Source organism: Martes martes (assembly GCF_963455335.1).
Source record: "Martes martes genome assembly, chromosome: 1".
Lineage (NCBI taxonomy): Eukaryota > Metazoa > Chordata > Mammalia > Carnivora > Mustelidae > Martes > Martes martes.
In genome coordinates, this window is record NC_137888.1 from 201,490,257 (window position 1) to 201,778,614 (window position 288,358).

The 288,358-nt window shown below is 48.7% G+C and overlaps 2 protein-coding genes across 3 annotated transcripts; both read right to left on the reverse strand.

Moving 5' to 3' along the window:
- Positions 1 to 520: 520 nt before the first annotated feature.
- On the reverse strand, positions 521 to 60,994 carry LIMD1 (LIM domain containing 1; the record flags this gene model as incomplete). Its single annotated transcript, XM_080803544.1, has 8 exons — positions 521 to 736; positions 1,959 to 2,027; positions 2,579 to 2,630; positions 3,429 to 3,559; positions 8,469 to 8,531; positions 9,433 to 9,500; positions 33,428 to 33,529; positions 59,602 to 60,994. 8 exons carry the CDS (start codon positions 60,992 to 60,994, stop codon positions 599 to 601), a joined length of 2,016 nt encoding a protein of 671 aa, XP_080659670.1. The 3' UTR covers positions 521 to 598.
- Positions 60,995 to 84,845: 23,851 nt separating this feature from the next.
- Positions 84,846 to 238,081, reverse strand: LARS2 (leucyl-tRNA synthetase 2, mitochondrial). Of its 2 annotated transcripts, XM_080805187.1 has the most exons (22): positions 237,975 to 238,040; positions 235,705 to 235,736; positions 235,352 to 235,606; positions 229,033 to 229,161; positions 216,310 to 216,401; positions 213,599 to 213,659; positions 187,048 to 187,137; positions 175,603 to 175,746; positions 154,786 to 154,893; positions 152,533 to 152,692; positions 138,237 to 138,341; positions 135,111 to 135,226; positions 132,472 to 132,755; positions 128,845 to 128,943; positions 125,983 to 126,120; positions 112,877 to 112,977; positions 110,563 to 110,745; positions 109,298 to 109,467; positions 107,284 to 107,361; positions 104,139 to 104,250; positions 90,965 to 91,092; positions 84,846 to 86,140 (listed from the first exon to the last, which is right to left on the reverse strand). In XM_080805187.1, exons 3-22 carry the CDS (start codon positions 235,583 to 235,585, stop codon positions 85,961 to 85,963), a joined length of 2,712 nt encoding a protein of 903 aa, XP_080661313.1. In that variant the 5' UTR covers positions 235,586 to 235,606; positions 235,705 to 235,736; positions 237,975 to 238,040; the 3' UTR covers positions 84,846 to 85,960. The 2 variants fall into 2 exon arrangements, with proteins under 2 accessions (XP_080661313.1, XP_080661314.1); XM_080805188.1 differs by lacking the exon at positions 235,705 to 235,736 and having other exon boundaries at positions 237,975 to 238,081.
- Positions 238,082 to 288,358: the final 50,277 nt, after the last annotated feature.

Below are 288,358 nucleotides of genomic sequence, written 5' to 3' on the forward strand. Positions count from 1 at the left end.
CGACGGGAGAACTGAGTCTCTGGGGTGGAAGGAAGTCTTAAATAATGCTGTGTGTGTGTGTGTGTGTGTGTGTGTGTGTGTGCGCGCGCGCGCGTGCGCGTGCGCGCACATGGGTCTGGGCACAGTCTTAAATCACGTTGTGTACGTGTACGTGGTGGGGTAGAGTCCAGGTGTGGGTGTTTTCCCTCGGGACAGGAAAAGGCTGAACGTATTGGCCACTGAGGTCTCTCTTCAGAGGATATTGCGAAACACGCTCAGGGCGACCCTTTCCTTCCAAGAGGGGCTGGGGGGTGGGTGCCTCTGGTGGCACAGATGCGATCTCCTGTCACATGCCACACGCGGCTGGACTGTCTTCCTGAGTAATGTGATGAGGGCGCGGTGGTGGCGAAAGGCACTTGGAGAATACACACACCAGACAGGCAGGGTTCCGCTCCCTGGTTCGAGGAAAGGCACCGCGGCAGCGTCTATGCAGAAACTTACCTGCCTAAGCCCTCTCCCCCCACCCCACCCCGGAGGCTGCTGGAGGCAGATGTCGTGCTCCTCCGCGCTGCTCCTCTGCGCTTCTCCTCTCCCACGGCAGGTCCGTGAGAGGCTCCGGCTAGAAGCGCGGCTGGTGAAGAGCTGCAGACGCGGGGCTCTGCTCCAGCCTCTTGACATGGCAGGAGTGACAGAACAGGTGGTCCTCCAGCGGGTAGCAGCGGTGACCGTCTTCGTCATTGAGCTCCAGACCGCAGTCCTGGGGGGAGGCAAAAAGGTCCAGCGGTAGCAGAACAGCATGGAAAGGATGGCAAGACTGACCCAAAGACCGACATCCCTGGGACCAGCAGAGCAGGCTGTGTGGGCAGCACACGCTGGCGCGGAACCCAGCAGTGGGCTGAGTGAAAGCATGACACGCCCTCAACGTGCCCTTGAACTGGGGCTGGTTGGAATGGAAGTGGGATGTCGGTGGATACATACTCTGTCCTTCCAAGACTTACGGCAAAAAAATGAATGTAAGACCGCTCATGGGAAGTCCCTCACTGGTTACATATTCAAATAACACCGGAGGGGCGCCTGGGTGGCTCAGTCGGTTAAGCGGCTGCCTTGGACTCAGGACATGATCTCAGGGCCCTGGGATGGAGCCCCAAGTCAGGCTCTCTGCTCAAGGGTGAGACTGCTTCTCCCTCTCCCTCTGCCCCTCCCCCCTGGCTCACACTCTGTCCCTCTCTCTCAAATAAGTAAAATGAAATAAAAATCTTAAAAGAGAAAGAAAGAGAGAGAGAAAGAAAAGAGAGAGTAAGAAAGAAAGAGAGAAAGGAAGGAAGGAAGGGAAAGAACACTGGATATATGAGTTGGATAAAATACTGTAAGAATGAATCCTGTTTCTTTTTACTTTTTTAATGTGATTACTAGAAAACAAAAGGACACCTGTGACTTGAACCCATGGCTCTCGGGTTTCTATGGGACAGCGCTGCCCCAAATGCAGAGAGAGGGCTGTTGTGGGCAAATGGCCCCATCCCCTTTCTCTCCGGCGCCTAGGGTACCACCTAACTCTTCACAGCTGGCAGTGAGCTCAAGCCTCCCACCCTCGCCCCAACCCCTCTCCCATTCACCCCACCCACAGCGTCACAAAATAAATCTACTCTCCTTCCATGGGAGAATCCACTTAATTCCGGCTGAAACTCCACAGGCACTTAAAGTGTGTGCACCCTTCACAAGGGCTGGGGAGGGGTGACCCCAGGCCTGCATGACAGCCACGGGGCATCCAGGACTCCTTCCGCCTGGGCATGACACCAGGTAAAGAGGGGACACATGGGCCCCCTCCACCTTCACCCCACCCATGCCTGTTTCCAAGGAGGGATGGATTTCTTCATGATTTCTGGGCTCAGAAGAGGGCTCTTGGCAGATAGTACGGCCCCAGTCACCCCAGGGATGCGCTTCTCTCGTACTTTCGGGCGTCTGGGCAGGGAGGGACCTACCTCGCAGTGGTAGCACTCCACATGGTAGTCTCTGTCCATGGACACGACACGGATGGTCTCATCTGAGCCCTGGACAGAACGAAAGGAAGAACAAGAGGCCAGTTGGGGGGTCCATCAGGTTCCGCATGCCATGGATGCGGGGGGTTTCTGAGGTAGCAAGTGGGTGACCTCAGAAAAGCTTAAATCCACCGTGAAGTCCCACAGCGGTTAGAAGGAGGACACCTTTAACTGATGAGAGGGGAAGTAAGATGGACAGCAGTCCTACCTTCTAGAATATCAGAGTCAACACTGAAAAAAAACCTCCTCCGTGGAGAGTGATTTAAAAAAAAAAAAATGAATGAAAGGCAAACTTTCTGCTCATCTTCTCATCTGGAAGTTACTATCAAGTCAGGGAATATGACCCGATTATAGGGCTGAATAGGGCACATGAAGGGCTCTGGGCTGGGGAAGCCAGCCAAGAAGAAAGGGGCTTCTTGGTGAGGACACTATTAAGGTCAGAGGTGAGATTTTAGAACGATTTTTATAAAGACACAAGGACAGGACACAGATCACGCAGAAGACCCAAGGGAGATATTCATGCCATGGAAGACGCCAGGAACGGGTCTGAAAAAGCATCTTACCTCCGGTGGAAGGATGGGAAGCCCACAGGCTGCACACTTGGGGGCCAGCACTCTGCCGGGAGAAGCGAAGAGGCAGTAAAATGAGCAAGGTGTTGTTCCCGGGAGGCAAGCCCTGGAGCCGACACTGAGCCTTCCTCACAGCTGGCCTCCTGCCCATTTCTCTTCAACTAAACCCCCAACCCAGCCCTCACATTAAGACAGCACGGCTCGGGGCACCGGGGTGGCTCAGTCGGTGAACATCTGCCTGCGGCTCAGGTCATGATCCCGGAATCCTGGGATCAAGTCCTGCCTCCGGCTCCTGCTCAGCGGGGAGTCAGCTTCTCCCTCTGCCCCTCCCCCTGCTTATGCGCACGTGTTCTCTCTCTCAAAAATAAAATCTTTATTAAAAAAACCAGTCTGGCTCATTCTCTGGGAGGTGTTTTAGTAGCACTTTGAGATTATCGCCCAGCGGTAAGAAGCCTGACTGGACCCTCTCACTCTACTAGGGATGGAGACTAACCTGTTCGCTCCCCTCGTTTGCCCAGCACAGGCCCAGGCAGACGGAGGGTGGCGGCCGCCAGCCCTGTCTCTGCTTTAGGAACTTAGGTCAAGCCGGAGCCAGGCTTGGCAGAGGCCTCCTGAGGCCTAGCCCGGAATCTGATGATAGGGATCCGGGGTCTGATTTTTCAGGAAACAGGATTCTGTTACCAGTTCCTGCCTGCACGGGCGTCCACTGACCTCCAGAGGGCCCCGCTACACCCTTTGCCGGACTGTGGACTCAGGGTTCAAGCAGAGCCTGCGGGTGAACCCCAGCGGGTGTCCCCCCTTCACTCAGCGAGATCAACGCCGCCCGCACCCCGCCCCTCCATACTTGTGGTAATCTCGGACACAGTAGATCTTGTTCTCGGAGTCCACGGTGAAGGGCACCCCGTCCAGACACTCGTTACAAATGACGCAGCGGAAGCAGCCGGGGTGGTAGGACTTCCCGAGGGCCTGCAGGATCTGGGGGCAGAAAGGAAGAGGCCGGGGCTCAGGGGCGGTTACGGGGACGGGTTGGACGGCGTAAAGGAGAGGAACCCGCCAGGCCGAGGGACCCGCTGCGTGGTCACACCACGTGGTGCACGCTCATCCCCGTTTCACTTGGACCGAAGTCAAGAGAGGACGGGGTGGGAACGGCAAATCTAGGTAAATGTGTCAACAGGAGGGAGCCAAACGGGATCCTCCGCCTGGACATCAGCCTCCCGTAGAGAATCTGGAAGGCTCTCCGGCAGTTCCTTGCAGGAAATGGGGTGAAGCAGGCAGGGCAGGGCGGCACCAGGCTCCGTCCCAGCTTTAGGAAGCGTCTGGTCCACGGAAGGATTAACGTTAATTCCACATGGAAATAGCAGAGCTCAGAAAACCTCTTAAGTTCTGCCTCCCCAGGTGCCTCCTCCTAAGCAGCTTTCTCTCCGCAGCTCAGCTTGATAATCCAGACACTGTGATTCAAACGCTGATTATTTCAAATCCAAGCATTAGCAAAGCTTCTTTGTTGCTGTTATCGTTTTTCTTTTTTTTTTAAGATTTATTTATTTGAGAGAAAGCGACCCCATGCACACGCACAGGGGGAGGGGCAGAGCGAGAACATTCCCAGGCGGACACCCTGCCAAGCACGGAACCCAATGTGGGGCTCGATCCCAGGACCCCAAGATCACGACCTGAGCAGAAATCAGGGGTCAGACACTTGACCGGCTGAGTCACTCAGGCACCCTGTTGCTGTTGTTTTTACACACAAAGTGGAGAAGTCCCACAAACCAACTTCCTCTTAGTTGTGATGCCTGGAGAGGTAAGAAGCTGTCCTGGAACCAGGACAGAGCCCGAGACATGCAGGGTCGTGGAGAGAAGATACGTGAGAAACGTCCTTGGTGACGTCAGCGAGTAACCAAATACCTCCCTGCAGAACGGAACTGCCTACTTCCAACCCACTTGCTAGATGACGTCACACTGGTTTCCTATTAAATCAGTGCCTCTCAAAGTGTGGTCCCCGGACCTGCAGGATCATCATCACCTGGGAGCTTGTTTAAAAATGTGCATTCTTGGGGCGCCTAGGTGGCTCAGTGGGTTAAAGCCTCTGCCTTCAGCTCAGGTCATGATCTCAGGGTCCTGGGATCGAGCCCCACATCGGGCTCTCTGCTCAGCGAGGAGCCTGCTTCCTCCTCTCTCTCTCTCTGCCTGCCTCTGCCTACTTAGGATCTCTCCCTGTCAAATAAATGAATAAAAATCTTAAAAAAAAAACAAAACACAGTCCATTAAAAAAAAAAATAAAAACGTGCATTCTCAGGCCCCATCCCGGATCTCCAGAATCGGAAGTGCTAGGGTCAAGGCCAGCAGTTGGTGTGTTCAGAAAATGATTCCAGGGCATGCTAAAATGGCAAAACCACCGGTCTGAGTTTGTGCCAGTACAATGGGACACCGGCAGGAAAGGTGTGGGCCTGCCAGCGCCCAAGGCCTCCTTGCCCCCCGAGGCCTGCTTCCCCCAAAGGCCAATGCCACACCTCACGCACGGCAGCCACGGAGGCAAGTTGGCGGCTTCATGTGCTCTCCCAGCTTCCTCGGAGGACTCAGCTCTCCAGCTGCCTCGCCCCCTCGGGTGCGTCACTAACCTGTGAGGCCCCTCCCGCTCTGCAGTCAGCTACCAAAATGCGGCAAACGACCAGCGGGGCTTCCAAAGTCCACGTGGCACTGTGGACCTCAGAATGCATTTTGCTCCCCAGCAAATGCCATGTTGGCAGAAGAGACCCTGAAATGAGTTTCACCCACAGTGTGCCTATGGCATGGCAGGGCACCGAGGCCATTTTGCCACACGCCGACTCACTGTGATAATTCTTTTTCATGTGGGGAAAATGCCCAGTTTCAACCTGCACGCTCAGAACATTCCCCTGTACTAACCGGGGAGGCGGAGGGACACAGCTAATTTGTACAAAGAACTGGACAACTGCTTGCTTTTCTTGGAGAACCAAGAATGGTGTCTGCGGGAAATCTTTTCCTGCATTACAAAAATTCTTGGCAGCAGTTAAGGGTTCTTAAGGGTGTCACTACCAGACAGACATTTGCTCAAAGTTTTCTGGTCCTAGAAGAGACCCACAAGGACCCAGGTTCAACTTGGCATTATCCTCCTGGGATAGAGCTGGTCTCCAAAGCTTCATTCCTTCACTTTCTGCCATGTGAGGCTGGTCCTCACTTCAAGAAGTGGAGAACAGTCACCCCCTCACCACCCTGCTCGGTACTGAGAGCAGCCTTGTGATCTTCTGTGATCGACAGAATGAGGACGAAATGATGTGGGGAGATTCTCGAGTCAAGGACTTAAGAAGTCTGGCAGCTTCCCTCCCTCTTTTGCTGTAGGAAGTTCAAAGTAGATGACTGAATGGGATCAGTGGTCACAGGGAGAAAGGCCTGGAAGGGAGAGGCCATCGTGGGCACTCAACTGCGACATCAGCCGAAAACCGCTGCATAAGAGACCCCAGACAATGTCACACGGAACAGAAGAATCATCCCACTGACTCGTGACCGACAGAGTTCCACGAATCACCATAAAGAAGTCACTGCTGTTGTAAACCACTACGTCTTAGACGGTGATATACCATGAAGCAAGAGGTAACTGAACTATCATGAGACCCAAAGAAGGCTTAGGATACCTGGAAATAAAAATAGCATATAATCGTGTTCGGATGTTTGGACACTGTGGACTCGTCCGTAGTGGGTTTGTCAGAAGGACTCTTAAATTGAGGACCAGTTCCGCCAAAGAATCGGATGCCTGTGGAGTCTGGCTGGCATCTGGGGAAGGTAGGGGTGAGGGGGTGTGACTCCTGCCTGCCTTGCCTGGGGGACCTGGGGGGAGGCCTTGCTTGCCAGGGAGGACTCAGCCCTCTCGGGGCTTAGCTCCACTGGGGTGTATCCAGGCCTGGACAACAGCAGGTTCTCCTCATGAACAGGGCGGGCTCCGATTCGCTGCTGTTTCACACACGTTAGCAAGAAACCAGCGGAAATGAGTGCTGATGTCCAGCAACAATATTCACAGCAGCTTTATTCCTAGATAGCCTCAAACTGGCAACCGCCCAAATCCCCAGCAGCAGACCAGCAGACACAGAAACTGCTCTCGCCGTCCAGCGGAAGTCTACCCAGCAATGAAAATAAACGAACTACGGACACAGGCCACGACATGGATGAACTTCAAGAACACTTGCTAGGGGCGCCTGGGTGGCTCAGTCGGTTAAGCATCCGACTCTTGACTTTGGCTCAGGTCATGATCTCAGGGTCGTGAGTTCGAGCCCCACACGGGGTTCCACATTGGGCACGTAGCCTGCTTAAGATCCTCTCTCCCTCTCCTGCTGCCCCTGCCCCCCCCCAAAAAAAATACTACAAAGGGGCTTCTGGGTGGCTCAGTCAGTTAAGTGTCTGCCTGTGGCTCAGGTCATGATCTCAGGGTCCTGGGATCGAGACCCACGTTAGGCTCCCTGCTCAGCGGGGAGCCTGCTTCTCCCTTTCCCTCTATTGCTTCCTCTGCTTGTGTTTGCTCTCTCTCTCTGCCAACTAAATACACAAAATATTTAAACAACAGCAACAACATTTTCTAAGTGAGAAAAGACAGACTCAAAGGACTCCATGCTATATAATTCCATTTATATGCAGTTTCAGGACCAGCAAAACCAATCCAGGGCAATAGAGCTCAGAATAGAGGATACTTTTGGAGGAGGGGTTCTGGACGGGGAGGAAGACAAGAAGGAAGTTTCTGGGGTGTGGCATATGGGAAATACCCACACTTTGACCTGGGTGGGGTTACATATGTGCATATGCAAAACTTCATTCACTTGTACACTTAATATGTACATCCTTTACTCTAGGAGTTTTGTTTCTCAATAAAAAAGGTGAAAGAAAAAAATTAGCAATGATTAACAATTCCCTTCTTCAGAATGGAATTAGCGGGTCAGTTTAGAGAGGGATTTACCTCTTTCCAACTAAAACAATACTGTGTAATAATTTTCTTTGACCAGTTTATTGAAGAAATTCTTAAGGCCTGATCTCCAATGGTGAACAGTTTGATCCCTGAGACAGACTATGTATTCAGCATTTGTTAACCTCACAACCTTACCCTGTAAGGAGGCCAGGAAAGAAACACTGTCCCCACTGAAGAAATAAAGATACTGTCGCCCAAGACAAGCTCAGAGGGCCAGTGGCGGGGTGAGGAATAGGATGTATAAAACTTGCTCCTTGTTTGGCTGTCTCAGAACTAACGACAGGCCCGCGTCTTAGGGATGGATGGAGTCAGGCAGAACACGGGGCACAGACAACTCTGTTTATCTGACTTTTCATACCGAACTCCAAAGGCAATGAAGTTTGGGATTTGGCATCTCACCTGGGACACCACGGGGATCACAGAAAATCAGAGGGAGGCCGGTGGATCCAACCCCCCCAGAGAAACAAGCATCATCAGAAACACAACACTGTGTGAACTACATGATTAAGGATGCTAAGGCCAGTAAAAGCCAACAATATGGCTTCTTGGAGAGCAAGCAGCAGCCTTATGCAGGTCTTCTCTTAATAAAACCAGACGCGGGGCGCCTGGGTGATTCAGTGGGTTAAAGCTTCTGCCTTCAGCTCAGGTCGTGATCCCAGGGTCCTGGGATCGAGCCCCGCATCGGGCTCTCTGCTTAGCAGGGAGCCTGCTTCCTCCTCTCACTCTCTCTGCCTGCCTCTCTGCCTACTTGTGATCTCTGTCTGTCAAATAAATAAATAAAATCATTTAAAAAAATAAAAATAAAACCAGACGCAACCACAAATCAAGTTAGGAAACACAGTTTTCAACAGTTAGTTTCTATTTCTGTGAATGCCTCCCCCTCCTACCATGCCATCATCTTGTTCCAATGACCCTACTCACCATGTCCATGATCAGATGCCCACAAAGAAAACACCTGTCAGCAGACTGCTGGAACCCAGAGTACTACAGAGGAAAAAGAAAAGAAAGTTAAAGCCAGGCAGGACAGATGACCTAGCCACTTGCCCACCAGTCACAAGGATGACAAGGAACTTATCAGAAAGAAGTGTCACTCTATATAGGAATCTGTCGTTTCCTAGAGGACAACACAGTCGTGTGATGAATCATGGAACAGCTTCTGCCACAAAGCCATTACACATACTAATACCACTCACCCTAACAAGAGCCGCATCTGGGCACCCACAACACGCCGGGCTCTGTGTAAGAGGCTGTGCGTAGAGAGGCTTTAAGGTGATAAGCCACTGGTTCTCAAAGGGGAGTTCCCTGACATCACCTGGGAACTTGTAAGAAATGCAAATACTTGGAGCGCCTGGGTGGCTCAGTGGATTAAGCCTCTGCCTTCGGCTCAGGTCATGATCTCAGGGTCCTGGGATCGAGCCCCACATCAGGCTCTCGGCTCGGCAGGGAGCCTGCTTCCCCCTCTCTCTCTGCCTGCCTCTTTGCCTACTTATGATCTCTGTCGGCCAAATAAATAAATAAATAAATAAATAAAATCTTTAAAAAAAAAAAAAAGAAATGCAAATTCTTGGGCTCCACCCAAGACTGAACCCCAGTCCAGAGGTTTAAGAGAGCGGTGGGGTAGGCAAAATGGGCAGAACACTAGACGACAGGCCAAGTGACCCTCAAGTCCCTTCCAAGCACCTCGTTCTGCGGCTTGTCATTTGCTTTGGGAACAAGGGCAACCCGGGGCATCTACAAGAGGGAAAGTCGGGACCCCCTTCTCTGACTGCGCTCAGCTCCCCGCCGGCACCGGGGATCACAGAGAGAAGCCACACTCTTCTGCCAGGCCCCTGCCCCTGACTCTGGTCAGGACTTGGAGCAGGGGAGGTTAGGGTAACAAACTCACCAGGAAGTCTTCCTCACAAAACACTTTGCCATTGACAAAATAAAAGGCTTTTCCTCTCAGCTTCCGGCCTAAGGAAAAAACACAGAGGCAGGGTGAAAAGAAGATGATGTGTGCAGTGAAAAAAGGAGAAAAGAAACAAACACGCACAAAAGGCCAAGTGTCACTAAGGGTGTGCGGTTACAGAGAGCTGCTGGCGGCCTCTGGCGATGGACAGAGGAAGGCCGGATGGCCGTGGCCCTGGCGGGTGTGTGTGGCCAGGGACACCAGCGCTGTCTTGGGAATCATCCTACGCTCTCTTCTCCCACTTCCTCTCCGTTGAGAAAGAAGCCAGTGAGACATCTGGTGAGGGGACGGCAGAGGCACACTGTGGGGGTGAGGGGGGTACAGGGCAAGTTTGGTGTGAAGCTGTTTCCACATATCTTTGACATGTGCTCCAGGGGACACTGGTGACCACCTATCAGGAAAGTCCTAGAAATTGGTCAACTTTATTTTCCTTATTTTCATGTCTCTTTCCATCTCAACTATACAGAAAATACACATTGTTGGACACATAATGATTTTCCTTGTTTTCCCCTGATCTAAACAGGGTGAGGAAAGGTGGGAAAAATTCAAAGCACCCCGGCTGCTTAGGTGTAACTTTAGTTTCCATAAAGCTAGGACACTGACAAGAATAGCACACTTCATCAATGCCCTTGATCCCCAGTGAAAAAATAGAGGGTGACATGCTCAAGGTTAAGCAGGAGCATCTTTGTAGGAGACCCTGGGTCCATGACTCCGAGGCATTCCCAGATCTGAGAACACTTCCAGCATCAGGCACAACACGTGTGCAACAGACCGTGCAAGTTTCCAAAACTGAATTCATTCTAAACTCTAGTGGAACCATGCCCCTTGGAGCCAGGATCCGCAACATGAAACCAAGCTCACCAAATGTTGCAATCGCTAATGGGGCTCCAGGCAGAGAAATCACCCTCATTAAAGCACCGAGCACCCTCACCTGGGACCCCCAGAGCCGGCCAAGAGCACAAGGCGACAGAGAAAAGCCTGGTGACACAGACCTGCAGGGGCTTAGAGAGGGCCTGGAAAGTATCAGTCAGTGCAGAGGAAAAGCCACGAAAAAAGAAGTGTAACTACAAAAGCAAAAAGCTCCAGAGAAGTTAAAGACCTTGGTGTGAGAAACAAAAGTTATCGTAAGAAAATGTGAGCAAGTGTCTTTGACCGGGGCGTGGCACAGGATTTCTCCGGTGAGATACAAAAGGCACACCTTACGAAGGTAAAGGCTGATCCCTTGGACATCAAAAATCCAAACTTCTGTTCAACATAAAACAACATATACAAAGTTCAAAAAATAAAGCTGTTGAAAAGCCAAGCGGTTCTGAGCAGGGAGGGAGAAGGAGCAGGTCAGAGGATGGCAACTGGAGGGCGTGTGAAGAGAACAAAGAGAAAGGGAAGACAGAAGCCTGGAAGGACGAAGACTCTGGGGCTGACCCTCCACGGTCCTGCCCCTGCAGCCCCCTCCCCAGGAAGGCCCTGCCCTTCTCCGTGGCCTGCTTGTTGCTGGGAGACCCGCTGCTATCTTGGTGTCTCCCCAACCCTCTGATTGGTTCCTATAGAACTTTCTAATATTCTGAATAAATGCTGCACTCCTTGAGGATAGAACATAACTTCGACTCGGCCTCATAGGAGGACGGCTTGCCAGTGGTCTGACTGCAGGCAGTAAAGGGCAAGTTGGAGAAATAAAAAGGCAGGCAGGCCAGGGGCCAGCAGATGTTACAATGCATGTACCAAGGCAGTAGTCATCGAAAACATAAAGAACACCAAGCACCCATCCGACCAAGATAACCCGACGGAAAAACCGAGCGAAGGATAAGAAATGAAAATGCAAAGAGAAAATCTGTTAAACTCGAGGCAGGAACCATTTTACAAGATGTTCAATCCCACCAGCAATCAGGATATGCAAATTAAAACCACAAGGAGATGCTGTCTCAGTGCCGGATGGACTAAAATCACTAAGACTGGCAGAACTATGTCATGGTGAAAGTGTGGGACAAGAGGAAACCTTTCCCGATCAGTACGATGGGAGTGGGAGTGTCGATCAGCACGAGCACCCTGGGAAGAATTCGGCAAGAGCCCAGAGAGCTGAAAACCCACATGACCCAGCATGTACTTGTAGGGGTGCCCTTTGAGAAGATCTCCCAATGTGCAGAAGGAAAAGCACATAGAGCTTCACTGCAGCATTGCAAAGATAACCTAGATACCCAGCAGCATCTTCAATATTTATCCAAGTAGAAAAATTGAGAAATACATTGAGGGAGAATTTGGAGTCATAGTCAATGGATGAGATACCACATAGCAGTCAAAATGCATGAACTAGATTTGTATATATCGTTAGGAACTGAACTGAACACACTGCTGTGCAAATAGGGAAAATTGCTCAATGATATATATGTTATAGGATTGTGTGTGTGTGTGTGTGTATATACACACACACTAATATATATATATACACATTAAAAAATATATATATATACACACACACATTAAATTATGAACAAACATATGCACACACAAACTAGTGCTATATATTTTTTATGATACTTGTCGATGCGATAACAGAAGAAAAAAATATATATATATACACACACACATTAAATCATGAACAAACACATATGCACACACAAACTAGTGCTGTATATCTTCTATGATACTTGTCTATGCGAAACAGAAGATAACAGACTGGAAGGATCCATACACTGAATTCATGACAGTACCTGTCCTGGAGAAGGGGGAAATGGCATGTGGGAAGGGGAACCAGGACAATTCCAATTTATCTGTAATATTCTACTTCCTTTATCAGAAATAAGTCCAAAGGAGAACATAAAAATGTCCGTGGATTCTGGGTGGCAGGTAAACAGAGGTTACTTCCTACTGTGCTTTCCTATAGTTTTGAAACTATACACAAACACACACACTCACACCTTCTTTAGGTGAAATACTATAAGCCAAAGGCAGATGACAAACCAGAGAAAACATCACACTGTAGGACAAAAACAATTTAATCTGTCCTCATAGGCAAGTAATTCAATTAACAGTCCACATAGAAAAATAAGCGAAGAGGGGCGCCTGGGTGGCTCCGTCAGTTAAGCATCTGCCTTTGGCTCAGGTCATGATCCCCAGGGTCCTGGGATTCAGCCCCCCCATTGAGCCCCATGTCCTGCTCCCTGCTCAGTGGGGAATCTGTTCCTTTCCCTCGGCCCCTCCCTCCCCCTGCTCATATTAGTAATCACACTGAAGACACTCCTCACTCTGTGAGGGATAGCAGAAATTAGATAAGCTTATGAGAGAGAATTTGGTATCAAATAGCAATAGGATTTAGAAAGTTCAAATTATTTTGACTGAAAAATTCCACTGCAGGAATTTATCCTAAGGAAATAATCAGAGTTGGATTGTGTAAAGGATCTTCACCTCAACATTATTTAAAACAGGTGAGGGGTGCCTGGGTGGCTCAGTTGGTTAAGCATCAGACTCTTGAATTTGGCTCATAAATTCAGGTCATGATCTCAGGGTCATGAGATCGAGCCCCACGTGGGACTCCACACTCAGTAAGGAGTCTGCTTGAGATTCTCCCTCTCCCTCGCCCCTCCCTCTGCTTGTGCGCCACACTCTCTCCCTAAATAAAATCTTCAAAAAACATTTAAAATAAAATTTAAAATATTTTTATTTAAAATAAAATAACTTTAAAAATGAGCATTAAGCAAATATCGAATTCCTATTAAATAAATGAGATAGCATTTATACTATTATGCAGCCATAAAAAAAGAGGGTTTTCAAAAAAAGACTTGATGACACAGAGAGATATTTAAAATACTTCAGAAGGTGGTATAAAAGCATATTTGTGGGGGCGCCTGGGTGGCTCAGTGGGTTAAGGCCTCTGCTTTCGGCTCAGGTCATGATCCCAGGGTCCTGGGATCGAGCCCCGCATCGGGCTCTCTGCTCAGCGGGGAGCCTGCTTCCCTTCCTCTCTCTCTCTGCCTGCCTCTCTGCCTGCTTGTGATCTCTGTCAAATATATAAATAAAATCTTTAAAAAAAAAAAAAGCATATTTGTGTATGAGTACAGATATGGAAACACGTGTTCACACACCTGTATGTTCACAAAATTATGTGCATGTTCATACACACCAAATGCATACAAAATGTTAATAGTCATTATCTCTGAGTATAGAAAATGGGTGATTTTTATTTTTTCCTGTAAATGACTATATATTATTTTCATAACCTGAAACAAATTAAAATAGGATAAGGGAGTGTGGAAAGAACAGTGGGGCATATATTAGAAGTCTACAACGCAAGCCTGTAGCTCTCCAAACCTTCTCTCCTGTCCTTCCTCAAAGTTAGTTACATTCACTTCTGGAAGGTTCTAGCACCTTCGCAAGCATTTCCTGACTGCGAAACTAGGGTGACAAGAAGGGGCACTTATAACTAAATGATTTCAAGGTTCACTGACAGAACCCCCCTTTACAGCCATAGGAAGTTCATTTATAATGATCTCACTTTCCCCTCTATAAAAAAAAATTCCAGCAAACTTAAAGTTGTACACAGGAAAACTAGAGTAGCCTCTCCCATATTTTTGTTCCGATCAGGCACCTGGGTGAGAGCCTCCAGTCCCTCCCCAGGCAGCCACGGCGATAGGAAGGACACAAATAGTCCACCACGAGGGAAAACGATGCCCAGCACTGTCTGAACACAAGGAAAACCCAAGTCCAGTCTGGGAGTGGGGCTGGCTTGTTTTGCTGCCCCCAGGTTCGGAGAGGAAAGGAGGCGAGGCTGCAGATCCCATAGTGGCCGCTGGAGAGAGCGAGGGGGCCGTCTGGAAAGGGCACAGGTCTTCCTAGACAGAGATGCGGCTTCTGATCCAATGCAGAGAACACGGGGCTCTGGTTCCAGGAACGGAGTCCGGAAAGCTCCAAGGAATCTGAGCTGGGAATTAACTTTCTGTTTTAATAGAAGGCATGTCACCTCTGTTCCAGAAATCATAGAGGAGGGTTATTAAACCCACTGAGGGCCAAGCGCTCTAGCGCCCTAAGAAAGACAAACAAGAGCTTTTTCACTTAGAACATCAACAAACATTTGTTAAATGATTGCAGCTATTTATGACAGTCCTCCTGGCATATTTCTGTAAGCTACTGATGAGAGTGTAAAATGATAAACTCTCCCTGGAGAGAAACTTTAAAAAGTGACTCGGTGTGGCTCTCCAGGACTTAGCTTAAGGAAAGACTCAGAAACGTTAATATTTACTTAGGTCCACACCGGAAGCCTTAGGAGAAACGATTACGTAAAACAGAGTACATCTAAATGATGAGATATTATGCGGCCGTTTCAAGTACAGTTCAAGTACGTGTTTCAGTGAGACCAGCGAATGCTTATCCTATAGAAGGTTACATCAAAACACATTAGTAAACGAAAAATGCAAGCTGGACAGCTGTACAATTCCATTTCAGGAACTTAAGCACATACGCACACATGCTGAGATACAAAGGAGAGAAAACTCTAGAATGCCGTATTCTGAAACTGATAGGGCTTGGCACTGGTAAGATGGTATTTTACCAGGAAACTGCACTGTCAATAGTGCTATTTAAACTTATCTAGTACCACGCAGCTCTGGTAGGCTGTATTACAGGGAACTCCTCTTACTACTTTATATGTTTCGATATTTGACATTTTTTTTCTACTATTAGGGACACATGTAGATGGTATTCAGAATTTCACTTTTTGCTTTCATACACTTACATTTTTCTAGAATTATGTATTTAATAATTTGAAAAACGATGCTTTTGTTTCTTAAAGCTTTTTATTCGTTTATTTATTTTGAGAGAGGAGGTGCGCATGAGGGCGGTGAGGAGCAGAGGGTGAGAGAGAGGGAGGAGGGGAAAGAATCTCGAGAAGACTCTGCCCGGAGCATAGAGCCCCACGAAGGGCTCTACTCGGGGCTCGATCCCACGACCCTGGAGGCCAAGGTCCGAATGGAAACCAAGAGTCAGAGGCTCAACCGACTGAGCCACCTAGGTGCCCTCGGGGGTTTTTTGTTGTTGTTGTTTTTTAAAGTAGGCTTCGTGCCCAACACAGGGCTTGAACTCACCCCCCCTGAGATTAAGAGTCACATGCTCTACCAACTGAGCCAGGCAAGTGCCCCCAATACTTTAATTTTTAAAAGAAAACCCTTATGGGGCACCTGGGTGGCTCAGTGGGTTAAGCCTCTGCCTTCGGCTCAGGTCATGATCTCAGGGTCCTGGGATGGAGCCCCCCATCAGGCTCTCTGCTCAGTGGGGAGCCTGCTTCCCCCTCTCTCTGTGCCTACTTGGGATCTCCGTTTGTCAAATAAAAAAAAATCTTAAAAAAAAAGAAAACCCTTATGTAATAATACAAAAATTAATAAAGCTAGATCTAAAAATTGTGTATTTCAACTGCGTAAAGAAGAAATTCAAAGGAAAAAAGAAAGACGGGAAAAAAAAATCTGCCCAAGAGTGACAGTGCCTCTGGTGGACACACATGGTATCTGCATGCTTCGGGAGCAGGGGTGGGGAGGCGCCTTGTTTGCTGATTATGTGCTTCTTGATACTTTCCTACACTTCCCCAAACTTCTACCAAGGAGCAGGCAGGACTTTAATTGTCCTCTGAAAAACTGCCCAGCTGGCTAGTCAAATCCTGTCGCTGCTGATCCCCAGAGCTGAGAAGTCCCCTGTCCAGACCCTGGTGGCCAAGGGAACGGCTTCAAGGCTGCATCTGGTTTTTCGTTATTCTAAAATAATAATTATTATTGTCATATATAATAATAATTGTATATGATATTGATATATAATAACAATTATATACTATATTGATATATAATATCATTAATATTATAAACAGAAGTATTATTCATTAATATATTATTATATATAAATATATAAATAATACATAATATAGAAATATATTTATATAATAGATATATATTATTAATATAATATATACTATGCAGATCAATAATTATTGTTGTATATTTTATATGACATTAATATATTCATATATTTGTATAGAATATGATTATTATATGTTCATGTTATTATATATTAATATGTAATATATCAATATATTTATAGAATATAAATATCCCATATTATTATAATACTTATTATATAGATTAATAATTATGAATAATAAATATCATTATTATTACTATTGAGGACTCCCCCATAGGGAAAGGGTGGGGCCTTAAGTATGCTCTGAAGGACTCAAACTCCACTTTTGACCTCAGTTTTAAAAGACTATCTAAAAAAAATTAAAAATTAAAAAAAAAAGACTAAGTTGAGAAACTAGATCCCACAGCCCATTTGTTTATATTTTATAAGTAGGAGAAAAAAATAAAACCCTAACATCCATTGATTGCCTTGTAGGTTTCAAGTACCGTGTTTACAACTTTCATATATTAATAAGTCTAAAAATGTGTCATGTTGTCACATGTTACTGCACCATCAGCCCTCCTTTCTGGCTTTGCCCCAGCCCACGCCTTTCACAGGCAAGTCCACGCATCACTCCCTGTCACTCGCTGTAGGTTTTTGGTTCCAGTAAGTGGGGAAACAGTTCACCAAAGAATGAGGCAGAAATAAAACCCATCACATGACAATATCACGGAGCAGTGCCCAGATGCGGGAATTAATTATCCCTGGGAATCGCCAGAAAGTACACCCCAGAAATGCTCCCACTTTCTGGGTTTCCCTTTCTCTTCCTAAAAACAGGACACTGATGGGAGGAACGTCACCTCCAGTTCGTACATTCTGAGGCTCAGAGTAGTAAGTGGGCAGGAGGGGAACCCAGTTAGTCGGCCCCTGAAGCCCACACCTGTCCCGCTGTGCCACGAGACCACCCACGCGATTTAATGCCTGGGAGCACACACTTACTCATGGAATCCACTTTTTCTCTTCCTACCAAGGAATGGAGAAAGGAATTTTCATTTTTTAACGTTTATTTATTTAAGCAATCTCTACACCCGATGTGAGACTCGAACTCACAACCCCGAGAGATCAAGAACCGCATGTTTCTACTGACTGAACCAGCCAGGCACCCAGAGGCTTCTGGTCTTTAAAAGCAGGAAAGCAGGGGGCAAGTATTCTTCTGGCTGAATCATTCCAGGTCTGGCCAGTGACACAGATGCTAACCTGGAAATTCCTGGAATCACTGAAACTATCCTGAAAGTTCCATGCCACTGCTCGATCCAGAACCCCAAAAGGTCTTCACTGACACACACACTAGCAGCCAACCACCACTAGGTGGCACCAAACCACAGCCCGGACCCACTGAGAACGCCAGGAGTGGAGGCGGCTGGCTTGGGTTGTGTCACTCATTAACCGTCCAACAATGCCACCTTGCAGGGGAGGCACTTTAAGGACCACCTACCGCATTATGCAAAAGCTAAATCCCTCAGGCACACTTGCCCACCAGGGCTATGAGTTGGGATTTGAACCCAGCTCTCTGGCAAGAAGTCAGCACTCTTCCTATCACGTGATACCCTCTTTGTCCCCCCAAGGACTCTCAGACTCAAGGTAGGGGGAGGAGGGGTATTTCCTGGCCTTCCCCATCAAACCTCTTCCTCCCTCTTCAGAAGCACCTGCTGGGTTTGTTAAAATACTGCCTGCTGAGCCCCACCCCCGGGGGACTCTTGTAGGCTGGGAAGGGCCTGAGACCCTGTCCTTCCCACGTGATGCTCAAGGGGCTGGTCCAGGGACCACGCTAAGATAGACAATGCCTCAGGCCAGTCTCTGAACCAGCATTTCCACTTGCCAAGATTTGTCTTGGTCAAACAAAAGTGCGAAGATCTGGACCATCCCTGAACAACGAGCAACCAACAGAACGGCGAGGGGGAAGGCAGGTCGGTGCCCCGTCTTCATAATTCAGCCTCAGAATCATCCCACTTCTGGCAGAGGAATTCCTCACACCAGGAAACACGTAGTGATGTGCACCCCAAAAATACACCAAAGAAACTGTTTTCCCGGAGCTTTAGAGTAGTCAAAGGTGCTCTTTATTTTCCAATCGCACCAAGTTTAGGAAATATTGACTAATAAATGTACTAATTATTGACTAAATATTGACTAATAAATGTACAGACTCATCAAAAGGCCACTTCCCATTGATGGTGGATATTTTATATTTGCCTTTGGGGGCCCCTTCAGTTGAAAAGAAAACTCTGGATGAAGCCAGTCTACCCCCATGAAGGAAAGGGTGACCACAGTCACAGATGTCATCAAGAGGAGTCGGCCACGTAACCTGACAAATAAAACTAAACATGCCATGCTTGCCGTTCTCCCCTCCCTCCAGAAATAGGAACGACTTGTCCCTTCCAGAAAAGTAATCGGCCCTGAGCTGTAAGACTTCATCACAAATTTCAGTGTCTAAAAATGCCTCCCTGGAAAGTAAAAAGGGAAGGTTTTCCTGGCCACAAGAGGAGTTCCCGAAAAAAGGAAGTAAAAAGGAGCAACTGTTTAGATTTTGTTGTTACTATACTGTCCCAAGAGGGTAACTTCTACCAGCATTGTCCACTGCTTACCAATCATACATGGCTATTCGTATGTAAATCTAAGTTAATAAAAATTTTTAAAATGTGGGCTGCCTGGGGACTCAGTTGGTTAAGCCTCTGCCTTTGGCTCAGGTCATGATCCCAGGGCCCTGAAATCAAGCCCTGCATTGGGTTCCCTGCTCAGTGGGGAGCCTGCTTCTCCCTCTTCCTGTGTCGCACCCCTGCTTGTGCTCTCTCTTGGTCTGTCAAATAAATAAATAAAATCTTTTAAAAAATTTAAAAACGGTTAGAATTCAGTTCAAGTACTTGAACAAGAACATTTCAAAGTATCCCGCGGCCACTTGTGATGGAGAGCAGCTATGCACCGTTTGCTTTACCGCACAGAATTCTACCTGATCTACTTCTTCAGCTTCTTCCAGAATAGGTTAACTCTTAAAATGAACTAATACAAACCAACAGGAAAACCAACCAAATTGGCTCCGTGCGAATGAAACAACGCACCTGGATTTCCGCAGGCTGGTGCAGCCTCAGCGGACTGAGGAACAAGGTGGAAGGTAGAAAGCAGAAAAGCTTTGCCACTTCGCAGAAACAAGAGGTTGGCCAGTCACCTGACCCTGTGGGTTCCTTGGTAGAGGGTGTCGTGGAAAGGACAAAACTGGGGGGGTCCCAGTGGGGAGCCCAATGTGGTGTTGGCTCTTATTAAGTGTTAGCCTAAGTCACGGTTGCCAGGATCCTGTCAATGACCTTCGTGTCCTACCTGAGCTAAAAATCTCATCCGCTCCCACCTCCCTCTCCCCAAACCCTCCAGGTCACTCCTTCCCTCTCAGTCTATCTGTGGTAAAGGGCTGGGGTTTTGTTTTGTTTTTCAGCTCTATCAGCCAGACTTATTTTCTTGGAAAATACGATATTTTAAAAAACAAAACATAAAATTCAAGCAGCAGTCTACTCTGTCAAACTGTGAACGTTGCTCAACGGTCTCAGCTTCTGGGCTTCTCTCCTTACTGGCCAGCACCGTCGGGGACCACACCACGGGCAGCCCCACTCTACACTCCAGTTCTCTTCTCACTGGCTGCCCCCAGGTCTTTTTACGTACTTTCAGTTTTACAAATCCACTCTCTTTTGGTTTTCCATTCCTACTACTCCAGACCATTATCACCTGGATCCGAGAAGAGAACGCTGCACAGAGATAAAAGTCCTGGAGACCTGCTGAGAGTCTCCTTGCGTGTCCTGCAGAGCCTGGATCAACTCGTGCCTGTGAAGAGACTAATGAAGCCCAGGGGGGAAAAGTCTTCCACAAGGGCTGAAAACAGTGCCTATTCCCACCAGTCAGAGTGGGAAAACTCATAATCCACAGGGTTCCACTCAAGAAGGTTTTACCCTGCAGTGAAGGATAATTGGCCCGGGATGGAGATCACCATCTCCAAATAACTTACCTGCCTCCTGGGACAAAGCTCAAGAAGATTTAAAGGAACACAAAGACATCCAGGACTCAACGAGATGAAATCACAATGTCTGGCATCTAATCGAAGATTACCAGGCATGCAAAAAGGCGGGACGAGAGGACCCATAATGAAGAAAACAGTCAACCTAGGGAAATCAAGCCAGATCTGACACAAAGCTTAGAATCAGTAGGAAAAGAGATACAAGTTATTGCTACTGTATTCCGTATGTCCAAGAAGCTAAAAGAAGATCTTTAAAAATGCCCGAGTGGCTGGAGACAACTAGATACTAGAGTATCAGAAATAAAAAAATACACTGGATGGGATTGGGAGACTGCACACTGCAGGAGAAAAGGTTAATAGATTTAAAGGCATCGTAATAAAAACTGGCCACACCATGGCCAAAATGAAACAGAGAGGAAAAGAGTTTCAAGCATAAAAAGAACATAAGGTAGTTGTGAGGCAACTTCAGTTAGCTAAGATTTAATTTAAGGGGTGATTTGTTAAATGTAACAAAGAAGCAACAAAAGGGGTAACAAAGCCCCTGGGCGGTGGAGGGATGGCGGGGAGGAAGGGTGTAGCAAAAAAAAAAAAAAAAAAAAAAAAAAAAAAAGTGATGAAATAGTGACCAGAAACGTTTCAGATTTGACAAAGGTTATAAACTCACACATCCAGAAAGCTGAACACACCCTAATCACATGAAACATAAAAAAGGCCCCAAGCGATATCATAATCAAATTTCTCAAAATCAATGATAGAAAACTTAAAAGCAGCCCGAGGAAAAGGACACGTTACCTACAGAGAAACAGAGATAAGGAGGACATCAGATTTCTGATGGAATACAATGGAACTACATCTTTAAAGAAGTGAAAGAAAAAACTGAAAGAACTATCTGTCTAGAATTCTCTAGCTCCACAAAAAAATCCTTTATTCTTTTTTAAAAAGATTTATTTAGGGACACGTGGCTGGCTCAGTCAGTTAAGCATCTGCCTTTGGCTCGTGTCATGATCCCCGGGGTCCTGGGACCGAGTCCCGAACCTGGCTCCTTGCTCAGCAGGAAGCCTGCTTCTCCCTCTGCCTGCCGCTCCCCCAGCTGTGTGCTCACTCGTGCACGCGCGCTCTCTGACAAGTAAATAAATAAAAATATTTTTAGAAAAAGAAAAATCTTTAAGATAAATAAATAAAAATAAAAATAAAAAAGACTTATTTATTTATTTGAGAGAGAGAGAACATACGGGGGAGGGGGAAGGGTCGTCGAGGGAGAGAAGGGAGAGAAAATCTCAAGCAGATTCTGCACTGAGCACGGAGCCCGATGTGGGGCTCAACTGCATGACCCACGGGATCATGACCTGAGCTGAAACCAAGGGTCAGATGAATTCAGACATATAAAAGCTGAAAGGATTCGTCACCAGCAGATCTGCACTATAAAAAAAGGTTGAGGAAGGCCTTTAAGCAGAAGGAAAATGGTACCAGATGAAGATCTGGATCTAAACCAAGAAATGAAGACAACCAGAAATAGCAACTGCCTGGGTAAACGAGATTTTTTGTCTTATTAGTTAAATCTCTTTAAAAGATGACTGACTAGAGGGCGCCTGGGTGGCTCAGTGGGTTAAGCCTCTGCCTTTGGCTCAGGTCATGATCCCAGGATCCTGGGATCGAGCCCCACATTGGGCTCTCTGCTCAGCAGGGAGCCTGCGTCCTCCCCCCCTCTCTCTACCTGCCTCTCTGCCTACTTGTGATCTCTCTCTCTCTGTCAAATAAATAAATAAAATTAAAAAAAAAAAGATAATTAACTAAAGCAATGGAAACAAACTGAGAGACCAGAAACAAACCCTAACATTTAGGGTTAATTAATTTTCAACACATTTGCCCGGACAGTCCAATGGAGAACGACTAGTCTTTTCAACAAATGCTGCTGGGAAGATTTCAAATCCATGTGCGAAAGAAAGAAGTTGGACCTCTACCTCAAACTGTATAAAAATCCACTTGGGGCGCCTGGGGGAGGCTCAGTGGGTTAAAGCTTCTGCCTTCGGCTCAGGTCATGATCTCACAGTCCTGGGATCGAGCCCCGCATCAAGCTCTCTGCACAGCGGGGAGCCTGCTCCCCCTGCCCCTGCCTGCCTCTCTGCCTACTTGTGATCTGCCAAATAAATCTTTAAAAAAAAAAAAGAGTTAAGACTATAACATTCAGAAGAAAATACGGGCGTGAGACTTTGTGACCTTGGGTTGGCAATGTTTTCTTTTCTTTTCTTAAGATTTTGTTTATTTATTTGATGGAGCAAGAGAGCACAAGCAGGGGGAGCACAGGCAGAGGCAGAGGGAGAAGTAGGCTCCCCGCTGAGCTGACCCCGATGTGATTCGGGGCTCAATCCCAGGACCCTGGGGTCATGACCCGAGCCAAAAGCAGTCACTTAATCAACTAAGCCACCCACGTGCCCCTGGCAATGATTCCTTATACAAAGTACCCAAAACACAAGAAATAAAAGAAAAAACATAGATAAATCAGACTGCATCAAAATTTAATAATAGTAACATCAGGAAAGTGAAATGACCATCCATAGAAGGAGAGAAAATATTTGCAAATCATATACTGGAGACTCATATGTAAAATATATAAAAAATGTGTTAAAACTCAATAAGAAGAGTTCAAAAACCCAATAAAAAATGGGCAAAGGATCTGAATACACATTTCTCCAAATAAGATGTGCAAAGAAGCCCACGAAAGGAGGTTCAACATCATTAGTCATCAGGAAAATGCAAACCAAAACCACATTGAGATTCAACTTCACACCCACTAGGGTGGTCAGAATCAAAAGGTCAGATCATCACGAGTGTTGGCAAGGATGTGGGATCCTGACAGCCTCACACACAGCTGGTAGGAATGTAAAATGCTGTGGCCAATTTGCAAAACAGTTTCTCAAAAACTCAAACACAGAGCTACCGTGTAGCCCAGCCATTCTACTCAGATACATACACAAAGAGATGAAAACGTGTGTCCACACAAAAACATATCCAGCTGACCCCTGAATGACATGGGGGTTAGGGGCGCTGACCCGCCATGCAGTTAGAAATCCACATATAACTTTTGACTCCCCCCAAAATTAACTACTGACAGCCTACTGCTGACCTTCTGAAAGCCTTACCAATAACGTAAATAGTCGATGAACAAGTATTTTGTACGTTATATGTGTTATTTACTGTGTTCAAACAGCAAAGGAAGCAACAGAAAAGAATATTAAGAAAATCCTAAGGAAGGGGCGCCTGAGTGGCTCAGCGGGTTAAAGCCTCTGCCTTCGGCTCAGGTCATGATCCCAGCGTCCTGGGATCGAGCCCCGAATCAGGCTCTCTGCTCAGGTGGGGGCCTGCTTTCCCCTCTCTCTCTGCCTCCCTCTCTGCCTACTTGTGATCTCTATCTGATAAATAAATAAAATCTGTAAAAATAAAAAAATTAAAAAGAAAAAGAAAATCCTAAGGAAGACCCATTCCCAATATGGTACTGTCAAAAATCCACATATAAGTAGACCTTGTAGTTCAAACCTGCATTGCTCAGGGAGTGAATGTACAATGTTCGCAGCAGCATCTTTGTAATAGCCAAAAAGTTAGAAAAAAGTGCCTATCAACTGACAGATGGATAGATGATATGTGGTATATCCAGACAATGGCATATTATTCAGCCATAAAAAAGCCCCAAGTTCTGATACGTGCTCCAACGTGGACGAACCAGGAGCGCCTTACGCTAAGTGAAAGGAGCCAGTTAGCACAGACCACATAGTATTGGGTTCCATTTCTATGAAACCTCCAGAATAGCAAATCTATAGGAGTAGAAAGCAGATCAGTGGTTGCTTAGGGCTGGGGGAAGAGGGGCAGAATGGGGGGGGGAGATGGCTAAAGGGTTCATATGGGAAATGCCCAGCGCTACCCACAAAGTATTGAAGGGCGGCAGGACCAGCCGAGATCAAGGCAACACTATCCTATTCTCCCCAAACTGGCCATGTAGGGGCAGGCACAGACCTCTGCAACCGGCTTCAATTTAACCATAGCTTCGGATACCACAAGACGGTAAGCGAACAAGGTATATATGAGACCAGAGATCAGAGGAGCCCCAAGAGAGACCTCGAGGGAGGACAGCACCTCGGAAGGTGGTATTCGCCTGGGTGGAGATGAAGGGTGAGGAGGACAGGCACGGGCAGGGGCAGGTGGTGTCCAGGAAGGCCTGGGGACTCTGCAGGAGGGCGGGTGGAGGAGACAGTGGCAGGACAGGAGACAGGCAAGGAGCTGGAACTGGTTTAAGGACTGGGACCAGAGAGCCGGGGTGTGGGCCCCCCAAAGGTGGTCCTTGAAAACCCGGCCTCAGCGCGTTCTCGGAGCGGAGTCTGGGAGCCCTTGTGGTACGGGTTCTCTTCCCCCTTTTAACAATGGGCAGGAAAGTCGTGCTGGTGTTGAGTCACCAAATCAACAGGATCTTGGGCAGCATCTGGTTTTGAAGACGGTGGAGCCACGAGGAAGAAGGTGTAGGATCTGCTTCTCAATGGAACGGACAGGGAAGCCGAGTGAGCACACGACAGGGACGTAGCAGGCACCGCGTGCAGGCACGGCACACACTCTTTGGTCTTGTTTCGGTACTGGGTTACGGGGAATCTTCTTCTCCCGTGTGTATTTTTTTTTACAGCGTGACTCTATTGCCTTTGTGATGTATAAAGCATGAAAACAGTAAATGTCACTGACGATTCCTTCTTCATAAGTGAACTGGTTCAGGAACTAGATGCCTTCCCTGCACCGTGCAACATGCTGGCCTCTAGCCACGTGTGGTTATTTACATTTAAAGTTCTTTTTTTTTTTTTTAAAGATTGCATTTGTTTGAGAGAGAGAGCAAGTGGGGGTGGGGGAGAAAGCAGACACCCGGTTGAGCAGGGAGTCCAATGTCACGCTCAATCCCATGACCCTGAGATCATGCCCCGAGACGAAGGCAGATGCTTAACCGATGATAGAGCCACCCAGGTGCCCCTAAATTTAAACTTTAATTAAAATGAAATACGACATTCAATTCCTCGGTCTCACTAGCCATGTTTCAAGTGCTCAAAAGCCACATGTGGCCACAGACTGCTTCGAGTCTGGAGTTCGGGAAATGGGGAGCCGGAGGCCAAAGGAAGGCTGAGTGGGGGCGGGCAGTGAGACAGATCCCCGGGGGCGCTCATTGTGCACGTGCACGCAGGCCTCGCTCCACAGATGTCAGGAATCGGGGATCGGGGTCCGTGCAGCTGCAGCCCGGGGGTCTGGGTGGTCGGGGACTCCTCGTGACTGTGACCGATCTCCAGCAAAGGGTGAGAACCACCAGTGTGAGCGAAAACACACACGGTGGGGCCACCTGGACCCCGGTCCCCCACGCACCGGCCGTCAACGGCTCCGAAACTCCACTTCCTCTTGTGTAAACAAGCATGGTCGGTTAGGGCAAATGAGGGGCCTCGAGAAGACAGAGCAAATGCTCTACCAGCGGTGGCTCAGACTCCAGCCCTTGTCAGGGGCATAGAAGCCCCGTGGGATCCGGGAAGGAAACCACGGGTGCAAAAGAAATCGTCAGTGAGGGGACCGGAGGGAGAGAGGAAGTAGGGAGGGAAGGGAAAGTAGTGCAGAAGGAAGAGGAAAGGGCCTGTGTGAGTCAGGGGTCTGTAAGGGACCAGAATGGGGAGGGTGTGTGCGTGCCTGTGTACACACATGCGTGTATGTGTGCGTGTGTGTGTGAGCATGTGCAAGTGTGTGTGCACGCGTGCGTGTGTGTGCGAGTGCGTGCATGCAGTGCAAGTGCGTCCCTTACTGGTGGGATGGTCAGCTTTTTGGTTTTATTTGGGCCTTTGACTGATTGGGCAAGGATCACCCACATTAGAGAGAAAAATCTGCTTTACTCCGTCTACCCGCCGTTACTCTCGTCCAGAAACTTCCTGCCAGACACACTCAGAACAATGTGTGACCTAAAGCACGGGCACGTCTGGCCCAGTCAAGCCAACACATTAAATCCACCAACCACCCCAGGACCAGAGGTGGGGACAGAAATTGAAGAGAACGTTTGAGAGACACAATACTTAAGAGAGAAACAAAGAGATACTTTAGCAAGAGAGCCAGAGAGACCCAAGGAGCATCAGTGATTCCAGAATGTTCAGAACTTACTCCCTAAACCCAGGATTCCAGCGTGGAGTACATGGCACCTGGTATGGTGTCTCCATGCTGATGACAGTGCAGTGACCCCCATATCCCAAAGCACCCTCCATCCTCAGAGCTGAGGGGACAGGGGACACACTGGGTACCACCAGGTAACACTCTGGGTCTGGGATTCCCAAAGGAAGACAATGCAGATTTCTACCCCAAACCACGCATGTGTGCTATCGGGCACCTAAAATGCTGGGGTAATTCACCCTGGAGTCTCCCTCGACTGTACAGTGCTCCAATGTCCCAGACCCCGCCAATGTAAAAGGCACGAAGGATCTGATGCCTTCCCATGGTCCCCTGACGGTCACAGCCTCTGACTGGACCAACACCCTGAGCTGGGAAACCCGCTCGGGCCCCAGTACGGGTGCCCCCAGCAGAACTGGGTCCGCTAGTGACAAACGCAATAGACCCTCTGACCCACGCCAAGTCAAGGTCGCCCCTCTGCCCTCCCCTGACCCCCACGGCCCTTTGTCCCTGCTCGTCTCTTTCTGTTGCTTCCTCATTTCTTCCCCGCCCACTGGCTTCCTTTAGGATGTGCCCACTCTTCCTTTCTCACATTCTTGATCCCTGGCTTTTCCCTTAGATCCAGCTGACTCACTCGGCTTACCCATAACTGCTGAATGTGACAAGAAACATGGGCATGACTCAACGGCTCAGAAATGCAGGCATCGGAGGCTTTCATCCCCGTCTGTGCCATGGGTTCACCCGGCTGCGGACAGGGTCCCCTGTCTCCTAACCCAAGGCGTCTCTCCTGCACTCGCAACCAGAAAGTCTCGGAAAAGCCAGACTTGGCCGTCACGCAGCCCCAGGACTAGATGCTGGGGGGACAGAGCCAGCTTGCTTCCTCTGGCACACATTCCCTCCAAGTGGAGATCATCTAACACAGGGGCAGGAGCAAAATACACTCCCAGGCCTCTGTCTGCAACTCAGCAAACGGAGGCTGCTAAGAATGCTCGAGTCCCTGAACATCCCAGGACTGGTTCGCCAGCACCCATGGGTGCAGGGCTCGGCGTGGGGTCCGCCGACAGGAAGCTAGGAAGCGCACCTACGAACCACTGATAAATGTTGTGATGGCTGGTTTAAGGAAGCAGGCGGGCCAAGAGCTAAAGGAAAACCTCCCTAGCGCCAGAGCCACTATTTCAGACTCTGTGAGTATTTTCAAATACTGGCGGACAAAGTAATATACAAAATCCCCCCACTCAAAAAAAAGGTAAACATGATCTTGGGGGCAGTATTTAGACTTTGTAAGGAAAACAAAACAGAAAGGTGCCTGGGTGACTCAGTCGGTGAAGCGTCTGCATTCAGCTCAGGTCATGATCTCAGGGTCCTGGGATCGAGCCCCGCATCAGGCTACCTGCTCAGTGGGGAGCCTGCTTCCCCCTCTCTCTCTGCTGCTCCCCTCCACTTGTGCTCTTTGTCACTCTCTTTCTCACATGAATAAATAAAACCTTAAAAATAAAACCAGCTGACAAGAATCCCCCCACTTCAGAACATGCTGGATAATGGGGTGCTGGTCACCAACCACCGACTTATTCAAGAACCTCTCTTCCACAAAGTTGGGCTTAATTCTCATTGTTTCCTTTCCTTGAAGTAATGAAATGGTACATTTTTAGAGCTCTAGAAGCAGGCTTTTTGGTAACTCGGACAGACTTTGGCCTGACTCGGTCTAAAAGGGTGAGATTTCACTACGAGATCCATTCATGATCTCTAACGGCGCAGTGTGTGGCTTCTGGAAGGTGGGGTGGCGTACATTCCTCATCTCACAGTATGTTTTCCCGGAGGCTCAGTGGGCACATCACAGCACACCTCCCACCTGAGAGTCGAAGCACCAGCGACACTAAAAGCCACCCATTCTGGCCGTGACTTGTACATCCCAGCACCGTCCCGAGTGGACCCCTCTGGCCATCTGTGGCCTCTCCCTGAGTTCAGGCCTGTATTGGCACAATTTCCATCAGCTCTGACCTGCCTGTCCTCCATCCCATGCCCAGGCCCCGGTCCTCGTGCTCTGTGGGCTTCAGGGCAGGAGGGCACATGGACTCTCCTATCTGATCCATCATTTCCAGCTCAGAGAGAAAAAAAAAAAAAAATTACAGCAACCATGAACATGGACATGGCAAACAGGTTTCACCTGGACTTCAAGATGAAAGTTATTTGGTCTTCACAAAATGAACAAAATCTGACATTTTGGACCCAAAACTGCCGAAAGCAAGGACACGGAGCCTTGCCTTCCCTCATCCTCACGGTCTGTTCTAGAAGGTGCTGAGGTGGGCCCCCCTTGACCTACACCTTCTTCCTCCTCATTCCCCCTCTCTCAGTCACAGCTGGGCGCCAGCGTCTCCTCAGGCCACTGGACACGCGGCGTCTGCCACAGAGTGTGGCCGCGGCCAAGGTCGAGCCTGCTCTCTGTGCTGACCCTCCTTCTGCTCCACACTGTGCCAATGGCTTCCCGAGGGCCCCAGTTGAGGGCACTGCCACTTGGGGTGGGCAGGAGCAGCGGGGGTTGGGGGGGATAAGGGAGACACCCCCCCCACGCATCCCCATGGCAACCACACACACTGGCCGTCCATGGAACTGTGGAGAAAGGCGGGACTTTAACAAACCACACGAATGCCCCCCACACCACGCCCAGTGTTCCTCCCGGGAAGAACACCACAGAGACAATTCAGCAGAGGGAAGAGAGGGTGCAGGGCACGAAGACGTACGGGCAGGGAGCGGCTGCCTGTAAACACTGGCAAACCCCACGTGAGCCACGTGCCCCAAACCCGTGGCATGAGGCCACCAATTCCTCTGTAACGGCTCAAATCGTGCTTCTGGAGGCCGCGGAGGTGTGGGTGAGTTCACAGCAGGTTTACATCAGAAAAGACGGAACAGCATTGTGATCCCAGCTTGGAGAACTGCGTATCTGCTGGGACAAAACCTGGCAGGGAAAACGTCCAGGTAAAAACACCTGTGCCAGGGCGCCTGGGTGACTCAGCTGGTTAAGCAATGGCCCTTGGCTCAGGTCATGATCCAGGAATACCAGGATCGAGTCCCGCATCGGGCTCCCTGCTCCATGGGAAGTCTGCTTCTGCCTCTGACCTTCTGCTCTCTCATGCTCTCTCTCATTGTCTCTCTCTCAAATACATAAATAAAATCCATAAAAGAAAAACAAAAGCCACACCTGTGCTGGGTCTCTGCCCCTGCTCTTCTTCCTGTGTTCTGTCCTGTGGCTTCTTGTTGGGGGAGCAGGGAAACGCAAGTGCTGTGTCGGGGAGCCCTCCGCAGTGTCCCAGAGAACTGGCACCATCCACTGAAGTGTGGGTTTGTCTGAGGAGCAGAACCCCTCACCGTCCTCCCAGGACACAGCGGGTGGGAGGCTGCAGGCAGGCTCCGGATCAGCATCGTCCATGGGCGCCCGTGGCTCCCCGGGAGCTGTCCCAGGCCAGACAGTCTCTCATCAGTCTCCCCCAGCACAGCCCTGCACCTCGGCGCTGGCGGCTGGCATCCCGTGATTCCCACCCCCACTGGAGTCTTCTGGACCCTTTTCTTTCAGTGTCCTCCTTCTCAATGTGTGGGACAAGGACCCAGGGGAGCTGGGTGCCCCTCTGGGGTATCCTCGACAGGACCCCGACACACTGTTTTCATAAAGCATCAGTAACAGCCGGGAAATGGGTACATACATACAGAAACCTATTTCCATGGCAGGGAGTGGGGTAAGCTAGATCATTTTCCTAACGAAACAAGAAAGGAGAAAACACACACACCTATATGCTCACTAACAGACACACTCACGGACCAGAAAAACGGGGCTGTGCGAAGCTAATTAGATCCAGGAGCCTTGGATTCTGGTGCCAGCCCCATCGCGAGGTCTTCGGTCTTAAGAAATTCTCTTCTCCTCTCTGGGCCCCCACTTTTTTTTTCCTTCTGCCAACAAAGGAGGGAACAGGCCCAGCCCCAGCCGTGCCGTCTGCACGGCGCCAGTGTTCACAGAGACACACTTGAGGACCTGCCGGGCCAGGATGTGGAGGGCCCAGGGGCCTCCTTCTGCTGAAGGGAGTTACAGGGCAGCAAGAAGCCAATGGAACAAAGGTAAATTACTTCTAGCGCCCAACAGAAGCTGCTCAGACACCTGCCGGCGTCTCCAAGTGCTCCCCACAAGTGCGGAGGAAGGTATGTGCTTACCCATGACAGGAGCGGTGCAGGCCCCTTGGGGAACAGGAATGTGCAGCGTTGCCCATGGGATGGAGGCTCTGTCCTCATTCCTACAGCAGCTCTGTTCTAGGGCCCAGCCTGCTGGCACAAGGTCCCAGAGAGTGTGGTTCACACTACGTGACAGCACTGGGGCATGCCGAGCTCAAGACAAAGCCGTTTCTTCCACTAGGAGAACAGGGAAGGCTTCTTGGAAGAGGCAACCTTTGAGCTGGGCCCTACTGGCTAGACAGAACTTAAACGTATGAAGTGAGTGGGGAGAGCAGATCCTGCGGGGCAGTGTGATCAGAGATACGGAGGCAGAAGAGAGAGTTCAGTTTGTGACAAATTATAGGAAGCATTACAACAGAAACCAGAACACAAGGGCCTTAGATGCTAGACCCAGAAAAATTCCCAACCAGCTGTGTTTCCCTTAAGTGTCTGTGTTGGTCATCATTTGAAGAAAAATTCAACCCATTATGGAAATGCTGGTTAGTCCTGTCCCGACAGACTCAGCAGTGCCCGCCCCCCCAGCCCCGAAAAACTGGCAATTGTTTGAGATGAAAACCAGCTTCTACTTAATATTTTCTTTTCCCCTAGAAAACAGCAAATATTGAGAAACAGTTACAGAAGCCAAAACGGAAAGATCATCTTCTAGGAAGAAGAAAGATCGCAACTCTCGTACAGTTAAGACTCAGACAACACGGTCAAAGATTTAATGTCACTCATCATTTAATGTCACCCTATAAGGCAGGAAGCAGTTAAGACATTACAACTGGGACAGTGCAAAGAACCACAGCTCTATGGCCGTCGGAAGCAGGCTCCCAGGGCACCGGTCAGCGGCCTCTCCAGCAGGCACGGTGTGCACCGTTAGGGACAAGCATCGTGTGTGCGCTACTATCAGGATGCCATAACCTACACGGACAGCGTGGCTCAAAGACAAGGCAAGAAGCCTGGGACCCGGAGAAACCGACCCCCAGGGAACCCCAACATATCCACTGAGGACACCAAGCTGCCTTTTGACCCACTTCAAAGGCTTTCACAATTTTCCCCACAGAGGTGAATACCAATCAGCGCGCAAACTGTCAACTCTCTGGCACGCGTTTATGGGCAGTTGCAGCAAGGACTGGAGGAGGTTCCGAACCTGGGCACAGGCCTAGCCAGCACCGCTGGGCTGGGCAGGCCAGGAGGCAGCTCCGTGCCCACCCCGTACCTTTGCCCTCGGAATCAGGAGGCTCCCGGCTGTGGCCCAAAACAGCTGAGAGCAGATCTCTCCTCGATCCTTTCTCCAGAGACGTCTACACTGAAGAGCCTGGCACTGATCCGGGTGCTTAGGCCTGACCACACCCTGGCCTAGAAATTCCGCCCCTAGAGCTTCCGGCTCTGCTGGTCGGGATGGGACTGGGGCATCACTGGCTGTTATAATGTCCAGGGGGATTCTAAGGAACAGCCAGGATCGAGAACCATTTCCTTTGAATGGATAGCCGCAAGCCTCCCTCTAGAACTGGAGAAATCAGCGGGACGTTCTTTAAAAAAAAAAAAAAAAAGCTCCTCAAAATTAATCTTTGCTAGAGACCCTAAGACAGGCTCAACTCCTGACTCGGTCAGAATCTTCCGGGGGCTGCCATCAACTCAACGAGCAGTTTGTAGGGCTGGGCACAGGCCCGGTCTCCTAACTGTCTGCTTTAGTCACTGTGTGTGTGCAGGGTAGAGATGCCCGCAGGTGTGTGTGCTCACAGGCCCGGACACCCTTGCGGTGGACACACACGGGCATTCACGCACACACTTGCACGTCACATGCACGGAGCAGCCTTCAGATCAGAGCAGGATCGCAGAGTGATAATAGGACCTGCCTCCCCCGGGAGTAACCGACGTGGAGTTGGCTGATCCCACGGTTGGGGGAGGTAACTGACAACAGAGCGGACGGTGGGGAATCTCAACACTTCCCCCACTTGAGACCTCTGATAATCATTACAAACCTGACATTCTTTTTTTTTTTTTTTAAATAAACATATAATGTATTATTAGCCCCAGGGGTACAGGTCTGTGAATCACCAGGTTTACACTTCACAGCACTCACCATAGCACATAGCCTCCCCAGTGTTCATGACCCCACCCCCCTCTACCGCCTCCCCTCCCCCCAGCAACCCTCAGTTTGTTTTGTGAGATTGAGAGTCTCTTATGGTTTGTCTCCCTCCTGATCCCATCTTGTTTCATTTACTCTTTTCCTACCCTCCAAACCCCCCACGTTGCATCTCCACTTCCTCATATCAGGGAGATCATATGATAGTTGTCTTTCTCCGATTGACTTATTTCGCTAAGCATAACACCCTCTAGTTCCAGCCACGTCATCGCAAACGGCAAGATTTCATTTCAAACCTGACGTTCTTACAGCTTGCTTTGAACCCACTCAACTCATTACCAAAGTCGGCCCTCGGGGCCATTACCACGGCTGGCACTCGGGGCCCATCCCCTTCCTCGAATGGGCCCTGGTCTGGGGCTGTAAAGGACACCAGACTGCCCAGCCCTGGGACTGTGGAAGGCCCGGGTCACGAGTCTCCAGGAAGGATGCTTGTCCCTGTCCTCCCTTTCACGGGCCCCACACTCCCTGTCTCCCCACCAACCCCCGCCCCCCACACTTACTGCAGGCTGCGCAGGTGAAACACGCGTCGTGGTAGAGGTTCCCCATGGCCTGGCAGGCCTGGCCAGCCCCGAACACGCCTTTGCTGCACTTCACACAGGCTCCTGAAAGGCAAGAACATGCCGGTGAGTCGGGGTGGGGGGGATGGTGTAAACCAAGTCATTAAAAAAGCCAGTGAGCAAAGTGAGATGCCTCTCCCCGGCCATAACCAGCCTATCACCGAACCCCGTGGATTGCTCCTTTGAGATCGATCTCTCTCTCTCTCTCCATTAGCTTTGCAACTGCAGGAAAGAGCTTCAAGCCCCGCTCCCCCACCCCTTGCTGTCCTCTACGCCAGCGTGATAGTCAGAAAGTCTCTGCCCTGTCACCCTACTTCCCAGCCCAAAGCCTTTCAAAGACTCCCACTGTTCATCAGATGATGTCCAACACACCACACCATGATCCTAATAGCCAAGCACGCAGGTCAGGCGATGTCAACATTGTTTCCTTCAGCTCTCTTTGGGAACTCATGGGGTTGACTATCCTGATACAAAAGCATCAGGCCCCCAGCCCCAGGTCTGTCAGAACGCAAAGCCAATGCTCTTCCCTGCCCCTCACCTCCAAACAAGCCCCCCTGGGCCCCCACGCTTAGCCTTTTCTCACAGGCTCCCTGGCCGGGTGCCCTACACCCACCTGCTGTCCCTTCAAGACCCCAGGCCCCCCTACTGCGCCGCCCTCCAGCTCTGAAGACAACATGATGAGACGGGCTCTAACCTTTAGCCTCCCACCCAACTCACTTCCCACGTGGCATGAGTTAACCTGGTACCTTCTCTGCTCATGAGCTCTCAGTTTGGAAAAAGAGGTTCATTCCACTGCCCTGCATGTTCCCAGGAGCAGCCATCAGGGCGCTCTGCAAACCCCCAGCTTCCAGAACTGGCCGCCTCCACCCCAAACGGCAAAGCGGAGGTCCAGCTCTTGGACTCAAACGCCACAGTCCGCTGGCTACGTGACTGGGACAGAGGGAGAAACATCACAGTGACAGAATCAGTGCGTGAGATTTAAAAAAAAATCCGGGGAGTAAATATACCAAAATATAAAGAGTGGTTTCTTGAGCTTATAAAATTATGGTTGGTTTTACTTCTTTGCATGTTCTCTATTAAAAAAAAAAAGAGTTCTTGGAAGAGCAGGCGTGACTTTATAGCTGGCAGAAGTCTAGGTCAAAAAAGCATCTGAATGTGTTTCAGTGTATTGTCTCACATTAAGATTCAGCCAACCAGCTTGAGTTCTTGGTCAGCGGGAGCTCGGGCACCCTCTTCGAAATCTGGGTCAGGCTGGTCTCCGGCTGCAAATCCCCAGGCTTCTGCCTACAGGGTAGGAAGCCCCACATTTCAGAGTTTTATCGATTCAAGGTCACGGACTGCGTCTCCCTCAAGGAGGTCCAAGCTAACACCCGTTTCGTGCAATGCACCCACAGCGACCACACCAGCCTCGCAGAGGGCACACCAAGCCAAGGACCGTCCGTTCGCTTCATCAGCGCTCCCGGGGGAAGCGGGTGAGGCCACCTGCAGGAGGAGTGTGGTGTCAGCCTGGAAACTTAGCTGTCTCAGGAATTCGCTTATGGAAAGCTCTAGAGGGCACAAGCAGTAGTTCCTGTCAGTTCTTCTGTTTCGGCATTTTATTATGAGATGTTCAAATGAGCAGAGAGGTTGGAAGAACCGTACAGGAGAAACAGCCGCACGCACCCTCCCCCCAACCCATTCTACAATCGTGAACAATCCGCTGTCAATCAGTCCAACAACCCCTCTTAGTTTTCATGCATTTTTTAAAAGCAAAGTGAAGGCAGCAGTCCCCCTCATCCCTAAGCACGTCAGCCTGGAAACCATTAAGAGTTTATTATTTGCTTACAATTATTTTTTTATTTTTTAAAGATTTTATTTATTTGAGAGAGACAGAGATATTGAGACAGAGCATGAGTGTGGAGGAGAGGGAGAAGCAGGCTTCCCTCTGAGCAGGGAGCCTGACACAAGGCTCGATTCTAGGACCCCGGGATCATGACCTGAGCCGGAGGCAGACACTTAACTGACTGAGCCACCCAGGCTCCCCTACCATTATTTTTTTTTTTAAGATTTTATTTATTTATCTGACAGACAGAGATCACAAGTAGGCAGAGAGACAGGCAGAGAGAGAAGAGGAAGCAGGCTCCCCGCTGAGCAGAGGGCCTGATGCGGGTCTCAATCCCAGGACCCTGGGATCATGATTTGAGCTGAAGGCAGAGGCTTTAACCCACTGAGCCACCCAGGAGCCCCCCATTATTTTTTCACAATAAAATCCATGATCGGTGAAATGCACAAATGATGTCTACCATCCGATGGGTTTGGACAGATGACCTAAGTAATGCAAAGACAGAGCAAGACAGAATATTTCCAGCACCCTAGCAAACTTCCCAGTGCCCTCGCCTTCCGTCTTCAGCACATGTGATAATGAAGGAAAACACTGTCTCCAAAAACATCCACTCTCAGGCCCTGGCAAGGTACTCACTAGACCACCCTGAGATCCACTTTCAGAAACACCCATCCCAAGCCCCCTGACTGACCTGACTCCAGATCCCTACAACAGCCAACAAAGCTTTCTTTGGGCAGTAACCGAAGTACAAAGGAGACCATCCCCAGACAAGACAGGACATCAAAGGAACAGAATTCTAACTCCGCCCGGGAACAGGCAACGAAACCACCCCCGAGGCAATTATCACCTCTTCCCTGTCGATCACGGTGGCCTCTTGGCTTAACCCACTGTAGCGATGTGAGTGGCAGAGAGCAGGGGGGCCGGGAGAGCCTGGGGGGTGGGCAGCCCTTCCAGCTATCCACGGGGCGGGTGTGGGATGACGGCCAGCCTTCCGACGGGGCCCCAAAGAAGAAAGGCCCGATGCATCTCTGAGTCTGTGGGATGCTGCCGACTTACCATGAGGATGTGGACTCCTCTTGGTTGGGTCTGGGGAATAAAGTCAGACCCCTCTCCCGTTCCCACTCGGAAAGCGAGTGGCAGGATGACAGCATCACCAAGGGGACAAGGACAAGGGCACGGGCCTCTCGGGGTTTCCTGTGTCTTTATCGCTGCGCCAGGCCTTCCTCCCCACCCCCCACCCCCGAAGCTTCTCCTCTGGTTTCCTCTCCACCTGCGGGGCTCTGACCTACTGACTTCTGCCTCCCCCTGCCCCGACTCTGACTCCTGCAGCCCACGCCCTCCAGGCTGCTGACCCCCTCTCCCGCCTCTCCGACCGTCCAGCACGGGCACAAAGCGAGGAAGGAAGCCGCTGGTGCTCTCAGCCGTCGGTCACGCAGCGAGGAAGAGCCCATAAGAAGCCAAGTAGGTGGGAAGGTATTTCATCCCTGGGCCTTGTGGTACATGCACAGGAAGGTACTAAACAGGCAGGAAATAGGTCTAGTCTTCCTTTGGTCGGAAAAAAATGAATAAAAAAAAAGGAAATGTCATATTCTAGGGAGTAACGTACCTACCCAACCTCACTTTGGGAGTTTCCATCCAGTGAAGGACTTGTTGGATAAACGCGTTTTATTCACAATCTAGAAAGGCCCTGTAACTTGCCGACGGGCACGCGGCTAATAGGTCTGGGAGATGGAATTCGAGCCCAGGTTCCAACCCAAAGTTCCCGTTCTCCCTCTCGGGTCGTCAGATGTGGCGATTCCCACCACACTCTGGGGGTGTCCTTTCTCATGTTCAATATACCCCCTGCTCGGGGATTTGAACCCAAGCCCAGCCCTGCCCCAGAGTGCCCACCGACCGCCCCAGCCCACCTCCCCTTCTGCCCTGTCCTGGTCACACAGGCTGTCTTCCCACCTGGGGGCTTCTCAACCACGGGGCTTTCCCCCACACAGACCCTCACTTGGCCCCGCCTGCCCTCCCGGAGGGACACCCACCCCACAAAGGCTTCTCTGTCACTCGCTCGGACCCATGCTCCCTCTAGATTGCCGGGGGACGGGGAGCGAGGTGACTGTCCTCGAAGAACGGTCACCCAAGGATGCGGGAAACCAGAATCTTCTCCCTGTGACAGGAGCGTTGACCTGTCACCGGCAGACCTGCCCTGTGAGTTCACTAAGTGCCTAGGGCTCGTGACATAAGAAACATATCCACTGGTCTCTGTCCCCAGTTCCTTCTAGTACTTGGTCTTTGACCCCAGTTCCCGACACAGAGCTCCTAAATCCCTTGGAATTTCCTGGTGACGGGAGCGTCCCGGATGGGGGCTGGTCGCTGGGAAGACCAAGCTATGATTCGAAGCTTGGAACTTTCTCCCCCACCCCCATCCTTCCCAGAGGTGAGAACGGCTGGAAAGGAAGTTAATGATCCATCATGTCTACATGAAGCTGCTAGAAAAATCCCCAAAGCATGGGGTTTGGACAGCTTCTGGGATGGCCCACGCGTCCACGTGCCGGGAGAGTGCCCATCCCCCCACTCCACGGGGCAGAAGCTTCCACGCTCGGGACCCTCCCAGATCTCACCCTATGCACCCCTGCTTCCTGCTGTTCTTCTGTATCCTTTAGCACACGCCTTATTATAAAATAATGATTTTATATTTCCCTGTTTCCCTGAGTTCCGTGAGCTGTCCTAGTCATGGTCGAGCTCAAGGAGGAAACCATGGGGACTTGTGATAGCATCTGACGTGATGGCGGTTTTGTGGGACTGAGCCCTGGTCTGAGAGGGCTGTGCCACCCACGGGTTGAGAGTGTCGGAACTGAATGGGGTCTTGGGACAGCCCGCTGGTGCGGGTAGGAAAGCCTGCACATCTGGTGTCGGGGCACCACGAGTGTGAGTAGTAGCAGGTCCAGGAAAGAGAATGCGGAGTCCTCGCAAGGCAGGGCTCAGCAAGAAGGCTACTCGACTCCTGCACTTTCATGTGGCCCCTTAGCTGTAGGATTTTAGAGAAATGTCCAACAGCGGAAAAGGAGAAAAATGTCATCCATGTTACTCTCATCATCTGAGCTCATAAACCAGGAAGAAAGTAAGGGGAAGAAGGAATTACATGTTTAGAAGAGGGGGACATGCATTTCTCTCCCCTGCCGTTAGACCCACTGCCTGAAATCTATTCTCCAAACTGTAGCCAGCATGACCTCTTGGAAAACAGCTTTAAGGAGATATAAGTCACATAGAGTAAACATCACACATTTAAAGTGTACAGTTTGGGGACACCTGGGTGGCTCAGTCAGTTGAGCATCTGCCTTGGGCTCAGGTCATGATCTCAGTATCCTGGGATCGAGTCCCTGCATCAGGCTCCCTCCTCCACGGGGAGTCTGCTTCTCCCTCTCCCGCTGCCCCTCCCCCTGCCTGTGCCCACTTGCTCTCTGACAAATAAATAAAATCTAATAAAAAAGTTTAAAAAAATAAAGTGTACAATTTGATAACTTTGACAGCTATAGAAACCTGTGAAATCACTGCCACACACAGGAGAGTGGACACACCCACCATCCCCCAAGATTCTTCCCCACCTTGTGCCTTTTGCACATCCTCCTTCCTCCATTCCCCAGGCAACCACTGATCTGCTTTCTGGGATCACAGATGAGTCTGTGTTTTCTAGAGGTTATATAAATATGTATTCTCTTTGGTCTGGCTTCTTCTTGTTGCACGTAGGAAGTGTTCATTCCTTTCCATGGCTGCGTAGTGTCCTGTGCCTGTCCAAACACATCACAACGCGTTTTTCCGCTGCCCTGTGGCTGGACGTCTGAGATGTTCCCGGGGTGGGACCGTGACAAGTAAATGCAGCTACTCATGCACAAGTATGTGTATAGAAATGCGTTTCCTTTCTTCTCGGGGCAAGACCTAGGGGTTGAATGGCTGGGTCTTACAGTAAGTATACCTTTAACTTCCTAAGAAGATGCCCAATTGTTTTCCGGAGAAATTCAACATTGTATGGCCCCACCGGCAGCTTACCAGACTTCTAATTCCTCTGCATCCTTCCCAGCGCTTGGAATGACAGTCTGTTTAGTTTTATCCATTCTACGAGGGCCGCAGTACATTGGGATTTTCATTTTCTTCTTTCCAGTGACGAACGATGTTATTGCCTGAGCAACTTCTCACGTGTTGATTTACTGTCTCTATCTTCTCTAAGGAAGGGGCTGTTCAGATCTTTTGCCCGTTTTTTTTTTCTTTTGGTTGAGCTATGAGAATTACTTTTATTCTTTTTAAAGATATATTTATTTTAAAGGGGGGAGGGGCAGAGGGAGAGGAAGAGAGAGAATCTGGAGCAGACTCCATGTTGAGCACAGAGACAGACGCGGGGCTCGATCCCATGACCCTGAGATCACAACCTGAGCTGAAAATCAGGAATCGGACACTCAGCTGATGGAGCCACCCAGGCACCCTGAGAATTACTTTTGTGACAGGGATACAAGTGCTTTTCTCAGATGCATGCTTTGTAAAGATTTTGCTAGAGTCCTACTCACTCCAGCTGCTTTATCTCCTCGGACTGTCAGCTGCATCTGAACACAACAGGAGTCCAGCGGGCTCTGCCTCAACTTGCTTCTTGTCTCTCAAAAATCACCATTCTGTGTTGACTGATGTCCAGTGTCCTGAGAACCTTTGGTCTACACACTTGGTCTGGTTTAGGTTCGTTGGTGGTTTTTTTTTTTGTTGGGTTTTTTTTTTTTTTTTTTTGGTCATCTCAGGAAGGAGGTTATCCAGCCCTGTGACCCTATCTTTAGAACGGTGGGGCACAATTTAGACACGTTTCTTCCTTTAATAACAGACCCACAGAACATCATTATCATCATTTTACAGGCAAAGAAACAGATGTTCAATGATTAAATAGAATGCCCAAAGTCAGGATGAGTAGACACTGGGTCCTCTCCAGTCCACACACTACATTTATTTATTTTTTCAAAAGATTTTATTTATTTATTTGACAGAGCAAGAGAGCACAAGTAGGAGGAGCAGTAGAAGGAGAGGGAGAAGCAGGCAGGCTCCCCGCTGAGCAGGGAGCCTGATGCGGGGCTCAATCCCAGCACCCTGGGATTATGACCTGAGCCCAAGGCAGACGCTTAACCGACTGAGTCCCCCAGGTGTCCCCACACACTGCATTTATAAGAGGGATTCAGAGAGTAAAGAGGAAGAAAAGGTCCAAGGGCTCAAAGATTCATGTTTTCACATGTTGGGGCACCAGCAAATCCACAAAAAAGCTCGCTGGGCGGTATTGGGGGGGGGCAAGCAGAGCCCTTTCTTGGCTGCAACTCTGAGGCGGAGGCCAAACCCACCCCTCCCGACCAGAGACGCGGCCTAGGGTCCTGGGCATGAAGAGACCCCAGCAGAAAATGTACCTGTGCCCGGGGCCTCTGCTTCCCAGGATGACTGCAGGAGCTTGGGGAACTGGGGGTTGGGGGGTAGGGGCGGGTGGGAGCAGGTGTTTGAAAGATCTTTGGACTTGGTGGGGGCTTTTTTCTACCATGAGTTTTATCATTTTGGTTGGCTTCCTTCTGGCACTTCCATTAACAGAAATGATTTGTCAGAACCGTTTGAAGATCACGTTAAAACTGAGCAGAAGGGAGAGATTTCCTGTACATTCCTGCCCCCCATGTGCACTGCCTCCCCCCACTATCAGCATCCCCCACCAGAGGGCTACATTTGTTCCAACCGATGAACCCACATTCACACACCATCACCCAGAGTCCGTAACTTAAGTGAGCTGCTGAACACCCAGTGGGTTTGCGCAAATGTGTATGAGCCGTCTCCATCATCACAACAGCACACGGAATAGTTTCACTGCCCTCAAAATCCTCCGTGCTGGCCCCGCTCATCCCTCCCTCCCTCCCCTAACCCTGGCAACTGCCGATCTTCTTAGTGTCTCCATCGTTTTGCCTTTTTCCAGAACATCATGGAAGTGGCATTGTACAGTATGTGGCCTTTTCGGATTGGCATGTCTTGCTCGGTAATATGCATTTGAGGTCCCCCCACGTCTCGTCACAGCTGGATGGCTCATTTCTCTTTAGCGGTGCTGGGTAAGATGCCATTGTCTGGACGGACCACCGTTTATGTATCCGTTCACCTCCTGAAGGACATCTGGCTTGCTCCGAGCTTGGGCAATTATGAAGAAAGCTGCTATAAATACATTGGTGTAGACATGTTTTCAGTTCATCTGGATAAACACCACAGCACAACATTGCCGGGATGTATGGGAAGAGTATGTTGCATTTTGAAAAGAAAAAAAAAAAAAAACTGTCCAAATGCCTTCCAAAGGGGCCATCTGGGATTCTTTTAAAAATCATAATATTCCCACAGGAAAGGGCAAGGACTAGGGACACCTTCCTGTTTTAAATGATGTACAGCAGGAGGCCGAGAGCCACCAAGGACTGTTTGAGCGCCTCGTCCACCTGTCTTTCGTGGCTTGTGGCCCAGGTGGGGCTCGAGGTTTACGTCTCCCCTTATCTAACAGGACAAGCTCTCAGAGGGCGGAGACCAGGTAGCTTCTGGCCCTGGCAGCCCCACGGACCACAGGAACGCAGGGGAGGTCCCGGACAAGGACTGGATGCATCCGAAAGGCAGAGTCCAGGGAGGGGAGGGTGGTGCAGGTTGGGGAAAAGGTAAGAAAGCCAAAGGCGTGTGCACAGCTACAATGATCAATGTGGCCACAGGGAGCCAGCTGGGCCGGACACATGGAAACTCCCGACGGGGCCCCTGGGACATGGGAGGCGACAGGAAGTACAGTCCTGAACGAGGAGGTGTGTGTGGTGCTGGAGAGGAAGGACAGGGGAAGACAGACACACGTCCCATCGTGCACCGCAGGCAGCAGGCGGGACTCATGGGGGGACACTCCCCGGGGTTTGCAGGAGGGGCCAGGTTTCCTGCTGGGAGAGCCTCCGAGACAGTGGAAGACCCCTGTGGCTCACGCCTCCTGGGGCCGCTTTCCGGCAGAACCTCCTGGAAGACAGAGCCCCTACCTTAACCCTTGATGGGCTCCTTCCAGGTTGATCACTGTCATCCAGGAGGCTGGGGGAAGAGGGAGGGGCACGGCCTCTGGCACTGGTCCAGAGCTTTCTACAGTCTTCCAGGTGCTAAGAAGAAAGACTGGGTACCGGGGCGGAACACCACTAACACGGATGGATGGTAATGTCCTGAAGAAGCCAGAGCAGGGAGACGGGCCTTAATAAAGGAGCTTTTCAATTCACCGCAAGTAGACAAAAAGCCAGGAACTGAACATTTGGTGATTATTGTTATCACCACGGCCTGCTAAGGGCCCGGTGACAGACAGCTCAGGTCATCTCTCTGTGCACAGCTGTGGTTCACAAAGTGCTTTAGAGAGAAAGAATCTTTTCTCAAATCAATCAATCAATCAATTAGTGGAACCCCAAATCCGTAGAACAGAGGAAAGGTAAAGCCCTCTGGCCTCAGTAGGACTGAACCAGCTCTCACTCTGGCCCCTGGCATTCCCCGCCCCCCCCCCCAAGCTCCAGGAAAACTATTCAAGAACCAGTAAAGTATTACTGATCAAATGCAGACACACCCCGCCAGGGCCATGTTCCATGTGAAATCAGTTATCCCAAATTGGGATAAAACGATCTCCCAGGCACCCAGAGCCAAAAAGCAACTTTGGGTTAGGGCCATGGCCCCTTCCCCACTTCCTTGCAAAGGCTGGATTGATGAAAAGGGAGACCAGAAAGCAGCCTCAGCGTGAAGCTTGGGGACGACAGCACTCCTGCCTCCTTCCCACGGATGGCCGGGCAGCCGACCCTGCAGCCCTCCTTCGGCCAAATGCACAGCCAACCTGGGTGACAACCCAGGGGGTACCTCTGGTTGGTATGATAAGGTTTGAAATAAGAAGGCTCCATCAGGCTAACCCACGGGGCCCTGAAACCTTCCCCGGCCTCCACCCACCAACCCCAGCTCTGGTCTGGGCCTCGCCCCATCCCGGTGCCTGCTCTTCTCTCTGTGAGGAGGGTGGCCACCCCAGGGCATCCTCTCTACTCCGCCCTGACACCACACACCACGTGGGATCGCACACCCAGGAACCCCCTACTGTGCCACAAAGGGATCAAGGCAGGGGTCAGGGCAAGCAGTCAAGCTTGGGAGTTGGCTGGGAGGGGGCAGTCTCTGTGGGGCACAAGTGAACGAGTTATTCTGGCCACAGGTTGAACAAGGCTTTTCCTTGGCCGAAGGTTGCAGCCTGTAGACCCGGGTGGTTCTGGGAGTCAACAGGTTCTGGAAAAGGGGCCAAGCATTCAGGGCAGACCTGGACCAATGACCCCAGCAAGAGTCTTCCTCCTGGCTCCACGGAAGTTCACAGGCCGTGGGTGCTGGGCCCCCTGACCCCCCACCATGCCGATGGCCATTCTCTACCACCACCTCCAGAGACTCTGGTTCCAGTCTGGGGATGCGGCGGCCAGTGCACCTCAGATGGATCTAAGGGACGGCCAAGGTCAAGAGCCGTGGGTGTAGATAACACAACCAGCATCCTCCTACCTGGCACCCCGGGCCTTCCCCACCTCTGCCCTCTCTCCCATGCACCTGAAGCTCCAGCCTCAAGGGGAGAACCTCTCCCCAAGCCACAAAGGAAGTATTTAAGGCCATTCTGGGCTACGGGTTCATTACGCCAGCCTGCTTTCTTCACTCTGAAAGCTGCTCGAAACCAATGATGGCTTAGCTTCATCGCGGTGAGGAAGGAAGTTTCCGCCTCAATTTCCTAATCCCTGCAGGCTAGAGCTTGCCTTGCCATGCTGCCCACGGGTTCGAGGCGGCCCCAGGGCACTCCCGTTCTTGGGCCTCAATCCTTCCCTGCCCTCTGCTCCCCACAGGCACACAGAGTTCAAGGGGCCCCTGAGCAGGCCCTGCACGCCCAGCCCGGCTCGGCAGCATCCCGCCCTGCGCCTCTAGACTCCCCCTCCTCCGTCCTTCCCCCACTGCCTGTCTCCACCCCCCACCATTGGCACCCTTCCCAGATCTGATCAGCCCAGGAAACAGTCTTCCCCCTTGCCAGGAGCCACGTGCTTCCCCCTTGCCAGGAGCCACACGGGATACCACATGTCACTGGCCCTCGGGCAAAGACAGGAACAATGACAGTGTCACCGAGGTGCAGCTCGTGGAGTGGGTGCAAGCCTAAATGTGGACAAGTCTTCAGGACAGCGGTGTGGCACCACGTGGCAAAAGCCCTAAAAAACTTTCATGCCATCTGACCCAGTAATTTTTTTTTAAAGATTTTATTTATTTATTTGACAGACAGAGATCACAAGTAAGCAGAGAGGCAGGCAGAGAGAGAGAGAGAGAGAGAGGAGGAAGCAGGCTCCCCACTGAGCAGAGAGCCTGATGTGGGACTTGGTCCCAGGACCCTGGGATCATGACCTGAGCTGAAGGCAGAGGCTTAACCCACTGAGCCACCCAGGCGCCCCATGATCCAGTAATTAAACAGGATTTTTCCTAAGCAAAAAAATCAAAGATGCGGCCCCAAATGGGTGCGCACAGAGGCAGTGAGTAGATTGGCGCCTGCCTCGGATTGGGGGAGAAGAAGCAGGGAGCGTCTGCCAATGGGGGAGGTCTCGCTTTTGGGGGGTGAGAAAGATATTCTAAAATCAGATACTGGGCCGGGCGGCACCTGGGTGGCTCAGCCGGTTAAGTGTCTGCCTTCAGCTCAATTCACGATCTCAGTGTTCTGGGGTCGAGCCCCACAGCAGTCTCTCTGCTCTGCAAGGAGTCAGCTTCCCCCTCCGCCTCTGTGATCTTTCTTGCTCGATCTCTCTCAAAGTAAATAAATAAAACCTTTAGAAATAAATAAAAAATAAAACATTTTTATACACATATACAGGATAAACATATATACATGTACAGTATACATTTGGCGGCTACACCACCAAACTGTATACTTTCAAAGGATGGGCTACGGTGTGTGAATTACCTCTCAAAAGAGCTGGCACAAAAAACAAAAACGTTCACAGAAATATTATTAAAACACTAAAGTACGCAAAACAGAAAACAAGGTAGACGCCCACATGCAGAGGCAAAGCTAAACAGGGACAGGTCCACGGGACTGGTCCGGCAACTGACTGGGTCCGATCCTAAGGAAGCCTGCTTGCTGGCCGGACAGAGGGAAGACTGACTGGCTCACCACCAGAAGCGACCTACACTCCGGCCGCCCCGGGCAGGGAGCTCCCTCCTGCGGCGGGCTCCCCGGAGGAATGCAGAGGGCTTTGTCAGGAGGGTCCGGAGAAGAGCTTCCTGTGGCCCCCAGCTCTCCGCTCTGATTCTCTAAGGACTACATAAAATTAGACTCTGGCTGGCCTTCAAAAAAAAATCACGCCAGTGGGGTGACACAAAGGCTCCCAGCGGGTACCAGAAACTGAACAGAAGTAGCATTTCCAACAAGCAGCTGAAGGGGGAAAGGGTTCACGGGCTGGCCTCTGAGCACTGGTGTTCGGGCATCCCGAGGGGCCCTCCGCCAGGACAACTCCCGCCGAAGACTCGATTCTCCAACAAAGTTCATGTTCGTTCACTCAGATGCTTAAAAATGAACTATCTGGGGTGCCTGGTGGCTCAGTCGGTTAAGCGTCTGCCTTCGGCTCAGGTCATGATCCCGGGGTCCCAGGACTGAGCCCCCCCACTGGGCTCCCTACTCAGCAGGAAGCCTGCTTCTCCCACTCCCTCTGCCCCTCTCCCAGCCTGTTCTCTCTCTCACACGTAAATAAGTAAATAAAAATTAAAAAATGAAATATCTGTGTGTGCAAGAACGAAAGCCTATCTTAACCGTGACCACCCCTAGTCAGAATGACGGGCCCCTTTTATCGTTATTTCTGTTTGTTCAGAGTTTCTGACTTTCCCAGTTAGTTGTGCTTAAGTTTTTAGAAATGGCAAAAACCACAGAAGTGTTCTGTGCTCGTGAAAGCCGGCGGGGCGGGGCGGGGCTGGGGGCGGGGCGGGAATCAAAGCCTTGTGAGTGTAAAAAAAAGGGGTGGAAATCACAAAAAAAAGGGGGGGGATGAAAATCACAGTATTTCAACAGAAGAAGCTGGAAGGGTGTCAGCCAAGTGACACGAGGTCAGAGAGGAGCTGGTTTAGAAAGTCACCCATGGGGCAGAGCCCAGAGAAACCTGTGACAGAGCCGGTCAAGAACCACAGAAGGGCTCTCACACATGGCTTGCGGCGGGGGGCGGGGGTTGTTACAGGGCAGGGCGCCTCTGGAAAGCTTGTTGGCAGCTGCTGAAATGCTAAATATCCTCCTGTTTTATGGGCCAGCAATCCCACTCCTGGGCATCTACCCGGGAGAAGTGGGTAGAGCAGATCTGCACACAAACGAACCCAGCAGACTTATTATTCAGCCCCCGAGCCAAAGAACCCAAACATTCCTCCGCAGGGAAATGGAAAAACCAACTGCGCACTTGCGGAATGGAATACTCCTTCGCAGTACAAAAAGGACAGACGTGTAACACACAACAAGAGAGATGAACGTCACAATCTCTGACTGAACTACGCCAGACAAAAGAGTCAAGTCTCCATATTCACTACGTGCAACGCTCCACAAAGTCACTGCAAATACCGGATTAGCCAATAGTGAACACTGCTCCCAGAGGAAATATAGGGTTAGGTTCCCCCCAGCCTCTGGGTACAACCTTTTCATCAACTAATCAGTACATAACCTTGTTTTATCTGTGCTTCTGCTGAAAGACACCTGATGTAATATGCATTGTTGATTTCATTAACGACGAGCTCAGGGCCCACAGCACCAGGACTCGTGCCTGAAGGAAGATTATCTAGCACAGGTTAGATAAGCATGTCCCCATGAGGCACATCGCAGCCTCCTTGAACTCAGGGATACCGGGCAGCACTGCACTCGGGAAACATTCCGAACATAAAATTCACAGACAAAGAGCACAAGAATGCAAAAAACACGGCACTAAAGAGATCGCAAGAAAGACGCATGTTTACAGGATGAGGGCCGAAACCAGCAGGCAGAGCATGGCCCCGCTCACCCTCAGCTGGGATTGTGTGTGGGGCCACACCTCTGTGCAAGTCCGCAGATAATCACCATAGCCCACGAGTGGATTTCAGGATTCCAAATAAATTTTAGCAAGTAGGCAAATTCGCAAATGCGGAATCCGTGAATAATGAGGATCAGCTATATATGAATACCGTATAAATACACATATATTGTGTTTTAGGACAGGTAAAACTAATAAATGATGAAAAAATCAGAATAGTGGTGGAGGGGGTGGACACTGACTAGAAGGGGAACGAGGGAACTTCCCAGGGTTGGAACTCTTCTAGATCTTGACAGGAGCACAGGCTACATGGGTGCGAGCATTTGTTTAAACCCCATCCCACAGCACATTTCAGGGAATGTAAATGCAATTTTTTAAAAACACAGCCACAAATTCCTTGACACACCTTCCAACCAGAGGTAGGGGGGGTGCACGTGAATAGGGGAGGACTCGGGACTGCTTTGACCCAGGGAAAACAGGAGAGGTGACACCCAGCCACTTCTACGGCGGGGTCAGAGAAGGCCACGCAGCAGAAGGGCCCTGGGCCTGCCCCTGAGTATCCAGTGCAGAGGTGGAAACCCCACAGAGTGCACAGCTGGGCTGAGGCCCTGCTGGTTTACTCTACATCGGTTCCCTTCTTCCTGCTGCCCGCCCCCCCTCGCTTCCTTTGCTCTCTGGCTGTAAACTCGGGCAGGGCTGCTGCTCCCCACACCCACACCGCAGGCATGGGTGACTCTGCGGGGTGGTGGCCAGGGGCCACGGGCAGAGGAGGGATGATTGGCTCTGAAAATGGCCTGACCTCCGGGGCCAGCCACCAAAGGGCCTCTGTCTCAGCCCCACCGCCAGAGAGGAAGGCGTCAGCCATGCTAGAGGAGGCCGCAGACAATCAGGCCTTTGGAGGCTGCTTGGAAGGCCACCCGACTTGGCCACTCTCCCCACGCCCAAGCAAGGCCTCCAGAGCCCGGCCAGAGGGGCAGGGTGTGGGCCCTTGCTGGTCGGGGCCCAGCAGAGCCCAATCCCAGAGGGCCTCTCCCACCTCTCTTGCCGGAAAGACTGTCTTTCCTTTCTCTAAAGACGGCGAGGGGACGAGCGGTCCCTGCTTGTCCTCACTAGACTCAGTGTGTTACGAAGATCTTGGAAAACTGGCTCAGCTACCACCACCACCGGCTCAGACCCCAAAGTACCTTCTTCCTCCATCAGAAAAGACCCACTTCAGGGGCTGTGAGAGCCGTCTTGGCCCCTTCTGCAATGGGCGTATGGCCTCGGTGGGCTCGTTTCAGGGGTTGGCAACGGAACATACTACAGTCTTCTTGCTTAAGCATTTGTGGATCAGAACAACCCATTGGGCGTGGCCTTCAGATGGGACAACATAAAGGTGCTTTGATATTTGGAGGCAAACAATAATTTTAAGTGCCTGCCCAGCCAGCAGTCCGCACAGGCCATAATCCGAACGCTTTAGGAAGCACAGTGGGGACCGACAGAAAAACAGCCAGGCCACCTGCGAGTTCCTATTTTCAAGTAGCCACACTTAAAAAGCAAAAATGGGTGAAACTGGGGCACCCGGGTAGCTCAGCTGGTTAAGCGTCTGCCTTCGGCTCAGGTCAGGATGCTAGGGTCCTAGGATGGAGTCCTGCCTCGAGCTCCCCGCTCAGCGGGGAGTCTGTTCCTCCCCCTGCCTGCCACTCTTGCCTACTTGTGTGCTCGCTCTCTCTGTGTCAAGTAGATACATAAAATCTTTTTTAAAAAATGGGTGAAACTGATTTTAAAGATACATTTTACTTAGCCCAGTACGTCCCAAGTATTCTTGTTTAAACACAGAATCGACGTAAAAATATTAATGAGCTACTTTACATTTCTTTTCCCACACCCCATCTTCAGATCCCCAGACCGTATCTCACACTTGGAGCATATCTCATTCGGACCAGCCACGAGTCCAAGTGCTTGGCCAATGCCTGTGGCTGGTGGCTCCCCAACTCACGGGCACAGATCTCTGCTAACTAATTTAGTCTTCACAGCAGCCATGTCCACATTTTCCTGATGGGGAAACTGAGGCACAAGGCTGTTGAGGCGTCTGCCCAGGGCAGATCCAGAGCCTACACGCAGTTCCTCAAATTCTACTTTAGTATAATGTGAACATCCTCTCAGCTAGGAACACGCACGTCTGCCAGCAGGTCTCCCTGCTCCTGTCCCAACTTCCCCAGGACTTTGGTCCCTGGAGCTCTGCAAAACTTCCACCCAGACAAAGCCCGGCATCCAACCTCTTCCAGCCCCTCCAGCCCCCGGAAGGCTACCTGAAGCACCTTCCAGCCCGGTGGGAGAATTCATCAGAGTCCCTCCTGGCCAGGGTGAGGTTATGAGGTTACCCTGGTGCTCCTGCCGGCCTAGAACCCTCCAGCATGTGCGTGGGAGGTGCGGACCGGCACCGGAGCGCGTGCCCACCCCAGGGGTAACCTCCACACTCAACGCCCCAGCCCTCGGGAGGGACTTGGGGACCATCCCCATCCTTCCATTGGCCACAGCGTTCACTCGCTCATTCGGCGAGCACTGTGGGCCGGGCACTGCCTGGGGCCTTGGGACACAGTGGTGAACAGAACGGACACCCCACGCTCAGGGAGCCCACACCCCAGCAGAGGAAGGAAGCTCCGCCAATCCTAATCCCGTCTCCTGTGTACAGTAGCTGTTCCATAATGACTGCGACCGAAGGAGTATGTTCTCTGGGCTTGGAACTGGATGTGGTGATGGACGGAGGTGAGTGAAGGGTCTGGGGTAGAGCTGGGTTGAGGGGCAGGTGACCCCCTCAGGGGTCACACCCACAACCCCCGCTTCAGGACTCCAGAGCTCCATGTAGCTAAGCAAAACAGAAAGCACCCAGGTTTTATTTCTTCATTTTCCTTATGTAAGTGGGGCTTTTTATATAGCTTAAGGGGTTTTTTCCCCCTCCAAAATGTCATTTGGGCTTCGTGATTGAGACCGAGGATGACAAGCATTATTAGGCACAGGGAGGTATTTCAGAGTCACCCCGGTTGGGGACAGTGCTCTCACAGGTTCCTCCGGAGGCTCGCGGCCCGAGGAAGGGAAGAGAATTATATCGAGCTCAGGACGTCCAGTGTCCACGAGGTGAGGAATCCAAGGGCAAAAGAACCAAAGCAAGATGACCAAGCTGGCACAGGCAGGCCGGCCTCCCGCTCTCCTGTCCCCAGCACGTTTACAGTGAAGGGACCTCTGTCAGCAAACGCCCCAGGGGCGCAGGACGGCCAGCCATCAGCTAGGCTGCCCCCAAGTCCGTCTTCCTAAATTCAGTACCTCCCTGCCTCATCGGGAAGCAAGGCAAGCCACCGTAGGGGAGAGAGGAACAGGACAGGTGACATTTCAGCCATGCAAAAGCTCCACCCCTAAGCCCCAGGCGAGCTGGGGCCATCCCGTGAGCAGATGGGCCACAGCTGGGTTCCACCCTGCTGGGAGGGAGGCTCGGAACAAAAGCCAGGCTGCTACTACTACCAGAGGGCCTCCAATCAGCAAGAGGCAAGCTCGCTACTCTCTCAGCACGCCAGAATGACCACTGCGAGCTGTTGGGCCCAGAGCCTGCTGTGACGCGTGTTCACCCCCAGACTCGGGGCCCTCCTTGTACGAGGAGTGCCCTGTCCACTCGTCCTCAAATTACCAGGGTCAGCCGAAGGGCAGGTACACACTGAACTCAAGGCCCCTCCTCTCCAGCAACGGATGGCCTCAGAGCAGGCTTCCAGAACTTTCTATAGACTGCAAATGCATGTGTGGGGGAGAAAGGACTGAGGTCCCTGACAGGCTCCCAACTGACTTCCAGTAACCAGGAGTAACCAGTCCTTGCTCTCCTGGGACACGCAGAGTTGAGTCACAGACCAAGAAAGAGGAGGAAGGAACTTGGCCAAGTCTCAACTCGTGGCTCTCAAAACTTAAAAATAGCCTGGCCGTCGACCCTGAAGTATTCCCTTTGAGACACTCCAGCAGAAAGTCTCCAGCCTTCCAACGTGACCCTGATGTTCTGTGTCCAGCTGGTTTCCCTGGGAGGGGACAAATGAAAAACAAAACCTGGAGCCGATATAAATATTTGCTGGCAAGTACTATCCTGCCATTGACGCGCCCTGGGAATTCTGGAGGCCTGTTTTGTTGTCGGGTAAGGTTTCTGTTCGCTTGGCCGGATGGACTCTAAGCGTCGTTTCGTCCCATGTTTGGTTCTAAGCATCCTGCACAGTCCCAGGGTTGACACTGATCCTCAGACCGAGGCATCCCGGCACACCCCTACCCTTGCCCACAACACTCGGGGGTGTCGTGCGCTCCCCGAAAGCAAGACCTGCTGGTCCTGACACCTCACAGAGAAACACAAGTCAGCGGGTCCCAGGGGTCGTGGGCAGTCAAGGTCATTGCGTGGCCTCGGTGTCCTTCTAAGCCTCGTGGTTCCATCTCGGGCTGGCAGGGAGGGGCTGGTGTGGGCACAGCTCCTCCAGCCAGCCCAGGCGCCACTCCATGCCCTGCCTCCCTCCACCACAGAACGGGGAAGACCTCAGCCCTGACCGACTCAGGGCTGCATTTCCCCTCGAAAGTTCTCCTTATCAGAAAGCCGTTGCATTCCCAGGAGCGGGCAGGCAGCGCCACAGTGTCGTCAAGACCTCAGACTCAGCCAAGCTCCTTGATTAATGTGTTCAGCAGGTTACTTAACTTCTGTGTACCTCGGTTGGCCCGCCTATGAAATGGACCTAGCATAATGGGCTTATTGGAAGGACTGAATGAGCCAATGGTGTGCGATGATTAGAAAAGTGGCTAGTGCACAGCGACACAATTTAGCACAACTGTCTCAGAGCCATAACCGCAGCTACAAATCCCTTTCCCGTCTCCGTTCAAGTCCCAACGGAAACCCCTCCATTCCTCCAACAGACATCCTCTGAGCACCTGCTGCGTGGGACCCTGATGGGGCCACGCCCTGAGGCCACTGTCCAGCGTCCACGGACCCAGCACCACCAAGGCCATCACAGGAGTCCATGGAGGAAGCCTGGGGCGTACCAGGGAAAACAAGGCCAGCAAGCCCTGCGGCCAGTGCTACCCACTGTCCCCCCAACTTGACCCCACGTTTCATTAGAACGAGAGCCTCCAAAAGGCCTCCAGGGTGGGTGACAGACGTAATACCCTGCATGTGATGCTTTCCTAGAGATCTCTCCTTTCCTCATCCTGCTTTCCTTAGACACACTCTGCAGAGCCCCGTGGGTGACCTCCAGCTGAGGCGATGCTTCTACGTCTGGCCAAAGAGCCACGAACACACGCATGACGCATCCTGAGTCACAGCGGGCTCTGGCTCTGCTCTGGAAACTTCCTGCAGAAAACCACCACACTGATTGTCCTCAGGATGGTAGCACGTCAGTGATTCATGGCTCTTGGTTTAACGGTATGTATTTTCCAGATACCTAAAGTCCAAATGATGACCGTTTGCAACAGACAACGTAACCATAACTAAAATACAAACTTGGGCTTCGTAGACGTCTGGGAGAGGGAGGGAAGGCCAGGCCGTCCGGCCCCCGCCGCCTTTCCAGGCTCTCACCGCTACTGGCATGGATGCTCCCCCATCCCTGGGTTACTCAATCAGCTAACAGCCAGGCCTCTGATGGGGCCCAGAGCCACAGACACAGCGCTTGGGGCCGGGACAAGCCCTCAAGAGGAAGAACAGCTTGCCCACCGCCATGCCTGGGCCTCCTGGTGGGATCAGGCCCAGAACACCTGGTTTCCTCGTGTCCCAGGTGGCAGTCATAAGTCAAAAGACATAAAGAAGGGGCACTGGGGTGGCTCAGTCAGTTAAGCCTCCAATTCTTGGTTTCGGCTCAGGTCATGAGCTCGGGGTCGTGGGATCGAGCCCTGCGTGGGGCTCCGTGCTCAGCGGGGAGTCAGCTTGGGATTCTCTCTCTCTCTCCCTCTGTCCCTCCCGGTCATGTTCTTACTCTTGCTTTCTCGTTCTCTCTCTCTCTCTCTAAAATATAAATAAATACATCTTTCAAAAAAAAAAAGATGTAAAGAAATATGTTTGTTTTTAACCCTCTGGCAAGAAACTGTCCTGTCAGAAGGTCAGCTTCACGCTGTGGATTATTAATAGAAAAAACAAGGCATTCTTTCCTGGTCACAGAGGAATAGAGCAGAAACATACCGTCCCGAGGAGGGAGGACGGCAGAGAGACAGCGAGACGCGTCCTGGCCGACGCCGCGGGAACCTGACGTCAGGGCTCCAGCTGGAGAACCCCCCTTTCCTGGTGTGGGGTCGCAGGGGCAGGCACCTCTAGGTGGGCCAGAAGGACGCCGGCTGGGGAAGGGCAAAGACAAGGAGCCTGGGGAGGTGGGCGGAGGGTGGGGGGCAGTTCCAGGAGCTGGGCCCCAGCAGGGAGGCTGGTGTGACGGGGGAGGGGCGGGGGGCCGTGAGCTCAGCGTGGCTCCCTGGCCACGGGGAGGGAAGCGCGGGGTCACCGCCAGACACGTTCTGTGGCTCCATCTGGTGACACGGGCACGTTCACGTTGCGGGCACCTATGATAGGCGTATCCTGTGCCTTCCTAGAAAGCTAAACACGATATGCCTTCCTGATTTTGAGAAGGCGATTTCTAAAGGACCAGGGGTGTCTCTCTGTCCCAGGACTGCCGGGCTGGACAGGCAGAACCAGGGTTTCAGGTGGCATTTACAAGAGTTACCAGAGGCTCAGAAATTCACTTCCACGGCAATGAAAGCCGGGCTTCAGGTAGGTCCACACTGTGGCCCGGAGTCTCTGGAAGGAATCTAAGTGCCCAGGGAACCACGCTTGGTCCTGAGCCAGACGGTTCTGGTAACTTCTCTTCTACTTCAGCCCCTGGTTTGGCTTTACTGAAATGCCTGATATTTAGCGGGGGTAGGGGGGTGTCACAGGGACCTCTAGGGTACATGCAGGCCTCCTGTCCTGGAATTCTGGGGGGGGGGGGCTACCCTATTACAGGATTGCCAGGAACAGCGCTCTGGAACCACCCCCAATTTTTCATCCGGGGCTAGAGGTAAGCCCCACACTTCAAGCATCTGCTGCTCATGAAGTCAGACAGGGCGTGCTTCAAAGGGCATTAGGACAATCCGCGTGCTGCCCGAGGTTTGCGAGACTGTCTGCTGGAAAGGAGCAGCTAGGACATTTACACAGTCCTGGTCTGGATGGCGGCGTACGAACCTCGTGGCTTCTAGTCATATGACATCAAGTGCGACGGGCTCCCTGGCCCCCAGGAGGGGCGGGGCCGTTCCCGGGCGGAGTCACACCTGTTTACTGGCTCCCAAGCATAGGCGGGTCTGCGGCTGCAAGCGGAAGGCCCACGGGAAACAGGAAAACTAAGGACAGAGGCAGCCTCTTCTCCCTGTGCAGGGTGGGGAGCAGCCCGCCCGCCCACTCGCTGGGTGAGGGAGACCCCCCCAGCCAACCTCTTCTGGCCTCTCCACCCCTGATGCCTGACTACATCCGGCAGAGCTGCCTCCACTCCAGGCACAGGGCCTGGTGCCCTCCTGGGGGGCCGTTAGCAGTGACGGATCCCCAGGCCCACAGCCCGGAGGGAAGGCACAGGTCCTCCAGGCTCACAGCCCACGACGCCCCCATGGCGGCTGCGAGCACAGTGAAACCGGAGGGACAAACAGAGCAACAGGCCAGCAGGGCCCCTGTGGGAGGCGTCAGAGGCCACCTGGTGTGATACACCACTACTCACGCCCGTGTGGTCTTGAGCAAGTCATGGGCCTCAGTTTCTCCACCGGGAACAGAGTACTGGCATCTGACTGTGAAGGGTAACGCAGGCCACATCCCCAAAGCCTAGTGCGCCACAGGCCCTAGACAGACAGTGGCCAGGATCGGTCACGGAGCCCAAAGGTCATTGCCAAAGGGGTCTTATCTGCCTGAGGATGGGAGGGGGGCGGGGGCTGTGGCGGCCACTTTGAGGTGGTGGCCTCTCCCGTCCTTCCCTCGGGCTCTGCCCCAGCTGCACAGGGCTACCTCGGCCAAGGTCGAGGCCAGGGCGGCCCACGCCTAATGACCAACCGAGGGGGAGCGTGAAGGCCCGGATAGCTCCCCCGAACTCGGGACGCTTCTGAAGGGCTTCTGCAGCTCTGTGCTCCCTGCGGGGTGGGCCCAGGCCCATGAGGCCTGCACTGCGGCTAGAGCCCTCTTCTGCCCGTGTCCTTCCCCTCCTCCCCAGGGCTCCCCCTCGGGAGACCCCTGCACGCTCCACTGTCTGAGTCTGCTTCCCGGGAAACCCAGACCATCACAGGTGGCTTCTTTGTATCCTTTTTCCTTCGGAAGGGAGGCGAGAACCCGTGTGAGGAAGACAGTGGATGCAGTGGAGGAAGAGGCCAGGAAAGAGTCAACAAAAGCATAGCGACCTCTTCCCTTCCTCTGCAGCGTAAACAGTGGTGTTAAAGCAGGAGCCGCACGGCACTGGGCAAACCAGCAACACTCACCAAGCAGCATCCAGAATCTGTCCTGCCCTCTTTCCTCACGGGCACAAAGACACAAAGAGGCCACAGAGGAGGAACGGCGAAGAAAAGGGAGGTGGGGGGAGAAGGAGCCCCTGGGACCACATGGTACCAACCCCACAAAGACAGCCAAGAAAGTGCCAGAAGCATCCTTGAAGACAAGCAAGTCAGTTACTGGAAACTGAGGTGTCTTCAGACCTAAGGGTCCTCAAAGGCAAGAGCAGGGATCCAGGAGCTCTTCCCACAGTGGAAACACCGACAGGGACACCTCCGTTCGCCCCAGGAAGGGGCCCATGTAACCAGCCCAAACATCGCCTTTGCTTGGCTCCCGGCTAGACCTATGTCAACCCTGATGGTCATGGTTACCTTACCCTGCCTCTCGAAGGCAAGAGCCCCGTAGCCATAGATACTCTTCTGTTTGGAAGTAAAATCTCCTCCTAATTCAAGAAATGCAGGGTGTTGGGCAGACACGGTCTTTCAAAGGACACCAGATCTAGGGAAGGGAAAGCCTCCGTGTGGGGAGCCCCTCAGCAGGACCGGACGCTTCGCACCACAGATGGGTAGGGGGGAGACCTAGAAACAGGAGGTCCCCGGCAGGGTGAGGCCAAGAACTGACCACCAGAGGCTCCGATGACAGACTTCCTCCTCGGCCACACGGCCAGCCACGGAAGAGCGGACAGAGGCTCGGCCACCAAAGCAGGTGCGAGGCAGGTCCTCTCCTGTGTGCCGGGCAGCGCGGGCCCCGGACCAACTCTGCAGAGAGCAACTAGAAAGGGCAGCAAGCCGGGCCCCACCCCCCCCCCCCACAGCTGGGCTTGCACCCTGCGGACAGGCCCTTCTCAAGGGCTACCGTGACCGCTGCTTCCGTGACCCAGGGCACAGCCACGCAGCGGTCACACTGAATCTGCTCAACACACACAGACATGCAGCAGTGGCCCAGATACCCCGTTCCATGGCAGAGGCAAAGAGCAGGTGGATGGCATGGAGCGCGGAGACTCACACACACACACATACACACACATACGTATATTCATTACACCCGGGGCACTGGACTAGGAGCCCAGGCTTCGGGAAGGACACTCACTGTTCACTGTGCAGGTTTTGTGTGTGTGTGTGTGTGTATGTGTGCGGTCTTTGGAGTTTTCTATACACGAAGGTCATGTGTAGGCAAAAAATAAAATATGACTCCATTTACATGATCTACCCAGACTGGGTAAATCCATAGACAGAGCACATATGGGTGGTTTCCAGAGGCTTCCAGAGGGAGGGAGAATGGGGAGCAACTGTTTTTTATGGGTATGGGGTTTCCTTTTGGGGTGACAAAAATGTTTTGAGACTATTAGAGTTGGTGTTTGTAAAACACTGAATGTACTAAATGGGGCTGAATTGTTTACTTTAAAATGACTCATTGTGTGGTGTGGGATGTTCATCTCAATTAAAAATAAAAACCAAATCCGCAAAAATAAATAAATACAGACACGAAACAACTTTCTGCATCTGTGCTTGGGAGGCAGCGTGGCGATGCTGGTTAGGGGCATGGGCACAGTGTCTGAACTGGGGGGCTCGAATCCACAGCTACGCCCAGCACCACCACCTGGGAGGCCTCGGTTAAGTGATTTGACTTCCCCAGGCTTTATCGTCCTAGTCGGTGAAACGGGCCTCATGACAGAACCTGCTTCCCAGGGTTGTTGCAACTAGTAAATTAAATGGTAGAAGGTAATTGCCCAGCGTGGGACCAGGCGCAGACCGGCCCCAGGGCCTTTGCCCCTGCTGTCTGCCCACCCAGAACGCCCTTCCCCAGGGCAGATGCTGCCTCCTCCAGGCTTTTCCTCCAATGCCACCTTCCTGATGGGGCGCTCCCTGACCCCCTGACTTAAAACCCGAAACCTCTCTGCCAACACCCGCCCAGAGGCTCCACCCCCTCCTCCACCTGTATCTCTCCCCAGGACTTGATTATTTATCTGGTCCACCTGCTGTCTCCTTCCACTGCCCTGTCTGTCCTGTTCTCTGTGTGTGCCAAGGCCTTCAAAAGGCCACAGAGCCCAAGGCAGGTGCTCAATAAACACATGTTGAATGACTGGTGTTAGCAAACACCTCCGCCCCATCCCCTGTGTGAGCCTGCCTCCCGGACAGAGGAAAACAGCTATTTTGTTGTTTAATCAGCCCAGAATTAAAAATTAAGCACCAGTTTGCAGTTAAAAGTCACGATATTTCCAGTAAGCGTTATTCACCAAGGAGGACATCTGCAAAGGGAAAGAGACAGAGAGCAGCCAGACGGTGCTGTATGCTTGGAAACATAAGCCAACGAAGTCACCCCAACCTCCGAGCGCCCTTTGTGCCGTGAGAGCTGGTCCCATGAGGCTTCGGGAGGATACAGACCACCGTGTGGCCATGCTCACCCAGGACCCCGTCCCTCCTAGCCCCTCAGGCCACAGCCATTCACAGAGAACTGACAGCTGTAAGGCCTTCCCCAGCTCTGCCCTCCTCCGGGGGGCCCAGACACCCTCCTGAGACTCAGCTTCCCAAGGGCCTCAGGACTCAGAGTGGGGAGATCGTGTCCCCAATTCTCCAGAGTTCAAAAATGGGGGGGGAGACAAAAACCCTCAGACTCTGCTAAAAATAGGCTTTCTAGTTCATTCTCCTATGAGACCACGACATCGTGACTCCATAGAACAAGAGAACCGCTTTCGGGGCGCCTGGGTGGCTCAGTGGGTTAAGCCGCTGCCTTCGGCTCAGGTCATGATCTCAGGGGCCTGGGATCGAGTCCCGCATCAGGCTCTCTGCTCAGCGGGGAGCCTGCTTCCCTCTCTCTCTCTCTGCCTGCCCCTCTGTCTACTGTGATCTCTCTCTGTCAAATAAATAAATAAAATCTTTAAAAAAAAAAAAAAAAGAGAACCGCTTTCTCGCAGTTTCCAAACCCGGACAGGGCAAAAGAAAAAGCTGAAGCTAGCAGCTGCCAACAGTTCGAGGTTTGAAAAAGACTAAAACAAGACCCCGAAACTGTGAGTAAAACCAGCAAGGAAGCCCCTTCCAACCCACCAGGTGCCGGGGCTGTGTGTGTCACCTGGCTGTGGGCTGGAACCCAGGCTGGGGGCTGAGTTGTTCGGAGACACCTGGTCCACAGGTCTCAAATTTTCCAGGGAGTCAACACATCATTTGCTTTCTAACCAGTTCCCGGGTGAAGGGACGCTGCTGGTCTCGAGATTACACTTTGAGAACCACTATTGCTCGAGAGCAAAGCCTTCCACGTTAGTCTTGCAACGGCACACAGGACCTCCAGACACACACACACACACACACACACCCCTGCCCAACCATGGGTCCTCAAATAGCCAGACCCACCCGGCCCAGCCGCCAGTGGATGGAACCCAGAGGGGTGCCTGGACCCCAGAAGCTGTTCCCATTCAAGTTCCTGCACAAGCCCGTCCCCGCGAGAGGCTCTGGGGCACACCCGAAACCCTTGAAACCCGAAGGCACAGCATTTCCCTTTTTGGAGAGCCGTCACGAGCCATCCTGCCCCGCTACCCCCCTGCACGTGGGTAACCCCCAGCTGCAAGATCCTCTTTCTACTCAGGGATGCTTTCAAGTTTCTGAATCTGAAGCAGCAGCCAAAAGAGGAAACCGCACATTTAAAAAAAAAAAAAAAAAAGGCGTGGCACTGAAGGGCAGCTGCAGCATCCCTGATGGGGAGGGAGCACCTCCCAAAACGCAGGGACTCGTCACCCGTCAACCGTGGTGGGCAACGCCACGCATCTCTCACTCACCAAAGTAATCGGCCTTCGGGTGCGCGTCCATTTCTCGCTCCAGACGTTGGGTTAGGGCTTCTAATTTCAATTCTGCAGCAGAGGGCCCGAGCTCGGGGCCTGGGACGAGAGTCTGGCAGGGCAGTCTCACCCTGGGGGGGCTGGGGCTCTCCGGGAGCGCAGGCCCCAGGCTGCCATCCGACGACCAGCCAGGGGGACCTTCCTTACAAGATAACTCGGGCGGGGTGGACATCACTGGGTGGACAAGGCTGGTGGGGCTGAGCTTGGGACCAACGCCAGGGTCTGTGCAGACTGGCTTGGGACCCAGCCCAGGGGCCGCACCCGACGGCATACTGTCCACGCTGGCTGGTGAGGATAATGAGGCAGAACTAGAAAGGTAGGATTTGGGTCCGTCTTGGAACCACACTTGAGGGTCCACCGTGGCTTTGGGCATTGGGCCTGAAACCTCGCTGCCTACCCCCGAGTTTGTTCTTGGAAGAGCTCCTTGGCTGGGGCAGCTCTGGGCCAAGGGGGCTAAGAAAGAGGAGGTCCTGGGCGGAGGGGGCCCTACCATGGCCCCATTCTCCGGACCTGGGGAAGAAAGTCCAGGGCTCACCCTCGGGGAGGAGGAGGTAGTCCAAAGCCCAGCCGGCTTCTCATCACCTCGGCCACCACCGCCATCCTGGCTGCTCTCAAATGACCTGCTGGAGCTCAGGGACAGCTGAGGCTGGTACAGGGGATGGTCCCTGGAGGGTTTGGGCAGTGGTGCGTCCGTCCCTGGGGTGCCAGGCCACCCACTCCCTGCGCCCGGCCTGATGCCAGGGGACACTCGGGGTTCATCAGCCCACTTTGGGCTTGCCAAGGAGAGGTTGTCATAATAGTCTCCGTGGGTGAGGCAGGAAGGGTCCTCGCAGGAGCCCAGTGGGCGGAAGCCAGACATCTCCCAGCCTGCTAGGCTGTCCTTGGAGCCGCAGTCCTGGCTGCCGTGACTTGCGCTGCGGGCGTATGTCCTGGCCCTCTGCTCCTGGGGTGGGTATGAGGGCTGCCCAGGGGCAACAGAGGGGGCTGTCCCAGGACCCACCGTGGAGGCAGCGAGAGGGGGCTTGGCAGCACCATCCACGGTCAGCTTGCTGCCCACACCAGCGTCCCGGCGGGCCTGTGGGCCCAGGGGGGCCCCACCGTTGACCGGGCCCCGGCTCCCCCTGGGCAGGGTCTCCTCCTGCAAGAGCTGTTGCTGCTGCTGGAGGTGGATCTTGGCCATTTTGGTGGCAAACACCCGGCGCGTTTCCTCAAACTCAGGGTTGTTGCCTGCCCCCTTGTCCACTCGGAAGAGTCCATCCTTGGAGGCCTCGTACATGTTCAGGTCCTCGATGAATTTACTGGCCTCCAGGCCCAGGTCCCCATACTTATCCATGTCGCAGATGGGTATCAGAGCCCAGCGCAGGTGTCCGGTGTGTGTGGTGGAGGGGGGTAGGGGGTTGGTTGCTGAAGGCCGGCAGGGGCTCAAGTCCAGCCCAGGACAGGTAAAGCCTTCCACCTGCGCGGCGTGAGAGTCATGACCCCAGGCCTCAGAGTCCGGCAGAAGTTGAAGCCTCAAGGCCAGCTGGACTGAGTTTGCTTCCAACTCCCCTTTCCCTCATTGGTGTCCACGTGGGGGCAGCTGGTGGCGCTTCCCCGTCCCAGCCTGCTGTGCGTTCTCTTCTCTTTTTCAAATCGTAAAAGGAAAAATAAGGGAAAAAAAAAAAATCTGCTCCGTAAGCAATCGAACTCGGAAACCGACGACGCGAGCAGCCGCTGGACGGGGTCGGGGTGCCGCCCGCGGGGCGGAGAAGGCGGAGGCCGCGGGACCGGCCGCAGCAGAGAGGCGGGCGGCGGGAGGCGCGGGCTCGTCCCGGGCGCTGGGTGCTCGCGGCTCCGGGGCGGGAGCGGAGAGGGACGCGGAGAGCGGCGCACGGGCCGGCCCGGGCCGGGCAGGAAGTCCGCTGCAGGCGCGGCGGGCGGCCTATTGTCCGATGGCGGCGGCGGCGGCCCGGCGCGCGCGGGCCGGAGGACGGCGGGACGCGGAAGTGAGCGCGCCGGACGCAGTCCCCGCGCCTCGGTGGCCGGCCGGGCACGTCCCGGGCCTCGAGGAGGCGGAGGCGGGGGAAGCGGCCGAGGGGCGGGGTCGGCGGCGGCGGCGGGCGGGCGCCCCGGGGCGGGCCTGCGCCTCGCCGCGTGGCCCCAACGCCCGCACCCCGGCCGGGCTGGGGGACTCGGGGGCGACGTTAGCGCCGGCCAGCAGGCATCGCGCGGGGGCTGCCCCTGTCACCGCGGCCCCCGGCGACCCGGGCCCCGCTCCCGCGCACGGGTCGGGCCCCGCCTCTGGCCGCGCTGGGCGGGGTGGGGGTTGGGGAGGTGGCCTCCGCGCGGAGACCGCTGGCAGGCGGCCGGGGCAGCCTGCGGGGTACGCGACGTGACACTTGGAGTTTGCGGGAGTCTCGGGGGCCCGTGCTCCTCGCCCCACCGTGCCTCAATTTCCCAGGGCGGGGCAGTCAACCCCGTGTGCCGCCCGAGGCTGCCTCAGCCCGGACCGTGCCATCCTCTCGGCTTGCCGGAGGTGCGCGATCGGAGGCCCGGGACGTCACCCGGGGCTGGCCCGAAGTTCTAACAGGTGGGCAGACTAAGGCACAGAAGGCGTAGCGTCCGAGATGCCAGCGTGGGAGCCCAGGTCCTCTGAAAGGGGGAAAGAAAAAAGTCACATTGTTCCCCGGAGCGCGCGTGTTTAAGGCTCTCAGTGCAGCAATAAAAACAAGCGCCCCAATGACTCCTTATTCGTATGGGGATTCCTGACCCGCCTCCCCAGGTTCGCGCGACCGGGGGTGGAGGGGGGCGGGGGGGATCCGCTGGGCCTGACTCCAGGGCGCCCCCGCATGGCCCCGCGCTCCCTGCACCAACTCCGAGGTGACTCCGGAGAGGTGTCCTTTCGCACAGGGCAGCCAGAGTGATCCTAAGGCAATACCAGATCAGTCAGTTCCCTTAAACCCTCAAAGCTTTCCGGGGCTTAGATTGAAATCAGCTCCATACCAGGGCCTTCCCCAACCTGATTTGGGAGCTTTCTGTTCCACACACACCCCCTCCCCCGTGCTGCAGCTGCAAGAGCTTCCTAGTGCCTGCCCAGAGTCTGACCTTGAACTTCCCTAGTTCATCATTCCCCTGTCTGCTGAAATCATCTCCTCCTAGAGGCCTTCTTTTTAGGCACCTTCTTTATTTTCTGATCAGTCCTGATCACTATTTATAATTCTTTTTCTGTTTACATCCAGTGTGTTTGGTGGGCGGGTGGTTTTCCACCTCCTTAGATGGGATCTGTATACCCAGTGCCTAGTACATAGTAGTACCTGATGGTACTGAGCAAGGAGCCCCATGCAGGACTCGATTCCAGGACCCTGGGATCATGACCTGAGCGGAAGGCAGACGCTTAACCGACTGAGCCACCCAGATGTCCCAATACATAAACTTTTTAAAAAGTTGCCCACAGGGCGCCTGGGTGGCTCAGCAGGTTAAGCCTCTGTCTTCAGCTCAGGTCATGATCTCAGGGTCCTGGGATCGAGCCCTGCATTGGGCTCTCTGCTCAGCAGGGAGCCTGCTTCCTCCTCTCTCTCTCTGCCTGCCTCTCTGCCTACTTGTGATCTCGCTCTGTCAAATAAATAAATAAAATCTTAAAAAAAAAAAAGTTGCCCACAATCCCCCTGTTCAGAGATGATGATGATGATGATGATGAATTCAGTAATACATAATATTCAGTAATCCTTACTCATTAATAACTGGGCATCCTCACAAGGTGAGTGACAGGCATATGAACTTTCTGGAATAATGGTTCTCAGAGTATGGTCCCGGAGCCAGCAGCATCAGCATCCCCTGGAACTGGTCTAAACATGTGGTTCCCAACCTTGAACATGCATCAGAATTCTTCAGGGAGCTTATTAAACACCTGTTGCTGGGACCTACCACCAGTTTCTGATTTAGTGGTTCTAGGGTGACATCTAAGAATTTACATCTCTACCTAGTTCCCAGGTGATATCGATGAAGGTTCAGGTATCACGCTTGAGAACCACTGGTCCAGAGTCCCCTTCCCATGCTTCCTCTCAGCGCACAGAACAGTGAGAGTGTCTATCAGAGTAGAAAGCTATGGCCCACATTCCCTGACCCCGTGAGTACTGGGGTGTAAGTGACAAAGTCCTGGGAGCACATGCCCATTCCTGTGCAAAGACTGACAAGCTCAGAGCCAGGTTCCTGAGTGTTCGGTTCTAACAGCTGGAAACCTGGTATTAGAGCCACAGGCACCTGCCAGGGCCTCTTGTAAACCAGTTTTCTTGTTTCATGCTAACTTGGCAGCAGCACCTGGGCCCATAAGCCTTGGTCCCTACCTGCTCCCCACCCCAACCCTCATGTTGCCTTGTCTGGAGGGCTCAGAAGCCATGAGTTTTACTCCCCATCCCCACTGCAGTTCTAGAAGCTACTGCACTCTTTCCACCAAATAATACAGACACCTGAACACGCCATCTGCGTATTTCCTCACCAGACTGGCTTGTCCCCTCTCAGTCCATGGAGGACCTTACACCTTTACAAAGCAGCTTGGAAAGATGGCACCCCATGAGCCGCAAGCCGCATAATATACTATACTACTGGGGAGGGGCACGCAGACCTGGCCAGCAGCCCGCTGGATATTTTACCACTGCTGTTTAATATTTAAAAGACAGACGTGTTTTCCCATTCTGTGCCCGACATTTAGAATCCCACCCACGATTATTTCCTGCAGGCCCGTTTTGTCTGTTCTGTGTGCTTGGAAACATCTGTTGATTCGAATCTCAAAATATGGGTTAATTCCTTGCGCATCAGTTGTTTAAAAAGCAAAAACACTGAAGAGCTTGGTATTTGCATCAATCCGTAGGCAGAGCGTGGATGATTTTGTTTTCGTGTTTACAGATAATGTTTTGTTTTGTTGGGTGAGAAATGTTCCATATTCTGTTTTACCCGGACAGCCATTCCAAGGCAGTGGTCATTCCCCATGACCCTGCCTGGAGATCCAAGGGCATGACCAACACGCAGTTTTCCTTTGGTCTTGAAGCTTATTTTCATGAGCACATGGATGTAAAAAGGACCTGCCCTCAGGGCGCCTGGGTGGCTCAGTCAGTGAGGCGTCCTACTCTGGATTTCCGCTCAGGTCATGATCGCAGGGTCGGGAGGTGGAGCTCCATGCTGGACGAGGAACCTACTTGAGGTTCTCTCTCCTTCTGCTCCCTCCTCCCCAAAAAAGTGCCTGCACATGCACACACTTGTGAAATGTGGAATTTTCAACTTGACCTGCCCAGAATCTCAGTAACATCCATCATGTCCTGTACCTCCCCAGCTTCAAACCCTCCAGCAGCATGCCGAGTCACCCTGAGAACAAGACCCCTACCTTGAACCCATGTGATGGAGCCTCTTTCCACCTGTACCTACCTCCTAATCCCTCTCTAACCCCCCTTCTTCCTCCACTCCAGCCCCACTGGCTTCCTCACTGTCCTCCGCCCATGCCCTCACCTGGCTTTCGTTCACTCACTGAACAAATATTACTGAGCACCTAGGATACCCTGGGCCCTTTTCCAGGTGCTGAGGATACGGCTGTGAACAGAATAGCCAGACATGCCTGTCCTGTCTGGACTTACATCCCAGTGGGACGGGCTGGACAATAAACAAAGCAGATACACGCCTCGTGGGGGACCTGAGCAAGTGAGGAGAGAGGCGGCGAAAGATGAAACCAGGAAGAGGATGGGGAGGAGACGCCATCTTGAATACACGGTCAGGGACGGTCTCACTGGGCACAGACTTGAAGAAGAGCAAACTGTAGGAGCCTCAGGAGTTTTGTTGGGTAACGTGGAACAGGGGGGAATGCCATCAAGAGAGGCTGCTTTAGAGGTTTTTTGTTTTTTGGTTTTTTTCCCCAGTATGGGAAATGGTACATGTTTCTCTGCTGATGGGAATGGCCCACTGAGGTAGATGGGAGTTGGGGGAGGAGAATTGCTCTTGGAGGAGAGAGAGAAGGGAATGTTGGGAGGGACATACCTGAGCACCAGAGAGGGCCGGGCTCCATTGCATATTTTGTCCACGGTAACAGAAAGGATGGCGGCAAGAATCAGGTAGGCAGGTACCTAAGATGCATATTGGAATCTTGCAGTGGTACGTAGCTCTTCTGATTACTCTTAATTTTCTCGGTGAAAGAGGAAGTAAGGAGAGTTAGCTGAGAGGGGAGGCCAGGGGAGCTGCTGTTGGGAACCGGCCGTCTGGGGGAGTAGGAGAGTGAATGGCCTGGAGAAACACAGAAGCTTCCCTCTCACTCCCAACTCCCACCCTGAGATCCGGGGCATGGACTCCAGTGAGGCCAGCCAGCGCGGCGGCGTGGTTTTCTCTAGCCCAAGTTCACTTGCCCAGATGTGGGCATGAGGTAGCTGAAGAGCTGGGTCCAACCAGGGCGGGCTTCTGCCGAGTGAGTGCAAAATAAGCAGCACGGGCAAGACAGTTGCCACGTCTCCTGCCTCCACCCCGCTCCCCTCCCCGATGTCCCATATCCCTGTGATTCCCTGGCTTACAACCCTCACGCCTGCCCTCAGGGGTCCCTTCTCCCAAGTCCTTCTCCACTCCCTTTCTCCGGCCCCATCCACACCTGACACAGCCGTGAACGTCTGTCTCTTCACTAGGGTGCAAACCTCACCGGGCTATGGGTTATTGGTCGTTCTGCTCATTGCTACACCCCAGGAACCTGGAATGATGCTGGGCACATGCGAGGCCCCCTCCCCCCAGAATGCTTGGTAAATACATCAGAAAAGGGACTACAGGCAGCATCGTCGATAGGCGGACAAAATTCATTGGACTTAACCGTGACCCAGATTTGGAGAGACAAAGAGGAGGCCGTATTATTACCCTGGTGACTTTGTGTGTCCCAGCAAACCTTCTATAGAGCTTGTCAGTCACCCGGTACAAGTGTTTGATCTGCGTCGTATATTCCCTATCTCGCTAGTCAAGAGTATGACTGTTCATAAATGTGTGTGTGTGTGTGTGTGTGTGTGTGTGTGTGGATTTGAATGCATAAAGGATATCTGATGGAAGAATATCTGTTTGCATGCATGCATGTTAATTTCTTATATAGGTGAACTGTGGACTAAAGGGCATTCGCAAACCCCTAATCCAAAAGACTGCGAGCAGTCAGCGGTGCCCAGCCAGCCTGCGAATTACCAAGGGGCCCGTGAGGGAAAGGGCCCCCGTCTTTAGACAGAGCCCTGCTTATTTTGCAGTTAACTGAAGGGGCCTTTCTGTCGCTTTTGCTTGGCTGCGGGGAATGTCCCTGCACACAAAGCTGTGTGTGTCCCAAAGCTGGAGGGCCACTTCAGGGAGAGCTCTGAAAAGAATCTTTATACGTCGGCCGAACAGATGGATGAAGAACTAAGAACCCAGGTTTCTCGGAGCTCTTTCCATTCCCCTGATGCCCTGAGCCGGCCAGGAGACCTTGGCGGCCCCCCACCCACCCCCACCAAATCTGTTTCCCGGAATTCGGGCTGCTCTGGCCTCGGGTTTCACTGTGGAATTGCCCTGCGGATGGAGAGAAATAGACAAGATGAAGGCCTTTTTCTGGTGCTTTCAGTCGTGATCATCTGCCCTGGAATGCTGCCCAGGCCAGACCCAGATATTTGGACCATGACCTTGCCCTGTGTGGCAGCTGGAGCCCACCCTCCGCTGGTCTCAGGCCCGCACCCCGGTCCTTGCACCACACCGGAAGGCCCAGCTGCAGGCATGTGCCTGGCCTCAGGGCCCCATGTGGCTCCCACATACCCCCAGGGGAAAGGGGCCCCCACCCCTGGCCGTGGTCCAACCCCACCCAGCGCCATCTGCTCTGGGCACCGCCAAAGACGTTTCAGAGGACACGGTGAACTGGAGCGCTCCTTTATGAATCAGCTCCAACATCTGCTTCCTCTTTGTGACTTTTTAACAAGTAATACATGCCTATAGCTCCAAATGCAAAAGGTGTCAATGAGCACTGAATGAAAAGTCAGTGTCCTCCCTCCCACGGAGCCCCAGCCCACCGGTGGCCCCTCCAGAGACAGCCACCTTATGACCAAAATACACTGGCACGACGTCCACATCTTCCTGTCTTCCTTTTCTGTGACACAGGAAGTTCCACGGCCCTGCCCCTTGCCTTGTGCCCCCGACGGGGCCCTTGAAAACCTTTTCACATCACTTCGCATGCTAGCTGCCTCGTTCTCTCGGAAGCCTGATGCTTCTCTCTCTGGCTGAGTCATGGACTTTTTAAACCCATCCCCGAGTCACAGACTCGGGTCGTTCTGTCCACACTCCTGCCAGTCCATACACGGCAGCAACGGCTCACTCGCACGCCACGTCACACCTGCGCTGGCGTGTCTGCGGGAAACACAGGAGGCAGGCGTGTTCCCGAAAACTCCGCCGTGCTGAGGAAATGACTGGTTGCCTGGATCTCTTCACTGACCCCAAGGAAGTCTGCACCTGCCTGGCACCACTCTCGACTCCAGAGATGTGACTGGTGTTGAAGCCCCTTAAAGGCTAATCAGAGACGTCCTTTATATTGAAGAGGAAACTGAGGCACAGAGGAGCTAAGTTCTGCCATGGGGAAGCAGTGGATCGGGGATGGATACCAGGCAGCCTGGTGTTGTGCCAGACCACCTGTCATGACACGACTGCCTGAGTGCTTGCTCGGCTAGCAAAACCACTGCAGCTGCCTCCAGAGTGTGTGTAGCAGTGGATGTCTGCCTCCCAGTCAGCAGGGGAACCACGTCTTCTGTTCCCGGCACGGCTGTGTGCTCAGGGGAGGCTGGGCTGCAAGCTCCCTGAGGGCCGGGACCAGGTCTGCCTGTCCTACCTGGGATCCCGCACACTGTTCAATGAATTATTACTGAATGAGTGGGGATTGTCCTGGTGACGAGGATGCCGATCAGAGCTGGCCGTCGCGGGATGCTAAGAGCTCGCATAAATTACCTCCTTGAATTTTCACAACAGCTCAGAGGGGAATCCCCTTATGATTTCTACTTTACAGATGGAGAAACAGAGGTTCACAGGGCATGCACCATTCTGAGAGGAAAGAGCCAGAAAGTGAGGTTGAGAGGAAGGTGGAAACATGTCCCCGCGCCGTGCCACGGGAGGTCACTGGCGGGGCCAGCTTCCGTGGCGAGCGGCACGACTTCCCCCAGGGATCGTGGTCTGGGCCTGCATCTGTTTTATGTGGGTAATAAGAAGTGGGTAATTCCAGAAGGGCAGAGGACGTGGGGAGGTTCGTGCTACCTTTGTAAAGCAACACCAAGAAGGAAGACGTCCCCGTGACATTTTCATTAATCGGCGTGGTCAGCGTGGTTGGGTGTGAGCTCAGAAAAGGCACCTCTCCACTGGAGGGGCAGCCCGGGGAGGAGTCTAGAAGCTTCCGAGGAGTCAGACTGAGGGTCTGGGTGCAAAGCAATGCCCCCGTCTGTGATCTGGGAGAGGTGACCATCACTTGGTGGTCACCACTGAGCCCTGGAGACAGGAGGGAAGAATGCCCTGTTTATTTTCACCTGCCTCCTTTCACGCCAGCTGACGTCTTCATGCCACTCTGTCCCCTCCTTTCGGCCTCCGCCAAACATGCAGCCCTAAAGCCACAGCTCTGCGTCATGCTCAGTCTGTCCAGCACAACCCATCTATGGGGACCTCAAAAGGGGAAATACTGGGAAGCAAAAAGTGCTCACAATTCTCAAAGTCTGTTTAAAAAAAAAAAAAAACAAACCCAAACATGAAAAAGATTTGCTCCATGGCCTCTGAGAGCTGTGGATGGACCATAAGGCATAGCGGGCGTCCACAGGGCACTCACCACATCTGAGGGCTGGTTGGAGTCACTATTTTTTTTTCTTGTCACAATAAATGAGCCTTTTGTGTTCAAAAGGATTTCATGGCTTGAGTTCCTCTGAGGACAGCCAAGCCTCATTGACGTGAGGGCACCTCACGGAAACTCCCACTGCCGTGGGCTGGCAGGCCTGGGGGACCTTCACCCCAGCGGGCTGGCAGGCCTGGGTAGGGAGGGCTGTCTCCCTCCCCCTCCCTCCTGATCTCGGTGGGAACCTGGGTCCTCCCCGCAAGCCCTAGGATAGAGGCCAAGCTGACAGCAGGACTGGGAGAGGACCAGGCCTCTTGGGCCTCTGGCAGGCCCTCCCTACTCCTACTATGGGGGGCACGATGGCCTGATGCCCCAGAGACCACCCCTCCCCAGACTGCCCCAGACTGCGAGCTTCCCCCTCACCCCACCCCACAGGTGTCTCTGACCTGAGGACTCCTTCGAGCAGCAGCCTCAAGCCTCCTTTCCGTCTCTCCCTCATACAGGTCACTGTGGGGGTTCTCTCGCCCTCCTCCATCTCCCTCCCCGTTCTCTCACACAGATGTCTTTCCCCCAGTAAATCTCTCACATGTCCCATCTTGGTATTGGCTCCTGCGAGGACCCAAACGGACCCACCCGGAGCTTCTAGAAACTCATGGGAGTGCAGCCCACAGCGCTGGCCGTCGCTACCTGGAGGGCGAGATCCGTCTTCAACAGTCTTAAGCTAATACCCGGTCGTAACTGGGGTCATCGCTCTGCCCCCTTCTAGAAGAGATGCAGACTCCCTCACGAGAGGCGCACACTGCACCCCAGGCCTTTTTTTTTTTTTTCAAAGATTTTATTTATTTACTTGACAGGCAGAGATCACAAGTAGGTGGAGAGGCAGGCAGAGAGAGAGGAGGAAGCAGGCTCCCTGCTGAGCAGAGAGCCAACGCGGGGCTCGATCCGAGGACCCTGGGATCATGACCTGAGCCAAAGGCAGAGGCTTTAACCCACTGAGCCACCCAGGCGCCCCCACCCCAGGCCTTTTTGATGCCTGCTGCAGAGGGAGCACGGAGCCCCAGCCCGTCTCAGTCCCACCCACTTGAGCAACTTTGCTTCTCTGCCCCAGGTGCCTTGGCGGGCTGGCGACCCCCACATGCAAGGGTGAGGGGACAGGCTATGTCGCGTTCATAAACAGAGGGCACTGGGGTGCGGTGGGCAACTCCTCATCTCCTTCGTCGGGGATGTGACACTGCTGACCCTAACCAGTGACTCGGGGTGCCATGAGTTCAGAGGACAAGGAAGGGGAGAGGAAGGAGAGTGCAGGGTTGGGTTGGGGGAGCCGTAGGGTCATTTTACCACTTGCCCTGAAACCGGTGCTGCCTTTATCTACTAAATGGGTCATAAAGTCCAGTTGCCACTGCGCTCTCAGGCTGGCCCACCAGATCCCTCCTCAAGGAGATGCGTGGGCCCCGGAGAAGGGGCACGCAGGCAGGAGGTTAGAGAAAGCAGCCGGGAGAGAAGAGTGGGAGGCCCGTGCTGGGTTGAACAGTGTTCCCCTCAAAGTCATGCCCTCCCTAGAGCCTCACAAGGGGACTGTATTTGGAACCAGGGGTGTTTGTAGACTTAATGAGTTAAGGAGGTCTCGTGGGATGAGGGCAGGTCCTAGGCCTGGTAGCCCCGTGTCTTGATACCAAGAGACACAGAGACTCAGAGACACAGGAGGAGAATGCCCGGTGACAATGGGCCCAGCTTTGTACAATGAAGCCACAAAGCCAAGCGTAGCAAAGGACACTGGAGGCCCCAGAAGCTGGAAGAGGCAAGGAAGGACTCCCTGCTAGAGCCTTGGGTCGGGGGGAGCGGGGCCCTGCCCACATCCTTGCTTATGGACTTCCGGTCTCCAGACTGGTGGGAGAAGAGATCTCTGTTGTTTAAACCATGCAGGGTGTGGCACGTGGCTGTGGGACTTTCCCAGCCTCAGAGTGGCTCCCCTTCAACCAGCCCCCTCCTGAATATTCAGAGACACCCCCCCCCCAGCCCCCGGCTGAGACAGATCTGCAGGATAGCCTGTCGTTCATTCATTCAACAAACAGTTATTGAGTACCTACTCAGTGCCAGGCCCTGTGCTCTGGGATCTGGGCTGGGGATGCCTTGGGAAGTAAAGGACTTGGGCCGGCTGTCCCCTCACTCCGCCTCTCAGCTAACGGGAAACAGGTGCACACGGAACAATCACACGCGTGAATGGGGAATTGCCAGTGGCAGAAAGTACTGGGAAAGAGAACACGTTCCTAGGAGCTCAGGAGGGCAGAAGAGACAAGGCTTGGCTGAGGAGTGGGGTAGTCGGAGAACAATTCTGTGAGGATTGTGCTGTGAGGGCAGGGAGGGGCTCCCCGGGGCCAGGAACTGAGAGAGGGTGTGGCCACTTAGGGCAGAAGGAAGGAGAGCTGGGAGCAGGAGGCGGGGCCCCCCAGGGCTGGTCAGGGGTTCTGGATTTACTCCAAATTCAGTGAGAAACACTCCCAGTTAAACCTTCATCCCAGTTATTCTCACAAATGTAATTTTAAAAAAAAATTTATTTTAAAGTAATTTCTGCCCCCAACGTGGGGCTCGAACTTACAACCCTGAGATCAAGAGTCACACGCTCCAGTTCCCCAGGTGGCTCAGTCCGTTAAGCGTCTGCCTTTGGCTCAGGTCATGATCCTGGGGTCCTGGGATGGAGCCCCACACCAGACACCCTGCTCAGCAGGGAGTCTGCTTCTCCCCCTCCTTCCCACTCCAGCTCTCTGTCGCTATCTCTGTCTCTGTCTCTCTCAAATAAAAATAAAAATGAATTAATTAATTTAAAAAAAAGAGTCACATGCTCCACTGACTGAGCCAGCCAGGTGCACCTCCCACAAATGGATTTTAAAATGGGGAGGCGTGGATGAGGCCACGGTGAGATGCTGTCATCTCCTGGGGAACAGTGGGTCACTGGCTGGGAATGTGCCCTCTCACCACCCCCCCCTTCAAACTTGTACGTACAGACCTCACACTAAGCCTATATTGAAAAACAGGCTCACATCTGGTTTCCAAATTGAGAGGAAAATGAAGGGAAGCAGAGGTGGGGGGGGGTAACACTTTTGCATTTTGCAGTCATCCCAACCCAAGAAGTCGCCCTCAGGCGGGGCATGGCAGCTTGTATTTGTGGATGCCCACACGCCCTGAACGGCCTTACATGGGCCGTTTTTAGAGAAAAACATTCTGTGGGTCTTGTCTCTCTCTCAGGACTGTCCTGGATCCTGGAGGCCCTGCTGCTCTTGTGTCTGTGGGTGTCTCTTCTCTGTCCAGACAGTGGGAATCTGGGAGGAAGCCTGGAGAGAGGGGGGTGGGCAAGAAGGTGCACGTGTGGCAAGAGGAGGAGTGGGACAGGAAGAGTCCAAGCCCGGGTCATGCCAGCATAGACCCATGAGTCTCATGAAACCCAAGCAGGGCATATACAAAAAAAACTGCAGAGGCGCGTCCAACTCAAACGGCTGACTAGAGTTAAAGAGACAATCTTAAAAGTAGGCAAAGGAACAAGGGCATCTTCAACAAAACAACAAAAACATTTTCATCAGAAACAGCCAGCCAGAGGCCCATGGAATGGGATCTAAAATGTTGAAAGAAACACATGCCAACCAAGAAATCTCTAGTGAAAGTACAAAGAAAACCAGTGGGGGATGGGGCAGAGGAAGAAACAGACGCCCCATGGAGCAGGGAGCCCGACAAGGAACTCGATCCTCAGAACCTGGGGATCACGACCTGTGCTGAAGGCAGATGCTTAACGGACTGAGCCACCGAGGCACCCTAAAAAAATTTCTTTAAAGACTGTTGGCTGTTTAGGGGCGCCTAAACAGACCTTCGGCTCAGGTCATGATCTCGGGGTCCTGGGATTGAGCCCTGCCTCAGGCCCTCTGTTTGGTGGGGAGCCTGTTTCCCCTCTCTCTCTGCCTGCCTCTCTGCCTACTTGTGATCTCTCTCTCTCTGTGTCAAATAAATAAATAAAATCTTTTAAAAATAAATCAATAAAGACTGTTGGCTTTTAAAACAAAAATAATAAGCAATTTACATGGGATTTATTGCATATAGAGAAAAAGTATTTAGTAGCAGCTCAAAGGACAGAAAGAGCAATTCAATTTGCACTCCATGAAGCAGTACAATATAAACTGAAGGAGAACTATTACCAGTTATATTTGCGTGCTGAAATGTCTAAAATAACCATTAAAATAATACAAAGAAATATAATATCTATTTGATACTCATGGCAACTGGGTAGACCATTGTGGGCAGACAATTACTATCCAATTTAAGAAAGTTAAAGAAACTCAGGCTTGGAGAGCCTAAAGCTTTGCCCAAGGTGGCCGGATAGGAAATATGTACCCCAGAACTCAACCCAAGTTTTTGGACCCTCCAAGCCTCTCCCATCATTCCAAGAGTCAAGAAACTTTCTCCATAGAGAGCCAGATGATAAATTATTTTAGGCTCTGTGAGCCATAGGATTTCTGTCACAGCTTCTCAACTCTTTGCAAAAGCAGCCACAGACAAATATATACACAATTCAGTGCGGCAAGTGTTCCAATAAAACTTTATTTATAAAAATAGGGGGTGGGCCATATTTGGCCAATGGGCCGCAGTTGGCCAATCTCTGCATGATTTCACCATCCGGTGGTTTTTAGTTGTGGCCCACAAAGAGGGTCCGGAACAACAGACATAGTCAACTGGCTGTCCCCACCCCTCTCCCCTTCCTGGCTCCCTTGGGCTCTGGCTCCAACATCACGGTAAAGAGAACACTTAGCTCCTTTTCATTTCTGCCCCAGGGGAAATATCCAAGTAAAGGCCAGCGACTTCTGGGCCCCGATTGCAGCATCACATTGTGCTCCCTCAACTTTCCTTCTTTCTAGGCTTAAAATAAACGATAGAGCTTCCTCCGGCAGCTCCTCATTCCCTTCTCACAGCTGTCTCCACATGGCATTTTGCTTTGAAGCTCCCTCCCGGGCAGGCTTCCCGCCCTTGGACTAAGCCCCCGTTCTTGACAATCAAGACTAGGTTTGCGACAGACTGTTGGCTCCAGGAGTGCCCCATGATGAACCCTCCACCCCAAGCTTGTGGCAGCCCAGGCCAGAGGGGCCAGAACTGAAGCCTTAGCCTTAGCCCTCACCGAGAGGCTGCAGGAAATCATCCAAACGTTATGCTTTTGTTCCCTGCCAAGAAATCCGCAGACTGTCATTTTGGGCTACGCAGGAGTTTTCAATTTACAAAATATCCCCAGACTATTTTCGGCAGTCTTCCCGCCCAGGACACCCATCTCATCTATCAGCTGGCATCGCTGGGTCAATTTTGTAATTAAGAAAATGAAAGTCTTGGATGTCCTTAACAATTCGCTCAAGGTCATGGAGCCCGCTTAGAGCCAGAATCAGAATTCAAAGTTGTCCTGTGCCACCAAGTTTCACCCAAAAGTCTGTGACCACTTCTTGACCCTTGGAATCACATTAAGACTTTGGACCAATGTTGAAGGTCAGTCTTTTAGCTCTTCTGACCTGTTGCTTAGGATTTTCTAAGCTGAGAGGCACTGTAGGAAAGATTTCACTTAGGGGCTGAGGGGCAAAGCCACTTATCACCTTTATAACATATTTATATGAATAAGAAAAACTGACTGCTCTGGGCATTCATAGTCCTATGGGCACATGGCTTGGCCACTTGGCCCCTGACTAGATACCTTTGTGCAGTCTACAACCTATACAACCATACCTGTGACCTTACAGAAGAGGCAGCCTAGGCATTTCAAACTTGTTCCACTCTCCCAGAAAAAAAAAAATAGGTGGGCACCTTTGTGGCTGGTCTCTAGGAGCAATGCCACCACCCAAATGCCGGATTGTTAGGCCATTCCCAGACTGCCCCATAGAAGCCTCTCCACGGGCCATGCAGGGTGAGATGTACTCTTGCAACCCACTTCAGCGATCATACCCCAGTGGAATGGACCTGTTGCCAGGGGCGTGGGGAGGGAGGGAAGGGTAGGAAGCTAGTGTGTGCTAAGCACTTGCTATGTACCAGAGCCCACTCCTCACCCCCCCAAGCCTGGTGGTCGCCCTGTGGATGGGGCGGGCTGGGGGGTGTGGAATCGTGAGGAGGTAGATGGAGCCCAGGGCCAGGCTGGGTGGGTCACGATTGGCTTTTTTTGTTTTAGTATTCGGGGTTATACACTTTCCAAAATGTAAACATTTGAGGAAACGTTCAGAAAAGGCGCATGTCCCAAGGGTACAACACCATTAATTCCCAGAAACTCTGCAATCAGCCCCTAGATCGTGAGACAGAACTCAAGAGCACTCACCTCCAGACACTGATGGGTGGGTGACACCTCCAAGCCTCAGTTTGTTCATCTGTAAAGTGGGGTCCTGCTTGTTGAGACCCCCACAGGGTGAGGATTAAATGGGATAAAGCATGTAATTGTGAGAGTACTGGCTAATTTGAAGCCGTTTCACGTACCTTAGACTCCTCAGGACAACGTCAAGGCTGGAACTGTTATCTTGTCCCTTAGGGGAGGACATGAGCCTCAGGAAGGGTAAGTCACCTGCCAAGCTCTCAGGGTCAGGAAACCGTGGAGCTGGGCCTCCAGCCGAGCCGAGTTCCAGAGTCCTCTGCCTCACCTGCTGGGGCCAGCTGTCTGGTTGTGTCTGGCACAAAATCAATGGTGGATACACATTGGCCACTCCAAGTGGGTCCTCATTATTATTACTTGCTTTTATGAACAATACGGAGGGCTTCCACCACAGGTGGGTGCTGTCGGAGGAGGGCAGCCCGCACAATTTGATGGCTCGGGGGATGGTGGCCCACGAGAGACCTGGAGAGGATCGGGGGGACTTTGTGTGTCATGGTCCACCGTGGCCCCTACCTCGGCCACTTCCTTGACGGACAGCTGTGACCTGGACCCCTTCTCATGACTAAACGGCCCCCCCCCCCCCGCGGCCCCCTAGTCACATGGCTGCGAGGCTAGTCCTCTATCAGGCAAAAATAAATGTCCGGGGCGCCCTCCCCCAGAGCAGGCCCTTGGCTGTGTGGTGAATGTATGTGTTGTGTGTTTTGTGTGTGTGATGTGTGTATGTGTGTGTGGTGTGTGGATGTGTGTGCATGTGGTATGTGGTGTGTGTGTGTGGTATGAGTGTGAGTGTGTGGGTGTGTATGTATGTGTGTAGGGGGTGTGATGTGTGTATGTGTGTATATGCGGTATGTGGTCTGTTTGTATGTGGTGTGTGTATGTGTGTGTGTGCGCTGCATGGTGTGTGTGTGTGTGGTGTGAGTGTGTGTGTGTGGGGGGTGTGGTACGTGGTGTGTATGTGTGGGTGGGTATGTATGTGTGTATGTGGTGTGTGTGTGGGGTGTGCTATGTGGTGTGTGTGTGGTGTGAGTGAGTGTGAGTGTGTGTGTGTGAGTGTGTAGGTGGAGGCAGGATGTGGGCCGAGGCATCTGGCTCCAGAAGCAGACACAGTCACACACTCAGGGATGTGCCACATTTCCACACCGAATGAACAACCGTGACCCTTCTGAAGCAGGAATCTGAAGAATTTCCCAGGTTCCCCGCAGGGCATCTGAGAAGCCTGCCTTTCTCTACCTCTCAAAATGTCCCACATCCTCCAAACCAACAAAACATTCCAAAGGGCCTCCACAAATGAACGTGTGAGTCCCCCAGGGGGACTTGGGGACCAACCTTTGCAGTAAAAATCGGCCACGCACAGGATGGCACGTGGCAGGTCGGCGATTTCACGCACTTCCGTGGAGCGAGGCCCAGGCAGGGGGCAGAGCGGGCCTCGGCAGGGCAGGGGAGGGACGGGTCTGTGACGGCAAGCACACAGCTGGCAGCTCTCCCCAACTGAGAGGGCAAAGAGAGTTGTCCCCCAGGAGAGGTCTGGAAGCCCAGGGCTTCGTGGACACGGAAGGTCAGGAAGAAGCGCACTGATGAGTAAGAGTGTGGGGGTGAAGACTGCTCGGGGGGGCGGGCAGGAGGCAGCTAGCTGCCCACCACACTCTTGGGTGTCCCCCTCCCCCCAGGCAGGGTGGCGGCCAGGATGTGGTGGCAGCCGGGACCACGCTTCCCAGCTCCCCGGAGGCCAGGAGAGAGTGGATGGAAGAGATCCGTGCCCCTTCCAGAACTGGTATGTAAACGCCTCCCTGGGAAACGCCATCCCTCTCGCCCCTCTTCCCTGCAGGCTGGATGTCAATGTCCTGGGCGACCTTCAGAGCCAGGCGTTGAACCCGATGGAGCCTGCCTCCACCTGGGTCCGTCCGTGAAGCTCCATCCGTTAGAACAGAGCTCCTACCCTGTTCCTTCTCCAAAGGATTAGATTTCTGGGAATGAGAAAGAAGGTTTGCTGTGAGACTGTGGAGGCTCAGGGCTTTAGATGTTATACTTAGATTATCAGTTAGCTGATACCTAAAATTTGTTATCGCTGAAGATGAAAAGCAGACAAGCAAGATAAGTAGCAGGCAGGCCAGGTGTTTGTGCTCGGGGGTGGTGGGGAAGGCGGTAATGGGGTAACAGGTAGCGAAGAGGTCTGGTACACTCTCCGAGGGGCACCTAGGAGGTCTACTGTGTTCACGGAGATGTTTGCTCATCACTTAGCTTGTTTGCCCAGGACGGAGATGGTAGTCGCCACGTCCAAGTCCCATAGGCTGGGGGGCTTACAAACAATAGAAGCCTGAGACTGAGGTGCCGCTGCGGCTGAGCTCCGGTGAGAGCACCCTTTCTGGGTTGCAGACTGCTGACCTTTCCTTGTCCCCCACCATGAACACCTCCACCTCCCCCACCAGAAAGCAGGGACGGGAGCCTAGTGGCTCCCTGAGTCTCTCTGAGACTCCTCCCAGGGCACTGCTGCCACTTACGGGGGCCCCACCCTTGTGACCCCATCAGACCCCATCACTTCCCAGAGGCCCACCTCCTAGCACCATTACTTGGGGAGGGGTAGGCTTTCAACATACAAATTTGTGGGGGACATAAAGATTCAGTTCATAATAGAAGACGTGGGGATGCCTGGGTAGCTCAGTTAAGCCTTTGTCTTCGGCTCAGGTCAAGATCTCAGGGTCCTGGGATCGAGTCCTGCATCGGGCTCCCTACTCAGCAGGGGAGCCTGCTTCTCCCTCTCCCTCTGCCACTCCCTCCTCCCGTCACTCCCCTCCTCGCTCACTCTCTCTCGTGTTCCCTCTCTCTCCCCCTCTATCTCCAATAAATAAAATCTTAAAAAAAAAAAAATAAGAAAACTAAGATGTTAACTGACAACTAAGGGGTTAATTGGGAGGGAATACTGGAAATACATGGTGACACTTGGCTCAGGCCCCGCTTCTCAGTTGCTTCTCCCAGCCTGTTTCTGCACAGCAGCTGCCCCGCTGCCCCCGCCCCCCCCAACTGACAGCGAGCCCCCTCGGGCCCACCCTGGCTCTGCTTCTAGGGGGTGCCTGCCTTTTCTTGATGAGTGACACGCCAGATACAGTCAATGACATCACTCCTTGGGTCGTCCTGCCTCGATGATTAACCCCACGGTGTTCAGTATCCCCCGCACCCCCGTGCTTCCCGTCACCTCCCCATCTGAGGAAGCAGAATCCCTCCCCAGGACGTGGTTCTCTCCCGGTCCCATGGGTAGCCCACGGGGTGTGGTGGTGGGGGTTCTCTGGAAGGAGCCAGGGCCAGCCAAGGTCAGTGATCCCTTCTGTTGTGGGTGGAAACGAGCTGGGGAAGGTGGTGACCTCGGCCACCATGAGGCCTGCCCAGGCCAGATCTCCCCCACTTCCTTCCTTGGGATTTTCCTGGCAGTGTGTGGGGTTGAGCAAAGTTGACTCCCTGACTTCTGGGTCCCAGTGATGGGGCCCAAAGGCGGCTCTATCTGTCTGCCAGAGGTGATGGCCCCTTGGAGTGGTCAGTGCCAGGCTCAGAGTAAGCCCAGACCTCGCAGTGGGCCCTCGCTGAGTTGGGTGCCTTGGGACACCCAGCTGTGCACCCCCAGTGGGCTGACCTCCCCGGCCACAGGTCAGCAAGTGTGGGCTGCATGGTTTCTAGGGGGCCCTGGGTGCATGGGAGAGAAAACCAGGACTGTCTTGGAAAGTCCAGGAGGTGCATGGGCCAGCTTGCATAAAGGCTTTTGGGCAGCGGCGTGGTGAGCAGGGTCAGAGTCCTGGCTCTCGGGTGTGAGATGAGCGAGGCCCCTCCGGTGGTAAAGTTCGTAGGACAGGCCCTGCCACATAATCAGCTCACAGGAAGTAGTACATGTTATCACTGCCGATATTGAGGGATCCCAGACCATGGCTCCTATATCCTGGGTGTCCAGGCCAGGCAACGCTCTTGCAGAGTCCCAGTGAGAACAGGAATTTAAGTTCAGGGCTTGAGGCTGGGGGAGGTGAGTCAGCTGTGCTGGGTCCCCGGCCAGCTAGGTGACTTCAGCGGGCCTGGTCACCACCTCCCCCGCAGGGCCTCACGATCCCTGCCCGCCTCCCCCAGGCGGGTGGGCCCAGAGGTATGATGGAAGCCTGGAGGGGCCCCACCCTTGGATCTGGGCCTCTGCCTCCAGGACTGGCCTTTCTCCTTCCAGGCTCTCCCCTTCCCGCCGGCCCCAGCACTGCCCACCCTCCCACCCTTGGGGGATGCCCGCCTCACTCACTGTTGGTCATCCCAGATTCCAAACCCCAGACTCATCAGCTTGGACGAGAGCCTTTAGCCGCCCACCCTTGGAGTGTCGGACGGGGACCCAGCCCATGAAGCAGATGTTTTCTGCTCCTCAGTCTCCGAGGGAGGAAGGGGAGAGCAAACTCTTCTCGTTTTGCCTACCCTGTGCCTTCCCTTGACCTCTAGGGTGCGGTGGGGCTCGTCCATTGGGATGATTGATGTCCTGAGCTGACTTTTGCCACTGGGAGCACCGGGCTTGCCCTACAAAGCAGGGGAGGGGTGCTGCGAGTGGAATGGGCACAGATCGGAGTCAAGATACTTCATCATGTACAGCCATGGTCTCAAGCAAGTCTCAGCCCGTCTGAGCCACAGTTTTGTCATCAGCAGAAGGGGGATGAGAAGGCCCCCTGACTGGTCTTGTCTACCGCCCTGAGGCCAGCAGCGCTGCCCCGAGCCGCACAGCGTATTGGCACAAGGCAAGCCAGGGACAGCTGGGCCTGTTCAGACTCTGTCCCGCATTCCACGTCTCCTGTGAGTGCGGCTGCTGTTCTAGAGCCTTTCCTCTCCTGCAGGCGCACTGCTTCCTGGGCTCCAAGGGTCACCTCCTCTCCCCCTGGGGGCACCAACCCCCATCAACACCTTCACGGGCCGGCTGCTGACAGCTCCGCTGTGCCCCTTCTCTGGAGACTTTCCCTGAGCTGAGTCGAGTCCCTTCACCCCCAGATACCCAGGAGTTACCATCCCCACCCCCCAGAAGTGACCTGAGGCCAGCGACGGACAGATGCAAGAAATTCACAAAAGCCCAGCCCCTTCTGCAAGGAGGGACACGCCCGCAGGGCCACACACATGCCAGAGCTCTTCAGAATTCTCTGGATAGAAAGAGCAAGAATGAGCCCCGGGGCATCCCCCTTCTTGCCTCCCAGGTCAGCAGGTGGGTGCGGCGGGGGAAGCAGGGGCCGGGGGCTGGTCCGGGCTCTGGCAGCTCCTAGTGCTATGACTTAGGGAGTCATGACTTGGGCTTCTTTCCTTATTTGTAGGAAGTGGGTCATAATTCCCACTTTGTTGCTTCGATGTGGGAAGGTCAGAGTAGTGGCAAAGCCCCTGCAACGGCGTGTGGTACACAAGATGACCCTGTAAGCATGACCTCTCCCAGGAGGAGGAAGGCTGAGGAGGGCAGCTGGCGGGGAGGCCAACTGGGGCAGGAACCACGCCCTCTGTGGCCTGTGGTCCCAAAAGACCCGTCAGTGAAAAACTTCTGATGTCCCGCTTTTGGTTTGGAGGCCGTCTTGCCTGAGCACTGGCCTGCCAAGAGGCCTCCGGGCCACAAAAGGCCCATCAGAGTCTCTAGTGGACTTTTCCACGTGGTCCCCAATCTTGTCCAGCTCACACCACTGGGCCATTGCTCCCAGCAGCCTCAGGCCACCGATCAGGAAACCCCAGGCTAAGGTAGGTGACACAGTAAGGATGATGGCAGCTCCACTCAGTCAAGAAGCCCTCCTGCCCCCGCCCCCCACCCCGCCCCAGCACATCACAGGCTCCCCTTCCAGGAGCTGCTGTGGAGGAAAGGGCTCAGAGGCCACTTGGGAAACCTTCTACTCCAGGTGCCACAGGCAGGCTACCTCACCCGAACTGGACTTGATCTAAGGGCTGAAGCTAGGCTCATGCGAATGGTTTCCAGTTCTTGGCTTTCTGTCCCTGGGGCGTTCTTTCCCATGTCACAATCCTGTGTGTCCTGGGATAAAAGTGACTGGCCGGCGTGGGACCAGAACAAGGCTGGGAGCTTCCTGGACTCTTGCCAGACTGTGGCCTGCGCTCCCACTTAAAGAAAAGAGGGTCCCCAGCACCAAAGAGAGGTCACTGTCCCCCAGATGAAGCTCCAAGACACTAACCAGCAGGCACAGACTGATGGAAGCAGATAATACAAAGGTTTCAGGACAGGAGGAGAAAATACCAAATAATAGGGCTGATTCTACCCAATGAGATTAAAATTCCTCCAAGATTACTGCTTAAGTCTTTTTCCTCAACAGGCCTAGGATGTGTATTTTTCTGAATGTTCCCTTCTTTCTGACCAAAGATAATCCCATCCTAGACCATTAGCCTGTTTTTACTCAGGCAAGATTACTCATTATGGGCTATTCTCTCTCTCTCTTTTTAAGATTTTATTTATTTGACAGAGATCACAAGTTGGCAGAGAGGCAGGTAGAGAGAGAGGAGGAAGCAGGCTCCCTGCTGAGCAGAGAGCCTCATGCGGGGCTCGATCCCAGGACCCTGGGATCCTGACCTGAGCCCAGGGCAGAGGCTTTAACCCACTGAGCCACCCAGGCGCCCTGGGCCATTCTCTTTTATTGAGAGCTTATTCTGTGTCCCGGTCTTGACACACATTCCCTCACTTCACTCTCATACCCCAAGGCGTGGTTTTTTCTCCTGTTTTATCATTGAGAAAACAGAGGTTCACTGAGGTTTCAAGTGACAGAGTCACATGGTCGCAAGGCCCCAGAACCCTGGTCTGGCCGACTCTGGGCTCGTGCTCTTAGCGGCCATATCGGGTCACCCACCGAGGACAGGAGAGTTCCATGAAGGGAATGATACCTGTTCTGCAAGATTCTGAGGCTGAGAGACGCTCGGGAGGGTCACGCACCTGCCCACCCTGAGGCGCTGCAAACACCAGCTTCGTGGGGCTGCTTTCTGCTTCTTTAGATTCTACTGCATACAACAAAGAACCTATGTTTTCCTAGTTGGGGACACATTGCAACTGGCAACTTGCTACAGTGGGAGAAAAAAAGAAAAAGAAAAATCAAGGGGGACAGGACTTTAGCTCATTCGGATCTTCACAAAATTGTACGTTTTGATATATTCCCCCCATTACCGAAATACCGCATGGCCCATACAAGTTGGAACATGCCAAAAACGTAAAGAGAAGGAAAAAATGACTCGTAGGACTCTCAACCAATGATTTGTGGGCAAACTTCCTTCTCTCTCTGTAAAGGTTGGAATTTTTAAAAATTATGGTCAGGATCGCATTGTGTAAATATACTGATTTATTCATGAGAAAAAGGTCATATTACATTTTTTTTCAATAAACCATCTTTGGCTGCACCCTATTTTCCTTAACCAGCTCCCCAAGCGTGGGTAATTAAGTTGGGAGGAAGCATGTCTAAGCCTTTGCCCAGCTCATTTATTGTTTTAGGGTCTCAGGGATCAATTTCATTTTCCTTGGCGGATGGTTGGCACCTAGCGTGGCGGCATTTCCCTGCCATGGGGCTTCCCAGGAGCTGCTTTCCCTATGCATAAACTCTCTTCACTCATTCCCCTGCCATTGCCCATGAACCTGGGCGTTCCACCAATTTGGCAATAACCTCCGCCTCCAGCCCTATGGAACCCACCCCGAGCTCTCAGAAGGCACCCACCTGTGTCCAGGGCTGTGACTTCCCGGCTTTACAGAAGGGAGGCCTCCACAGGGAGAGGCCAGGCCAGACTCTGCTCAGAAAGCCGGTTTTTGGCCAACATCTCAATTTCCTGACTGTGGCACTTTGGGCCAAGATGGGCAAATACTGGGGGTGGGGGAGGAGGAGTGGGGGGCTGGGCAAACACGGCGGGGGTGCATCCGGGGATCTGGAGGCCAGAAGATGTGGGTTTGGATCCCAGTTCTCCTTTTCTGCTGTGGAAACTGAGCAAGGTGTTGAATCCCAGAGCCTGGGTTTCTTTGTACTTAGAGGAGGATAATTCCTTCCCTGTAGGGTTTTTGTGAGAGTTACATGACGTAATACAAGTGAACTTGTTGGGTCCAGTTTTTGACCTAATCAAGGCAGTTATAAAGGACTGAGATCATTCCCTACACCACCTCCCTACCCCCAGGGATTAGCATTCTGTTCCATTGTTCTTTATACCAACCATCTCTAGGAGCACCAAGGAGCTCTTGTTTTCAAAAGGCTTATCCTCTTGCAGAAAAAATTCTCCAAAGCCACGGCGGGTCAGTCCAGTAGCCTTGAGGCTTTAATGGCCTGTGTCTCTGGCCAGATTTTGTGCAGATAAAGGGCTCCCTGCCCTATCCTGTTGATGGGTTCAAGGCCACTTAGGCTACTTTAGGAAGAAAACAGGACAACAAAGCAGAAACACTCAAGGCTCCCTCCCTGTATCAAATTTCTGCATCTACTTGCTTATATCAAATTCACATGTGGAATAGGGTATGTACACCCACGTGGGCTCTGGGAGCATCTTGAATACCTGCTGGAAAGTTCTGGCCCCTGCCTTCCACTCTGGGACTGGTCTTTCCCAGCTCTGCTCCTTCAGGCTCGGGTCCCACACCAGACTCATCCCAGTGAAGCGGAAGAGAGGGAGAGGAAGGACTCGACATTGCGGTTCAGATCCATCAAGTAACCCCGTGGTTCTGGAACTGTGCTGCCCGTTAGAATCACCTGTGCGGCTTTTACGGTTCCCTGATGCCCAAGCACACCTAAGATCCATTACATCAGAATATCTGGGCATGGGGACTGGGCACGGCATCAAGTTGAACGACATCTGGGAACCAGTAACTTAACCACTGTGGCTAACGAGCCTGGACCAGGTTTTTGTCTACCACAAAAGGGACTTAAGTCAGTCCCCCCACACCTCACTTTGGAACTTTCCGTGTGGAGTCAGGCACATGGCCGATGTTTCCGATGATAATGAAACCCCTCGATCTGTTCCTGATTAACTCCCAGAATAGGAAATATGGTGGCCAGTCCAAGATCACACATATGTCCCCAAGTCATACATGACACGCATTTTATTGCAATAAAAAAGGTAATCTGTTAGCTGCCCGACTACAGCCACATCTGAGGCTACTTCAGAAAAACGGCATCCGAAAACAAATATAGGTTTTCAGTGGCACAGGATGGCTGGATTCTCTCCCACTGGCCCATTAAGTATGAATCAGCGGCTCTGGCCAGTTCTGAGAAGGGCACCTAACTGCTGACTTCACTGAAAACCAGATTACCGTAATGCACCGACAACAGGGGTCTGTTCCTGGCCACCTCCTGGGCAGCCAGGCGGCGGCAGCTTGAACATGGAGGCGGTGCCCAGTGCTTCTGGACCACTGGCCCATGGCAAGCGAGCTCACGCTAATACCCGGCGCGGGGGCCCACGTCAACGGCGCGGCCATCTGGGGCACACATGAGCAGACTCCCCGTGGGGCTGCGGTGCGCCCTGGGCCGGGTTCCAGCTGAGCTCGGAACCGGCGTGGTTCTGCTACACCACGCAGCACGTAAGACACGCTGGCGGAGGGTGGAGGTGGTGCTTCACCGGGAGCCCGTGTGTCAGCAACAGAGCTGGCCCGGCAGTGGGGACAACTGCGGAGGGACCCGCCCCGCCTGCCTTCGGGTGCAGAGCAGCTTCTGCATACCACGTTGAATATTTGGACACGACCCCCATGGCTCCTCCGTCCAGCCGGAAAGCGAGGGGACCATCTGCCACGATGCCCAGGCTGTCACCTGTCCAACACTGGCTGTCCTCGCTGCTCCCGTGCCTGTGGGTCCTCAGTTTACCGTCATGTCCCTGGAGTGTGCAATTTCTAGGAGTCAGAGCTCCCAGGCTGCTCGCCACGTTCATTCTCACTTGCTTCTCTTCTCGCCTTCCTGCAGACACCCAGGAGACACCCAGCAGTTCCTCTGGTGGCTTCCTCCACCTGCAGCGGCTGCCCGAGCCCTCCGTCTCTGCTCCTCTGCCCACACCCGCCCTCACCCCTGCGCCGGGCCCCACCGCACAGGCTCACTGCCCAAGCCTGACCAGCAGAGCGCGGAGGTAAACATTGAAGACGTCGGTGGCCACCCGGCCCTGGGCCCGCACAGGCCTCCTTCCTCAGGAGCGTCCCCTGGTGGTCAGTCCTGCACCAGGAAGTTGATGAGGGCGGTTCTAGGGGACAGGAAAGCCTTCTTGATGCTTCGCCCCTGCAAGAGCCTGACACCCAGCTCGCTTTGGAGGACGAGCTCATGGACTTTGTCCTGGTCCCTCGCGACGCCCTGGGGCACCGGGATCTTGCCGTAGTGTTTGTTGTTGATCTGAGAAGGAGAAAATCGAGACAAACGATGAGGAGCATCCTGAGGGTGACAGGTGGCCCCAGGAAGATGCGGCACCAGCTTCCCCAGAGGACAGAGGGCAGCGAGGACAGGAGTAATGCCCGAAAGCCACAGACTGGGAGAGAGAGGATGGGGGCACCCCGGCACGGAGAGAGCGCCTGGGCACCACGCCTGGAGCGCGCCCCGTCCCAGCTGTGCTGGAAATCAGGTCAAAATCCTCAGCGGCTTCAGGGGGGGCAGAGGGACGGTTGTGTCAAGGGGGGATCGACTCTCAGTCCCGCTCACAGCGAGGGTCACTGAGGATTTTATCCAGGTCTTGGGGGGCACCAGCTCCTGGGGAGGGCAGGTAAACTCCCTGCCCCAGGCCTGGCTCCAGAACGGGGCACCCCAGCCTGGGGACTGGGAAACTGGACCCACATCACTTTAACTCAGCCTTGCTGAGAGCAGGCCGGTCCAGCTGCTAACATCAGTGGCTGTTCTGGGTACCGGTCAATAAGGACACACGTCCCAGCAAACAGGAACTAGCAGTGGGACGGGGGAAGGCGCTCTCAGGGTCCACACGGCTTCTGAACCACCGTGCTTCAAATCCTCCATCCCCCCGCTCTCCTAAGAACTCTTTCACTAAAGCCCCTGGTTGTTTTTTTTTTTTTTTTTTTTTTTTTTACCGTATTATGAAAAGTTACCAGCAATAATTTCTCAGGTTTCAACCAAAGCCTATCAGGTGTCCCTCATGACCCACTTCATTTTCTCAGATGCACGGAGAACTTAGTGGCATTTTTCTTGGTGGCATCAACTTACATCACTGGGTGGGAGCCCCAAAGATGCCAACACATTGTGTCCTGAAATATTCTAGAAAATGGTTCTCCTAAAAAAGTCTGAGTCTCTCAGATGCAGGGTTTTGGTGTCCTAGAGCTGTGGGACTAGGGCTGCTGTTCAAAGGACGGTGCCCCCGGCCCCCACGATCTTGTTTCTAAGCCATTAGAAGTTGCCTTCTTACATGACCATGTGCTTGCTTTGATCAAGACCTTAGAAAAGACCTCCTGGGGCGCCTGGGTGGCTCAGTGGGTTAAAGCCTCTGTCTTCGGCTCGGGTCATGATCCCAGGGTCCTGGGATCGAGCCCCGCATTGGGCTCTCTGCTCAGCAGGGAGCCTGCTTCCCTTCCTCTCTCTCTGCCTGCCTCTCTCCTTACTTGTGATCTCTATCTGTCAAATAAATAAATTAAAAAAAAAAAAAAGAAAAAAAAAAAGAAAAGACCTCCTGTCTTGTCACACCAAAGCCGCGCCCTTTGTGAAGTCCCGGGGGGCCCCAAACACGGCATTCTTAGAACTGGTGCTTGTTCCCGAGTCACGGCTTCAGCTTGGGCTCTCGGTTCTCAGTCGGGGAAGAGGGGCCCAGGGCAAGGGCTCCTCTGGGCGTCGGAGGAAAGAACGCATGCTCTTGTGTAGACCCTCAGGCCTAGACTTCAGTTTTCTCTTCTTTAAGGATGGAATCCTCTGGATCATTGAGGGAGAAAACCTGTCTGAAGGGACCGGCTGATTAGGCCTTAGACCCTTATATCCCTCAGGACTCCTGACCATGATGGAAGGAGCCAGTGTGGGGTGTCCTCTTCCGCACACGGCCTTAGCACCATGATCCTAAATGCTTCTAGACACAGTGCTTCGCTGGAGCCTGGGGGCTGACCTTCAGCTGTCCCTGGGGAGGCCTGTCCGGGGAGCTGAGTCATTCCTGACCCCAGCTGGCGCAGGGGTGCGGCTTGTGGCCTCTGGATGTGGCCAGGGAGCCCAGCGGGCCTTCCCATGTGGCCCCCGGCACCCTTTCCTGGCTTCTGGCTCCTGGGACTCCCCCAAGTTGCCTTACCCAGGGCGGTCCCCTCAGAGCGAGTGGGTCCCCATCATGCTGCACCTCTGGGCACGAGGCACCAGTTAAACGGACAACAGAAGTCCAGGTGGGATTCCACACTGGACTTGGCCTTCAGGGGCCTAAAGGGGAGGCAGCTCTTTCAAATCACCTCAGAGAGTGGCCGTTTGACTTGAGAAAAGTCTTCCAGTCCCCATCTGGTGGCCTTGCAAGCTTCCATCTCTGCCACCTCCTCTCATTACTCACAGCCTCGGGCCAGGGCCTCAGTACTGTTATCCCAGACTTTTCCAAATGCTGCCTGATGGGCCACTGGCCAAGAGCACTGCCCCCGCCCCAACCACGGCCACCCAGCGACACAAGGGCAGCCCTGTGACAGCTGTGGACGATGAAAGCTCCGCTGACTAAGCTCTCACTCCGTGCCCGGGTCTGAGCCACGAGATCCACCCGAGCCAACCTGCTTCTCCTCCCACAAGCCTGTGAGGGACAGGCATGACCACTCTGTGCCCATTTTACAGACGGGGAAGCCGAGGCACACAAGGTGAAGCCACTTCACCCCAAGCAGTGGTGGAGATGGGATGGATGACCGCCTGGGTCCTCTCCTCCCCCTGATCAGATGCCCTGCCAGCCCCCCAACCCTCTCAGGGGTGGAGCCTGGCCTTCTCCCCAACGGCCTATGCTCCCCTCTCCACGGCTCCCAGTCCCAGCGTCACTGAGGGCTTTCCCTGCCTTTGCTTCTGCCGATCAGGCATCCTCTCCCCACCAGGGAAACACTGCTCCTCGAGCCCAGGCCCCACACCCCCTTGCGGTAATGGCCCCGACTGCCAGAAGCAGAGAGGTCCACACCAGTAGCTGGGGACCCTGCGTCTCCCCCAAGGCTTGGGACCCCTTCTGCCGCCCTTCCCTCACCTGTAAAATGGACTTGGTCACACAGCTGCCTTGTCTGTGACATGGGTAAACCCAGGCCCGCTCCCAGGGCCGTGGTGCAGGGTCAACAAGTCAGTATCTAGAAAAGTTCTTAGGGCAGTGCCTGGCCCTTAGTCGGCACTCACTGCTTGTTTGTGGGTTTTGTCATTAGAGCGTCCAGAAGCAGGCCAAACAGCTCCCGGCAACATCTGATCTAATTCCTTCCACAATGCGCAGAGCTGGGCATGGTGCTCGCCTCCTTTCATCGTTGAGGAAACAGAGGCCTACAAAAGGATCTTGTAAAATGGGAGACTTCCAAGCAGGACAGTCTCATTCCCAAGCTCCATGCCTTAACCTGGAAGTTACAGAAACCGCCTGTGTGTGTGCCCATCGTGGGCCCTTTACACCGTCCCTCCCGGGCACTGAGCCACTCTATGCTGAGGCAGCGCCTCTGGGCTGGGGACCCCCAGGGCTGAGCCCAGCCCTGTATACCACAGGCACAGAGGACACGGTCACGGCGGGCCCGAACCATGTGGAATGACACCATACTGTCACCACACCTGCTATTTCTGCCCAGGGCACCAACTGAGATCACACAGACACAGAACACAGGCCGCCACGGAAGTTCCGCCACGTGGCACGGTGCCCCATGGGGGAACCCGCAGGGCGTCCTACTCACATCCTAAACTTTGGGTTTTCATTTCCACGATAATCTGAAACCATTTTACCAATGACCAGAACGAGATGTCTTTTCCGCAGTGACTAAAGCAGAATGGTATTTTATAGGCTGCAACTTCATTTTCTCAAGTTAGCACTTCCTCACACTGAGGACGGGTTCTCAGGGGTACCCAAGATCATTTCTTATAAACGTTACTTCAGGTAAAGAAACTTCTCTGTGTCACCAGGCTATTTTTGGTTTTGAAGCTTTGGGGAAGGAGCCTACCAGGGCAGACCCACGTCCTCCCCTCTGTGGGGGAAGCAAAGTGGGGCTGCGGTGGGGGAACGAGGTGTCAGGGGAGGTGGTGTGGAGAGAAAGCGGCTGGGAAGGGGCCGGGTCTCCCGCGTGGAGCCGTCTTTCTAAACACCAACTTGCCGGCTGGGCCCAGGGTTTGCACACACGCAGAAGAGCCGGGGCCTGGCCGACCGGGCCCCTGTAAGGCCGGGCTCTCCCTCAGCTCCTGGGTGGTGCGGTCCTGGCCCTTTTCACCATTTGCAATGGTTTTATTTATTTTTCTTTCCTTTTCCCGCTCTCTCCCACTCGGCTTTCAGCTCCATCAGGGGAGGGAGGCTGTCTGTCCTGTTCAATTTTGTACCCCCCCAGAGCCTAGCACCGTGCCTGATGCACAGCAAGTAACGTGATCTTTACTGACCGATGAGCAAATCACCTCAGGCCCGGCGACTGACTTCTCTGCGCCTAATTTCTCAAGTGAAATCAATGAGAAGGGAAACGCCTACCTGACAGAGTGGTAAGAGATTAATGAAATCTTGGATGTGAAGGGCCTGGCCTCACATGTGGTTCAGAGACGGGCCAAGAGGGCCCCCTGTTCCCCTCTTTCCCTCTTCAGACACATCAGCATTAAAAATTCCTGATAATGTGTTTCAGAGTAAACACATTAAAGATGTAAAAATTACATAAAGGATAAACTATCTGAGTTATGTGCTCTGTAAAAGGTTGGAATATAAAACTACTTTTATGCATCTATAATGACGCAATTCACTAAAAAAAAAAAAAAAGACAAAAAAGAAAAGAAAGGAACATTCCGTAGCTGTTCTGAAATAGCTTTCCCAGTGAGGTGCTCCCTCTCCGCCAACCACTCACCATCCCCCTCCTCCCTAAAGGAAGCAAGAGCTGAGGAGGAGACCGGAACGCCGCGGGAGGAGGGCAAGGCGATCGGAACTTCTGATGCGGGGCGGGGTTATGTCACAGGCTCGCAGTGCGTGGTGACCTCTCAGTGTACGAGAGTAAGACAGGCGGGGAACGGTCCGGCCGAGTCAGGCCAGATGGGCTAGAAAGGCCTGACCCCCTGGCTGCGGGGGACACTCACCAGGACGGCCATCTCCACCACGTCCGGCTGCTGAAGGAACTGCGGGTCCACGGCCGGCCAGGCCTGCAGCAGCACACCGGCATCCCAGGCGTAGTGGGCACACAGCTTCCCGGGAACCTGCGCCAGGCCTGCAACATCAAGTCACAGACGGTCACGGGCACGCGCGAGGCTCATGGGAGCAGGGTACACAGCTTTTGCCCCAATACAGCCTGGCTTGGAGCTGCCCGAGGAGGCCGCACCTCGGCTTTACACAGCCTACTAGGGGCCCCCCACTTACGATGGCCTGGCTTATCATCTGGGCTTAGGGGTACCCCCTCCCCATTTAAATCGTACCCAGAGCTATAGAGATGGATGGACACTTGGTTCTAAAGTGTGCATTCAGGGGGACACCTGGGTGGCTCAGCTGGCTAAGCATCTGCCTTTGGCTCAGGTCATGATCCCTGGGTCCTGGAATCAAGTCCCGCCTTGGGTTCCCTGCTCAGCGGGGAGCCTGCTTCTCCCTCTCCTTCTCCCTCTCCCTCTGTGCTTTCCCTCCCTCTCTCTCTCTCAAATAAATAAATAACATCTTTAAAAATCAAGTATGCACTTGGAAAAAGCAAGGCTGCTGATTTTCCTTGGTCTCTGCAGTTCTGTTGATGAAGGCACATCTTTGTGCTCCTGAGAACGGCTCCCAAAATAACGAGCCATGCTCACTTCCTTTCCTGCCTGTGAAGACTTGTGGTCTGCGAGGGCTCCTAGCCGGTCCTTTCACTCACGATCACGGGCGCCAACATGCCGGGAACAGCAGGGATCTCAGCCTTCACACTATGCTTCTTCTCGAGAGGGGCTCCTGCCAATGGCCTTGGCAGCAGTGAGGAAGGAAACCCCCCCCCCGCCCCGAGTCTCGTGTCCTAGCGTGTTTCATGCTGCAGGCCCCAAGCTGAGGCGGCCGTGCTCAGCACCCACAGGGCTGTACAGGGACTCCAGGGGATTTCAGCCATGGGGCTGCTCGCAGGGAAAGTTTTGACTGTAAAGCCTCCGCCGATCCCATGAGCACAAGAGATGCCCCCAAAACGTGCAGGAAATACACCCATCAGAAAACCGTGGACACATGCCCCTGCCTCCTCATCCTCCCAGAGGAGGGCCCTAGGCCGGGGGTGGCAGTGAACGTGGCGGCGTGCCCAGGCTGGGGCAGAGCCATGGCCACTGCACGGCCTTCATGCTGTGAATGGCTTTTCCGGGGGTGGGAGAGAGGGGATGGTGGTGGCCCTGCACCCCTCCTCCCTGAGCCCAGGAGATGCATTTGAGCGAGGGGCCCATGCCTCACAGGTGGTCTGAGGCCAACTGCAAGACGGAGGGACCGAATCCCACCAACGCCAGTGCCTGGAACACTGGGCTGGGACTGACAACGTTTTATTTTCCTTGAAGGCAAAAGTAATGCATGCTCCTTGCAAACAATTTATAAAAGGTCAAACTAGAGAGCAGAAAATCATGTTCACCTGCATAGCATTTTTTAAACTCCTCATTTTTTTCCCCTAAAATATTTTAATTATTTATTTTGAGAGAAAGAGAGAGCAGAGAGAGAGGCAGAGGGAGAGAGAGAATCTCAAGCAGATTCCACATGGGCTTGGTCCCACGACCCTGAGATCATGACCTGAGCTGAAATCAAGAGCCAGATCCTTAACTGACTGAGTCACCCAGGTGCCCCTAAACTTCTGATTTTGAAGAACAGTAATGTATTTAATGAACAGTGTATAAAGCAACCCCACCAAACTGAACCACTACCACCAAGATCATGCTGTATATGTAGCTTTGTATTCCTTTTGCTTCATTATTTTAAAATAATAGTGAATTTCACGGAAAAGGAGGATATGCAGTAGTAGGCATCACGTGATCCTAGTTTTATTAAATATTTCTAAGAACGGATAAAAGGTCAGAGAGAAGAAAGCAGAAGGGCATCGGTGATTCTACCCAGGAGACGGAATCATAGGTGATTCTTCCTCTTAAAGCTTTATAAACTCTCTGCAAAAAGCATTTATTATTTTGGTCATTTGAAAAGACATTTCGAAAGCAAGTTTTCCTACACTGTGAGATGGGTTCACGATTTCTCTTCTGGTTTCTTTTGAAGGCTACATTTTGTTCCCCATTTCACTTTTGAACCCAGCCCTGTTTCATTTTGTGCGTGAAGTGAAGGAGCCTTGGGGCGCCTGGGTGGCTCAGTCAGGTAAGCGTCTGCCTTCGGCTCAGGTCATGATCCTGGGGTCCTGGGATTGAGCCCCGCATTGGGCTCCCTGCTCAGCGGGGAGCCTGCTTGCTCCTCTCCCCCTTCCCCTCCACTTGCTCTCTCTCTCTCTCTCTCTCTCTTTCTCTCCAATAAATAAATAGAATTCTGAAGTACAGGAACATTACACGGCCAATTTTCCAAACCTAATTCGGAGCGCAAACCTTCTCTTCCCAATCGGTTTGTGATGTTTCTTCTACACTATCTTGTGCCAGGGGTGGTTTCAGGACCATCCACAGCTGCTACACGAAGCTGCTCAAGGAGGTCATCCACGATGCATGGGAGCCCAGGCCGGAAGGGGGATGGACACACCGCTCCCTTGAGAGAGTCTTTGTGCCAAAAAACGGGTTAGCCTCACTCGGATGTGTGTTCTGTGACACAGCAGATCTGTGTTCTGAGCTCAAGCTGCTTATCTCGTTGGTAGACGGTTACAGCTGGTTCCCACACCGGGTCCACGGCCCACTCTGAGCAGCACCGACCCGCTCCACTCTGGGACCTCTGTCCTGATTCCCGGGCTAGTGTCACAGATGTCGGTGTGGCCTGTTCTGTGTTTTCCTCTCTAGCATTCTCGTTGTAAGCCTGTGCTGCGAGTCAGTCTGCGGGTAGGGAAGGCTGGTCAGAGTCTGCGGATCGAGTGGTGTCCGAGATGTATTCTTGGGGTCCAGCTGGCCCCTGTGCCCTGGGCTTCCAGAACTTACTGAGGAAGCTACTCCATTGCTAACAGGCTGTTTGGCCGGAGCCGAAAGGAGCTTCCTGCTCGGTCCTCAGAAGGGGCACCATGACGACTCCCATCTAAATACAAGACGGATGTCACAGAAGGGAGATAATCATTTCTGTACTTACAGGCCGGCCCCCTAGGGCTCGTCCTGCGACTCAGCTGCTGTGGGAAGGATTCCAGAATCTCCGCATGGTCATCGTACAGGACGCCTCAGAGATGAAAAGGCCTTAGACACAAATGTTCTGGGCAGAAGCTGTTGCAAATTCCACTTAAAAAAAAAAAAAATGAGGAAGCCCGGCCTTCCTGGAGCAGCCCGGATGCTTATTTATAGGGGCCTGGGTCCCTGCCAGAGTTTGCATGTAGACAGGAGTGGGGCCGTCCTGCTCAGCGGGGCAGAACAGAAACTCCCGGCTCCGGGTTCCCGCAGTGTTTTGCCTCCCAACTCTGTAGGGAAGGAAAAACACCCAACATTTGCATCGCAGATACGATGGTGTCTTTACGTGACATGCGCCAGCTCGAGAGGTGGCCTTTGGACAGCACCTGGAGAAAGTCTGACCGTGGGCTGGGATGTGTCAGGGCCCTAGTGCTCAGGGCCACCACCCAGGGCTGTCGCCTGGGGCCTCCCCCTTCCTGCCCCTCCTCTGGGAGAGCTGTTGTCATCAGACCTTCCTCAGAAACGACCCCTCTTATGCTCTGAGAGCTGGGGAGGTCACCACGCTACCATGGCACCCCGGAGCAGGTGCTGGGATGGGCTTAGTGTCTGGGGATGGCAGCCTCTCTTGCTGGCCACCAGCGGACCTGCTTCCACTCTGCACCCCTGTGCTCGTGCGTGTGCGCGCGCACACACACACACACACACACACACACGGCTGGACTTGGGGACTCCACTGAGCCTCATCCAGCCCTGGTGATTCCAAAAAAATGGACAGGACGGGATGTCGGCTCATTTCAGCCTTTATCCACCGAAGGAACTCCACAGACGTTATTTTGAGATAACGACACCGACGCCACACACATATTCGTACGTAAAATGCCATCTGGACGTCAGTGAGAACTTCTGCGCTGCAATGATCACACACATACCCCTACACGATTTGTATGTTTGTAATTGTGCTGGAATTAAGGGATATGGCACATATGTACAGCAAAACGTGAAGCTACGCTACTTTGTGGCCGCTTTCATTTCACGAAGAGAAATGGATTGGCAGTAGCAGCCTGATGGTTTGGGATAATGAGTCCGTTCTGAATGCCTCAGGGGGTGCCCCTTGCTGTCACCTCACAATTACAGTGCTGATGGGAGACCTGGAGCCCGCACCAGGTAAAGCCTGAGGCAGGAATCCAGACAGAAAGAAATCACTGCACAGCCACAAGAGGGGCCAGAAAGACAGAAACAGAGACCTTACCACCACACTGTGAAGAACTTGTATTTTCGACAAGAGGCTAAACTCAAAGCAGCACAAGAAGTAGAAGGAGGACAAGCACCCAAATGTCCACGAGTGGAAGGCGACTCGATGACTCGTGGAACATCCGCAGGGGGGCACACGACGTGGCTGATAAGAAAGGGTCCGGCCGAAGTACCGACACAGAACGACTCCAAACACAGAGCGAGAAAACCGTTTGTACGGCGGGCCAACATTCGCATTAAGAACAGATGCGCACAGAAGACATGAACAGACATTTCTGCAAAGAAGACATCCAGATGGCCAACAGACACATGAAAAAGTGCTCCACATCACTCGGCGTCAGGGAAATACTAATCAAAACCACAATGAGATACCACCTCACACCAGTCAGAATGGCTAAAATTAACAAGTCAGGAAATGACAGATGCTGGCAAGGATGCGGAGAAAGGGGAACCCTCCTACACTGCTGGTGGGAATGCAAGCTGGTGCAACCACTCTGGAAAACAGCATGGGGGTTCCTCAAAAAGTTGAAAATAGAGCTACCCTATGACCCAGCAATCGCACTACTGGGTATTTACCCTAAAGATACAAACGTAGTGATCCAAAGGGGCACGTGTACCCAAATGTTTATAGCAGCAATGTCCACAATAGCCAAACTATGGAAAAAACCTAGATGTCCATCAACAGATGAATGGATAAAAACGATGTGGGATACACACACACACACACACACACACACACACACACACACACAATGGAATACTATGCAGCCATCAAAAGAAATGAAATCTTGCCATTTGCAATGACGTGGATGGAACTAGAGGGTATTATGCGGAGTGAAATAAGTCAATCAGAGAAAGACAATTATCATATGATCTCACTGATAGGAGGAATTTGAGAGGCGAGGCAGGGCAGGGGATTGTAGGGGGAAGGGAGGGAAAAAATGAAACAAGATGGGACCGGGAGGGAGACAAACCAAAAGAGACTCTTAATCTCAGGAAACAAACCGAGGGTTGTTAGAGTGGAGAGGGGTGAGAAGAAGAAGTGGGTGGCTGGGTGATGGACACTGGGGAGGGTATGTGCTATGTTGAGTGCTGTGAATTGTATAAGACTGATGACTCACAGACCTGTACCCCTGAAGCAAATAATACATTATATGTTAATAAAAATAAATAAAAATTTAAAAAACAGATGCACAGTTCATATACCACGTGCATGGGAGTCTAGCAGCAGACTGGACAGCGAATGGGGAGCAGGGGGTCTCAGAGCAACAGAAGGACGGGGGCAAGGGTGCAACGGGGCTGAGGACACACCCTTCCTCGACAGTCAGATGTGTCACAGTACGCACTGTAGATATAACTTTTCTTTCTTTTAAAAAATATTTTATTTATTTATTTAACAGAGATAGAGAGAGAGCACAAGCAGGGGGAGCTGCAGAAGGAGAAGCAGGCTCCCTGTTGAGTAAAGAGCCTGATGTGGGACTCGATGCCAGGACCGTGGGATCATGACCTGAGCTGAAGGCAGATATTTAATGACTGAACCACCCAGGTGCCTCGAGATGTAACTTTTCTTTCTTTTTTTTTTTTTTTAAGATTTTATTTATTTATTTGATAGGCAGAGATCACAAGCAGGCAGAGAGGCAGGCAGAGAGAGAGGAGGAAGCAGGCTCCCTGCTGAGCAGAGAGCCCGATGCGGGGCTCAATCCCAGGACCCTGGGGTCATGACCTGAGCTGAAAGCAGAGGCTTTAATCCACTGAGCCACTCAGGCGCCCCGAGTTGTAACTTTTCAATTAAAAATTGAGGTTTTGCTTGGTTTTAAGAAGCCCCGAGAAGCATGCTGGAGGGGAGGGGGAGTTCCCTTCTGCAGCTGGCTCTTGGCCGTTTCTTCCGAAGCGGGGCTAAGGGGAGTGGCAGGAGCAGAGTCTGTGGGGCCCGGAGGGCAGGCTGATCCTGGGACCGAATCCTGCCTCCACTTCGTGCCTCAGATGCCAGCAGGATGAAGGGCTGCATCTGGTCAGTTGCGTGTGTGTGTGCACACGCGCATGTGTCTGTTAAAACCCTCTTCAACTCGAAATAAATTCCTTCTTCCCTTCCTCCCTCTCTCGCGGTCTCCTATGTTCCAGAATCAGAATCTCAACACTCAGGACTTGTGGGTTTAGAAAGACAATGATCAACAAACCCCATTTTGAAATAAGAAAATGTTCACAGGAGGTCGTAAAGCGACGTGACTCCTCTTTCTATCTCCCCCAGTGGCCACGTGTAAACCAGGATACTGAGAAGGGTACAATCCGCAGAGCTTATGCAGATCTCATCTCATACAAGCATTTATTAGCATGAGCGTGAGCGTGCGGCTTCATGGAACCTCCGCCACGGTCAAGATCCAGGGCGGCTCGGCCACTGCTGGGCTCCTCGTGGTCCTCTCCGTGTGGTCACCGCCCTGCCCCCTCTGCCCAGTCCCTAAGCCCTGGCGACCGCTAATGTGTTTTCTACCTCTATAATTTGGTTAGTTCAAGAATGCTGTATAAATGGAATCATGGAGTATTTCACCTTTGGAGACTGACTCTTTTTTCCACTCAGTCGGATCCCCCTGGGATCCATCCGTGCTATTGTCTATGAGAAAGGTCATTTTTGACGTTGATGAAATTATGCCTCCAACCAGAGTACCACCGAGAAGCTCCCCGTCCGGTGATTTTCTGCTCTTTGTCCACCCACAAAGGAAACCTCGTGTCCTCTGTCTGGAAACGGGATCCGTGACTCCAAATACACAAAATTTGCCTAAGCAAGCAGCTACCACCCTCAGCGGGGGAGCACAATACTCTACTATGGTACACAAAAGTGAGCTGCGGGAATTCAGACGTGGTGCCTTGAGCTTCTCAGATCCAAAACTTCAGGAAGGAAAAAAGATTTCCTCATCCTGTTAGTTTGCCAGCTGCCAAGACGTTGGTTCTGTTTCTCACTGAAGGTCTCCACTGCCTCTTTAAGGGGCTGGCAGGGGACTATTCAGCCTCCCTGAAACGTTTCCTTTCTATCCACAGCAGGGATGGCCATTTTGCCCACAGGACTCCAAGTCTCCCCTAGAAGACAGATCCCAATTCTGCCGCTCTTCTGTGAAAATCTGTTTCTCTAGGGAACTCTAGAAAATGGCCATTTCGGAACACCCCACCCTCACGGTCTTCCCTTTACAGCCATTCTGAGTTATCTGTTGAAGACATGGAAATGAGATCACAAGCTACATGAAAGTGAAATTTTCCAGAACAAATGAAATGTGTGTAAAAACTGCCCAAAGCCTTGGATCAAGAATGACTGATAGTGCGGGATAACAGTAATGATGTTCCTCGTGACACAGTGCTTCTGTCTGCAAAGGACTCCCACCACCTTGAGACACCAGCCCTGTTTAGCTCTGGGAGAGACAGGAAGGAGTCACACCTCCATTCTCTCCTGAGGGCACCTGACCCACACCTGTGACTTAATGACCAAGGTGCACGGGGCTTGCCACACCAGGTGCACGGGATTCCTCACTTAACTGTCATAGACCCTGCGGCTCATTCAGAGGGTGTCCCACGTACACACATGGAAAGCCAGGAGACCAAGGTTTCCCATTACTTCCTCGAATTAAAAAAAAAAAAAATTGGTTGCTATGAATTTGTAAAGCTCGAGGGAAGACCTTCACTAGACCACCCTCCCCAGTTCTCCCACAAATGCCCAGAACAGAGCCAGGCACATAATACATGCTCAATAAACTGAGATTCAATCTCTACCTACTCATGATAACACAGCTCATGAAAGCTCTGTGTGGCATGTTGGAAAAATCGTGGTGCAAGGTTCAGGATGGGTTAGTTTCTATCAGGATGCTTTAGTCCGTGTCCTGTTGGGGATCCTGCCATGCCACAGTGTACACTTGATTCCTAAGACCTGCCAGGGAGGGGACAGGGCCCTGGGGAGAGTAGATCCTTGCTGCCCTCCCACAACACAACTGGAGGGACATGAAAAGCAGTGGGGGGAGGGCGGCTTCTGCAAATCCCACTGACATCAATCCTGGGAGAAATGAAAGGAGGGAGGAAGACAGATAATGCAGGAACAAAGCAGGAAGATAAGAGAGAGATGTGCATATTCTAGAATAAGAGTTAAATTTTTTACAAATTAGATTGGTTTGTTTTAGAGCAAAGGAAGACAAGGAGAGAATGAACAGCCCGCCATTTAAAAAACTTAATGCGGTTGTCTATGCTGAAGGAAAGAGTTACGCTTCCTTCCCAAGGAGAGAACAAAAGGCTGCATGATTGAATATGGCATTAGTGTGGCAGGGTCTGATCCCAACCTGCCTTTAGGGCACTCTGCCTTTTCAGCGAAGAATGGATAAATGTGTCATCCTCTACAGTCTGTTCTAAAGCACCACAGAGGAACCCAACACAACTCTCTCGGTAGAGTCAGTGACACCCTCATTTCCAAGCCCGACCGCGCACGCTGAGCAAAACTGGTCTTCCTTAGGAAAATAATTGCCAAATTCTAAATCAAACACTCAATTTGATGGTACACTCAAAGTCCGCTACGCCATGATCAAGATGAATCCAGGCAGGGAGAGCTTCATATGAGATGGTCAACGAACAGTGACATCGACAGGGCAAAGGGCGAAATTAAAAGCAGATGACACACCCCTCAACAACTGGAGAATGGACGTTAAATAAAATATAGCTCCTATTCCTAATATGAGTTCTGGAAAACAAGGACAGAGAGCTGCTTCCTTAACCTTAGCGGGAATATCCACGTGCCTAGGAGGCTCAGTCAGTTTAGCAACTGATTCCTGATTTTGGCTCAGGTCATGATCTCAGGGTTGTGAGGTCGAGCCCTACACCAGGCTCTATGCTCAGCGGGGAGTCTGCTTGAGAGTCTCTCTCCCTCTCCCTCTGCCCCTCCTCTACCCCACTCATGCTTTCTCTCTAAAAAAAAATTTTTTTTAAAGATTTTATTTATTCATCTGAGAGAGAGAGAGAGAGACAGAGACAGCACAAGCAGGGGGAGAGGGAGAAGCAGACTCCTCGCTGAGCTGGGAGCCAGACCTGGGGCTCGACCCCAGGACCTGGAGATTATGACCCAAGCTGAAGGCATATGCTTAACCATCTGAGCCATCCAGATGCTCCCTCTCTAAAAAATTCTTTAAAAAAACCCCAAAATGTTACAGGGAGTATCTATCCTAAACCAACAGCCAACATCAAACCCAACAGGGAATCGTTACTTCCCCTTCAATCCGGAAGTGAGACAGGACCACCTGGACCACCACCTTGAACATTTCATAGGGTTTTCCGAGCCGTTTAATACACAGTACGTACACAGACACCAAACCATAGAAAGAGAACACTAATCCTTATGTGCTGATCACGGAATCCTCGCCCATCTAAGAGGCTTTTCCCCCTAACCCAAAGTAGGAGAGATTTGTAGGGAATCTGGGTAATAGAAAAAAGTATGCAAATAAATTTTTAAAAATTATGTGCCAGCCATTACCAGTCAAAAATCATAGAAGAGAAAAGATTTCAGTCTTTCAGTCAAGACCAAAAAGAAAATATAACCCAAAAATACTCAGGAATAATCTTAAGAAATGTGTAGGACCTCCACGAAGAAAACTTTAAAACCTGATTTAGCACAAGGGAAGTCTTGAGTAAAGACAAGAGACGGGGCGCCTGGCTGGCTCAGCTGGTGGAGTGCGCAACTCTTGATCTGGGGGTTGTGAGTTCGGGCCCCACTCTGAATGTAGACATTACTTAAAAATAAAATCTTTTTTTTTTTTTTTAAAGATTTTATTTATTTATTTGACAGAGAGAAATCACAAGTAAGCAGAGAGGCAGGCAGAGAGAGAGATGAGGAAGCAGGCTTCCTGCTGAGCAGAGAGCCCGATGCGGGACTCAATCCCAGGACCCCAAGATCACGACCTGAGCCGAAGGCAGAGGTTTTAACCCACTGAGCCACCCAGGCGCCCAAATCTTTTTTTTTTTTTTTTAACTAAGTTATTTATTTTAGAGTGTGAGGGGAGGAGCATGGGCAGGAGGGGCAGAGGGAAAGGGAGAGAGAATCTCAAGCAGACTCTGCGCCGAGAGAGGAGCCTGACACCGGGTTTGATCTCACCACCCTGAGATCACAACCTGAGCCAAAACCACGAGTCAGATGCTTGATCAACCGCACCGCCCAGGCGTCCCCAAAATAAAACCTTAAAAAAAAAAAAAGGGAGAGGCAGACCATACGGAGGTCTGGGAGGGGTAAAGATGTAAGGCTTTCCCAAATTTATTCTGGATTTAACCACATTTCAAGTGAAATCAGAAGGACTTTAATAATAAAATTATACCAGAGATCTACCGAGAGGAATAAACAGGTGAGAAGCACTCAAATAATTATAAGAAAAGAAATGAAGGGAGGCTAGCCCGCCACCAGATGTTAAAACTATGTTGAAAAATCCGATAATTAAATCAGCGAAACAGAAAACATACTCCAGAAACAGAGCCTGGAGAGGAAACGGGGATAACTTTCCAGGAAAGCAGTCTGAAAACATAGATCGAGAGTCTTAAAAACGTTCCTGTCTTTTCCCCTTCAAGGGCACGATCTGAAGCAGAAACTCAGATCTCTGCACGGGCTTGGTCCCTGGCGGATTATGGGAGCTAATGCCAGACATGTCACTTGGGCAGTTACCAAAGCCATGCCTGGGGGCAATTAATACAGTGATTAAAAACATTTACAAGTTAAAAAAGAAAAATCAGGGGCGCCTGGGTGGCTCAGTGGGTTGAGCCTCTGCCTTCGGCTCAGGTCATGATCTCAGGGTCCTGAGATCAAGCCCCGCATCGGGCTCTCTGCTTAGCTGGGGGCCTGTTTCCTCTTCTCTCTCTCCCTGCCTCTTGGCCTACTTGTGATCTCTCTCTGTCAAATAAAATCTTAAAAAAAAAAACAACAAAACTTTAAGGAAAAAAAAAGAAAAATCAAAACGTTTACAAGTATATCTTGTTTTTAAACTGGAAATACAGATGACAATTTTTTTTTTTTTCAAACCCACAGGAAACCGATCAGAGCCCCATGTAAAGCAAAGATGGGCAAACTGTCGCTCCACATCCTGACTGCCTTGAGTTGGTCCCAACGGGCCACACGAGACCTGTGACAGTGAGGCCAAGGCCTGGGGGCCTGAACTCTTCTAAGACATAGCCACCCGCTCTAGCCGTGACATTCATCCTCATGGCAGCCAGGCGGGAGCATATCACTCAGGGTTTCGGAGGGAGGGCATGGGCCCCGGTGGGGTTACTCTACCGTGCAGGGCGAGTTTATCGCCAAGGGATTGCAAAGTCCTTGCCAAAGCCCCAGAATCATGACGGAGGCTCTTGCTGTACCTATCCACCTATGATTCAGAGAATCAGAAGCAGATCTGAGGATGTGTATCAAAAGCCTTCATATTTTGTGTCTCTTTGGGGCCAGCATTCTATTTAGGCATGTGTTCTAAAAATTAGCTATTCAACTTTTAAAGCAATAATGTATCATTATAACTGGTTTCTGTGTCCAAAAATAGGACATGGGAAGACACCATAAACCTCACACTATCTGAGAAAGTAGTTCCACGTTAAAGTTAACAAAAAAATAGAGATGATAAAAAGGAAAAGAAAGAATTAACTATTGAAGACAGCTTAGGGTAAAGAACATTCAAATTATTTCGTAAAAGGAGAGGATGTAGGTATTTCTAGTGATGGCCTTTTAGAACGACCAGTGGGCCCTGAAAATGCTCTCAAGGGGCTGCCTTCTGAGAGGAAAAGTGCGTGAAGTCTTGCTTTAGGCTTTCCTCTGAGAGCCAGGTCCTCACAGTAGAGGGACACAGTCTCCCACTGGCCTGTGCATCAGAATCACCCAGGAGCTGGTTAAAAACTCTCCAGCCCGGGTGGCTCCATCGGTTAAGTGTCTGCCTATGGCTCAGGTCACAATCCTGGGGTCCTGGGATCGAACCCCAGAGCCCCATGTCAGGCTCCCTGCTCAGCGGGGAGTCTGCTTCTCCTTCTCCCTCTGCCTGCCGCTCCCCCTGCTTGTGCTCTCTCTCTGTCAAACAAATAAATAAAATCTTTAAAAAAACCCAAAACACTCTCCAGTCACTCCCCAGGCTCCAGAATGGGGACTTCCCAGGGGGTGGGTGGGGCGGAAGCTTCTACATTTAGGTCCTGTGAGTGAGCCTCAGGCAGTGGGACTCACTCCAGCGCCCGGTTGAGGAATGACGGTCTGCTGGAGAGACTGAATCTCAGTTTAAGTTAGAGTTTTAGGTCTGGGGGCGCCTGGGTGGCTCAGTGGGTTAAGCCTCTGCCTTCGGCTCAGGCCATGGTCTCAGGGTCCTGGGATCGAGCCCCGCATCGGGCTCTCTGCTTAGCAGGGAGCCTGCTTCCCTCTTTCCCTCTGCCTGCCTCTCTGCCTACTTGGGATCTCTCTCTCTGTCAAAAAGGAAAAAGAAAGTTTTAGGTCTGCAAAGTTGACTCCAGGTGCCCTTTTCCCCATCTGTAAAGTGGGACTAAACCTGCGTTTCCACCTTAGAAAGAGAACACGGGGTCTTGGCCTATGGAGAGCTGGGGGGGCCCCCATTGTGCCAAAGTGGGAATGGGTCTTCCCCTTCTGCAGGGGTGACCCCGCAGAAGTACCACCGTTCCGACTACAAGACAGAGGGGTCCCCGGTACAGAGGCCCGATGCCGGAGCCCACGTCCGAGGCCATCTGAGCCCCGCGTCTTGCCCGACAGGAGGGCCGGGCAGCCCCCGAGGGCAGCAACGGGGCCCACGGGGACGTCCCCACCTACCAGCCCAGAGCTCCGAGGCGATGTGGGGGGCCATCGGGGCAGCCATCACCACCAGGGCACAGAGCACGTCCTCAAACTCGCGGCTGTGGAGAACCACTCTCGGAGAAGCTTGCTGAGGAACAGAAAGAACAGTGGGAGAACAGAGACTGGGTGAGGAAGGCCATGCGCATCTCTGAAGGCCAGAGACGCAAGCAGGTAGGCAGAAGCCCTCCCTCCCATCCACGTTTGCTCTGGATGCAGAACTCGCCCCGTTTCATCAGAGTATTAAAATAGTATTAAAAATAGTGCTCCGCTCTTCACTGAGCACGTCCTGTGCCCTTGGTCCAAGGCTGACTCCATAGTTCCCAACAGAACCTCAGAGGGCGCTGCTGCTCCCCGCCCGCCCCCCTCCCCCACGCCCCGGCCCAAGGGTCTGTGGCTGACCAAGTGTCGTTGCCCCCATGAGAATCCAGCTGTCTTAAATCAGAAACTTCCCCTCACCTTTTTTAAAAAAAGATTTTATTTATTTGACAGAGAGCAGAGAGGGAACACAAGCAGGGGTGTAGTGGGAGAGGGAGAGGGAGAAGCAGGCTTCCCACAGAGCAGGGAGCCTGATGCGGGGCTCGATCCCAGAACCCTGGGGTCATGACCTGAGCCACCCAGCGCCCTGCTGAATCAGAAACTCCTGACCACTCTGCGAGGTTTCCCATGCGCTGCAGGACCAGTGAGGCATGCAGCGACTCACTCACAGGCTTTACGATGTGAAACACCCAGGGCAGGGGTCCTCCTGCCCCTTCAGGGGTCTCGGGGGTCCTATTACACAGCTGTGCCGGTTACTGTGAACACCCAGTTTCTTCCTGCGGTGCAGGTAGTCCCAGAACGCAGCCACACCCACTGAATGTATGGGGTACCTACTGGATGCTTGACTTTAGGGATAAAATGTCCAGAAGCTTTTGCCCTCAAGGAGGTTATAGCCAATGGGGGAGAAAAGTGACAGATGAATCGAGGGTGTCACTGATTCCACAGGCTGTGGGTGGGGAGGGAGAGTGGTCAGCAAAGCAGGGTGTGAGCTGGCGAGTGCAAACCAAGAACAGCCCAGAGAGAAGTGGCTGTGGGAAGGATGGTGGTACTGAGTTTCCTAGAGGCTGGCCAGGGGGGCGGGGGAGGGTCATGATAAAAACCAGCCTAAGGCGATGGTAGTAGCAACTCAATCTGTGTTTTTAACACCCACGTAAGGTATTTTGCTAGGTAAAAAGAGGCCAAAAATATTATACTTTTTTTTTTTAAAAAGCATGCCTATATGATCTTTGCAAAACTGCCCAAGAAATCAGAATATAACTCCATGGGAATGGATACAGAGAGCATCTACCAGAAGGGCTGCAGACAGAACTTGCTGCTGGGGAGAAATTTCATTTTTCTGTAATATTTGTCAGTTTTTTCCTGATTAAAAAAACACACACACGGGACCCCTGAGGGGCTCAGTTGGTGAAGCGCCTGCCTTCAGCTCAGATCATCACCCCGGGGTTCTAGGATTAAGCCTCTGCATTGGGCTCCCGGCTTAGTGGGGAGTCTGCTTCTCACTCTCTCTCTGCCTGCTGCTCCCCCTGCTTGTGCTCTCTCTCTCTCTGACAAATGAATAAATAAAATCTTGGGAAAAAAAAAGACCCATACACACTCAGCAAAGAAAATCTGGGAAATACAAAATCACTCACAGTTATACCACCCAGAAAAAAACCTAATGTATTTTATCCTGGTCTCCAAAAATATGTGAATATACACATCTGTCCCCATACCCTTTGCTCAACTGGAATTTTTATCCTATGAGCATTTCTGTATTGTGTATTTACTTGATGTTGAATCAGGAACGGTTTCTGATACTAAGGATTCCTGGAAGACACGATGTGAATGGTCGTGGCACATTTCCTCCCTATTGATATGATAGACGTTATCTCATGATGTCCGCATTGAGGACAGCTGGGGTTCTACGTCTCTGTGATTATAAGTCACCTGCCACAGGCTGGCCCTGAGTCAAAGGACATAAACCATCGTAGGGATGCCGACCTCAAAGCCAAAGTTCTTCCTGGCAAGCTTACAACAACCAAGGCAACTGCTGGGATATGACACTGTCTCACTGTCTTTGTCATAGCACAGACTTTATTTTAAAAAGGTCAAAAAAAAAAAAAAGCATTGTGTTTTTAATTTGCATTTCATGATCATTAGTAAGGTAAATACTTTTTTTTCTGCCAGGTTTACAGATTATTTCTATCCCATTTTCTGTGGGTGATTCTCTTTTCACATCCTTTGACCATTTTTAGGTCAGGTAGTTTGATATTCACATGTAAAGTGCTCTTTATATATTAAGGATGTTAAGCCTCATGTCGGACATATTTGTTATAAAATGTTTTCCCCAGGTTTTACCTGCTTTGTAACATGGCATGTTTTAATATACTAAAAATGGCAGGTTTTATGTAGTCAAACCCGTAAATTTCTTCCACTGTTCTTAAAGTCTGGGAGGAGCTTCATGATAAAAGGAATCTGTTGATACTTTTCATGTCCCTTTTTTTGGTTGTTTCTTGTCCAAACAGCTAACCACTTCCCCAAACTCCCATTTGTTGACAAATTCTTCCCCCGGTAAGAAAAATTCTAGTCACCCGTAGCAAGAAGAGCAGTCTATGCTAAAAAGGCTGACTTTTGTTTTTAGTGAGCACAAATCTGATCGGTTTTGGTTAAAGGAGTGTAATACGTTAATGATACCAAGGGGGTGTTGGATCAATCAGGAGAGCAGGTAGAGGAAGCAGGAAGGAAAGAGGAGAGCTGGAAGACAAGGGGGCTTGAGTCTGGTTCTGATTTGTCACTAATCAACCAGACATGTCATTGAACCTCCCTGGGTGTCAGTGTCCTCATCTGCAAAATATGGGAGTGGGGGAAGGGATTGAGGGGTAGGCTTTCCACTGGACAATCTTTAAGAACCTTCCAGCTATAAAGCAAGGTTGTGACTGGGGGGGTGGGGAGGGGAATGCTTCTTTAATATAACGGAGCACACCAAGGAGGAGACGCCATGGTCCTGTTCTATCCACGACCCAGGACCTTGCAGTCCACCTCCCAATGCGGCTAGAAGCCACCCTGTCCTCTGCTACCAGCAAATGAGGACAGGAGGGCCACTTACCAGAAGGGCACTGGTGAGTCCCATCAGCTGAGAAATCACAGAATTCAGTGAGAAGTCCTCTGTGAAATGGGCAGTCACCTACGGGTAAAAGTTGAATAATTTACTTTCTTCAAAATCCCTTTAAGCTTTCCACAAAGACCAATGCAACACAACAACAAAGCAAGTGAATTATTCAAACAATGTGAATTAAATGAATGCGAAGATATTTACAAAGGCATTCATTATCTTGAATGATCATGATTAACGTTTCACTGGCACAAAGATTTTTAAAATCAGGGTCAACCGTGTTTCCGTGGTTCCACACTTCCTGCTCCCCCACATTGGGGACAGTGTCGGTTCTCCCTGGGGGGACATCGAACGCTACCAACTACCCGGACACAAAGCAGGACCCGCAGATGACAACAATCACCAGGAGATGGGGTATGGGATGTCCCTTCTCTGCGGCTCCGTGACTTTCATTCACAACAGAGGTTATTTGTATACGGGATAAGGTGAGTTTTGCATGTTCAGATATGGAATCGAAGTAAGAACACTGATAGGACTTGTCAGCTCCTTCCTGTTTATGGGCTTCTCGATTTCGACCACGGCCAAGAATACAGAAAAACAAGTCTACAGATGCCAAGAGTTTCTGACTTGTCGAAATACCCCTAGTCTATGATGTGACAGAAGAGAAGAATGTACCAAATCTAGAGGAAGAATGTGGCATGGAAACAATCACTCGGGCATCACTCACATCACGAAGCTCAGCTGCATGCACTCTGTGTCTTTACACTAGAGTAGAGGGGTCGGGAATATTCCCTGAGCAAGTGTCCCTGAATGAGACCATGCTGGACTCAGGGTCTCATGAAAACCCTGTTCCTGCAAAGTCATCAGTTACGAGCCCAGAAAAGTGACCTTGGCTGACTTTATGAGTTCAAACCAGCAATTCTCAAAAAGTAAAAATAGAATTAAAAATTTGGCCTGCGGAGTATTTGGGGTGTCCGGGACCCAGTACCACATAAGCTTTGGATCCCCTCCATGTCTTCTTCCAAAGACATGTGACATTTTTTTCAAAAAGTGCTGAAAAAAGCAAATGTCATGGTATGGTATCAGACGTCTAGAGAAATTTATAGGGATCTGTTATCAACGAAGACTCTCTCACAAGGAATCAGGGGCAGCTGGCTGGCTCACAACTCTTGGGGCATGAGTTTGAACCCCACATTGGGTATGGAGATTACTCAAAATTGAAATCTTTTTTTTTTTTTCAAGATTTTATTTATTTATTTGACAGACAGAGATCCCAAGTAGGCAGAGAGGCAGGCAGAGAGAGAGAGGAGGAAGCAGGCGGCCCCTGCCGAACAGAGAGCTCAATGCGGGGCTCGATCCCAGGACCCTGGGATCATGACCTGAGCTGAAGGCAGAGGCTTTTAACCCACTGCGCCACCCAGGCACCCCCCAAATTAAAATCTTTAAAAAAGAAAAAAAGAAAACGATTTAGACGATAAAATATTGTCTATGAAGGTAACACAAACACATCATTTATTGGCAAAAGTTAACCCACAGTGACTCACACGGATGCTGTGTAACAACGTCACCGGGTGGGGGAGTGCTCACCACGCGGGGCATCCAGGAACTCTCTTGGCTCCGGGCCTCATCTCTGTCCCCATCTGTACAGAGCAGTCTCTTTATGCCCCCTTCAACCCTACACTTCTGTTTCTGTTCACCTCAATTGTAGGGGTCCTGTATTTGGTTCTCTGCCCCCGTGTGTTAAGTGTGGCACTCCGGGAAGGGGGCGGCCTCCTGGGATCTGGGGTGCACACGTGGTGGACACTGTCAGAGGAAGCCCTTTCCTGAGAGCGTGTCTCTCCGAGAGAGCACGTGGACTGCTGCTCCAGCTTGGTGAGCGACTCGACACGGTGAGAGCAGCCCTTCCAGACCAGGGGGGCCGCCAGCCTGAGGAAGGAGGCAGGCCCGTCCACCTGGACCAAGCGAACTCAGTCACAGAACTAACCAGCAGCCCCAGAAAGTTCCTGACCTCAGAGATGACCGAGTTCTTGTACTCCCAGAGCCTCCTGCTCTCGGCTCTCTCCTTGTCACTCAGCAGCTGGGGCTGGAGAGCCGTCCCAGGAGCCCTGGCCTCGATGAAGCGGGTCACCAAGGCCCACAGACGCTGTTGCCACCTCAGCACCCCGGGCAGGGCGTCGGCTGAGTTTCATGTCAGGAAACGAGACAGAGAAAGAAAGACCCGTGAGTGACTGATCTGGTTCTCCCCAAGCCCAGAGAGGCATGTGTGCGTTGAAGACACGCTTCCTTGTGTCCCGACGGGAGCTACGGAGGCCGCCCCGGCTTCCAGCGTCCGGGAGCTCAGAGCAGCATGGACCCCGTCCCACCCCAGAGCCCTGGGTCCCACGGTTACTCGGACTGCCGGCCGCCCACCACCCCGGCCCACGCGGTGACCTCAGAAGCCTGGGCCAGGGCGGGCCTTAAGTGCCCACAGCTGTCTTGAGTAAGAAAGCCGGCTGCTGCCAAGGTGTCCCCAAAGACGCCCAGGCCCGCACGTGTGCCCTTGGTCCGTCCCCAGTGATTCTAACACAGCCGGTTCTGGGACCAGCCCCTGTGACACACTTGTCGCAGGCAAGGGCATCTGGCTGCTCCCGCACACAGCCACCCGTGAGGTAGCCCGCAGGAAGGAAGACCGAGTGACCGCTGGACCGTGTATGCTAGGACGCCTGGGGATTTTACCTCCCGCCTTTTCAGGTCTAACCAGCTCTGCAGGGACAGCTCTCCTGTGATGGGGTTCTGGGGACTGGCTGTGGGCGAGGGAGGGGGTCCCAGGTACCATCAGGAGCAGGTCCTGGGCAACGACCCTGCTCTAGAACCTTTCAGGGTGGATCAAGAGGGGACTGGCCTCCGTGGGCCACAGAGGGGCGTGGGGTGGCATGGAAGCCAGTCTGGATCCCGGGGAATGTCCTCGGGAGGGTCCCTGTAGACCCGGCAGCACACCACAGACTCGCCAAAGGTGGCTTCCTGGAGTCCCCCGGACGCTGCGTCCACAAACCTGGGGCGAGGACTGGGAACCCACAATGGCCACCAGCTTCCCCCACCCAGGGAGGCTCCGTCCATCTGGGAACAGCGGGCTAGGAAGGGCACAGGACGTGGGACACACCACGCTGCCCGCTTCCCGGAACGGATTCCTAGACCCCTGCCTACGGCCTTCAGCCCAGACAGTTCCTTCCCTGAACTCCTCGGGCGCCCGAGGCGGACCACAAAGGAGGCGGCGGCGGAGGGGAAGGGCCTTACTCTTCACGTCCCACAGGATGTCCTTCTCAGGCGGGGCGGCGAAGAGGACGTAGAGCCGGATGGTGTCGAGGCCGTACTGCTCGACGACCTCCTCGGGGTCCACCCCGTTGTGTCTGGACTTGCTCATCTTCTCCCACGTCACCTCCAGCGTCTCCCTCGTTTCCGCGTGAACGGGAACCGCACCTGCGCTCCGAAATAACGCACAGGGACAGAAGGTGTGGCTCTGGGGGTCTCAGAGCAGCAAAGCCCCCTGAGGGGTCACTCTGGTCTCCACGACACGGTCTCGTGCGACCAGGCTCCGTGGAATGCGGTGTGCCCTGGGGGCCAGCCCGCCACGCACGCAGGGCCTGTGGCTCCTCCCCACCCCCACACCACCAGTCCCGAGGGCGCTGGCGGAGAAGGTCTTCCATGGCTAGGCTGGGATGTGGGGACCTTGTGGCCAAGCCCCAGCGGCCGGGACAAGAACGGACATCTGGCAAAGCCAAGGTCTTTCTCGGGACCCAGAACTAAGAGAGAGAAACTCTTTTTTTTATTTTTTTTTAATTTATTTGACAGAGACCACAAGTAGGCAGAGAGGCAGGCAGAGAAAGAGGGGGAAGCAGGCTCCCCGCTGAGCAGGAAGCCCGACCCGGGGCTCGATCCCAGGACCCCGAGACCATGACCCGAGCTGAAGGCAGAGGCTTTAACCCACTGAGCCACCCAGGTGCCCCGAGAGAGAAACTCTTGTTTCAGTGTTGCCAGGCACCGGAACTACAGTAAAGTCGTAAGGAGATGGGGCCAGACATGGCATCGTGGCTCCCTGAGGCCACCTTGTAACCTGAAGTTCGGGGAGAGCAGAAGCCCAGCCTGGTGGGAGAAGGAGATCAGGGCAGAAGAACAGAGGGGACAAAGAGGGACCGGAGGCTATTGAAGGAGGGAGGAGAAAGTCCTAGGACTGGCATCTGTGTGTCACCCGGTGGCTGCGGGTGTGCTGTGAGCTGGCCGGAGCACTGGCAGCTGGCTTGGGGTGGCATCTCAAATCCTGTGCTCAACTTGCCTTTGGGTGCATTTCTGTTCCTTTCAGCCACACAGTCCCAGACTCCAATGGCAGCCAAGCTCCCAAGGGACTGATGTGTGTACCTAAGAGCTAATTCCATGCTTCAGCAGAAGAACACCCACGAGGAGACAGAACCTGCCCTGGCTGACCCAAGTATTCTCTCCCAGGGGCAAGTCTGCATGGGAAGGGAAAAGATGTTCACAACATTACCTGGCTCCATGACATTGGAGCAAAGGGAGACTGAAGTTGCTTTATCCAGGCTGTGGCTCAGGGAACCACTGCTCTGTTTACTCTGCACACCTTTTCTGGGCTGTAGCTACTCTTTCCAACACTGTTGTGCAAATTAGGAAAAAGTCAACTATCTGGGCAGAGTGGTTGAGAAGTTAGAGAAAGGTGCCTTCTCTTGGCACTGAGGTGTATGGTTTGGCAAGTGGCTGGAGGTCAGGCCCCGCCTGCCCCCTTGGCTGGGTGCCTTTGTGCAGTCCACACGCTGCCCAGCTGTACACGGCAATCCTGCATTCACACAGAGCACTTTGCTAACAACTGAAATGCATAAGCCCTTTGGATTTGGCTGCTTTCCCCTCTGGTCCGTGTTGCTGAAACACGGCCAATTTCTGCTTTTCCCGCTTTTTTTTCTCCCTTGGACCATTCCAAACCCTGATATATTACTGCACTAAGTAGGTAATTCCACTGATGGCTTCCATCTAAATCTTTTCTCTAGTGTTTGGCTTGGGAGGCTGCCTACGATTAAGGGGTTGTTGGGGTCACAGGATGCCCTCCATTGGGCACTGCATTTTCTAAACTAAATGACCAGAGTTCTGGGGGTTTCTCATAGGTGCCCCTAAGTACCCCCACTCCCATTTTCTACTGATTTCATCAGTGTGCTGAGTGCACACGACACCGTCACGGTGCCACTTCAGGGTCCGGTGGGAGGTACTAACCCTGAGGAAAAGGGCAGAGGAAGTCAGGGGAGTGCCAGATGGGGCTGCCCTGGGGTGTCACAGGGGTTCAGTATCGGGGTGGCCCCGAGTTCTGACGTGCGCCTCAAGACCACATAGGGAGAAGTGCTGGGAGTACCCCAGACTTAGAAGAGTGTCTCTTGTGTCTGCGGGCTCTGTTCCTGAGACACGCTGTCAAACATGAGCGAGGACACGAGGGGATGCCCAGGTTGACTCTGGGTTACACACAAACGAAAACCCGGCCAGAAGCGAACGGATGCTGGATGGGGCTGGGGCCAAGGGACGGGCACCTGCATGGGACCCGATGGGCCCTTCTTACCTGTGAGATCTACTTCCTCTCTCTGTAGATACTGTCCCGATGGCAGGCGGAATGTCTGCCCCTTGATAAGGCCCTGGGCCAGCAGCTTATGGAAAGGCTCTCTGGGAAAAGATAATGGGAAAAGAAATCGATCGGTGGGGATTTGGAGCATCCAGAAGACAGCAGTACAAACCTTCTCGGCTGATGGACAGAGAGAGCTGCCCTTTGTGAAAGCAGGGGGGCTGGCCACCGTCACCTGGAAACCCAACCGGGACAATGGCTCCTTATTAAGAAGCGGTAAGACCATGAAGTCAAACCAGCAGGTATCCATGGCTTTCCGCTTGGCGAAGCGGCAAGAGCGGGAGGCTTCAGGTTCGGAAGGTCTGGAGCTGAATCCGTTTCCTACTCAGGGAATTCTAGGAGCCAAGTCAAGTCCTTTACCTGTTCTTAGCATCTGTTTGGTTATCTGCTAAGTAAAGGCAATAAAAATCTGTCCAACGGCTGTCGGGAAGGTTCAAGTAAATGAACGCCTGCAAATACTCGTAAACTTTAAAGAACCCTACATATGTCAGCTCCGTGCTGAGTCTAGCGTCAGGAAGGGCTCGAGAGGGTGCAGGGAGGTTGAAGTCAGGGTTCTGGACAAGCACGCTGCTTTCTCTCCACCTTGTTGACAGTGTCTGCTCACATGACCGGGTGGCTCAGTGGGTTAAGCCTCTGCCTTCAGCTCAGGTCATGATCTCCGGGTCCTGGGATCGAGCCCCGCATCGGGCTCTCTGCTCAGCCGGGATCCTGCTTCCCTTCCTCTCTCTCTCTCTGCCTCTCTGCCTATTTGTGATCTCTCTGTCAAATAAATAAATTAAAATCTTAAAAAAAAAAAGTGTAAGTCATATAAATTAATTGCACATAGACCTTTTCTGCTCAAATTCATTACCCTCCTCTTTTCAGGCCTATCCCCACCCCAAGGATACAGTTGTTCTTAATTGTACAGTGAATATACCTGGAAAAGTCTGGAGACTTCTTTGAATGCCTTTTCCGTACAGATGTGTATATGTATAAATGGTTTTATATAATTTTCTTGGACTTAAATAGATCATAATGTACCTACTACTTTGTGGTCTTTCATTTAACCACAGGAAGGACTTCCCCACGGAGGTCCATACAGACCTAGCTGTGCTTCAAATTGCTCTCGAGTTGGCCTGTGGTACGGACGGATTATTATTTGGTCACAGTGCCTGGTCTCAGTCACTTTTACTGGAGGAATAGTGAAATATAAACATCTCCTCTGAAGGGGACAGGGAGAGGTTGACCCCTATGCCGAAAGGACTTTATTTCTGATGGGAAACTGTACATTCTAAAGAATCCACCTGATTCAGCTGGAAAGCGCGTGAGCCAGCACTATTCCAAACTCCAGGAATGACTTGGGGAGACATGTGCTCATTGCACGTGTGTGCGTTTCCTATAAGGACAGCAGGCAGGGATGTGCGGTGGGAGCTGCGTTCTCCATGGGCATCGCCGGCAGCACGAGGTGCTTCAAGTTCACTTCCGCAAGGTGCTGGCTCGGTGAATCTCACAGGACCCTCGTTTCTCACGCGAGGCCGTCTGGTGTAAATGAACCGTGAGACCAAGTTGGGCCGGTGGACAGGCTCCCAATTTGTACCTGTGTGGCCCTCATCAAATGGCCGTGTGGGACAGATGCAGGTTAGGGGAAACTTTCTAGTGGATTCAGGGGGTGGTGTGGAGCAAAGAGGGTGGCCGGGAAAGAGAGGAGGGTCAGCTAGAAAGAAGGGACTCCTAGCCTTCGTATTTTAAAATCTTACGAGTGCATGTGTGTGTGAGTTTGGTGGCTGGTGGTGATGTATTTTCCAAGGTGGAAAACACCGAATATATGTTACATTCAAGGAGAAATGTAACACATTTCAAATTATTCAATGTTAATCTTCAATGTCACAGGGGCCACCCGCCATACTACCGTGTTAATTTGGAAAAAATTCCACATGTGTATGTGTACGTAAGTCCTTGTTCAGGCTCTAAAATCCATCCTGAGAATAAACTCTCATGTGTCATAAAACTGCCTTCCTCCCACCTCCCCAGTGACACTCCATCAGCAAAGCCACGTTTGGCAGACGGGCATCCTTTGGCAACACAGTTCGTGTGCCCACAGGGGTCCTAGAAAATGTGTCTTTGACATAGAAAACCATGAAAGGTTATCTGACAGTCAAGTATGCTTGGACCTTGTTGCATTTGAATACGGCGACGCCTTGAACGGGGAACTGCAGTGTCCATGGTCCCCCCATTCAGGAACACCTGCATCCCTGCCATGAGGAACGCACGTCCTCAGGCCACAGAGGTTTATCCGCAGCAGGTTGGGGTTTTGATGCCTAGTGACCCAGGTCCTCATCTTCCAAAGGAAGCTCAGAGAACTGTACCTGCACAGACCGAGCGCGTGATTTTCTCCACTGTCAGCCCCCGCTGGCCTTGCTGGTGTGTCTGCCACTTAAACACACTCACACCTCACTGAGGTCACGTGCATGCTTGGTTGTTCCCAGCACGTGCCATGCTCCCCAGGAAACCTGGACTCCCCCTTCACCACTGAAACAGCCATTCCCTTCTCTAGGTGGCCACCTCTGTCTCCCACGCCCTCCCTTGTGTCCTGCAATGTCCGGCACATATAGCCATGATAAGTGTGACCAGGCTGTGTCGTGATTACAACAGGAAGACCAGTCCGTGCCCTGCACTGTGCCCATCACGGCAAGGATTATACTCTTATCCTTCCTTCTGTCCCCAGCTCTTGGCGCTGTGCACAACAGATGGAAGACAGGCTCAACAAAATGTCCAAAACACGGATGGATGGATGAATGCATAAATACGCACAAATAGACGCATACGCGTGGGCGGTGGGACAGAGGGAGGAGGACGCTGGCTAGCTGCTGTTGGTGGCCTCCTGAAGCTATCTTTCCCTTCCAACCAATGTAAGGTGGCACTTGGATTTTAACCCAGTACATACACTAGAGTACTTACACAGCCACGGTTTAAGAACTAAATAGGAAAATCATATGGCTGCTTTTTATTGGACAGACAAAGGACGAGACTGGACATGAATGTGTTCAAAAGCACTAAGCAAACTAAGCCGGTATTCTACAAGGAAGGGCTGTCCCCCAAACCCAGCGGCGCCTTCGCTAAGCATCAGTGGGCTCAACAGGGTAACCCGCGTGTGCACTCAATCTTCCTCAAATAGTTCCATGGGCCGCGGCCCGACAGGAAAAAGAAAAAATACTAAAAACCAGACCACCACCTTCTCTCTGCTGTCAGTGGGATGAACTTGAGAGTTTGCGAGATCTTTCCTTTCCTCTCTCACTCTAAATACACAGCTTGGGCTACTCTTAGGAGAAATAAAAAACCAGGATGGAAGGAAGAAGAAGATAAGCTGGATCCCAAGGATAAAGATGAGTCATCTGATGAAAATCCGTTAGTTTTCAACCCCCAGATGGGGCAGAGGGGAAGAAACCAGGAATCCTGGTCTGGGTCCTGCTGTTTCTCGAGTGGCTCGATGCTGCCACCTTCTGGAAATAGGCAGCACTGCACCTGCCGGCGTCTGCCTCTAACTCCAGTCCTTCTAGAAGCCTGAGGGGGCTGTCCTCAGGCCTGATCCTCTACCCCCCACCACTTTTTCTAAGTAAACTGTGAAATGAAGTGCATCGCATGTATTGAAAAGTCTAAAAATCCTACAGGTAAGACTTGATGAATTTTCTTTTTTTTTTTAAATAGAGATTTTTTATTTATCTGAGAGAGAGAGCTCAAGCAAGGGGAGCAGCAGAGGGAGAAGCAGCCTTTCTGCCGAGTGGGGAGCCTGATGCGGGACTCGATCCCAGAACCCTGGGATCATGACCTGAGCTGAAGGCAGACACTTAACCCACTGAGCCACCCAGGCACCCCTTGAATTTCCACAACATAAACACCTCCACTGATGACCCGCGTGTGACCAGCCTCCCACAGGCCCTACCTCCCCACCCTGGGCACTGCCAGCCTGGCTGCTGACGCCATCGACAAGTTCTGCCTGGTTCAAAACCACTTCTAACCCTTTCCCGGCAAGGGGTCCCGGGGGCCTGTGCACATCGGAGGCCGCCCCCAGAACTGTTCCTAGCTGGTGTGTCCTGTGTGGCACCTGTGCTCGACAGATACTCAATTGTAAACTGTGCTGTGCGTTCAGGTGAGTCGCTTCCCTGTCTTCCTCCTGCAAGCCCCTTCTCAGTGCCTAGTTCGTAGCGGATGCCCAACATTCGTTCACTGGTTTGACCTCAATCAACTTTGTGTCCACGAGGGAGGAAACAAGCCTGCAGCAGCAGAGGTGGGGACAACGTGCAGGGGGAGAGATGAAGGAAGAAAGGCGGATGAAGGGCAGGCGCTGGGCGTCATGGCTTCTGGTTGGGGCCGTGACCTTTCCACAAGGAGAGGCGCACTGAGATTTCAGACTCCATCCACGCCAGCTTGCAGGAAGCTTGCGGGAAGGAGCAAGGGCCCGAGCGTGGGAGAGGGCCTCCAAGAGGGTTCACACCACCGGATTTCATGGTGGGAGGGGTGCGTCCCAGCCCGAGCGAGTCTCGCTCATTCCCCAGTGGCCCTCTCCCCTCCCCCACTCTTGCAGCGCTCTAGGAAATGGTCCCCAGGCCTCTGGGAATCCGGTTCGCCTTCTCCAGGCTGAAGCAGGTCACATGCACCCACAAGTAGTTTAGCCCGGCACGAGGAGTCACAGTTTTTAAACCATTCCACAGGCATGTGAGCACCAACAGGGTGCTGGGCGCTTTGCCCTTAGAAGGCTTATGAATGAGTGGCCAGAGACATGCTCAGAAATAACCATCCACACCACAGGGAAGAGGCGCTTGTGTGACACGGAGGTGCAAGGTGCAGGGGATTGACGGCCCAGGGGACATCAAGGGCCCTGCTGAACTTGGAACCCAGTCCCGCCGAAGCAGAGATCCCACTGCTGCCAAGCTCATTACTAAGATTCACAACCAGTGTAACATACTCCCTGTGGAGGCCAAGAAAAACAAGGCTGTACCCACCTCGAGTCTAGCCCTGACATAAGTGCAGCCATCTTAATGTTCCAGATTATCACAAAATATCTCTTGGGTTCTGACCTACTCAGGGTAGCACTTTAAACAGTCTCTCTCTCCTTTAATGATTGATTTAAACCCCTGGACTGGAAAAGGGTTTTTTGTCAAATAGCAAAAAAACTTATTTGAGCTTCATTTTCTTTTTGTTACACTAATCATGTTTTGCTATTTTCTCCCATGTCTCCTCACCTGACTTCAACTCCTCCACTGTCATAACTTCCACAGATGATCCTTTCCACTTGGGAAGATCACCTGAGCCGTCTCCCCTGGACTCAGCTGCCTCTGTCTTTCATAACTCCCCTACACATTCCCCAACTGACCAGTGTTGACCCGAGTGAGTAGGGACAACTCTACGCCCCTATTCAGCAGGAAGAAGTTACAGAAGATGAGACCTTTCACCTTCAACAACCTTAAAGATTTAAGGGTCAACATTGTTCAGGGGGAAATGTGGAGGCCGAGAAAATTAAGGCCATCCCACTCAGGTTTAGCTGATGTGGGAAACGGAGGCAAAAGAAAATCATTAAAATTCCCTACCTACTGACAAGCCCTTGAAACAGACAGAGTGGCTCTCCCCTGGGGACTTAACTGCCCTCACCTTGAGGTTTTGCTAAGGACAATCCTAGCCTGACCGACCCCCTACTCCAACAGGTCCAACCAGGATCCTGTAAGTCTACTTTAACAATTCCTTCAGGAAACTTTATCTCTAAACCTCCAAGATAGTGTCGAGAATCATTCCCAAGTATATGGCCCACTGATATACATCTAAAGGGCCTCACGAGAAGATTTTTATTATTGGTAATAAATAACCTTTCTCCCAACAATAGCTAGCCCCTCAAGATCCTAGAGACCTTGCTTCCAAAAACCCTTGGAGACTTACATCATCCCTAATCCCCTTTGTCCTCACCCACCGCCGAGTTCACCCCTACTCTGCCTTTAAAAACTCTGACTGTAATCTGGTTCGGGGTCCAAGTCCCTACTCCGCTGTGCCGGGTATACTTGGGTCCAAGCTTAAGCTTGTCAAATAAACCCTCGTGTGATTGCATCGGTGCTTGGCTCCTTGGTGGTCTCTCAGACGTGAAAACTCGGGCATAACATCCCTATGTGTCCATTCATCCACTCGTCAAATGGCACCGGGAACACACTTGTAAAAGCAACTGAATGACGCATTCATCACAGGAACCACAGTAGCAGAGGGTTCTAGAAGGAAGTGAAAAATCTGAAACCACCACCAAACCCGTTCTGCCTGGAAACATCACAGATGGGGGGCATTGTGCCGGGCCTCCCCCTGGAGGGGCCTCGCTGGTTTCCCTGTGCTCCTGGCTCTGGCTCAGCTCTCCCACTAACACCACCCCGAGAGTCAGGTATTTCTGCTTTCACCTGGCGGCAGAGGGATGGGAAGTGATGCCCTCTTCAGTGCTTCCTTGATAGTCTGCACTGCCCTGAGTCAGAAATTACAACCATCGATACCCGCCAGTCACTGAAAGCCACCTCTGTCCCACCAAAGACGGAAGAAAAGAAGAGAGGGAGGGAAGGCAGGAGAAAGGGCGGGGTGAGCAGGGTCAGCAACTATTAGGATAAACAAGGAACTTCAGAACATAGACTGAAAGGCTATTTTAAGCGCCCTTGTGAAACATCACTGCATACAAGTAACGTGGCCAAAAGAAGCTCGGATTCATCAGAGCCCTAACTGGTCACTGCCGATGACATCTTACCCACTCTTACCCACTCGGGAGCTCCTAGACAGCCTGCTGCCCATGGTCCTGACCTGATCAGGAGCCTCCCACGTAGATCTGGCAAGAAGAGAACAGAAAGCCCTGGATTTCTGAAAATAATCTCCAATGTGGACTTTTCAAGGCTCAGTTTGCGAACTTCCTCTTCTTCCTCACCCTGTGCCCGGGGCGGGTGGGGGGGGGCATCAGGCTCAAATCATCAGCCAGTTTCTAAGTATTAAGCCATGGCTCATTCGTAAAATTCTCCGTTTCGATTAGCAGCCAGCCAGCACCACCACCGGAGGAGCCTTGACGAATATGCTGAGAACCAAGTAAAGCCTCTCTCCTCTTTCTCGCCCCCTCCCCTGCCAAGCTCTGATGTGATCGGAGAAACAAACAGGAAGGGAGCCCCAGGAGCTCTCCAAGGTCAGCGGGGCGCCACTGCTCTTTGTGGATAGCAAACCACGGGGAGAACGTCAGCTCAGGGAATGCAGTGTCTCCCCAGAGCTGTCTGAAGGGCAGGAAGCTTCCTGATCACAGTTTAGTGGAGACGAACCTATCCCTCACCGCAGAGCGGGCCCTGCCGCTCCCAGCCTGGGGGCTGACGGCTGCCTTCCCCTCCCCCAGAATCAAACTGGGAGGCTTCACGTATTTCCCTGCTTCCAAACACAGACCATCAAGGACTGTTTTTTTTTCCTATTATAAAGTTACATAATCATTGTAAAAAAATCTGGGAAAAAATCAGGAGTGCATAGGAAATAAAAATAATAAAATCATCGATTAGCTCCTCATCCAGAGAAAACTGGTGTGAACATGTTGGCATAATTTCTTCTAGCCTTTTCTCTTGCTTTCTGTTAGGAGTATGTGTGTGCCTGTGTATTTAAAGGTACAGGCAATCCAACCACATTTATGATTTTGTGTCTTGCTTTTTTTTCAGTTCTAAGCACTTCAGATCCATTTCCTCTTGTTATTAAACATTCCATATAATCAAACTTTACAGAGTTGTACAAGAGTCCTTCATACAGATGGGCTAGACTTTGTTTGCTCTTTCTCAGATTTTCGGGGCATTCAGGTTGTACCCAAACTTTCAGCTACTTGAAATAATACGTGAACAGTCTGGTGCTTAAGTCTGCATTCTGGTTATTTCCTTAGGCTTGGATTTCTAGAAGTGCAATTAGCGTGTCCAAAAGTGTGAATATTTTTAAGGCTCTCACTCTGTATTGTCAAAGTGCTTATCCTAATGGTTGTTTCAAACTGCCTTCCTGCAATGTACAAGATGCTGTTTGTCCTGGCTTCTTTGTTGGATGGAAAATGGCACCTCATTGCTGTTTACTGTTTCTTTGACGATCGGTAAGGGCAATATTGGAGAGCATAATTCTTGGTCATTCGTACATCTTCTTTTGCAAATTTCCTGCCGACATCAATTCTGGCTTGATCATTAACCTGGTATTTCCAGCAACAGCACTGTGCTGCCTGGTGCGGGGTGGGGGTGTGGTGGGGGCACACCTGCCCCCAAGACCAGCTTCTTGCAACAGGTCGAGAGATCTAAGAAAAGCTCAAAGTTCAGACCCAAGTGTGCAAGTGTGAAAGAGGGCCAGGACTCATTTGGAAAACAGGGACGAGTATAAGAGCCACTCCCTTCTGCTTTCATTTCTCAATCTCTTGGCCACGGTCTTAAGTAGTAGTTCTAGGGGTGCCTGGGTGGCTCAGTGGGTTAAGCATCTGCCTACAGCTCAGGTCATGATCTCGGGGTCCTGGGATCGAGCCCCACATGGGGCTCCCTGCTCAGTGGGGAGTCTGCTTCTCCCTCTCCTTCCGCCCCTCCCCCTGCTCATGCACACATGTGTGCTTGCTATCTCTCAAATAAATAAATAAAATCTTCAAAAAAATAAAATAAAAGCAGTAGCTCCTGCCGGGGAGCCCGAGGCCTCTGTCCCATACTCATGTGGGACACTACTTCACATCTGGACAGGTAACCCCTTGGGCTCTCAGGGGCCTCATAGGTCAGCAGAAGGGAGTGGCTGGAGTCTGAGATCCCTCCCGGACTGATGATGTTAACCAAAAGCAGTAGAGAAACAGACGTAAAACCCGGATTTAGAGGCGTGCCAGCAAAAACAACTAATAAAGAGAAATAAATACACATGTGGCCGACAGGTCTCCACTTTTCCTCCTAGGCCAGCTTGAAAAAGTGACTGGGAGGCCTTCAAAAATTCTGACTGGCGGGGTGCCTGGGTGGCTCAGTGGGTTAAGCCTCTGCCTTCGGCTCAGGTCCCGATCTCAGGGTCCTGGGATTGAGATCCGCGTTGTGTCGGGCTCTCTGCTCAGCAGGGAGCCTGCTTCCCCCTCTCTCTGCCTGCCTCTCTGCCTACTTGTGATCTCTCTGTCAAATAAATAAATAAAATCTTTAAAACCACTGTACAGGAGTCCTAAAAGTAGTCAGGGCTTGTCTTCTATTTTAAAATGGCTAGCCAATGTATCATTTATTGTTTCGTTCATTGCTCCTACAAAAAACTGTGTACAAAGCTGGAGAAAGGTGCCCCGGAGCCAGACATCACTTCCAGTCTTTGTTTCTAGACCTAGAAGAAAACATTTCCTGTGTTGTCTTTTCTCTCTATCCCAAGGAGCAGTTTCTTTTTTTTAAAAGTAGGCTCTACGCCTAATGTGGGGCTTGAACTCATGACCCTGAGATCAAGAGTCACACGCTCCACCGACTGAGCCAGGCAGGCGCCCCGAAAGTCATAAACTTTTATATGTTTACATCAAGGAGTTAAACTCAATTTATTTAAACAAATATTCACTGAGAATGGACAAGGTCCACGATCCTGTCACAGCAACAGGACACAATTCCCATCGTCAGGGGTAATTTTTATCTGGTGCAGTAAAGAAGTTTCCACAGAGAAGAAATGCAAGGCACAGTGGTAAATTCTTTAACCCAACGCACAAGCATTTCGACTGAAGATGATGCTGTTAATGTGTTCATTGTTCTTCTGATGCAGATCAGTTTATTTTTACACACGAAGGGCACTGGGACTCATGAGAAGAAAATTATTTTAAGCATTTAATCTGTAAACTAAATGCATTCTCTGTACTGTAGACCTTTAATGCATGCGTGCATGCACAGAGAGAGGGAGCAGGTCTGAGCGTGGGATGCAGGGAGGGGGCGCCTGGGTGGCTCAGTCGGTTAAGCATCTGCCTTTTGCTCAGGTCAAGTTCTCATAGTCCTGGGATCGAGCCCCGCCTCGGGCTCCCTGCTCAGTGGGGAGTCTGCTTCTCCTTCTCCCTCTGCCCTTTGCCCCTGCTCATGATCTCTCTCTATCACTCTCCCTCACTCTCTTGCTCTCTCTCTCTCAAATAAATAAATAAAATATTAAAACTTAAAAAAAACATATATATTTTTTAAGATTTTGTTTATTTATTTGACAGAGAGAGATCACAAGTAGGCAGAGAGGTAGGCAGAGAGAGGGGAGGAAGCAGGCTCCCTGCTGAGCAGAGAGCCCGATTTGGGGCTCGATCCCAGATCCCTGGGATCATGACCTGAGCCGAAAGCAGAGGCTTTAACCCACTGAGCCACCCAGGCGTCCCTAAAAAATATTTTTTAAATAAATATTTTATTTATTTATTTATTTATTTATATTTTATTTATTTATTTATTTGAGAGAGAGAGAGAGCAAGAGAGTGAAAGAGAAGCAGGACAAGAGAAGGGTCAGAGGGAGAGGGAGAAGCAGACTCCCTGCTGAGCAGGGAGCCCAACGTGGGACTCGATCCAGAGACTCCAGGATCATGATCTGAGCCAAAGGCAGACGCCTAACCGACTGAGCCACCCAGGCACCCCTAAATAAATAAAATCTTTAAAAAAAGATATTTTTTGTGCAATGTGACAGCTGAATCTGAAGTTCACATAGAAGGACGAAGGTCCAATCATAGCCAAGATGAACCTAAAGAAAACGAACAAAGAGGAGGGACTATCCTTACCCAACAGTAAGACTTGTAAAACTAAAATACGAAAGCCAGTAAAGAATTATCAGAGCAAACAGCAAACAGGCCAATGGACAGAATGCAGATCCTGTAGAGAGGCCCTTGCGTATATATGGAAACCTGACTGTGACGGAGAGAGCACTAAAGCTCAACGAGGAAATGCACAGACTGGCCCATTATCGGGACCAAGACATTGAAAGCAATGCAGCCAGGCAGGGAAAGATTACTGAAATTTACTGCATTAAGAGTTTCTGCTCATCAAAAGATACCATAAAAATAAGAGAAACTAAGAACTAGGAAACATATCTGCAATATGTAGAGCTGGGAAAAGATTAGCATCCAGAATATTTCAAAAATTCCTACAATGGGGCGCCTGGGTGGCTCAGTGGGTTAAAGCCTCTGCCTTCGGCTCAGGTCATGGTCTCAGGGTCCCGGGATCGAGCCCCGCATCGAGCTCTCTGCTCGGTGGGGAGTCTGCTTCCTTTCCTCTTTCTCCGCCTGTCTCTCTGTCTACTTGTGATCTGTCTGTCAAATCAATAAATAAAATCTTCAAAAAAAAATTCCTATAATCAACATATGACAACCCAGAAAAGAAGAGTGAAGGATACCAATAGGGATTTAATGGAAGAGAAAAGACAGAGTTCCCTAAACATTTTAAATACATGCTTAGCATCATGAAGTGAGCAGTGTCTTTCAATTCAAACATAGTCCCCAAACTGATGCACTCCATAAGCAACGTCGATGTGGTGAGGATGTGCAGGGAGGGGAACCCTCATCTCTGTTGGTACGAGCGTAGGTTTTTTTGGTTTGGTTTTGCGTTGTTTTTTTTTTTTTTAAGCAGGCTCCATGCCCAAAATGAAGCCAAACGTGCGGCTTGAACTCACGACCCTGAGATCAAGACCTGAGCCACCCGGCCGCCCTAACAACTGTAGGTTACAGAAGTCATCTGAAAACAGGCTGGGTGTTCCTTAGCAAAGCTGAACATGTGCACATCTTACACATCTTACAGTTCAGCGGTCCCACTCTTAGGTACCTGCCCTGGACATGGGCTGACACGTGTTGGGAAACACGGACAGGAACGCTCATATGGTTTGGGTCATCACCACACAAAACACTCTAATGAGCATTAACGGTGCTGTGGACACAGAAACCAAGTTCTGCACTAGACATTCCACTCCCCGTGACGGAATGCCTTACAGCAGTGAACAGGGAACAAAACCTAACTCTATGCACCGATAGGGCAGAACCCCCCAAAACACCAAGCGAGGAAAGCAGGAGGAGTACACAAAATACGATTCCACTTATGTGAAGATCAGACACAAGAAAACCAAATAATACGTACTGTTTAAAAATACAGAGAGGTGATAAATTTATACAGAAAATTAATAGTTTGGGACTTCAGCATAGGGGTTGGCTGGGGAAGGGGCAGCGGGTAGGGAGATGGTATGACTGGATAGGGGACCCTGGGTATTCTAAGGAACCTGTTAATACTCTATTTCTTAAACTGAGAAGGGGGTACAGGGATGTTCACTTTATTCTTTAAATTGTGTAAGACATTAAATATATATATATACATATATACATATATGGTGTATTTCATGGGATAAAAGCGCATACAGACACTTTTCTGACCGTCATGGGGAACAGGTTACAGGCCAACAGAAAGAACATTTATCAGTGGGTTTACCGTGTGATTCCCCAGCTTTAATCTATTACCTATTTTATTTTTTTTAATTTTTAAAATCTTTAAAATTTTATTTATTTCCTTGACAGAGAGAGAGAGACAGTGAGAGAGGGAACACAAGCAGGGGCAGTGGGGGAGGGAGAAGCAGGCTCCCCGCTGAGCAGAGAGCCCGATGCAGGGCTCGATCCCAGGACCCCAGGATCACGACCCGAGCCGAAGACAGACACTTAACAATGGAGCCACCCAGGTGCCCCCATTACCTACTTTTAGCAGAGTGAGCTATCAAGGCAGGACTGCTGAGCTCAGACAAAGAGCCCGTCTAGCACGGCCAGATGATAAACATGACCTCAAGTGAGAAGCTGTAAGAAGCCCTACCTTACAAACTGCTTCTCTCTGCCCCGGAAGTCGAAATCCCAATTAATTAACTCGGCTAAACAGACGAGAGCTGAAGGCAAGATTCCACGCGAGCCTGCGATTATCAGACACTGGAACTATGATTAAGTAGTAGAAACAGTGACCACTCAAGGACACTTGAAAAACTGAAGTCTTCCCCTACACGTGCTGACCTTGCTCTGTAAGAGCGGACACCTGCTCGAAGCTGTCGCTCACGGGACTGAATTCTTCCGCTAAGCGGTATTAAGTGCTCACCTGTGTTTGACCATTTTTTGATCGTGGCAGAAATGGCTAAAGAACCTCGCGTAGAACAAATGCATGACGGCGTGTTCCTTCCCTCCGATGTACAAATCCACAGGCAGCCAGTAATCCGCCAGCGCTGCGTTAAAAGGACTGCGAGAGAGTGAGAGAGAGAGAGAAATGGGTCGTCGTTTACAAACCCGCTTTGCCGCAAGAGCGCAAATTAGACCCAGTACTGTTCGCATGTGCCCCGAAACAAATGATGTCCGAGAAAAACAGTGATTTGTCTTTTTAAAATAATACAGTAAGAGAAAAGCTGATATAATAAAGTGGGAAAAAGTCAGGTGGGCATGAAATCACAGGGAATTTGTAAAAACTGTTTCAGGAGCCGTTACTGACAATTCAACAAATGTGATTTTCGAGTAAAATGAGGACAAAAGGAAAACCCCGCGGCAGCATAAAAAAGGTATTTCTGTGAGAAAGGATATTTCTGTAAGATGCGCATTTGAACCTCTGCATTTCTATTTTAGTTTTGCCCGCCCTTAGGCAAACTGGGATTCGGGTAGTTCTTACCAACAGGGGGCAAAACAGCCTTTGCAAACAAGATTAACCGGCAGCCACTAAATATTCATTTTAAAACAAATTCCACCTTATTTTTCTAAGCAGCCTTGACATACAGATAGTCAGCAAGGGCCTGAATACGGTCTCTGCATGCAGGAGTGTAATGAGGGTAAGAGACACAAACTTACCCAACATCTTCCTCTCACCAGTAGACACTGTCAGTGACAGAAATCCTACAAGGAAGGCTTCCTGGGACTCCCTGGTGCTCATGGGTGCCGGGGAGTAAAGGAAACACCACTGCCTTCTATTCTCTGGCTGGGTGTCTTGAGGGGGGAGTCTGTGGGTGTGCTGAAGTGTGTGTGTGTATGTGTGTGTGTGCAAGCACATGCTGTGGGGAGGGGAGCAGAACTGGCCAGAACGTGCTTCCTAGAGAGCATCCCATGAAGTAAATCTCTGCCTTTGGAGGATTGGTACTCTGTGGTCTCAAATATTTGTAAATTCTGTTCCCTATACCTCAAGGCATTTTTTTTGTCTGGCTCCCTGTGCCTCAAGCTTGGGCAGCAGGTGGGCGTGGCCAACCGCCCCGCATTTGCATCTTAATGGCCTAGTCCCTAGTCTGGCCTAGTCCCTAGGCCAGAATTCTGGTAACATTAAGACAATTTTTTTTTCCCCTTTGTAAATAATAGTTCTTCAGAAAAATCCAAGGACTAATCCAAGGGACAGAAAAGAAAGGGAGGTCAAGCGGGGGTGCTCATCTTGAAAACAAGTGTGGGGTGCATGTCAACGTTGAAAGTAGCTATTGCTTGGATCCACGGTTTACCCGGGAACCCAGCTAAGGGAGCACGCGAGCTGGTGCCGAAACTCGCAGCTGCGTTTTATGAGGCCAAAGATGGGCTCCATGGCATTCCCAGATTCAAGGCTGTCTCTCTCTGGGTTCAGAGTCCATCATGGTTAAAGCCTCCAACATCTGTGAGAGGATTTTCCTCTGAAGCGTTCTGACAGGTAGGACCTGACTGCCTTGGCATTCTGAGCAGCTGTTCCCGAACAGAAGGCACCAACAGTCCCTTCTAGAAGGAACAGTCAGAGAAGGGGCCCCTCTTCGGAGCCACAGCAGACCCCGTGCATCCTGCCTTCGCAGGCCATGGTGTCACAGCGCTGTAGGGCGGGACTCTGGCGGGGGTGGAAGGGGCAGGAGCGTCCATCTCACGGGAAATGTATTCGGTTACAACCACTGAAGAGAAAAGGGAGGGCATTTTCACACGTGGACTTTGGGGTGTGGGGGCAATGGTTTTCCTACGGATGGGAGCCAACGAGCAAGGTCTAGCAAGGTCTTTGAAGCACGTGGCTGCCTTTTTGGTTTTCCTGAGCTCTGTGACTGCTTTCTTTTGCACATTCTCTTCACCCTCTCTCCCTACAGCCGTCTTTCCCTCATTTGCTATCTACCTTTGTCTACCTTTGCCCGAAGCTGAAAACTCAGATTGTGCTGGGAGCTTTGTTGTTTCTACACTGGTCCCAGACCCAGCCTTCAAGAGCATCTCTCCCGCTCCTCCCCCGACCTTGGCCACTTGGAATTCTGTAACTGTTTCTTCTGGCAGTTATACTCTTTATTGATTTATCAATTTTAGAAATTACTGCGTGTATGTGACAAGAGGCAATGCTTCCTCGTTCCCTCGCGCGCCCTACCTCCTTCCCTCCCATCATTTGTGTCTGTTAAGTAAACAGCATTACATCTTTATAAGCCCATAAATGAAGTTCACCACAGGGCCACAAAGGGTATTAAGGCAATGGCATTTTCCTCCTTCTTTGTTTGTTTTTTTTTTTAATATCTCTTGCACTTGGGATTTGCTTGGCTGTGAAGCGTCTAATTTAATAATCTGATGCACTCCCTTTGGAGGGCCTGTTTCAAGGGGCACAGTTGACCAGTGGCTCCCAGCTACTGTGCCTTTGGAAGTCCTCGGTGTCCCTACCAGCCCCTGCTCTCCCAAAGGGAGGGGACCAGCGCAGAAGTACTCTGCGAGACTTGGGACTCTCTATCAGACAAGCTTTGCTCGGGGCTTCACATCGCCCGGCTGAGACTTTCCCAGAGCTGCACTGTGGTCCAAGACTCTTTCAACCCAATCCTCCCTCCTTCCCCTACTTGCTTCTCAGGTGTGGGGACAGCATGGCGGTCTCAGGGCTCCCCCCACCAACTCCCATTCCCTCCCCTCCCCACCCTTGTGGATGCTGCCCCGGTAAATCTCTCGCACATATAATTCCGTCTTGTTGTCTGCTCCTTGCACAACAGACAGACACTCAAAGGATGCAGCAAGGCTTTACCTCTGAGTATTCTGTGGGTCGGTGTATCTGAAGTAGTACCAGGCAGAATCAACAAACGTGTCCATCGTGTCCGTCTCTCTTTTGGCGGCCCCCTTGCACCTAAGAAATAAAGGAACTTCATCAACTGGTTTCTTTTTAAATTTTAACGCAGTGTTCCACCGGCTTTTGAGAAAGCGATGACAATTTAGTATCCATTTAGCATGTCGCAAGAACAATGCCTCATCATGGATCCGTAATTCAGAGGACGCTCTCCTTTTGTATTGTTGAGTACAGGACGTTTTAAGGAAATTTACAAATAAAAATTTAAATCTTTAGCCATGAAAAGTCTTATTCTCCAGCTGTCTGAATTTTACCTGGTAGAAAATCAAACAACCTAAGTGGATAAGCCAGGAGTGTCTCTTTTGCCCGTTAACTTCTATTTCAGGCATGTCAAGATCGCTTTCAGCCAGTGCCTACTTTGTGACACCCATGAAGCCAATCAAATTGTGAAGAGAAGCTGAAAACCAAATGGAGACGTTGTGCTGAAGAATGAACTTGAGTTTTCTCTATCTCTGCAAGGGCTGGGGGTGCAGACATCAAAACCCACTAGGGGGACCCTGGGAAGAGAGGTCACCTTGGGGGCCGTGGCGTGCTGGAGCCAACCCGTACCAGCCCGTAAGAATCAATGGTTCCCAACTCCGTGACAAGTGATGTCAAGTTCGCAGCCTGAAACTAGCCCTTGGTGGAAGTAGGTATACTACAGAAATTGTCAAACACAATTCAGGAGCTCCCCTCCAAGGCACCCACCGCCAGAGGACAGGATACAGAAGGGTGAAGGGAGCCCTCCTGTTCCAGAAAGCAAGTGAAGCAAGATCCTTGGTGTGTGAAGGGCTGAAAAGAACAAGTGACCCTCATTCTCAGGAAGGGGATGCCTGGGGAGGACGAAGGTTCCACAAGGGCCTCAGTTCTAAAGGGCCTCGGTTCTGAAGCACGCGCCCAGTGAGATGGGCCCATGGGATGGCACGAGCTAGGTACAAAAAAACCTACAACTTCTAGGAACCGAAGAGGAGGGTGCCCTTAGTCGAGCCTTGCCCAGGAGGGGCCTAGCCCCCTTGAAGACTCCCCAAGGCCTAGAGCAGCAGTGGACTCATCGAACCAGCTACTAGCAGCTGCTCACAGGTGACAGGGGCTCTTTGTGGCAGTGGGAACAAGCTGGAGAACACAGTTCTGACTCTAGGCTTTCCCTCCTGAGGCCTGGATGAGGGACCAAGCACCCTTCTAAATGCTGCCCTTTTGGCAGTCCCAGTCCTTGGGGGTTCTTGGAGATCCCGAGGAGGGACACGAGGAGCCCCAAGAGGAACCGATGAATCTGCTAATTCTGCAGCAAGGGCAAGGGTCTGCTTTTAATTTAAAAATAAAAGAAGGCCTGCATTTATATCTTGCATCTGTAAGGCAGTTCAAGCTGGCTTTACGAATCATACTGAAGGAAAAAGCCACCTCACCCCACCTCCTGCTTATTGAATAGAAGCGGCTGAACGGAGACACAGGAGCCTCAGATCTGGCAGGGGCCCCTGAGACTCACAGGGGCCTCCCTCTGGGAACAGTGGTGGTCCCGGGGGGGCAGATGTTGGAAGAGAGCCTGAGGGACTCCTGTTTCCTACCACCCAGGGCTGCTATTAGACACCGATCCCCACAGCGCATCTCTAAATTAAAGCCATATCTTTTATGTGGAGAGTGATCAGCCAGAGAACAGACACTCCTGGGGATAAGTAATTACAAGAAAAAAGTTATTTCTTCTCCGTCATCATTGGGGCAGGTGGACAAGTCAGGACAATATAGGGTCCAACTGATCAAAGGAGTATCGTCTGTCTGCCTATAACTTGCCATGCTGCTTTTCTTTGTAATGGTCACATGGGACTTGAGGACCACTGAGAGACATCTTTTTGCTGCCACTAAAAGCTGGTTACGGGGCGCCTGGGTGGCTCAGTGGGTTAAGCCTCTGCCTTCGGCTCACATCATGATCTCAGGGTCCTGGGATCAAGTCCCGCATCGGGCTCTCTGCTCAGCAGGGAGCCTGCTTCCTCTCCTCTCTGCCTGCCTCTCTGCCTACTTGTGATCTCTGTCTGTCAAATAAATGAATAAAATCTAAAAAGCTGGTTACACGGCACAGGCTGCTTGGTAAGTGGGAGGGATAGATGATGGTGACAGTGACGACAGTATGATCGTCCTTAGCTCCAAGGGTAAGAACAGGGACAGTGGGTGCAGGCACTGAGCCAAATGCTTCCCCAGCACTCTCTCCTTTATCTCTTTATCTCTTCTTTATCTATTCTCTCCTTAATCTCCCAGGATCCCTGGGGATTACAAGGTAGAGGCCACTCGGGTCCCCATTTTGCAGATAAGTAAAATGCAGAGAGGTTAAGAAATCTGCCCAAGGTCTTGGAGCTCAGGAGCAAGGACTTCACATCTGTTGGGCTCTGCAGCCCTGCCTGGCCAGGCTGGTTCCGTGACTGTGGGTCCCGGATGCTCGTCAGAATCACCCAGGGAGCCTTGACCAACACCGAGGCCTGGGCTCTGCCCTCCAGGAATCCACAGCCAGTGTGGAAGCCTTATCCCCACCAGAGGGGCCCTGGGCTGCTGCAGCTGGTGTGCTGAAGGCCACCAGGGTCTCTGGCAGGGAAGCCCTTTTGTCACATCTCATTAATAAAGGTGTGCGATTTTCTCCTGGAGCCCATGATTCTACCCGGAAAAGGCCCAGAGCTCCCTGTTCCCACCCACAAGCCCCATCACAAATCTTAGAACCACCTGGGTGAGGACCTGGGAGGATGGTGGCAATGCTTCCATTTACTGGGTGTTTGTTAGCCATCCCTGTGCAGGATTGTGGGTGTTAATTCTAGTCTTCTGGGCAGCCCTTCGAGGGGGTTATTTCAATTTCCGATAAGAAAACTGAAGCTCAGAGAAGTCACGTGACTTTCCCAAGGTTCCCACGGGTTGTTAAAGGGGAGCGCCACGACATGAATCCATTGTCTGACTCCCCAGTCTGGGCCTTTCAACTGCACTGGGGTTACCCGATTACCAGCCTTATAACTCAGCTCTGAACCAGCAGAGGACCCAATTATTTTAACATTGTCATCGTGATCTAGAAGGCAGAGAAAAAAATGGCTTCTCCGTAGAAGGAAGGAGGAAGGTGCTGGACCTGGGATTGGTTACGTGTTTACTTAGTGGGGACCGTGAGTACCAGTGAGCTACCAGTAAAATGCAATCCTACTTCCAGAACGAGAAGATGTTCCTGTGTCCTAAAGAATGAAACCCCTGCCCCCCGTCTTGGAGCTACCACTCTGCTGCGTGCTGTTCTCAGCGACGAGGTGGAAAAACGAAGGCAGAGAGAAGAAAACATTTTTCTCTCATTTCCAGGAAGCTCTCTGGAATATGAAATGGAAGAAAGTGGTCTTTTACAAGCCATGATGGAAACGTGTAGATTTCCATCGGTTGGCAGGTGTTTCTGGTAAAGATGCGAGTGGACAGAAAGACCCAGGGTGTTCTTTCCAGTCTGGTGGGAGCGCCAGGAAAAGGGAGCAGAGAGCCTGAAACTCCAGCGGGGTGCCAGGGGCCACGAGCCCCACCACAGCCGGGGGTGCCACCGTTCCTTACCTAGGGCAGGCGCAGTTCACCCAGTCTGAAGCCGTGGCCAGTGGGGAGCCTCCCTTGCGGGTGAAAGATGTAATGCGGGGCAAGGTCACGGGCAAATCCTGCAGAGGCACGGGCACGGGGCCGCAGGCCGGGCAGTGGACCATGGGGATGGGTGTGCCCCAGTACCGCTGTCTCGAGATAAGCCAGTCCTTCAGCTTGTCGCTTGTCACGTCGCCACCTACCCTCTTCATCCGGGCTTGCTGAGTCAAGGCTAGAAACGCATCCTGCCGGCTCATGCCTGTGAACTGCAAGGGAAAGGAGAGAGGTCCTATGCTCCCTTCCACAAGGACAAGCTGTCACCTGCCACCACGTGCCCCCCAAACTGCTGCTTTTATGTGTAGTCTGGGCAGAGCCTGGTTGTGACTTCATGACCCTAGGGACCTTTACCTCTGTGGCCCCTTCCTCCCTATCCCTAGGACAGGTTTTTTTTTAAATGAAGATTTTTAGTTATTTATTTGAGATGCAGAGCACAAGCAGGGGGAGCAGTGAGCAGAGGCAGAGAGAGAAGCAGACTCCCCACTGAGCAGGGAGCCCGATGAGGGACTCAATCCCAGAATCCCGGTTGGTGACCTGAGCTGAAGGCAGACACTTAACCGATTGAGCCTCCCAGGCGCCCCATCCTTAGGAAGTATTAAAGTTATGTTTTATGACTGTATTGAAGGAAGATGAACAGGATTTTGACCCTAAAAATTCACTTTTCCCCCTCTGATTTTAAAAGAAATTAACATCTTTTTGGGGACCCCCTAAAAGTACCGTGACCCCAAGGCACCGTGTCCACTGGGTCTCAGGGGCAAACTGGCCCTGGTTCTGTGGCTCTGCTTGTCACCTGAGCCCCGAGATAGTACAGGGATCACCAACTCTTAGCCCTGAGCTGCCAACAAAAAAGTGCACGATATGAATTTCTAATGATGAGTCCCCTGTTGGGGGAAAAAATAATCCAGGAAGGAAAATTCAATATCCTAAAGCAGAAGTAATTCAGGCCAGTAGGGGAACTGAACTAGGGCCACAGCTGGATGGACCCGAACCACTCCTTTTGTATTTACATGCTCCCATCTTACAGAGAGCAGAGCAGAACACTGAAAGTAGAAAAGAGAAATTGTCCCTTCCCCCGACACATTTCAGAGAGCCAAGCTAATGCTGAGAATTGAGCCGACATGAAGTGCCAGTGGGGACCGTGGGGACCCTGGAATTGGTTCACTGCGGATGGACTACGTCCCTACTATGTGCCAGGCTTCGGCCAGGCGTTGGGGACACAGAGATCAAGATGCCCCATTGCCCCCTGCCCACAAGGAGCTTATGATCACGGGCCATAAAGAGAGATATCGAGGGCTCCCTTATAGGCACCTTGGTGTGGCTCTGTTCTACCTCCAGGGAGTCTGTTCCAATATAGTTTAAAAGAAGGTTTAGGGTGCCTGGGTGGCTCAGTTGTTAAGCGTCTGCCTTCAGCTCAGGTCATGATCCCAGGGTCCTGGGATCAAACCCTGCGTCGGGCTCCCTGCTCCTCCAGAAGCCTGCTTCTCCCTTCCCTTCTGCACCTGTTTGTGTTCCCTCTCTTGCTGTGTTTTTCTCTCTCTCTTTAAAAAAAAAAGGTTTAAGGTTCAACAACTTCGAGCATCTTACTACCATTTATGTCATGAAGGCCATTTATGTCATGAGGTCAGTAAATGTCACTTGGGTAAGGAAAAAAACCTGGCCAGACTCTTAATCTTTTTATGTATCTACCTATCTCTATCTATCTATCTATAAAATACCCTCCAGCTAGATAATCCCAAACCTGAAAATCCTAGATCTTCAGGCCTGATGGAATCAGGATCACCCAGGCTGGGACCAGTGATACCAGTGGTCCTGGTCCAGGGACCAGACTTCGAGAAGCAAGGTTCTAGGCCAGTGAATCTCAAAATGTGGATCCTTGATCAGCAGCAGCACCTGAAAACCTGTTAGAAATGCATGTTCCTGGGCTCTACCCGGGGCTGCTGAATCAGGTTCTCCAAGGGGGGGCAAGGCACCAGTTGATTCTGGGTGTGCTTAGGTTGGAGAAGCACCATCTCTGCTGTTTCCCACTCGCCCCTCACCCCACCCCTTCCATCGCACTTCCTGGTCTGGGTCAAGAGCAAGGCTGAGGTCAGGTCCTGTCAGATCTACCCCTTGGCAAGAGGAAACCTGGCCCAAATAAACATGATTCAGCCTTCATGTTCATTTGCTATCCATGAGTTCAAATTTGGGTGGAAACAAGTCAGTCATCTGGGGAGAACAGAAATCTCCAGGAAGAACAGCGAATTTCGATCACCCTCCCAAGGAATCCGTTTTCCTGGAAGAGGGAATTTTTTTTTTCCCTAAGCAGAAGATGCCCAGAATATAGTGATTATGATCACCATACTATTCTAGGATTGGGCTTGACTTAGAGTTGATAAATTTCTAGATCTTGAAAAAGAATATTGTTTTGTTTTCACAGATTATGAAATGAGGCTGTAAGATTGGGGTGGGGGGGGGGATGAGTGAAGTGGCAGGTTGTCATCTGCACCTGAAGGAAAAGGTCTCAACAAACCCAGGTCAAGGTCATGATCTGAGAAGCTGTTAGGCCCGGAGCATAGGGAACCAACCTCAGCAGAGCTGCTCAACCTCTCTGTGCCATCTGGCAAAGCTTCAATGACTTCGGTGTAGGGGAGGCCCAGGGTCTGGGCCAAGGTGGTGTCCTCCGGGCTGGTGCTCGGAATTCCTATTCAGAGGGGAAGAAACATAGAACACCTTCTTTGCAAAGACCCAAGTCACAAAATAATGGACAGCATTGACACTCGGCTTTAGCTTCCTAAGGAAGACTAACTTTCCGCTACAGAAGTTCTAAAAATGCAGCTCATTCCTTGGGAAAAGGGAGGACAGTCTTGGAGAAACCCGCCCCACCCTCCTACAACCCGTTTACTATGTTGGCTTCACTGCCTTTCAGTCTTTCTCCTGTGCTTTGTTTCTCTTTTTAAAAAAATAGTTCTGGTTCTAAAATAGATGATTGGAGGCTGGCGGCTTTTTGTCACCGAAATCGTGAATTGCGAGCATCTGGAGAAGTGTCTTGTCTGAATTCCCTCCGGGACCAAGGACAGCGGCGCTCTCCTGAGAAGCAGGGCTGGCGGCTCCAGCATTTCCTGGCACCCTAGAAAAATCCAGTCCCAAAGTGGAAAGCTGGCAACCATGCTTCCTCACACTGTGCTTTGTTCCCAAAGGCAACGGTACATCCATTCCGAATAGAAATTTATTCTTCAACGCACACGTGCCCTTGAGATGGGAGTTGAACGTACGCGAATCGATCATCCAGAGGGCCCGGGCCAGCTGCTTCGGCTTCAGCTCTGTGTCAAAACCAGCTTGTCAGCGGTCGGGGCTGTGGGGCAGACTCTCAGTCTCGGCCTCGACTTTGTTGTGAGGCTGTGCTGAGCACCGTAGGATGTTGGGCAGCGCCCCGGTCTCTGCCAGCAGCACTCCCCGAAAGTGACTGAAATATGACTGAAAATTTGCCAAATGCCCCTGCATTTTGGTGGGGGGCCAAAATCGCCCCTGGTGGAGGACCCCTGTGGCGGGGTCAGCTGTCAAAACTGCTGATGTCTCTGCAGACACAACACGTCACGTGGCCACTGAGCAGGAAGACAAAGGACAATGCGCAAAGTGCCGAAGACAGATTTCCGTGAACAACCTCTTGTGTTTGTGGTTTGTGTTGTGTCCAGAACACCGCCCGACGAGGGTGATTTCATGTTTGGGAGACATGTTCTAGAGCTCCTTGGCAAGACGCAAAGCCCCATGGTATGGCAGAAAGTGCTGTGGCGTTCCGGCTGAGATGACGGACCAAAAAAAAAAAGAAAGCATCTAACAAGGCAAATAAATGTTCGGAGTGGACTTGAAGGACGTGGAGGGGTAAAGACAAATGGCAGGAGTATTACTGAAAAGTGTTCATGGTCCAGAAGGGAAGAGAGTCACTCACTGCATTCCTAAAGCGTATGGTTTGGAGTAACCAGGAGAAATGTTTGAACAGAGACACCGTGGCCAAAAAGTTTATTTGGCCACATAAAGAATGCTGTGGACCACAGTGTGGGTTCTGCGAGCCTGAGCAGGATGGCAACTATCTGTGATGTGCAGGTGGGATGGCAAAAACACTGCTTTCTCTCTTTTTTATTTCTATTGCTTGTTCTTGGAGGTCAAGAAGCAATAACTTAGAAAATGTTAATAATGTAAGTGTGGGAAATCAAGACCACAGTGAAAATAATTTCCATGCACATCCAAAAACAAAATCAGATTTTTTTCTTTCAGAATGTTCAATATTGTGCCAGTAATTTGACTCAAAATACTGTGCCTCCCCATCCCCCACCCTCAAACACAAAAAGCTGCTTCAAGAACGGCTTCCTTTATTGCTTATCTTGGCTGGTTGTAGTTTTTTTTTTTTTTTTTTTAAGATTTTATTTATTTACTTGATAGATCACAAGTAGGCAGAGAGGCAAGCAGAGAGAGAGGAGGAAGCAGGCTCCCAGCTGAGCCTAGAGCCCGATGCGGGGCTCGATCCCAGGACCCCGAGATCATGACCCGAGCCGAAGGCAGAGGCTTCAACCCACTGAGCCACCCAGGCGCCCCTACTTTTTTTTTTTTTTAATTTATTTATTGTTAGAGAGAGAGAGCGAGCACAGGCAGACAGAGTGGTAGGCAGAGGCAGAGGGAGAAGCAGGCTCCCTGCCGAGCAAGGAGCCTGATGTGGGACTCGATCCCAGGACGCTGGGATCGTGACCCGAGCCGAAGGCAGCTGCTTAACCAACTGAGCCACCCGGGCGTCCCTTGGCTGGTTGTATTAACGAATCTTACTGACTGTAAAATACAAAAGAATAACAGAAGGAATTATTTCCCTTAAGCAACACCGTTTCTAGGTTTAAATGGTCTGAAGGAAATGACCAAAATGGCTTAATATCCATTTTCTGTTCGGATGTTTCTTCAAATCACTTTGTCAAGAACTGATCTGGGAATCGGGAGAGAAAACATGATTTCGATAAGAAATGCTATTTCTTTTGGGTGCCAGGAAATCGAGAGCGCGGAAGGAACTTTCTCTGCAGGCTTTTGGCACTTCGAGACTGGCTGGGATCTTCAGCGGGAATGTTGGGGAAGAAGGGCGCTCGGGGCCACCCGAAGGGCAGATCTTGGACTGGTGTCATTAGTTCTCAGTCCTCGGTTCACCCCCGGCCTCTGCTGGGTGACAACACCTCAGAACTCCCCGGCGTGAGCAAAGCTGCGGAGGACATCCAACGCACAGTTCTGAATGCACCTTCCATTTGACTGCTATGTCCTTCCCTCCAGGGCTCAAGTTCACCTTCTCAAACCTTCACCAAAACTGGACAGTCCGGTCCATCACTTACGATCAGAATCCCCATCTCTGCCGTTGCTGTTGATTATATGAGCTCCGAAATCAGATTCCATCTGAGTTATACTGTTCTCCATGTCATACGTATGAGTCTCACCAACGAGCTTTACCGACCAGATCTGTGGGCCATGTTTTATTATTCTCAAGAGCCACTAGCAAGGGTTCACTTTCAAAATGTAGCTCTTAAATAGGGAATGGCCGAATGAAGGGGCCTATCATTTTCCCAGAGAGGCAGACCAGACCGTGGACTCAGCAGTGAGCTCTTCCAGTTGACAGCAACAGGCTGGTATTTGGATCTGAAGCCTGCTGCGTATATTATCCTGATTATATTTTAATAGCTACTTACCTATTTTGGAATCCAGAGAGCCCTCCAAGTCAGCTTTGGCCAAGATAACGACAGGGACCTCCTGCTGGGTGAGCATGTTCACAGCCTTCACAGGCGTGAGGCAATCTGAAAATGAGAGCGAGTGACAGCTGGGGTACTAACACCATCTGAGTCTCAGAGGAGACAAGTGAGAAAAATAAGCAGGAGGACTTCTGTGTTTTGTGCTAATTGTTAAAGAATCTGTTCTTTGAAGGTATTAATGGACAATTCACACCAGCAGAAAATCAAAAGAGTAAGCAAATACACAAAAATGTTTGTCTAAGCTCAGAACCAAAGAAGTGAAATGGCATTTTTACTTTACAGATGGTAAAGTAAAGATGTTCCTGCCACCCCGTTTTCCTTTTGAAAAATACCTCGAATGTACAGGAAAGCAACACAAAAACCTATGATGACTAAGGAGATTTCTGGAATTCCAAATCCTAACACCCGAAGACGGAAGTGGATAGGAGAGTAGAGAATAACTAAACAGAGAGCAGGAGAGTTCTTCCTACCTACCCTTTTCTAGGAGATAGTGGAGGATGTGTTCCAGCAAAACAAAGGGGTAAATCAAGAAAGACATAGAAATGGGATCTAGGAAACAGAGAACCCCATAAAGGAAAGAGGGTCAGGACAGTCTTAGAACAAAGACAGAAGGAAGCTGTAAGGATGGCAGATGGGCAGCAGAGGCCTAGAGAGTGACCAGGTCAGGCCTGTGCAGGACAGAGGGCCCAGGAAGCAACTTCAGGGCCAAAAGAAGGAGCGATACATTATCTGATAAATTGGAATATATTTTAAAGAGCCTCTGGGAGGTGTGAGAAGACTCAGAAATTCAAAGAACACAAAGCAAATTAAAAAAAAAAAAAAGGACATCACTAACTTCAGGCAAAACAGAAAGTATACTACCAAAAGGAAATGTAATCATAGTATACTTGGCTCAGTTGTGAGCGATATTTATGTGGCCATAATAAAACACTAAACTATCTGCAGGAATGGAAGCATGAAGACACAAACATAGTTCCACAGGAAGAAGGGAGGAAAGGGGTAAATAATTAGTGAGTTCACTTGAGCTTATTACAACATAAGCAACTGACAACAGTTCTAATTTGTGAACTCTTACTATTTATATTTGCCACATTTTATGACTTTATATAGTTATCTATGTTTTATGAACCTCAAAGTTATGTCCAGGAAGAAGGATTTATTCTTTTCAAAAGGGAAAGATAGGTTCTGTAGGCATCTAAGCCAGCTCTTCTCTTCTTTCCCCTTGTGGGGGTCAGGAAGCACAAGACAGGTTACCGTGGGGACAGAGTGACATATAACCCAAATGGGTCTCCAGGGCAGAGGTTCAGTAGCACCTATGGCCCCAAGGCTGGGAAGCAGCTGCTGCCCTGAGCTGCCCAAGGGCTGACACTTCTCAAAATGGAGACCCATATTTCTGATTCCGTACTGCCCCTTCTCAAAGATGATGTGTACGTGTGCTGTCTGTAATTATGATAAAATGTGATGAAGAAGGATGGAAGATGAGGGGAGGTGGTGCACGAGTAAACGCTGCAGAGTCATGTCGAGAACTGGTGAACTGAGAAGGAACAGGGTAGGCGTATTATACAGACATGTGGAGGTCTGGACCATAGAAACAGCTGTGGCACAGACTGAGAGTCGGCCCCAGCCCTGCCTCGCCTTCCGATTCAGCCACAGAACGTTTAGTTGCACACATATCCGCACAGCTCACAGCACCACTGCTCAGCCTCCCCTGCACGAGGTGTGGCCTTGGGGTATGTGCAGAAGCAACTTCTAGGGCACGCTCTCAGAGGGAAGGAATGTGCCCTTCTTCTGACTTACTGCAATGCAGATGAAGTGTAGAACAGCTCAGAACACACAGGGAACGGCAAGACCCTAGAAGGACATAGTGGGAAAGCAGAAAAGAGCCTTGGCCTTGACTGGCTCACAGAGCAGAGTTGTCATACTTGCTTTGAGATTCACGTGGGTGAGAAATAAACTGTCTTTTTAAGTCACTGTGTTTTCAGGACTCTGTCGTAGCCACCAAACTTATAACCCTAAGGAACACATACCTGAAACGATTCGAAGTGGCTGGGTAAGGGAGCTCATGCTACTGCTAAGACTCTTTGACTTCGATTTTTCATGTGATATACATATATCACTTGGATCTTACAAAACACAAGTTAATTTTTAAAAAGAGAAACAGAAATTTATCTTGAAGAATTGTCATTTTACACCTGGTAAGTTAGCAAAAACTTTTAGAAGGGTACCATCAATGTTTGCAAAGTTGCACTGAAATTCGTGTATCATTGGATACGGCACTATAAACCGATTACGGCCCTTTCAGAAACCAATAAAAGCAACCTGTAACAAGAACTAGAAAAGTGAAAAATAGATAGATAGATAGATAGATAGATAGATAAATAAATAAAAGTGGAAAAAAAAAAAGAACTAGAAAAATGCTCATAACCTGTGAACAAGTAAATCCCATTCGGGGGACTGTCTCTTAAGGAAGTAATTCTACAGAGGAAAAGAGCTATGTGGATATAAATGTTGACAGCAGCTATGTCTGCTTTCCAAACATGGAAAGGCCAAATGTTCAACATGATAGGGAAGATTGAGAATATTATGGTTCATCCAGTGAATGGAATATTATGTATGGATTAAAAAAGACTAAAAAAGAAGCCAGCCTAAAAATGAACAACCCCGCCCCACCTCCAACTGTCTAAAATCATGTTATGTGAAGACCAAAACATAAAGACAGAAGCTGAATGATCTTTAAGGCACATTTCTGTGGGAACATGACCACACACTGGGGCACCTTGGCGGCTCAGTGGGTTGAGCATCCGACACTTGGTTTCAGCTCAGGTCATGATCTCGGGGTTGTGGGATTGAGCCCCACATCGGGCTCTGTGCTCAGTGAAGGGTCTGCTTTCTCTCTCCTTCCCCTCTGCTCCTCTCCCAGCTCGCATGTGCTCTCTCACTGCCTCTTGCTCTCTCAAATGAATAACTAAAATACTTAAAAAAAAAAAAAAAAGGCAATGTGACCACATGCAAAAGAACGAAGGCGGACCCATACCCTTGCTGTATATAAAAATTAACTCAAAAATGGATTAAGGACCTACATGTAAAATAGAAAGTGAAAAGACAACCCACAGAACTGGTGAACATTTCTGTAAATCGTACATCTGAGAAGGGATTTGTATCTAGAATATGTAAAAAAAAAACTATTAAAAATCAACAACGGAAAGACAACTCAATTAAAAACTGGGCAGAGGGCCTGAGTAGACATTTCTCCCAAGAAGATACACAAACAGCCAACAGGCACATGCAAAGATGTTCAGCATCACTAGCCATTGGGGAAATGCGAATCAAACCCACAATGAGATTCCACTCCTGACCCCCTGGGAGGATCACCGTCAGAAAGACAGACAATAACGGGTGTTGGCGAAGATGGGGAGGAACTGGTAGCTGCTACGGGAAACTCTGATACTTCCTTGGCCAGTTAAACACAGATGTACCATACGACCCAGGAGGTCCACTCCCAGATACACACCCGAGGAAATGAAAGCATACGTCCAGATGGAAATCTGTACCTGTGTTCACAGCAGCACCACTCATAGGTGCGAGGAAGTAGCTAGAATGTCCATCAACCAGCGAATGGACAACTCAAATGCGTAAATAACATTACGCAAAGGGAATTAAGTACTGACAGAGGCCACAGCACAGATGAGTCTTGAAAACATTATACTAAGTGAAAGAAGCTAGTCACAGAAGGACAAAATACTGTATGGTTCTATTTATACGAAATGTCCAGAATCGGCAGATCTATGGACAAAGCAGACCAGCGGTCGCCTAGGGCTGCAGTAAACAGTGGGGACAGGGCATGGGATCTCTTTGGGGGTGACAAAAATGTTCTAAAACTGTGCGTAATTGTGTGGATATACTAACAACCCTGGAATTGTCCACCTTCAATTAGGGGTGAATTATATCTCAATAAAGTCATTACAAGAAAAAAATGGAAAAAAATGTAGCGTACTACATGAAACAGTTGGGTTGGGGTTGGGTTTTTGACTTTTTGCTTTTTTCATTTTGTCTACCTCAAAGTTCTATCAGGGCAGTTTTTCCACTAGAAAAAAAAAAACCCAGCGTATGAATTTAAGTATTAAGCCGATCGGTAATGAATTCACAGCAGCACTTTGCATGCTCGCCGTACCTGGTCAAAATCAATTTCTCAGAAAGGACAAAACTAAAATCGGAAGCTCTGGACCAGATTTGCCCTCCGTACTTCTCCTCAGTCAGGTTCTGCCCTTGTGAGGCAGGACGCAAGGAGGCCACAGAGAAATCTGGCATAACCGAGGCATTTCCTACAATGATTCCGTAACTGCCAAATGCTTTCGACAAAAGGAAGCATTCCAGGCCCAAAGGTGCCCTCTGCCCTTGGGGCCCCCCCACAGAGCAGGCAGGTGTTTCGTGCCCTCTGGAAAACAAACAAACAAACAGATGGCTTTCGCTCAGTGATCAACAAAGCAGTGCTCCGCGTGCGGATACTCTGGAAACAGGGTTGTGCAGTCAAGGAAGTGTGGGAAGTGCCACGTGGCCTGCTCTCAGAGACAGTCGCGGTGCACAACAGACGCGCAAAGGTTCTGAGAAGTCCAGGAGCGAAGCGACCTGTTCATCTCTGTTTATCCCAGGTTATGTGAGTGTAGAGGCTCTTCCTGCCACAAAGCATCTATCAGCATGTGCTGGAAGGATGGTAGAGGGAACTGTTTGATTAAACAGACTAAAACCTACAGCATCCCAAACCCATACACATACTGAGCAGAAAGGGGGCAGGCCAACCAAGAGTGAGCCATGAATTATTTAATGCTCCGGGGCTCCCCGGGAGATGAGGCTCTTGCTCTCTGATGTGGCAAGAACAATGGGGTTCTGTGGTACCCTTTAGGGAGACCTCACTTACCCTTTTGACAAAAAAAGTGCCTTGTGGACACCACTGGTGACTCAGAGCCTGAAATGTGTGGTTCCAAAGCCTCAGGGTTTGAATATTATTTTAATATTAGAAATGCAAGAAAAGACGCCAGGAAAGAGACAGAACAGCTTCTAGAATTCTGAAGATATTTCCCTATTGATGCTTTTTATGGTTTCAAGCTCCCATCAAGTCAGAGCTTACATAACATGACTTAAGTCAGAGGCGGTCAACTGAGAGAAGGAGGCAACGTGAATAATAGAAATAAACTCAGTTTGAAGAACTCTATGGGGAAACACCTGACTTTTTGCTCTCCTAAAGGAATCAGTGCCAAATCAGAGAATGCTGAGCAAAACACAGTACTTCTGTCAATAACACCAGCAACCCAGAAATCGGGGCAGTGTCCCCAAAGCCTCTACCCTTGCTGCCTTCCAGAAACTTCTGGGAGCTGCTATGTCCCTGCCATTCTGACAACCGCTGTTCTCCGGTCTTCATCATCTCTTAACTTGTGGTTTGCTGGCCCTCCTGCCTGCCCTCTGCCAAGCATGCCCCTCCATCTGTGCGTGTCATCCCCCTCCTCTGAGCCCCACAAGGCTCCTTCCGTACCCGCAGGGCCCCCCACAACCGCTCTGCCCACTTGGCTGGGAAGGCCAAACTCACAAAGGTGAAGTGACCTTCCTTAACTCACAGGATGGCTCTGGGACCAGAACCTTCACCATCTTCTGCCCACGCAGGAGCTGCTATGCAGAAACCAAGTTAGCGGCTGCGGGAACCCGTTTGAGGATTGAACCTCTTTCAAGTGATACGTTCGTGTCACAGCCGTGCTTTGCCCTGATTTTCAGTGGTCACTAGTCACCCTCAAAACCTGACACCAGAGGAAAAAAAATCAAGCCACCTGTCTGATTTGAGCCAGTCAGCAGTGGTAACAGACAACAGCACCATGACGCTCGGGTTTCAAATATCACCTCCAAGAAAGAAAGCATACATTCATATTCATACGGTGAGTTTTAATTCGCTTTTTAAAAAACTGCATTGCCAAGGCACACTACTGGCCTTACGTAACCAATGCCACACGTCAAAATCCAGAGACTTGACATGCAAATTAATCTTGAGACTTTGAATAAGTTGACATCTGCAAGAGTATTTCTAGTCTGAAAATTAGAATTGGAAAATACAGAGCCAAGTGTAATGTTCCACTTGGAATTATTTCTGAGATTATTAAAAAGAGGGGAGGACGAAAATGGCGAGCCATTAGGCGCTAAAAATGAAACGATGGGACAGGTCAAAGGTGACGATACTCAGAATGATCATGAAAACATTGCTATTTGCATTTGCGAAAGTAATTTAACTTCTTACATATCAAAATGTTTGGAATTTCTACAGCGCCTTTCATACCAGAAGCTCCGTCTTTCATAATGTACAGTCTCATGAAGCCCCTGTTAGTATTACCTCGTTTTATTTTTTTTTTTTTAATTTTTTATTTTAATAAACATATAATGTATTTTTATCCCCAGGGGTACAGGTCTGTGAATCATCTGGTTTACACATTTCACAGCACTCATCATAGCCCATACCCTCCCCAATGTCCATTTCCCCACCACCCTCTCCCGTCCCCCTTCCCCCCCGCAACCCTCAGTCTGTTTCTTGAGATTGAGTCTTTTATGGTTTGTCTCCCTCCCAATCCCATCTTTTCATTTTTTCTTTTCCTACCTCCCCCCAAACCCCCCCACCTTGCATCTCCCCTTCCTCATATCAAAGAGATCATATGATAGTTATATTTCTCCGATTGACTTATTTCGCTAAGCATGATACCCTCTAGTTCCATCCACGTCGTCGCAAATGGCAAGATTTCATGTCTTTTGATGGCTGCATAGTATTCCATTGTGTATATATACCACCTCTTCTTTATCCATTCATCTGTTGATGGACATCTAGGCGCTTTCCACAGTTTGGCTATTGTGGACATTGCTGCTATAAACATTCGGGTGCACGTGCCCCTTCGGAGCACCACGTTTGTATCTTTAGGATATATACCCAGGAGTGCAATTGCTGGGTCGTAGGGTAGCTCTATTTTCAGTTTTTTGAGGAACCTCCACACTGTTTTCCAGAGTGGTTGCACCAGCTTGCATTCCCACCAACAGTGTAGGAGGGTTCCCCTCTCTCCGCATCCTCGCCAGCATCTGTCATTTCTTGACTTGTTAATTTTAGCCATTCTGACTGGTGTGAGGTGGTATCTCATTGTGGTTTTGATTTGTATTTCCCTGATGCCGAGTGATGTGGAGCATTTTTTCATGTGTCTGTTGGCCATCTGGATGTCTTCCTTGCAGAAATGTCTGTTCATGTCCTCTGCCCATTTCTTGACTGGATTATTTGTTCTTTGGGTATTGAGTTTGATAAGCTCTTTATAGATTTTGGATACGAGCCCTTTATCTGATAGGTCGTTTGCAAATATCTTCTCCCATTCTGTCAGTTGTCTTTTGGTTTTGTTTACTGTTTCCTTTGCTGTGCAAAAGCTTTTGATCTTGATGAAATCCCAATAGTTCATTTTTGCCCTTGCTTCTGTTGCCTTTGGCGATGTTCCTAGGAAGAAGTTGCTGCGGTTGAGGTCAAAGAGGTTGCTGCCTGCATTCTCCTCAAGGATTTTGATAGATTCCTTTCGCACATTGAGGTCCTTCATCCACTTTGAGTCTATTTTCGTGTGTGGTGTAAGGAAATAGTCCAATTTCATTTTTCTGCATGTGGCTGTCCAATTTTCCCAGCACCATTTGTTGAAGAGGCTGTCTTTTTTCCATTGGATATTCTTTCCTGCTTTGTCGAAGATTAGTTGACCATAGAGTTGAGGGTCTATTTCTGGGCTCTCTATTCTGTTCCATTGATCTATATGTCTGTTTTTGTGCCAGTACCATACTGTCTTGATGATGACAGCTTTGTAATAGAGCTTGAAGTCTGGAATTGTGATGCCACCGACTTTGGCTTTCTTTTTCAATATTCCTTTGGCTATTCGAGGTCTTTTCTGGTTCCATATAAATTTTAGGATTATTTGTTCTATTTCTTTAAAAAAAATGGATGGGATTTTGATAGGGATTGCATTAAATGTGTAGATTGCTTTAGGTAGAATAGACATTTTCACAATATTTGTTCTTCCAATCCATGAGCATGGAATATTTTTCCATTTCTTTGTGTCTTCCTCAATTTCTTTCATGAGTACTTTATAGTTTTCTGAGTATAGATTCTTTGCCTCTTTGGTTAGATTTATTCCTAGGTATCTTATGGTTTTGGGTACGATTGTAAATGGGACTGACTCCTCAATTTCTCTTTCTTCTGTCTTGTTGTTAGTGTAAAGAAATGCGACTGATTTCTGTGCATTGACTTTATATCCTGACACTTTACTGAATTCCTGTATAAGTTCTAGCAGTTTTGGAGTGGAGCCTTTTGGGTTTTCCACATATAGTATCATATCATCTGCAAAGAGTGATAGTTTGACTTCTTCTTTGCCGATTTGGATGCCTTTAATTTCTTTTTGTTGTCTGATTGCTGAGGCTAGGACTTCTAGTACTATATTGAACAGCAGTGGTGATAACGGACATCCCTGCCGTGTTCCTGACCTTAGCGGAAAAGCTTTCAGTTTTTCTCCATTGAGAATGATATTTGCGGTGGGTTTTTCATAGATGGCTTTGATAATATTGAGGTATGTGCCTTCTATCCCTACACTTTGAAGAGTTTTAATCAGGAAGGGATGCTGCACTTTGTCAAACGCTTTTTCAGCATCTATTGAGAGTATCATATGGTTCTTACTCTTTCTTTTATTAATGTATTGTATCACATTGATGGATTTGCGGATGTTGAACCAACCTTGCAGCCCTGGAATAAATCCCACTTGGTCGTGGTGAATAATCCTTTTAATGTACTGTTGGATCCTATTGGCCAGTATTTTGGTGAGAATTTTCGCATCTGTGTTCATCAAGGATATTGGTCTGTAATTCTCTTTTTTGGTGGGATCCTTGTCTGGTTTTGGGATCAAGGTGATGCTGGCCTCATAGAATGAGTTTGGAAGTTTTCCTTCCATTTCTATTTTTTGGAACAGTTTCAGGAGAATAGGAATTAATTCTTCTTTAAATGTTTGGTAGAATTCCCCTGGGAAGCCGTCTGGTCCTGGACTTTTGTTTGTTTGAAGATTTTTGATGACTGTTTCAATCTCCTTACTGGTTATGGGTCTGTTCAGGTTATCTATTTCTTCCTGGTTCAGTTGTGGTAGTTTATACATCTCTAGAAATGTATCCATTTCTTCCAGGTTGTCAAATTTGTTGCCATAGAGTTGCTCCTAGTATGTTCTTATAATTGTTTGTATTTCTTTGGTGTTGGTTGTGATCTCTCCTCTTTCATTCATGATTTTATTTATTTGCGTCCTTTCTCTTTTCTTTTTGATAAGTCTGGCCAGGGGCTTATCAATCTTATTAATTCTTTCAAAGAACCAGCTCCTAGTTTTGTTGATTTGTTCTATTGTTTTTTTAGTTTCTATTTCATTGATTTCTGCTCTGATCTTTATGATTTCTCTTCTCCTGCTGGGTTTAGGCTTTCTTTGTTGTTCTCTCTCCAGCTCCTTTAGGTGTAGGGTTAGGTTGTGTATTTGAGACCTTTCTTGTTTCTTGAGAAAGGCTTGCACTGCTATATATTTTCCTCTCAGGACTGCCTTTGTTGTATCCCACAGATTTTGAACTGTTGTGTTTTCATTATCATTTGTTTCCATGAATTTTTTCAATTCTTCTTTAATTTCCTGGTTGACCCATTCATTTTTTAGAAGGATGCTGTTTAGTCTCCATGTATTTGCGTTCTTTCCAAATTTCCTCTTGTGATTGAGTTCGAGCTTCAGAGCATTGTGGTCTGAAAATATGCAGGGAATGATCTCGATCTTTTGGTACCGATTGAGACCTGATTTATGACCCAGGATGTGGTCTATTCTGGAGAATGTTCCATGTGCACTAGAGAAGAATGTATATTCTGTTGCTTTGGGATGGAATGTTCTGAATATATCTGTGATGTCCATCTGGTCCAGTGTGTCATTTAAGGCCTTTATTTCCTTGTTGATCTTTTGCTTAGATGATCTGTCCATTTCAGTGAGGGGAGTGTTAAAGTCCCCTGCTATTATTGTATTACTGTCGATGTATTTCTTTGATTTTGTTATTAATTGGTTTATATAGTTGGCTGCTCCCATGTTAGGGGCATAGATATTTAAGATTGTTAGATCTTCTTGTTGGACAGACCCTTTGAGTATGATATAGTGTCCTTCCTCATCTCTTATTATAGTCTTTGGCTTAAAATCTAATTGATCTGATATAAGGATTGCCACCCCAGCTTTCTTCTGATGTCCATTAGCATGGTACATTGTTTTCCACCCCCTCACTTTAAATCTGGAGGTGTCTTCGGGTCTAAAATGAGTTTCTTGTAGGCAGCATATTGATGGGTTTTGTTTTTTTATCCATTCTGATACCCTGTGTCTTTTGATTGGGGCATTTAGCCCATTAACATTCAGGGTAACTATTGAGAGATATGAATTTAGTGCCATTGTATTGCCTGTAAGGTGATTGTTACTGTATATTGTTTCTGCTTCTTTCTGATCTACTACTTTTAGGGTCTCTCTTTGCTTAGAGGACCCCTTTCAATATTTCCTGTAGAGCTGGTTTGGTGTTTGCAAATTCTTTCAGCTTTTGTTTGTCCTGGAAGCTCTTTATCTCTCCTTGTATTTTCAATGATAGCCTAGCCGGATATAGTATTCTTGGCTGCATGTTTTTCTCGTTTAGTGCTCTGAATATGTCATGCCAGTTCTTTCTGGCCTGCCAGGTCTCTGTGGATAGGTCCGCTGCCAATCTAATGTTTTTACCCTTGTATGTTACAGACTTCTTTTCCCGGGCTGCTTTCAGGATTTTCTCTTTGTCACTAAGACTTGTAAATTTTACTATCAGGTGACGAGGTGTGGACCTATTTTTATTGATTTTGAGGGGCGTTCTTAGCATCTCCTGGATTTTGATGTTTGTTCCCTTTGCCATATTAGGAAAATTCTCTCCAATAATTGTCTCCAATATACCTTCTGCTCCCCTCTCTCTTTCTTCTTCTTCTGGAATCCCAATTATTCTAATGTTGTGTCGTCTTATGGTGTCACTTATCTCTCGAATCCTCTCCTCGTGTTCCAGTAGTTGTTTGTCTCTCTTTTGCTCAGCTTCTTTATTCTCTGTCATTTGGTCTTCTATGTCACTAATTCTTTCTTCTGCCTCATTTATCCTGGCAGTGAGAGCTTCCATTTTTGATTGCACCTCATGAATAGCTTTTTTGATTTCAACTTGGTTAGATTTTAGTTCTTTTATTTCTCCAGAAAGGGCTTTTATCTCTCCGGAGAGGGTTTCTCTAATATCTTCTATGCCTTTTTCGAGCCCGGCTAGAACCTTGAGAATTGTCATTCTGAACTCTAGATCTGTCATGCTACCTATGTCCGTATTGATTAGGTCTCCAGCCTTCGGTACGGCCTCTTGTTCTTTTTTTTGAGGTGAGTTTTTCCGCCTTGTCATTTTGTCCAGGTAGGATTTGCTTTCTCCTGCTGTGGAATTCCGCTGTTCTTGGTGACTGAAGTTGGTTTTGGATGGTTTCTTGTTGATCTTCTGGGGGAGGGGCCTGTTGTAGTGATTCTCAAGTGTCTTTGCCGCAGGCGGAATTGCACCGCCCTTGCCAGGGGCCGGGCTAAGTAATCCGCTCGGGTTCGCTTTCGGGAGCTTTTGTTCCCTGAGCGCTTTCCGTAGAGTTCCGGAGGACGGGAATGAAGATGGCGGCCTCCCAATCTCTCGGCCCGGAGGAGCCGAGAGCTTGGGGTTCCGCTCCTCAGTGCGCTCTCAGAGCAAAGCGCCCAACAGTCCCGCCTCCCTGGCTTGCGGTCGCACCTCGAGGAAAGCAGTCAATTGTTGGAGCTGGAGAAAAGCGCCGGGTCGCTTTTGTCTCTGTGGCCTCCGGCCGCGCTCCGAGCCCACCCAGCCTGCGACCGGCACAAGGTAACCCTGGGCTTAGAGCTCACTCCTCGGCTTTGTCGCTATAGCCGGCTTCCCCGCTCCAATACCTGCGAGCTCTGCGGCACTCAGACACCCCCAGTCCTTCTGTGACCCTGCGGGTCCTGGGGTTATGCTGACCCCGCCTGGGTTTCCCCCCAGTTTAGCCTCTGGAGCGATGTCTCCCACTGGAGCCGACTTTTAAAAGTCCCGATTTTGTGCTCCGTCGCTCCGCCGCTTGCCGGGTGCGGGCCCCTCCCCCCGGGGTCTATCTTCCCGTCGCTTTGGATTCACTTCTCCGCAGGTCCTATTACCTCGTTTTAATTTGTGTCCCCAGGTTACCTGTAAGAAAATGAAATCTAAGGGCTAGATGTTTACATTTTTTAGTTTTTCCATTTTAGATATTCTTCAACCACTGCAGCCCACAAGGAACCTCCAAGTGCTCCTGAGAGTAAAAACGATGAGTTTTCCCTTTCAACTAGAGTTGAAAAGAATCCCGTTTTTCTTTTGAGTAAGTGGAAAATCAGACAGACAGCTACCTGGGACTTTATAAGCACAACACTGGAATTTCAACACAAGACTTTTTTCTGTTTCAGTGCCTAACAACGGGAGATGACGGCCAAGTAGTACCTGTCTCAGGCCGGGGTGCACCACACACGTATGTCTGGCCCCTCTCGGTCATGGTCAGGGGGCGGGGGGGGGGCAGGACAGGGACCGGCCCTCTGCACACCCCCCAGCGCTTAGCACCAGCAGGCTCCTCCGACACACTCACTGGTTTGAACCTGCCTTCAATGCTGGAAGTAAGCCATTAAAAGTCTTCCGCAGAGGTAAGTTGGGATGACACTATCTTTCTAGCCCGATACCAGGAAGCCTTTCGTTCTGGTTATCTTAGGAAGAGCAATTAAAAGGAAACACTCTGCATCATCCTGCAAACCATTTTTGTGAAGTCAAATAATTCACAGACCCCGAAAATTCAGACTGCGTTCTCTGGGCTGGAATTGAGAGTTTGTGAAAAGAGAATAAGGATGAGACTTTTACAGAAAAATTTACATTTCTCCAGAGACCTACTTCTTCCTCTTTTTCTTCTTCTTTTTGTTGTTGTTTAAGATTTATTTATTTATTTTAGAGAGGGAGAATGATGGGGGAGGGGCAGAGGGAGAGGGAGAGAGAGAATGTCAAGCAGGCTCTGTGCTGAGCATGGAGCCTGACGCGGGGCTCGATCTCATGACTGAATGGAAACCAAGAAACGACACTCCACCGATGGCGCCACCCAGGCGCCCCCTCCAGAGACCTACTTCTAATCGACGGGGGACCTCCTTTTGCCTGCCCAGGGTCCGCAATGCCTCCCCTCTAGTAAGAGCCTGAGTTGGTTCTGGGCAGCGACCCCTCCTCCCTGGTTCTGGTCTTGGTGGTCGAACAAGGAAGGTGTCTGACCTTCCCTTGCCCAAGAGAAAGGCCACGGGCCTCAGTTATACCATCCAGACACCCTGCTCTGCAACAGGAATCTCGGACCCAGTACCCCACACACTGAGGCGAGGTGAGAGCAGACTCACTCAGTCAGTGGCGCTCAGGAGACTGTTCGTTCCTGCTGCCAAACCCCCTACAGCTGCCTGATCCGGGTCCTCTTCCAGACTAGTTCCTGCTAGTCAGCAAGCTGCCCACGGCCTCCAGGAGGTTCCCTTTGTCCTCTGGGTCGGCCGGGGGTGCCTTCTGTTGCTCGCACCCGCAGCCTCCTGACTAATGCCCAGGCACTCCGCACATCCTCACGGCCCAGGACCACCTGCTGGGCCCATGCCGGGTCAGCCTGACCCACCGACCCAAGGCCTCGTGCTGAGCGGGACCCTGTTCAGCTGCTCAGATGACTGTGGGAATTCTTTAAAACGATAAAAAGAAGTTGTTGAAAACGCTTCCTCTGATTCTCACCGGCGTCTTCCTTGTCGCCATCATCAGGATTGTCTTATCTGACGGCAGAATTATAAGTTAAGCAGAAGATGCTATTCCTGTCAGAAAGACCCTTAAGGCTAGACTGTATCTAAAGAGGAAGAGTTGAGTTTTCGGTCACAAACTCAAGAAGCCGAGCAACCAGCCACCCAAAGCGCAATCGGGGGTGGCGACATTTTTTAATCTCTCATTTATCCCGGTGGGAAAATAGAAAACTAACAAGTGAGGCCCGGGTGAGGAACAAATCACACAGAACGACGTATGGGAAAGGACCGTGAACCCGGGAAGTGCTCGCTGTCCAGCTGGAAGGTGTGATCCCCACGTTAGCCCGAACTCGCCAGCTCACCTTTGCCGGGGACGAGGGCCTTCCGGAAGGTTTCCTTCAGCGAGCTGTGCCCGTGTAAGAGTCTGTGGGTGGGAGAGATGGCCACGTGGGAGGTGCCGTAGATGGCCTCGGGCGTGGCCGTGTAGGCGGTCAGCTTTTCTCCGGTGACTTGACCATCCACCTGGCAGGTAAAAGCAGAGCCATTTCCTTCTTCAGGGCTCCTTCGGGGCTGTCGTGCTCCCGGGCCACGTCCCCTCCTCCCCTCCCCTCCTCAAGCCCAAACACCTGGGACAGTTCCGGGCTGCACCCCAGGGATGTGGAGCCCTGAGGTGACCCCTGGACTGGGCAGACACAGACGACAGAGACGACGATCACTATTTCTCTTCGAGAAGTCTGGTGCCCCCTGCCAGGCACATGTGGCGGCTCAGAATCGAAGGTGGTCAAAGCATGCTGGGAAAGATGCCTCCCCCCTGTCCTCCTGGCTCTTTTGTTCATAAATCAAAAATAACTATCAACGTCGTGAGAAAGGAGCTATCCTTTCCTCTGGGATTTAAGGGATAGTAAAATAAATAAATAAATAAAGGCATCTGCTCTTCTAACCAGAAAAACAGTCACTGAGGCTAAAACTGTTCTGAAGAAGAAAGAGAAGACACCTCAGGTCACGCCTGAGCACGGTCCTATGGCCGGTTAAATGCCTCTGAAACAAGAGGTATACATTAGGCATCAACTGAATGCTAATTATATGAAGACACAGAGGGGACAGATGCTCCTGCCTTCACACATTCACTCAGATGTGCTCACAGCGGGCCAGTGACGGGCAAGTGTATACTATGGCCTGAGTGCCGGCTAGGGGGTCCCCTGTGGAGCTGGACTTAGGGCCACAGATGGTCCTGTACCTGCCAGACTCAGAGTGCTCCCTCCCCTGAGACGTCTCATTTTCAGGTGGGTCCGGGAACAGAGACGGAAACAGTTTCATTAATAAAATGCTGGGGAAGAGAGAGACCGTGGAAGCCATTTCCTGTACAGCGGCCAAACAGCTCAGAGACCCACCACCTTCAGCCTGGCTGAGAAGCCAAGGCCTTCTGACACGGGGGCCCGACCCAGTCTAATGCGCAGGACCCCAAAAGAAATGGCCCCAAGAGTCTGAACCAAAGTAGCAGCTGGACTGAATTTCAGATATCTCACCACCTTCTCAGGAAAGTGGTGGCAGGATTTGGTCATTTCAGGATTTGGTTTTCAAAGCTTTCAAAGTCCCTGCTCCCTCATGGGGGTGGGGGGCGGGCTTCCCGTGTCTGCAGTTGGGAGTGAAGTGGACCACATTTGTGAGGAGACGACCCAGGCAAGTGTGAGCTCTGTGACAGGCAGCAGGAGCTCAGCAGACACCGGTATGGCTGTCAGTAGGAGTCTAGAAAAGTAGGTCAACTCTGTCTCTTGGCTGCCGTCCCCTCCTTCTCAAGGTCTGGCCTAAGGTGAGGGATGAGTCTGTAGCTAAGGGCACAAAAGTCTTACGTAGGGAGGAGACATCTGAAGAATTAAAACAAATCACAAAACACAAAACAAAAAAACCCCAGAACTTTCCCAGGTAAGAAACAGTAAAACAACAACCATCTTGTCTTGTAGGGACAAAGAGAAAGGGTCAGGCGGGGGGCACCTTTCGGAGGAGGTGGGCCTTCGGTAGTGACCTCTGACCAGTGTTTCCACACAGGTAGGATCTTTTGAACCCTGAGTCAGCCCAGAACCCTCACCAGCTTCGGTGTGCCCCGTTTTGAGGTGGTGTCACCCTTGGCTTGTTGGCTTTTAGCCTGCTTTGTGACATGAACCCCTTGGAGCTCTGGGCCTGCTGCACAGGAAAATGCCCACATAGCCTTCTGCACCTCATCTCAGGGAGTTCCTGGACCCACAGAAAACCCTCTACCTGTGCTGACCAGGAGGGTGGCCTATAGCAGTAGGAGGCGATGGAACCACTTGGAATGTGGCCAGTGTTGCTCTAAGTGTAAGAGAGCACAGATTTCAAAGACTGTATGAAAACCGGAGTGTCACCTGCTTCCTCAATAGAGGTTTGTTACTGATCACATCCTGAAACGATCATTTCTTGGTATACAATGGGTTAAATAAAGATAGGTTATTAAAATCAATTTCGCCTGTTTCTTTGCACTTTTAAAAACGTGGCTACTGCCAAGTTTGAGATGACGCTGCTTGGTTGGCTCAGTGAGTTTTGAAACCGCAGAAGGGGATCTGTGAGCGTGAATCGACAGACAAGCTTTGCTCCATCACCTTCAATGCGAAGTCCAGATGGCAGCCCACACAGTCGCCGATCCAGTGGGCCTGCATGCCTTTTATTCCATACCACTCTGGAAGGTCTGCCAGCGCGTCCTGCATGGCCTGTGGGAATGACAGGAGAAGAGGGGTAGAATGGCAAAGCTTACTTAAGGGATGCCCGGGCTACGGGGCTTGCTAAGGCAGGAAAAGCTGGTCATTAAAGGAGGCTCCGAGTTCAGCCCTCTCCTTGTCCACCTGCCAATCCGAGGAGCCCAGCGAGGGTCGGAAACAGACGCACTCACCATGACTCAATTTAGTGAGATGGGTTTGACCGATTTCTCTATTCTGAGCGGGCCAATGTATGGCAAAAGGAAGAAAATTAATGAGCAAAGACCTTAATTAACATCTTCGATGAATGCAGTGAGTATATTCTCTCCCATAGTCTGGGAACGAAAGAAAACAAGTTCAAGTTTCTGAATTTTGAAACTTAAGATAGGCAACTCAGGGGGCTGGGCATGGCACAAGTCAGCTGTTGCAAAACCAGGACACTACAAATGATATCTTGGCATTAAAAAAATCAAAATCAGCTGAAGGGAAACCATCACACTGAGTTGTGTAAACATTTGCTGTTACAAGTGCGTACATTTTTTCACTGTTTTTGTGCATGTGTGTCTATGTTCAGTCCTAAATTCCTACAGCAGGGAGGCTTTTCTATAAATTACTCTCTATGGCCTCAAGTCCATGCCATCATTTAGCATTTGATGATGAGACACTTTCCTCCAACAGTTGGATTTAAAAGTAAATCACAGGGGCGCCTGGGTAGCTCAGTCAGTTAGGCGTCGGACTCCTGATTTCAGCTCAGGTCGTGATCTTGGGGTGGTGAGATTGAGCCCTGCATCAGGCTCCATGCTCAGTGGAGAGACTGCTTGCAATCCTCTGCCCCTCCCCTCACTAGTGCATGCCCACTTGCAGGTGCTCTCTCTCTCTAAAATAAATAAATCTTTAAAAAAAAAAAGAGTAGATCACATATCTGTACTGTGAAGAGTCCAATTTTAAATTCCTAGTTGTATTATGATTAATATACGCAACATAATGATGCCTTACTTGTCCGGTGTTCTGAATTCATAAAGTGCTTTTACACACATCTCTTTTCCCATACTCTGGTGACGTAGCTCATTTTCAAACCAATGAACTTACGCTGCGGGAGGTTACAGCTCTCTGATGTGAGGCCGCAGGAGTGGACGAGTCATGACTAGACCCTGACTTACTAGTCCTCAGTCGTGTGATAAACAACACAGAGCCTTCTCTATGCCTGTCATCTGTCTATCCATCCAGTTTCATCTATTCAATAGGGTCTGGAAGCTTGAAGATCCAGAAATTTCTTCTGCAGCAGAAATTATGGATAATGGACAGCAATGTGTTTATTAATTTCTTTTTCTTTTTCTTTTTTTTTAACAAGATTCTTTTTATTTATTTGACAGAGGGAGAGTGAGAGAGCACAAGAGGGCGAGCAGTAGGCAGTGGAAGAGGGAAAAGCAGACTCCCCACCGAGCAGGGAGCCGGGTGTAGGGCTCGATCCTAGGACCCTGGGATCATGACCTGAGCTGAAGGCAGACACTTAACCGACTGAGCCACCCAGGTGCCCCCATTTGTTTGTTTATTCTACTGCAAGGTATTAGCCACCCACCTGTCCACACCAAGACCTTAATCTAAGCACTGGCGACTGGGCATTCGCAAGACAGGACGAACCAGCATTCCGCCCATGGAGTTTAAACAACGCACACACGCAGTCTGCTGCTGTCAGTCAGGTAACTGATCAAAATTCAATGCCAGAGGCAATTAGTATCACAGAAGGTGAGACACAGGTCCTGGAGATGAGGCGAGGCAGAAGCAAAATAGTGGGCAGGCAGGGAAGAGAATGAGCAGAGTGAGAAGCAGGGAGAGAGCCAAAAAGGCTGGGCAGATGAACCCCAGAGGAGGAGAAGGAAAGTCACGGGAATGGGTGGGTGGGGAAAGCGAGGCTCTAAAAAGGAAAGACAGGAAGGGAGAAGAAGAGGGGATTTGGAAGCAGAGAGATAACGGGCAAACGGCACTAGTGAGGGAATGAAAGTTGGGGAGTCCCTGCCATGTGTGGGGCTACGGGGCATCTGCACAGTAAGGTGCAAGGAACAGCGCCGCATGGAACATGGCTTACGGACTGCTCGGTGACATGGTGAGCCTTCGTGCCACAGGGCTGGCAGTCTCGAGTGATGAGCGAAGGAAAGAGGGAGCAGAGCTACACTACACGCAAATGGAAAGCAGACAAAATGGAAGAGGGAGACCACTGGAAAGCCTTGTGAGTTCATAAACAGAAACACACAGAACCACACACCAAGGCTAGGAAGGTCCCCTCTCCTTCTGCCACCAATGAACCTAGTGAGGACACTCAGCATAATCTCCAATGCAGAGACCCAACCACCCTGGGTGTTTGTAGGTCGTTTCCAACACATGATCCTAGGCTTCTCCCATTTCTGGACCGTTATTTATGAAAGATGAAAAATGCTTTTTTTGTTTAAAGATTTTCTTTATTTATTTGACAGAGAGAAAAAGAGAGCACAAGTTGGGGAGCAGCAGGCAGAGGGAGAAGCAGGCTTCCCGCCGAGCAGGGAGCCCCACACAGGGCTTGATCCCAGGACCCCAGGATCATGACCCGAGACGAAGACAGACACTTAACTGACGGAGCCACCCAGGTGCCCTGAGAAATGCTTTTTATGACAAAATGTAACCAACTAGAAACTGTGGGTACTTCAAAGTCTACTTGGTAATCTGGAAAGGAGATCCATGAAAACCAAACAGTTGATAAAGAAGACACAGGAAAATTTAAGGTAAGCTTTAAAACTTGAGTTCATCACGATCTATGCTTGACACACCGTATGATGCTGACGAAACGAGACTATGTTGTACCAAGAACGCTTGCCCAAATCTCCCGGGGAGGATCAAAGGGATCTAGAGCTGCCAGTTTTAAGCAGAATAAGGAACAAATCAACCACGTACAAATGCCACACGTACATTCCAACTCCCTGTGATCGTAAGAAGGCTTTCCGGGGGGGAATCTAAAACACGTGATGGTTAGAGAACATGGGTGGCTCAGTCGGTTAAGTGACCTGACTCTTGATTTTGGCTCAGGTCATAATCTCAGGGTCATGAGATCCAGCCCCGCTCTGGACTCAGCACCGGGTGTGGAGCCTGCTTGAGATTCTCTCTCCCTCTGCCCCTCCCACTCCCCAAATCAAATAAAATACTTGATGGTGACACATGAAGGAGACCAACAGGGGCCATGATGTTTCTGTATTTGCTGGAGTGAAAGATGGCTTTTGGGAAGGTGGCACTTGAGTCCTGCTCCAGATTGTTAATTATACTTCAACTACAGTGACGTGCTTTCGGTTTCTCAGAAACACCGAACCTGCCTAAGGCGCCGGCGCGGGCTATGCTTCCGGCCTGCTCTGGCCACCTGCCTAACTCGCCCCCCACCTCCCCATCGTTCATCTCTTCTGCAGGCTGTGTGCCTGCTCCCTGACAATCAGAAGGCCCCTGAGAGCAAGCACCGTGTTTAGTGTGGCTCACCACTGAGTATGCAGCACCTACTGTATACCCATGGCGCATAGCAGACACGTGGAATCCAGGAAAACCATGAAGAAATGAGAAATGGGCCTCAAACCAAGGTAATGTAGAGACGAACCCTTTTCTGTCCTCTCCTCCCCTCTGATAATGAAGAGAAAGTCTGTCTCTAACACCATCTGGAGCAACTGAACAATCTCTGCTTTCAGGAGACCTGTCCTAGTGGTCATACCACTGACTGCACACGGGTGGCCTCATCCTCCTGGGGCCCAGAATAACAAGCCTGGCTCTTCAGGGGGCCCCTGGGTGGCCTCTCAGCTTCACTAGCATCCCTGCCTTTCCCTCTCTTATGGACCTTAGGAGGCCTCAATCTCATGATTGTAACGCTGCATGCGGTCTACTTTAAGAGAAAGTTACAGGGGCGCTTGGGTGGCTCAGTCAGTTGGGCATCTGCCTTCAGCTCAGGTCATGATCTCAGTGTCCTGCTCAGTGGGGAGCCTGCTTCTCCCTCTCCTCTGTCTCTGTTCATGCTCTCTCTTGCTATCTCTCTCTCAAATACATAAAATCTTAAACAGAGAGAGAGAGAGAAACTTACAAAGGGCTAAAAAGAAAACCTGATACCAGAATCATTTTTAAAATGTGACTTCTGGGGTGTCTAAAAATCACTCATGGTGATGACTGAAGGCAGCAGAAGATGACTCATCAAGAAAAGTTCAATTATAGGCTATGTGTAGTTTTACCTATATTTAGCGGAAACGGACTGAACTCGTACATCCAGGGTATGGATGAACACTGAGCTAGCTCAAATGCTGACCTGATCCAGACAGCCTGCTTCCTGACTCTCTCAGATCAGTATTGGCTTCTTCACCTTTCCCTTTCCTGGCTGACCTAAACAGAACATGAATTTGCAGAGTTACGTACACATGCGATGGTCTGAAAATGCTCAAAAATGAATATTAGAAACATGGGAGCATTTGTTACTGACAGCACAGACTTGAGAAGCTGCAGTATGACCCAGAGCGTAAGGCGAGTCCTGGGATTCCATCTTGGATCCACTGTCCCCGAGAGGCGTGAGAGAGAAAACCAAGCTGGTTAAGAACTGCAGTGCATACTTCATCTAAACATAACGCTCTCCTAGAAGTTGGTTCTTTCAAAGTCACCAGCGGCTTTGGAAATTCAGACAGGGCATGTGGTATCTCCATTATGAATGAATCACATACCCAAGTTACCCCGTACCCATTCACGTCAATTACAAAATGGTCGCTGAGCTCCTTCTGCGACAGACGACACTGTGTTTGGTGTGATAAAAGGCACCAGGACCTCCAGAGGACAGGAGCATGTCACACTGCCTCACGGCATCCAATCAGCAAAACCCAGGAAACTCTAGGGGTCCCGCAGCCCGGCTACCTCCAACAGATAAATCATAAGAAAAGGAAAGGGAGAAAGGCAAACCTGCACATGAAGACAGTCATGCTCAAATTAAAAGAAGGAGGGTAAGATTAAACCCCAGAGTCCAGGGAGACACATGCCGGCAAAGTTACCGAGAATTGTCAGGGAGAACCTGGCTGCTGGGGAGACTGGTTATTATGGGGAAGGGGAAGAAGGAGGGCTTCAGGGGTGTTGGCACAACTCAGCATCTTGACCTCCAAGAGTGGCTGCTTTCAAAGAAATCGATAAGCTATCTATATGGTTATCTGCATTTCATTTTACAGTAAAAACATCAGCGCGAAACACAGACTCGCTCAGTTTGGTTCTGCAGAGCTCACAGCTCTCCATCCCAGTGCGCTCCTGGAGAGCAGGGCACGGGCCAAGGCTGGCCTGCAGGCTCCGGGATGTGGCTTAAGCCTCTCCGGTTTTTCTTGAGAACCCACACAGGGTCTGGCCCAGAGCCCAGACGCGTGCCTTGGGTTGGACAAATGCTCATCAAATCGCCATTTAACTCCCTCTACTTGAGGGGGAGCCTGGGAGAGGAGAACCAGTGGAACCGGCCCCCAGCCCCCCAGGCAGGGAAGGAATGATGTCCGTGGGACCCTTCCTAGTACTGGGTGCTTTTACATGTGTGGCAACATTGAAGATGGGGCACATGTCATGTTCACGACAGCACAAGACAGCACCAGTCCACCTCGTAGATGAGAATACAAGTCTTAGCCATTTCCCCTGGTGTCCCCCGCAAGGACAGTGGCGGGGGGCAGGGGGAGCACTGGGAAAGCAGCGCTCAAAGCCCATCCCTTCCTACACCTGCCACCCCATGACCACTCTGCCATCCAAGTACTTAAATTCAGCTCTCCCGTGTCCAGGTTTCAGAGAATGTCGACTCCCCCTTCTCAAACTTGGAAGAGATGCTTATGACAGCTCTGCCTGCATCTATTATCTCATTTATTTTTTAATTTTATGGCTGGAAAGAAGATTCTGGTTACGGAGTCATGGGGCTGAGGCTGTCAGTACAATTCCCCCTCCCTGTACAGAGGCCACCGAGGTTCAGCAACCTGCCCACCATCACTTGGCAAACTGAAGCCAGGCCCTGAACTCTGGGCCTTAGTACACTAAGCAGCCCTCATTTAACGAGGATGCGCTCTCCTCGAATTTTCTCCCCAGTGCCACGGTGAACTTGGACTGTGTCAGATGCCCAGCACTGCTCTTCTTTCTTGGGGGTAATCCACGATGGGCGAGTGGCAGGGCCCCACCACCCACTATGGAGAGTTTCCAGGGCCCACTCACCTCTTCCGTGGAAGCTAAACACATTCTGGGCTCGGTACAGTCTTGGAACACTGTGGCTCCGGAGGGAAGGGGGGGGGGCCCGACCCAGAGGCACCCGGGGAACGGGTTTAAATGCCACACCAGACCTGAGAAGCCAGAGATTTGGGGACTGACAACGGTGGTGGCTTCCTGGGCAAGACCCTAGCCACATCCCTGTGGTCCCTGAATCCTGCCAAAGTTTGGGTCTCCAGCCTTCCCACCCAACTCTGAGTAACCCGATCCTCTTCTGATCTATTCCTTTGTGGCTGAAATTAACTAGAGTAACTTAAGGTGGTTTGCAACCACTTTTCCTAATTAAGATCAATGGATTTACAAAGTTTCAACATCCTGATGAATATTAGCTGATACTTTACTGCCTTGATGTCATTGTAACGGAAGTATAAAATCGAGGTGCCTGGGTGGCTCAGTTGTTAAGCGGCTGCCTTCAGCTTAGGTCATGATTTCAGGGTCTTGAGATGGAGTCCCACATCGAGGTCCCTGCTCAGCGGGGAGTCTGCCTCTTCCTCGGCCCTGTTGCTCCCCCTGCTTGTACTCTCTCCGTCTGTCCAATAAATAAATAAAATCTTTTTTAAAAGTATAAAAATTTGAATACATTAATCATATATTAATATCACAAGAATATATTAATAAATGAGTAATCAATCTTCTGATTAAACTGCACGTTCTAGAAAGCTTTTCAATTTATGGAACAATTTAGAGGATCTAAATGCCCCCAGGCACATAAGTGGTGCATTATAAGCCCTGAAAACGACCCACGGCTTTTCCTCTCCAGTAATCAATAAGTCCCATTTAACTTCCAAGCAAACCCACATGGGGTCTCACGGGATCTGATGTCTTTCCATGGGATAAAACCCACATTACATGATTTGAAGATTAGCTCCACAGCCCACACTATCCTTTTCTGCCACAGAAAATTCAGTTGACAGGGTCCTAAGCTGACGGCACTTGAAACCCCCTCCCCTCCCCCGCCTTACTGAGCCACTAAATAAGTACCTGAGCCCTCTCATTGTGTTTTTCTTCTAGACTGAATCTTCCAGGCTGAAATATTTCTGGTGGACGTGCTTTGCTTAAAATATTCAGATCTCAGGGAGGACAAAAGATCTGAATAGAATGAAATGTGAATGTTTTGATATGCTAATTAGGGGAGGGAGGACACCTGCTTGGAACCTCAACCAAATCTCTGACTATTTTTAAAAACCAGAAGAACTTTTAAAAAACAAACCAAATGAAATCAGCATCTCCGGAACAACCCAGCAAACCCTGTTTCGTCCCCAGAGACACGTGACGCATCACCGATTCTTCATGAACAGGGTTTTAGAGAGCAGAGCCCAGCAGCACCTGAGGACCTCGCCTTCGTCCTGCGCTGTTGCCCCACCATCTCCACCAGACCGGGAACAATGTGGGGGGTACTTATGGGTATTTACGGACATACTTACAGTGCTGTAGTTGTTCAGTCTAGAAGTAGGCTATGTTTATCTGTTTGGGTATTTGGGTTGAGATCATGTATATCCTTCCTCCTTTCGGGAGCAACTACGGTGATAGCAGATGGAATTCATCTTGTCTCACGTCCTTACATTTGGCAAACACTTGGCAGTGCCTCCTTTCCCCACCCCGGCCAATGTCAGCACACAGAAATCTTACTGGTTCACCCCCAAACCTGGGGAAACAGCAGGTTTGGAGACTCTCCTTAAAAGTGTGGTGAAATCACTTTTCCAACATCAGAGAGAACCTGATATGTAAGAGCTGAAGCCTATTCTAGGAGCTGCCCTGCTCTCTCCTCTGGTCCCTCTCCACCAAGCCCAGGGCATTGGAAAGGTTTGGCAACCATGGATTTATTCAACTCCCCACACTTAATAAATGGAAAAAAAAAAAAAAGGCTCACTCAACCAAGTCCACGGCAGACCCCAAATAATGAGCTGCTCAGATCTCCTCATTGTTCTGGGCTCTCTGTGCTCTTTGTCCGTAACTTTAAATTAAACCAAAGACCACGTCTTCCACCTACAAAACCTGGAAATTAACCATATGAATGGGCTTCTCCTTCCACTTTTATAAACAATGACTGGACTAATACCTAAGTCAAAGGGGACGGTTTCCCTGTGGTTATCACTCAGCAGACACAGGTTTGCAAAGGGCCCTTACAATCATTTTCATCAGGACAGGGCTGAAAATGCAGCCGGTGTTGCCCCGCAGGCACATCATCTGAATGCAGATGCTTCAGGAAGCAGAAACAGGATGGTACGTTAGTGAGTCTGACTGGGAGCCAGAGTTGAAGAACTCGAACCAACAAGAGATGGGCTGACGCGCGCATCCAAATCAAAAAAGCTTCGGGGATGCGAAACATAGGCGTGAATAAGAAAGGCAAAGATTGAAACTCAAAAGCTGGGGATGAAAAGGGAATTAAATATAACATACCTAATCTGACTCTTTCTTCAAAGAAGGAGAAATAAATCCAGACCTCCCAAGAGAGGACAGACAGTATGTGGGCTAAAGCATTAAGAATCACGGTCCACAAGTAAGAATTTCAGAAGAAGAGGTTTTAAAAACATGATACACGTTAGAAGACCTTCGTTTAAAAAAAAAAAAAAAAAGGTTTAAGCAAACTGAGAAACACAGTGGATTTTATTAGCTACTAAGGGAGAGAGTTCAGAAACCAGAGCCTGGAGAGCTGGGCACTGATTAAAGGCAGAATGGAGGAGAAAGATTTAATGACAAGATTTAATTAAAATGGACACTTTTTAAAGTCTTAACACTTAGCCAACTTCTGAATCAATGTGATCTGCGTAGCAATTATGTTTGAATTATAAATTCGTGAGTGCTTTTTTCCTAAAACTTGATCTTGTTGCCAAGATGTTCTCCTTTTTGTTTCCAAGACCCTTTCAATGCAGTCATTCCAAAGACATATCGCATATCTGAGTGGCAATAAAAGAAAATAAATGCTGAAGGCAGTAAGATGTTTATAAAAACTCTAGGTGTTCCCTCTAGAATATTCTAGAGGGATAAACTCTCCCACAGCCTCATCTCCCTCTCCTTAGTTGACTCTGGCAGGAAGTTGCATACAAGGATTTCCGCATTAGAAAGCTCATGTCGCATAATGTCTACCTTGCTCACTTCCCTCTGACAGCTGTTATTTCCACCTCTCTTCTGAAAGGTGATATGGGTTTCTAGCAAAATCCATTTGTTGTGGCATCTCAAGGCAAAAGATTTATTTGCAAATACAGTTGTGCTGTCCAAGAGTCTCAATTCCAACGAAAGTGTTATTAACCCAGAAGGGAGATAAACCAGGTCTGAGCAAGGCATCCTGATGAAGATACACGACTTGCCAACAAGGTGCATGTCCCTGGGACCATGGGGGTCAAAGGAGAAGAGGCGCCAGGCAGCTCACATGAACACTGAGTGTGCACCTCAGAGCTGAGGCAAGGACAGGGACACACCAAGTGCTATTAGATAGCTTCCACATAGCTGGACAGCAGGTGCTGAGTGCAACCACCAGGGAGGGATGTGGGGAAGGAAACCAGGAAGCATGGCGGCAGCCATTTTGGCTCACCTCCTCTTATCCCCACATGCCTACATTAACTCCGGGCACACCTAGAAGCCTTTTTCCACACTTCAGACCCAAGCAAACCCCTTCTCTGGCAGAACACTTCTTATTCCACTAACTTCAAGAGGTGGTGAGCACAGGGTCTGAAATGTCGCCCCCATACCCCTAAGAATGCCGATGACAGAGGACAGACTCTCCCAATGGCAGTCATCTGTCTGGACGAGGCTGCTTCTGATTCCTGGAGGCCACTCGGGTCACCTCACTGCCCTTGGGTGGACAGGACACAAGCGAGGCTGTCCTGTACCCCTCATGAGGAGGAACAAACAGTAAAATGGCCACATCATGTACTTAGTCCAATCTATGACTCTAGGGCACCCTTGTCTGGAAAGGTGGTTTTGTTCTGGGAAAGCAGTCTTGGGAACAAGACTGAAAGCCTTTTACTGGTCTAAGAAGGGGGGAAAAAAACGGGGACAGCAGTCCCAGGGGACATTCCGCTAAATTACCTTCACATTGGAAGCCTGCCTATAAACTGAAAACTTGCAGGAACATTAAGACCATCCCTTCCAAGGCACTCAGGTCTAGAGAATATATGTAAATAAATGCTGACATAACCCTCCTATCAGGTGTTTTGTTTTGTGATTACCGAAATGGTAACAATCATTCTGGAAAATATGAAGAGGGATGAAGAAAAACAAGTTTCCCACAATCAATATACACACCCAGGGAGACCACAATTCATGTTTTATTCCATATCTTTCCATCCTACTAATACCCCATCTTTTACTGATTCAAAGATGCACATTTTCTATTTTTTTTTTAAAGATTTTTTATTTATTTGAGGGGAGGGGAGGGAGCATGAGCTGGGGGAAGGGCAGAGGCAGAGGGAGACCAAGAATCTCAAGCAAAGTCCGTGCTGAGCACGGAGAGGAGCCCGATGTGGGGGCTCAATCCCAGGACCCTGAGACCATGACCTGAGCCGAAATCAAGAGTCAGATGTTTAACCAACTGAGCCACCCAGGTGCCCCAAAGATGCACATTTTCCCCACAGATGCTGAAACTGGGACCTGTCTTCCAACAATGGTGCCTTTGACACCATGTTTCTTTCTTACAGAGCGTAAGATGTCATGCCAATCACTTGTTACAGCTGATAAAATGTAGCAGGGTGGCCGGTACTCGTGGGATCGCCACATAGTTGAAACCATGCCTTTAGTATACTCTTTTTAAACTACCGGAGTTCGCGTTTTGCCAGAGCTGTTCACAACTTACCACAGCTCTAGAAAGGATTAAATCTTTATTTCAAGCAAATCTGACACTCAAAATTAGCCACTCTGGAATAGTAAACAAAACAGAGAGAAATGGAAAGATACTGTGGAAAATGATCTCTTTCTCTGAGAGGGACACTTCTTGTGAATAACAAAACACTATCACGTGATTACGGATGTGGCCGTTAATGCCTGTTTCCCTCATAGCCTGGCAGCCATGGGATCAGTGTCCCTGTTCTCCAGGCAGCTGGGCTCAGAAGGTGCAGGGTAAGGACAGGACCGTGGAGGGGAGACAGAACACAAAAAGACACCTGTTCAGCTCAGAGGCCAGCAAGCCGATTCCATCAAGCAGAAACTAGAAAACCTCCAACCCCTGTACCTGCCACTACCTGGCCATCTATGCCCTGGCCCTGGCCCTGTGACAGTTCCCACCGTGCTCGTGTCTGGCCTTCTGGCAACACCTGCCCTCCGACCGCACCAAGTACTAGAAGATGCCTGGTTGCTTGGGAACCCGTGCTCAGAGCTGCTGGAAAGCACACAGACCTGGCTGAGGCTCGGGAGACCCAAGTTGGGTCCTGGCTTTCTCGGGCTTGGGCGCCTCAGTTATAAAATGATAAATGGGCTGCGTTGGTCATTTTCAAGGACGCCTCGAGCTGGCCGTGAGCCCCCCTCTCCCCCCCGGGAGAAGGAGGAGGGCAGGTTGTATACTGCTTAAGAGAAACCAACAGCTGATCCCTTTGTCCTTAGATACCGTATCAATTCTGTAATTTCAAAATCATGAGGGTTTTTGGCTTGCATTTGTTTTTCAGATCAGGGCAGGGATTTAAAAAGCACCGGAGACCATGGGCTAAATGTGGGGGAGCCTGTGTACTGTTTGCTCAAGTTTCCTTTGGCTTTAAAATCCAAATATCGGGGCACCTGGGTGGCTCAGTCATTAAAGCCTCCAGCTTTGGCTCAGGTTATGATCTCAGGGATGTGGGACAAAGCCCCATGTCGGGCACCGTGCTCAGCAGGGAGTCTGCTTGGGATTCTCTCTCTGTCTCCCTCTCCCCCCATTCATGCACACACACTCTCTCAAATAAATAAATAAAATCTATAAAATCCAAATGTCTCCCTGAGCTAATGGGATTCATGACACTCACAGCCCTCCCTGGCATGCCCAGGGACTCCCCCACCCCCCACAACAAGGTGCGAACAAATAAATCTCTTTACTCCCATGGGGTCCAGGCTAACATTTCGAGAAGGAAGGAGATCCTTATTCCCCAAAGGAACTGGCCAGGAGCTCAGAAAGCCCACTCAGGGTTTAAGAGCAAGATGACATGTTTAGTTCTGCCTTCACTTTTTCCTCATTAGATTTACAGTTTATTTCATTGTCAAAATAACCTAAGAAGCATATTACAATCGACCCTTGAACATCATGGGTTTGGTCCATACAGTACAGCACTGTAAATAAATGTATTTTCTCTTCCCTGTGATTTTCTTTTCCTCCGAACACCTCTTCTCTAGCTGACTTAATTGTAAGACGACGTTATAAAATACATACAATCCACATAATACGTGTTCATCGACTGTTTCTGTTATCAGTTAAGCCTCCAGTCAACAGTAGGCTATGAGGAATTAAATTTCTGGGGACTCAAAAGTTATCTGTGAATTTTCAACTGCATGGGGGGGGTCAGCACCCCTGAACCCCATGTTGTTCAAGGGTCAACGGTATTAATTTCTTTCTTTCATTTTCCCTTTGCAGTCATTCCTTCTATCTTAGAAACAAAACCCCCAAAACAACAAAGAAATGGAAGCTTCTCGTTTGCTGAGTGTGCGTGCTGACCAGAAGCCTGGGGTCCGCTTCAGAAGTGCTTTGGGGAGGCTGTGCGGACACAGCTGTCCTCAGTTCCCAGATGGGAGGGACACACGTGGGTGCAAGGCGCGAGGGCGAAGGGAAAGGAGAGCCCACGGGGAATGGAGCAAATGGAGAGCACACGGATGTGACCAGGCACTGGCACAGGACCTGCGAGAGGCAGACAGGAAGGCTCTGTGTTTAGGGAGAGGAAATCTAAATGCCGGGGTCATCTCAATACCTTCTAGAAACACTGTGGGTTTCAGAATTCCAGAGCCGGGGCCCCTGCCCTACACCAACTCTGCTGAACCTTTCCAGGAAGAGCTCCTACCAAGGGCTGCGCAGAGTCACCCTCATCCCCATCCCAGCAGTGTCACTGTCACCCCCAGCTGTAGCCACGATCTACTCCAGGCAGCGGGAGTCTTGCCTGGGGACCGCCAGGGAGTTGTCAGCCTCAAGGCACCTGCTTTCCTTTTGCCTCTGTGCCCCACCGCCCTGGGGTGGGGCATGCCCACTATCATCCAGAAGGACTTCCAAGCAGCTAGGTGGTGGCTCTCCCTGTAAGAAGGCCAACCATTACCCCAAGGAGTGCAGAGGGGACAGCATGGAAGGTGGGGGGGGGGAGGGGATTGCGTTCACTGTACAGCTTAGGAGCGGAAAGAGCTGGGAGAAGCGGGGAATACAGAGAGGAGAAAGAAGTCAGATTATGTAAGAAGGAGCAGATTTAACAACTAATTAGTTTTGTGAGCCAGGGTGTCAAAAGCAGATCCTGGGGACGAGAGCAGAGTCTGTGCTTTCCAAAAGGAGAGCCAGCTGGGGCCTGGTGGAGAATTCCAGCACGAAGCTCGCACTCAGTGCCCCTGAGCACTGTTCCTGGAGCTCAGGGGCCCGGAGCCTGCAGGGGCTCTGCCACTCCTACCACTCAGGAGCTGAGAACGTATTTTTTACAGGCGGGGATGATGCTGTAATAGCTTTAAAGCCACAGGGAGCAAACCCGCACAGTAGATAAACCCTTGCATCACGGTTAAATGTGGCCCTGGCCAGGGTCCTTGTGCTTTTCATCCCACAGCCTTGCAGAGAAGCGTCAGCTCATCAAATGTGTCTTACCGGTTCCTCTGGGCTCGCAGAAACTTTGCCTCCTTGGCCCACCTCTCACCTGGACCTACACCCACCCCGGGAAGGCCCAGGCTGCACACACAGGGGCAGCCCTCTTCCGGCCCCAAGGGTCTTTCTTGGGGGCAAGGGAGCAGGGATGACTGTGACGATGCAGGCGAGCACTGGCGGGGGCTGGGGGGAGCGCCAGGTCTACCCTGTGCTCCAGGAAGTGAGGAAGCTGCAAAGCGCAGCTGTCAAACCTCACTGACCAGTCCCTTTGCAAAGCTTCCCGAGCAGCACAGGAATGACTTGGTGTCAGAGGGAGGGCAGATCCCGGCATCATCGGTGAGCCAGCTGCTGTTCGGGGTATGACGGCGGCTGTGAGGGGCAGAGCAGAAAGCCCGGCACCAGGCCCAATTTCCAGAAGACAGCCAAATGCTTTCACAAGCAACCCAAGGCCTCAGAACTAGAACCGGGGAGCCTGAGGGTCCCCATTACAGAGGGCAGGGGACCCTCAGGCACCCAGGGGTACGTGTTGGAGACTGGAGCTTGGCACCCTGGCCCGTTTGGGGCTGTCTTTCTGCTCCAGCCTCTAGAGTTCCTGTCGTAAAGCCCAAACCTCTTCCCAGACCTCCTCGCCTCTCCCGCCCAGTGTTTTCACACTCTGGAGGCTCAAACACAACCAATGTGTTCTGGAAAGGCACCTCCACTTCACCCAGAAGCTCCCAGGTGAAACTGGGGGTAGGAGAGGCACAAGGGGGACTCTTCCCTCCCACCCTCCCTGATTTCATGAGGGCTCATCGGTGCCTGGCTGCTTCTGGCCAGCAGAAACTCTCCGTGGGAACACTGGTGAGACAGGAGGTTTCCGGTATATCTGGAAGGCAGTGAAATGTTCCTGCGTCAGAAGTTCTGCGCTTTGCAGCCTTCCTCACTTCCTGGAGCACAGGGCAGACCTGGGGCTCCCCCCAGCCCCCACCAGTGCTTGCCTGCATCGTCGCAGTCATCCCACTGGGCTGCGCCTGCTCAGTCTGGGACCATCCCCCCCACCAGCTTCCTCGCTCCCTGCTAGCACCTGGCCCAAGTCTGGCAGGGAGCTTGGTAACATCTGGGGAAAGAATGAATGGATTCACGCTCCCTGAGACAGGGTACAGACTGCCAGGTACGAGCCCAAGAACTTGGATCTGAATCCCAGGGCTATTACTTACTACCAGTGTGAGCCTCAGTTTCCTTGTCTGTAAAATGGGGCTCCAGGGAAAAAGGCGAGGGTTAAATGAGATGGAGTCTGTAAACGCCAGAGCACTGATCGGCTCAGGGGCAAGCAGGCACGAAATGGGAGCGGGAGACGGACTTTCTTGCTATTCTAGCAGCTACTGGGAAACTCCTGAAAACTGGGACAGCAGACCCACCGATGTGATGCGGCGGCTGGCTAAGCGCCACCAGGCCACAGAGGAGTCTACGGGCACTGCCCGGCGTCTGAGGGCCTGTGGGAGGAAGCCGCAGAAATCGAAACCACAGATCTATTAGAAAAGTTCAAATGGGAAGCCGACTCTATTTGTCTCGCCTTCCAGCTGTCACCCTGCTGGCAGGTACTGAGGCGCTCGCTGCATCAGACCCTGAATCTCTTTTGCTTTGTGTGCGGAGGTCTGCAATCCCTGCTCTTCCCCCTGTTCTCACCTCGCCGTGCTGCCCACCAGATACCTCCCACACATCCCTGCCGAGATGAATTCATGTGCTTCAGATACTCCTACTGCAAGTTTTCTTCACATTTTACAAAGCAAACAGTCCTAGCGAGACTGGTAGGGGGAAGGGGAAGGGGGGAGAAAAATCCAGTAACATCACAGAACAGGCTTTATAATAAAGGATTTCCGCATTTCAGGGTTCCCTGCAATTTTCGCATCGGGCATCATCTTTCTTCATCGGGAAAGTAAGTGACGGAAAGGAGGGCCCTTCCAGAGCCACACCCCCCAGCGGACTGCCAGCCCTGTGTCACAGAGGCAGCCCCCAGAGCAGCAAAACCAAACGCGGACACGAAGATCTAAAGAGGACTGTGGTGGACATAGCCCACTGGCTATCCCCTTCCCTCAAACAGCTTAACAGCTTGGCTGCAGAAGCTAAAAAGCCCAAGCCTGCTTTCCTCGTCTCCCTTGAAGCTGGGGAATAGCCACATGACCTAACTGGGGCCAAGAGAACATCAGTGGAATTTTGGGGGGGATTTGCAGGAAAGTCCTTGCTTTCCAGATAATAAAAGAAACAGGTGCTCACATGGCCCCTTCTGTTTCTTTCTATTGAATGGAAATGTGATGTCTGGAGCTGCAGCAGCCATCTTGCAACCAAGAGGTGACAGGCAGGAAGGAAGGGCTGAGAGAACCACCGAGATGCCAATTCAGAGCCCGATTCTGGTTCAGTCCCAGCAACTTGGGCCTTCTTATGTGGGAAAAGTCCACCCCCATTTGTTTAAGCCACAATTAACTCAGGTTTTCAGCTATTTGCAGCAGAAAGTATTACTAACTGATCCTTCTCTCTATAGCAGGACCTCCTCCCTGATTCAACACTATTTTTATCATACAAGGTTATAAAGTAGATGCCTTATATCATTTGATCTTGGAAGTTTCAACCCCATTTATCCAAGTGCCTATTATTGGCACATCTCTACGCAACAGCCTCACAGCCACTGCATACTCAAAAGGGTCAGGAATATGTCCCTTCTAGGACTCCCTATGGCAATGAGCAGCTTAATCATCCACTTAGTGTCCAAGTCAGGGTCTTCTTAATGACACCATCCCCTACACACTCTCATCCAATAGATCTCAAGTGCTACAAATTTCACCATCTGCATATTTTCCTAACCTGCCCATCTCTCCCCACTCCTCCCACCTAGTCAAAGGTACACACGCCTGGATTACTCCAATAGCCTCTTAACTCGTCTTTGCATCCACACTTGCTCTTTCCACAGTGAATTTATAAAAACACAAATCTGGGGCACTTGGGTGGCTCTGTTGGTTAGGTGACTGCCTTCGGCTCAGGTCATGATCTGAGGGTCCTGGGATCGAGTCCCGCATCAAGCTCTCTGCTCAGCTGGGAGCCTGGTTCTCCCTCTTCCACTCTCCCTGCTTGTGAACTCTCTCTCTCAAATAAATAAATAAATAAATAAATAAATAAATAAATAAAATCTTAAAAAACAAAAACAAAAAACACAAATCTGACTGTGTCATTCCGTCTCTTGGGGTCCTTCCATGGCTTCCCATGGCCCCCATGATAAAGTCCAGATTCCTTAAGACCTAAGAGGCCTTGCCTGATCTGGCCGCCCCTAACCTCCAGCTTCTCCAGCCCTACTGAATCTCTCCTCCTCTAGGCTCTCTGTTTCAATTGTATTGTCATTCTTTCAGCTTCTCAAAATCATCATATACATTTCTTTTTTTTTCTTTTTAAAGATTTTATTTATTCATTTGACAGAGAGAGAGATCACAAGTAGGCAGAGAGGCAGGCAGAGCGAGAGGGGGAAGCAGGCTTTTTGCGGAGCAGAGATCCCGATGCGGGGCTCGATCCCAGGACTCCGGGATCATGACCTGAGCCGAAGGCAGAGGCTCTGACCCACTGAGCCACCCAGAGGCCCCCATCATATACATTTCCATTTTGGGGCCACCACACACGACACCCCCTAGACGAAGGAGCTCCCCTCCAACTTCATGGCCTTCCTCAACCCTTTCTCACACTTTGCAGCCCAAACAGTGATTTTCTATTTCAGATACTATGGTCTTCTGTTCTAGATTTCTAGTTCTTCTTTTTTTTTTTAAATAGTTTCCTTCTCTCTTCTGAGATTCACCATCTGTTCACTCATCATGACCATTTTCTCCTTTAAGTCCCAGACCATTTATAGAACAGATGTCTCTGGCTTTATCTCCTAATTCTAACATCTGGGTCATCTCAGAATCTAGTTCTACTGGGCTCAAGGGCTGCCCCCCTCCCTTATCTTTTCTTGATTACCGGCCACAATTTCTGATTTTTCACAAGTCTAGTACTTCTTTTATTGTATGTGGGGCATGTGCATAAAAACCAGCCATGTAGAGAGTCTGGATGACGTTGTCTCCCTTTAAAAGTGCTACGTTTGGTTCCGAAAGTTCCTTTCAAAACCATCGGGTTTGTTTTTACTTTTTATTAAGCTGAGTATTTTGATTTTGTCTTTGGTCCTAGGGTGTCATCCACACTTCTAACATATGGCCTTTTGGGGGTCTCAACTGTATACTTCTGGCTGGGCCCTAACTCCAAGATCTCTGAGCACTCTGCAATCCTCTGGAATCTGATCTCCTCTCAGTCTCTTTATGATCATGTTCTGATAGGCCTTCTGGAGTCTTGCTTTCGTGTGTGTGCAGCCCTCGGCCGAGGACCTGCAGTGAATGTAGATTTCTGCTCACCCCATCACTGCCACACCACTCTCTCTTCTCTTGATTTTCAGGGCAAACCAAGTGCTGACCTCCAAAGACAGCTTTTTCAATAAATCTGCACAGGAGTTCAGCAGGAACCAGGGGAATCACCATGGTAACTAACAATTTCTGCTGAACAGCTGAAAATTCACAGCTGACAATATAAAGAATAATGTCCCTCAGTTAGGTAATAACATCTCCAACTGGAGGCAGAGGTCAAAAAAGAAAGAAAGAGCTAATGACATGGCCTTTCCCACAATGCCTATTACAGAGTCATCTGGGGGTGACCTGGCTTCCCCCGCAACCAGTAATGCAGTGGACCCCAACTGTCAGCAGATTGGGGCTCCCACTGCCTGGGATGTTACAGAAACAGTGTCTTTAGCTTCCATTTTTCTCAATCAGTCTCTCAATACGACCATGTGCTTCAAGGGAGCAAGGCACTGTGGTAACAAGTTCCAAATCCGTATGCTCTTCTCTGCTACATTCTGAGGAAGTTATCATGGGAAAAGTGCCTCATTGAAGACCTGTCTTTTGAGTGAGAAAACTGGAGGTCATATATCCATATGGCGCTGGTATTGTGAGCTGCTGCGCGGCGGTTCTAATTCAGCCAAGTTTTGTCGTGATCAGTGGTTATTTATAACTTTGTGCTTTCTTGGCATATAAGAAGTACAGTGTTGGATCGGACCCAAAGTCCATTTCCAGCCGACTACCATCTCACCGACAGAGCACCCCAGGGGCCACTACGGCTGGGTTTAACTATCCATACCGTGACTACTGCGGGGGGAGAACTACCGCGGGGGGAGAACTACCCCCGCAGTCACTGGCCTTTCAAGATGTCCTTCCCCTCTCATGTCCTGTTTATGTCCAGTCCTAAGTGAACAACTATGGGGCTCATCAAACTGCCATGGGAAGTGTCCCTGGTTGGCTCCAGCCATGTCCCTCAATTCCATACCCGGAAACTTGGTAAGCCTGGAGGATATTTGGCAGAGAGTGGTTCTGGCATATCCAGAAGGTGTTCTGCTGCTCAGGCTATTGGTGATTTAATAAGCAAACCCCCTCTTTCAACAGTTGGCTTTGCCTTCAATCCCTGAACACGGAGCCAGGAGGTACCTTAAAAACCACTTGGTCCTACCCTCTCCCTTTACTGATGAGAAAACTGAGCCTCCTGACTCATCCCAGTTTACACTATTCATCAGGGACACAAGAATTAAAATCAGAACTTTGGCTCCTGGTTTAGTTCCTTTTCACTCTGGTCTTCCTCCATGGAGACGGATGAACCTGTCACTCCTTCTATTTTATTTTATTTATTTTATTTTTTAAAAGATTTTATTTTTTTATTTATTTGACAGACAGAGATCACAAGTAGGCAGAGACACAGGCAGAGAGAGAGAGGAAGCAGGCTCCCTGCCGAGCAGAGAGCCCGATGCGGGGCTCGATCCCAAGACCCCGAGACCACGACCCGAGCCAAAGGCAGAAGCTTTAACCCACTGAGCCACCCAGGCGCCCCATATTTTATTTTATTTTTTAATAAGATTTTATTTATTTGTTTATTTGAGATAGAGCACGCACACAAGTGGGGGGGCACTGGGAGAGGGAGAAGCAGACTCCCCACTGAGCAAGGAGCCCGATGCGGGGCTCGATCTCAGAACCCTGAGATCATGACCTGAGCTAAAGGCAGAGGCTTAACTGACTGCGCCACCGAGGCGTCCCTCTTCACTCCTTTTAGATGGTCTTCTCTGGACCCTCTGAAATGTCCTACTATCTTGCTGGAGGTTTTACTAGTACTATACAGAGGAAGATATATTTTTCCTTTCTAGCTTTATTGCTGATATAACTGCAAATAAAACTGAATGTTGTTTGGCCTCTATGGCAGCACAATCATTGAGAGTGTAGAAAGGTCAGCAAACAATGTCCAACAATGACCCCCAGGTGCCATTCTTTTTTTTTTTTTTTTAAGATTTTATTTATTTATTTGTCAGAGAGAGTGAGCACAGGCAGACAGAGAGGCAGGCAGAGGCAGAGGGAGAAGCAGGCTCCCTGCTGAGCAGGGAGCCTAATGTGGGACTCGATCCCAGGACCCTGGGATCATGACCTGAGCCGAAGGCAGCCGCTTAACCAACTGAGCCACCCAGGCGTCCCAGTTTCTTGACTTACCTCTAAAATACCCAAACCCATCACCTTCGCCATGAGTGACCCTGAGGCTCACGTGCTCCCAGTCTACACACCCATGGCTCCAAGAGCCCTTTGTAGAGTTTATTCCCAACAGTGAGGCTCTCCAATACCCAGAAGACCTTGGTGTTGCCTCCCAGCAACCGGGCGGACACTCACCTTTGCATAAGCAGTTGTCTTAATAAACCACTGTCGGAGGTATTTCTGCTCCACCTTTGCTCCAGAACGCCATGAACAGCCATGTTCATCCACTTGCTCGTTGGCAAGCACCGTTTGGTCCACCGGGTCCCAGTTAACCAGGGCCTGTTAAAGTTCATAGAACAAAATGATGCCGTCTGGTGAGCGTACGGAGTAGGGTCACCTCGAGGCTCCTTGCATGTGTGCGAGTCAGCAAGAGCAGGATCTCTGCTCTGAGACTTGAGGGCATCTCCGTGGGAGGACCGCTGAGCAAGGAAACCACCAGCACGTTGTTGAACAACAACAACAAAACCAGAATACACGAGCTACCTCCGAGCTTTCACCTTTGAGCAGGATTGGGAGGGAGCCCGTGAGCACATGCCTAATTAAGCTTGGTATCTTCTGGTGTGAGAGGATGAACCTGCAGGATTGGGGATTTTAGTAAACAGAGGAAAAGAAAAAAAAAAACGGTACCTGGAACTTAGCAGAATCAGGTTATTTTAGGGAAAACAAATATATTTATTTAAATATAAATCGCTAACGTGTATTGAGTGATGACCACACACCAGATGCTGTGCTAAGGTTGGCCCTTCTGAAGAGGTAAGAATATTATATATTATTGCTATTACTTGTAGCAAGAATTACTATCAGACTTACTCCTGGGGCCAGAGAGCCTTGTGGTGTTAGCAAAAGACTTGCCCCTCATGTAGCACGCTACCCGTGCTTGTGAGTTCATCGGCCAGACAGTGGAGGTAAGAGTATTACTACCCCAAGGTTACAGACGGGGAAGTTGAGGAATAGAGAGATTAGACAACTTGTCTAAGGTCGCACAGTCAGGAAGTGAGAGGATAGGCAGGAACTCAGGTCTCTCGAAACTATAAAAATTTTTGCCATTTGTAAAAACTGCTGTTTCTGTTTTGTTTTTTAAGATTGACTGATTGATTTGAGAGAGAGAGAGAGAGTGCATGAGTGTGGGGGTGGGGAGGCAGAGGATTCTGCAGAGGCAGGATCCCAAGCAGACTCCCAGTTGAGCGTGGAGCCCGATGCGGAGCTCGATCTCACCACCCCAAGATCATGACCTGAGCCAAAATCAAGAGTCAGAAGCTTAATTGACTGAGCCAACCAGGAGCCCCTAAAAACTCCTTTTAAATTAAGGTAGAACATACAGAGAGTAACGTGGATCAATCAGAAGTGTACAACCGAACGAGTTTTTATCATCGCTCATCATCAAGATATGGAACATTCCCAGCATCCCAGAAAATTCTGTTGTGACTTCTCCCAAATCAGTATCTGCCCCCGAAAGACAGCAATATTCTGAAATCTATCCCCATGGACGCGTCCGACTGACTGAACCATAATGGTCTTAACCATCATGAAGCTTCTGTGCAGAATTCTCATTCGTTTCTGTCGTCACTGAAAAAGGTAGCTTTGCTGTTGATGTTCATTCTTCTATGACATTAAGGTAAAACTTAGAACAAAGGTGTCAATGAATACAAATGAATACAATGAATGCAAAGAATATTCTAACTTGATATTCACTATTTCTAAAAGAATTTTTTAAATAAGGGGCACCTGGGTGGCTCAGTCGGTTGAGTGGCCGAATCTTTATTTCAGCTCACGTCCTTATCTTGGGGTCATGGGATCAAGCCCCAGGTTGGGCTCTGTGCTCAGCGGGGAGTCTGCTTGAAGATTCTCTCTCTCCCTCTGCCCCTCCCCCTATTTGCCCCTCCAAATCCTCTTTCCACCCCGGTCTGCACCACAGGAAGCTGATCTCTACGCCTGCGCTAACCGGGCCACCTGCCCTACTCCTGCACTCAACGGTGAGAGGCACCTTGGCATCCTCCCAGCCGGGTGGGGTCTGGTGGTCCCAAAGGCAACGCAGCCTCTATCACACAGGCCTCTGCTTCCGCTTCTCCCAGTTCCAACAATGGTGCCTTCAGACTGGGCTGGCAAAGGCCTCCCTCTGTCGCCAGCACCAGGTGCCTGACCACTGCTTGTGGGTTTCCCTAAACTCTGTACAGAATCAGTCTTTGCATCACATTTTCTTCAGTAACTGCTTTCGGGTGTGTTCTTTATTTCCTGCCGAGACCATGACTGATCTAGAGACACATCTAAAAATTAGGAGTGGAAGACAGACTAACCCATCTGTGGGTTGTGTTTTTACAACTAAAACCTAGTATAGCCACTGAAAAACGGAAGCCTGCAAAACACAGAGGCGGGGCGGGGGCTGGGCGAGGTCTGCACCGAATGATCTTCTCCCTCTTGTTCCACAGTCCCTGAAAACCTTGAATCCATAAATATAGAGAGACAAAATCTAAGACAAATGTATCCTAGATGTGGGGCACCCAGGTGCCTCGGTGGGTTGGGCAGCTGCCTTCAGCTCGGGTCATGATCCCAGGGTCTTGGGATTGAGTCCCACATGGGACTCCTTGCTCATCAGGGAGCCTGCTTCTCCCTCTCCCTCTGCCTGTGCTCCCTCTGCTTGAGCTCACTCTCTTTCTCTAGCTCTAATCTCTCTCCAAATCTAAAAACTTCGGGTTAATAAACTAAGGATGACTCACTTCTCTACTATCATTGCCTGGATTAGGGGTTACAGGGAGGGGTACCACTTCAAATGAAAAGATAAGGGGGACTACGTGGCTCAGTTGGTTGACTCTTGGTTTCGGCTCAAGTCATGATCTCAGGATAGGGCTTCGTACTCAGCGGGGAGTCTGCGTAAGAACTCCCTCTCTCCCTCTGCCCCTCCCCCACTCATTATTTTCCCCTCTCTCTTAAATAGATAAATCTTTTAAAAAAATAAAATAGGGGCGCCTGGGTTAAGTGGGTTAAGCCTCTGCCTTCGGCTCAGGTCATGGTCTCAGGGTCCTGGGATCAAGCCCTGCATTGGACTCGCTGCTCAGCAGGGAGCCCGCTTCCCCTCTCTCACTGCCTGCTTGTGATCCCTCTCTCTCTGTGTCAAATAAATAAATAAAATCTTTAAAAAAAAGAGAGAGAAAGAAAAAAATAAAATAAAAGAGAAAATGAAAAGGCCAAGTATTATTTAGGAACACTGACAGGTCTTTCAAGAGCACCCACCCCCCCAAAAAAGATGTACAACTAAAACTGTATAAAATAGAGGAGAAAGAAAGAAAGGAAGAAAGGAAGAAAGAAAGACAGACGGACGACAGACAGACCTTTGAGGATATGTGAGAAACAAACAGCACTGCAGATGACAAAAACAACAAATAGGACTTTATTTTCTTATCAACATTTCCGGCACAACCTGGCGTCTCGCAGGCTCCAGGTTACAAAATACAATGAGGGAGCTGTGCTCCAAAGAGGTTTATACGTTATAATAAAACCCTGGCACTGAACGAAAGACAAATAAAAGCAAAACACAAAACCAATTTTGCTCCACCCCCCCCCCCCCGCACCGAAAGTCTTGGTGGGGGAGAGAAGAAGACCAAAGGAAATAGCATCTCAAATCAAAGATGCATCAGCTGGGAGAAACCACTGGCTTTTCTTCCCAGGACCACAATCCAGCCCATCCCCAGACCTGCTGGGTTCAGGTGCAGCCTCTCCTCAGGGGGTTAATCCAGGGGGTGTGCCAAATACAGGGCCACTGGGGGCCTGGGTATGTAGCATGTGCAGCCTCGTGAGGCCCCCAGGACCTGCTTCCCAAATCCCTTTTCTCAGGTCTCCATTCTTATGAAAGTCTCTACCATGCAACCAGGGTCTTGGATTTTTACGTCTTGAACACTGACTTTGACAGACACCCTGATTCCTATTCAAGTGCAGTCTTGCTACATTTAATATCATTTCTGGACAACGTCACTGACTACGGTCATGTCTTTTCCTTTCCTGGTTGACCTTTGTTTGCCAACACCTACTAAAGCCACCTCCGTGCTCCCTTACAGTAAACTAGACTTATTGGTAAAACACAGCCTGTGTCAGTATTTCGAAACCAGCCTTAAATCACTGATTAAATCAATCCATGAAACCATGAAAACACCTGCAAATACACTGAACTCTGTGAGATTGTGCCCACTGCTTCCCTCACGTAAGTTATCTGGCAACATCACAGAAGGAGCCGTTCCAAATAAGAGAATTTCCCCAGTGGATCAAGGGTTAAACACCAGCATCTGTATTTTTTGTTTGTTTGAGTGATTTGTGGGGCACTTTCAGAAAGCCTTTTAGAAATGCGCCCCGTGACACACTCATAAACCTCAATCAGCCGTGGCCACAGGGGGGTGTCCCATCATTTCTGCCCCCCCGCCCCGGCTTCCCTTCTTGGCCTGTAGGTTCTCAGAGGTGTGGGCGACTACGGGCACCCCTGGGGATTCTCAGGGTGTTTTCCTCTCCAATTCTCATTTATCAATTCTCTCTGTGACACAGCAGCTGTGTGGCACTGACTGGCCCAGTGAGCCTCCTGTTCCAGACCTCCTGCTTCATCTCAGCCTTCCCTTTCACGTGGGTTCTCCTTCCCCTTCCCTCCCTGGGCCCCATCCTTCACCTAGGGCGCCGGTCCCTTCTAGATCACACCTTCCATTGCCATGCTTTCGTCTCCTGGCCAACGCCTCCCTCCTCAGGCCTCGGGCTACTCTCTTGCTGCTATCTCCTCAGGCTCTCCTATACTTTCCTGAGTATTCTGTGAGGCAGCTGCGGGTTCCAGAAGGATGCTTTAGGGTACTGATTTTCTCAAGGTCTACTAGCTATTTTCCCGAAAAAACCACGCCTCATTAAGGAACGCCACATAGGCCTTATTAAAAAATCAAACTCTCAAAATCCATCTTGCTCCCTTCCATCCTGGATGGGCCCGAGTTTGGACTGAGTCCGGAGGGGAGGGTTTCCAAGGCGACCGGTTATTTACTGCGACTGCCTTCCGTCGCCACCAGGGGGCAGAGCGGGAGAGGCTGCCCGTGTGCGCACCCTGTGTGGTCCCCGCCTGCTCCCTGCTCCCGGATGCCGCAAACCTGGCTCACTAGGGTGAGCCCATTAGCTCCGTCCCTAGCTGCCTCTGAAAATCCTGCAGGATCCCAAAGGCAAACTCACAGATTGGGTGGCTTCCATAATTCCCAATGCTCAAGCATAACACGGCACCCTCCCCATGAACTACCTCTCCGTCATTTTTTTTTTAAACCAGAGCGGTGAAATTAACCTTCTGCCAAGTGTACGTCTTTAGTCATAGTTTTGGCTGAAAATATTTTTGTTTCGTGAGAGCAAGAAGAGATGCCGTTTGCAAAGGAAACGAGCATTTTGATGGACGGCGCTAGTCACGGACAAAAGACTTCCACACTCCAGCTATGTTTGGTAATGCTTTGCTAAAATACTCTCCCCAAATGTAAGTTCATTTAGACAGCTTATGCCAGAACTGAATTTAAGGGTTAAGGCTATCTCCTATTTCAAAAAAAGTTATGACAATGCTGTTAGAGGGAAGGCATTATTAATAGGTGGGTTATTTTTGGCTTAAATTGCTTCGCAGAGAATGTTACCTGCAGTCTTTCTAGAGTCAGTTAACTTCCTGATGTTAATTTCAAAAGTTTGTATTTCGCAATAAACCGTGTGAGCGGAATACCAACTGACATCGATTCGTTTTATGTTTTAAAGCCAATCTGGAAATAGCTACCCAATAAAAAGAAGACCTACATGAAATATAATACCTTGCATGGGGCTAACGCGGATCGCCAAACATACCAAGTGTGCATTTCTGCCTTCTATTTGGGATTTCTTTCTTTCTTTCCTTCTTTTTTTTTTTTTTTAAGATTTTATTTATTTGACAGGTGGAGATCAGAAGTAGGCAGAGAAGCAGGCAGAGAGAGAGGAGGAAGCAGTCTCCCTGCTGAGCAGAGAGCCCGATGCGGGGCTCGATCCCAGGAGCCTGGGACCATGACCTGAGCCGAAAGCAGAGGCTTTAACCCACTGAGCCACCCACGCGCCCCTGGGATTTTTTTCTTAAGATCACGGCTGGGCGGACTCCAAAAAAATTAATACACCAAACACCTTTCAGGCAACAACTAGCAACAAAACCACTACCTTTCTAAATCAAATCCCGAGAATAAGCTACCTTATTCTTTCCCAATACCTGGCTGTGGATGGGGTGCCTTAGAATTAGCCAGAAAGCTTTAGGAGTTTTTTTCCAATTTCAACAAACCACGACTCCAGGTAACTCCACGGGCATGCTCAGGTAGGCATTTATTGAGCACCAACTGTGTGCCAGGTACTCCAGGTTCTTCAAAAGCACCGATCTGGTTAATCCTCAGGGAATCAGGGAGAAGAGGCTCATGGCAGGCAGAACAATCACACCCCAAAGATGTCCACATCCCGGTCCCTGAAACTGGTGAATATGTTACCTACACGGCTAAAGGGTCTTGGACGATATGACCAAATGAAGGCTCTCAAGATTGGAGAGATCAGCCTGGATTATCCAGGTGGGCCCAAAGTCACATCAAAGACTCTTCGAAGAGAAAGGGGGAGGCAGGGGAGTCAGAAGGAGATGGGATGGTGGCAGCACAGGGCAGAGGGACTGCAAGATTCTAGGCTCTGGCTTTGAAGATTGAGGGTGGGAGAGGGAAGTGGGGTCAAAAGTCAAGGAAAGCAGGCAGTTTCCAGAAGCCAGTAAAGGCAAGCAATCCCATTCTCCTCTAGAGTCTCCAGAAGGAGGGCAGCCCTACTGGCATCTTTTCATCCCAGGGAGACCCATTTCATGGACTTCTGACCTCCGGAACTGTAAGACGATCAACTTGTGTTGTTTTCAGAAGCCTCCCGTTTGTGGTCATTTGTTACAGCAGCAACAACAGGAAATGAATACAAGTTGTTCCTAAGAGAGAAGCTGTCAGTGGAGGAAACTGAATTGTGTTCCTCAAGGGCATGCAGTTGGTGGGGGGGGGTGGCGCGAGGTGAGGAGGAGAGAGACCTCTGGAGCCAGCAGGAGGCTGTGTCCATGCCATGAGACCCTCCCCCAGAATCCCTTCAGTCTTTAAAAAAGTTACTTAGCTCCTAAGATGCCGCGTGTGATTGGCTTTGGATCCAACCCAAGAGTGACAAGGTTCAGTTTCCTATCTGGGTTTGACGTGCTGTGAGAGGTACCGGGAACAAACCCAAGGGCAGAGACAGAGAAGCAAGTGTCCTATGTATAGGAATACTACCATAAATCTTCAATGTATTCAAAAATTGTTTCAATTGAAATGTTTCAATTGAAACGTTTCAATTGAAACAGAAAATAAATAGCTGCAAAGAATAAAATCCAGTGAAGGAATATTACACAGCACATGCAAGGGCTCTGTGCCAGAAATGCTTATGCTGTTAAGTCAACGTGTCCCATCATTTCAACATCCCATGCATATAAAATTTTAATTTTTTTTGAAGATTTTATTGATTTATTTATTTGTCAGAGAGAGCGAGCGAGCAAAGAGCACAAGCAGGGGGAGGAGCAGGCAGAGGGAGAGGTAGAAGCATAGAAAATAAACCACACCACTGCGGCGAGGGAACATTGGATAACCCAAGACACCTGCTTACACTGTTCCACCAACCGTTTACCCTTCCCTGCGGTTTACCTGCAGGGCGCCCTCTGCTTTCATGTCTCACTTGGATCTGGGAAACATAATGTAGCTCCTGCTATCTCCCTCCCTCTGCCTGGACCCATGGGTGATGCCGGTGTGGAAGCCCCTTCTGGATATGATTACTGGAGCCAGGGCTGCTCTTCTGGAAATGAGCCTGTCAGGCACCAAAATCTGTTGATAATTTTCCACTCATTCCCTTCCTACCCTTTTCCTTCAAACTGCTGAATAATGCTTTTAAGAAAAATTAGATCTCAGAAATAGACAAAAGGGACCAGGAAGTAGTGTCCTTTCCACGTAGGCTGGGGTGGTCTAGCGGGCCCATATCCCCCAGGGATGATCTGATTTTCTAGAGGCTGGTACCTTGGTTTGACTTCTTATTTACTATGATTTAAGTTGTTTTACAATCCGGCCCGGGTGCAAGGGGAGAGGTTAACTTACAGAAAACTCATCCCAGCGCAAATGGTCTCTGTCTGAGAATAAGGCCAATGGCTCCCATCCAGTGAAAACGCACTGATTTATTTCATAGCGAAGACCGTTCCCAAAGTTAGCCTTACTGCCTTGTAGGACATTAGGTGGCTTGGATTCTATTAGCAGGTTCGTTTCCGTGTTCCTCTGACTCTATAAATCTCCATTCTCGAAATCTCAATTTGAGCCAGTCTTAACATATGACTGGTTTCCCCACTAACGATAAGTTGGATAAAACCTCTGATGCATGCTCATTTTGTATCTGGGCGGGAACCAGGTCTGTAACTTTTGGAAACTATGCTTTAACAATACAAAAAGGTCTACTGCGGGCAGGAACTCCGGACAGATGTTCTGGTCTCTCACCACTGCCCACCTGAGGGGGCTCTGGGCCCAGGAAAGGCTATGGAGTTTTAAGAAATTAAACTGACCCAGGGAGGTCTACAGGAGTGGGACATCAGTATGCTCCAGTTCCATAAAATTCTCAGTTAATTCACCCCAAATGCTAGTGGGGACTTGGGTCTTCCTCCGAAAAAATAAAATCAACTCAACAGCAATGTATTTTAAATAACCCACATATTAATACTCTTAATTTAAAGACGGGAACAGGCCACAGGGGTAGGTGTTGATTACTTTGTACAGTGGTTCTCAAAGTGTGACCTCTGGGGTTCCCTGAGGCCCTTTCAAGGGGCCTGCAGGTCAAAACTCTTCATGACAATAATAAGACGTTGTTGGCCTTTTTCCTTGTGTTCACATCTGCACCGAGGGTGCAAAAGTGATGGTGGGTGAGACCGTCAGCTCTCATCATGAAGCAAGGCGATGGCACAGGACCCTACGAGGGGACACTGGATTCTTGACCACTGTGCACTCCCGGGAGAAAGGGCGGAAAAAAAAGTCAACTTCACGGATAATGTGCTTGACGAGGCAATAAAATGTGTTTGTGTGCTTACATCTTAACACTTGAGCACACATCCTCGTCGTATTTTCTGTGATGAAATGGGACATAGGCCTACGTGTTGCCACACTGGGACAGCTGTCTCTGAGAAAGCACACATGGGACTATTTGAGTGGTGAGCGGATTGGCCAGTTTTTTCATTTTTAGTTTGTTCATGTAACTATGATTTTATGTGAAAGAATGACTGATGATCGACTATGGTGATTGAGACTCAGGAACGTGGCAAACACGTTCGCAGAAATAAACGAGGTGAGCCCGCTGCTCCGAGGGAAACGACTAATGGTTTCTGTTGCCAGTGATGAAATCTGAACTTTGAAGTGAAAAAAAAAATCAGAATTTAAAAAAACTTGCATCCGCCCACCATGAACTTCACAGCTTCCCACCACTTAAAAACTCTTCTGATGGTATTCTGAGATGAAATATGGCAACATTTGGAAGATCTGCATAACTCACTAGACGGGGATTTTCCAAGGGACCGATGCACGATGTTACAAGATGAGGCATGGGTAAAAAAAAAAAAAAAAAAATCCATTCAAAGTGCAAGACAGACCAATGCATTTCAATGTAGCAGAGTATGAAAGTTCATTGATGTTTCAGATTTACTACCACAACTAACTTTGAAAAACCACCACTTGCTGAGTTTTGGTGTAATATCAAAAAAGAACATTCATGATCTGGAATGGTTATTAAAATATGCCCCCATTTGGAGCAGCTTCTGCCTGTCCTCCTGGTGTTTTCCACTGTAACTTTAGTAAATCACACTTTGATTTTGGCATATTACCTTTAGACAGTTTTACTAACCTTCTGCCATGGAACAGGAAATATTCAGCCTGATCATATAGCCTTCCTTCCACCCCTGACCCCTCTTCTAGTTTTTGGGGTCTTTCTTACCTTGAGCTTTAATAGCTACCTTTTTAACTATTAAACCAAAACAGATGTACCCCTCTAGCTCTTCATCTCTGCCGTGTTGTTATGAAAGGTAAAGGGATCGCCTCACACTTGCTTCTCCTTTTCTTCCCCAATTTCACCCTCTAATTTTGGTCAGCCGTATGATTTTTGTGTTGTCAAGGTTTACGACATTTTGGTTTTATTGTGAAATTCAAATCAAGCCTTCTGCATTTGTCTCCACAGTGAATATAATTTTCTTTTAAAGATTTTGTTTATTTATTTGAGAGAGAGAAAGAGAATGAGCAGGGGGCGGGGAGGGATAGAGGGAGAAGCAGACTCCCCGCCGAGCAGGGAGCCTAATTCGGGGCTTGATCCCAGGACCCTGGGATCGACTCAGGTCCTGAGCTCAACCTACTGAGGCAACCGAATGAGTGACCTGGACACCCGATTCTAAACATTTTTCAACTTAAAACACAATGACTATGTAAGTCTGTTCATGGCAAGACCAAGCCGTGTGATATCACCACGGAAAAGCAAATATAATTCTTTAAATCCCACTGGTCAAAGGAGAATGTCTTCAACATAAAGGTGCAATGGATTTTCTACTTGTTACTTCTGAATTTTCTAGACCAGTGCTGCTGGCAGGTCACTGTTCTGTTACGATGGAAATGTTCCATATCTGCACTGTCCAATGCTAGCTTACTAGCACATGAACGGGGCTGGTGTGACTGAGGACCAGAGTTATTCAAATTACTTCAACTGAATTACTTTAAATTTAAATATCAACAACCGCACACTGCTCGTGGCTATTACAACTGACAGTGCAGCCCCCGGCCACACTATGACACTCCTTCCCTCCTCCCTCCCCACCTAAGGCTTATTTACCATTACTGAGTCCCTGCCAAAACAGGCACGTCCATTTCTTGGGAGACCACTACATGTAGGGACTACAATAGCTGTTCTTTCTTTTTTTTAAAGAAGATTTTATTTATTTATTTGAGAGAGAGTGAGAGCAAGAGAGATCACAGTGGCAGAAGGGGAAGGAGACACCCCGCTGAGCAGAGAGCCCAATGGTGGGCTCGATCCCAGGACCCTGAGATCATGACCTGAGCCCAAGGCAGATGCCTAACCGACTGAGCCACCCAGGTTCCGCTGTGAGAGCCATTCTTTCAATAGCATCTCAAATCTTCCGCCAGGCCATGCAAGGGAGATGGTACCACCCATTTAGTAGATGAGAAAACACAATTCCTGGAGTTAAGTTACTCAGGCTGCGCACAGCTGAGAGAAATGGCTGACCGGGGCTTAGAGAAACTTCCTCTCTTCCTCTGCTCCCTCCCTGATGTCAGGATGGGCACACTTGGTGGTGGAATTCAAGGGTGACAGAAGCCCTGGGACTGTCCTGGAGGCACCAAACTCAGCCAGGCAGTAGTTACTTTCTGGGTCTGCCATGACTGAATTCATGAACTTGAGGTAGGGTTCATTTCTACTGCTTCTGTGCAGGTTTTGTAGCTTGGTTAACCATGACGTGCTCTAATAAGACTGAGATTTTAAAAAAATTGTACAGTGCAGGTAACTTTAACTTACCTCCTTCTGATAGGCCAGCCCAGCTTCATAGAGCTTAATAAAGAGGTACTGAGTCCATTTGTAGTAATCTGGTAAACATGTAGTTATTTCCTGCCAAAGAAGGGGGGAAAAATTACTCATAGGCCATTGTAAACATTCCCCCTCACCCCACCACCAACGTATGCACGGGCCTTGTGATTCAATTTTAAAAAGCAATCACACTACAAAAATATTTACCAACCTCTATTGGTAATTCGTAAAGTGAGGGAAGAAGCAATTCATTCTGGGAAGAAAGCTATTACTGAAATGCCACCCTACCTTTCCCACGGTCAGTTTAATGATCAGAAACTCATCGTCTTCTGCACACCTCTCCCCAGGGCCATGCCAGTAACAGGTGAATGACACTGTATGAAACTGGGCATTATCATTTTTGTCACCATGTATTTTGGGGATCATGATGTTAATTCACAAATGTAGTTCATTTTGAAAGCAATCACAAAACTCAAGAGGAGTACTTGCCCGTTTCCGCAGGACACTCATTTGAAAACAAATCTCGTGTTTCTACATGTCACTGGGCCCTGGAAGCTCTTTTAGACTTATCTAAATTCCATTTATTCCATTAGGTGAATCAGGCTGTTGCCTGGTTAGGAAGACCCATTAAAATCATTATTAAAATTTAAACTTAGCGGAAAATCACCTGGCTTGCATTTCCAAGCCTAAATCTAAGGTTCCAAAAATACGTTTTCTGTTCTGAAAACAATTTACTATAGAATCTTTAAAAACAAGATACTGATGAACCAATCTCTAAGTTGATAAAGTCAAGTAAGCATAAAACCTATACACTGTCACACTGTTTCTTCTCGAGTGGTCCTTAACTTCGAAAAAACAGCTAACATAGAAATGATCCTAGGGCAGGGACCATTCTAAATGGTTCCATGTGGAAAAGACTATGGATATAAGGCGCACGTCTATCAAAAGTGCAAACAACCCAGTCTTTCTTCAGATGAATGAATGAAGAGAGAGTTGAAACCCTGGACGGGAGGGCAAGTGGGACAGGAACCGGGCAAGGTGTCAGATAAACTGGGGCCCCCAATGGGCTATTTTTCTTATGTAAGATTCTTGGGTCCTTTTACGCGCTATTTGTAAAAACAGCAGAGCAAACGCCAAGAAAACAAGGAATTCAACTTTGCTCTCTGGCTCCACTCCTTCTGTCGCAAGGCAGGTAGTGAAAAACCCGCCAGTCTAACAGCTTGGCTCCCATGGGAGCTGTCCCCCAGCGGGCCGGCCCCACGCAATGCCAGAGCTGAGAGGCCCATGACACAGCTTCCGAGGTCCCAGGATCCCAGGTCTGCAGGGGGGTCATGCACCAAGCACTTTGCCAACTCAAGAACGGGACCAGCACACAATGGGTGGGTTTATTTCCCCAAACCTCCAAGTTCACCTTTTTTTTTTTTTTTGAAGATTTTATTTATTTGACAGAGAGAGAGAGAGAAAGAGAGAGAGACAGCAAGAGAGAGAACACAAGCAGGGGGAGTGGGAGAGGGAGAAGCAGACGCCCCATGGAGCAGGGAGCCTGATGTGGGACATGATCATGATCTGAGCCGAAGGCAGAAGCTTGACTGAGCCACTGAGGCACCCCCAAGATCACCTTCTGAGATGCCCTTATCTCTTCTCTACCAGCTACCTGCCCACCCCCAGCCCTTGCAGGATGCCACAGAACTCATTTTCCGCAGTTTTCCAGAGAGGCGAATTAAGAACTCCCATTTTCTAGCAAAACCCAGGGCAGGAGCTATCCTCTGTATGTTTCATTTTGCTCAGGTTGAGAAGCCCTTGAAATCTAAATGGATATAAATATGCTTGCATGTTGTTATATGTTAACTAATTAAATTTTTAAGTAAAAAAAAAAAAAGAATGCTTGCCTGTTGAATCAAATTGGTATCCCTCACATAGGTTTCACAAATTAAATTCAAACAACATCGGTTCACAATATGAAAACTGGGGCAGTGGTGTGTGAGGGGTGGGTAAGGGGAATTGGGTAAAAATATTCCCAGACCTTGTTATTGTGAATGTCGTTTAAAATTCTCATCTGTTATAAGTTTAAGGAAACACGTGAAGCAAATATGACCAAAATCATGACAACTGTTACATAGAGGGGAGGGGAATTCTCTGTTCTCTATTTTTCTATATATCTAGTTATAATTAATATAATGTATAATATGTTGTATATTATATATTTTATTTATATATCTTATAATTATAAAATATGTACTAAATATATAACATTTAATTATATATTTACTTATATAATTGTTATATATTATATATTACTATAATATATAATGTTATATATACTACATACCTAATATAATATATTAGAATACGTATATTCTCTAGGTATGTACGTGTATCTGTTCTCAGCCCTTGAATCTGCCTCTCTATTGAAAGAAAAATTAAACCGCAATGGAACAGTATTATTATCTCCATCTTGGTTTATGGTTTTGAAAACCACTTTAACCTAAAATAGGAAAGAAAAAAAAGATAGATCCAGTCAGGAAAAAAAGAAAAAGGAAAAGATCGTTACCCAACCAAGCATTAGCCTACTTTCAGTCAGATGTATAATGCAAAGTGCCTTCTCCTCGGAAGCGAGGGGAGGTGAGGGGAGGTGAGGGATGGAGGACTGTGGGCCCCCATCTTGCACTCTGGCCTCAAACGTGGCTCTGACCCACTTTATTTACATGGGGTTTCTGCATGTATTGTTTGAAGAAAAAGTAATGTCAGCTGCTAAAAGAGCACAGTTTGAAAACCACTGCCCTGAGCACCATTATCCACTCCCGATGGTTTGATTTCAATGTCTGTTCATTCACCTGCCTGCAGACTGCCGTGGCCTGCCCAGAGGAGGGGGGTGGGAGGGGGAAAGCGGGAGGGAGAAGACGGGAGGGGATAGGGGATGGGAGCAAGGGATGCCCTGAGGACAGAACGTGGCCCCCTGCCCATCTCATCCTATCTGCGGCACACAGGGCCCAGCCAGCACCCTTAGTCCCACTCACTGCACCCATTAAGAGATGCCAGAGCAGACACTCACCAGGCTCCCCAGGGGCCAGTCCCACAAGAACCACAAACGTGGTCCCAGATTGACACTGCTCAGAAATGCATTCCCTGAAAAGGTCATAGAATCCTCCTGGAACCTCTCTTGATTTGCTAACTTTGAAAAACTCCCCCAAACCAAAAGAGCTATTTCTGGTCTTCTAATGCCTCATCTCAGTACAAACCAGCAAAGATATCTTTCTGGAATTAAACCGCTTAAAAGTTGTAACTTTCATCAAGTGACTAGAAATTCCGTGTCTGGGGAACTATTTACTCAAAATCCAGACCTGCGGACAAAGGTCTTCAGTGGTGGTGGGGGGAGGGGGTTGGCCGCACAAATATGTTATTGGCTCTTCTTCCCTCCTTTCCCTAGGAAAAGGGTTCTCAACACGCAGAACGTCCTCTCCCCTGGCACATCTGTAATGCCAGAGACATCTGTCACTACACAGTGGTGGGGCTACCCTGCAGTGCACAGGACAGCCCCTAGACCAGAAAACTATCCAGCCCCAAACGTCACTATTGGCAAGGGAAGAAGCCCTGCTTGAAGGGTTTTGATTTTTTAAATTTCTTTTTTAAAGGTTTTTATTTATTTGTCAGAGAGAGAGCAGAAGCAAGGGGAACAGCAGAGGGAGAAGCAGGCTCCCCACTGAGCAGGGAGCCCTGGTGAGATACGGGGCTCAGAGTTTCAATAGTATCTGTTGGAATCTAGCCCCCTCCAGGCCCAGCCCTGCCTGTGACCCCACGGTGGAGCCCTGTGTCCGTGGCTCCATTGCCCACAGCTGTCCACGAGCTGTGGGGTAGTGCCAACCTGGTAAGTCCTCTTCAGGAGACACCAGAGAAATCAAGCCAAGGATGGGTACTGTCTTCCAAATCCCTTTTCAGTCCCCTGCTTTCCAAATAAGCCAACGCCCACATTGCTGTCAACCTGTTTTTTAAAACAAAACCAAGCAATTCAAAGTCATGGCTCTGAGAGCAACAGCAATTCAGCCGAATGCTACAGAGATCTACGGGAAGGTGTCGGCTTTCATACCCCCCGGAACTCCAGAAAGCACAACTGAGCTGTCAAGAGGCTAAATTTATGAATCTGGGATCTCAACTTGCGCCATCCCTCCACCCTGTAATTCTACATTTTACGATGCCAGGTTTTTCACATTAAAAATATTCTGCACATTCACAGCCAAACACGGAGCCCAACACAGAAGGTGAGCTCCCTCAGAACACAAGTGAGGCTCAACACGTCATTCTTTGAGGCCCACCATTCAGACCTCACTGACCGCTCAAGTTCATGGCTGAGCCGGCCTTGCCAGGGGCTCCCGCTGCACACCGATTTGGCCATGACGAAGCCTAAGGAGGATAAGCCAACTTTACTGTCCCTGAAGGAAACAGCATCTGGGCTGGGAAAGAAGAATCAGGGCAGTCGGTCCCCTTCTGGGTATCTCATCAGGCTCAGGCTTCTCAGTCCACGAAGACTCCGGGGAGAGCATGATCTACGGTAAAGATATTCCACTTTGGGGCCAAATGACTCCAGTTCAAGTCCTTACATCATTGTCAGCTTTGTAGCCCTAGCCAAGTGTCCCCATCTAGAAAACTGGGGTAACGAAGCCATTCTGGGCGGGTGTTAGAAGGACAAAGTAATGTATACAGAGCACGTGCTGGCCCCGTAGGAGGGGTCATTGGGCGACTTCCCTTGGCTGGGCCCACAGTGTGCTAAGGAGCAGGGAGGCCGGCTTCCTTGTCATACACTCAGAGGCGGGCCACTGAGACAAGGTGAAAGGGAGAGCAAGGACCTAACTCATAGTCACTTAGCATCACTCTCCCTTCCCAAATACTGGCCTCACTACCAAGAGATGGTGTTTATGAGGGAAAGACCAAACACATGTTCCAGATGGAGACCTCCACACTAGGCCGTTCCGTCTGTCCCCTCTGGTGTACCCTCCCCCGCTGACATGCACACACCCAGGCAGGGAGAGCCAGGTCAGTCACCTCCCCAACGCCTCTCTGCTCCGGCAGGATTTAGCTGGGTCTTTTTTGTTTCTTGATTCCCTGGCATCTCTGACAGAGACTGGTCCCAGATCACGGAGCAGCTAACATCACTCAAAGCCACCATGTGTTCAATTTGCTTTACAACCTCACTATATTCAGGTTCGCTAACAGGATTAAACACAATAGAACAACAACCGGAGGCCACATGTTTAGTAAGTCGGCCGTTGGGTAGCCCCGCACACTGGGAGATAAACACGGTCAGAAAGGGGAGCAATCGCCAAGCATCCGTTTCCAGCGGCAAGACATCAGCCACCTCTCCCCGGTCTCGAAGTGAGCCTCCTGCCTTCAAAACAATGAAGACTAGAAACAGAGGAGAAAGGAGCTTGGTCTCTTTTTTTAAAACTGATCTTCTGTACCATGCATTTTTGTCATCTGTTCCTTAGAGCATCAGATCCGAAGGAAACGTGAGGTAATGACCTTGTCTTTTATTCCATCTCAGGTTCTCTAATCCTAGGGGGAAGGGGCTCTGAAAACATAACATAGCTCGAAGGACAGAGAAGCCAACCTCAAGATTCATGTTGTGCAGCCGGAGACAGGAAAAAAAAAAAAAAATCCAGGCTGCATCAGATGTTCCTCACTAGGGCTGGTTCAAGGTTCCAGTCCACAGCTCCGTGTACCTGCTGTGTTGGAAGAAAAAAGAGGGAGAAAATCTGCCGGAATGGGACATTAACGGCCACCCCCACGCTAAGTCCTCTAAACTTAGCGCTGGCTCTCAAACTTGGTGGCACCTTGGAGCCGAGCTGTAGAAGTTCCTGGTGCCTGGGTCTCACCTCACCCCCGGAAATGTCACCAGCAGCCGGGGTTGAGAACCACTGCAAAGAGTTTCCTCCCAAGTACATCTCCCTACCAGATCCTGCATCGGTGGTAGCACCCGGTCCTGCTTGTGTCTTCACGGAACTTAGTGGGCTTCGGCTTCGACAGAAGCCAAGAGCACAACTGAGTCAATATGCCATTTCTTTCTTTCTTTTTTTTTTAAAAGATTTTATTTATTCATCTGACAGAGATCACAAGTAGGCAAAGAGGCAGGCAGAGAGAGAGAGAGAGAGAGGAGGAAGCAGGCTCCCCGCTGAGCAGAGAGCCCGATGCGGGACCTGATCCCAGGACCCCGAAATCATGACCTGAGCCGAAGGCAGAGGTTTTAACCCACTGAGCCACCCAGGAGCCCCAATATGCCATTTCTAACAGGGGCCCGGCGCCCTGGGCTGAGAGGGCTCTCTCCACCAGGCGGCCCGACTGCCCATCCCACCCAGCACCGACCCACTCCCTTCTCACACGGAGTCCTCGCCCTTGCGGTCTGTCTTGCCAAGACAAACACAGTCAGGATACAGTAAGAAATAAGCACTTGAAACCCACCTAAGAACACACACAGCAACCTGACTGGGTAACTACCTACGCTCTGTGGTCAGCTGCTTAAAAAACACCAGATTTTCTGACAGCTCGTTTCTCTGCCCAGAGGAGGAATGCTTCCTCGAGGGGAGGCTGCAGAAAACTGCGGAGGGTGGGCTGGCCCTCCCAAGGCTGCAGGGTAAGAGGGCGAGGATGCAAATGTCTAAATTTTCAGCTGGATGCCCCTAAAGGGGACCTCAGGCAGGGGCCGGGGGGCAGAGAAAGTGGAAGCAGATGGTGCAGCACTGCCCTGGCCAGGAGTCTTCCTTAGCAGGTGACGGGACACGTCTGAACCCGGCTCTGTGCTCCCACACTGCTCCTCCCTCCCCCTCATCTCACTCCCCACAGCAGCTCTGTGGAGGCAGGCGCCGTGCACGCTGCTTTACACACAAGGAACCTCCATTTGGCCCTGGCAGGGAGGCAGGGGAGTGTGGGGGGCAGTGCCCAAGGCTGCCCAGCTCGGGTGGGGGGCAGGGTGCAGAAGGGACCCTGGAACCCAGGTCCCAGGGAATGAAACGGCACCTTGAGAAGTACGCTGCGGCTTGCCTGGCTACGCCTGGACTGACTCAAGCAGGAGCTCCCAGGAGGTCTGGGTAAATCAAGCAGAAGGAAGGAGCTGGAGCCTGGCTCCAGAAAGGAACGCCAGCCGGGGTGAATATGCTTTTAGCAAAAACAACAGCAGTAGACATAATGATAATGAGTATTTCCCAGACACTTGACCAAGGGCTGGACTCGGTTTTGTCCCTTCAGAAGCATCTCACTTAGTCCTTATTATGATCCCAGGAAGTCAGTTACTCTGGTTATCTAAAGTGAGCTTGAGCTTCCTGTCTGAAACTGCAATTTACACCACCTCCCCCCGCCATCCTCCTGTCTGCCCTCACCCTGTTCAACCTTCTTTCCTTTCCATAGCACTCATGACCTTCTAACGTACTTTTTCATTTACTTATTTATTATGGTTTTGCCTATCTCTGTCTCTCCCCACCTCTCCACTCCTAGTGTATTGGTTTCAAGGTTCCTCCATGTCTTTCTTCTTTCTGCTGATATATTCCGAGTGCTTAGAACACTACCTGGTACAACAGATGTTTAGTAAGTGGCTGCTGAATGAATACATCATCATCTTACAACCAGAGACCTGAGCCTTGGGGTAACTTGTTTAAGGTCGCCTGGTCAGGCTGAGGCACAATTAGGATCCAAACGGGTCTGAATAATTTGGGATCTGCACCTCTGTAAGTAATTTCCTCCTCTCAAAGTCACCTGGACTTGTTTTTTTAAAGACGTGCATGCCGGGTGTTTTCAAAACAGGGAGAGCTGCGTGTACCAAACACACACCACATATATGTTAACTGGTGTGACAAAATTTACACAGTTGTCTTTCCATCTGAGTATCTGTACAATGTGCACTAAAGTGAGAATGAATGAAATGGCTTAAACACCATACCCTTTACTTATGTAAACACAGTATAAGGTTTAATGGCATATTTCATACAAAATTGACTTTTATTGTTTCAGTTATATAACGAAAAAATAAAGAGTATCAGGGGGAAAAAAAGGCAAAATATAAAGACACGCTGGGTTGCCTCAGGATGGTGCTGAGCATGGGTGACGTTCTTAACATCATAAACAGTTCTCGTAACTTCCCTGATTTCATAGTGACCACATTATTACTTGGAATCTGCCTACGGTTCGACAGTGCTTGACGAAACGTCCACCTTGGTGACAGCCTTACGAGGGACCCTGTGCCGGGGGCACCCCGCTGAGCCAGGCCTGGATTCCTATCCCATAGAAACTGTCAAGTGACAAATGCTGACTCTGTGAAGCCCCTGAGTTTGGGGACGGTTTGTCATGCAGCAAGACATAACCACTGCATTTGTAGAAAGGGGTCACTAATTGGGCCAAATCCTGGGACAGACGCAAAGACTAAATATGAAAAATGCAGGTAACACACTTGGCAAATGTTCAGCACGAAGATGAGAAGGTGGAGCCCTGAGGGTATCTCTGAATCACCCAGAATCTCCCCTCCCCTGGTCTGCTACCCAGGCCACGGGGGAATGACAGGGAGGCCCAGTGCTCCAGGCTCCCACCTGACTCAGCTCGGAATGCTGAGTACGTGTCCCTCTTTTAGGACCCAACACAGACTTTTTGCCCCTGTGATTTAATTCCCCACGTTTTGTTCACCTTCCCAGACAGGCTGACAGCTCCTGAGGGCAGGCAGAGGGCAACCGATGGCAGGCCAAAGACAGGGGTCTGAGCACTGGACTCTGTCCATGGTCCTGCCCTGGACTCGCAGGGGACCCTGGACAAATGGCTCACCTCTGTGGGCTTCACTTTCCTCATCTGGAAACTGTTGTGAGGATCAAGGTTATCTGAAGAGGGTCAGCTTGTCTTTCCAACACTGTCTGGCTCAGGATGGGTGCACAGCAGGTACTCAATAAATCTTCATTAAAGCAACAAATACACCAAAATTCAGGCAGTCAAGTGTCACTATTTTTTTTTTTTAAAAGAAAGCCCTGAGACAGAGCCTTTGCTAATTTTGTAAACATAACAGGCTTCCAGGGCGCGTGGGTGGCTCAGCCAGTTGGGTGTCTGCCTTTGGCTCAGGTCATGATCCCAGGGTCCTGGGACCAAGCCCCGCATCCGGTTCCTTGCTCAGCAGGGAATCTGCTCCCTCTCCCTCTGCCCCTTCCTCTGTTCATGCTCTTGCACTCTCTCACTCTATCTCAAATAAATAAATAAAATCTTACTTAAAAAAAAATAACAGGCTTCCTTTAAAAGTGTTATGTTTCGGGGCGCCTGGGAGGCTCAGTGGGTTAAAGTCTCTGCTTTTGGCTCAGGTCATGATCTCAGGGTCCTGGGATCAAGCCCTGGGTCAGGTCCTCTGCTCAGTGGGGAGCCTGCTTCCTCCTCTCTCTCTGCCTGCCTCTCTGCCTACTTGTGATCTCTGTCAAATAAATGAATAAAATTAAAAAAAAAGTGTTATGTTTCTTCTTAGAACCATAATTCAGCTTATTGGTACTAAATTTTGCCAAATATGGGTTCATATGAGAAATACTGCCCCAATTCATACCACACTAAGAGCTCTAAGACATTTGTATGCAGAACCTCCAAACTTCCAAAGGCAAAAAAAGAACCACATTTACCTCCATTAGCAACTTCTACAACTAAATAAATGATCATTCTTTTGATCAATGTTTTGATTATCAAAAACAAATGATAACCCCATCTCCCCAAATCCACTGAGATCAGTTTCTCAGCTCCCTGGTATAAGGTTGGTTCTGAATTCTATGCTTTTCCCCCCATTTGATCCACCAACGAAAAAACATTCACTGAGGGTCTACTACCCAGTCCTTATTCTAAGGGACTAACTGGCTAGAGTGATAGAAAATGGTGGTACAAGGGAGCAGAAAGGATGGATTTTCTCCCCAAATCGAGGTTCTATTTGTTCGTTTCCTCACTGAATCATTCCACATTCCACACCGTCTGGGTACCAGCTATGTATTAGCACTGGGTTGGTGGCACAGAGAGGACCTCTCCTCCATCACTAAGAAGCTTAAGGCCACCTATAGTGGGCCATCTCATGTTCTGTCCTCCTTTCTCTGAAGTTTCCCTGAATTGTCAACCCCACCACTGCCCTACTTATTCCTATCTGACTGAGGGGGAAAGAGAAGTAATCCACCATCCACCCTAACTCCCGGAGCAGTCTGGGTCCCACACCTGTCCCTACCACTAGGTTCTGCTTCATTTCACCTCATGTGCACCTTTCCATCAACAGGGAAAGGTCAGGGGTCATGTATAGGCCTGGCTAGGGGTCCCCTCCTCCTTCCCAGGCTACTATTCCCTGAGACTCCCACCGCCCAGGCTTCTCAGACTCCCTGGCCACTTCCTTGCATCCCTCTCCCTTTAACCACCTATTAAATTCTACCTTTGCCAAGCTTCTGCCTCTGGCCTGCTTTACCTTCCCTGTTCTCCTCCTCTGTGCAGAGTCGAGGGAACAGGTGTTAATATCAGGGTAATTAATTAATCATGAACCTAACATTTGTCTAAGAGCTCATTTTTATGTAATTATGTTCCTTCATCTCGGGGCTAACTTTAGACTGAAAATGAGCATTTCATGAACACTGAAAATGACAAACGCTAGGCACTATTCTTTTATACAGCAAGCGTTTTATTCTTGAAAGTCTGGTTTTTCAAATCTAGGGCTACGGCTAAAGTCTCACCTAATTTGAAAGGCTCGTGTTTGACGTGCTCTTGAGGCCAATTTAGAGAATGAGTATTAATGGAAGGGAAATCGTGGTCTTTGCAGTTTTCAAGACAGCTCACGTTGTCTTTCTGAACTGAAATCAGCTTGATCAGTGAGCTCCTCTTCTTGCGATTTTCTTGACCATTCTTTTCTGAGCACCCTCATTTTTATGGGAACGTGAAAGCTGTCTCCTGCTACAAACGACACAAGACTCTGACAACTATCCATAATCAGATGAGAGGCAGCAATTTGCTTAATTTCTCGGTAATTGTTCTTTGCCAGCTGACAAGGGTTTCATCACGGCCGTCTAACAATACAGACAGCTTTTCTAACTAGACAGTTGGGAACAGAAAACCCTCCATTAAACGACAGATGAGACTAATGGGTCTGAATTGCAATTTGTATCAGTCTACTTGGGCAGATGCCAGGATTTCAACTCTCCGAGCCATGCCAGCTCTCCTACAATTTTCCCATTTTTCTGGAACAAAAGAACATTAATTTTATCTGCGACATTTTTGAAAATTTCAGGATTCACAGGATGGAGTCGTCTGAAAGGTATTCTGAGACATGAGTTCTCCCGGCCTCCTAAATAATACGAGGGCTATTTGTTAGACGTGGGCATGGATCCAGAGGAAGAGGAAATAGCAATTCATCAATTCCACGGATGCAAAACAGTGACAGCAGTGCACAAAATGAGCTGTTCTGCTGCCTGCAAGCTCCATAAGGAATGAGTAGTGGAAACCTGCCGCGGCTCCAAGCCTGTCACATCTGACACAGACTGAGAAATAAAACTCTAAACTTAGAAAAAAGTATAGAAAATTATTTTAAGTATCTTTTAGTCCAATGATTCTTAGGGAAAGGGCAAGGGGCAAGGAAGCACAGATCAGAATCTCACGGGAGGTGGGGGGATTTTTAAATATGCATGCTGTCTTCTTCTGGGACGATGGCATAGATATACTATTCCCTATTCTTTTCAGTAGGTACAACTAAAAACCCTGGTCATTCCATACATAAAACCAATGTAAGAGTCTGAAAAATGAAAAAGAGAAGGCAGAGCGGTTAAAGACCTTAGCACCTGAGGAATGAAGCAGTGGTGAGTCCCATGGATTTTCCTGATGCCCCGTAAGTCCTGGAATTGGCAGCTAACTAAGCCAGTAACCCAGAAATGTCAAGGTATACAGACCAAAATTTTTTAAAAATTAAAAATTAAAAAAAAGAAAGAAAGAAAAATAAAAGCCTGCTTTCTCTAGCCAGAATACCAGGGAAGGGACAGCCTAGCAAGAAAGAAAATCTAGACAACTGCTCTACTCTGGCCAGCATCACAGAAAAAATGGCAGCCCACCCCCACCAGCAAAGACTTAGTGGAAAGCCTAGACTTATAACCTTGGGAGGCTATAGCAAGGCAACTCAAACTCCGCACCAGGGTGGTGTCAGAGGAAGTCAATGGAGAGCTAGGTCTGCTACCCTTATGGGCATTAATAAGCATTCCTCCTTGGTGGTGACAGTAGAGACCACAGGGGGTATCTGGACTTCTACCCCAACCAGCAGTAATGAAGTGCCCCTCCCTCTCCCTGATACGATAGTGTCAGAGGAGTCAGGAGTCTGTCCCTGCTCCGTGGTAACAGGGCCACCCCTCCATGGTGCTGGTGGCATCCACATGGGGACAGTAACAATGTCACTTTTCCCAATCGGGGCAATATCAACAGGGGCCTAGTGGGGAGCCTCTGCTCCTACCCCTGCCCAGCTGTAACAAGCAGGTCCTCCATTCCTGGGGTGTTGATGATGGCCACCTGGAGATCCTAGACCTCTACATCTACATATAAGTACAGAGGCAGTGCCCCCTTTTACTCACTGTAGCAGTACCAGGGAATCCCTGCTAATATATAAGGTTTAAATAAGATCCAGAGTCTTAAAAGAATTCTCCAAATGTCCATATTTCAATAAAAAATCATTAGCCACACCAACAACCAGGAAGATCTCAAACTGAGTGAGAAAAGACAATTGACATATGGCAACACCATAATGACTGGACTGTCAAAATCATCTGACAAGGATTTAAAGCAGCCATTATAAGAAAACTTCAATGGGAAATTATAAACATATTTGAAACAAATGAAAAAACAGAAAGTCTCTACAAAGAAAGAGAAGTTATAAGAAGAACCAAATATAAATTTTAGAACTAGAAAACAAAATAACTGAAATAAAAAGCTCAAAGGATAGGCTCCCAGCAGAATGGAGGGAGAGTGAGGAAAGAATCAGTGAACTTGAAGATAGTACAATAGAATTTTTCTAATCTGAACAAAAGAGAGAAAACAGACTGGAGACAAACGAACAGAGCCTCATAAAGAAAAAAAAGAACAGGGTCTCAGGGACATATGGGATGATAACAAAACATCTAGCATTGAAGTCATTAGAGTTTCATAAATAGAGAAGAAAGAGAATGGAACTGAAAAAGTACTTTAGGAAATATTGGTCAAAATTTTCTCCAATTTGAGAAAACATAAACCTCTGTATTCAAGAAGCTGAAACTCCAAACAAGATAAATCCAAAGAAATCCACTCCAAAACAAATCATAATCAAATGTCTAAGAACTAAAGATGAAGAAGAAAACCTTGAAAGCAGCCTGACAGAAAACAATGTATTAACTACAGGGAGAAAATGCAAAAGACAGCAGATTTCTCATCTGAAACCCTAGAGGCCAAAAAGAAGTGTCACATTTTTCAAGTACTTAAAGAAAATAACCATCAACCCAAAACTGGATATCCAGTGGAATTATCCTTCAAGAATGAAGAGGAAATCAAGATATTCTCAGATTAAGAAAAATCAAGAAAATGTGTCATGAGCAAAACTTAAAGAATAGCTAAAGGAAGTTCTTTACATAGAAAGAAAATAATAAGAAAAGGATTTTTTTTTTTTTTTAAAGTAGGCTTCATGCCCACCATGGAGCCCAATGTGGGGCTTGAACATATGTCCCTGAGATCAAGACCTGAGCTGGGGTCAAGAGTCAGATGCCCACGAACTGAGCCACCCTGATGCCCCCAAAAGGGGAATCTTAAAGCATTGGGAATGAAGAAAAAACAAAGAAGCAAAAATATGGGTTTATACAACAGACTTTCTTTCTCTTGAGTTTTCTGAATATACTACAAATGGAGAAGAGGACAGGAATGTAAAGTAAGGTTTCTACATTTCAAACTGGTAAAATGACCATACCAATGGGCAATGATACATTATATACGTCACGTTATACCTAAAGCAACAACAAAAGAAGCTATACAACATAGAAGCAAACAAAGAAGTATAGACAAATCTAAATGGAACTCTAAAAAACACTCAGGTAATTCATAGAGAGGCAGAAAAAGAAAGCAGAGAAGCAAAAAATAAAAGAAACCAAAAAATAAATTAAAACATCAGATTTTAGCCACAACCTACCAATAATTACATTAAATATAAATGGTGTAAATATACCAATTAAAAGACAGAGTTTGGTAGAATTGATCTTAAAAAACGAACTGGGGATGCCTGGGTGGCTCAGTTGTTAAGCGTCTGCCTTCGGCTCAGGTCATGATCCCAGGGTCCTGGGATCAAGCCCTGTATCGGCCTCCCTGCTCCACAGGAAGCCTGCTTCTCCCTCTCCCGCTCTCCCTGGTTCCGTTCTCGCTCTCGCTGTGTTTCTCTCTGTTAAGTAAATAAAATCTTTTAAAAAATAAAAAAAATTAAAAACGAGCCAACTGTATTCTGTTTAAGAAAAACTCCCTTCAAATTAATGATATAAGTAGGTTGAAAGTAAAAGGATTAAAAAAGACATACCATGTAAAAATTAATTAAAAGAAAGGAAGAAAGGCTTTATTAACGTAAGACAAAGCAGACTAATAAAAGTGGCTATGTTATTAGTATATTTCATTTAAATTTCATGTACTTGGAAGTAGAATGTCATAAAGTAGAATTCAGAGCAAAGAAAATTACCAGTGACAGACAAGGACCTCACATAATGATAGAAGGGTAAATCACCAAGATGACACTGCAATCCTAAATGTATATACACAAAATAGCAGAACTGTAAAATATGTGAAGCAACTAAGAGGAGAATGGAAAAATCCAAAATTATAGCTGAAGACTTCAATACCTCCCTCAGAATGAATGACAGAACTAGACATGAGTTAGAATTCAACATCACCCAACAGAACCTAATTGACATTTACAGAACACTCTACCCCTCAACAGCCAACTCCACAATATTCTCAAAACAGATGCCAAGACAGATCTTATTCTGGGCTGTAAAACAAATCTCAAGAATTGAAATCTGTGATGTAATAAGAAATAAATTTGTATAACATTTCTGTCCCCGTTCTTGGCACAAGGCTCCAAAAATCCTTGGAATTTCCTGACAGGAGGGTTTGTATGTTTGTTTTTTTCATTCAAAAGGACCCCTTTTCTGAGCATACCTGAGGTGGCTTAGGGTAGGGCCCCTAGAATGGCTCAGGATAGGGATGGTCACCAGAAAGACAAATATAAGACTAAGACTTTCAGCCACACCCACCAACCTCTGGAAAGGAAAAGAAGGGATGGGGGAGATGGAGATTAAGCTCCATAAAAACTCTTGAACATCAGAATCTGATGAGCTTCTGGGATGATAAATCAGCCAGAAGAGCGGCCCATTCCAGTACCGCCAAGACAGGAGCTCCTATGGTTGGGCCCCTTCTGCACCTCACACTGGCAGAATTCAGCAGTGAAGCCATCCAGTCCAGGGCTTTCTCTGTTTGAAGATTTCTGATAACTGATTCAATCTCCTTCAGAGTCAGAGGTCTATTCAGATCTCCCATCTTTTTGCGATTCAGTTTTGGCAGGTTTTGTTTCTGGCAATTTACCCATTTCATCTACATTATCCTATTTTAGTAATCGGAGTCTTTTTCTTTCTTAGTCAGTTCTAGGTTTGTCAATTTTGCTGATCTTTCTGAAGACCCAACTTTTGGTTTTGTTGGTTTTCTCTGCTGTTTTTCTATTCTCTATTTCACTAATCTCTGCTCTAATCTTTATTATTTCCCTCTTTGTGCTAGCTTTGGATTTAGGCTGTTCTCCCTTTTCTAGTGCCTTAAGTTGTAAAGTTAGGCTGCTGACATCTTTCTTGTGCTTTGATGTCAGCGTGTGTAGTTATACACGTCCCCCATAGTGCTGCTTTTGCTGCATCCCAGAAGTACTGTTATGTTGTGTTTCCTTGTTCATTTATCTCAAAGTACTTTCTAATGTCCCTGTGATTTCTTTGAGACACTGGTTGTTTAAGAACGTGTTGTTCAACTTCCTCTTCAGCACACCGTGGTCAGAGAAAATACTTTGTATGACATCTATCTTTTAAAATCTACTAAGACTTCATTTATTGGTATCCTATGGTATCGGGATGTGGTCCATAGAATATCCACTCCCTAATCCCTTGAACACATGAACATGTTAGTTTAGTAGCTAAAAGAATTTTGCAGATTTAGTTAAAATGGAGATTATCCCACATTATGCAGGTGAGCCCAGTGTCATCAATCACACAGGCTGGTAAGGGCAGAGACCTTTCTCTGGCTGGAGTCAGAGAGACACAGCAAAAGGGGGACGTCAGAGGGGTTGGAAGCATGAGAGGGACCCAACCACTGTTGCTGGAGAAGCCATATGGAGGGCACAGGAGGAGTGCGGGCAGCCTCAAAGCAGGAAACAATGGTCCCTGGCCGCTAGCCAGGAAAGCCATGAGTACTGGTCCTATAACCCCAAGGATCTGAACTCAGCCAACACTCCAAACAAGGTACAAAGCAGATTCCTTCTCAACATGCAGCAAGGAACACAGCTCTGCCGACACCGTGATGCTGGCCTCATAAGACCCCGAATGGAGGACCCTGTGAAGCCCACCAAAATTTCTACCTTCCTAAAACTGTGAGATAATAAGTCCGGGTTGTTTAAAGATGCTAAGTTTGTGGTAATTTTTATGGTAGCAATGGAAAACTAATTCGGGGGACGTGTCTAGGATAAAAATAGTTATGAAAGACATTCTTGCAACAACCAGAAAACTCGCATATGGATTGCACATAAGATAATATATGGAATTACTGTTAATTTTTGTTAGTTGTCAAATGGTATTGTGGTCATGTAGGAGCACATCTCAAGTCTTCAGACAGGAATAACCGAAGTACTTAGGTGCAAAGCATCACTGTGTCTGCAAGTTATGAAGCAAATATGGCAAAATGTCAGTGATTGTTGAATCCGAGTGAAGGCAAATGAATGTTCAAAAACATTTTATAAATCGTTGGAGAAAAACAAATGTCGAGTTAAAGAAGCTAGACACAAAAGAACAGATACTAGGGTATGGCTCAGTCAGAAGAGTATGGACTCTTGATCTTGGGGTCATGAGTTCAAGCCCCATGCTGGGCATAGAGATTATTACTTAAAAACACACACACACACACATACTATGTGAGTCCAATTATGTAACCATTTAAAAACCACATATAGGTGGTAAAACTACACTGCAAACAAGGCAGTGATGATCACCGATGTCAGAACACTGGTTACTTGTCATGGGGAGAAACAAAATTGTAAACAGAAAAGTCCACACAGAGAGAGCTTCTGGGTGTTGATGAAGTTGTATCTTGTAACCTAGGCAGTGGCTGTATAAACTAGAGTGTTTTATGCTCTGGTCTACATGTGTGCAATATCTCACAACTTAAGTTATAAAAATAATTTGTGTATCTGCAAAAACACTGGAAGTTTTTTCAAAATTTGTTTTTATTATTCAGTTAGGCTCTACCTCACGCCAGAAATAACTGAGGGTAGGCCTGTATTTTGATTCCTACCTAATACGGTCTGGGAGCCCAATCATTCCTAAGATCCTTTTTTTTCTGAAGAGGAAAACAAAATCAGAGATCGACTGCATAAGAAGGCTCTGAGAGTGGGGCCCAGAAACCTGTGCTTTAACAAGCTCTCTTGGTGATTCTGAGGCTCACAAAGTTTAAGAACTGCCAGTATAAGTACACATATAAATAATCCTTGTTATTTTCATGGAGTAACGACTTCATCTTCAAGATCTAGATACTGCCTCCCAGGACGCTTCAAGTTCATTGTCCCCATACAACTACAAGCACCCAATCTATACCCCACCCGAGGCCCCAATGATGTATAAGACAGAGGCCTGACCAAACTGTGGAGAGAAGGGTTTTATACTCTTATTTTCTAAGACATTTAAAGAGTGAACTAAGAGTTATCTCTTCAATAACCATATGAAACATTCCCTCAGAGAAAAGCTGAGGCTCAGAGGGGCAACAGATGATGCCCACCCCGTGTGAATGGCAAGACCCATCACCAAAATCCAGGCCTCAGGGAGGAACGGGTAATTCCACTGCCATTAGCCAGAGTGGGCATCCTTGACAGGGCTGGCCAGACTGGGCTCATGACCACCGGTGGGGGAGGACTTTGGATAAAACTGACTACTTCCTTGAATAGCCAAATCCAGAGGGGCCCAGGAGACCTCCTTCTTCAGTTAGGGCTGAAGAATCCAAGAATGCTATCCTGGTTGAAGCCAAGAACTTGGACATGTAACTCTTGGACCGGCACAGCTCTGCACGAGGTCAGAGGCATGTGTGCTCTGCCTTCATGACGACACGTGGTTCCTAACCTCCAGACGACTAGAGTCCTGAGCACTAAGCCTAGTGCACTGCCACCAACTCCCTGTGAGCAGGAAAGCACCAAAGGATGGGCTGCCAATTCAATTCAGCTACAACAAACATATTCTCCCTTCCCTCCAGCCCAGAGGGAAACCTCTGGAAAAAGGTTAATTTTCTGCCTCTGCCAGACAAACTGCTTCACCTCTGTAAGGACTTGACAGAAGATTCGGAGAGTCACTTTGAGTGCCTGTTACACGTTGTCAAGGCAACCGCAGCTCCCAGCTCTCACCACGGGGAATCTTCCCAACCATGTGTTCAGGCCCTCGCTTGCCCCCAAGTCCTTTTGTTTTAAAATCTTCTTTGAATTCTTCTAAAATAAAAAACACTTAAAAATATATCTTTCTATGCTCTCTGAGCCCTCATTATTTCATGGAGTTTAATCGTTCCTATCAGATGTCCAGTTCTCTACGTAAACAAAATGCCAAGTTTAAGGGCCTTTAAAGCAAACATAATTTTCACTTTGTAAGCATAAAGATCATGCTGCAGGTACGGTCCAAAGAGCTTGTGTGTTTTGCACGAAAAGAGGGTGATAACAACCCAAGGTGGGAGGGAAGAAAGGGCCAAACTAAGGCCTGCAGGGGTGCAGGTGGATGAATGCTGGTGTCTGGGGAGAAAGAGATATTTACAAGACCATCAGCGCAATCTACAAGAAGACTGGTACTCCGTGATGTTAGGGGACTGCCCTTCCCTGCTTCAGCTGCGACAATGTGAAGGGGGAAAGGAGGGAAGGAAGAAGGAATGAGTGAGCCTTCGTCTTCCAGCAATCCATACTGAATTCTTCACAGATAAAGGTATCTGACCTTTAGCTCGCTGAAAACTGATTCAGAGTGGAAGGTGTGGATAAAGTCAGGCTGATCACAAAACAGCAACTGTGGAAGATGGGCGACAAGTGCTTGGAGGTCCTCTATACCAGTCTCATTTTTTGAGTGTAAACCGGAATTTTTCCATCATAAAAATGACCAAAAACACAGAAAGAAAGAGAGGGGAGAGAAAGAAAAGAAGGGGTTGCGCTGGAAAGGAAAGCGAGTGAAGGGGAGGGGTGAGAGCGAACAAGGGAACAGAAAGAGGATGCTGAAAGGGAAGAGAGAGGGAGAGATGTGGACATGTGGAGATGCCATGCATACCCCAGCAGCCCTCCAACTTCATGCAGGCTGGGCAGCACTGCCGGATAAAACCTGAAGAAGCTCAGAGGCAAGCCTATCCTGGTAAAAATTCTGATAGAGCGCAATTCGGATGTGCCTCCCATCCTGGCTCCCCGATAGCCTTTCTCAGCCCGCGCAGGCCGCCTTGGGGAAGCTGGGGAAGCACGTTGGCGTTTGCTTCAATGGGTGACTGTCCTGGGGGCAGTAATTCTGGAGTTTGCCTGGCCCCGCCGGGGCTGAAGGGCAAAGCTGTCAGTCCTTATCACTGGGCACCAACATGTACAGAAGCCAAGGAGAGGGGCTAAAAATCGAATAAAAAGGAGTGTAAATAAAAACTCCTAAGATCACCACGATCAAGAAACTCTGCAAGACTCAACTCGTGATTGCTCCAGTATGTGAGAGTAAGAAAAATTAATCCAGACACCATTTATGCCAAGTCCTGGAATATGTTTCCGTTTTGTCTTGTGTTGCTTTGATGGCACCTTGGAGTATGAGTGTCTTTGGGAATCGCTCAGTAAGAACCATAAACAAGTAACAAAGCCCTCCTTGGCTGATTCCGCCGCATTCCTTTGAATCCCCTCTGGTTTGAACTTTTTTTTTTTTCCTTCTTATACTTGTCTGAGTTTGAAGGCAACTCTGAGGGACTGTTCCCACAACAATCACCCAGATGATGCGTGATAAAAATCAGGCCCCAGAGCTGATTTCAACCAAGATGCACGGCCAAGACCTGCTCTAGAACCAGCTCAGAGCACTAGTGAGAAGACTGAGCGCGAAGTTGGAGACATGCCCGCCTCGACAGGCCACACGGAACAACTGAAGAGCTAACTCTGTCATTTGTTTTTTGGTCTTGTTTTTTAAAGATTTTATTTATTTGTCAGAGAGAAAGAGAGAGCACAAGCAAGGGGAGAGGCAGGGAGCCCGATGCGGGGCTCGATCCCGGGACCCTGGGATCATGACCTGAGCTGAAGGCAGATGCTTCACCGACTGAGCCACGCAGGCATCCCAAAAGCTAACTCTGTCATCTGTCACAAGGAACTCACAGAGCCGTCCCCTAGGACCAGCGGGTGACCTCTGAGGCCATCACTTGAGCCCATGAGAGAAGAACACAGCCCACACTGTCTCTGTAGGAAGGCTGCCAACTCTTCCAGGGAGTAAGTGCTCTACAAAGAAGTACGTCCCTGTCTCTCACTGCACAGTCTGGAATCTATTTCCTCTTTATTCTTCCCTTAGTAGATGTTCAGCCATTCAAATTCAGCTTTCGGCTTCTTGCTTTCCTTGTTCTCGAGATGACACCAGCTGTTTCAGAAATAACATCTGAAAAAGTGAAAGCCGGTGCAATGCTAACGGCAACGTTTGACTCTCGTCCTGGCTCACCAGACACGCCTGAACTCCAGAAATGTAGACATTTCTTTTTTTTTTTTTTTAATCCTGAGAATTAAGCCTCTTATGTAAGAATGATCAGAATGTAGCTGGAGAACTGGACCGTTCTACCGGGAGTCCCACCTGGGGAGAGGCGGGGAGAATGAGACCCGACCCGGGTTTTAAAGTGGGCTTTCTCCATCTGGGGGAGGAAGACAGCATTTCTGAGCTATCTTAACTTTAAAATATTCTGTTAATTATCAGTTCTTATGAGACTTTGGGAAAGTCACTTGCAAAGGGCACAGATTTGCCTCGTCAATTAAATAAACTATTTTTTAAAAAGATTTTATTTATTTATTTGACAGAGAGGGATCACAAGAGGGATCACAAGAGAGGCAGGCAGAGAAAGTGGGGGTGGGGAGCAGGCCCAATGCGGGGCTCGATCCCAGGACCCTGAGATCATGATCCAAGCCAAGCCAAAGACAGAAGATTTAACCTACTGAGCCACCCAGGCGCCCCCTACTGTTTTATTTCCTGACTTTGTGGGTCCAAATGACCAACAGAGTGTACATTTAATCAAAAAGCACTGGTGTGTGGGGCGCCTGGGTGGCTCAGTCAGTTAAGTGTCTTGCCTTCCTCTGGCTCTGGTCGTGATCTCAGGGTCCTGGGATTGAGTCCTGCGTTGGGCTCCCTCCTCAGTGGGAAGCTTGCTTCTCCCCCTGCTCCTTCTCTCTCTCACTTACTCTCTCTTTCAAATGAATAAAAAAGAAAAAAAAAAGACGAACAGAATATAAAGATGGGGGACATAGGGACTCCACCAGTACTGAAAACAATACACGGTGCCCCCGACGTGTCAACAATGCCAAAGAATTTTGGCAGATGGAACCAAATTGAAGAAAAATATCATAAGCCCAACCGCACCCCCTATGCTTAAGAACAGACTGGGTTCTTGTGAAGCAGGGCTCCGCTACCTCTTGAAATGGCAAAGTCGTGAGGGGACAGCGGGCCATGGGGCAAATAGAAAGCCCACAAAGACCCCTCTGGGTCTGTCAGGGACAGGGGTATCTGTGATGTCACACCTCATCCCTGGGTAAAGATCAGACCTCAGGGAAAGATGCACGAGGAGCAGTGGATTCCCAAACCCAGAAAGGAATCAGTGATGCAGAGACTACAAAGGAGCTTCCCTTCCCCTCCCCTCTCTCAGGCGGCTGGATCTCTAACTTGACATATTAGTCCACGTCACTGAGCAAACATGGGAGAAAATCCACATGGTGTCTATGAAGAGATTCTGAAACAAACAAGGACAACATGGCATTCTTACTTGTAGAAAAGACTCAGCATGGGAAGCAAACATAAGTTTTCAAGAGCATCTCCTTACAGCCTCAAAGTTTCTGAACATACACGGTCTGTGAAGATGTGAGATAAGATGGTGAAAGAAGAAGAAAATAAAGAAGAGGACTGACAAAGAAACTGGGAACTGAATGAGATAAGGAAAAAATATGACTAAATCTAAAAATACAATAGCAAAATGAGTATCTGCATTTGAAACCATATAAAGCAGCACCGATTCAATAGAAACCGGACCACTGATGTGGAAAGCAAACAGGAGAAGTTCTCCCAAAAGGCAGAGAAGAACAAAGGGACCAAGGTCATGAGGGAGACAGACAAACAAAGGAGGACGGTGAGCAGAGCACGCGTTCCAACAGTTGGGGTTCTTGGGAACCAGAGCCCATAAAACTGCCATGGGGAAGAACCCACAACTGCAGATCGAAATGGGTCACTCAGCACCCAAAACTCGGGTGGAAGGACTAAACTAGGACACACTCTGATGAAAACCTGAAACGGCAGGGGCAGAGACAGGAAGGAACCAACAAGCATTAAATGGGTGTAGAAAGATTACTGCACGTACGAATGGACCAAATGGACCAGAGTCTGGGCTGGTCTCAGGTTCCCCACCAAAGGCTGGTGGGTCAGAGGCTGTTACATAAATTCCACATGGGATTAAGCCACACAGAACGAAGATTACTGCACATAACCCAGTGACTGTGTGTAAAACTGGTGAAATCTGAATGAGGTTCCTACTTTGTTAATAGTTCCAAGCCAGTGTCTATTTCCTGGTTTTGTTATTATGTTATATTGTAATTCTATCCAATGCTCTCCTTGCGGGAAGCTGGATGAAGGGTACCTAGAATCTCTCTGTACTACCTGGCAATTTCTGGTTAAGTCTATAATTATTTTAAAAAAAAAAAAAAAGTAGGTTGAGCATCAAGGTCCACTACAGAAATCTGAAAGAAAAAAAGAATTCCATTCCCCAGTAAACTTCTGTTCACAGATGAAAGCAAAGGAGTATAGTCATTCTCTGTTATGAAGACATTGTATGATGCCAGAAAAACAAGAGTTGAAAAAAATTTTCACAAATCCAGATTTTTTAAACGGGTAGACTACTGATGAACACTAAAACCAGCAAAGGAACCTTCGATTTGAATAACTGTTTTGGACGTGATTTTAAAACTAGCAGCAGATACCAAACATAATGTTTAGGAAATAACATACAATCAGAAAATGTATAATATAAAGAATAAATAGGGCCTAAAAACTCCTATCTGGGACACCTGCGTGGCTCAGTTGGTTAAGCATCTGACTCTTGGTTTCAGCTTAGGTCATGATCTCAGGGTGATGAGATCAAGTCCCAAGCCAAGCTCTGGGCTCAACACAGTTGGCTTGAGATTCTCTTTCCCTCTCCCTCTGCCCCTCCTCTCCAGCTCTTGCTTGCTGGCTCTTTCTATCACTCAAATAAATAAAATCTAAAAATAAAAAAAAAAGAAAAAAGAAAGAAAGAAAGAAAGAAAAAAAGAAAAGAACAAACACTCCTTACCTGTGTGGGCAAAAGACATGATTAGATCATCCGTACACACACACCCCAAATTCAAATATTCACGAAACATGGGGGGGGGGACCTCCCTATCATGGACAGTGAAAGAAATACAGACGAAAACATCTCTGTAATAACTGAAGAATATAAATTTGTATGATCTTCAAACCTTCAAATACCACCAGCCAAATGATACCTTTAAGTTTCTTTTAAGTACTTATATAAGCCTTAAACCTGTTCATGGCTTTTCTGAGAGCACACATTAAAGAAATAATAAAAAATGGTTGTATCAAGGGGCACCTGGGTGGCTCAGTGGGTTAAGCCTCTGCCTTCGGCCCAGGTCATAATCTCAGGGTCCTGGGATCGAGCCCCGCATCGGGCTCTCTGCTCAGCGGGGAGCCTGCTTCCCCCTCTCTCTCTGCCTGCTTCTCTGCCTACTTGTCATCTCTCTCTCTCGAATAAATAAATAAAATTAAAAAAAATGGTTGTATCAAGATTTCTGATCCAAGAGTGGGGGATGAACAGAGCAAATTGGTCAGTGAATTAGCCAAGCCCTGCTTGCTTGAGTGACCAGCAATAAAATGATGTCAATAAAAGTATCTTCATTTTAGAATCTACTAGAGACCCAAAGAGATAATTATGGGTGTCTGGCCCACAGTAAGTGCTCAGCAACCATTAGACAGTGGTAGCAGTGAAGACATATTTATCTACAAGACTGCATGACAGGTTCAAAACCCCTTATCTGCGATGCAGTCAATTGTGCCTCAGAATGAAGACCTTCTTCGATATCAAAAAATGATACCCAACAAGGTCTGGTAATCAGTTATATTACTATTCCTACAGGAAAATATACAGATATTCATTCTAAGTGAGATAAATACCAGTTCAGGTCAGATTTTGCAGTCGAATGAGTTAAAATAAATTTTTCAGTTTTTAGAGCTTTCTGGACTTCAGATTTGCACAGAAGGGACTAAGAACCCATATTTATAATAGAGAAACATTAAAATCTATCTAAACGTACGATAATAAGGGATAAACTTACAAGTTATAATACAGTCATAAGACAGAAACTATACCGCTCTGAAAAGTCATTTTTTCAAAGAATATTTAATAAAATGGGAAAATGTTCATGAGTAGTGGGTAAAAACAAAGGCAAAATAAAAACACGCATTATGAATTCAACTTTGTAAAAGTAAATTACATAGATGTTTATAATTCCAGAATAAAAGACCCAAGGAACCATACCAGGATGTTAAACTGGCCTCACCGACCCATGTTTTTCTTTAGACTTTTCTGTATTTTCTGATCTTCTAGGATAATCAGGAAAAGAATCCACTAATATTGGGAACCACTTCATGGCTGATGTTCTTGTGCCGGACTAGAGGGTTAACGAGTCCATCTCTGCCCTCAAAGAATCTAGACTCTCCTCTCTGGAGAGCTCTGGGCAGCACTCGGTTGTCTCTGCATCAGACTGCATTTCATTAGCGATTTCTGACACCTCAGGACAATGGGACTGGGCCTCCAGGACTTTTTGCCACCTCCACCAAATGAAACACCGATAACCTTGCAAGTCAGGTCAGTGGTAAAAATGTCATTGGTGGTGTAACAAGAACTTGATTCAGTTCATGACCTTACCTAAAGAAGCTACCAAAAAAAAAAAGAAAAAGGACTGTTCAAATGTGTTTGCTTTCTTTCGCTGTACTCATTAAATCTCAATTACTTAAGAAATTGCTGGAGGAGGAGAAAAGATTGTATTTGGGTTTGTTCCAGGTGCTTCTCCTGAGGAAGAGGATGTGAACTTGACCTTGACAGGTTCAGCAATGAAATCTTTAATCATTTTGTGGAGCATATGGATGCTAAGAAGGATCGTGACGCTGGAGGGTCCAGTGAAGGGACAGGCAGGAATCCCTTCTACCCAACAGGCCATCAGTGTCTAAGGGGTTGGGACTTTCGCCAGAGCGTTGAAGGGCTTAGTTCCCACTTTCTTGAATGTTCCTAACACCCAGGTGGTCTTCATGAAGTCCTCCTATACCTGGAATTCTCCACTCACTTAATACAAAATTCAAAAGCATTTTACACCAAAATGCTATTTGTGACACAAGCATTATGGGCTGTTACGAGACTCAATTTTGAACTTGGAACAAAGGTAAATAAATGGGTCAGTCAATATTAACACCTAGCCACCCAAAAAACAGAGATGGGCTGAGAGTTAATCAAGTTTACAGAGATTCCAATAGTCTTTTTAAAATATTGCAGAGAAGGGGCACAGTCGTTAAGTGTCTGCCTTCGGCTCAGGTCATGATCCCAGCGTCCTGGGTATCAAGCCCCACATTGAGCTCCCTGCTCAGTGGGAAGCCTGCTTCTGCCTCTCCCACTCCCCGTGCTTGTATTTCCTCTCTCGCCGTCTGTCTCACTCTGTCTAATAAATAAATAAAATCTTAAAAATAAACAAATAAATCAAATAAAATATTGCAGAGGAGAGGAGAAATCATGTGTAAAGATTCTGACACAATAAATTCTAGTCATCTGTAGAGTTAAATAAGAAGTTAACTCTCTTAGCTTAATCCCACAGAAAATTACTTGTCTGCAGGCAGACTGTCCTCTGGGAATACTTTTCCATTTGTGGAGCGCTAATCCTTCCCTCCCTCCCGTCCCTTCTCCCAACCCAAAGAGAAGAAACATGGAAGTGTGCATAGTCTTCTGTGCACGTGGGACCTTCGTAAAAATGAAACCCTTCCAGGAGAAAGGGCTGACTTACCCTATCCCAGCTGAAACACAGGCCCAGTCGATCAAGCTGCTTCCTCATGTGTTCAATATTACTGTGAAACAGAGGGAAGACAGTTTAGTTTTCAGAAGGGGAGAAAGCCACAGACGAACCACACTTGAGAATGTGAAGGGAAACTACGAAAGTCTAGATTATTCAAGAGGGCTGCCCATGTTACCTTGCCCGGGCCAAAAAGGAAATAAATAAATAAATAAATAAAAATAAATCACTAAGAATCGACGAAAATTTTAGAATTAGAGGACACCTATTCTTCAGATTCATATAGAATCTACTAGAAACCACAATGGTCTTTGGCCCTGGGGACTGGCCCTTCCTCTGTCCACGATGGGAAACCCCTTTGGTATGGGCACCCCCAGCCCATGCGTATGTCTGTATTCCGCACAAATTTAAGCCAAGCATTTATTTTTTTAAAAAAATATTTTATTTATTTATTTGACAGACAGAGATCACAAGTAGGCAGAGAGGCAGGCAGAGAGAGAGAGGGAAGCAGGCTCCCTGCTTAGCAGAGAGCCTGATGCAGGGCTCGATCCCAGGACCCTGGGATCATGACCAGAGCCAAAGGCAGAGGCTTTAACCCACTGAGCCGCCCAGGCTCCCCTTAAGCCAAGCATTTATAGATTTAAAATCGACTGAAGAGAAAAACCCTAATCTGCAAGTTGTGGGAATCCAAAAGAAACCTGCTCTCGTGCTTATCAATCAAAAACTAAAATCTAAAACTGTCCAATAATTGGGATAGGGGGAGAAAAGTGAATGAATTAACTTTAACATAATATGAAATAAGGTAACACATCATTTTCTTTTCTTTCCCCTGGATGATCTCCACTTAGCCGAAACAGCTTATTTTACGCCAGGCTTTGTGCTAGACATTTTGCAGAAGAGCACTTGCTATGGACAATGTTTGTGTCCCCGCAGAGTCTGTATGTTGAAACCTAACCTCCAAGGTGATGGTATTTAGAGGTGAGGACTTTGGAAGGTGATGATGTCAGGCGGGGGAAGCCCTCTTGAATGGGAGCATTGCCTTTATGAAAGAGACCCCACAGAGTTTCCTTGCCCCTTTTGCCATGTCGGGGACACAGAGAGAAGATGGCCATCTGTGAACCAGGAAGCAGGGCAGGGGGTCCTCTCCAGACATCAGATCTGCAAGTGCCCTGGTCTTGGACTTCCCAGCTTCTAGAACTGTGAGAAAGGAGTATCTATGGTTTATAAGCCAACCCAAACTATGGAATTTTTGTTTACAGCAGCCAATGAAGATGGTGCTTAATCTTTACCCATTCCGATGAGGTAGGACTATCCCTCTTGTACAAAGAAATAAACTGAGGTACAGAGACATTAAGTAATTTTCTAAAGGTGATTAGGAAGCAAGAAGGAAAGGCAGGATTCACACTGAGGTGGCCTGATTCAGGGGCCATCTTCTTAACTGCTCTTTTCTCTGTTGAGGGGCTGGCAAACTTCTTCTGTAAAGGGCCAGATGGTGAATGTTTCCAGCATTGTGGGCCATATGTCCATCACAACAACCTGATTCTGCCCCCTGTATCATGAAAGCAGCCATGGGCACTATGTAAACAAATGGTTATGGCTGTGTTCCAATAAAACTTCATTTACAAAATCAGGGAGGGCCACATCTGGCCCACGGGCCGTAATTTGCCAATCCTCAGTATAGTTTACATCAATTTTGTGCCATATTTGATCCACCTTATTTGATTATCTTTTCTTCCTTTTTTCATTACTTCCATTTAATCCAGAATTAACCATAACTGGAAAAGTGGGAACTTTCCTTAGGAGGAAAAAGAGAAGTGGGTGGTACAGTGGATGTTTTTACAAAATAGTCTCAAGCAAAATAAAGCAAAGGGAGGTCAAAGACAATGGGGACAGGACCTGGAAATGCCCTTCTAGATCTCTTGAAGCATGGAGTGGGGGAAAGACTCCAGATCTTTGTGAAAAAGGCTGATGCAGCGAGCCCAGAACATTCCGCTAGGTTCTGGGATGAGGGATGGGCACTGCTGGCCCACAGGTACATGGAACCCTGAGGCACAGGTGGAACTGAGTATGTGTCCCCCTTGGAGAAAGACGGCCCCCAAATACACATAGTTCTACATGGAAAGTTTAAGTCCCCCACCCCTTGCTCCAGAATGGTGAAGGCAAAAATTAACAGAATTTTCAGAGAAAATGACAATGTAGAATTTGGATGTAGCTCACACCGTGGTCAAGATGAGAAGCATCATAGAAATCAAACAAATGTGGGGAAATGGACACTGGGGAGGGTATGTGCTATGATGAGTGCTGTGAAATGTGTAAACCTGGCGATTCACAGACCTGTACCCCTGGGGATAAAAATACATTATATGTTTATTAAAATAAAAAAATTTAAATTAAAAAAAAAAAAGAAATTTAACAAATGCAACCCTCTCCTTCTTTTTCCTTCCAAATGCAAAGACTCAACGGAAGAATAATGTTGTAACAACAAAGCATCAAAATGAACAGATGAACAAATACCCAGAACCTTCTTTGGGGCTTCTCAGGTAAGACTACAGCATGCTAGAAGACAAGTGCCAATATATACAATCCTGATCATGGCTTGGCAGACTGCAATGTTTTGTCTGCTTTGCTGTTTCTCATGCACAGATTGAAACATTTTTTTTTAAGTTTCTGTATGGAAGTATTTGAAGACACCTGTGAATACATACCTTTGCGTCCAACTTTCTGGATGTAGATTCCTCTCAATGGCTGCATTTTCAGCAGGCAGTCCAAAGGCATCCCATCCCATGGGGTTGATCACCTAGCGCCCAGAAGAGAAACATGAGCCATGGCGGGTTGCTAACAGCTCTGTCCATATTGTCTTCTGGGCCATAAACAGGCATTCTTTCCTACTAACATGTTGTATCCCCTTCTGGATGATTCCAGACTATGCTTCTGAAAGCCAGCTGGTTACTAGGACATATGCAGAGGACACAGCATTTAGAAGCTGAGACACCACGGTGCCCACAGCCATTATCTGAGTAGACTCTCCTTTATGATTACTCTTTACTTTGTTCTTCTTATCTGTATTTTCTACAATAAAATGTTTTTCTAAAATTATATATAGTGTTTTTTATTTCTAAAATATGTACATGTAAAAGTGTATAGGCATTTAAAATGCTCACCTCCTACTACTATCTTCCAATGGAGGAGCTGTGCCGTCTAATAGGGTAGCCACAGGCCCCATGTGCTTATATAAATTTAAACTTGAATTAATTAAAATTAAAAATCCATAGTCCCTCAGTTGCACTAGCCCCCTTTCTAGAGCGCAACAGTCACTTTGAATCATTCCCTGTAAGGTATTCCCATTTTCTGAAGGATAGGGAAGCCTAAAATCTTAAGAGCTCAATAAGGCTTTAGAGGCTGTCCTCCAGCCCTAACCCCCTTCAATTTCACAGGTTAAGCAACGGCAGCCCAGCAAGAGTCTGCAGCCTGGCTGCAGGACCCCAGAAGCAATCACCTGCAGCCAGGGTGGGCCAGGGAGGCGTTCATTTCTGCAAATGGGCAACAGTTACAGCTCAGCAGGCAGCTTCTGTCCACCTACCGTATATGCTACGAATGGGAACAATGGGCTTGAAACACGCACGGTGGCACCAAGGGACAGCCTTGCTCGTAATCATATAGACCACCTGAGCTTGGGTTCATACACTTTGCCTTGGAACAATGACGAATACTCGGAGCTATTTACCCGCATCACCTCATCGCCTGTGCGTATCAAAACAGGCCATTTTCCACTAAAGAAAGAGGTCTTGTTTTCTTTTATAAAAATACTTTTCCCTCTGATATGTGAAGTAACACATATTCACTATAAATAATTGGGTACACAGGGAAAAATATTCAGAAGAAAACAAAACTCCCTTGTAATTCTACCAGACATATATAACCAGTTAAATTTGGTAAATTTAAATTTTTAGAGATAGGGACACTCTCTCTCTCTCTCTCTATATATATATATATATATATATATATTTATATTTATATTTATATCTATATTTATATTTATCTCTTACTTCTTTCCCACTGCACACCTGGGGTTTTCTTCCATCTTTCCATCTTTGCCCAAGGACCCTCCGAGGTGCACAGAAGCATTGGCCATGGCCATCCCGCCTGAGGTCCAAGGCACCCATGATTCAAAGTGTCCCGGACTGGACTTGTCACCCCATCCCAGTCTCCAGATGTGTTCTCCCCCTAGTCCCACTTAATAGGTGGCAAGAAGAGAACAGGCCTGCCTCCCCCAGTGTTTGGAGCCACTTGCCTTAAAGTCGCCCTTCTGTTAGGCATGTATTTTTTTTTTTTGAAGATTTTATTTATTGATTTGACAGACAGAGATCACAAGTAGGCAGAGAGGCAGGCAGAGAGAGAGAGAGGAAGAGAAGCAGGCTCCCCGCTGAGCAGAGAGCCCGATGCGGGGCTCGATCCCAGGACCCTGGGATCACGACCTGAGCTGAAGGCAGAGGCTTAACCCACTGAGGCACCCAGGCGCCCCAGGCACGTATTTTTTTTAAATGGGTTTGAGCAGTCTGATGGAATCATTCCACCTAAAGCCGAAGACCAGGCACCCGCAATCAGAGCCACTCAGACCCACTTTGGTGGATGAATGGGAAATGCCAAAAAAGGCTCGCTCTTCGGGAGGCTGTGCGATCTGAGGGGAGGAGTACCAAACCCAAGCCTGCCATTTACTGCCAGTGGGACCCAAGGCACTTGGGTCTCAACTCTCGCTTGTGACTGAAAATAGCCACCTTGCCTTGCTGGGGATCATATCGCCATGTCAGTGGTGTGCTCAGCATGGCATCCGGGGCCCCGATTGGAGAGGCGGCGGGGGAGTGGGTGCTGACCACTGTGGCAGCTGCTGTCATCTGCTACCCCTGGTCCACAGCACCCCCAACATGGAACATCACTGGCTCCTCTGGCAACATTTAGGCCGTGTCCCTGGCCAGAGGTATCGCGGTGGCCCTCTGACAGCAGGTAGGGAGAAGCCTTGACCTCAGACACGTCCCGAACATGGGTTACTCACAACTGTCCGCAGCCCGTTGGTACCAGGCATTGGAAGTTCTTAACCAAACTGGACGGACCATGAGGTTCAAACGACTGGTCATCTACTTGGCCTTCTCTTCCATAAAGGGGGCCCAGCAGGTTTTATTCCCGCGTCATTAATGACTCACATCAGGTGCTCTGCCTGAAAGTGGCCCAGCTGTTCCTATCTCAGGGGGCCGAAGCAGGGGTGGTCCGTGAGCGGGCAGCCACTGCCCTACCTCTGAGTGCCCTGGACGAGGACACACCGCCTAGTAGATTTGGCCACATTTGGGGTGATGCCGAGTCTGACCCACTCAGCTCTGCTGTCTAAAAGGGATACAGGGCTGGTGAGCAAACAGCACTGCGGGGTGCTCCGGCCTGCTACCACTCCGGGGGGAGGCAGGTTTGCCGTGTCCTACTGGGAGGCCCTGGGTCTCCAGGCCAAGATGACATGACTTCCAAGCTGTCCCACGTTCTGCCCCACATCCACACCCCTCCTGAGTCTGGACTGAATAGAGTCCCTTCATTCTCCTTTATTGGATGCTTCTCAGAGCAAAAACACAAGACAAGCTTATTTTTAACAAATGAAACAATATTTGTGATACATAAAAGCATAAAGCTGACCCTCTCCCCCTTCTCTTGTCCCCCATTCTCAGCACTTTGACTTAGCTGGTAACACTGTCCTCTGCAGCCCTCCATGTCTTGCTTCTCACAAGCGCACATGTACCAATACACGTACACATGCTCCTCCAACTTGACACAGTCCTGCTGGGGGCCGCCCGTCACAAAACCCACCCCTCTGGTTACCTGGGCCTGAACACTGCTCTGGGCTTGTCTGTTGTCTGTAGGGGGCGGAGGTGGGATGCAACAAAGATCAGGAAGGCAACAGCACACTCTTTTCACTCCTTTCTCCTTGGCCCAGAGGAACAAGGAGATGAGACACGGGCTCCAGGTGACACCCCCTTCCACCGGGTGGAGGTGTCTGAGAAAACAGAGCCAACAGGGGGACCGAGCCTGGGGTACGGGCATGCTTCCGGGACCTGGTCCAGGTGCCCATGGGCTTGTTTCTGGCAGCACCGCCTTTCATTCTGTGAGCTATGCCAGGGTCTGTAAACACCAACTCCCCCCTTTTTGGCTTAAGCTGGTTTGGGCTGGCCTACAGGCCCCGGTCCCCTAGAATCCTGAATAAAACTAACACCTTTTAGGATACAGTTTTCTCTTCAGCATTGCTCAAGTCATAGGGGAAAAATATCCCCTTGTATTAAACTCTTAAGGTTCACAGGTTTTTTTTTCTTTTCCTTTAATTTTCAAAAGCTAAAAATAGATAGATAGATAGATAGATAGATAGATAGATAGATAGATAAAACTGCATGCCGGGGATTTGTGCTGGATTACTAGAAAGTTCTGCAGTACTTCCCTGGACTACACGGGAGTGTAACTTCCAGCTGTGCATGAATTCCCCTAGGGCTGCTTCACTGGCAGAAAAATGTAACTGTTGTGTAACTGCTCCAGGAGAAGGGGGAAAAAACTTAATTACCACTTGGTTTCTTTGTGGGAGCTGCCAAAATGGCACCGGTTCAATGCTCCTGCCTATTAACATTCTGTTAGATGCTATCCATATTTTTAAATAAAGTCAATACAGAGATGGTCACAAAAACCAGTCTGGATTTACGTAATATTTTTCTATTTTTGTTTTCAGATGAAATTCACATGGAAAGATATTCTTAGCCCGCATGTTACCCAAGCTGTCTATGAAAAATCAAGTTAGAAAATCTTCAAAGCTTCTTAATATGCCATTCTTACCAAAAATCGACCAAAAAGCAAATGCCTGCCCTAGAATACAGACTGCGGGAGGGCTTTTTTGCATCTTGAAGGCAGAACGGTTCTCTCCACCAGGGGCCAGATCACTGGAATGAACCGTGACCCAAGTTTCTACGGATCAAGAAAGGGGTCTTATTACTCCTAGACCCTGAATTTCCAGAGACCCAGGGACCAAGTGTAGGACTCACTCTCGGACTAGCAGAGAATTCACGACTGTCAGGGTGGAACCAAGTGAAGACCTGAAACACGATCATGAAATACCAAAGCCCGTCCCTTTTTCTCAGGCAGCAGGTTCTACTGCTGGTCAAACTGTTACAGCCCATTTACGTAAAAGATAACATGTCAGGTGCCTCCTTTGCCAGCCTCCTTCACTTCTTGGTCTCTTACACATCATCAACATTGAACACCTCCAATCTAAGTCCTGGATGCCCGCTTTCTTGCCTGTGATTCCTTGTGGCCAAGACTGTCCAAAACATTCACTGGAAGGAACTCCAAACTCTCCTTTTTTGGTTCTCAAATTCCTACACCTTTCTTTCTATCACTGTAACTTGGTTTAACCTTTAATGCTAGGGCCACCCGAGCCCTCTCAGTTCCCTAGGAGTAGCTCTCTTTGGACATGAGTGCTTTCTGCAGAAAAGGAACCCAGAAAAAGGCCTAACAGCTCTAACTTGGGAATCTATTTTTTTTTAAAGATTTTATTTATTTATTTGACAGACAGAGATCACAAGTAGGCAGAGAGGCAGGCAGAGAGGGAGGAGAAAGCAGGCTCCCTGCTGAGCAGAGAGCCCGATGCGGGGCTCGATCCCAGGACCCTGGGATCATGACCTGAGCTGAAGGCAGAGGCTTTAACCCACTGAGCCACCCAGGCGCCCCTAACTTGGGAATCTATAACATAAACTTCCAGTGTGTGAAAAACCATCATTTCCAGCTGTTCTTCTAACAAATACTCTAAGTATTTACAATTGAGTGAGAAGCCAAGGTAGACAGCAAAACAACCCCCAAATCTGGAAGAGTGGGACAGCGCCACCACCCCTGGACTGAAGGAATAAAGTGGGAGACAGAGGTAACAGAGCTCCAAGGCCAAGATCAAGTATAAAAACTGAAACACACGTGGGTCTGCCCAGATGGAACTGGATCCCTGAAGAAGACACTGACCAGGGCGGAGAGAGAGAAATTCTCTGGCTTCTCCTTTCCTCCTGCACTCAAGTCTTGCCAGAAATTCTTATTGTCCAAAACCAGCTGGAGGCCAGCTGCCACCAGGGCTTGGGAAACGTGGTCTCCGGTGGTCAGTCCTTCTGCTGTACAAGGCGAAGAAGTGGGTGGAGCTGAGAGCCAAATGGCTGTAGGCCAGCCTGGGAACACCAGCAAGACTGCAAACCTACCACAGTCTGGGATACCAAAGGGGGAGTCAGCATCAGCTACGGACGAGGGGCAAACACAGGGATCGGAGACCTGGCAAGTCAGACCAGAGCCGGGCAGAAGGCAAGGCCTGGGAGCTGGGGCGAAGCCAGCCTCTGGTGTGGGCAGAGTCACGTGCCCGTGGCTCACCCTGACAGGGCCTTCTGCTGCCCCCAGACCTGAGCCATGGGCGTCCCAGGTTTAGCAGGCAGGATAGATGGCAAGCAGATGAGAAGAAAGGGACACAAGAGAGAGCACGGTTACAAATGACAACGCGTAGACAAGGCTCTGAAGGGATATGCACCAATACATGCCAGGGATCACTGCCCAGAAGGGCCTGGTTAGAGGGGAGTGCAGCCTTATCTATGTTGTATTTCTTCTTTTTAAAGGGGGGAATATGGAACGTTATGTACAATTTAAAAATAACATTTTTTAAGAAGGAAAAAAAGAACAGGCAAAGATACAGTTCTTCCTCCAACACAGAAAATACGATCAAGTAGAGGTAAGAAAACTTTTCGAGTATAAGGGAAGAAAGTGGGGGCAGCTGGTCGTCCGCCTTCCTGATGGCAGGAGAAACAGCAGAATTACTGCTACAAAAGGGCCAACGTATTTCCTAGGAATGACCAGCTTTCTCTCTTTTTCATGATGAAACAAAAGTTTAGAGTTGAAACCAATACAGCTTGTAACCGAGAGCAACCATGGTTACTGCTTCTCAAAAAACTATTTTCAGAGAGCATCATGGTTTCTCTGGAGTAGATTCAATGCTTTATTTCCAAGAAATGAGAAATAAAACATTGAATTTTGTTTAGCAAGTGTAATAACCCGCCATTATTATAGACTGAGGATCCAAATCAAGCAACTATTTCAGACTAGAGAACCCAAATGACAGTATCGTGGCCCAAAACAGAAGATCTCCCCTGGGAAGGTGGAGAGAGATGATAAGCAGATAAATCAGCCAGTTTCTAATCAAGACATGGGACCAGCAATTCATTCTTCCCTTCCAACGATACAGGGGAGGATAAGCTGTGGAAATCCACTCTCTACTTCTAGAAGCTGCAGAGTCAAAAATTTGAAAACTAAATGCCACGCTATGCACCCTCTGGGCACATCATACACACTTGTTGACTGGCTGGCCGGCTAAAAAGTGATGAAACATGTATTCTCATCCACTTACTAAGAGCTCCCCTCGCTTCCTGATATTTAGGGGTAATCACGTTATGATCACACAGCAGCCACACACAGAGCCTCAATTTACTTCCTCCTCCGTAGCAAACAGCAAAAAGGCTGAAGCAGAAAACCCAACTGAGCAGTGCATTTGGTCTAAGACACATGAGTCCAAGCCCAACCCTATGAGGGGGACTGGCCACACTGATGCTGTCATCATCTTGTTTCTGGCCCAGAGGGTGCCAGGGAGACCAGCCAGGGTACAGAGTGGGTCATTTTATTTTCCAATTCCCTGTGCATGTAACATATGAAGACACAACAAAATCACCATATGTGCCAAGCTTTAAATATGTCATCAGATATTGTATGAGTTTCAGAAGAAGCCAATCAGCAGGGCAGCCTTTTCTGACTCTTGAAAAAGAATAACTGATCTCTGGCTTCAAGAGGCCCCTGCTTCAACATCCAAATATCAGGACTTCTCTATTATTGCTACCATTAATTGGGTTACACTGGGAAATTGTGTTACAGTTTTTCTCATTGATAACCTCACAGGAACCCTGCCACAAATCTGTGAGGTGGGTCAGGCAGGTATCACCACCGCCACTGACTAAAGCCCCTATTTCCTGATCAATTCATCACCCCAAACCACCTGCCACTTATAAAAACCACTTATAAAGGCCACATCTAAGCTGTGTGTGTGTCCATGGCCTGGTCAGCTCTTCATGACATTAGCTTTCCCCAAGAGAGCTGTGATGGTCATGACTTTCAGGACCATCTCCATGACTGAGTACGGGCGTGGAGGGCCACAATGATCCACCTGTACTCTTGTCTCATTTCTCTCCTTTGCACAACTTATTTGTCACTCTAAGAGGAAATCAAAGTAAAAGCAACCCTGAACTTTCCAAATCATCATTCTCATCCATTCTCAAACACAAATTACAATCTGTGGTCTGGCTGGGCTCACAGAATTCAAGGACAAACCACAGACTGGCAGAAGACATTTGCATTGCATTTAACCAACACAGAATCAGTAATCCAGACTGTATAAGGAATTCTACAGAGCAATATGAAAAAGACAAACAACCCAAGAGGAACTTGGCAAATAATGTGAACAAAGCAAACAGAGAAGAAGAAATTTAAATAGGCAATAAACATATGAAAATATCTCAGCTTCATGAGAATATTACTCAGGAAAATGTAAATTAAAAACACAACTGGATGCCATTTCCCATATGACAAATTAGCACAGACTAAAAAGACTAACCTTACTAAGTGCTGTCAAGGATGTAGAGCAGTTACAAATGTCATTCATTGCTGGAGGAAGTAATAATTGCCCTTGACAGTTTGAAAAGCAATTTAGAAAGATGTAGTAACACTGAGCTATGTATACTCTATGACCCAGCAATGTCACTTCTCCCACAGGCTAGCCAATCGGGTATAAGGACATGCATTGGAACAAAAATCTGAAACAACCTAAAACTATCCATGCAAAAATGGATAATTAACTATTGGCATAATTATAAAGTACTTATAACGGATGAAATAACTCTAGAGAGAGACATGGTCAGGATAACCCTTGATGGAAAATACTGAGTGAAAAAATATGCGGAATACCAAAATATCTTTTATATAAAATTAAAAACACAATACTACATATAAGCGTGTATGTATCCCTAAACAATAGAGTAAAAGCATGAAAACATGAAGGCAAAGGACATAGAGTAACTCCTGAATAATGGTTACTTTGACTTCAAGGATTGGAATTGAATTGTGGAAAGGAACAACTCTTCTCTGCAACATAAAAAAGGGAAAAAAAACAAAAGAGCTGAGACTAATAGGATTACATGGTGGTATCTTTTTTTTTTTTTTTTAAGATTTTATTTATTCTTTGGAGAGACAGACAGAGACAGAGAGAACAACAGGGTGCAGGGGAGTGGGAGAGGGAGAAGCAGGCACCCCACTGAGCAGGGAGCCCAATGTGGGGCTTGATCCCAGGACCCTGGAATCACGGAGTTGAAGGCAGATGCTTAACCATTTGAGCCACCCAGGCACCCCCCTGGCATCTTCTAACAGGATACAGATCTGGGTAGTTATAATAATGCTCTCTGGACTTCTCTGTTGGAAATGTTCCATAATTTTTTAAAGTATCGTGTTTAAACTAAAGGGGATAAATGAGAGTACCCAGGAAAAGTAGACACAGGAAAAAAAAAAGAATGCAGTCCAGAACAGAACTGGAGGTAAGGTAGAGAAATTCCTTGAAAAATACAACTTAAAACTGACACTGAAGAAAACAGAACATCTAAATAGCCCTATAGCATTAAAGAGATAGACTCTGTCCTTTTAAAACTTCCCACAAACAAAATGGCAGTCCCAGAATGGTGAATGGTATTAAACAATAAGGAAGAAATAATACCAGTAATACACAATGCTTTCAGAAAATAGGAAGGGAACACCTTCTAGTTCGTTTTATGAGGCCAGCATCATCCTGACTGCAAAACCAGACAAAGACGTTAAAGAAAAGAAAATTTCAGAGCAGTATCCCCCATGCATGTAGAGAGATTAAAAAATTATATACAGCAATTCATGCATTAAAAAAAAAAAGTACATCATGACCAAAAGAAATTTGTCTCAGGAACACGAGGTTGGTTTAAAATTTTTAAAAAATCCATTAACATATCACATCAACAGAATAAAAGAGAAAAACTTTATTCCATCTCAATAGATGCAGAAAAGGCATTTCACCAAAATCAACACCAATTCATGAGAAAAACTCTAAGCAAAGTAGGAATACAGGGCAACTTTCTCAATCTGATAAAAGAGTATGCAAAGATGGAGTGGGGCAGGGAAAGTTTGTGGAGTAAACTGGGAGGGAGAAGCCAAGATGCAGAAGTGCCTGGAGAGTGGGGTCTCACTAGAGCAGAGTGTTTTAAGGAGGAGGAACTGGTCTACCATATTTCATGTTGCTGAGGTTGAGAAAGATGAGGACAGAGGCACATCCACACCCAGGTCACTGATAGCCTTGAAGAGAGCAGAATTGCTCCAAGGCTCACTCTTTTACTTCCCATACTGTTCTTTGTGTAACTTAGAATTATTTCACGCATCTCCACTCAAGAACAAAGCAAACCAGTCAACAAATTAACAAATTCTAGAAAAATCCAAAGCTTGCTTAATTTTTCTTAGGCCTACTGACTGATTTTTGAACCTAAGACTCTAATATTTCCATTTAATACAATAGAAATCCCAGTGTTAGAATAAAGCTGATACCAATGACTAGATATTGAATGAATGAATGAATGAATGAATACACATGTCAGACCCCATTGTTACTCCAGATTAGATATTCCTTCCTTCTTAAGAGTGAGAACCATTGAACCTGACCTGAATCCAACCCCGCTCTATCTCTGGGACCAGTCCTGACATTGGGAATGGATTTGAAAACAACAGTAAGCTCAAAAGGCTTTGATGTTATTGACAATCACACTGAAATTTCTGTTTCTCTTTTGCCATATCATGGAGCTATACATGGGATGAACTGACTTAAATATGGCTTATGAAAATTAACAACAATTAATTTCAGCAGAACCTGGAGAATACCCCAAAAGACAACGAATCATCTTAAACAGAACAACTGAAACTTAGAAACAAAAGAGAACCCTAGGGGCCTGCTGACCACACGGACTCAGACACCATAAACCAGAAAACAGAGAGTGGTGGTTTCGGGCACCCATCAGGTCATAGGCTAGGTAATATAAATTACAGGCAATGTTTTACAGTTGAGCTGCTTCTGAGGAGGTAACTCCACACAGCGTGCTTCAGGCCAAAGAGAGTGGAATTCATTTATTAACTGACAGTGGCCGACCTCCCAGAGTAAACCAATTCAACGCAAATAAGAATTGCAGCTATCACTTATTAAGGGTTATTACCCCAGACACACATGTACTATCTCACTGAACCCACACAACAACCCCACGAGGCAAGAATTACTGTTATCTCTATTTTAAATATGAGGAAAGTGGTGATTCAGAGCCATGAAATGACTTGTGCGGGGTGTCCCTCAGCAAGAAGGTGGCAGAATGTGGTTCAAAACTAGGTCATGCAACTCCTGGATCCAGCCCGACCTTGGACTTCAGTTACTCTAGGAGTCTCCATTTCGTCTCTTTTATCTCTGAGTAGCTCTGGGCCTGAAGCTCTGCCTTGAGTTTCCTCTAGAACATTACATCCCATCCAAGGGAATCAGAATCCCACCCACACCCCCTCAACCACCTGCACCTTCTCATAAATGCACAATTTTGCTATAAAAGCTTAATCTTCATCAATTTGCCTGCACTCCCTAACTGTCCAAAATAAGTTGGCGTAAGTAAAAACCGGAAGATAAATCTAGTCGAAGAATCACAGTAAGACAAAGAATTATACTCTAGGCAAAGAGCCAATTCACTCCGCGCCATCTCTTTCTAATAAACATCGCAGCAATGACGGAAAGCAATGTCTGGGGAAAATAACATTCGACATAAACCAGGAAGACAAATACCTTTGACTATTAAAGTAGAACACAAATTTCTGCATTTGGTAGTATAAAGTTATTAACTCTTCTAGTGACACAGAGCCATTATAACTTGCCTTCCTTTTTAGGAATACTTCTTGCCAATGTCAGTTCAGCATAAATTTTCAAACCAATTGTGACAACAGATGCACTTGCGTCTCTAAAAGAAAATCTTTACAAAGAGTTAGGAGGTGGCAGATGTCATCTGTACGGGCCCCACCAGGTTAATAACAGCAACAGCCAGCAGGAGTACCAGCGAATGTTTTAACCATTGCCTCTCTGGGAGGAAAAGAGCCCAGAGTTGTAGCGTTTGCTGACGTCCATAGTGTAAATACTCCCACCACGGCTGGATTTCAAGCTCCTGGGGGGACCGATGAACTCAGAGTTGGACAGAGATGCGCACAGGGGGCTCTCGGGAGCGGCTGTGAATAGTATTTACTGGTTACATACTATGTGCCAGGTATGTGCCAAATGCTTCATCACCATCCTCTTTGATCCTTGTAGTAGGTCTCAATGGGCGGGTGCCGCTTTATACCCATTTTACAGATGAGGGAAAACTAGGTTTTGAGAGGTTAAGTAACTAGTCAAAGGTCACATAGCTAGTACATGTTAAGAGCGGGCATTCGAGTCCTGGACAATCGGGTTCAGTAGTCCATGTTCTCAACCCTTCTTCCATCCCACCACTCTGTAAGTGGTTAAAGAAGATGGTACCGTGATCATTCCCACCCCATTTTACACTGCTAAAGAGTAAAGGGTAAGCTTTGGGGTAACTGGCACTGGAGTGAAGGGCACTGGCCCACAATGGCCACGGAAGGGTCTTTCTCTTCCTGTTCCGGTAAATTTCACCTTGTCCTTCAAGACCCGTGTCAGATGCTCCTTTAGGAGAGCCTTTCCCAAATGCCTGAGTTGTTACTCCCCAGATTATTTTTTTTCCTCAAAAAATTTTTAATTTGTCCATTGCTCATTTAATGAGCAATTCGTGCTCATTAAAGAATACAGAAAATATCAAATAGAAAGAGAAAATTCTTGGGGCCCCACCTCCTTCTCAAAGCATTTGATGCACACCTGTACTGGAGGATTCATGCCCCGACACGATGACCATCGATTGTGTGTTTCACCCCCACCTGACTGTGAGCTCGTCCTGGGAAGATGGCCCATGTTACCAACATTGGTAGCTATATTTGGCCCCAACCCCACCCCACCTCCATCGCCAGCACAACACCAAACACACGGCGGTACCCCGCCCTCCTCCCTGCCATTAATCCAGATGCTTTATTAGCTCTTCCAGCTCATAAAAGGAAACACAGGGCTTTTCATGTTTATCGTCAAAACTGTCCTACTTTGAACCCAAATCGGTTCTTTTCATTTGTCTTGACCATGTTAACGACATTCTTGCATCCCTAGGTGGGGGCAGGTGGCAGGCAGGGGGGCTGTCCCAGCAGCCATCGTTCCTTACCTGCATCCCTCTCATCTTCTGGAACCGTGCGATGGTGTCGCTGATGGTATACACACGCACGTGGCCCATGTGCAACTTGCCAGAAGGATAAGGGAACATGGACAGTACGTAAAACTTGGGTTTTGATTTCTGGGAAAGAATTGACAAAGGATGACAATGAGCATTTCTTAAGCATTTACTGGGACCCTATATGCACATAAAACATTGGTGCTGTACTCAAGGTAATAGTTTAACATTTTTAGAAGCTTCCTTTAAAAAAAAAAAAAGGGCACCTGCATGGCTCAGTAGGTTAAGCAACTCAGGTCATGATCCCAGGGTCCTAGGATCGAGTCCCGCATCGGGCTCCCAGCTCAGCAAGGAGTCTGCTTCTCTCTCTGACCCTCCCCTGTCTCATGCTCTCTCTTACACTCACTCTCTCTCTCAAGTAAATAATAATAAAAAAAATCTTTAAAAAAAAAAAAAAGCTGCTCCTATAATGTGAACTGACAAAAGTGTCAAAAACCAAAATTCAAAGCCCTGCTTTAAGCCAAAGACTGTCCAAAAGAATGCCAAACAACCTCAGAGTGCTAATCACCCATATATATTTTTAAGGTGTTTTTTTCCCCCCTTTAAAAGCTTCTCTGTTAAGACAGTTTTCTATTTAGGTCTTAAAGAACTATGTTTTTCCAGATGAAGCTCTAACGCATAGATCCGTATAATTCAAGGACACGGCAGTTGAATCACACAGATGTGACATCTCTAAGTCCCCTGGAGCTGCATTCAGACTTGGACTTAGCAGAAAGAGCGGGATCCCCAGGCACCAGTCTGGGTGCCGGGTTTCTCTGCTGTACTGTTGATGGGGGAACAGAAGGCAACCAGAGGACACAGCAGAAGCTGACACTCCACAGCCCCTCCCCACCCATGGATAGATGTGACATTCCTCAGGCACTCCTGGCTGCCCTAAAGGAAAAACAAAGAGTTAACTTGTAAAGATCACAACCCTCCAAGACCTGAGTCTCCCTCCGTTGACAAGGAAGAAGCGTTCCTACCCACAGCTTAACTCCCAGAGACCATCACTCAGTTCCTAAAGCCCTAATACTGCCCTCCCTTCCGTAAAATTGAGGGAGCCTGAGGCAGGATGAAACGTAAATAAAGCTGAACTTCTTCTAAACCTAAAGCTCATCCACAAGGACAAGGACGTGTGATAGGAGGAATGTGACTTTCCACCAGGAAACTCCCAGCTGTCTTCATGTTGGTACCTCATTAGTGGAAAAAAAAGCTCGGCTTGATGATAACTAGATCTTCATTATCCTGTGAGTCTTTTTTACCATATGACAGTCCTTCTGAGCACCCCCTTTGTCCTCACCTCCGCAGCTCCTGAGTATATAATCAGCCAGTCCTCGGGATCACGTGGCAGCAGCTCTTTCTGCCCACGGGTCCTGTCCCCGGGCTTTAATAAACCACCAAAGACATCTCAAGAATTCTTTCTTTATTATTTTGCACCAAAGATGTCTCAAGAATTCTTTCTTGGTCATCGGCTCCGGACCTCACTCACATTCTAAAACTTCATCACTGTGAGCTTATCTTTCAACAGACAACGTTGAAATGGGAAAGTAATGAGAAAATCAGAGCCAACGAGGCAAGAAGTTCGTTGTTTCCCAGGGGCGATCTACAGACAGCCTCATGCCAGGGTTAGAGAACCTTCCAGCTGCCAAAGACACAGCTGCATTACAAGAAACAGAAAACCGGTACCTGCTTCCAAACGGAACGAACGCAGGGCAGGGAATACTTCCCGGATGGACTAACTTTGAGTTTGCGCACCGCCCGAGGAAATAAGGAATCATGGTAGTCATTTAACTGATTGTTAATTAGGGATCTGTGGTTCAAGGGCAAAGGCTGTGATTCATCATCTCCCTCTCCCTGCCCCCCCCCCCCCACTTAAGGAGTTTAATATCCAGCCCCACAGAGTACTAAGGACCAAAGGGCATTTTTTTCCCCCAGCTACACAAATCCTGTCCAGGTGACAGGAGCACTCCCCCTACCCAGCCTTAAATCCTCTCATGCAGGGCTCTCTGAAAAGAAGAGGTTAACTGCCGGTCTCTGAGGGTCGGGACCTTCTGATATTAACACTCTTTCATTTATTTCTGCCCCTTTTCTCTTCCTGCGGCGCTGCTAGAGTTCCTTCAGGTTTTGCTTCTCCCAAAGTACTGGAAACAAACGCAAAACAAAACATTCATGACCATTCCTTCGTGTATGGGGGGGGTGATATATTTTTTTGCTAAGTATTTGCATGACTGATCATTGACACGGCCAAGTAAATTGGGGGAGCAGAAGACACCAGAAGTCAGATTCTTTCCAAAATCTCATTTGGCTCCTTGCTTTAAACTTCCTTCAGCAAAGAGGTTAAACAAACCTTTAACAGGGCCACTAACATGTGACAAAATAGACTAGAACGTTCTCTGTACTGCCCAACCTCCAGAAATTACCGATGAGGGGTTAAAGTGAAGTTGCCTAAAGGAAGAAAAGAGAGACGGGAATACACAGGAGTCTGGAAAATACACAAACGGGAAAATCACGTAATGCTCAAGTGACAACTGCAGCTGATTTACATAAACGGATGGAAAGCATCCATTAGTGATCACACGTTTTAACTGGAAACTACAGGCTCATAGCCCTTGGAAAACCTCAGGAGCCAGGCCCTGAGGTGTGGAGTCGGTGGGGACTCAGGACTTGCTGTCTTTAAGAAGGGAAGTGACAGATAATCCTCTCTCTCTGTAAACTAGTCCCTCAAAGGAGGCACAAGACCTTACTCAGTCACTCGGTATAGAATCAGAAGCAAGCGAACCATCCACTCCGTCTGAGCCTTACTCCTTCTCATAACGGACTGGGTCTATTGCCTTTTCTTGGGGCATTTTTAGGGACGTGGGGAAATACCCATTACAAGGGTCTTAAGGATCTGGAAAAAAAATCAATAAAATCCTTGATATAAACCATTTCTCGTTTTTCATTTTTAGTCTTTACATGAAGCCCATTTTTCATTTATTATAATCACCTTGTTTTCATTAGAGTGACAGATTTTTTTTTATATTATGTTTATTTAACAATCGATCTTACCCCGAACATTTTCCACATACAGCTTCTTCATGACTCTCTCTTTCTGGTAGGTCTGTCCAACAGAGATTTAACGTATAGCACAACTGAGTGATTCATTACACACTAACTAAGCCAAACTCCAAAATGGAGCTACAGAAGATATACAGAAAAGCCCCGCTGGCCAAAGTCTTTAATATTAATGACTATTTTTGTTTATTGCAGAAAAGGCATTCTGCTTGCTTCGTGTCCCTGCTTTTTGCTTTTCTGTGTGAATTAAGTTCATTTCCCTCCATGATAATGAAATGAGTTCTTTCCTCTGGGGATGGCAAGAAGGAATTATGGGGGTTTATGGTAAAACTGAGCAGGAATCTGATTGAAGGGGAAATTTTCATAATTATATAAAAGTGTAAGAATGTAAGCCTTTGAAAGAAATTAAGATTGTAAGCGATGGGAAGAGGATGGTTTTTATAAGTGGGACCTACTGTTTTTGCCAGCTTCTGACGTCAGGAGAAAGATAACTCTTGCCTCTTTATAGATCATGTTCCAAAGCTGTCACAGAGCTTAGAGGGGACAGACAGAGGGAGCCTGGAGCCCTAGTTCTGGCCCCAGCCTTGCCACCAGTTGTGGGACCTTGGACAAATGCCTCTGCCTTTCTGAGCTCAGAATCTGTAAATCAAAGGTGAGCGACAGAAGGTCCCAGGCACGTATCCCCATAAATAACTAAACCTCCCTCTGAGCCTCTGTTTTCTTACTCCCCCCATATCCCCAGGGTTGTTTCAGGATTAAATGAGGTAATATATGGAAGATAGTACCTGACATATAGTAAAATGCTCATTAAATGGAACTTCGTTCAGTAATGATGATTAAGGGGGTGCCTGGGTGGCTCAGTGGGTTAAGTGTCTGCCTTTGGCTCAGGTCATGATCTCAGGGTCCTGGGATCAAGCCCCACATCGGGCTCTCTGCTCCGCGGGGAGCCTGCTTCCCCCCACCCACCTCTCTCCGCCTGCCTCTCTGCCTACTTGTGATCTCTCTCCCTCTCTCTCTCTGTCAAATAAATAAATAAATCTTAAAAAAAAAAAAAAGATGATTAAGGTGATCATGGCAAGACATTCAACTCCTGGAAACTCATCTGGGTGGACTTTAAATAGATCTAATACCAGAGTGAGGTCAATTATAAAGGCTTCAAAGTCCACAGACATCTAGTTGTCTCCTTGGTTCCTGACAAAGATACTCCACACGTTCATCCTCCTGGATCTTTTATTGACGTAACATTTCGGTTTGTAAAATGTGTTTGGCCACGTTTTCTCAACCGATTCTCAAAACAATTCTGGGAGATAAACAACACGAAGAATCTGAGAATCGAGGACGCTACGTGACGTGGCCGCGATCAAACTGAGGTCTTGAGGCCAAGCCCACCCTACGGCCCTGGCTCCAGACTGGACATACAGAATCTCCTCCACCTTACCATTCCCCAGAACAGACCCTGAGAGGCTGCCCCCAGGAGATTGCCCTCGATATCCCTCCAGCTACTTCCCCAATTACTGATACACAATTTATGTTGATCCATTTAATTTTCTAAAAGAATTTATTATGTATTTATTTATTTATTTAGAGTGTGCATGTGCATGAGCTGGGGGAGGGGCAGGGGGAGAGAGAGAATCCCAAGCAGACTACACTGCGTGCAAAGCCCAACGTGGGGTTCGCTCTCACAACCCCTGAGATCACGACCTGAGCCAAAACCAAGAGCCAGAGGCCCAGCTGACTGAGCCATCCAGGTGCCCCTTGATCCGTTTAATTGTTTTCAAAAACCATATACTTAAGAAGAATGAGATGCCACAAAAATCAGTAAGCTGTAACTTCAAAATGTGTAGATGCCACTAACTTATAATCTAAGCCAAAAAGACAAAGGAACAGAAGAAACACTACTTTTACTCTCCTCGTTCATAATTAAACTGCTCCCTAGTTTGTTTCCAAAATGCATTCAGCTACCTGAGTCTGGTCAGGTTGCCATGAAGGCTCTTCACGCCCTGCGTCAGGCTCTCCTTGTACAATCATGCATCCTATTCCAACCTTCCTTTCTATCATTCCATTTGTTTTCCATCACACCTCTCTCAATACCAGATTGTCTCCCTAACCCATTCCCAAAAACATCCTCTTCACTTTAACACAAACAACTGCCCCCAGCATTCTTCAGTGATCAAGCTCATAGAAGGAATGAGTCTGAAAAGAGTGAGAAGTGGGAGACGGGAAATGGCTGAGTCTAGGGAAAGGCAGTCTCTTGCAGTTATGTTAACTCAACTGCTTGCCTTTGGCCTCATCTCTTCGATTAACTGTAGAAGGTCTGTATTATTTGGCAACTATTACAAAGGGAGGGTAGAATTTAAGAGTAAACTATCTTCTAGTGCTTGGCTCTGATCAGAGTCAACATTTCATGTAACGAATCACATCTCCCATTTGTTACTTTGACCAACATCAAGAAGTTAGGGCTACCACACCCAAGACCAATCCCTGACAGGCTGGACTCCTAGAGAAGGAGCCAGCATCCAATATGGCACCTCATGGAAACTGGGTACAACCAAATACTGAAGATAATTCTAAGTAGAGAGCTAAGCTGATGCATCCCAAGCAGAATGGTTCACTGCTCGTTCTGGTTGGTTCTGCTCATTCTGCTCATTCTGGAACTCACACAACTGCCACTGCAAGGCTGGCTCCCAGCCCCAGATCACACCAGGGAAGGGCTCGTACCTCCCAAACCATGATGCTGAGGTGGCAGAACCAGGCTCGAGACCAAGGTCTACGCCAAGGAAGAGGCAGGTGCTTCTCAGAATATGCAGATTCAAAGTTCCACAGTGAGGGGTCCAAGTGCCACTCCTGGAGCTTTACATGTGACCCCGCCAGATCCCTGTGTGAGGCCCTACCATGCCATGGACCAGGAAGGACCCGACCCCTGCCGGATGACTCCTGATGACTCTCCCCAGTAAATGCTGTTCCAGAACGCCCAGTGGGGCGAAACCCTTCTACCCACTATCCTTGTCTGATCTCATGTACCGCTCAAAAGCATCCTAGGAAGGTGGAGAGCACTAGTTTTAGCACTGTCCATAATAGATAACAAAACTGAAGCACAGAGTCAATCATTCGGTTCAAGGTCACATACTTAATAACTTACTTGAACTTGGGCAATCTGACCTCAGAGTCCAAGACCTTATCCCCTCTTCTCTACCCTCTCAAAACTCCTCAGAATACTCACATCAGCTTCTGAAATTTTGGAGGCCTGTTCTTTTATTCGGTGATGCCACCATTTCTCGACTTCCTTTCTTGTCTGCAGTGTGTACTCTTTCGTCCACTCTCCAGTGGCACTGTATATATCTCTGGTGCATCCCAGAATCACTCTCCTTCCCTTGCTGACGATTCCTGGCTGACCTTCTAGCTGGCTTTTCAGAAAAGAGACATAAAAGCCCAGTCTCGGCCAAGCAGAAGCCATTCTGCAGAAGGTGGGGAGATCCTGAAAGAGAGGGCAGAAAGCACATACTTTGGAGCTGCCCGGGACCTTCTCGTGTGAGTTTGTTCTCCCGTTTAGTCTGGTGTTCCCTGAACATGCACCTGCTTTCTTATCCTTCCGATGACTTCCTTTCCTGAAAACGACACCATAGAACTTCAGATGAGCTAAGCACACACTCTTTAATGGAAAACATAAAGGCACCCAGTGTTCCCAAATGCCAAAGACACAAAACTCCCACAGGAACAAGGGGAGACCACCAGCTGGGCCAGCCCCTACCACAGGCTCCCAGTCTGCCTCCCCCGTAGGCCCGGCCCGGGGTCTGTCCAGCCAGCTTCCTGTCCCATCATCCAGGCTTCAGAGGAGCTCCAGGCACACGCTGGCCTGGCCCAAAGCTCGATTGTCAGAAGGCATCTAAACACCTGAGAATGTACATGGATTCCACCTCTCTGGGGAGCAATGTGGTAATAACGTGTCCACACCCAAATGGGGATCCCCAAGACTCAGAGGGACACAGCATAAAGTGTACACAGGGCTACAATATTGATTTAAAAAAAAGGAAATTTTCAACTTTTAATGTTTATGGCCCCTGCTCCTGGGCTCCCTGGGAAGCTATACTTTAACATTTACCAAAGTCAAAATGATTCCACAAAACCTCCAAGTATGGGCTGCACACTGCCCATCTGCTGCATTTATGAAATAACCATTTGCATTCCAAACAAAGATTTAAAAAAAAAAAAAAAGGAGAAAAAACCTCCCTGGTTCCCATAAGATTAAAGGCATACGGCCCTGCATATACTAGAAGTTTAAGATAAGGACGGCAACTTTCTGAAATGTCCTTTGTCTAATGATACGTAACTTTTTATGTAAAAAAAAAAAAAAAATACAATCCTACACCAAATGTTCCTTTGCTGGAGCTTATATAACCCTACACCAAATGTTCCTTCACAGAGTACTCTTTTCTTTGTGAAGACTGTGTACCCCAGCAGCTATCCTAACTTGGCCTTGAATAAAACTCACTTTCTTTTAGAAATTCTAAAAGGTTCGTTCAATGTACCTCGACAATATACTACAGAACTTCCTGATGCATCAGACCTGTTCCCTTCCTTTACTTTCCAGGCCCTGTTCTTGGACATTCCGTCACCAAAGCCCTGATCCCTGGCTTCTTCCTGACAACAGATACAGCCATTTTATTAGAGAACTATGACTATTCCAGCAACGTGAAAGGTGTGGCTCATGTCTTGTATTTAGAATCAACTTGGCCCTTTTCTTCCTTAGCTCTGTCTCATCTAGTTCCTTGCCTAGAGGCTTGGAATCTTGTCTTGTCTTCCACATCCTTCCAAAGCATCAATCCCCACTACTTCACTCCCCTTTAGAGAGTCAGTCCTGACCTCACCCTCCCTTGGGGCTTAAGTTCAGGTTTTCTGAGAATGAAGGAGGCAGCGACATGTGGTTAGAATGGGACAAGCCTGAGAACTGGACCCAAAATGACAATCATATATGGGCAGAGAAACCTATGGGAAGAGTAGGAGACAGGCAAAGAAAGAGAACACACAGAAGAAGCACATGAGGGCATCTGTGTGCACCCAAAAGAAAATGCACAAGAATGGATTAGGGAAAGTGCATCTTAAAGAAAACAAATTTTTAACAAAAAATAGAGATCTTGGCTTTTGCAAAGACTAATTCCGGGTCGCCTGGGTGGCTCAGTGGGTTAAGCCCTACCTTCGGCTCAGCTCATGATCTCAGGGTCCTGGGATCCAGCCCCCGCATCAGGCTCTCTGCTCAGCAGGGAGCCTGCTTCTTCCTCTCTCTCTGCCTGCTTGTGATCTCTCTCTCTGTTAAATAAGTAAAATCTTAAAAAAAAAAAAAAAAAAAAAAAAAAGACTAATTCCTTGGGGGAACCTCAGGCAAATCCTGTCGGGAACCTCATTTCTTTCTAGGCTGAGGTGGTAGACCCACGTGATCTCTGAGGAGTTTCGAACCTTAACGCAGTGGCAATGATCTCTGGGCCACAGAGATGCACTGGACGGCCTTTAACTGAGTCCAAACCCCCCAGCCCGGGGAAGCAAAGATCCAGGGATGAACTGGGGCAGGGGAGCAGTAGCAAGGGAACTTGAATACAAAACTACGTGTACATGTGAATTCTTCCGGGACTGGAAAGGGTCCAGAGCTACAGTCAGGGTCTTTGGCTCCACGAGTCTGAAGACCCGGATCTCAGAGACTTCCAGGTCAGAAACTGCAGGGCTCCGGGGACCAGCGAACTCAGCCCTCACCTTCCCCTCCTGCCTCCAGCAAGTCGGAACCTCTCGATCCGGGGACAGAGGCCTCCACTCCAGAAGCCTCTCGTCCCGTTGAGCCCCGGGCTGGGGTTTACCTGCTCACAGGCTCCGGCCTGCGGCTCCTCACGCCTCTGTTTCCACTTTTAGGCGAACACGGCCCGGACCGTCACTATGGACGCCGCCATGTTGGCAGAACAACAACTTTATCGGTAGCAGCTGGCGCAGACACAGACAGGCGGGGGCGGAGCCGGGGAAAGCGGAGCGCTGCCGGGGACGCACTCCCGGCAATCTGTGGGGCGGAGGCAGCTGCGTGACGGCCTCGGGTTCCGCCCCCATTCCCAGGCACCGCCTCTCGACCTCAAGCCCCGCCCCTCGGCCCAGTTCTCTGCCCTGTCTCTGGCTTCACCAAAACCAGAAACCTGGGGGTCAGGTTATTCCAGGTGCTGCAGACCTGTGAGAGACATCAGTTTAGTGGCCCCAGAATACACTAGATGGCAGGTGGAGTAAAGAGCGCTGGGAGAGTCCTGATGCCTGGATTTGAATCGCAGCTTAGCTTCAACTGCGTGCTGGACTTGGGTGGGTCTTTTGACCTCTTGCTCCTTAATGATGGTTCAGGATCTTCTTCCATCATATTCCGTGGTTTTATAGCCCTGGGAAGGGAATTATCCGGCCATGACTGGGGGTAAAGTGTACTTTTCTCACCTGAAGATGGGCTGGGGTCAGGAAAGCAGGATTCCCTACCAACCATTTCTTTAAGAAGCTTATGGACCCCCCAACCCAATGCCTCCCTCCCTCCCCACTAGTGTTTCTTGCTACACATGAACGAGTCACTGAATGGTTTATAAAGGACCAGTGGTGTTAAAGTATGATTTTCAAAAAGGTAAAGCCCCTTTAAAGGAGATTTTGAAGAACTCATATATGTGGGCAATCAGGAATACTGAAATGAATTTGGTAATTGTGCAAAACTGGTTGATATTTTATAGGACAAGGAAGAGTAATGTTTGATAACCATCCTTTTCTACAGGGCTGAAATCAATTGTATCTCTATCAAACAAAATTCAACCCATTACCATCCATATTCTACATTTTTTTTAAGATTTTATTTATTTATTTGACAGAGATCACAAGTAGGCAGAGAGGCAGGCAGAGAGAGAGAGGAAGAAGCAGGCTCCCCACTGAGCAGAGAGCCCGATGTGGGGCTCGATCCTAGAACCCTGGGATCATGACCTGAGCCGAAGGCAGAGGCTTTAACCCATTGACCCATCCAGGTGCCCCCCCCCATATTCTACATTTTGACTTCTTTTTTTTTTTTTTAAGATTTTATTTATTTATTTGACAGACAGAGATCACAAGTAGGCAGAGGCAGGCAGAGAGAGAGAGGAGGAAGCAGGCTCCCCGCTGAGCAGAGAGCCCGATGCGGGACTCAATCCCAGGACCCTGAGACCATGACCCGAGCCGAAGGCAGAGGCTTTAACCCACTGAGCCACCCAGGCGCCCCATTTTGACTTCTTTTTTAACTTGTACTCTTGCAGAGCTGGACAACAGGAGACAAGCAAAGATGCACACTCCTGGAGAGCCTGGGTGGTTCAGTCAGTTAAGCAGCTGCCTTTGGCTCAGGCCATGATCCCGGGGTCCTGGGATCAAGCCCCACATCAGGCTCCCTGCTCAGCAGGGAGCCTGCTTTTCCCTCCCCTGCTCCCCTTGCTTGTGCTCTCTCTCTGTCAAATAAATAAATAAAATCTTTTTTTAAGAAAGTGCATACTCCTCTAGCACTAGATAATCGCCGGGCCAGCCCTCCACCCAAGGGACACACAGGAATCTTTTCTGCGCATTTCCAAGTCTTTAACAAAGTTTCCTGGAAGTTTGAAATCTAAATACTTTGCTATTCAAAAGGTGGTCTCCAGACTAGCATCAGCCTCACCGCAGAACTTGCTTGAAATGTAAAATCTCAAGTCACACCCAAATTGGCTGAATCAAAATCTGCATTTTAACAAGATCCCCGGGGAAATTTTTAGGCACACTGAAGTTTGAGACTCACTGTCTTAGAGTGTGAGCTGTAGAAAGGATCTTGAGAACACTCTAGACCAGCCTGCTCATTTTACAGGTGAACAAACTGAGGCCCTGCAGAACTGTCTAGCTCAAGGTCATAAGCAAGTTGGTAGAAGGTTTGCGATTCACCACTGGACCTCTAGCCTGTTAGAATAGTGCCCTTCCCAAATTGCAGAATGGGAGGTCATTTGGAGCTTGGACAACTTCCACTGCAATCCTCCCACTTCAAAGATTAGGACACTGAGACCCAGAGATTGGATACAGCTTGCCTAAAGTCATAAACAGCCAGTTGATGGCAAAGCCGGGATTCCAATCCAGGTCTTCTGATCTCTCCACCCCTGACACTAGATACTTAATTTAAACTGACTCCACGGAAGCCTTGACTCTCACATTAACATTGTACACTTAAAGTAATTTAGCCTTCAGGTACGTCATGTTTTATCCATATATAACTAGAGCACCCTTTCTCTAATCTATCCAAAATACTAAATTCTAAGTAGCCTCCACCCTTATTTTGGTTCAAAATCTCTCTTTCCTCTTAAGAATTAAAGTTAACATTGACATTTCTAGGAGATTATTTCAAATAGAATCTTTCTAAAAGTCATTTGCTTTACTGGAAAGTTGCTATTTTTACATCAAAGAAGACAGTAGCATGAAAGCAAATCCCTTTCGCTCTTAAAGAGCTTGCTGCAAAGATGCATTATTGAATGAAAGAGACAAGTTGCTGGGCCATGTAGGAAGTTACCCCACTTTTTATTTTTTAAAAAGGAAAGGAAACAGATGAAATACATTTGTTAGTATATGCGTTGAAAGAAATCTAGAAAAATATGTCCCTGAGTATTTCCTGAGATGATCTCTAGGGACAGGGTGGTCCTACGGGCCTTTATTTTTATGACAGTTTTTGTGTTCCTTTTGCTTTTTCTATTAGCTTGTGTAGGAGGCTGAATAATGCCCACAAACATATCTAAGTCCTAATCTCTGCATCCTTGGAATGGGTCCTTATATGGCAAGAAACTTTGCAGAAGTGATTAAATTAGGAATCTTTCAATAAGATTACCCCGGATTATGCTGGTGGGCCCCACATGCCATCACATATGTCCTTCTAAGAGGGAGGCAGAGGGAACTTTGAGACAGGAGAAGAAGCAACATGATCCCTTGAAACAAGATACTACCGTGCTGATCTAGAAGATGAAGGAACACAAGCAGAGGAGTGCAAGACGTACAGCTCTGGAAGATGAAAAAGACAAGAATGTAGGTTCTCCCCTAGGGTTCAGCAACTCCACTTCTAGAAAGATAACCCAAAGAGCTGAAAGCGGGATCTTAAAGAGATACTTGCACACCCATGGTCACAGAGGCATTGTTCACAATAGCCCAAAGGTGAAAGCACCCCAGTGTCCACTGAGTGATGAATGGATGAAGTAAAACTTGATAGTTACCTACAACGGAATAGGATTCAGCCTTGAAAAGGAAGCTACGTCTGACTCATGCTACAGCATGGATGGGCCTTGAGGACATTTAATTTGCCTAAAAGGCACAGAGTGTCAGTTTGGGAAGATGAAAAAGTCCCAGAGGGGTGGATGGTGGGGAGTCGTTGCCTAACAACATGAAAGTATTTAATGCCACTGAGTTATACACTTACAGATGGTTCAAATGGTACGTTTTATGAATATTTTACTACAATTAAAAAAGAGAGAGAGAGAAGAAAACAGATCCTCTCCTAGGACCTCCAGAGGGAGTGCTTCCTGGCTGACAAGTCAGTTTGGACCCAGTGAAATTGATGTTCCAGCCACCAAGTTTGGGTGTTTTTGTCACCACAGTTGTAAGAAGTGTCATCGTTCAGCTTCCATGACTTTGTACGCAGAAAAAAGTCAAGCAAGATTTTTTTTTCTATTTTTTTAAAAGATTTTATTTCTTTATTTAACACACAGAGAGAGAGAGAGAGAGAGAGCACGCAAGCACAAGCAGGGGGAACAGCAGGCAGAGCAGGCAGAAGGAGAAGCAGGTTCCCCGCCGAGCGAGGAGCCCAGTGCAGGACTCGATCCTAGGACCCTAGGATCATGATCTGAGCCAAAGGCAGCCACTTAACCAATGGAGCCACCCGGGCGTCCCTAGGTTTTTCGTTAAATAAAGAGATGATGCCCATCACCATGTCTTTGGTTTCACTGAGTGCAGCTTCACTTCTCTACCCTCTGTTTATTTCCTTACCTCTCCCACCTGGCTCTACATTCTCTTTGTCTGATACAAAAGCGTGCATGTCAGCAATTTCCAGAATTAGGAGTCTCCATTTCTTTGACCATTTCTCCCCCACCGTGTAAAAACAAGACTATTCCTCTATCTTACCTCATGAGGTAAGGTGAATTTACTAGACCTGACCTAGAAGTGCAAGAGTCATAAATAATTCCAGCTTGACATTTATTTCCATGCTTTTGTGACCTTTCCAAAAATAAGTCACTGGGACAGCCATGTACATTCTTCTGTGAGCTGTCAAGTCTCAGGTATTGATTCTGGTCTTCTGGGAACGTCGTCCAGTACGGAGATGAACGTGAACCCCAAGATTCTTGCTACTATATGGATTGTTTTTCAATAAAAAATGCCCCAGCCTTGATAATCCAATCATGTAAGATGTAGATGAGCTTATTATCTATGCTTCCTAACGCTCCTGTTCTTCCCTCTTTCCTGATCAAAGCTCCTGGGCTTTCCTCGAGGAAACCACCCCTTTATCCCAATTCTGAGACATTTAGCCTTATGGGCTTGACCCCTCATCTCCCGGGTCTGGGGTCTGACTGAATCCAATCTGTCCATTCCATCCCCTGACCACAGAGATAGTCCAGGCAGTCACTTGACTTACACCGGAAGCCTCAGCCTTATGCTGGGAACATTAGAACCAGGATTCTCTTTCCTGGTTGCTTGTTGCTGCCTCAACCATTTCAGGTCCCCTTAGGAGAGTCTACTAAGACGGGATGCAGGAGAAGGAGTGGGTCCTGGTGCCACAGAAGGATCTGCCAGACCAAGCCCCGCCGGAAACTAGATCACCTTTCAATTTCCCATACATAGGAGCCAGGGAGGCCCCTTAGTTGTTCAAGCCAGTTCAACTGGGGTTTTCCATTTATCACAACAGAAGGTATCTTGCTATACCCGCCTACCCAACTGACAAGGACGCAGCCCTTCTCCCTCCCTCCACATGGAATCCATCTTCAGCTTTTGTTACCTTTGCTGTCACGTAGCTTTCCCCAGCCCTCCACTCTTGCCCGGAACCTAATACAACTCCCCATCCAAGTCGAGGCTCTCCTCACCTCTCACCTGTACTGTTGGAATAGCCTCCTTACCCTGTCCTAGTGATTGATCTGCCACTGTAGACAGTACACAGTGGGTACTCAGTATATGTCTTTTAAATGCAATCTTTTAAAATTGTCAAGTTCACAGATTCCATATTTGTGAATTCACCTACTCTTGGAAATTGATGCATAACTCCAAAATCAATACTCATGGCACTTCCGTGGTCATTCACAGACATACAGGGGGGAGAGAAAAATGTGAGTGCCCCTCTCCTCCATCCCATGCATGCTCCCAGCTGAGGCTGAACAAGGTGACACTCCACCTCCTTGTTTTGCCTCTTATGCTATCAACAGGGTCTTTTCCCCCAAGGATATTACATGCCATTTTAAAAAATATTTTTGTACTTTTTGCTAGTGAGTTCAGGGTTTAAAATGGTTCTGAAGAAAAGTGCAGAGATGCAGGCTCGTGTTCCCAAGCACAAGAAAGCTGCGATGTGTCTTATGGAGAAGGTATGTGTGTTAGATGACCTTCATTGAGGCATGAGTTACAGGGCTCTGGGCTATAAATTCAATGTTAATGAATCGGTAATATATATCAAATAAGGTGTCTTTAGGCAGAAACCCACAGACCAGAAATGGATCAGCTGACAAAAACTGTATGACCCGAGGTTTTCAGTTTTTTCCCTAGGAGCCTTGCTTCAGTCTTCACTAATGTAGTGCTTGGGTGACTTTATAGAACACAATTACCGTGAATAACGTGAAATGACTGAATGTGGAAAGCAAATAGGAGTGATCCAGACTTTCTGACATCGTAGTCATCAAGAGCATGTGCTCTGGGCAGAGGCAGCCTGGCTTTGAAGCTCAGCTCTACCACTCTCAAGATGAATGACCGTGGGCAATTTCCTCAGCCTCCCTGAGCCTCAGTTGCTCTGTCTCTAAAATGAGGATTATTGTGCCCACCTATTAGGTTGCTAATAAAAATTTTTAAAAGTGGGGCACCTGGGTGGCTCAGTGGGTTAATCCTCTGCCTTCAGCTCGGGTCGTGGTCTCAGGGTCCTGGGATCGAGCCCCGCATCGGGCTCCCTGCTCAGCGGGGAGCCAACTTTCCCCCTCTCACTGCCTGTCTCTCTGCCTACTTGTGATCTCTCTCTCTCTCTCTGTGTCAAATAAATAAATAAAATATTTTAAAAAATTTTTAAAAGTGAAAAATTTTAAGTGACCTTATTATGTAAAGTGTTCTGCCAAGTTCCAGACAGAGTAAACACTCAATACGTGGTACCTCTTGCTTTTGTCATTGTTGACAATTTATAGAGCTGGTCTACACACACTGCTAAGTGATTGGCAAGTGCCAAGACTGTATGAGAAAGAAAGAGATCTCCTGTCTAGTACTGACCCCATTCAGGCCAGGAGGGGGTGGCATGGAATGTGCCTCGGTGATACTCCCACCAGAGCGCAAGCTCCTTGAGGACAGGAACCGAATCTTGCACACACCCTCAGGGACACTGTGCCCAATGAATAAGCTCAGGAGGGAGGAAGATCCAGGTAGAATCACAGTTTAGTCAGTTACCAGCTGCGTGAATTTGAATTTGGACAGATCACCTACTTTGCTTCTCTTACCTCCAACAATAATGGTGTCTTCCTTGCCGAGATGGTGTCACTGTTAAGTACAACAACCCATGTACAAAGCCTCCTATAGTGTCTGGCACATGGACCTCTTGGTAAGTGTTGGATTTCTGGCCCTGCAGAGGACAGCTGACTTCCTTGATTATATCTCAGCTCACTCACTGACCCCTCAGATCCCTCTCCTTGCTATAATTTCCCACTTTTCCTTATTATATCTAGAGCTGAGCCTAAATCCCCCCCCACTACAAAACCCCGTCGCAATGGTCCCTATATTTATCACAAACGTCCCCCTCACCATTTTAACTAGTGTCATGGATAATTATTTCTTTAATGGTTCTTGCTGAGCTAAAAGTCAAACCTAGCATTGATGGGCCAAAGGGCTCACAATAACCTTTGCAGAGCCAGTACCCGGAGAGGTCAGTTACTGGGAAAATAAGAGTAGACACCTTTCTGAAAGTTGCTACAATGCAATCTTGACCTTGAAGGGTCTGGAGTAAAGTTATTATTTTCCTGGGTGCCTGATATTTTATTTTAAGATTTTATTTATTTTATTTGACAGAGAGAGAGAGAGAGAGATCACAAGTAGGCAGAGAGGCAGGCAGAGAGAGAGGAGGAAGCAGGCTCCCCGCTGAGCAGAGAGCCCAATGTGGGGCTCAATCCCAGGACCCAGAGATCATGACCTGAGCCGAAGGCAGAGGCTTAAGCCACTGAGCCACCCAGGCGCCCTGGGTGCCTGATATTTTATTTTAAAGTGCCCATTTTTGTCATCCCTTCCAGGGTACAAAGTCTGCTGAAAGTGACTTCTTTTGTTGATTTTTTAAATTCCTCCTCCCAAAAATGCCTTATATTTCTCGAGTGTTTATGAGAAACCCCATTTGGAGTGATTCACACCACAATTATACTTGGACACAGAAACAGACCTTGGGATTAAGCTTTTAATCTGTTCATTACAGGAGAAAAAAAAATTTTCTATTGCTGCAAATCTTCTTAGGCATTGTGATTGCTTCTAGAAAAGGATAATCCTATTTGAAGAAATACTGAATGTATAAAACAGTACAGATGGTCCCCGACATACGATGGTTCTACTTATGATTTTTTGACTTTACAATGGTGAAAAAGTGATACGCATTTGGGAGAAACTATACTTTGAATCTTGAATTTTGGTCTTTTCCCAGGCTAGTGCTATGTGGTCTGATCCTCCTCTCATGATGCCAGGCTGGGGCATGAGCATAGCTCCCACTCAGCTATGTGATCTCAAGGGTGAAAGATAAATACACTCACAACCGTTCTGTTTTTCCAGGCAGTATTCAATAAATTATGTGAGATATTCAGCACTATATCATCAAATAGTCTTGGGGTTGGATGATTTTGCACAGCTGTAGGCTAATGTAAGTGTTCCAGGCATGTTTAAATTAGGCCAGCCTAAACTGTGATATTTGATAGGTTAAGTGTATTACATGCATTTTTTTACACTATTTTCAAGAACATGTGATGGGTGTATTGAGACATAACCCCAGAGTAAGTCAAGGAAGAGCTGTATTGAGTTAAATTTGACCTGACTACATTCAGAATTTGTTATTGCTGGTCTAAGAGTGGGCTACAGGTAACGTGCATTTATTTGCAAATGTGTATAAATGTATCTTGGCCATCTTTTGGTGATATCTGCAACTTTAATATATAAATGTCAGTAAGATCTTACAGTTCTCCACCTCTGCCATTAATTTGGCCTTTAGTCACCATTCTTTTGGCATCTCTGTATTCTTGCAGAATTTAGTAGCTCTTGAATTTATGTGCATACGTCTTCTTCCAAGTAGACAATAACTAAGTCAGTGGTCATACTTCTCTGATCCTTGACCAGCAGTATAGTTTTATATACAGAGAACACAAGTTGTATGTTACTCTCTAAGATCTAGCTTAGTGTTTTGCAGCCCAAGTTATACAGCAGACAAATAGAGACAGCATAGTCCTCAGTTTCCTACTCTGACCAATTTATGGGGATGTACAGATCATGTATGTAAAGAAGTAACAAGTGCCGGGTACCTGAAGGGAGCTTGGGAAGTGATGGGTTGATATTAATGGTAACAGTAATGTAACTGCCCCTCTTTGTCCTGCGGTGGCTAGAATGGCTTGCAGTGGCTTTCCAGTGACTGATGACCAACACACCCCAAGTAGAGAAGGAGGTGCCAAGCATATCTTTATTTTTCCTACTAGTCACCTTTCAGACCAATAAAAATATGCATCTGAGAGGGTGGCTGGGTTATGGACATTGAGGAGGGTATGTGCTATGGTGAGTGCTAGGAAGTGTGTAAGCCTGACGTTTCACAGACCTGTACCCTTGCGGCTAATAATACATTATATGTTAATTTAAAAAAAAAAGAATATGCATCTGAGAAGCACCTGGAGTCCCTTCTTTCTAGTTTCTTCTCTCCTCCCTCTTCATTCCCCATAGTCTTTTTTACATTTCATCACTCTCCCCCTGCCCATAGAGTTTCTAAATCTCAAAGCCAAACCACCTTTCTCTTCCTAATATCATTGCAGAACTTCATGATCTTCTGCTGAATGATCTCTCTCCTACCAGTGTGCAAGATAAGAAGAATAAAGGGAGATGACGGGCTGAAAATTCTGGTCAGCCAAACAATAACAACAAAATCACCATGATCATAAGCATCAGCATCACACATCAGTGTCATCATCAGCATCTACCATCACCACCACCATGACCATAATCCATCACCATCAGCATCACCACCATCATTATCACCCATCACCATCAGCATCACCATCATCATCAGCATCACCATCATCATCATCACCCATCACCATCAGCATCACTATCATCATCACCATCACCATCAGCATCATCACCATCACCATCAGCATCATCACCCATCACCATCAGCATCACCACCAGCATCATCATCATCCATCATTACCACCATCAATGTCAGCAGCAGCAGCATCCAAATTCTCTACCTGGAGCCCAGGGTGAAAGGAGGGTAGGGGGAAAGAAAGAAAGAGAAGCTGAACTGAGTTCAAGTGCTTGACAAGAGAAAGAGAAGGAAGAGGGGAAAAGAGAAGGAAGCGGGGAAGGAACAGAAGGAGAAGCAGAAGATCAGAAGGAGAAAGAGGAGGAGAAGACTGAGAAAGAGGATGAGGAGAAGAACGTAGAAAAGGAAGAGGGAGTGGTGGGATGAGGCAGGCAATGAGATATTGTCCCTGGCCCTCAGCCCAGGGTAGGGAAATACCATTCTTTTGTGCACAAAGGGTTGAAAAGAGAGGATGAGGCTTCTTGGTCAAGATGGCGGAGAAGTAGCAGGCTGAGACGACATCGGGTAGCAGGAGATCAGCTAGATAGCTTATCTAACCATTGTGAACACCTATAAATCCAACGGGAAATCGAAGAGAAGAAGAGCAACAATCCCAGAAACAGAAAATCGATCACTTTCTGAAAGGTAGGACCTGCGGAGAAGTGAATCCAAAGCGACGGGAAGATAGACCCCGGGGGGAGGGGCCGGCACCAGGCAAGCGGCGGAGCGACGGAGCAAAAAACCGGGACTTTTAAAAGTCGGCTCCACTGGGAGACATCGCTCCAGAGGCTAAACTGGGGGGAAACCCAGGCGGAGTCAGCATAACCCCAGGACCCGCGGGGTCACAGAAGGACTGGGGGTGTCTGAGTGCCGCAGAGCTCGCAGGTATTAGAGCGGGGAAGCCGGCTATAGCGACAAAGCCGAGGAGTGAGCTCTAAGCCCGGGGTTACCTTGTGCCGGTCGCAGGCTGGGTGGGCTCGGAGCGCGGCCGCAGGCCGCGGAGACAAAAGCGACCCGGCGCTTTTCTCCAGCTCCAACAATTGACTGCTTTCCTCGAGGCGCGACCGCAAGCCAGGGAGGCGGGGCTATTGGGCGCTTTGCTCTGAGAGCGCACTGAGGAGCGGAACCCCAAGCTCTCGGCTCCTCCGGGCCGAGAGACTGGGAGGCCGCCATCTTCATTCCCGTCCTCTGGAACTCTACGGAAAGCGCTCAGGGAACAAAAGCTCCCGAAAGCGAACCCGAGCGGATTACTTAGCCCGGCCCCTGGCAAGGGCGGTGCAATTCCGCCTGCGGCAAAGACACTTGAGAATCACTACAACAGGCCCCTCCCCCAGAAGATCAACAAGAAACCATCCAAAACCAACTTCAGTCACCAAGAACAGCGGAATTCCACAGCAGGAGAAAGCAAATCCTACCTGGACAAAATGACAAGGCGGAAAAACTCACCTCAAAAAAAAGAACAAGAGGCCGTACCGAAGGCTGGAGACCTAATCAATACAGACATAGGTAGCATGACAGATCTAGAGTTCAGAATGACAATTCTCAAGGTTCTAGCCGGGCTCGAAAAAGGCATAGAAGATATTAGAGAAACCCTCTCCGGAGAGATAAAAGCCCTTTCTGGAGAAATAAAAGAACTAAAATCTAACCAAGTTGAAATCAAAAAAGCTATTCATGAGGTGCAATCAAAAATGGAAGCTCTCACTGCCAGGATAAATGAGGCAGAAGAAAGAATTAGTGACATAGAAGACCAAATGACAGAGAATAAAGAAGCTGAGCAAAAGAGAGACAAACAACTACTGGAACACGAGGAGAGGATTCGAGAGATAAGTGACACCATAAGACGACACAACATTAGAATAATTGGGATTCCAGAAGAAGAAGAAAGAGAGAGGGGAGCAGAAGGTATATTGGAGACAATTATTGGAGAGAATTTCCCTAATATGGCAAAGGGAACAAACATCAAAATCCAGGAGATGCTAAGAACGCCCCTCAAAATCAATAAAAATAGGTCCACACCTCGTCACCTGATAGTAAAATTTACAAGTCTTAGCGACAAAGAGAAAATCCTGAAAGCAGCCCGGGAAAAGAAGTCTGTAACATACAAGGGTAAAAACATTAGATTGGCAGCGGACCTATCCACAGAGACCTGGCAGGCCAGAAAGAACTGGCATGATATATTCAGAGCACTAAACGAGAAAAACATGCAGCCAAGAATACTATATCCGGCTAGGCTATCATTGAAAATAGAAGGAGAGATAAAGAGCTTCCAGGACAAACAAAAGCTGAAAGAATTTGCAAACACCAAACCAGCTCTACAGGAAATATTGAAAGGGGTCCTCTAAGCAAAGAGAGACCCTAAAAGTAGTAGATCAGAAAGAAACAGAAACAATATACAGTAACAATCATCTTACAGGCAATACAATGGCACTCAATTCATATCTCTCAATAGTTACCCTGAATGTTAATGGGCTAAATGCCCCAATCAAAAGACACAGGGTATCAGAATGGATAAAAAAACAAAACCCATCCATATGCTGCCTACAAGAAACTCATTTTAGACCCGAAGACACCTCCAGATTTAAAGTGAGGGGGTGGAAAACAATGTACCATGCTAATGGACATCAGAAGAAAGCTGGGGTGGCAATCCTTATATCAGATCAATTAGATTTTAAGCCAAAGACTATAATAAGAGATGAGGAAGGACACTATATCATACTCAAAGGGTCTGTCCAACAAGAAGATCTAACAATCTTAAATATCTATGCCCCTAATATGGGAGCAGCCAACTATATAAACCAATTAATAACAAAATCAAAGAAATACATCGACAGTAATACAATAATAGCAGGGGACTTTAACACTCCCCTCACTGAAATGGACAGATCATCTAAGCAAAAGATCAACAAGGAAATAAAGGCCTTAAATGACACACTGGACCAAATGGACATCACAGATATATTCAGAACATTCCATCCCAAAGCAACAGAATATACATTCTTCTCTAGTGCACATGGAACATTCTCCAGAATAGACCACATCCTGGGTCATAAATCAGGTCTCAATCAGTACCAAAAGATCGAGATCATTCCCTGCATATTTTCAGACCACAATGCTCTGAAGCTCGAACTCAATCACAAGAGGAAATTTGGAAAGAACGCAAATACATGGAGACTAAACAGCATCCTTCTAAAAAATGAATGGGTCAACCAGGAAATTAAAGAAGAATTGAAAAAATTCATGGAAACAAATGATAATGAAAACACAACAGTTCAAAATCTGTGGGACACAACAAAGGCAGTCCTGAGAGGAAAATATATAGCAGTGCAAGCCTTTCTCAAGAAACAAGAAAGGTCTCAAATACACAACCTAACCCTACACCTAAAGGAGCTGGAGAGAGAACAACAAAGAAAGCCCAAACCCAGCAGGAGAAGAGAAATCATAAAGATCAGAGCAGAAATCAATGAAATAGAAACTAAAAAAACAATAGAACAAATCAACAAAACTAGGAGCTGGTTCTTTGAAAGAATTAATAAGATTGATAAGCCCCTGGCCAGACTTATCAAAAAGAAAAGAGAAAGGACGCAAATAAATAAAATCATGAATGAAAGAGGAGAGATCACAACCAACACCAAAGAAATACAAACAATTATAAGAACATACTACGAGCAACTCTATGGCAACAAATTTGACAACCTGGAAGAAATGGATACATTTCTAGAGATGTATAAACTACCACAACTGAACCAGGAAGAAATAGATAACCTGAACAGACCCATAACCAGTAAGGAGATTGAAAAAGTCATCAAAAATCTCCAAACAAACAAAAGTCCAGGACCAGACGGCTTCCCAGGGGAATTCTACCAAACATTTAAAGAAGAATTAATTCCTATTCTCCTGAAACTGTTCCAAAAAATAGAAATGGAAGGAAAACTTCCAAACTCATTCTATGAGGCCAGCATCACCTTGATCCCAAAACCAGACAAGGATCCCACCAAAAAAGAGAATTACAGACCAATATCCTTGATGAACACAGATGCGAAAATTCTCACCAAAATACTGGCCAATAGGATCCAACAGTACATTAAAAGGATTATTCACCACGACCAAGTGGGATTTATTCCAGGGCTGCAAGGTTGGTTCAACATCCGCAAATCCATCAATGTGATACAATACATTAATAAAAGAAAGAGTAAGAACCATATGATACTCTCAATAGATGCTGAAAAAGCGTTTGACAAAGTGCAGCATCCCTTCCTGATTAAAACTCTTCAAAGTGTAGGGATAGAAGGCACATACCTCAACATTATCAAAGCCATCTATGAAAAACCCACCGCAAATATCATTCTCAATGGAGAAAAACTGAAAGCTTTTCCGCTAAGGTCAGGAACACGGCAGGGATGTCCGTTATCACCACTGCTGTTCAATATAGTACTAGAAGTCCTAGCCTCAGCAATCAGACAACAAAAAGAAATTAAAGGCATCCAAATCGGCAAAGAAGAAGTCAAACTATCACTCTTTGCAGATGATATGATACTATATGTGGAAAACCCAAAAGGCTCCACTCCAAAACTGCTAGAACTTATACAGGAATTCAGTAAAGTGTCAGGATATAAAGTCAATGCACAGAAATCAGTCGCATTTCTTTACACTAACAACAAGACAGAAGAAAGAGAAATTGAGGAGTCAGTCTAATTTACCATCGTACCCAAAACCATAAGATACCTAGGAATAAATCTAACCAAAGAGGCAAAGAATCTATACTCAGAAAACTATAAAGTACTCATGAAAGAAATTGAGGAAGACACAAAGAAATGGAAAAATATTCCATGCTCATGGATTGGAAGAACAAATATTGTGAAAATGTCTATTTTACCTAAAGCAATCTACACATTTAATGCAATCCCTATCAAAATCCCATCTATTTTTTTTAAAGAAATAGAACAAATAATCCTAAAATTTATATGGAACCAGAAAAGACCTCGAATAGCCAAAGGAATATTGAAAAAGAAAGCCAAAGTCGGTGGTATCACAATTCCAGACTTCAAGCTCTATTACAAAGCTGTCATCATCAAGACAGTATGGTACTGGCACAAAAACAGACATATAGACCAATGGAACAGAATAGAGAGCCCAGAAATAGACCCTCAACTCTATGGTCAACTAATCTTCGACAAAGCAGGAAAGAATATCCAATGGAAAAAAGACAGCCTCTTCAACAAATGGTGCTGGGAAAATTGGACAGCCACATGCAGAAAAATGAAATTGGACTATTTCCTTACACCACACACGAAAATAGACTCAAAGTGGATGAAGGACCTCAATGTGCGAAAGGAATCTATCAAAATCCTTGAGGAGAATGCAGGCAGCAACCTCTTTGACCTCCACCGCAGCAACTTCTTCCTAGGAACATCGCCAAAGGCGACAGAAGCAAGGGCAAAAATGAACTATTGGGATTTCATCAAGATCAAAAGCTTTTGCACAGCAAAGGAAACAGTTAACAAAACCAAAAGACAACTGACAGAATGGGAGAAGATATTTGCAAACGACATATCAGATAAAGGGCTCGTATCCAGAATCTATAAAGAGCTTATCAAACTCAATACCCAAAGAACAAATAATCCAGTCAAGAAATGGGCAGAGGACATGAACAGACATTTCTGCAAGGAAGACATCCAGATGGCCAACAGACACATGAAAAAATGCTCCACATCACTCGGCATCAGGGAAATACAAATCAAAACCACAATGAGATACCACCTCACACCAGTCAGAATGGCTAAAATTAACAAGTCAAGAAATGACAGATGCTGGCGAGGATGCGGAGAGAGGGGAACCCTCCTACACTGTTGGTGGGAATGCAAGCTGGTGCAACCACTCTGGAAAACAGTGTGGAGGTTCCTCAAAAAACTGAAAATAGAGCTACCCTACGACCCAGCAATTGCACTCCTGGGTATATATCCTAAAGATACAAACGTGGTGCTCCGAAGGGGCACGTGCACCCGAATGTTTATAGCAGCAATGTCCACAATAGCCAAACTGTGGAAAGCGCCTAGATGTCCATCAACAGATGAATGGATAAAGAAGATGTGGTATATATACACAATGGAATACTATGCAGCCATCAAAAGACATGAAATCTTGCCATTTGCGACGACGTGGATGGAACTAGAGGGTATCATGCTTAGCGAAATAAGTCAATCGGAGAAATATAACTATCATATGATCTCTTTGATATGAGGAAGTGGAGATGCAAGGTGGGGGGGTTTGGGGGGAGGTAGGAAAAGAAAAAATGAAAAGATGGGATTGGGAGGGAGACAAACCATAAAAGACTCAATCTCAAGAAACAGACTGAGGGTTGCGGGGGGGAAGGGGGATGGGAGAGGGTGGTGGGGAAATGGACATTGGGGAGGGTATGTGCTATGATGAGTGCTGTGAAATGTGTAAACCAGACGATTCACAGACCTGTACCCCTGGGGATAAAAATACATTATATGTTTATTAAAATTAAAAAAAAAAATAAAACAAAACAAAACAAAAAAAAAAAAAAAAAAAAGAAAAGAGAGGATGACCACTAAGGTGCAGTCTCTCACTGGACCTTTCTGTAGCTGTTTACATCTGGACCACCCGGGCCCCAGAAAGAGGAGGAGAATCCTAGGAGCCCTCGGCTAGGGGCCCCTTATTACAGGCCTGGTACTGCATACCAAGCTGGGTGGCAGAAAGCAAGCTGTTTTACCTCTCTAATCCTTACACTCTTCACTTGTCAAGGGGCCAGACATGGTACCTACCTCATAGACTTAATGTAAGGCTTAACCAACTGAGCCACCCAGGCATCCCTATTGTAAGGCTTAAATGAGAGAATGCATGTGAAGCAGTTGGCACAGCCCCTGGTGCAATGTAATGGCATCCGTTAGTACTGTATGTGGGGTACTCCCCTCCCAGAAGCTCAGGGTTGGGCAGGAAGGCAACCTGGGTAGTGGGTGTCAATCCAATAAAGGTATAGGAAGCTTAGTGCTGATAAACTGCAAAGAGATAGGCATATATTCAATACTTTTCTCCTAGTTCAGTCCCCACATCATCTACAAGGTATGAGACAGGGTTAGTTGAACCTCTGCTTCTCAAAGGCATGTGCCCAGGAGTCACCCAGGGATCAGAAAGTCTAGGGTAGGCCTGAGATTCTGCATTTCTAACAGGCTCCCAGGAGATACTGATGCTGCCAGCCCAAGGTCTGCCTTGTGAGTAGCAAAGAGTCCATAGCTCTGGTGTCACAGAGTCCATTTTAACATCAAAGTGATGCAGGAGTAAAGACGAGATACATGGCCACTGATGTGCTTCCCAACACTTATTCTGTTAAACTTGGGAGCAGAAGCCCATCTGAATGAGTGGGAAGCTTGGATAACAAAACCTTAACAAGAAAAGGAAGGGAAGGAGGAGAGGAGGAAGAAAACAAGGAGAGAAAGAAGGGAGAGGGGAGGGAGTGAGGAAAGAAGAAAAACGGAATGGAAAATTACTTCAAAGGCCATACAGTAAAAGACAAGTTAATAGAATTTTGCTAAATCGAAATTGGTCCTATCAGACTTACTTACAAATACATTTAAATTATTTGAAATTAGCCAACTGTTCATCAAATTGCTTGGGAAAGATTTTTTTTAAGAGTGTTAACATCTCTCTACCTGAGTCTTGCTTACCCGTTAAATTTGCTTAGCAGATCCAAAGGCAAAGACTAATCCCTATCAAAATAACCAAGTTTCCTTCTGAATGAAACTAACCATACATGAACAAATCAACTTAACCCATCAAACAACGTCTGAACATCTCGTATGTGCTAAGCACCATCTTTGGCCCTGCAGATAAAAAAGAAAAAAGACACTAAATGCCCATTCTCAGGAGCTCAGGGCTAATGGCGGAGACAGACAATTGAAACTCCCTCCCCCATAATCTATGTGGTGGTAAGAATGGGGACTGTGGAACACAGAGGAGGGACACATCCTTCAGGCTGGAGAAGAAGGAGAGCACGGGGTAGAGAGAGATCAGGAAAGGCATCCTGGAGGAAGTTCTTTGAGTGCTGTCCTCCTGGGTGATTGTCAAACAATCTTCTGGATGTCCATTCTTCATGTCCCCAGAACTACATCTAGGAAGATGGTTAGATGCAGGGCCAGAAAAGCAGTCTCTGACGTCCACTGGCCTCCATGGTCTGGAAGAGCCGGCTGGGAGGTCTTCGGCTCCTTGGCTCTTATGCCGCCTCCTACCTCGCATGGCCAGTAGGGGGCAGAGCCACCAGCCCTGAGCAAAAAGAAGTCTCCAGGAATTGCACTGAAATTACACTAATATATTCATTAGCATCTCATTAGCATCCTTTGATGGCAGAAAAGCCGTAAATAATTCATTGGTTCTGCTCTAGAATATCTAATGGAGTGGTCCAAACTCGCTTGCAGATCCGGCAAACCTAAGGAGCTGGGGAGGGCTGAAATGGGCACTGGCTCTCATACCGGAAAGTCTTCCCTCATGGGCCCACAGTGCCGCTCTGATGGAAGAGAACAAAGTGATGCATCACTTTCCCTTCACCCAAGAAGGACACCCTCTGAAAGAAGGGAAACTGACCAGGGTGTCCCCCTTTCAAAACCGAATAAAGATTCATGGTCAGGAGGCTCATAACAAGCCCAGATCAGCCACAGAAAAAGATCTATGCCAAATTATGAGAAGTTCTGCAATGCAGAGAATTTATAAGCATTGTCTGACAAAGGGTTTTCCCCAACATTATTGACCACAGAACCATTTTTTCTTTTAAACTGCTGAAGACTTACTTTCATCAAACCCTTGCGCTCCATGGAGCTGAGCTGCAGTTTGAGTCCAAAGTCTTTCTGTGGGCAGAATTCCTTCTTGCTCAGGTGAGGTCAGTCTTTGTTCTATCAAGCCCTTCAACTGACTGGATGAGAACCACCCACATCATGGAGGGGAATCCACATTAGTGAAAGTCTACTGAATTAGTTGTTGATTTCATCCAAAAAGCACTTTCAAAGAAACATACAGAATAATGTTTGGCCACATATCTTGGCACCACGGCCCAACCAAGTGGACACATAACATTAACCATGACAGTAACCAGTCTGGTGTGATGCCACTCCATATGGTGTTGGCTAAGGACACAGCAGGTGAGTTGGCACTGGCTGTGGGCTGGGGGCTCAGCTGGGCTGTTAGGATGGAGATGGGGGACTGGGTTTCTCTCTCTCTGAGCTTCTCCATGAGGCTGCCTGAAATTTCTCCAGCAAGATGACTGACTTCAAGAGCAGGTGTTCCAGAACATATTACATCCTCAAAATGATCATTTCTGCCACATACAAAATGCTCACCCCCAAAAGTCATATCCCTCTACCACCACTGGTAGAGGAACAGGGTCTCATGATCTAAATAAGTTTCAGATGTGGATGAGGCTTCTCAGGTGCACTTCAAAGATAGACACAAAACATTTTCCCATTGAGAAGTGGGGTGTACATCCCCTCCTCTGAAATCTGGGGAGCTCCATTGACCTTGTTGGGAAACAGAAGATGGCAAAGTGACCCCATGCCTGCTTCTAGACCTGGGCCTTAGAGAGACTGGTGCTTTCTACTTTCTGCCTCTTGGAACACTTGCTCTAGGCCCTAAGCCGAAGTCCAAAAACCCTGAGACCACAGGGCTGGGTCAGCCACATGTAGACAGATGTTCTGATCAGAAGTCACTACTGAGCCTAGCCTTCTAGCCTTTCCCAACAAGGCTCCAGGCATGCGAGTGATGCCATCTTGGGTCCTTCCCTGGAGCCAATCCAGACACCAGATGCATAGCACTGGGTAACCTTCATGGGTAACCTTCCTGACCCACAAAATCACATTTTAAAATAATTGTTTTAAGCCACAGTGGTAGATAATAGGAACAAACAGTATTTTAACATCTTTTTTTAGTTCAGTAGTTTATAAATGCTTGGCTTTTTATTTAATAGCAGAAACCACTTTCCCAAATAAAATTACACATAGAATCCTAATTTATAAAGAGATCTGAGGGAGCTACTTTGCTTGAAGTAAGGATGGCGGACCTGAACTCCTTCAACCTTCTTATCCATGCCCCGTGGATAAGGCACCTCTGGAAACATGTAGAGACCTCAGAACACAATCAAAGACTGCAAATTCTGTCCTACTCTTTGTTCTACAAAGACCATATTTGATGTTTGAGGGCTAAATGGCTCGCTTTAAGTAAGCACTTCTCAAAATGTGGTCCTCAGATCAGCAGCATCAACACCATCTGGAAATGTATTAGAAATGCAAATTCTCCGGCCATATTCCAGATCTACCAAATCAGAATCTCTGGGCGGGGGGTGGGGGAGGGGAGGAGGGGTGGGGGAGGTCCCAGCACCCTGTGTTTTAACAAAGCCCTACAGGGGATTCTTCCACAAGCTGTGATTGGAGAATCACTGATGTATATCGCAGAGTGAGGTGATGAACAAGCGAGCACGTATTTTGACTTGATCAAGACCTGGGTTTGAATTCTGTATATTTCTTAGCTTTGTGACTTTGGGCAAGTTACTTACTGTCTCAGCCTCAGTTTCCCTCTCTGGAAAGAGAAGAGAGTAGTAACTACTGGTGACTGCCTCTGATGGTCCCAACCTTCTTGGGAGATGGAAACAAAGAGGGGACTCTTAGGGCCAGGCTGATGTGGTGATGGAGCCCAGCTAGAAGAAGGTGTGGCTGCCATTTCCTGAGTTCTGGGGTTTTCTTCTCAGTATCCTTGACTAATTCCAAGAAAGCAGAGGAGGCAATGGGGAGACAGAACCACTAAGACTTAATTTACACTGACTGGCTTCACTAGAATTTCTGAGAAGCCTCAGGTGTCTCCAGCACATAGGCTCAAGTCCACCGCGGTCATGCCCCTGTCTGAGACTCCAGCCCAACAGCCCTCTGCCCCTCGCCAGCTCCTTCCCGGACCTCCCTGCATGCACAGTGAAGCAAGCCAGACCACTGCTGGTTCCGCCTCTAATGACTTCATCTTCCTATTTTTTCCTTCTTTGCAATAATGTCAATACCAGAAGGAGGAGGTTGTCAGGGCAACCCAGAGTGGAGCTGGAAAGCCCATCCTTGACCTAAACCTTAAGTCTGTTTGGTTAAACACCCACTGAGTTCTTGGCTGCCCTGTTTCCTGCTATTAAGAATGTAAAAATTTGACATTTTCTGTTCTTCTCCTCTTTTCTGGAGAGAAATAACCTCTGTCTCTCCCCTCACCTTGCTCTCTCTCTCTCCTCTCTCTCTTCAGAGTTGGCCTGACCTGTGTACATTCTCCTGAATTTACTAGCTTTAACTCCTTCTGTTTCTATGAGCCAATATTGATATCTTTTTCTCCCTAACTCAATAGTTTGAGACACTCAAATACCCTGTCTGATCAGTATTGTTCCCCCCACCCCACCCTGGGGCAGGAATTACGCGAGGCTGAGCACCAGGAGGGCCTGGGAGCAGGTGGCGACGCATGAAGTCAGGGCTGGCGATGTTACTGTTTTATTAATTCCCTTCTCTCTGGCCTGCATTTTCTCCACTACAAAACTAGAATGTTGGTCTCAGAGTTGCCATAATTGTGTTATGATACCATTTAAAATGATAAAGAAAAAGTCTGGAGAGGAAAAAATAAAACAGAATACAGACGGAGATTATGTCTAAGAGATGAGATAATGATTTTTTTATTTTTCTGTACTTCCTGAATTTTTTTACAGTGAGCACATATTACTTTTTTAATTTTTTGAAGTAATTGTAGATTTACAGGAAGTTGCAAAAATAGTACAGAGAAGTCCCATGTGCCCTCTACCCAGACATGTATTACTTTTATAATAAAAAAATGAAGATATTAAAAAACACTCCTATATATACAAGAACCAACTTGAGAGTTCCAATGGCTAGATCTGAGATAATTTGAGTAACAAATAATCATAGTAAAGGATTATAACCCGTAGGAAGAAAGAAAACATCCACAAGTCCATACTGATGTAAATAAGTGCATAAATAAGAAGGGACAATTACACAATTCCAATTAATAAATGTAGAAACAATGATAGAAATAGGAAACCAACAATAGGCAAACAGAGCAGTAATAACTGTTGTCTGAAAGTATCATCAATGGCTGCCAAAATTTATGGGCAAAAGAATGAGAACAGGATAATTCCATAGTCTCAAGATAATTATTCATTACGAAGGGGAAAACAGAAACCAGGAAGACACCAACCACCTTACCCAAGGAATCAGTCAACATTACCAGTAATGACATCTTGATATCATGCATCCCTGATATGATTCATAGTATCACTTCTGGTATTCTTGTCCAAAATGCATTACCTCAACCTAATCACAGGAAAACCTCAGACAAACCCAAATTGAGGGACATCCTATGAAATGCTTGACCGGTACTCCCCAGAAATGGCAAGGTCTTGTCACAAGGCAAGACTGAGTGAGAAACAGTCCCAGATTAAACAAGGTTAAGGAGGCATAAGAACTAAATGCAATGTGGGGAATCTGGATTGGATTCTGAGCTAGTTAAAGGAGATGAGTGGAAAAACTGAGTGTACCAGTTAGGATTCTTAGTTGTAGACAATGGAAACCAACTCTGGTTAAGTAAGATTTATCAGAAAAACATCAGGGCTGAGAGGAAGATTTGAACCTAAACAGACTGCCTCCAGAGGTCCAGAAGTCCAGCTCCTAATCACTACAATTTGCTTCCTTTTTTAAAAAAAGATTTTATTTATTTATTTGACAAAGAGAGAGATAGCAGGGGAGGGAATACAAGCGGGAGGAATGGGAGAGGGAGAAGCAGGCTTCCTGCAGAACAGGGAGCCCGATGCGGGGCTCAATCCCAGGACCCTGGGATCATGACCTGAGCCAAAGGCAGACACTTAACAACTGAGCCACCCAGGTGCCCCACATTTTGTTTCCTTTTGACAAAAAACAAACCTTTAAGGAGATGTTCTGTGTTCCAGGCACCAGAGATACAAAATTGAGCAAAGACTCAGCCCCTAAATATAATTATAACCATACTGGTATTCCCAGTCCTAAGCACAGTATCAGACTCCTGAAAGATGTTTAATGATGGCAGTCGGATGACTCAATGAACGAGTGTGGTAGCTAGCCTCCAAGGTGGCCCCCAATGATCCCCACTTCCTTTTACCCCTTGGGTAGTCCCTTCCTATGCCATGATACCAATATGGTGAAAGTGATGGTGTATGATTTCTTTTTTTTTTTTTTTTTTAAAGATTTATTTATTTATTTGACAGACAGAGATCACAAGTAGGCAGAGAGGCAGGCAGAGAGAGAGAGAGAGGAGGAAGCAGGCTCCCCGCTGAGCAGAGAGCCCGATGCGGGGCTCGATCCCAGGACCCTGGGATCATGACCTGAGCTGAAGGCAGAGGCTTTAACCCACTGAGCCACCCAGGCGCCCCATGGTGTATGATTTCTGAGGCTAGATCATAAAAGACATTGTGGCCTCAACCTCCTTTTCTAGGAACACTTGCTCTGGGGTAGGCAGCTGCCAATTCATGGACACTGGAACAGTCCAGGTTCAGTACTGAGAAACTGACAGCTCCCACCAATAGCCATGTGGGAAGGGCCATTTTGGAAGCAGATCCTTGAGCCCCAGTCAAGCCCTCAGAAAACTAAATGCTGGCTGCCATCTTGACATCATCATCATCACGAGAGAGCTCTAGCCAAAACCACCTAGCCAAGCTGCTTCTGATTTCTTACCAAAACTTTGTGATAATAATTATTGTTGGTTTAGATGACTAAGTATTGGGGCAATTTGTTACCCAGCAATAGATAATATAATCAGTGAATGAATAAATGTCAGACCTACACTTTCCCTCCGGTGTCCCATGCTTACCACCGCAGCTTTTTTTTTTTTTTTTTTTAAGATTTTATTTATTTGAGATAGAAAAAGAATGAGAGAGAGCGCGCGCAAGCATGGGGAGCAGCAGGCAGAGAGAGAAGCAGACTCCCTGCTAAGCAGGGAGATTGATGCAGGGCTCGATCCCAGGACTCCGGGATCATGACCTGAGCCAAAGGCAGACGCCCAACCGACTGAGCCACTCAGGTGCCCCACCACTGCAGCTTTGACAATATTTGATGGTCATGCCTACATCACCTAGATGCCCTGAAAAAAAAAGATGTTCCTTTTTCTCTGGATCTCCATGCTGTGGCCTGATGCCATACCTGACATAGAGCAGTTGCTTAACAAATAGTTGTTTAATGAATGAGTGCCAAGAGATGAATGGAGTCCTAAACCCATCTTTATCCAGAGTTCTCCAGTAATCCTAAAAGTATTCCACTGGGGAGGAAGAGAAGGAGTGATTTTGAATCAGAGCCAGGAAATCAGTAGGGTTTTTTTCTCCTGGCTTCCAATCATCAATATTCTTCAAAGTTATTTGAAATAGAAGCAGAATTGTTTAGTAAAGAGATGGACACCCTCCCACTACCCACCTGAGTAGAGGAACAGCCCCTCCTTGCAAGCTACAAAGGTATAAAGTGACCCTTCGCAGGTCACCTCAGTGGGCTGGCTTGTCACTGTTTTGCAGATACACAATGTATAGAAATGGGTTATATTCAAAATGCGCTTCTTTTCATAAAGAAAATTGGAAAATTAGCAAGAAGCCATTAAAAATTTTAAGAACTATTGGGGCACCTCGGTGGCTCAGTGGGTTAAAGCCTCTGCTTTCGGCTCAGGTCATGATCCCAGGGTCCTGAGATTGAGCCCTACATAGGGCTCTCTGCTCAGCAGGGAACCTGCTTCCCAGCCCCCCTCTCTGCCTGCCTCTCTGCCTACTTGTGATCTCTGTCTGCCAAATAAATAAATAAAATCTTTAAAAAAATTTTTAAGAACTATTAATCAATGTCAAATATATCATGTTCAGTGGGAAAAGCAAAAATGAATTTCCATGTGCATCACAAAGACCGTATTCGATGCCTCTGCAGATCTTCTTGGCTCCACCTGTCTCTCAGTGTAGGCAGTGCTGGCATGACCAGTTCTAGGTAGACTCTGGCCATCTTCTTGGAGCGGCAGCCTGACTTTGTGTGCCCCGTAGTTCTTGCCACTCACCCTGGGACTTCTCAGTTAATGCCATCACCTGGGACCTAGAGAAAACCCACACACACCTATGCAAGAGCAGCCCAGAAGTGTTGGGGGAGTCACCCCATGGGGAAAACCTCTGACCAAGGGGGGCTGGGAGTCAATGGAAAAATGCTTCTTTCTTTCTTCCTCCCACCTATGGAAGGTCTTCATATGACTCCTCAAATCGTTTTGGGTCCAGCAGTCAGCTGCGGCCAATTTCCTAATACATTCGTGCCTACCCCACTCCCCGACTCCTCATCACCACTCCCTGGGATCTCATACCTCAATCAAATACTTGCACAGAAACCGTTGTCTCAGACTCTGCTTTCCAGAAAACAAGACTGAGACAAGCATCACAATGTTAGAATAAAATGTGTTTATAGGGACAGAAACTGCAATGAAAAGGTCCAATGTGATGATAGTAGTTGTGCTGCGGGTGGGGGGAACAGGAGTGATTTTTGTTTCCCTTTTTCCTATTTTAAACAGTTTCTTAAATGAAGTTTTATATTTATAGTGAAGAAACTCACATTTAAAAAATCATTTCCATTTTAAAAGTCATTGTCAGTGCTGAACTATTTAGAACACATGGTGGGATGTCATTTTTGGAGACCTCTGCTCCAATGTTCATTGAATTCCTTAAGGGGCAGGGGCGAAGGAGAGACCCTGGGAAGGCACACTGCTGTGTGCAGCTCATGCCGGGAGTAGAGCCCAGCGGCCAGATGCTGCTCAGGAGAATCTATCCTCTCTGCCCTGTTGGTTTCTGAATTTGCATCAAGTGGTCCTAGGCATTTTGACCAGCTCCAATTTTGGCATTTTCTTCTACTCACAAAGTCTCTATTAATACTGACACATTTAAACATCCCAGAAACATGTGGGGCCCTTCTTTGGGAAAAGCTCTTCAGTTCCTATGGGTCTCCTCACCCCACCTAGTCAATGACCAAGGTTTGTGGGGGTCCCTGGTGGAATGGGGTAGGAGGTGGGGGTCCTGCTGGGGGACAACCTAGGAGTTCTTATGGGCAGGAACAGTCAAGGCAGCATTTCTGGGTAGGAAGAAAACTGTTGGAGACCAGAGGACAGGTCAACAGAAGGAAAGTCAGGAGCAGAGGAAGGCAGGGTAAGCAGGGATGTCCCCTTTGAGATGGTCTGGAATCTTATAGCCCTCTATCTTGAGACTGATCCTGGCAGATGACACACTTGAGGCTGTTAACTCCAGCCAAAGAAGGGAAGCAGACACCTGGGCATTCCAAACCCCAAATCCCTTTGCTAGCTGCATTTTCTAGCAACATTTCCAGAGTCGCCCAGATGGGTTGGTTTTGCTTTTCGTGCACTGATTTGGGAAATGTCCCCAGAGAATCCCTGGTATTCTGGGAAGCCAGATGACAGGGTTTGGGATAGTATGTTGAGTATGTTGAGCACTCTCTAGGCTTCCTTACACTTCCTACACTTCAATGCTCTGGGTAATGAAATGTCAGACTCAGAACAGGGTTCCCCAGGGCCGACCTTGTGCCTATAGCACCTCCCCACCCTAACACACACACTGACCCTGAGGCTGCCCTGCTTGTATCTGGGCCTTGAGCGTTTTTCAAACACACTTTCACAGTGTCCTGGTGGTGGCTGGGTCAAGCCTTCTGGCCTTCATATTAAGTGGTCTGTCCATTATACCCCAGGCCCAACTTCTCCTTCTCAAGATCCCATTACACTTTTAAAAATTATTAAACATCCCAGGGCGCCTGGGTGGCTTGGTCAGTTGGGCGTCCAACTCTTGGTTTCAGCTCAGGTTATGATCTCATGGGTCGTGGGATGGAGCCCTGCATCGGACTCTGCATTCAGTGGAGACTGCTTGAGATTCTCTCTCTCTGCCCCTGCTCCTGTCCCTGCTTGCTGGCGAGCTCTCTTTCTCTAAAATAAATATATATATTTTTTTTAAGATTTTATTTATTTATTTGACAGACAGAGATCACAAGTAGGCAGAGAGGCAGGAAGAGAGAGGGGGGAAGAAGGCTCCCTGCTGAGCAGAGAGCCTGATGCGGGGCTCGATCTCAGGACCCTGAGATCATGACCTGAGCCGAAGGCAGAGGCTTAACCCACTGAGCCACCCAGGTGCCCCTAAATATTTTTAAAAAATATTTAAAATTCTTTAAAAATTTAAATATATATATATATAAATTTAAAAATCTAAAAAAAAATTATTGAGGATCCCAAAGAACTTTTGTAAGCCCCATGAGAACAGGGATCACCCTTTTCTTAACTTTGTGTGCTCACCCACTCCCCCATTGAATATGCATACAGTAAGTAGGTGGTCCATTCTTGTGTCAGGATGAGACAGAGAGAGGATAGAAGGGGAATGGAAGGAAAGACCACCCCAGGTCCAATGTCACTGTGGGGTTACCCACCCCACCACCTCACCAGTGCCTCCTCTAGATGTCCCCACTTTCCATAAGCACCTGCCCCTTCCAGAATGTTGGACAGTGACCACTGGTTAGAGCCTGCAGCTGGTCATGGTCACCATCATAGAGCAGGAACATATATGGAGCACTCACTGTGTATCAGACAGAGTTCTCTCACTTTACATGGATGGTGTTTACTCTTCAACAAGAGCAACCCTATTTCTCAGCTGTTATTAGTATTCTTTTTATAAAAGAGCTGGCATATACTAAGATATTAGTTTCAGGTGTGCTACCTGAAATTCAGCCTGGAGTATTTTTACAGGTGAGGAAACTAAGGCACAGAGAGGCTAAATAACCCATCCACAGTCACAAAATTAATAAATAATGGAACCACGGTCCGCTCCAGGCTCTGTGAACCTAACGACTGCTGGATGCTGCTTCTCAAGGTGGGAAGGAAGAATGTGGGAGGGACTGCCACAAGATGGGAGGACATGAATGCAGATGACAAGAGGAAAAGAGGGAAGCAGCCTCTGGTCCACACTCTCCACTTCGATCATGTGCAAATATACCCAAGTTCAGCGGTGTGCAAGTAAATGTCTAACCATTCACTCTCTTGAGGGGCAGGGAACTAATGAGTAAGCATTCGCCCATTTGCAGGGTGCAAACGTTCTCTTACCATGGCAGATTTCAAGACACCAATGGTTTAACACTAGTTTACAAACTTTCTGAGTATTTAACAAGGTGCTCTTGGGAACCAGTATGAGCCCGCTCCAACAGACCACTATCCACGCCAGTCCAGCATCACTGATGTGGCTCCTTAGATACCCAGCAACACACAAGACACTAACCGAACAACTGCTGTGATTATTATTAATCTCATTACATAAATGACAACATGAAGCTCCAAGAGATCATTTTCTCAGGGCTACAAAGCTGGAATGAGCAGGGACTCAAATTCAAGTCTCTAGACCCGCACTGGGCAGGATGGTGACCATGAGCCACACGTGACTACTGAAGACTAGACGTGTGGCTGGTCCGAGCTGAGATGTCGCTGAACATATAATGTACACACCAGATTTTAAAGACTTTGTTAGAAGAAAAAAGAATGTAAAAGACCTCATGTATATATTTTTACATTAACTATATGTGGGAATGATAGTATTTGGGATAGGTTGGGTTAAATAAAGTACATGATTGAAATTAATTTCTTTATTTCCTAAGGTGGCCACCAGGAAATTAAAAGTTAGATATCTAGCTCACATTATATTTCTATGAGCATGACTCTAGACTCCTGGTCTAGTGCTCCCTCCCAAAGCACCAGGCACTTCTCATAGTCAGGGATACCCAAAGCCCTGCCGGGATTCTTGTGTGCAAGAATGCATGTGTACAGGGGCACCTGGGTGGCTCAGTGGGTTAAGCCTCTGCCTTCGGCTCAGGGCTTGATCCCAGGCCCCACATCGGGCTCTCTCCTCGACTGGGAGCCTGCTTCCCCCTCTCTCTGAGTGCTTCTCTGCCTACTTGTGATCTTTGTCTGTCAAATAAATAAAATCTTAAAAAAAAAAAAGAATGCATGGGTACATGCACACACATACGCAATCCCACCTGTGCAGAGGACTGCTCCCACTCTCTGCCTCCCCCAAACACTCACCACCCCCCTCAGAGCCCCTCGGCTGCCATAAAGGTACGCAACCTCCGAGGCTGTCCTGAAAGCACCTGCCTGAGGACCTCATCCCTTACCCACCCCCACCATCGACCTTGACAGAAATGGAAATGCTGCTGGGGAACGGACCACCTGCCGGGGGTGCCCCCACGCACAGATCAGCAGGGCTTTATCTGGCTGAGCGGTGGGCAGGGGGCAGGCGGCACTTCTCTCACCAGCCTTCTCCTTTGAGGAGCTCTTCCAAAGAAAGGACACTGATCTTGGTGTGGCAATATTACGGTCCTTGGGTTACAAGAGCAACCGCTCTGGTGTTCAAGATGAGAGTTGCTTCTGTTCCGACCCTGCTTTTTCTTCGGCCTGCCTTCTGAATCTTCCAGCTTGAACTTTGGCAGGAGCTTTTCAGAAGCCCACCACTGCCGACTTGTCAGAGCATTTGCACACCTTCGTGCATGTGTATGCGTGTGTGTGTGTGTGTGTGTGTGTGTGTAAGGAAAACAGGAAAATCAACACATCCTCTGCCAGCCTTCTCTCTCTACCTCATTCACAAGCACACTTGCTCAGCACACCAATGGCTCTGCCCTGGCCTCACCGCGCTGGTTCCCTAATTTTTAGGAGTTCGGCTTTTTCAAGCTCACAGTTGTTGGGCATCTCCAAAGGGTTTGTTTTAAAAACAACAACAACAACAACAAACCAGACCTCTGGCTCAGGAGACATGAATCTGACAATTACATGAAGGTAATTAACCAAATGCAGACTCTGGGTTCTATAAACAGACACGGTCACAGCCCTCACTGTGGCCCAGCAGGACCCTGTTTCCAGAGGTCTTGGCAACCCCCGGCAACTGTCACAACAGCCAGCGAGGGTTTATCAAGACACATCCCAAAACACAGGTAGGCTCCGGAGATAGAGCCTTCCTGCTTACAATTGCTTAATTAGACGGAATCTTGCCTGCTGGATTCCAATCAGATGAGCTTCCCTAGACACATCTGACAACACAAGGCTCCAGGCTGATGGGGGCAGGGCAATGACAGAAGATTCTAGAACCTGTGCTATGCTAGGATGAGGCCTGTGTCGTCCAAGTGAGGTACGTCTCCTGTGTCACACTGCCATTTCTTGGCTTTGAGACCTGCACGCGGGGCTGTCCCTCTGGGCCTTAGTTCTCTCCTCAGCAAAATGAGATGGTGGTGAGTCGGCCTCCTGCAGGCTCGGCAGTGTCAGGGCTTCACGTCACCGTCACCGAAAACCCCAGTTCAAGCCCTTTTCTCAGTTGTTACTTCGCATAACAAGAGGCAGAAGAGGGTGCCCCCGAAGCAAAGTGCAATCAGCATTCGATGATCTGATGCCATCAGAGGCCCAGGTATTTCCTCTGCTGGCTGTACTGCCTGGGGACATCTGATGACCACGCAGCCACCCCGGGTGTCATATCCCAACTCACACTGCTCAGAACTAAAGAGAGCCCAACTTTCCCCACACGCTTTCCCAAAGGCTCCGCCTAGAGACCGCCCCTGTCACATCTCATTGGAGGAACGTGGTCATATGCCCACTACCAATCATTGGTAAGGGGCCAGGGACCACCGAGATTAGTTTAGGGCAGGTGTGGCTTTAACCTGTGTCACCTTTCTTTGGGTTGGCGGAGGCAGGCTAACACCTGAGAAACACCGAGGTTCTGTTTACAAGGAAGAAGGTGGGGGTGGATGTCAGGTGGGCGATCTTCAGTGTCTGCTATGGATACTACTTATATTTAATTGGAAAACAGGGTAGGTCTGGTCCTGTCCAATCTTTCCCCCATCCTCCTTTTTTTTTTTTTTTTTTTAAGATTTTATTTATTTATCTGACAAAGAGAGACACAGTGAGAGAGGGAACACAAGCAAGGGGAGCAGCAGAGGGAAAGGGAGAAGCAGACTCCCCACTGAGCAGGGATCAATCAATGGGGCTTGATTTCAGGACTCCGGTGTCATGACCTGCATAGAAAGCAGGCGCTTAATGACTGAGCCTCCAAGGCACCCACCTATCCCCATTTCAATTGTCCTCCTTTTTCCCCCCCTTTTTATCCCTCTATTCTACTTATAATTGCAAGGAACATAAGCCAAATCAACTTGACTTTTTTTTTTTTTTAAGGAATTTATTGACTTACATTAACTGAGAAGTTGAAGGGGAGATGTGAGCCATCTCCATTCAGGGGATGGAATAGTATCATTAAAGAGGGCTGGATCTTTTTCTCATCCTCTTCATTAGCACCTCCGAGCCAGCTTATTTCTCAGGCAAGCTCTTCCTCTCTCCCACTCAGCAGATACAGCCTTTGGCAACTTAAGGCGTCCATGACCCTCAGTAGCAGGTTCTGGAAGGAGGGTGTGGTGTGGAACATTCTAAGTAGAAGGCACATTTCAGGAAGTTAAGTCTAACCATGGGTGGGCTGGTTTAGAGAGAGGAGAACAGAGATAGGGAGACCAGATGGAGGTGAGAATTGACAGGAAGCTGAGTGGGGGTTGGAGGGGGCACGTGTATGGTGACTAATTCTCTGCCTGGTCCTTCCCAGCAAATAAGAGTCTTGGTCCAAACTCCTGAGCCTCTCATTCAAGGCCTGACCATCTCTCCTGGAGCTCATCAGCACAAACCCTTATCTGTTCATGAGAACATGCCTGATGAAGCCCTTGTTCCACCTCTGCCCCCCTTCCGGGCCTGTCTGCTCAGCTGCACCTTCAACCAAACTTCAAGGCAGAAGCTCACCCCATAGAGCTCACTCCCTCCTGACACACCCCTATAAGGCTTTCCTCTTTCCTTGAATAAATGCATTACCCATTCCTGTCCACTCCTGGAATCTGCATTGTCTTCTCCATCCCGTCCCTACCTGCAGACTTGGTATCTCCATCCCCAGGAAGGAGTCTCTCCTGAAGCAGGAGGAGTTTAAGGAATTCCCGGGATTCCATACGAAGTTATTCTGGTTCAGCTCTGACCTTGTGTCCCAGTGTGGTAACTGGGTCCCTAACTTGCTCTCTGCAACAATGACAACCAACACTTCCAAGCACTGAGAGCTCCACTGGTGTTATTTCTTGGTAAAAGCAACACTAGGATATTTCCTATCTTACACAGGCAACTGAGGCACAGAGAAGTTAAGTAATCTACTCCCAATCAAAGGAGAGAACACAGACTCCACTTCTTGAGGAGAAACTGGCAAACTATTAGAACAGCAGGTGGAACTGGAACTACTGTTGGAACCATTTTTAGAAAATGCAGTCTACCACACCTTGCTGTCTTTTTTACTTTTTAATTTTTTTAAGCTTTTATTTATTTATTTATTTATTTATTTATTTTAGAGAGAGGGCGTGCACAAACAGGGAGATGGGGCAGAGGGGGAGAAGGAAAGGGAATCTCAAGCAGACTCCCTGCTGAGTGCAGAGCCCAACTCAGCGGGGCTCAGTCCCACAACCCTGAGATCATGACCTGAGCTAAAAACAAGAGTCAGGCGCTTAACCAATGGAGACATCCAGGAGCCACCCCCTCCCACTCCGCTCTCTTTTTTAAAAATAGCTTTTGATTTTCAAATAATTTTAGAATCGTAGGAGTTGCAAAGTTAGTACAAAAAGTTTTCTATTCCCTCCATCCTGATCCCTCTACTGTTAACATCTTAAGTAACTGGGAGATGTTTATCATGGCACATTTAGCCGTTAGGTTTCCTTAATCTCCAGGGAGTTTCTCTGTGCAGTTTCTTGGTCTTTCCTTATCTTTCATGCCTATGTTACTTTTGAGGAGACTGGGTCAGGTGTACACTCTCATTTTGATAAACATCAACTTTCATATCATGCTTCAGTGCTTCAGTGATTCAATTTAAATTTTAAATTTTAAATTTAAAAAGTGAGTAAAATCCGGGGTGCCTGGGTGGCTCAGTTGGTTAAGTGTCTGCCTTCAGCTCAGGTCATGATCTCAAGGTCCTCAAGCCCCACATGGGGCTCTCCTCTCAGGGGGGAGTCTGTCTCTTTCTCTCCCTCTGCCACTCCCTCTGGCTCAAGCATTCTCTCTCTCTCTCAAATAAATAAATAAAATCCTTAAAAAAATAAAATAAAAAATAAAAAGTAAAATCCTCTGACCACTGTAAAAAGTAATAAGGGAAGCTTGTTTAGAATGCAGTCAGAAGACGGGAAGGAGAAACTCTCATGCCCTACCATTCATCTTCAATTGCAGACCCAACTGGAACAGACACACCTTGCAAAGTAATACTAAGTTAGCTACTACTTTACTCTCCTAGCAGGAATAAGAAAGGTTTCCTCCTCCCCTGGCAACAGCCCAGCCAATGAGACACTGTCACAACTCAGCCAATGAGAAGCTACTACGCTTGGAACTCCCAGTTTACTCCAATAGCCTTTTTGTTTAGAACAGCCCTTCCCACTTCCCCCCTTCCCTGTATGAAAAAGTATTCCTCTTGTTTGTTCTCCAGGCTTGCCTATGGTTTTCCCTGCAGGGGACTGCAATTCTATGCTATTCCCAAATAAACCCTTTGTGTGTGTGTGTGTGTGTGTGTGTGTGTGTGTGTGTGTGTGTGTGTGTGTGTGTTGGTAAAATAACTGGCAGGTTTGTTTTTTTTTTTTTTTTTTAAGATTTTGTTTATTTGACAGAGATCACAAGTAGGCAGAGAGGCAGGCAGAGAGAGAGGGGGAAGCAGGCTCCCTGCTGAGGGGAGAGCCCCATGTGGGGCTTGATCCCAGGACCCTGGGATCATGACCTGAGCCGAAAGCAGAAACTTTAACCCACTGAGCCACCCAGGCGCCCCAGGTTTTTTTGTTTTGTTTTTTAAGATTTTATTTATTTATATGACAGAGAGAAAGTACAAGCTGGGGGAGTGGAAGAAGCGGACTTCCCACTGAGCAAGGATCTTGATGTGGTGCTTGATTCCAGGACCCCAGGATCATGACCTGAGCCCCAGGCGCCCCTGGCGTTTTATTTTTAAGGTTAACATCACAAACTACCTGGTTGTATGTTTTTCCCACTGTACCGGACCCATGACTGTATAGAGATTGTGATTTCCTCACCCCAGGGATATGAGCCTCTTTCTTATCTGGAAAACTATTGGCTAACCTGAGCCTCAGTTTCCACATATGATAATAAAAGAGGTATAGGGCGGGCTACATGATCTCCAAACTCTGCCCCAGCTTTAAAAATCTGATTCTATGAGACACCTGGGTGGCTCAGTCGGTTAAGCTGCTGCCTTTGGCTCAGGTCATGATCCCAGGGTCCCGGGAACGAGTCCCGCATCGGGCTCCTTGCTTGGCAGGGAGCCTGCTTCTCTCTCCGACCCTGCCTGCTTGTGCTCTCTCTCTCTCTCTCTCTCTGATAAATAAATAAATGAATGACTGAATAAAATCTTTAAAAATTTTTTGATTAGGAGCATCTGGCTGGCTCAGTCAGAAAAGCGTGCAGCTCTTGATCTCAGGATTATGAGTTTGAGCCCCACAATGGGAATAAAGATTACTTTAATAATAATAAAAGGAGGGGCGCCTGGGTGGCTCAGTGGGTTAAAGCCTCTGCCTTCGGCTCAGGTCATGATCCTGGGGTCCTGGGATCGAGCCCTGCATTGGGCTCTCTGCTCAGCGGGGAGCCTGCTTCCTCCTCTCTCTCTGCCTGCCTCTCTGCCTACTTGTGATCTATCTGTCAAATAGATGAAAAAAAAAATAATAAAAGGATGTCATTTTTTTTAAAAAGTTGATTCCATAAAATAAATTTCATTAATTTTTTAAAACATATTTTTTTTGAGCCTGAATAAATTGGACCAATTTCTGCCTTGATTTTAAAGCAATGAAACAAATTAAGTCTTGTAAAGTCTGAAACCCAAATGGCCTCTGTCTCTAGGCATTCCTCTCACCCCTACTTCACCCCTCCAGACTCGAGGCTCTGGGAGAGCAGGGGTGAGCATCAGGACTCCTCACGCCCCAGCACCCCAAGCATTTTGCATGAGACCAATCCCTTGCATGGGGACATTTTAGATGCTGCCATGTTGCTCTGTTTCTATTACAAGTTCACAAACCCCTATAACTTCCAAGTACATTTTTTCCCTTCCAAATACACAGTTAAGTCCTCCAGCGGAGCAGCTATTTCCTTTCTGTCTTCTCACACTGTGCCTACTACATCCACCTGGGGGTGGGGGTGGTCCAGCCATGTTGTGGAATGACCCACTCGCTCCTCAAGCATCAGCGCGCCTGGCTCAGGGAGCACCCTCGTGGATGAATTTGCCATTTATTTATTCGACAAATATTTATTGAACATCAAATATATGCCAGGGGGTTCTCTAGGTGCTAGACCCTATTTTCTTTGGAATAGGGTGGCCAGCCTCTCAGACAAGATGGCGCTGGAGCGTTACTCTGAAAACCTCCCACCAGTTGACGGCTACAGGGATCAGCAAGATAAAAGGAGGTACATGCGATACCCAAGCAATGTGTGTCTGGGTTTCAGATGTTTTATCCTAACAAAATACCTTATTAGTTTTGCTTCCTTTTGTTGGTTGGGCTGAGGTTACCGTGTTTTGTTTTGTTTTGTTTTGGACTCAAGTGGCCTATTCATGAAGAAAAGCCAGCGTGCAAAAAAAACTGTAGAAATAAAATGCAATAAAGGTAAAATGAGGTGTTTGGGTTGCAATTCCACCTGCTTTAGAGGACAGTCAGACCCGGTGATGGGGGGCAGGGGTTAGAGGCTCATTGTAGGGCCAACCTTGCTTAGAGTTTTTCACTCTGCTCTGCCTTCCTTGAAACCAAAGGTTGTGATCTGGAAGTCACTGGACAACAGGAGACACCCAGTTCTTCTGGAAACCTAGCCCTCCTCTGGCTTGGCACCCCCTGCTCAAAGGACCTGCCAACCACACGCTGAAACAGCCCACCCTCCCTCAGGTTCTGGATGCATTTGGCACAAACCACATTTCTGAATTCTCCATGCTGGAGGCACTCTCATTTCCCTCGTCTCTCTCTGTTGAAGAAAGAAACTCTTTTCCTGTCAAATGGGATCCAACAGTTTAAGGGGAAAAAAAAAAATCTATTGAACTTCGTAACTTCCTTTGGTCTCCTGGTAAGACAGATTTGGGTTTTGATTCTTTCAAAATGAGAAATTTGCCTTGTTCTGTAAGATCAGAGATTGGAGGAGTTTCTCTCTTTTCTCTCTCTTCTTTTTTTTTTCCTTTTTGAAGCCCCAGGGGCACCAACTGTTGAGGGAGTGGCATCAGCTCAGAACTCCCCTGCGTGGCACCTGCTCTCCCAGGAGCACAACTCCCCAGCCAGCATGTGCTCCCCACTGCTGGGTTCCAGCCCTGTGTCATCAGGCAACCTCAGGGGGTACCATTCTCGTCCTCACCCACGATGGGGCAATGCTGTGCCTGACGGATAAGAAGGCCTCTTAATGGACCCCCAAAGGCCTCGGTTGTTTAATGGAAGGAGCCAGCAGTGAGCCTGCCTTGACATTGCCACGTGACCTTGAGCAGGGTGCCGAGCCTCTCAGATCTGTGTGCCAACCGGAACATCTGAGGTTGTGCCAAACTGGACATGCTGGGCCTTATTCCTCAGACGGATGCTGACGTGGCAGGAGGCCACTAGGCTCAGGATCCTGAATCGGCCAGACTCGGCTGGCCCCATAATAAAACATAGAATAAAGTGTTCCTCTCATCCTACGCACCAAGAAGCAGGATACTTTTCTTGTTCCTGTTTTTGGTGGCAGTAGCCCCTGGAAAGAATACTTTGCAGGATAAAAGAATGAATGAGGAAGCGGAAGAGTGTCCTGGAGGGGAGGGGTGGGGGGGGGTGAAAGATCCACGTGCAGATGCAAGAGAAGACACCTTATGGGTCAACCCGTCTGCTTGCTGGCATCTGTCTCTCTCGCTCCACTGCCGGTTTCTCTTTCGGAGAACTCCCCCTTACCCCTTCTGCCCTGGAGGGACAAGGGGCCAACGCGTGTCCTAGGAGAGGCCAGCAGCCCTGCTTCCTCAAAAGATGGAGAGTGGACCCAGGGCCAAGCCCGGGAGCAGAGACCCTCCATTGCTTCCTGCTGTCTAGATCCCCAGGGCTGCCGGCTCCTGTCTTCCTGAGACCCAGACATTCAGCTCCGTCTTCAACTCTGTGTCACCTCACATCCTTCCACCAAATGCGGCCTCCATTTAAGTTAGTCCGAGTCGGATTCTGCTGCTTGCAACCAAGGAATTCTGTCATGAGCATTTCATTTCTTCTCTCCCTCTCTTGCAACCTCGTCTAAGACAACAATGACAACAACAACAAGGATGGGAGGGAAGAAATGAGAAAACGGATAGGATGACATTAATGGGGTTTTTTAAAAAAGATTTTATTTATTTGAAAGAGAGAGAGAGCTAGAGAGCACAACCAGGGGGGAGGGAGAAGCCGACTCCCCACTGAGCAAGGAACCCAATAAGAGGCTCGATCCCAGGACCCCAGGATCATGACCTGAGCAGAAAGCAGACGCTTAACGGACTGAGCCACCCAGGTGCCCCAACGTTAGTGTTTTTAAGATTTGTTTTAGCCACAGAGTCATTTCCCCCTGATTAAATCGAATGTGCCCTACCCAAGACAGATGAAACAGAGCTCCTTGTTTGTTTCAGCTTCCGCCAGCCTGTAACCCACTGCTGGCCAGCAGGCTCTGCCTCCTGAAAAGTAATCAACGGTGTTGGATATATTTCCCATCTAGCCTGGTGAAGGGATACCAGGAGCCACCCCTGTCCCCTGGATCTGCTTCCTGAGATCCACAAATCCCATCCACCACTTCCTCTGTTAATACTCACATGGGAGAAAGTTCAGTTTCCTTGAGGGGCCAGGGGTGGGGGTGGTTGGATCAGGAGAGAGGGGGAGAAACAGCAGCATTTAGGGAACACTGCCTGTGCTCCAGGGACAGCAGGGAGTTTCATATATGTTTTAGGTAGCACACCACACCCACAAGGTGGCTTCTGTTACTATCATTTTGCAGATGAATAAACTCCAAAGACTAAGACACGGGTTGGAAGGCTCACATATACCACTGCAGAGCTGGGATTTGAATCCAGGTCTCTTATGACCTAACACGGGGAGATTTTCACTCATTAGGCTCTGATCTGGGGTACACAGTATGCCTCTCCCCGCACGTCGGTACTCCCAGCAATCCCTGCCCGACTCCTCATCACACAACCCACCCCCTGTCGCATTTTTTCCTGTTGGTGCTTTGCTCTCTTTGTATTACCTTAAATCCTTCTGTTTCTATCAACACAGGCCTTTGCTAAAGTACTAAGTGAAAGAACCAGGAACATAAGGAAGGAATATAGTTTAGAGATTAAGAATACAGGGTCTGTCATCAGATGGCCTGAGGAAATCCCAACTCCACTGCTCACCAGCTGTGTGGCTTGGGCAAGTCACATAAACCTCTCTGTGCCCTGTTTTCCTCACCTGGAAAATAGATAATAAAATTACCTACCATGGTAGGCCCCAAAGGTGTTCACCTCCTAATCCCTATAATGTGTGAATATGTTACATTATATTGCGAAGGGGAAGTAATCAGCTGGCTTTAAACTAAGAGTATTCTGGATAGCACAGCTAGCCCCAATGTCAACACAAGGGACTTTAAATGTGGAAGAGGGAAGCAGGAAAGTCATTGTCACCGTGGGAAGGACTTGACTGGCATTGGTGGCTTTGAAGATGGAAGGGGCCCTGAGCCAAGGAACGAAGGCATTCTCTAGAAGCTGGAGAAGGCATGAAGATTAATTCTCTGTAAAGCCTCCAGAAAAGAACACAGCCCGGCAGACACCTTGACTTTAGCCCAGTGAGACCCATTTTGAACTTCTGACATCCAGGATTGTCAGAAAAGGAACGAATGTTGTTTTAAGCTATTAAATCTGTGCTACTTTGTTAAGGCCACCCTAGGAAACTAACACACCTCCCTCAAGGGGTCGTTGTGAGGATTCTAAGAGAAGCTGGCAGGAATACAGAAACCCAGTGAAGTTGTCTGTCCTTGTTTGTTGGTGTACAGCAGTGGGGGCTGTGGCGGGCAGTGTAGAGCTGTGCCCATTTCTTCTGACCCCGCCTGTCCTCCCATTCCTAAATGGAGAGCCCTGTACCTTCAGTGCCCTAATTACTTCAGAACACTGCTTTATAATCACACACCCAATGACTCCCTTCATCAGGCTGAATTCTGAACTGCACTTGAAGTGGCTTGTACAATGTCAGTCCTCTGATTAGCTTCTTTCCGCACTCCAAAATGAGGGTAATCAGAGTGGAGGAAAGATCTTACCATGTGCCCCGGGAGGGAGGCAAGGGCAGGGGATCTCGCTATCCTAATTTTCTAATTAAGGCTTTAAGAGCTTTTAAAGAGCCAGCTCATCTCACCCTGCATGCCTGTGGTCATCTTCCCTCCAACCCCTCCACGCTCACAAATTCTGACTCGCCCTCCTAGGATCAAGCCAAGCTGCTTTCAGCACCTTCTCCACCCGGGTCTCTCCTTCCCCAGAGATTATAACCCAGCTGTCAGTCTGTCCTGCCTGCCCCTGTGATCTGGATCAGATTCCTCCATTGCACGGCCTGTGGAGTCCCACACCTTCTCTGAGGTCTCAGGGATTTTCGGGTGGGGTCTGGTTTTCCCATGGTCACATCTGCCCAGACGAAGATTTCTAAGGAAGACAATGAACTCTAAACTCCAGCTGTGGGAGGTCAAGTGAAGTGTCCCTATGGTCACAGGCTTCAGTAAAATTGTCAAAAGCTTGATATTTTTATACTCTTTTTCTTTACAGAGATCCCACCAAACTGTAGAAGTGTCAGGTATGGTGAAATTTGCCTCTGCCTCTGAACCTGGGTCCCTGGCTTTATGCCACAGGGCCTTCGCCCCCATCCAAAGTCCAGACCTTTATTTCCTTCCAAAAGATGTCAAGGTGTTCCTGAGGGTGGTAGATTTCTCCCAAGTAAGTGAGTGTGTGAGGATGCGCTGGCAGTGTGAGAAAGGGTTTATCACTTACAACGAGCCATCAGGTGTCCTCATTCTTAGAAATTTCCTTTGGCCACCAGCATGGGCCCTCTGTTTCTGGGACCTTTGCCCTGAGGGACACTCTCAGTAACTCTGGCTTCCTTCTGCCTCCTTGCTCTTTACTTCTACTCAGGAGCACAACAAATTCCTTTTGCTGCCTCATTTTTAACCATTACTTTCGGGTTCTTACCTTGTAACCACTCTGCTCTGTCTCCAAGGAGTCTGCCATGCTATTTTTCCCTGGCTGGCTTTCCTAAGAAGGTCTGCTTTTTTACAGTCACTACATGTGATGAAAAGTGTTGAGCTTTTGTTTCTAAGGTTGGAGTGAGCAGACCCAAGGGCCTGGGGGATAAACATAGGAATGGGGATACAGGGAGCAACCTGCAAGCAGAGGTGACTGGGAGAAAGGAGGTTGGCTGAGAGCCTTGGTTTAACCACAATGAAAGAGTATGTCAGTTGAGATGATGATTCTAGGTCCATTTTTTCCCCCTAGCCTTTTCAAAATCCCCAGGACTTACAGTCAGCTGAATAACACCAAGAAGAGACCATTCCCTCCTTTGTGCCCATCTGGACCCTAACAGTTGCTCACAGTGGCTCCTGTAATACTTTATTGCATGTTTTTGTTCATGCATCTGTCTCTCCCCCCGCAATCCTCTGCTTGTTGATGCCAGGAAATATGCCATATATATATATATATTTTTTTTTTTTTTCTGTGTTGCCCCATAGAGTGAATTGGGCCTGACCCAGTAAATATTTCTTTAAAAAGAGAGAAGGTCAGCTGGGGAGTGTCGGAGATGTGGTATCTAGGATGCCAGGGAGGACAGAATGCCCGCAGGTGGGTGAGGAGTGAGCCAAGTCTTGGAGGAGGTGGGAAGGAGAAGAGTAGGAAAGGCTGGAAGACTTCCAGTTCCGCTAGGACAGGCAAGAAATGAAACCCATATAAACCCAGACCCCCATGTGACCCTGTCAGTGGGTTGCATTCAATTAAACAATAAGCCAACAGTTGAAAACAATAGAAAAGCATCTTACTAAATTCCTTCCAATCTTACCCCAGACACTTCTGTGTTTCTCTCTCAGATCCCCAAACCTCCTCTTTCAATGGAGACCATGGGGATCTGGTCTCATTTTCTCTCCCTCCTCTTCCCTCCCTCCCTCCATCTCCCTTTCCAAACTTCTTCTCTTCCTCCTTTCCTCAGACTCTATTACAGAGATCAATTTAACCACTCTGCCTTAGTCTTAAATATCTATTCACTCAAATCTCATGTTTAGTCTTTCCTTTTTACCCATTCCCTGGATTCTGCAAAACAAAGGATGCTGACCCAGTGATGCCAAGCCCTTCCTCCTTAGAAGGAGTAGGAGTACAAACACTTACTATTTGAAATCCTCTCTTTAAAAATCCCTCTAGAGGAGAAAGGGGGGAAATGGGGAGAAAGATACCATGAGGCAGTCATAAAGACACAGGGAGGAGACAGGGGGCTCAAGATGGTGCAGCCAAGCAAAACCTTTAGGCCCCACTGAAGGCCTAGGCTCCCATGTCTGGATAGGTGTAGTGAATCCAGAGTTTTTGGCCCAGGCTTTGCCCCAAAGGGCAGCTAGGGAGGACCGAGAGGAAAATGCCACCAACCTTGCCTGGGTGTTGGGAGGCAAGGTGGATTGTAGAGTGCTTTTCTGACGCAGAATGTCTCCTAAATGCAGAGTGAGTGCACATTATCAGAAAAGCCGCCTACACAGCTCAGGAAAATAAATAGATTCCCAAGCTGACTTGATTTTTGATAAGCACTGATCTTTGACTTTATAATCAGTTGTAAATTCTGCTCAATTCAAAAGGCCAGCTGCTCTCCTGTGGAAACCTAGATTTTTGGGGGGTGGGGGAGAAATTTTTAAAAGTATTAATTTAAAAAAATATTTTACATTAAGAAGGCAATGTGTTTATTTGTAGTTTACAGTAAATTCCGTTAGGTCCCAAAGTATTCTAATTATTTGGAATTTACGAGGACTTTAAGAGCCATCTATGCCATTTCAATTACCCTGATGTGTCTGCCCTAAAAAGGATTACATAATAGTAGTCTAAGTTTATCTGCTAGTATGTAGTTTGCCTGGAAATGATTTCTGTTTTTTCATTATATCAAAGTTCCATAGGCCATTTTGGAAAACACTGTCATAGATGTTACTACTAGAGCTGGGAAAGACTTCAAGGGTCTTGCATCTATCCCTCTGCCTTCTGGAAGATCTCTGACATTTGAAGCCAGTGATTGTTTCAGTCTGTTTTGGAAAGCCCTCAAGAGTCAGGATTTCAGTCTCTTGTTTTTAGTACCTAATCACTATTCCTACCAGGATGTTCTTTCCAGAGAACTTGATTTTCTCCAGCTGCAACTTAAGCCCAGGTCTATGGGAAGCAGTAATGAACAATCAATGTGGTTTTTAAGTGCTCATTTCCCCCAGGGTTAGCACATTTCTGGGGGTGCTGATTATCCTCTCTTTGCATTTTCCCTCATCTCATCTTTGCCTTACCTGGTGTGTACCAGGAGGTGGGTCCCAAGGACTATGTCACCAGAAATTCCCTCACCTTTCAGATCCTGGTTGAGGGGCCAATGCAAGCTCCTGGCAGAGATCTAGATGGTGGAGGAGAGCAAGAGAGGGTCTTCTCTGTTGGGCTCTGCTCTGGCCCTGGCCATGATCCCATGACCACAGCTTCTATAGGGTGGCCCTTCCTTCATGGCTCCAGCTCTCTCAATGCTCCTTGAATACCTTTTCCTCCTCACCCATCTGGTCCAGGGTTAGCACAGAACAAACCCCCACCTTCTCCCATTGTGGTTGGTCTCTGGATTTCCTAAATCTGTGTGGACTCTGTCATAGCCCCATCACTGAAGTCTCTTGGAATGCAGGGCTGGATTCTGTTCCAGCCAGGGCGTTGAGTGATGAACTGGATGCAATATGTTTTAAGCCTTTTTACAGGGTAGGAGCACCACATCAGATATCACGTTTATCCCGTCCTCCCCCCACCCCGGGTTGCCTCAAAGGATCTGGGTTTTCCAGTCGTTCTGAGACCAGTGGGACTTCTGTGGGTCAAGGACAAATCATCTGGGCCCACCATGAGCAGGTGCTGGAGTGGAGAGCTCTGGGTAATAACAAATAGAATCTACTCTGCAGTCTAGTGCCAGAGGGGAGCCAACAGAGTAGACAATGCTGACTCCCTGGTCATTCTGTTGATGGTGAAGGACATTTGCGGGGCAGAGTGGGGGCTGCAAAGAGACCCTGACCACAGACCTCCCCCCTGCTTCTGATGCCCTCATTTCTGACACTTCGCTTTTGCCCCCGCTCCCAATTCTGTTCTCTACTCAGCAACCAGAGTAAAGCTTTCCAGCTTAAGTCAAAAGCAAGCCAAAATCCTCCAAAGGCTCCCCAGCTCACCCACACAACACCCAAAGCCCTTAAAGACCTTCCACAAGGCCTCAGTGATCAGTCCCTCCCTTAATCTTGGCTCTGACTCTCCCCCATCCACTCCCATGGGCCACTCATCCACGGGCATTCACAGCTGAGACAGGGGCACTAGGAGTTGGGAGGAGGGAGCACAGGCTAGTGGGGAGTTTTATGTGGGAGGAATGTAGGCCGGGCCTTGGACGTGGGGGTGGTGCATCCCTGGTAGGAAGGATGTCAGGAGCAAAAGCAAGAGGTGGGACTGGGCGGGGTGTAGATGACCTCCCTCAGAAGAGCGGGTGGAGGGGGTAAGCTGGTCAAGACAAAGGAGAAGGAGCATCACTGCTGGCTCAGGAGTTCCGCTTCAGCCTCGGTGTCCCGAGCCCTCCTGCCTCCATCTGGACCGGGGTGCACCCTGGGTGCTGGCAGGTGCTGCTCTAGTAGCTGCAGATACAGGGGTCAGCAGCAAAGCCCCCACCCCCGGAACTCCCCTTGGAGCCCCTGGTGGGGCTGGAGGGGGGCCAGAAGCCAAACACCCAGGCTCTGCGGGGATACAGACAGAACCCGCCTGCGCCAACCCTCCGACGGCTGCTTCCCCCCGGGCCCAGGAACACTTTGCCTGAGTACAGTGACTGAGCCCAGAAGACTTAAATGTATGGTTTTCAGGCCAAAGGGAGCTCCAAGTGTCACAAAGGGACACAGTCACAACATGGCTGAACCAGTGATGTGTGATTAGGGGACTCGGTGCTTAAAATTGGCCTCTGCCTCTTGGTGGCGATGTGGCCCTGGGCATGGCCCTGGCTTCTCCAAGGGTCCCGTCCTCAGCCCTCATCTGTACCACAAGAGAGATCCTAGAACCATGCTGTGTGGATTCAGTGAGAGAGCATGCTGGGAGCTCTGGCCCTGCACCTGCCCAAAGGACATGCATGCACCCAGCTGTGGTCATAGGTATCATGAGCAGGAAAATGTCTCCAGTGTGTGCTTCCAAGACACTGACACCTTCTCTCGCAACAGAAGGGCACAGCCCAGTCACCAGAGGGGACAGGCTCAATTTTCAAGAAACGTGCATTAATGAGAATAATATACTTTTTTTTTTTTTTGCAGATCGAAGCACCCCTCCCAACCTCCTACCTTGGCCAGCTGCTTTTGGCTCTTCCCAGCGTTTCAACATCTCGCCTTTCCTCTCATCAGCAAGGTAGGACAGATGAAGGTGGGGAGACACAGGGGTGGCAGTCCAGCCTGCGCCAGGGTGTCCCTCAGTGGTGAGCTCTAAAGATTAATGGCCGGCCGGCCAAGGCTGGCAGCGTGGCATTGGCTGGCCTGAGCATCCCTTTCACTGAAAACTCGGCCTTCCAGGGTGGGGGCAGGGTGTCCTCCTGTCCTTCTGGGGCTCTGCATTCTGCCCAGGCTTATCCCACTCCCAGGAATGTCTCCTTCCTGAGGGGCAGTGACCACAGAGTTTTCTGTCCCACTGGTCCCCTCCTGCTCCCAGGCACCATGGTAACAATCGCACCTCCTCCAGCCCAGGCTCTTCCAGCCCTGGACTCCCAGCACTGCTGCCGCCTGGCCCAGGTCGACCTCAGGAGGATCCACAACTATTTAGAGCATGTGCCCCTTCCAGGTGCTACCCCTTCTGGGTGATAAAGCTGGTCTGCTGACCTGCTTCCAGAGTCACCCCCATAGCAGGAGGGCCCTCCTCAAGGTCCTTCCACCAACCCCCTGGTTCTGCACACTTCGAGGAACTGGTGTCTGTGTCCTCACTACGTTTTGAGAATCTTGAGGACAGTACCCTGTGTGTGTTCACTTTGTACGCATTACAGGTGCTTGCAAAAAGTTTGCACTGAAAGCCTTGGGCCAGGCCTGCACAGTGTGCTGGGAAGGACTGGGCACTTACCAAAGATGGACAGCTTCCTGGTTGGGGAGCTCACCCAGAAGCCGGGAGCATGGCGTCAAGGCAACCAAGCAGGGGCTGAGGGCAGGGCTACCAGGATTTGCATTCGAACTCCACCGTGTAGGTAGCGCATGATGCTGGGCAAGCCTTTTATTTTATTTTTATTTTTTAAGGATTTTTATTTATTTATTTGACAGACAGAGATCACAAGTAGGCAGAGAGGCAGGCAGAAAGCGGGGGGGGGGGGGAGCAGCAGGCTCCCCGCTGAGCAGAGAGCCCGATGTGGGGCTCGATCCCAGGACCCTGAGATCATGACCTGAGCCGAAGGCGGAGGCTTAACCCACTGAGCCACCCAGGTGCCCCTGGGCAAGCCTTTTAAAACTTCCGTGCCTCAGTTTTCTCATCTGTACAATGGAAGAGATCGAACTTCCCTACCTACTTGAGAAGATTAAATGAGATCATACCAGTACAGCACGGCAGATGGGTCCCGAGACAGAGCTAATGATCCATTCGTGTTGACTGGGAATAGTTAATAATCTGGGTAAGCTAAGGAGAAAAAAATTAAAAAACAGAATAATTCATGTGAGCTATTATTATGTATACGCACTGAGAAACGAAGGAAGCAACTACTTACACATGCCAAGGAAGGTTACCTGTAGCCGGTGGGATTATGGATGACTTGGTTATATTTTTTAAAAATAGTTTTCTGTAATTTTCAACTTTTCTACTGTGAACTTACCTAAAAGCATTTTTGAAATTAGATCATTGATAAACCAACTTGAAAGCCACCTGGGACCTCTACCACCTCCCCCCGCCCCCATCCTGCATATGATTTTGGATTCTAAGGAGACACCCCTGCTGCTTCCAATCGCCCAGGGAGTCAGAGGAACCTGCTGAGACATTTCAGCTGGAGTGGTGGAGGCCAAATTTCCCCAGTATTTTGCTTGTACTCCCAACTAGAAAATGAGACATCTTGTGTTTTGAGTGAATCTCTCCCATTAATCACGGGGATACTCAGGTCTATCTGGCAGAGTGATTGGTATAATTACAGCCTCCGTCTGCAAGAATAACGCCTGCTGTCAAAAGCAGCTAGTGTAAGGCGAGCCTGGGGCTTCCTGGAGCTTGTAGAGAGGCTCCGTCCTGGAGCCTCGGAAGCCAAAGGTGAGAGGAGGGCTGGGTGGCCCCGAGATTTCTGGTGGAGACAGAAGTGTTGTGATAGCTCCAAAGAGGGTTTCCTTGGGACTGTCCAGTATGTGAGCAAATGCAGTGTCGCCTGGCATAGGAGACAAGGATTCCTACCATCCAGGAGGGGCCTTAGGGACAGATTACCCATGTCTGACAAGTGATTTCTCCAGCCAGGCTCTGTGTCTTTTTTGCCAGCGAAAGCAGTTTGTACCCATCAAAGAGTTGTGACTGGTTTTGAAGCTCATCCACACACTTCACACTAAAATGTCCAAATTTTAGAGCACAAATCAGTGGATGGAAAAATGACCGATAAAGCATATCCATTCCCAGCCACAGGGTCGGTCATCTTCCCTGGCTGTTCCCTGCTCTCTTTGGTAGCGATGACTCCCCACGGGTCTTTGGGCAATGCTAAGAAGATAAGACCCAAGCCGGCTCTGGGAGAAAACCCCACGCTCCTTGCTGGTAGTGGTCCACAGCGTTAATCAAGGGAACAGGTCTCAAGCAAGGAAGAAAACTTTACTAGTGGTTCCTACAAGTTGTGGCCCTCCCTGTATATGATTATTTACATCATATAAAACCCAAACCCTTCTCTACTCAGTCCATCACCATAACAACCTTCATCCCCTAAGAAAAAGGGAACCTATCAAGACAGACTGGATGAACAGCCCTGGTTTTTGGCATCTCAAGATGTACAATATGTATCAGTGAGCCCTATAACTGTCCCCAGGGGTTCCTGCTGCCAGCGATGATCCTTAAATCCCTGTTTGTCCTAACCTGGCACCCAACCTCAAAATAGGCTGAGCTATGTTAATCATGTCAGGCAGTCAGGAGAAAGATGAAGACTTGGAACTACATCCACCCGATTGCACCGTAATCCCCAGAGGAAAAGAACGGAACTCGTAAATAGGGTGCCCCTGGGACAGGGAAAATGCGATGTTCAGAGGAGGGATTTGCCATCCTAAGGGCTAACCAAGAGGCTATGGCTACTGCTCTGGGAGGTCACGCTTTGGCATCTGGCAGTGGTCTGGCAGTGGTCCTGGGCATTTGGAGGAAGAATTTTGAGAGACACTGGTGTGTCCGCGGCCCTGTCCCATTCTCTAACCAGTGGCAACCTTCAGGGTTTTTGCTTTGCTTCTGCCTCTCGGGTCTAGCAGAACTTCAGTTTGGGCCCAAATTGAACTCAGAACCATACCAGGAAGGGGATCTTGGGAAATGCAGTTCTCCGAGTGAACACGTTGGCAGTTGGACAAGCTAGTGCAGGTTGCCAACTGAACTGGGAGGATGTCAGCTCTGCCAAAGAAATGCAGGCCCTTGGAGGATGGGAGAATGCCTGATCTGGAGGACAGAGGGAAGAGAGCAGGGGTCCAGGGCAGGCTTGGAGTCCTCCATCCCTCCAGTTGTCTATTAGCGCTCGCTCCAAATGCCAGATGAGAATCTTCTCTGTGAAGTCGGTACAGGAAATAGAAACGAATGTCATACCAGAAATGGAGCACTTACAAAGGGAAGGGCTAGGGAAGTGGGGTCTGGGGGCCACTCCTGAACCGTAGGTTTCACAACCGCCCCCCCAGATGAGACCCAGAGTCAGGGCACCGCTGTGACTGCCTCCAGCCATTGAAGCCGCCACCGCAGTGAGTACAGAGTCAGCCCCTACGACCGCTCACATCCCCCTGAACTCGCCACCAGCAGCCTCTGCCTCGTGTCCAGCCTCTTGTATTGGTTTGCTTGTGCCACCAGAACAAAGCACCTCAAGCCAGGGGACCTAAAATCAGATGCATATGCTCTCACAGTTGGGGAGGTTTCAAGTCTGAAGTCAAGGATTTGGTGGGGCGCTGCTTCCTCTGAAGCTCTGGGTTCACATCTCCTTGCCTCTTCCCAGCTTCTGGTGGTGGCTGTCAGTGCTTGGTGTTCCTTGGCTCACAGATGCATGACTCCAGCCTCTGTCTCTCTTGTCCCGTGGAGTCTCCTTGTGTGTCTTTGTCTTCACATGACATTTCCCTCTTCTGACCAGGACACCTGTCATATTGGATTGGGCCCCACCCCCCAGTGACCTCATCTTAACCTGCTTACATTTGCAAAGACCTCATTTCCCAATAAGGGCATATTGGCAGGTACTGAAGGTGAGGGGTTCAACATGTCTTTGAGTGGGTGGGGGACACAATTTAGCCCATAATGCTCCCTAACTGTGCAGGGGGGTGGCATCTCTTTGGCAGGAACTCGTTCACAATCAGACCCCCAGCCATGGAGTCTAGGAAACAAGAATTAGCTTTCAAGTTCTCCAAATCAAATGAGGGGAATAGAGATGGGCCCACCCGTGTGGCCAACACAGGCCTCTGTGGCAGTGCTGCGGTGTTCCAGTTGGGACAGAATGGGAAAGAGAATACCAGAGGGGTTAGTGGCCCTGGATCTGATGTCTGAACGTGGCCATGCCCCTGCTGGCACTGAGGTCTTGGGTTGGTTAGTCACCCCTTCTGTGTAACCCTTGGCTTCCACACCTGTAAGCGGGGATAATACCAGTCACTATGTCTCACGGTTTGTGTGAGGATTGAGTTAGACAATGGACTCAAAGTCCTGAGGGCCAGGCATATAGTGAGCAGTCTACTGATGGTAAGTATCATTCAGTAATCAAACTTATTAGATTTCTTCTGTATCCGTCGTGGTAGGGAATTGAATGAATCACAGAAGCGTGGATGAACTGTATGTAAGGGTCCCCTGGCATGTTTAGGACTTTACGTAAGCAACAGAAACTCCAGGAATCTCAGCCAAAGCATAAATCTCCCGATGTAAGGGTTTCCTTACTCAGAGCTGTGGTCCACCGGAATATCAAGAAGCTAAGGGATTTACCTTTGGAATAGATTTCTCCAAGCTCTGTTTGTGATTACCTAACTTTGGTTGATGCAGGAAAAAGAAAAGCAGGAGTCAGCTTATGTGTGGGTGTTTACTTACACCAGGACTGTGACATGTTTATGTTCCTGACAAAGAGAAGTAGAATTCATGTCAACCATGTTTGGGGTTCAGATCCCAAGTGCTTTTTTAGTTTTAAAATGCACAGTGGATAAAAAAAATAACTTTGTGATGGTCAGCATGATTTGGATGAAGATGCACCCTGACTTTTACTAATTTTTTTATCTCTCTCTCTGAATGAGATAGAGCAATTGAGGCAGAAATCAGACTTCCATTCCTCAGACTGGGCCATGGGGAAATTTTTGTCTACTAAAAATAAAACATGGTATAGTTCAGTAATTAAAAAAACAAACAATCCAGTACAAAAATAGGCAGACGTTTCGGCCAGACTTTTCACCAATGAAGATATATAAATAAATGGCTAGTAAGCACATGAAAAGATACTAAGCATCTTTAGCCATCCAGAAAATGCAAAGTAAAACCACAAGGATACACAACAGCACAGTGATTAGAAGGGCTAAAACAAACAAATAAATCAGCAACCTACGCTGACAGCACCAAGTGCTGATGACAGTGTGGAGCCACTAGAACTCTCACCCTTTGCTGGTGGGTATGCAAAATGGTGTAGCTTCTCTGGAAAACAGTATGGCAGCATCTTTTTAAGCTAAACATTTATTGGGGCACCTGGGTGGCTCCGATGATTAAGTGTCTGCCTTCAGCTCAGGTCATGATCCCAAGGTCCTGGGATCGAGTGCCACATCAGGCTCCCTGCTCAGTGGGGAGCCTGTTCTCCCTCTCTCTTTGCCTCTCCCCCTGCATGTGTGCTTTCACGTGCTCTCTTTCCCTCTCTCAAATGAATAAATAAAATCTTTTAAAAAGAGAGGTAGGCGTGAATTGACTATATGACAAGCCATTCTACTCCTCGATGTTTACCTAACTGAAATGAAAACCTGTGTCCACACAAAGATGTGTGTGTGAATGTTCACAGCAGCTTTCTTCATAATCATCCCAAACTGGAAGCAACCCAATATTCAGCTGGTGAGTGGATGAACAAATTGCAGAGGACACATTCAGTGGAATACTAGGCAATAAAAAGGAACAAGAGAGCGCTTCATGGAACAACACAGATGGATCTCAAAAACACTACGTGAAAGTGAAAAAAATAAAAATAAAAAAAGCCAAACACAGAAGACTATGTGAGAGCGTTTATGTGAAATTCTAGA

Excerpts from the sequence above, each read along its gene's own strand:
- LARS2 (XM_080805188.1), bottom strand. The coding sequence starts at position 235,585 with ATGGCTTCTGCTTGGCCGAGACTGGGCTTTTATGTCTCTTTTCTGAAA. Across the intron at positions 216,402-229,032 it reads AGAAGATGAGAGGGATGCAG|GTGATCAACCCCATGGGATG; the intron begins GTAAGGAACGAT and ends TCTGGGCGCTAG. Across the intron at positions 104,251-107,283 it reads GACTCACCAGTGCCCTTCTG|CAAGCTTCTCCGAGAGTGGT; the intron begins GTAAGTGGCCCT and ends TCTGTTCCTCAG.